The sequence below is a fragment of the Staurois parvus genome, unplaced genomic scaffold, assembly GCF_062004578.1.
Source record: "Staurois parvus isolate SC_StPar_1 unplaced genomic scaffold, SC_StPar_1.0 ptg000139l, whole genome shotgun sequence".
In the NCBI taxonomy this organism is placed as follows: domain Eukaryota; kingdom Metazoa; phylum Chordata; class Amphibia; order Anura; family Ranidae; genus Staurois; species Staurois parvus.
In genome coordinates this window covers 31,831-289,462 of record NW_028317935.1, presented here as the reverse complement: position 1 = coordinate 289,462, position 257,632 = coordinate 31,831, and the positions used below count along the sequence as shown (strand labels likewise).

General features: G+C 41.3%; 1 protein-coding gene across 1 annotated transcript; it reads left to right on the top strand.

Annotated features, from left to right (window-relative positions):
* Window positions 1-32,866: 32,866 nt before the first annotated feature.
* IGF2R (insulin like growth factor 2 receptor) lies at window positions 32,867-250,035 on the top strand. The gene is made up of 48 exons (XM_089673497.1): window positions 32,867-33,012; window positions 102,336-102,475; window positions 104,836-104,951; window positions 109,320-109,418; window positions 113,061-113,193; window positions 118,730-118,850; window positions 120,893-120,992; window positions 124,735-124,897; window positions 128,284-128,449; window positions 130,505-130,608; window positions 132,239-132,400; window positions 134,634-134,774; window positions 134,861-135,004; window positions 139,706-139,837; window positions 143,885-144,032; window positions 144,127-144,304; window positions 145,957-146,072; window positions 151,220-151,382; window positions 153,832-154,011; window positions 161,351-161,449; window positions 167,554-167,655; window positions 171,332-171,503; window positions 176,017-176,187; window positions 176,279-176,422; window positions 180,042-180,223; window positions 181,613-181,700; window positions 185,379-185,585; window positions 186,955-187,085; window positions 189,031-189,128; window positions 190,455-190,585; window positions 194,302-194,498; window positions 197,733-197,859; window positions 199,208-199,330; window positions 203,169-203,431; window positions 203,523-203,732; window positions 208,609-208,758; window positions 208,858-209,019; window positions 215,095-215,296; window positions 215,491-215,637; window positions 220,582-220,816; window positions 222,808-222,941; window positions 224,226-224,340; window positions 226,560-226,703; window positions 227,237-227,418; window positions 233,272-233,458; window positions 238,471-238,626; window positions 240,287-240,356; window positions 243,944-250,035. Exons 1-48 carry the CDS (start codon window positions 32,924-32,926, stop codon window positions 244,328-244,330), a joined length of 7,311 nt encoding a protein of 2,436 aa, XP_089529623.1. The 5' UTR covers window positions 32,867-32,923; the 3' UTR covers window positions 244,331-250,035.
* The last annotated feature ends 7,597 nt before the right edge of the window (window positions 250,036-257,632 follow it).

The following is a 257,632-nucleotide window of genomic DNA, read 5'->3' as shown; positions in this document are numbered from 1 at the left end:
CAATTTCGGCAAGATGGTCATTTTCACTGAATTAACCTGTCCTATCCAAGACAGGTGCAGAAATTGCCAAGAATGAATAAGAGAGGACACAGAGCGAAGCAATGGATAATAATTTGCAGCAAACAATGAGTCATAGGTGGAGGTCAAGCGAATGCCTAGGTATTCAAGAGAAGAGGAAGTCCATTTGAAAGGGAAGTGGGACTGTAGGAGCGAAACCAAATCTGAGGCCAAAGTAATATTGAGAGCGACAGTCTTATCCAAATTAATACGGAGACCCAAAATCAAGGAGAAGCTCTCAAGAACCTGTTGCAAATTTGGAAGCGTCATCAGGGGATTAGTGAGAGTCAAGAGGGCATCATCCGCAAAAAGGTTGTACGTTGTCCCGCGTATGAAACCCTCGATACATTACAATTGGTCCGGAGCGCTAAAGCCAGCGGCTCAAGCGCCAGGACAAAGAGCGTCGGGGACAGGGGGCAGCCCTGTGTCATCCCTCACCAAATAGAAAAGGGACGTGAGAAATACCCAGCGTATTTAACGGAAGCCGAAGAGGAAGAATACAAGGCTTGAATCCAAGAAAGAATAGAATCCCCAAAACCCCAACGAGACAGCACAAACTGCAGATATTCCCAGGATAGAGAATCTAAGGCTTTATATATGTCTAAGGACAGTAAGAATCCCGGGAATTTCCATTGTTGTAGAAAATGTATAAGATGGACCACCTTACGAACGTTATCACCCGCCTGCCTCCCAGGGACGAAACCTACTTGGTCCCTGTAGACCAGACTATGCAAATATTTATTGATACGAAGACTAAGAATCTTGCCAAATATCTTCAGGTCTTCATTAAGAAGAGAAATGGGGAGGAAAAGGCTTGCGGTTCCTGCACATCAACGGTCGTTTTAGGAATCATGGAGATATGAGTTCTAAGCGCATCCGGAGAGGGCAAAGAACCCTGTCGTAACTCATTAAAATATCAGCCAAGAAAGGCGCTAACAGGCTTGCAAATCTCTTATAATAGAGAACGGAGAAGCCGTCTGGACCTGGGGCCACGGTGGACCATAGAGATTTGATAGCTTGGAGCACTTCCGGTATGGTGACACTGGCGTTGAGGGCCTTACTGCGCTGCCTCAGATAATCCAGGAAGTCAGAGATCTTGGAAGAATGCCTCTGCCTGAGCAACAGGGAAGGGATCTGGTTTAGCTTAAAGGCACGAAAGGAAGTCTGCAAAACGGGAGACAATCTTCTGGGGATTAGAAGTACAGCCATCTGCGGGAAGTTGCAATCGGATCGATTTATGGGGTTTCCCCACAGAATTGAGTTTCGTGGCCAGCATCGGACCCGGCTTATTAACACAGGAATAACATTTGTGTTTGGTCCAATGCAGGGCCCGTTCTGCCTTCGTAGAGACAAGTAGGTCCAACTCTGCTGCCAGAGCGTCTTGTGCGCGTTTATGGGCCACGGATGGAAAGGACCTCCAACGAGCATCCGCAGAGGCCAGTAGAGAATGAAGCTCCAAAAGCCGGCGCTCCCGCTCCCGCTCCCGCTTCCGAACCACCACCAGCTGTATAACATGACCCCGCACCGTGAAGAGACAGATCCCGCGTTTTCCATGAAGTATGTGTGTAAGAAAGATTCTATTTGTTGGCAGGTAACCTGAGTGGTCAATAGAGAATCATTAATGCGCCAGTGAAAGGGGCGCCATACTGACCCAGAGAGGGCAAGGAAGAGTACCAGGGGATCATGGTCCAACCAGGGCGAGGAGGGAATAGCTATCCACCTGACCAAGGGAAGCTGCTGGACATGCATGAATATATGGTCAATTCTACAAAAACTGTCATGAGGATTGGAATAGAATGTAAAGTCGCACTCAGTTGGGTGAATTTACCTCCAGACATCCGCCAGCCCCGCCGTCTGCAAGAGAGAGCGCATACGTTCTTCTAGCACCAAATCGTGAGAAGGGGCCGCCCCCTGGGCATAGCTCCTATCCAATGTGGAATCCAAGGTAACATTTGAATCTCCCAAAAAAGAAGACCCTTGGAGTGTCGGGAAACAATGGTGCAAAGATGAGAAAATAATTTATGCTGAAAGCGATTGGGCGAGTAATAAGAGACAAAAGTAACCCAGAGGGTGCTCTGCAGGAGCAAATACCTGCCCGTGGGGTCCACTATATTCCAAGCACAGACAAAAGGGAGATTGCGTTTGAAAGCTATCAGTACACCCAGGCATTTCTCAGGAGCCGAGGCCGTGTAAAAGGTGGGATAATGAGGCGAAAGATAATGTGGAGTGGAGGACTGAGAAAACCTGGTCTCCTGTAAACATACCACGCTGATTTGTTGCGATTTGAGGTGATGAAAATCTTTAGCCTGCTTCTGAGGCGAATTGAAGCCTTGAACATTTTGTGAGTGTACTTTCAGAAGGGGTGAGGCCATGGCGGCATCAGCACAGCACGCTCTGCAAAAAATAGCATAAGTTAGCCAACATTTTCCACTCCCAATGACGATTGGACCAGGGGTGGACTGACAACTATTGGGGCCCCCGGGCAATAGGGGATCATGGGGCCCCTGTGTCCTTGCCCAAACTCAGAAAAGCCTATGAAAAAGGTACCAGGGGCATCTCATGGGGCCCCCTACTGACCCCGGGCCCTCGGGCAGTGCCCGAGTTTCCAAATGGTCAGTCCGCCCCTGGATCGGACCATGGCGTCCTGAGACCCTGCATAAAACAGAAAAAAAGAAAACAAGAAAAGAAAAAAAGAAAATGACACAAGAAGTATGTACAACAGTACAATCGTGTCACGCCAATGGTGACATGCATCCTCCTACACTTGAAGGATATTAGATGGGGGTGGCTCTACCACAGGACACATAGCTGCAAATGAAAACATCAAAAACATAAAAATAAGCCCTCAGGGGGAAAAAAGGCAATTAACAAAGTATAATGGGGTACCAAAGTAATAAAATATGAGTCCCAGAAGTGAGAACATCCGCGGTGACCTCCCCATAGAAACCCAGATAAACAGGAGGATGACTACAGGCTGCCGTGGTACCCCACAACACAGTCCAAGTGGTCCCCCACCAACCTCCCAATAGGACCAACACCCAACCCGGGCCTACCAGGCCAACCTCCCACCCCGGAGCCCAAGGGAACCATCACCCTATTCCACCAACGGGAACCCGAACAATGTCACCCAAACCAGTGGTAGGCCACAACAGCAAAAAGTCATAATCCTTAAGTCCAGGAGGAGACCCCCCTCACTCAGGGATGGAACCCAAGGGAACAGGCCGGATCAGGCCCAACCTGGAACGCTAACAAACTGGGAAAGCCCTAAGGGTCAAACTCATGGTCCCGTCAGGAACGTCCAACAGTGAAACACAATATGCAAGGTCCAAGATACATCTTCAGTCCGGAGAAGAGCAGGACAGACTTGATAATAGAGGGGTCTGAGGGAGGGCCTTCTTCCTGTTGGACGACCGCTCCCAGAGGCGGCCCAGAGGAAGCAGCCTCAGCGGGGATCTGGGAATGAGCTGGGCTCTGAGTAGCGACTTCTGGCAAAAGAAGGTGTAAAGATTCCAGGAGAGAATCGGCCTCCTCCAGCGTGGCAACAGAGCGAATGCGGTCCTGGTAGTTGAAGGTGAGACGAAACGGAAAGCCCCAGACGTATTTAATTATACGGTTCACCAGGACCGAAGTGAAGGGCTTCAACTGGTGGCGCTTCTGAAGAGTGGTCTGGGAGAGGTCCGCGAAGAGCTGGCAGCGATGCCCCTGGAATCTGAGGTCTTGGTTGTTTCTGGCCGCCAAGATGATAGTTTGCTTAGTGCGATAGTAAGTGAACTTGATGATAATGTCCCTCGGGGGCCCATCCGGTCGTCTGTGGCCCAATGCATGGTATATCGGTCAAATTTGAGCCAGTCAATGGGAATGGCAGGCGTCAGCTCCTGAAACAGAGCAGTGGCGGTTGAAGTGAGATCTGTGACAGTTTTCGGGATACCCCTTAAACGCAAATTGCCGCAGCTGGAACGGTTTTCGAAATCCTCAAGCTGGAGCAGCACGTCCACCAATTCTCTCTTGAGGTCACACAAATCCTGTTCGTGACTTTCAATGATCGTGGTCGCAACGTCCATTTTATCTTCGAGATCGTTTGTCCAATTGCCCAACTCCCCAAATTCTTGTGAAAGACGGTCGGCCAGCTTGGAGGTAGCGGAGGACAATTCCGACTGCAACATGGACTTGAAGTGGAACAGGAGCTCAGCATCCCTCAGAGCTGGAATGGGAGACTGCAGGGATGCCTCTGATGCCAGGTCATCATCACCTCTGGGTACCGGCCCACCTGTGGGTAGCGGAGCGGAGGACCCGAAATCAAGGCAGAGGCTTCACTTGCGGCCTCTGACGGAAGACGCAAACTCACGGTCGGGGCCTTGGATGCCTCCGGCGGCAGACCCAAAATCGAGGCTGCAGCTTCAGATGCGGCCTCCAGCGGGTAGGCCGCAAATTCCAGTGCAGCCCACCGGGTGCTGGAGGCGCGGGTGGCCGCTGATTTTTTGCCCATCGGGGCACTGGGGGACAGGGGGCTAGGAGGGGCTGGAGGGAAGGCAGATGACCCCCCCCCCCCCCCCCCGAAGGCTAGAAATCAGCCGATGTGTCCGGCGGTCGAGGAGCAGGCTTACAATGCGGCCATCCTGGATGCTGCTCACGAGCGCCCCCCCCCCTGAGTTCACTATATGAACCACTGATGTATTTATACATGTTAATCATATCCCCCCTTACTCTCCTCTTCTCAAGAGAGAATAAATTCAGTTCCTCTAATCTTTCCTTATAGATAAGCTCCTCTATGCCTCTTATCAGTTTGGTTTCCCTTCTCTATACTTTCTCGAGCTCCCCAATGTTCTTTTTGTGAATTGGTGCCCAAAATTGAACTGCATATTCCAGATGAGGTCTTACTAATGATTTGTACAGGGGTAATATGATATCTCTCTCTCTGGAGTATATACCTCTCTTACTACAAGAGAGGGTTTTGTTCACTTTAAAAACCGCAGCTTGGCATTGCATGCCATTATTATGTTTATGATCTACCAGAACCCCCAGATCCTTCTCCACCATTGATTCTCCCAGTTGTACTCCCCCTAGTATCTATGATGCATGCATATTCTTAGCCCCCAAGTGCATAACCTTACATTTATCAACATTAAACCTCATGTGCCATATAGTTGCCCAATTAAACAGTGCATTGAGGTTTGCTTGTAAATTGGAAATATATTCTAAGGACGGTATTCCACTGCACAGCTTGGTGTTATCGGCAAAGACTGAAATGGTATATTTAATCCCAGACCCTATATCGTTTATAAATATATTTAAAAAGTAAGGGTCCCAACACTGAACCTTGGGGTACATCACTGACAACCCTAGACCATTCAGAGTATGAATCATTAACCACTACTCTCTGAATACGATCTTTTAGCCAATTTTCTACCTATTTAAATATGGATTTTTCCAAGCCCGTAGACTTTACTTTACACATTAGCCGTGTGTGGGGAACTGTGTCAAACGCTTTTGCAAAATCCAAGTATACCACGTCCACAGTCCAAGGTTTTGCTCACCTCTTCATAAAAAGAAAGTTTGTATGGCCCCCACGTGTTTATGTGAATGCCTGACAATGTCGAGGCTGCTACTAAAGAGATGATGGATGGTGTCCTGGAGTATTTCCTCCCAGATCTAGACCAGGGCATCAATGAGCTCCTGTACAGTCTAAGGTGCAACCTGGTGGCGTTGTATGAAGTGAAACATGATATCCCAGAGATGTTCTATTGGATTTAGGTCAGGCGAGCGTGGGGACCGAATGTTATCAATTCCTTCATCCTTCAGGAACTGCCTGCATACTCTCGCCACAGGAGGCCAGGAATTGTCGTGCACCAGGAGGAACCCAGGACCCACTGCACCAGCGTAGGGTCTGAAAATGTGTCCAAGGATTTCATCTCAATACCTAATGCCAGTCAGGGTGCCATTGTCTAGCCTGTAGAGGTCTGTGCATCCCTCCATGGATATGCCTCCTCAGACCATCACTGACCCATTACCAAAACGGTCATGCTGAATGATGTTACAGGCAGCATAATATCCTCCATGGCTTCTCCAGAACTTTTCACGTCTGGCACATGTGCTCAGGGTGAACCTGCTCCCATCTGTGAAAAAGCACAGGGCACCAGTGGTGGACTTGCCAATTCTGGTGTTCAATGGCAAATGCCAATTGAGTTCTAGGGTGCTGAGTAGTGAGCACAGGGCCCAATAGAGGACATCGAGCCCTCAGGCCACCCTCATGAAGTCTGTGTCTGATTGTTTGGTCAGAGACATTCACACCAGTGGCCTTCTGGAGATCATTTTGTAGGGCTCTGGCAGTGCTCATCCTGTTCCTCCTTGCACAAAGGAGCACATAACGGTCCTGCTGATGGGTTAAGGACTTACTATGGGCCTGTCCAGCTTTCCTAGAGTAACTGCCTGTCTCCTGGAATCTCCTCCATGCTCTTGAGACTGTGCTGGGAGACACAGCAAACCTTCTGGTGTGCCATCATCTCATTGTTGCCCATCTAGTGCACCTGTTGTTAATTTCATTAACACCAAAGCAGGTGAAAGATTAAGAACCGTCTCTGCTACTTAAATGACCAGATCGATATCCCAGGAGTTTAATTGACTTGATGCTATACTCTGATTTAAAAGTGTTCCTTTAATTTTTTTGAGCAGTGTACTTCACAAATTAAATATGCCTTTGGGCTGTTACAAAGGACTTTGTTCAGTTATTGCAGTATTATCTTTTTGAAAACACATATATAAGACTTACTTCATCTGATATGCTCATTTCTATTGTTTATGGTACACAGGTTGATAAAAATAGTGATGACTCAGCCACTGCGATTAAAAGCACACATAGCTAATGTTGTAATGTTTTGTTTTTAAAAGGCCTCAGTAACACAGGCATACTTAACGGCTCATGCACACTGGGCTTAAAAAAGCAATGCTTTTACAGGTGTTTTGCATTTTTTTTCTGCCTGTAAATGCACTAGATGTGTTTAGTGCTTAAGCGGTCATTCATTCCAAAGGGCAGAAAAAATTTATATCCTGGCCAATAAAATCCATTAATGCTCAAACACTTGTAGCATCTACTGTAAGCATGTGTTCAAAAGGCGGATTTAACGGCCTCCCGCCCGCCATATAAGGAAATTACGGGCGTTCTGGGAGGATGTCATATGACGTCCTCCCACTCTATTATTTGAATGAACCTGTGAGCCACTGGAGTCTAAGATACAGTATATTAGATTGCCGGAATTTTTCTCACCCTCATAAGATGTAAATTACATGGAAATAATGGATTCTTAACCGCGCTCTAATATTACCGTGTTGATAATATATATAGAAATGTTGCTAATTAATCTATACTGCGATAATATTAACTTATCCACCACATTACCAAGATTAATCAAAATATATCCTCACAGAAGTAAATAAATAAAATAAAAAATGTGGAATCCAATAGTACTGATTTTACAACATAAAAAATATATAAATTACGATGTGCACATAGAGGTGTGTGCACAGGGGGGAGGAGCCTAACTATGGCGGCGCCGGAGAGCACGATGTTAGTGCTCTCCGACAACCTCCGAGCATAGATCACCACGGAAACCCCCTATGTTTAGACCTTGGAGACCTAACTGAGCAAGGAGGTCTTCAGGGGGAGAGACACCAGCGCTCTGAAGAGACGGGAGCGGAGCTCGGGGAGGTGATCGTGCCGCGGTGACCGGCGATCAGCTGTTCAGTTGCCGGGGAGATGGAGTAAGGAGGAGTGACCACGTGGGTTGGCCGCAAGGCAGCTCTGGGAAGCGGAGACGCTGGCCGGTTCCCTGTCAAGTGCCGGGTCCCAGACAGGAGAGCGGAGACGCCGGCTTAAACCCCAAACCTACCGTACAGGAGAAGAAAGAGGAACAGGACCCACATCCACAGTGTATAGGAGACCCTGCAGGAATCCCCCAGAGACATTGGCCAGGTGTAATGAGTGGACGGCTGAGGATCTAAGTCGACCCACTGGGTGAGTGGGTGAAGAAGGGTGAGTCCACACGCAAGAACCACATGTAATTGTTTATGCTTGCTGATCTGTGGGAAAGGACTTTAATATTGCCCATAAAGAGAAAAGGGGGATTCCCAGGGGATTTGGAAAGTGAGAAGTGGGAAAAAGAAGTGTTAAATTGACAGAACCTGTCTGACATCATTACCCCAATATACAGCTTAAAATTTCCCTCTGATTAAAGAGCACAGTTATTGCAGAAGATATGAAGAATAAAAGTGCTAAAGGAAGTGGGCTAAAAGGGTCTCAGACAGGTACAATTAAAAAATACACCTCCCAGGGGAATGCGACTCCAGAAAGGGCCAATAGTGGAAATGAAAAAGGGGAAATGGAAACTTCCTTGGAGAACAGTCCTAGAATGTCATTGGGCCTGGAAAGTAGTAACCAACAGTGGAAAGAAAATTCCGTTAGGATAGATCTGGCAAAAGATCTACAAGTGCCAAATAAAAGAGAGATGGCTGAAATGTTTAAGGACCTGGAAAAAACAATCAAGCTAGAAATGACAAATATACGTCAGGACCTAGGGCACCTGCTAATGAGAACGGAAGAAATGGAGGGAAAAATTAACAAACATACCCAAGACATCACGGACTTAGAAAAAAGGTCCGCTATGATGAGGAATACGCAGAAACAACTGCAGTATAAAATAGAAGTACAGGAGAACATGTCCAGGAGAAGCAACTTGAGGATAAGAGGAATCCCAGATATTCTGAAAGGGGGAGATCTACGAGATATAGTCTGTAAAATGTTAAACTCCATCATGGATAGACCTGAAACAGAGGAAATTAAACTGGATGGAGTTTTTAGAGCAGGAAAGTTCCAACAAGGTAATGCGAAGGAAAAATCAAGAGATGTGATTGTTCAGTTGCAAAATTATGGAGATAAAGAAGAGATTTGGAGAAGGATTAAAGGAAGAACAACTATTCAATATGGTGATATAAATTTACAGATTTTTGCGGACTTATCGCATGAGACTTTGTGGAGAAGAAGAGCTTTGAGGCCCCTATTAGAGCAGATGAGATCAAGGAATGTGCAATACAGATGGGGTAACCCAGAGTGTTTAATTGGTTGGAAAAACGGTGTTACAGCATATCTGAGATTTCCAGAGGACTTAAGAGACTTTCGTGACAGACTGGAATTGCAGAGAATGAGGATCAGTGGGTGGGAAACAGAGATAGAAATCGGTATTGGGGAAAAAGAAGCATGGCAGGAAGTAGGTAGGGGAGGGGTAGTGAGGAGTTAGTTGGGGTGGTGTGTTTTTTTTTTTTTTTTTTTTTACCTCTTCCCTAACTTTCTCTTTAAATCGTACCGCTAAGGATAAAGAAACAAAGCAAGGGTGGGAAACCGTGGTGGTTGGAGGGGGGGATAAGCCGTACATGGGAGGAGTTCAATCCCCAGGTATAAAAATCAAAGGTGGGTTTATTACCACAAATGATTGATAGGCAGCTTGAAGGCCTAATTAGGGGGGGGGCGGTGGAGGGTGGCATGGGCGGGGGGGCTGGGAGGGGATGGGAGTTGGGTGGGATGGGAGTTGGGTGGGAGGGAGGGAGGAGAGGAGGTCTTGGGTTAATACTCTGCAGGACAGTAGGGATAAAGAGGAAGAGGCAATTTGGAAGAGAGATGGAGTTAATTGGGAATGATGGAAGAAATACAGTTTATAACCTATAATGTGAATGGGCTGAGTTGTCCAGGGAAGAGATTTAGGTTGTTTAATGAGTTACATCATAGGGCGACGTCAGTGGTATTTTTACAGGAGACGCACTTTGAGATAGAAGCAAACGTGAAATTGAAATCCAAACACTATCCAATATGGTATTATGCAGATTCTCCAATTAAAAGAGCAAAAGGGGTTGCAATAGGTTTGGCAAAGAATATGAGATTTGAGCTGGAGGATAGAAGAACCGACCCGGAGGGGAGGTTTTTATTCTTAAAAGGTAGACTTCAGGGGATAGAGTGTACTTTAGCCAATATATACTGCCCTAATAAAAATCCGGAGATGTATATGAAGGGTCTGTTGAAAAAAATAATGGAATTTAAAAAAGGGCGTTTGATAGTAGCTGGAGACCTAAATTTCTGTATGGACCCACAAAGGGATAATACCTCTTCTGTGCAGAGAGAGGGGAGTAGGTCTCTGAGAGCTTTGAAGAAAGTGATGCATGAATATCAACTAGTGGATACCTGGAGAATAACGCATATGAAAGAGAGAGACTATACCTTCTTCTCTAATGCACATGAGATGTACTCGAGATTAGACTACATCTTAATAGACCATCAACTTATAGATCATCTGGTTAAAATTGATATAGAGACAAGGACGCTCTCGGATCATGCTCCGGTCGTAATGAAAATGGGATGGGGAAGAAGGGGGTCTGGAGGATTAGGGTGGAGGTTAAATGAGGCTCTTCTTCTGGATGAGGATGTAGTTCAGAAAATCGAGAAAGAGATCAAGGTATACTTTAAGGAGAACGAAACAGAGGAAGTATCGATAGCTACAGTCTGGGAAAGCCATAAGGTATTCATAAGAGGTATCTTGATTGCGGCAGGAGCAAGGAAGAAAAAGGAAAGAAGAGAGAGGGTCAGTGGGTTATTAAAAGAAATATTGGACTTGGAGCAGATACATAAGAAGAAAATAACAAAAGATACGAGACAGAAGTTATTGGATAAAAAAGATGAGCTAGAGAGGTTGATGGATGAGGAGAAGAGAAGAGTATACAACAGGGTTTTGAATGAGAGATATAGATGGGGAGACAGACCAGGAAGATATCTAATGAGAGCTTTGAATAAAAAGAAAAATAGGAACTATATAGAAAAGATAAAAAGTTCAAAGGGGGAGTTGGTCCACTCAAACAAAGAGATTATTAAAGTATTTACGGAGTATTATAAAAAGTTATATAATATTAATCCCCAAGGCCCTCTAAAAGAAGCTCAAGAGGGAATTAATAAAAAAAAGATGACATACTTAAAAAATGCGGGATTACCAAAACTAAGTGAAGCACAGTTGAACTCCCTAGATGCAGAAATTTCCCAGGAAGAAATTAAAAAAGCATTAAAAAGCACAGGGGGGGGGGGAAAGCCCAGGTCCGGATGGCTATACAGTTAAGTACTATAAGAAATTTAGTGAAGTACTGATACCCAAGCTGGAGAAATATATGAATGCTCTGGGAGGTGGGATGGAAGTGAGGAGAGAATCCCTACAGGCCCATGTAGTACTTATTCACAAGGAGGGAAAAGATCCATCTCAGTGCTCCAGCTATAGACCTATCTCATTATTGAACACTGATACTAAACTGTATGCAAAGGTGTTAGCAAACAGGTTGAGGGATCTGATGCCTGAATGGATCCATGGAGACCAGGTGGGCTTTGTACCGGGGAGAGAAGGCAGAGATAATGGCTTGAGAACCCTGATGCTTATTCAGAAAAGTAGAAAAGGGAAAGTTCCGGTGGCGCTCTTGTCAATTGATGCAGAGAAGGCATTTGATAGAGTGGACTGGGGCTTTATGATGGACAACTTAAAAGTGCTGGGGATAAGTGATAGAATGCGAGAGTGGATAAGTAAATTATATAGGGAGCCTACTGCAATCATCACGGTAAATGGGGAGAGATCAGAACCCATAGGAATGTCTAATGGTACAAGACAAGGCTGCCCACTGTCCCCCCTGCTATATGTATTGTCACTCGAACCTTTGTTGTCAATAATAATAAATAGTGGATCGGTAAAGGGAATTCAGATAGAATCCATAGAACATAGAGTAGCGGCCTTTGCGGACGACTTATTGTTCTATGTGGGGAATCCCCGAATAACACTCCTAAATATAATGAAGATTCTGAAGGAGTACGGTGAACTATCAAATTTAAAAATTAATCCAACGAAAACAGAGATCCTGAATATTAATATATCAAAGAATGAAAAAGAAAAACTACAAAAAGAATTCCCCTTTATATGGAGAGAAAAAGAGATATAAAATACCTAGGAATAAAACTCACTGCCTCATCTAAGCATTTGTATAGATTAAACTATATCTCTTTGATAAATGAGATCAGGGAAGATTTAAAAAGACTAGAAGGAGGAAATCCATCCTGGATAGGACGGATAAACCTAGTCAAAATGGTAATTATGCCTAAAATACTGTATAGATTTCAAATGGTACCAATTAAAATCCCAGAAGCCTTCTTTAAGATAACGAAAAAAATGTTAACAAGATACATATGGAAGAATAAAAAACCCAGAATAGCATATGAAACATTGAGTAGGACTAAAGAGAAAGGGGGATTGGGTCTACCAGATGTCAAGAGATACTATAGAGCAGTGGTTTTAGCAAGAATATATGACTGGACATTTAACCATAAGGGGAAAAGTTGGGTAACAATTGAAAATGATCTTAGTGGCATTAGATTGAACCAGATGATATGGGTCCCACCACAGTTCAGGGGAATCAAAGATAGCACAAGTATCTACACTTTAAATGTTCTTAGGGTATGGGACAACTTACACAAAAACATGAAATGGGAATTTAATTCTATATTAATGCCTCTCACAAATACTGATTACTTTCCCCCGGGAAAGAACAAGATATCAGGGGGTTGGTTTAGAAAGGAGGATACCCAACTGAGAGATGTTCTGGTGGAGGGGGAATTGAGATCACTTAAAGACTTAATAGAGAAGAAGGGAGATATTTTTATTAGAATAGATGAGTGGAAATATTATCAATTGAAATGTTTTATTGGAAATCTACCGAAACCCCTGAGAATAAAACAGGAGTGGAATATGTTTGAAAGGTTGTTAGAGACACGAAGAGATGGGAAGCACGGTATTTCAAAAGTGTATAAAATACTCACAGAATTAGACACAAACACAAAGTTAACTTTTATCACTAAATGGGAAAGAGATATGGGAGTTGGGTTTGATGAAGATAGACAGAGAAAGATGTTTAGATTGATACACGATAATGTTAGTATGAGAGAGGTTGAGGTTAATTATAAGTGTGTGACACGATGGCACATTACACCGAGTGTAGAGCACAAGATGAATGGGGAAAATTCAAATAAGTGCTGGAGAGGATGTGGAGAGATGGGCACGGTGTTTCACATATGGTGGGAATGTCCGAAAATACAGACTTTTTGGAAGATAATAGTCAAATTGATTAAAGAAATAACTGAAATTGACATAGGATTAGACCCAACGACGTGCCTCCTACACAATGTGGAGACATCTGTAAATAAATATAAAGATTCAGGTATTTGGTACTTCTTGAATGCGGCGAAAGGGTTGATACCTAAGTTTTGGTGGAAGGCTGAGGTACCGAAGGAAGAAGACTGGATAAATAGAGTAAACCAGATAGGTAGAATGGAAAGATCATATCATATGCAGGAAGATAGGATGAGAGTTTATTATAGGAGATGGGAAAAGTGGGAAAGAGCAGGATTGAAAGAGAAATATAGGAAAATATGAATTAGGATGTTAGTAAAAAATTAACAAGCCTCAAGAGAGTAGAATGGGCTAGAGTCTGCAGAGGGGGAGGAGGGGGGATGAGGGGAGGGAAGGGGGGGTAGTGGGAGGGGAAGGAAAAGAGTTTTTAGTAAGGGAAAGATAGAAGTGTTATAAATGTTTATTTGTATGAGAATTTTTTTCCCTTTTTGGGTTTTTGTATTAATATGAAAAACTTAATAAATATTTAAATTATAAAAAAAAAATAAAAATATATAAATTAATTCATAGAATTCACTGTGCCAATGTGAAAAAACAAAAAATACAAAATATCTTTGGAGTATTTCTTAAAACTAAATAAATTAATAAAATGAGATGTGCAAGTGATGCATGAAACAAAAAATAAGAAATAAAAAATAAAACAAATGAAAAAATTATTTTAAAAAATATATATATAAATTAATAAAGTTCAGCCACAAAATAGTGCATGAAAAAGGATGGTGCAAAAAATAGTGCATGAAAAAAGATTGTGCAAAAAAGTATTTCAAAAAGTTCAGCAGGTAGGAGGTGCTGGTGATATACTTCTCCTTTCAAGCTGCTTGTGGTGGCGTAAATGGAGAACTACGGATTGTCTTCTGAGCCTGTGCAAGCCCAAGGATTTTCCCCCTCCTTGAAGCTCTCCTCACTCCACTGTTCAATGTGTCCTCATGTGACCCATAGGAGAAAAGAATAAAAGATATGGTGCCTTATCCAAGGTATATACAAATGCTCTTTAATGTGCTCTCATATTGCACTCACATGGTTTCAATAATATACATGCATGTATTGTAATATAAACCGCTGAATGCGGTGATGATCAGCCTCACAGGAGCGCTGGCTCACTCTATCTGTACTCGCCGTTTTGGTGATCCAGTACAATCCGATACGTGGTGACGTCACTGCCCCTCCCCAACGCGTTGCGCTACAGGGAATAACGTAGCTTCGTCTGGGGGACTCTAAACGCACATGCGAGGCTCTGGAGATGCGCAGCACATCGATCAGTGGTGCGCTGTGCCCCTCGAACACAGCGGATCACCTATCAACGGAAAGAGCCGAAGATGTTGGCTCGTTCATGTGGTCAGCTGTGTCCAATCACAGCTGATTGCATGTAAATAAGGAAATGCCGGTTATCGGCATTCCTCTCCTCATGAGCTGTCACGCTGACAGCTCGAGAGGAGGGGAGAGCCGGTAATTGGCATTCCTCGGAGGGGACATCTACACTGATCATCAGGGCACTGATGATCAGTGTGCCCTGATGATCACTGTAGCCCCAGCAGTGCCACCTGTCAGTGTCCATCAATGCCAGCTGTCAGTGCTCATCCATGCCACCTGCCAGTGCCCATCAGTGCCACGTATCAGTGCCCATCTGAGCTGCCTTTAAGTGCCACCTATCAGTGCCAGTCAGTGCCACCTATCAATGCCAGTCAGTGCCACCTATCAGTGCTGCAATCAGTGCCACCTATCCATGCCAGTCAGTGCCACCTATCAGTGCGCATCAGTGCCACCTATCAGTGCCTGTCAGTGCTGCCTATCAGTGCCGCCTAACAGTGCCAGTCAGTGCCACCTATCAGTGCCACCTATCATTGCTGCCTATCAGTGCCATATATGAGTGCTGACTTTCAGTGCCCATCAGTGATGCCTGTCAATACCCATCAGTGCCTCCTCATCAGTGCCCATCAGTGTAGCCTATCAGTGCCCATCTCTGCAGCCTCATTAGTGCACATCAGTGAAGGAGAAAAATCACTTATTTAAAAACTTTTACAACAAAAACTAAGAAAAAACTTTTTTTTTCCAAAATTTTCAGTGGTTATTGGTTTGTTTAGCAAAAAAATAAAAAACCCAGAGGTGATTAAATACCACCAAAAGAAAGCTCTGTCTCAAAAAATTGATAAAAATTTCATATGGGTACAGTGTTGCATGACTGCGCAATTGTCATTCAAAGTGTGACAGCGCTGAAAGCTGAAAATTGGCCTGCCAGGCATTCAGAGAACCTAAGTAAATGGTCAGTGTGAATGAGGCCTAAGTGTACACCTGTGTGAGGGCTGCGTTTTGCCTGCCCAGAATGCACAGGTGTTCCGTGCATCCACGTGCAGGCAGTCCCATTTACGTATGCTCAAATACACCCATGTGACCAAGGCCTTAGAGTTTGTAAACCCTTACATATACCCAGTGACGTGACTGGCCTCAGGTGATACATAGAGATAAAACAAATACGCTACATAAGTTGTACCTGTTAATCTGCAGTATTCTCTTCTGTACATCAGCTCAAAGTGTAGAATTTAAAGAGACACACTACCCCCCCCCCCCCCAACGCACACACACCTCACAGGAACAGAGCTGAGCCTCAATCAGCTGGAGTTCACTCACCTGTCACCATGTTTCTCTTGGTGTCAGAAAAACCTGTCAGAAGTGCTTCATGCAGATAGCAATGAAGGAGCAGACAGAAATAGGAATGAAGCAGCAGACAGAAAGTACATTTAGTGCTCTGAACTGAAAAAAGTACACACTATAGAGGGATATGCATTATTCATATTTTATGTCTGAGATTTACAACCATTTTAAGGTTTTTACATGTGGGGGGGGGGGTTGTTGGGTACATATATAATCTTCTAAAGGTCAGTTGGGTAATAGAGTGATTTTGGTGATATAGTATTTAACACAGCTATATTCTAACACTGAGCCCTCATGCACACTGGACGTTTTGATAACACTGGTAACGTTAGCTGCGTAAAGTCACATTCAGCTTTTGTTAGCATTTTTGCTTTAGTGTTTAGCAGCATTTTGCCACGATTAGTGGCATTTTCCCGTGTTTGTGTTTTTTAAGCTTTTTTTTACCAAGAAAAAAAAATTGGGGGGGTCAAAAACGTCCCAGAACGCCGGTTTGCTGCGTTTTACGCGTTTTGCCGCATTTTTCAGAGTTAGAACATTTTTACAGCTAAAAAAACTCCTCTAGAAACGCACTAGTTTTGTGTTTTTTTTTCCCTGCCAAAAAACGTCCGAGCCAAAAATCTTTGATTACAGCCTATGTGTACATAGACATAGGATAACATGCTGGGGAGTTTATTGACTGCAGAAATATAAGTCAAAAGCCAAAAACAGTAGCTGTAAAAACGTCAAGTGTGCATGAGGGCTTATACACGTAGTCTTTGAAGGAAATCTGCAATAGTCAGCAATATGTTTATATTTCAAATTTGTTTTCAAATTCAATTTCGTTTTCTAATTCAATTTGAATTTCGTACAAAATTTTGTTTCGTTATTGTGGATTTTTTAACTTTGTTACTCAGAAATTCAGATAAATCCAAATTTCCAAAATATGAAAATTTTGTCAGAATTTCGATTTGGCATGAAACGAACTGCACATGTAGGGGTGAGTAGAAGTAGCATAGTACCCCCTAGTATTCGTGTTCAGGCAACATTTACCTTGTGGAAGTTCGTGCCTCATGTTCAATTGCTCTGCCTCCGCCTGCTGCTGGAAATATGTATGTTGCAGCCAAGGGCGGACTGACAACTCATGGGGCAATAGGGGATCATGGGGCCCCTGTGTCCTTGCCCAAACTCAAAAAAGCCTATGAAAAAGGTACCAGGGGCATCTCATGGGGCCCCCTACTGACCCCGGGCCTTCGGGTAGTGCCCGAGTTTCCAAATGGTCAGTCTGCCCCTGATTGCAGCTCAGATGTGATGCGGCGCTCAAAGCTTAAATGTGATGCGTTGCTGGAACGTTAACTTCAGGACTTGCGTACAGGACATGGCCCAGATCTGTGACATTCCAGGATTTGATTTAAATCCCAGGACAGTCCTGGGGATCTGAAACAGATGGAGGGAATGGATTGATCTGATCAATTGCTGCCACCTTTAACCATGTCATGCCACATCAAATAGGTATACACAACTGAAAGTCTCCTGTGTATAAGTGTGATTGCCCGGTACAGGTATTGATGCAGACTCCATGTCCCAAGGATATTGCTCCAAGCCTTGCTGCCGTGTAGGACTGGGGATGTCTTTAAGTCACTACAAAAAAGGAACAAAAGATGGCACACCAGCCTAGTGCATTATCCCACAACATTTATTACAAAGCAACATAAATTATACTCACACATATGTGCATTAAAATAGCTCATCGAGCTACTCATCTGTGGCCCTGTAGTCCTTGACTATTCCAGAATACAGGGGACCTCACCAGGATCCTAACTGGCTGACGCATTTTGAAGGATAGACCTGGATAGACATTTGCCAAATCAAGGACTATTGGGCTATGGACAAATAGCTTGATTAGCTGTTTAATTCACGTTTAATGTTGCTTTTTAATAAATTCTGTAGGATAATGCACATCAAAGAAGCGTCTATGCAGTATTTCAGACAATTGTAGACCACCCTTGTGTTATTATTATGTTATTATTGTCATAATTTTCTGCACTAATAGGAGGCCTGAACTGTATAACCAAAATATAGGTTACATTAGTGGTGGTCACCTGAAACCTATAGAGGGTCACAAGTGCAGCCCCTGATACAATAGCAGCATGTTTTCATGTGTTGAAGTGCACTGCATCGTGTTAGGCAGTCCATATAAAATGAAGGGGCTGTAACATACAACACTGAGGAAAAGCTGGAGTTAAATTTAGGACAACGTTTGTCTCAGTGGCCATAGTAGACACCCCCCCCAGCACTGGTGTCAGTGACTGCAATAAACCCCCAAAATTGGGGTCACTTTGTAATGCTGTTAACGCCACACCCCCTGCACAGGTGTCAGGTCAATGACATTAAAATATAACACCCGGCATTGGCAGTCAGTGCAGTGGCAGTGAAATTTAACCCCCTCCCATTGGTCAGTGCAGTGGCTGTGAAGTATAACCCCCTTACCTGACAACACACTCCCACCCTGCTCTCTTTCCCTAACAAGTCCAAGCCTATGCACTTTCTGTTGGGCAGAAATTACTCTACCTGAATGCACTCTCTACTTCAGTGCTGAGTACCCCCACAACCCTATTTTCAGGGAGTGTTTTAATGTCCGGGAGCTAGGACCCCTTCTGTAACGCTGCAAAGCTTACAGGTGTCCAACAGTTCATAACAGAGTTACAAAAAAATAAGTATTTTTCACTCAAACTAAATACAAGTCACATTTCAATATTAGTAAAAAAAAAAGAAAAAAGAAATAATACCATTATCCTGTTATTGGGAGGGTAGCTCCAAAATATTAAAGAAAAAAGGAGATGGATTGAGGAGAGTAGAGGAATAATCACTTCTATGGCATAGTAGTTATCATGCAAAACAATAGAATCAAGGATATTAAGGTGGACAGAAGTGATGATCATATCCAGAGGTTTGCCGTGCACCTTAGGGGCTGGAAGCCATGACCAGGGGCGGACTGACCATTTGGAAACTCGGGCACTGCCCTAGGGCCCGAGATTAGTAGGGGGCCCCATGAGATTCCCCTGGTACCTTTTTCATAGGCTTTTTTGAGTTTGGGCAAGGACACAGGGGCCCCATGATCCCCTATTGCCCGGTGGTCCCATGAGTTGTCAGTCCGCCCCTGGCCGTGACCCTCCACTTGGCTAGAATATACTGTATGTTTTAATTCTGATCTTTCAACATTGGGTTACTCTCTAGGCTCTGGGGATTTCCTGACCCACTTTGTTATTCGAATTAAATGGTCATGGCCTTTTACATAGTTTTATATCTTGGTGCAGAGCATGCAGGGTCCAGGGGTATATAACTCAGAGAGTGTGGGGGTCTGAAATGCGTAACACATAGACTAGTGAACAGAGTGCAACCAAAAATTACCTCCTCCCATTATAAATCTTCCCACCCCTATGTCATCAGTGGCCACTGTTGGTCCTGTGATGACATAGGACTGCACTGTGGAGCAGAGGAACAGAACACCAGGACCTGGCATAAGGTAAGTATTGTTAATAATGAACACTATATTGCTCATCAGCTGGGGAGAACAGTGTTAATTATTAGACAAGACAATGGTGGGAAAGAAACAGCCTCATTTGCTTTTTGTTGCTTTTATACAACACTTGCCCTCCACAGGATTTACCACCCTTTCTGACCAGGCCATTTTTTGCGATACAGCGCTGCGTTACTTTAACTGACAATTGCGCGGTCAGGCAACGCTGCACCCAAATTAAATTTATGTCCTTTTTTCTCTATAAACAAAAAAGACTGACAATTTTGAGAAAAAAACAATATTTTTGACTTTTTGCTATTAAACATGTTCAGTAAAAGAAAAATCTAATTTTGTGATAAATTTAGGCCAAAATGTATTCTGCTACGTCTTTGCTAAAAAAAATCCCAATACGTGTAAATTAATTGGTTTACATGACAGTTATAGCGTCTACAAATGGTGGTAAATATACTGGAATTTATTTTTTTTATACTAGTAAGGATGGCGATCAGCAACTTATAGTGGGACTGCGGGACTACAGCAGGCATTCTGACACTGGGGGGGAACTGACTAACTGTCACTGACATCCCCAGTGACACTAATACAGTGATCAGTGCTAATAAAAAGCACTGACACTATACTAATGACACTGGGCAGGAAGGGGTTAACATCTCGGACGATCAAAGGATTAACTGTGTGCTGTTTTACTGTGTGTGCTATGTGTGTTTTACTGTGTAAGCATGCTGCTTTGTATTGCTCTGCTATGCAGGGGCCAGGGGCTATGCAGAGCAATACAAAGCAGCATGCTGGAGCTGACAGGGGAGAGATCTGTATTGTTCTTTGGTGATCGCAGGAAATCTTCGGCCAGGGCCAAGTGACCGACAGCTGAAGCCTCCAATGGCGGCGCGGGTAGGGCGCAAGTGCACCCCCTACCCAGAGCTACAGAATCTTGTATATATTAAGATGTTGCGCAGCCCTGCCGCCCTGAAGCAGTAGTTCTGCTATAGGGCGATCGGAAAGCAGCTTACCTGAGGATGCCCCAGGTCTTTTAAAGCAGGAGTAAAGATTGCTGTACTCACCTCCCACTACATGTTCTTGAGCTCCTTCCTTGGATATCTTTACCCGATCTTCTTCTGGGTTTGACATCTTTGGCCATCTTGATTAGTCAGCTAGGGGTGACATAACTCCTGCGCATACACACATGGGTAATTCACCATGGCATGCTGAGAATGTACGCTAAGCAGCTCATTCTACAGAAGTTTCCAAGCAGGAAGGTAAGCAGCTTTTTTTCCCCCAAACATTTCAGTAAAATTTTGCCATCGACAAAAACAAAATTAGAAGGTAAAAGGAGCAATTGTACAGTGGTATACAAACAAATTACATCATATAATTAAGCGGGCAGCACAGTCGCTAAATGGTTAGCACTTCCACCTCACAGTACTAGGGTCATTGGTTCAAATCTCAACCACGGCACCACCTGCCTGGAGTTTGCATGTTCTCCCTGTGCCTGCGTGGATTTTCTCAAGGTACTCCAGTATCCTCCCACACTCCAAAAGACATGCTGGTAGGTAAACTAACTCCTGTCTAAATTGGCCCTAGTATGTGTATGTATGAATGTGAGTTAGGGACCATAGATTGTACGCCCTTTGAGCGTTAGGGACTGATGTGAATGTACAATATATATATACTGTATAAAACACTGCGTAAATTGACAGCGCTATATAAGTACCTGAAATAAATGAATAAATAATTTACATTGTACTGGATCTTTAAGACATGGCTAGCTAAGGTTATTTCCTACAGAGTCGTCCTTATTTAGGGTTGATCTCAACAACTGATGGCAAGGCGTTGTGTCCTACTGTAGGTAGTAATAGATTTCTCCTTCATCAGGTGTGTGACTAACAGCACTAAAAGAAACAAAAGATATCAGTGTTCAAACTTCAAACCATTTACCATACAGAATATTAACTTGTTAGCAGTAACAAAAAAAAATTGTTTATGTAGATGCAAGGGCGGACTGACAACTCATGGGGCCCCCGGGCAATAGGAGATCATGGGGCCCCTGTGTCCTTGCCCAAACTCAAAAAAGCCTATGAAAAAGGTACCAGGTGCATCTCATGGGGGCCCCTACTGTCCACCGGCCCTCAGGCAGTGCCCGAGTTTCCAAATGGTCAGTCCGCTCCAGTGTAAATGTTTTCTGGGTGACCAAATTGGGTTACGATGAGAAAGCTAGAGGTGAGGAGTTATTCATATATCTTTGTTAGTGGTGAATATATTGAAAGTTCAAAAGCTAGGTATAGTTCCATTTGGGCTCGTTTACACTTACTTCAAAATGTGGCACTGGACACGCTTTTTTTTAAAGTACTCTGAATGCCAATCAAAATTTATACCCCATGTCGCTTCCTTGGTGTTTCAAAGCACCTCCAAAGCCTCCATAGAAGTCTATAACAAAGCTCGCCAACAGCTCCTGCAGCTTTTGATGTGTTTTCATTCAGAGTTAACTTTGCTTTGTTTTGCAGATATTACAGGTATCCCAGGATGCACTTGAAAACAAACAAACGAGCCAGAAAGACATCATCAGCAGTCACTTCCAGTTCAAATGTATATAATCAGATGCAGACAACACATCTGGTGAGCAGCGAGGAGCAGCAGGAAAGTAAATGGGGTCCAGACTGGAGTGAAGCAACCAGCAGATGGCACATGTGGTGCGCAATATGGGATCGCTTTAGCAGAAGGTGATCGGGGACCAGAGAGAGAGGACTGAGTAGCGGAGGATCAGCGGAGCTAGCAGACTGGAGCAGGAGAAAATAGCAATGTCACACATGGTATGTAGCATGGGAACAATATAGCAGGAGGTGAGTATGAACCAGAGAGAGAGGAGGATTATCAAACCAGAGGCTTAGCAGAGTTGGGGGTTACTACTGAGAGGGGGGATCAGCAGAGCTGGGAGTTACTACTGAGTGGGGGATAAGCAGAAATTGGGGTTACTACTAAGTGAGGGTTCAGCAGAGCTGGGGGTTTCTACTGAGTGGGGGATAAGCAGAGCTGGGGGTTTCTACTGAGTGGAGGATAAGCAGAGCTGGGGGTTTCTACTGAGTGGGGGATAAGCAGAGCTGGGAGCTCTCAAGCCTCTCCTGGTGTACCACCCCAAACCCCAGATAGTCCATCTCTATCCAGCAATCTGAAAGCTTTCCCTGGACATCTGCTGCCTTAAGAGCACAGTCCAGCTGAGGCTAGTCAGGTTTCCCTAAATATAATATATAGGACTGTGCTCTAGACCCATGTACCACTCAGAGAAAAAAAATCAAAACTAACAGGTAGCTGCCGTTCTTAATGGAATCCCATTAATTAAACAAATCTGTGCATATAGAACACTAATATCTACAATACCTGATCTAAGAAATTGAATATGTAAAAAATACTCCCCCTATATAAAAATGACACAAGAAATTGTGCAAAAAATATACATATAACAAACCCTCCATACCTCTAATTCGCATATAATGTGAATGCAACATAATCTGTGACTAATACATAATGTTCTCTCTCATCACATATAAGTATATAAAACAATATTATAAATTATTAAGTGATTAATGCAATCAAATAAATAAATAAATAAATAATTACATAATGTGCAACAGATGTGTCCATTAAATAACTTTAGACGAAGTCACATCATCACAAATTCCAACATAACTCCTTGTGTCCATCCAATACATGAAATTCTTCAGTAATAAAGTGCTATTTGTTGTGCAAATTCCACTATGCTAATGACATCCCCTGATGACATATTTTGATGACGAAACACTTAGGGTGGAGTTATTGCCATTTAGTAGAAGTTCAGCACAGCTCAATTTTACAATGGTGTGTGACGTCTTTCACGCTGTGCCCCATTACATTATGGGTACAAAGTGAAGGAGGTACCAGCAGGGCTGTAGACAGTGAGGGAATGTGGTGGAGGGTGTGGCAGAAGGACGAAGGGGGGGAGCAGTAAAATTCATCTTCGCCTCTGTAGAAAACAATCCATGCCTCGGCTGGGAATGCCCCCCTTGAGCCCGTGCTGCTCACATAGTTGCAACTTGCATCGACTGCATGAAGGTAAAAAACCTTGAGACTTTAGAACCACTTTAAGTTTGCATTAGCGCATTTAAAGAGAGTTTTAACACTTTTCAAAATATAGTTTAATAAAAAGGTAAAACTGGTGCAAATAAAATATTTAAACACAAAAAAAAGACATTGCAAAGAAACAAAGAGACAACAAGCAACAGAAAGATAAACGGGGTGAAAAATGAATACTAGCAAGTCCTGTTTCAACAGGTTTCAGTCCATGAGAAAGGTGGTACTGTATATTGGCTCTGATAACTTGTCAGGTGTTCATTTGCCTGATGGTACACAACAGCTTCCAAAATGTGGTTGCATTCCAATTTTCTTCACATCAAGGGGGGTTTTGACTGAAACCATCTGACCAATCATCTTGTCAAAGGGATGGTTGCTGGGATGTCACTATGTTTATGACCAAGTCCAAAATACAGTTTGCTATAGGTATTAATATCTCTGAATACCTACAGATTACAGCCTGCTAATGTGCATATTATTGTCCAGCACGAAATTAGCTTTGGATAGACGGTTTCAGATGTCTACTTTATCTAGGAGGCTAAGGGTTCCATTGGTTCCCATATGGTCTGACATAGGGGTGTTTGGGCTTGAAACAATACAAATGAACTGAAGTAAATATGTCCTTAGGCTAAGTTCACATCTGTGTGGGTGGTGCCTATGCGAGCACAATACTGGCAGCCACAACCACTCACACAGAAAAATGTGGGTGGGTGCCATTAATCTTAATGACACGCTGCCCGCATTGGAAATCGCACCCGTGCTGGGAACCTCAGTTCCCGTATGGGTTGCAATTTCAAAAATAGTGCAGAGACTTCTTTCCTACATGTCCTGGGGCACGGCAGCCCATTCAAATGGGCCTGTGCAAATCACGGGCCTGCACGGCTGTGTTAGGTGAACCTAACCTTGCTATGGCTGTACTGGTATTATTTCATGAGCTATAACATATACTGAAGGTTTAAAGTCTTTGCTGATGACCAGCTAATCAGGAATGTGTATTGGCCATTACCCCCAGCTGAGCTATTTAAGACAGGGTATCTGTTCAAAATCCAGGCACTTAGGCCTGTTGAGTCTGACATTTTTATTAGATTTTGAGAGGGAAATGTGGATTCAGGTAATAGGCAAGAGAGAGTCTGCATTTTTTCCTTTCAAGGATCTGATAAGAAAGTTCTGGCATTGGCAACAGTTTGTGTATTGCATTAACTGGAGAAGGGAGGGGGAAAGGTCACTGTGGCTATGCCTCTGCTGCTGACAAAATGGCTGAGATGAGCTGGGCCATGAACACAATGGATGTAGCATACAGTTTTCACGTGCCCAATGCGCACAGCCATTACAATACTCCACTACAGCGATTCCACGTTCAGGAGCTCCCTCACCAGGTGCTGACATCTTCGGCCAGTCTTTTTCCGTGTTTCAAGCTTTGGACTTTTCATTGGCTGGGTCAAGATGATGTCACTCCCATGCAGGGGCGGACTGACAACTCATGGTGCCCCAGGGCAATAGGGGATCATGGGGCCCCTGTGTCCTTGCCCAAACTCAAAAAAGCCTATGAAAAAGGTACCAGGGGCATCTCATGGGGCCCCCTACTGACCCCCGGCAGTGCCTGAGTTTCCACATGGTCAGTCTGCCCCTGCTCCCATGCATGTGTGGGAGTTTATTCATTTCAGCAGTTTGGGAACATGCAGGTAAAGAATACTTTAAAGCAGGGGTCTCCAAACTTTCTATAGAAAGGACCAGTTTACTATCTTTCAGACTTTAGGGGAGCCAGAGGGAGTAGAAAATATTTTGGCATTAGTGGGACTAAACAATGTCCCATCTTTGGTATTAAGGAGAGGAATAGTGCCCCATAGTTGGTGTCAGTTGGAGGAATAGTACCCCAGTGTTGGCATCAATGGGAGGAATAGTGCCCTGTCATTAGTGTCAGCGGGAGGAATAATGGCCCATTGTTGGAGTCAGTGGCAGAAATTAGGTTCCATTGTTGATGTCAGTGGGGGGAATAGTACCCCATCATTTGTGTAAGTGGAGTAATATTTTCCTATTGTTGGTGTCAGTGGGGGGGGAAGTGCCCCATCATTGGTGTTAGTAGGAGTAATAGTGCCCCATCATTGGTGTCAGTGGGAGGAATATTGGCCCACTATTGGTGTCAGTAGGAGGAATAGTACCCCATCGTTGGTGTCAGTGAGAGGAATAGTCCCCCAATGTTGGCGTCAGTGGGAGGAATAAATTTTTCCCTCTGTTTGATCTGCAAAACCAGTTGCAACTGACTACAGTTTTCATTCTTTTTTTATTTTTGTGTTTCTTAAAGCCAGAAGGTTGGAATGTTAAATGAAAATAGTTTTCAGGCATGTCGGTGATTGTTTTTTTTTCTTTATACACAATGAACTGCTTCCCGAACGCCCTATAGCAGAAATACTGCTACAGGGCGGCATGGGTGCGCAAAATCATGTATCTATACGTGATTTTGAATTGCCAGGTAGGGGGTGTGCGTGACCCACGTGCGCGCCCTACCTGAGCTGCCATGTGCGGCTGTCAATCACCGGCGCCTGGTGATTTTTGATGATCTCCGACGGGGAGGAGAACTGTTTTGTTTACTAACAGTTCTCCTCCTTCTCAGCTCGGGCACACTGCTTTTGGATGGCTGTGCACAGCACAATCACCCAAAGCAGTGTGCTTACCGTGAAGCACACAGACACTACCCCCTAGTAAAACAATCCCAGCACACAGTTAACCCTTTGATCGCCCCTCATGTTAGTCCCTTCCTGCCCAGTGCCATTAGTACAGTGTCAGTGCTTTTTTATAGCACTGATCACTGTATTGGTGTCACTGGAGATGTCAGTTCCCCCCAGTGTCAGAATGCCTGCCACATTCCTGCTATAAGTCGCTGATCGCCTCCATTACTAGTAAAAAAAATTACTAGTTTTTTTTAGCAAAGACGTAGCAGAATACATTTTGGCCTACATTTATGATGGAATTTGATTTTTTAAATTTTTTTACTGGACATGTTTAATAGCAAAAAGTCAAAATTATTGTTTTTTTATCAAAATTGTCGGACTTTTTATAGCGCAAAAAAATTAAAGACGCACAGGTGATCAAATACCCCCGAAAGAAAGCTCAATTTGTGGGAAAAAAAAAAGGATGTGAATTTAATTTGGGTGCAGCATTGTATGACCACGCAATTGTCAGTAAAAGTGCCATAACGTAAAAAATGGCCTGGTCAGGAAGGGCGAAAAATCCTGTCGATGGCAAGTGGTTAAACAATTGAATGAACATTTTCCAAGAGTGGTGATTCCATAATTTTTGCCAGGGGTTGTATCTGTTAGAGGGAGGGGTGCGGCGGGCGCGCCTGCAGCTATGAGAACATGTTACATGTTCCACCTTATAATTGGGTGGAACATGTAACATGTTCCAAAGGTGACCTGATGACATCCAGGGATTCCCTCTCTTTGGAGGGATTTTCTCTCACTTCCTGTTTTGGCTATGGGACAGGACGTGAAGGAAAATCTGGCCAAAAGAACACAGATGGCAAAAATGGGTGGTAACCCTCTCTTTCTCTATCCAGTTTTTCATTTTTTAAATTTGTCATCAGTTCTACTTTAAAGAAGAACTTCCCTACATTTTTATAAATTAAACGTCAGCAGCTATGGTAGCTGCTGACTTTTAAAAATCAGATACTCACCAGTCCATTGATTCCTGCGCTGTCTCCTCACAGCTGATTCCTCTTGCGGCTGCCACCAATTTGGATTTGGAAGCCGAATATCACTTCCTGATGAATTATAGCCTGCTCGCCAATGCTTAAGGGCTGGTTCACACCATAGAAATGCAGTCCAGATGCGTTTCCGCATGTGCGTTTTTGAACGTGTTCCAGTGCATTTTTGATGCGATCCAGATCATTTTTTCCTCCTCTCCTTTTCTTCAATTTAAATAGGGACATGTGTGTTCCGGTGCATTTTTGATGCGTTTTACAGCATTCCAGTACAGTTCTGTGCAGGAAAAATGCAGCCTGTTCTTATTTTATTTCTGCAACCGGAACACACTGGAACTGCAAGCACTGATGTGAACTGTAACATTGACATCTATATAACCTTCTTTCTGTGCGTTTTTTGGATGCAGAAAAAGCAACTGAAATGCACGTAGTGTGAATTGGCCCTAAAAGTGAAATAACACGTGGTGCAGGGATACTGGTCCTGCGGCCTCCTGGGATGTGTAATGTGTCCTGGAAGGTTGCATGTGGATCGAGTGACACCATCTTGGCCTAGGCAAGAATTTGTGGAAGTGGATGCGAGTACCAACAAAAAAAACGTACTTCCCCCTCCCAAAAAAAATAACCAATCCAATTACAAGCTGAGTGTAGAGGAAGAATGGGGGTACGTAATGTTTTGGGGGTTATTTACTAAAGCTGGAGAGTGAAAAATCTGGTGCAGCTCTGCATGGGCAGCACAGTGGCTAAATGGTTAGCACTTCCGCCTGGCAGTACTAGGGTTGTTGGTTCAAATCTCAACCATGCCGCCACATGCCTGGTGTTTGCATGTTCTCCCTGTGTCTGCGTGGGTTTTCTCCAGTTTCCTCCCACACTCCAAAGTTAGGGACTTTAGGTTGTACGCCCCTTGAGGGTTAGGGACTGATGTGAATGTACAATATATATGTAAAGCTCTGTGTAGATTGACAGTGCTATATAAGTACCTGAAATAAATAAATAGAAACCAATCAGCTTTCAGGTTGTAATGCCAAAGCTTAACCACTTCCCGACCGGCCGTTGCATATAAACGGCCAGACGGTGGCAGTGCAGGGTCGGGTGGCCGTTTTTAAACGGCCTCCCAGCACTCTGCTTGTGCGCGCTCCCTGGGAGCGCGCAGCACCACGATCCGGTGCCCGCTGTGTCCTCCGGACACAGTGAGACACTGATCATCGGACGGGACCTCTGTACGAGGTCCCGATCATGTGATCACTGATTGGCCAATCAGTGATCACATGCAAAGTAGTAAGCAAGATGTCACTTGTGACATCATTGCTTACTACGTGTGAAATCTGTGAATGATCACAGAGGTCACATGGTACAAGGCTATTCACAACAGCCTTGTACCATGTGACAAGCTGTGACCAATCACAGCTCACTCAGTACTTCTCAATGAGTGCAAGAATGCACACAGAGAAAGAGAGAAATGATTGCTTTTACATCCTATATGGGTGTAAAAGCAGCAGTGTAAAAAAAAAAAAAAATAAATAAATAAAAATCTTCATCACCCCCCACAAGTAGTACAGTGTCACCATGGTGACACTGTACTGCTAGGGTGACAGTATGTAAAAAAAAAAATAAAAAATAAGAATATAAAAAAATAAAATAAAAATGTAAAAAAAAATGTTTAAAAATTATAATTTTTGGTTATAAACTAATTTTGGATTTTTTTTTTTACTAAAAAGATAACGGAATAAATTTTGGCAAAGATTTATGATTAAATATTATTTATTTGCAAAATTTTATAAAAAAAACACTTTTTTTTCAAAATTTTTGGACTTTTTCATTTACATAGCAAAAAACAAAAAAATCCCAGCGGTGAATAAATACCACCAAAATAAAGCTTTATTTGTCTCAAAACAATTGTAAAAAATTCATATTGGGTACAGTGTTGCATGACCGCGCAATTGTCATTTAAAGTGTGATAGCGCTGAAAGCTGAAAATTGCCCTGGACAGGAAGGGGGTAAAAGTGTCCGGTCTGGAAGTGGTTAATTGAACAAACTGAAGTTATAAGCTGATTGGCTCTCTTTCGCAGCTGTGTCAGAGTGCTCCAGCTTTAGTAAATCTTCCCCTTTGAGTGAAGTCTGCTTCAAAGTGACACCAAAGCCAAAACGTTTTTTTCCATTTTGGACAGAGTAAGGGAGGGTTATAACTAGGGATGCAGCGATATACACTTATAGGCATTTTGCAGATAGGAAAAAAAAGCATTAATGACCGCAGAAAATGAGAGATTTTGCCGCAATTATACCTATGACTTTGCCGCGGTTTTTCTTGCGATTTTACCTGCGGTTTTGCCACGATTTTACTGCTATTTTGCAGTGATTTTACCATGTTTAGGGTGTGTTTTTCATAGGTCATGTGACCCAATAAACACATCAAAATGCAACACGTGTGTTTTTGATGAGTTTTCAATGCATTTCAGGCCTGGTTCACAACAGTGCAGTTTGCGTTTTCTCCATTTTGCAGTGTGTTTTGTGTTTTTGCATGCACGTTTTTGACATTTTTGATGCGTTTTGCATTTCTCTGAATTTTTTTGTGACCAACTTGATGCTGGGCAGATTAAAAAATGCAAAACGCATCAAAAACACATGTGCATTTTAACCACTTCCCATCCGGCCTATAGTAATATGACGGCCGGGCGAACCTCTCATTCCTCCGGTAGGGCATCAAATGACGTCCTTCCTGGATTGTGCAGTGCGCCTGCCCGCAGGGCCATGCTGTGGCGAGATCGGTCACTGGCTGTGTACCTTGGACACGGCCAATGACAGATCTGTGTACCGGGCCCATTGCCAGTACCATGTGACCTGTTGTGACCAATCACAGCAGGCCACATGACAGTTGTATACAATGGATGGTTTCCTTTCATGCCATCCATTGTATACAAGTGTGTCTAGCTGTGAATGGTCACAGTGATTACATGCACAGGCTGGGCCAATCACAGCCCATCTGTGTCGTGATTATCCGTGGGCAATCACAGGTAATCACAACAAGAAAACCTGAATGAATCAATTTCATTCAGTTAAATGCTTGCTTATAGCAATAAATTCTTTGCTATAATCAATCAAATTGTGTAAAAAAAAAAAAAAATACTGATCACTTCCCCAAAGTAGTACAATGTTACTATGGTAACATTGTACTAGTTTGGTCATAGTGAAATATGAAAAAAAAATCTTAAAAAAAGAGAAAAATGTAATAAAAAATAATAAAAAAAAAAAATTATCTTTTTTTTTTTTTTTTGTACTGTCACTAGTCAGTGTCCCTGATCACCGAGACACCAGTTATATGATGACGCTGTACTGCATTGGTGACAGCATGTAAAATAAAAAATTGTGAAAATTTTTTTAATTTCTTAATTTTCTGAAAAATGATGACAAAAAATTACAACTTCAAAAAACTCGCCATGCCTCTTATGAAATACGTCGGACTGTCTACTTTGCAAAAAGGGGTCATTTGGGGGATATCTGTGCTGTTCTGACATGTTTGGGCCTCAAGAAATCAGCTGTCAGTACTTTCAATTTTCAGATATATCCCACAGTTTGTGAACTCTATAACTTTCCTACAGACTAAATAATAAACACTGATTTGGGTTATTTTCACCAAAGAAATAAAGCACAATACATCTTGGCCTAAATTTATGAAGAACAATTATTTATTTGCTAACTTTTATAACAGAAGCAAAGAAAAACGTGAGTTTTCAAAATTTTCAATCTTTTTTTGTTAATTTAGCAAAAAATAAAAACCCTAGTGGTGATTAAATACCACCAAAAGAAAGCTCTAGTTGTGTGAACAAAATGATAAAAATGTAGTTTGGGTATGGTGTTGCATGACGGCGCAATTGTCATTCAAAATGTGTGAGTGCTGAAAGATGAAAATTGGCCTGGGCAGGAAGGGGTACAAGTGCCTGGTATTGAAGTGGTTAATTACCACCGTAATCAGCTACAGAACCCAAGTAATGAATGTATTCGGTTTTAACCATTAGCCGCCCGGCCAATGGCCGTTTGGCGGCTTCAGATGTGTATCTGCATTCCGGGTGCACGCCATTTGGCGTGCTCCCGCACATGCGCCGTTTGCGCTAGTGCAGAGCGGCGCAGCAGTGCGATCTGTCATCGGCCGTGCACCTCGGACACGGCCGATGACAGATCCGAGTATCGGCTCCCGTTGCTGGTACCATGTGACCTGCTGTGACCAATCACAGCAGGTCACATGACAGTTGTATACAATGGATGGCTTCATTCATGATGCCACCCATTGTATACTAGTGCCTAGCTGTGAATGGTCACAGCTAATCACATGCACATGTCATGTGATTAGCTGTGACCAAATCACAGATAAGCACAAAAAAAAAAAAAAAAAAAAAAAAGCTGAATGAATCGATTTCATTCAGGTAAATGCTTGCTTATAGCAAAGTAATTCTTTGCTATAAACAAATTGTGTAAAAAAAAAAAAAAAATACTGATCACTTCCCCAAAGTAGTACAATGTTACTATGGTAACATTGTAATATTTTGGTCATAGTAAAATATGAAAAAAAAATCTTAAAAATAATTTTAAAAAATGTAATAAAAAATTAAATATAATAAAAAAATAAAAAAAATAAAAAAAAAAATATATATTTTTTTTTTCATACTGTCACCAGTCAGTGTCCCTGTTCACCGCCATGCCAGTTATATGATGACGCTGTACTGCACTGGTGACAGTATGTAAAAAAAAAAATAGTGAAAATAATTTTTTTCATTTTTTCATTTTCCGAAAAATTATGACAAAAAAATACAACTTCAAAAAACTCGCCATGCCTCTTATGAAGTACGTCGGACTGTCTGCTCTGTAAAAAGGGGTCATTTGGGGGATATCTGTACTATTCTGACATTCTTGGACCTCAAGAAATTAGATTGGCTGTCAGTACTTCAGGATTGATCAATATTCAGATCTATACCATAGTTTGTGAACTCTATAACTTTCCTACAGACTAAATAATACATCCTAATTTGGGTTATTTTCACCAAAGACATGAAGCAGAATACATCTCGGCCTAAATTTATGAAGAACAATTATTTATTTATAAACTTTTATAACAGAAACTGTGTTTTTCAAAATTTTTGGTATTTTTTTGTTAATTTAGCAAAAAATAAAAACCCCAGTGGTGATTAAATACCACCAAAAGAAAGCTCTAGTTGTGTGAAGAAAATGATAAAATTTTAGTTTGGGTACAGTGTTGTATGACCGCGCAATTGTCATTCAAAGTGTGAGAGCGATGAAACCTGAAAAATGGCCTGGGCAGGAAGGTGTAAAATTGCACGGTATTGAAACAGTTAAAGAGATGAAATGGCAATCCTCCTTCTAATCCCTGTTCACTCCATCCAAAACGAATAAAGTTTTGCCTTTAGCGGCACTGTCAGATGATTTCACGGGGGAAGGTTCTCTTTAACACTCTGGAGCCTCCTGCAGCGACTACACTGCACAACACCCTAGCAGTGACCACCGCTGTACACTAGAGGGAGATGGTGTGAGAGGGACAGATCACGTGTGACGGGCTGTAGGCGGGGCTGTCATGTGATGGTCACATGACGCTGTCTTGCGCTTGCCTGTGTCTGTACGGTGGGGTTGTGCTCTTGATTCGGCCGCAGCATGAGACCCCGGGGAGTCGTGTTGGTGGCTGCGCTCCTGATCATCGCCAGCGGACAGTCCTCAGGGGGAGCACCCAGAGAGCTGTGCGGGTAAGAAGAGGTCATCGCTGTCTATGTAACCTGCAGATCTGTCATCGGTGCTGGCCATGACAATGCACAAGCCCCACATCATGTGCAGGAAGCTTCCCATCTACTACACAATACATCTGTCCCATCCACAATGGCCTGTGTGCTCCTAGATCACCGTGTACTGTCATGTACGTGGCTGTGCTCTGCTGATAGTGACAACTCCTATACCCACCAGGACCTGTGTCTGCTGGATGTGATAGATTGTAAGCTCCAAGGATCAGGCCCTCCTAGCTCTCCTTGTATTGAACTGTATCGTCTCGTTATATTGTAAAGCGCTGAGCAAACTATTGGCACTATATAAATAATATATATTCTGTATAATAACATGACGTTGTGTATTGTATGGGGCAGCCTGGACACACATGGCCATACACCACACAATCTGATTGTACAATCGCCTTTAGATTGACCAAAACCCTCTAATATAAGGGGCAGAGCATCCACTACGCTTGGGTCATCTCAGGCCGGCCATTGCACTGCGTACTTGTTGCCCAGGTTCACACTGATGTGGTGTGGAAGTCGCATCGGTTTCTGTGCGATTTCCCCACTGCATTATGATCACACCACGTTCATTTGAACCGCTGTGGCAGGGGTGTATTTACCACAAGGCATGTGCCTAGGGCGGCATTTTTCAGGGGGGCATATGGGGCATGGGGACTAGGTGGGATCCGAGAGAGGCTGCAGGCAGCTTGATGGTGGATGCAGAGCCCGACTGTCGTTCCGGGGATATCCAGAGCTGTGAAGGTGAGCGTCTTTCTCTCTGTCGCTGCCGGGGGGGGGGGGGTATTAGTGGAAGGCTTTCTCGGGTGGGAATGGGGCAGGGGTGTTGGTCACTGCCAGGCTCTCTCCATGGGGAGGGTCTGGTGTTGGTCGGTGTTAGGATCTCTCCGCTGGGGAGGGGGGGGCATCTGATTTTTGTGTTGCCTAGGGCAGCACAAAACCTAAATACACCACTGCAGGTGTGTATGTTAAGTTCACAACACCCCGAAATCGGTTGGCAAAATGCGGCGGGATGTGCAGAATTGGATCGCATGGGTGTGAATATCCGATTCTGGTGGAGACGAAAAAAAGGGTCCTGCACTATGTTGATGCGGTTGCGATCTGAGCCTTACAAAATGTATGGCTCAAATTGCACCGTTTTGCACGAGAATGCTGTGCGGTTCCTGTGTGATGGCCAGCTCACACTACATGCATTTCAGTTGATTTTGTTTCTGCATCCAAAATGCACAGAAAGTAGGTTATATGGTTGTCAATGTCAGTTCACATCAGTGCTTGCAGTTGCAGAAAAAAAAGTAGAACACACATTTTTTTCTGCACAGAAATGCACTGGAACGCGTTAAAACGCATCAAAAACACAGTGGAATGCGATAAAACACACGTTCCTATTTAACCACTTGCCCTCTAGAGAATTTACCCTCTTCCTGACCACGCCATTTTTGTGAGTTACGGCACCATTACTTTGACCATTGCGCAGTCATGCAACGCTGCACCCAAATTAAATTTACATCCCTTTTTTTTCCCCCACAAATTTTCTTTTGGTGGTATTCAATCGCCTGTGAGTTTTTATATTTTGCACTATAACCACTTGAGCCCCAGAGGATTTACCCCCCTTAATGACCAGGCCTTTTTTTGCTGTTTGGCGCTGCACTAATTCAAATGATAATTGCGCGGTCGTGCAATGCTGTACCCAAACGAAATTTACGTCCTTTTTTCACACAAATAGAGCTTTGTTTTGGTGGTATTTTATCACCTGTGCGCTTTTCATTTTTTGCGCTATAAACAAAACACAAAACTTTTGAAAAAAAACCAATATTTTCTACTTTCAGCTATAAAAAATATATAGTAAACTCAAAGCTAGTCATAAATTTAAGCCAAAATGTATTCTGCTACATGTTTTTGGTAAAAAAAATCCCGTGCATTAGCGGGCAAACTGGCGCTATCTAGGAGGGGCGCTAACACTATCGGAAGTCACCAGGGACACTAATACAGTGATCAGTAAAAATCTGTTCACTGTAATCAATGACACTGGTGACAGGGCAGTGAAGGGGTTAACTGGGGGGGGGCAATCAAGGGGTTAAATGGGATTTCTGGTGCACTAGCGGGCAAACTGGCGCTATCTGGGAGGGGCACTAACACTATCGGAAGTCGCCAGCGACACTGATACAGTGATCAGTAAAAATCTGTTCACTGATCAATGACACTGGTGACAGGGCAGTGAAGGGGTCAACTCGGTGGGGGGGGGGCGATCAAGGGGTTAGACGGGATTATTGGTGTATTAGCGGGCAATCTGGCGCTATCTGGGGGGGGGCGCTAACACTATCGGAAGTCGCCAGCGACACTGATACAGTGATCGGTAAAAATTGGTTCACTGATCAGTGACACTGGTGACAGGGCAGTGAAGGGGTTAACTGGGGGGCGGCGATCAAGGGGTTAAACGGGATTACTGGTGTACTGGCGGGCAATCTGGCGCTATCTGGGAGGGGCGCTAACACTATCGGAAGTCGCCAGCGACACTGATACAGTGATCAGTAAAAATCGCTTCACTGATCAGTGACACTGGTGACAGGGCAGTGAAGGGGTTAACTGGGGGGGGGGGGGGCGGCGATCAGGGGGTTAAATGTGTCCTAGAGTGTTCTAACTGTAGTGTAGTGCTTGTGTACTCACTTTTTGGATTTCTTCTTCTCTGTCTGGAACGGAATGTGTCCAGGCAGAGAAGAATGACATCATATCCTGCCCTGTGTAAATATCAACACAGGATAGGACAGGGACCGATCATGTGATTTCAGCCAGAAATCACTGGCTGAAATCTAATGATCGATCCCTCCTGGATCAAATCGTATCACCCGCGGGTCGGCGGGAGCACGCGCGCGCGCCCCCTACCCGCGAATGTGTCGGGAGCGCGGAGCATATTTTAAAACGTGCTTTTGCGCTCCACTGCCGCCCTGCACACGTATATACACAGTGGCAGGGCGGCAAGCGGATAAAAAAGAAAACCGAAAATTTTGAGAGAAACAATATTTTTGACTTTTTGCTATTAAACATGTCCAGTGAAAAATTTTTTTAAAAAAATCTAATTTTGTCGTAAATTTAGGTCTAAATTTTATTCTGCTACATGTCTGTTAAAAAAAAAAAAATCCCAATATGTGTAAATTAATTGGTTTACGTGAAAGTTATAGCGTTTACAAATGGTGGTGTATATATATACTGGGTGGGCTTTTTTTTTTACTAGTAATAGCGGCAATCAACGACTTATAGTGGAACTGCGGCATGCATGCTGACATTGGGGGGGAACTGACTTTGTATCACTGACATCCCCAGTGACACTAATACAGTGATCAGTGCTAATAAAAAGCACTGACACTGTACTAATGGTACTAAGCAGGAAGGGGTTAAGGTGTTAATGTGTGGGGCAATCAAAGGGTTAACTGTGTGCCGTTTTACATTATGTTCGTGTTTGTGCTTCGCCATGGAAAGCAGTGTGTAGGAGCTGACAGGGAGGAGAGCTGTTTTGCTTACAAACAGAGCCCCTCTCACCCCCCCCTCCGGCCGCCAGCGTGTAATCACTGGCTGGGACCAATAATATGTGAGTGGTCAATTTTAATTGTTGTTTTAGATATGCTCGGAGGTTTTCAATGTAAGAGGGTGTACCAAGAGTCAAAAACACACAATATCAAAATGTTTTAAATCTTCACACAAATATGTATTTAAACTCTTATTTTTATTATTTTGTGCAAAAAACGTTGTTTGGCGGGTTTGTTCTGCCAATCGCAGCCTTCTTCCCCACAACCCTGGGCTGGTCTGCGGGTGGGGGGCTTATCGGAATCTGGAAGCCCACTTTAACAAGGGGGGCCCCCAGATCCCAGTCCCCATCCCCCTCCTCCCCATGTGAATGAATATGCGTTACCGCTACTCGTTCACAAAAAAGTGTAGTGTAAAAAAAAAAATAAATAAAAAAAGTCCCCCAAAGTAGATCCAACGTCAGTCATGCTGCCGCTACCGAAAAAAAGAAATAAAAAAACCCCGCTAAGACACTAACTCCCTGCCGCCTGACAGCTGCACTGCGATGGCAGTTCTTAGTGTCATGACGTCACAAGGGAGTGGGGTTCACCCCTCTCCTTGTGACATCATCCTGTGCTGTGATTGGCTGAAGCATTGCTCCTGACCTGTGGTTAGGTGCATTGCTTTGACCAATCACATTGCACTGTCAGTACACAATCTAATGTGGAGCACATATCCGCGAATATCCCCCCGACCGCCCGTATCGTTCGTGTTTTCAGCGTCAGTGTTTGAGTCAAACTTAGGTGCAACTCAAACATTCAGCCAAACACTACTGTTCAGATATGTCTGGTGCACAGCCAGTGCACATTCAGTGCGGATTCAGACTCCACGCCGTTTATTTTATTTTTTTGATTATTGGCAATTCTTTTACATTCAGCTGTCAGTGGGGAACCCCACTGGCAGCTGAAACATTAACACATGGTTGTCACTACTAAAATACTGAATGACTTGATAAAATAACTCATGCTGTATTTTAGTAGCGTTTACTTTTTCCCGACGTCAGAAATGGATAAATTGGTTTTCAATGCATTCCCATGGGAAACGGCGTTTCGGTTTACAAATTTTTGACTATACGAAAGTCCCGCAGAACAAATTAAATTTGTAAACCGAGGTGTGTATGTATGTGTATAAAAAATATATATACACACAGTGACAAGAGTAATATAATGTTGCTGTAGTAACGTACTTCTCTGGGGAAGTGATCAGTGTATTATTATTATTATTTTTTATTTTTTTTTGCTTTAGGCAAGCAGTTAACTAAAATTGATTCATTCAGTGTTTTTTGTTGTGATTGGCCACAGCTAATCACATGACACAGATGGGTTGTGATTGGCCCAGTGTGTACTATGTGACAGCTCTAAGTTTCTGTATTTATCCCCACCTTCTGTTTTAATTACAGGGGTCAACAAGACAAATCGAGAGGGTGAATCTCCCCAGTGCAGACACAGGCAGCAATAAAAACCTAAATCTAACCCTTCCATAGTATATCTAATACTAAAAAAAACCGTTTTGCCTTTATGTACATTTTAGGGTTCATTCATATGGCCATACAATTTGAATAGAAACAAATATTTTTTGCCCGGCTGCCTGTATACTGGCAACTGCACATCAGAGCATTTACAGGTATGCATGGATAGATGTGTGCCCCTGGTTTTAAAATGTCTGTATATAGGGGTACACATTCATTCCTGCATGGATCTGTGGAAATACTGGTACCAGCATACAGCTGCAGCCTGTCATTGATTTGTACAGGTGGCTGTATTCAAACACCTGTACCCCGGTGTAGAGATATATACTTCTGTTTATGGTGTGCGGCGCTCTGTGGCCATGGGAGTGAGCTCTGAACAGTTTTAATGCTTCTCACCTCTTTTACACCTTAATTGCTGAGCCAAGGGAATCGAAAGGTCTTAGTGCTGATTAAACCTTGCCGTGGTTGTGGCGGTTCCCTGTGTCTCATAATACAGCTTCAGCCTACTGTATTATTATAGTAATATTGGTAGTTTTTTAGGAAACAGAAATATAAGTAGTTGAAATGACTTTTGTCTCATGTTCAGTCCTGTGTTCACTATCTTTTGGAGATCTGGAGGTTGCAGACCACCAGATACTAAGGAGGCAGATAGGAATCTGTCGTGTGGTTTTTACATCTGGTATCATTTGTAGAAGGTATAATGCAGAATGGGTAAAGTTTTTATAGTGTTTGTGTGCGCATGTATGTATGTGTGTATAAAATAAATATATATAATATATAATTTTTTTTTTTCCTCAATATTTCCTGAGCTACTAGCCAGGCCTTAACCCCTGGTTCACATATGTGCGTGGGCACAAGAGCCCATTCATTTGAATGGACTCCCGTGCCCCGTGACATGCAGGGAAGAAGACCTCGGTCCCAGTACGGTTGCCTTTTCCAGTGCGGGCGGCGTGCCATTAAAACTAATGGTACCTGCCCGCGGGTCCGCATTCTTCTGTACGGATTGTCATGCAGATCCGCAGTGGCACCACCCACACATATGTGAACCAAGCCTGAGAGTTACGCGCCACCAGTTGCCCCACCCAACCCATACCGTGCCCCCGCCCCTAATTTAGCAACTAAACACGCCCTTGTAAATTATCTCATGTAACTACACTGTTAAATGTTTCATGTAGAATAAAGTTACCAAAAGAAATATTAAATAAACACCCATCAGGTGTCCCCCCATGGGACCATTACTACGGCACCAAACTAAACTCTTTTGGCTGCACCCATGAAAGCTATTGCTGGAAGCCAAAATAGAAAAGAGGAGGAGGGGAGGGAGAGAGATTTTGAAGGAAGGAAAGAGAATAGATGGGAGGGAAGGAAAGAGGGGAGGAAGGAACTCGGATTCACATGGATGGCCCCCAGCTCACTGGCTCAGTCAGAAGCCTCACAGTTGTTCTGTATACAGGCTGTTCTGTATACAATTTCCCATCCATACATCCCCTAAGAAGCTGCATGGACTGGAGTGAGGGCGGGCACGGGGCTGGGCACTGTGGAGCACAGGGGGGCCTGGAAAGAGAAATCCAATAAAACAGCCGAGGATGATCGGTGCAGCGGTGGGGACAGTTACAAGCACCGATCTCCCTGCATCTCTTTCAATGAAGCAGCTGGAAGCCGCGTCTCCTACTGTCCTTCCCGCGACTTTCAGCTGCTTACAGAGCTCCATAGTCACATTTCTTGAGGTGCTAAAATGCCAGGGCAGTATTATCACCCCCCCAATGACCCCTTTTTTGGAAAGACACCCCAAGGTATTTGCTGAGGCATGTTGAGTCCATGGAAGATTCTATTTTTTGTAACAAGTTTATAGAAAATGGCAAAAGTGTTTGTAAAAAAAAAAACCAAAACATTTTCCTAAGGGCTCGTTCACACTTGGCTGTTTTGCCAAATGCCCCTATAGCGTCTGGCAAGTGTTGGTCCGGCGTTTGCGGAGTGTTTTTTCTTTTTTAACGCTCAGCAAACACTCCGCAAACGCAGCATGCGCGGTTTAGCAAAAGTTGCTAGGCATTTGCAGAGCGTTAAAAACACCCCACAAACGCCTATAATGCAGTTTGAATGGTGTTACCGCTCCGCAAATGCCCCGCAACCACGTCGCAACCATAGACTAGAATAGGAGGCTTCAACGCCTCCTGACCCGACCAGAGGCATCCGTTTTGCCGCGACGTGATGCAAACGCTCCCGTTAGAACAGCACCATGTGCTGTAATGTGCAGAATTGGCAGAGGCGTTTGGGAAGCGGTAAAAACGCTTCCCAATCGCCTCTCTGCCGCCTGCACACAATGCTAGTCTGAACGTAGCCTAAAACATATGGCTAAAAATAAAATTTCCATTTCCCTCTTAGCAAAAAGTGCCTACTTTCCAAAAAGCGGTAATTTGGAGAGTGTTTGAACTGTCTTGGAATTGTTATGGCCAACATTAGAAGGTTCCGCTGCACATCCACACGGTGTTTTTTTTTTTTTTTTTTTTTTTAAACTGTGGATGAGAAATCTCATGCATTGCTGCAAGTGCTGACGTATGTATTCTGAGAGTAACACTCTGCTACTGCAGAGATGTGCAATTCCTAGTGCCCAATGCCCAGGACAGTAGTTTTTTTTTTTTTTCTAGTAGCAGGGCTTACCAATGATTTGCTTCCACACACCCCACTACAGTGCTAACCTTGACGTCTCCTGCGTGTGCAAACCCCCCGCCTGTCTCTCGGGCTCCACCTTCCCTTCTTGTCCTGAATGGAAGTGACGTGCATTACTTTCAGTGGAGTACAGGGGAGACATCCAGGGTCTTTTAGACCCCTGGAAGTCTCATTAAAGAGAACCTGTCGCCAAAAATCACATAGGGGACTTTTTGGTAGGGGACATGCTATCTATTTACTTGGTGCAACCTCATCTTTTATATTTTACCAAAAATTGGTTAATTTAATGCCTTTTTGTGCTGTAAAAGTAACATAAGTGTGTTTTTACTGAATTTTTGCCTTTCCTATACCTTTGTGGTAATATTGTGACATAAAAAATTGAAACTACCCCTATTTTATTCTCTAGGATCTCTGCTTTCAGAAAATATATAATGTTTTGGGGGTTTTATGTAATCTTTAGGCCTAAAATGATTTTTTTAGACGTGCAAAAAACACAAACAGGGCTTTGGCAGCAAAAGGGATAAAGATCATGTTCCACCCATTTTTAAAAAAATTACAGTTGGAAAATCCATTTTTCAGGTGTCATTCTCCAACTGACCGAAACCCCAAGGTATTTGCTGAGGCGTGTTGAGTCCATGGAAGATTCTATTTTTTGCCACAAGGTTTTAGAAAATAACAGTGTTACTAAACCCAGGATACTGCATCCACTATATCTGGTCTCCCACAGTACACAGAACATTTTCCAACTGTCATTTTCCAACTGTCATTTTCCAACTGTCATTTTCCAACTGTCATTTTCCAACTGTCATTTTCCAACTGTCATTTTCCAACTGTCATTTTCCAACTGTCATTTTCCAACTGTCATTTTCCAACTGTCATTTTCCAACTGTCATTTTCCAACTGTCATTTTCCAACTGTCATTTTCCAACTGTCATTTTCCAACTGTCATTTTCCAACTGTCATTTTCCAACTGTCATTTTCCAACTGTCATTTTCCAACTGTCATTTTCCAACTGTCATTTTCCAACTGTCATTTTCCAACTGTCATTTTCCAACTGTCATTTTCCAACTGTCATTTTCCAACTGTCATTTTCCAACTGTCATTTTCCAACTGTCATTTTCCAACTGTCATTTTCCAACTGTCATTTTCCAACTGTCATTTTCCAACTGTCATTTTCCAACTGTCATTTTCCAACTGTCATTTTCCAACTGTCATTTTCCAACTGTCATTTTCCAACTGTCATTTTCCAACTGTCATTTTCCAACTGTCATTTTCCAACTGTCATTTTCCAACTGTCATTTTCCAACTGTCATTTTCCAACTGTCATTTTCCAACTGTCATTTTCCAACTGTCATTTTCCAACTGTCATTTTCCAACTGTCATTTTCCAACTGTCATTTTCCAACTGTCATTTTCCAACTGTCATTTTCCAACTGTCATTTTCCAACTGTCATTTTCCAACTGTCATTTTCCAACTGTCATTTTCCAACTGTCATTTTCCAACTGTCATTTTCCAACTGTCATTTTCCAACTGTCATTTTCCAACTGTCATTTTCCAACTGTCATTTTCCAACTGTCATTTTCCAACTGTCATTTTCCAACTGTCATTTTCCAACTGTCATTTTCCAACTGTCATTTTCCAACTGTCATTTTCCAACTGTCATTTTCCAACTGTCATTTTCCAACTGTCATTTTCCAACTGTCATTTTCCAACTGTCATTTTCCAACTGTCATTTTCCAACTGTCATTTTCCAACTGTCATTTTCCAACTGTCATTTTCCAACTGTCATTTTCCAACTGTCATTTTCCAACTGTCATTTTCCAACTGTCATTTTCCAACTGTCATTTTCCAACTGTCATTTTCCAACTGTCATTTTCCAACTGTCATTTTCCAACTGTCATTTTCCAACTGTCATTTTCCAACTGTCATTTTCCAACTGTCATTTTCCAACTGTCATTTTCCAACTGTCATTTTCCAACTGTCATTTTCCAACTGTCATTTTCCAACTGTCATTTTCCAACTGTCATTTTCCAACTGTCATTTTCCAACTGTCATTTTCCAACTGTCATTTTCCAACTGTCATTTTCCAACTGTCATTTTCCAACTGTCATTTTCCAACTGTCATTTTCCAACTGTCATTTTCCAACTGTCATTTTCCAACTGTCATTTTCCAACTGTCATTTTCCAACTGTCATTTTCCAACTGTCATTTTCCAACTGTCATTTTCCAACTGTCATTTTCCAACTGTCATTTTCCAACTGTCATTTTCCAACTGTCATTTTCCAACTGTCATTTTCCAACTGTCATTTTCCAACTGTCATTTTCCAACTGTCATTTTCCAACTGTCATTTTCCAACTGTCATTTTCCAACTGTCATTTTCCAACTGTCATTTTCCAACTGTCATTTTCCAACTGTCATTTTCCAACTGTCATTTTCCAACTGTCATTTTCCAACTGTCATTTTCCAACTGTCATTTTCCAACTGTCATTTTCCAACTGTCATTTTCCAACTGTCATTTTCCAACTGTCATTTTCCAACTGTCATTTTCCAACTGTCATTTTCCAACTGTCATTTTCCAACTGTCATTTTCCAACTGTCATTTTCCAACTGTCATTTTCCAACTGTCATTTTCCAACTGTCATTTTCCAACTGTCATTTTCCAACTGTCATTTTCCAACTGTCATTTTCCAACTGTCATTTTCCAACTGTCATTTTCCAACTGTCATTTTCCAACTGTCATTTTCCAACTGTCATTTTCCAACTGTCATTTTCCAACTGTCATTTTCCAACTGTCATTTTCCAACTGTCATTTTCCAACTGTCATTTTCCAACTGTCATTTTCCAACTGTCATTTTCCAACTGTCATTTTCCAACTGTCATTTTCCAACTGTCATTTTCCAACTGTCATTTTCCAACTGTCATTTTCCAACTGTCATTTTCCAACTGTCATTTTCCAACTGTCATTTTCCAACTGTCATTTTCCAACTGTCATTTTCCAACTGTCATTTTCCAACTGTCATTTTCCAACTGTCATTTTCCAACTGTCATTTTCCAACTGTCATTTTCCAACTGTCATTTTCCAACTGTCATTTTCCAACTGTCATTTTCCAACTGTCATTTTCCAACTGTCATTTTCCAACTGTCATTTTCCAACTGTCTTTATGACAGTTGGAAAATGACAGTTATGTTTTTTGAAAGTTGACCACTTAAGCTCTGGAAGATTTTATGCCCTTTTTGACCAGGCCATTTTATGCTATTCAGCACTGTGGTCGTTTAACTGGCAATACAATATTCAGTAACTTTCCGCAAATTAAATATTTATCGTTTTTTCACACAAATAGAGCTTTCTTTTGGTGGTATTTGATTTACATAAAGATCTAAAATTTTTTGAAAGAAAAAATATTTTCTATTTTCTGTTGTAAAATGCATCCAATAAAAAAAAAATACAATTTCTTCATAACTTTACGTCAAAATAGTCTTCTGCTATAAAATGCTAAAAGTGTATTCATAGGTTTGTGTGAAAGGTTTACTATACATATTTACAGATCATTGTAACAGCAATGCTTGAACTGTCACGAATGAGTTTCATTTACCACCCCCCCCCCCCTCTCTGACCAGGCCATTTTTTGCAATACGGCGCTGCGTTACTTTAACTGACAATAGCACGGTCATACAACACTGCACCCAAATGAAATTTATTTCTTTTTTTTTTACCCCACAAATAGAGCTTTCTTTTGGTGGTATTTGATCGCCTGTGCAGTTTTAATTTTTTGCGCTATAAACAAAAAAAGTTACGATTTTGAAAACAAAACAAACAATATTTTTGACTTTTTGCTATAAAACATATCCAAATGTCATAAATTTAGGCCAAAATGTATTCTGCTACGTCTTTGCTAAAAAAAAAATTCCAATACGTGTAAATTAATTGGTTTACGTGAAAGTTATAGCGTTTACAAATGGCGGTATATAGTGGAATTTTTTTTTTTTAATCGTAATGTTGGCGATCAGCGACATGATCAGCGACTCACTGGGGAGAACTGTCCAACTGCCACTGACATCCCACTGACACTAAGGCTATGTTCACACTAATGCGGTGCGGTACATCGCATGCGATTTGTGTGCGGTGTGATTGGAGCCATATTGCACCGCACTCACAACAAAAAGGTGCAGGACCCTCGGTCCACACTAGAATCGGATCGCATGGGTATTCACACCTATGCGATCTGATTCTGCACATCGGGCCGATTTCGGGGTGTTGTTAACATACCCACCCACACGGTTCGCACGAACAGGATGTGGTTCTGACGCAGTGCAGAATTAGCACAGAAAATGCTGCGAATTCTGCACCGCATCAGTAGGAACCCAGCTTAATACAGTGTCAGAGCTGTCATGAATGAAGCTCATTCATGACAGTTCAAAGCATTGCTGTTACAATGATCTTCAAAATACTTACCTGCTGTGTGCAGTGCTGTTTGCACAGGGCAGCCTGGATCCTCCTCTTCTCGGGTCCCCTGCAGGCTCTCCTGACGGGTACCCCCAGAGCAAGCAGCTTGCTATGGGGGCACACGCTGCTACTTGTGTCCATTCACACACAGCTGCGGCTCTGCCTCGCTCCCTCTCTCTTCTCATTGGCTCACTGGCTGTGATTGACAGCAGTGGGAGCCAATGGCTTGTGCTTTTGTCACAGCCAATGAGAAGAGGGAGTCCCGGGATAGCCGAGACTCCAGTGCACATTGCTGGATCGAGAGGGGGCTTAGGTGATTATTAGGGTGGTCTGGGGGGGATTCTGCACACAGGTTTATCACCTTCATGCATGAAGGTAAAAAAACCTTGAGCCTTTACAGCCACTTTAAACCAGAATACACTCGGGTGCTTTGTCTGATTTCCCCCTTTTTTGTGTAACCTGGTCATTTCCGTCTGGCTTTTCGTAATGTAGTGTTTTTCTGTTCAGTTTCAAATGTATTACAATTTACTTTTTCTACAGATTTTTGTGACCTAAAATAATAGTGAGATGGTAGAGGGCAGGTGTGACATTCAAACGTGATGTTGTGTTTTCATCAACATGTACTTCACACAAATGAAACCTGCTAAACGTTTAAGCCTAACTCCAGGTTAACTAAATAGTTTTTTGTTTGGGCCAAGCTGTCCCAACTGAACTATTTCCTTTACTAAGGGATGCGACTGCTGTCAGCTCTATATAAACTAGGGATTGGCCGAAAATAGGGTTATCGGTGCCGATAATGGCTGCCGAACACACACGATTTTACCACGTTTACGGTGCTTATTTCATAGGTCATTTGACTCAAACGCATCAAAACGCATGGTTCACACCAATGAAGTTTGTTCTTTGTCGTTTGTCATTTTTGCACACGTTTTTATTTTTTTGCTGTGCAGCTAAAAAAAAAAAAAGCAAAACGCATTAAAAACACAACACATGCATTTTTTCTGTGTTTTTCAATGCATTTCAGGCCTGGTTCATACCCAATGCAGTTTGCATTTTTTTGTCCGTTTTTACAGTGCGTTTTTGACACTTTATTTTATTTTTTGACAACTTTTGCTGATTAAAAACGCAATACGCATAAAAAAATGCAACATGAGTACCGTCTGCTGCCAGAGCAGAATTGAATCAGGCTGAGTGCTTCTCTGCCCGTCACAGGAAGCCTTTTATTTTTATCGATTTAATACTTATCCTGATTGGCCAAGGGGGAGAGGCGGGCGGATGACATCATGGTCTCCATCTCAGACAGTCAGAGAAAGCCTTGTATTCATTGATAAAAATACAAGCTTTCTGTGAATGGCTGAGAAGTGTTATACAGATGCTAATTTCAGTTTATACAATGCTATGATGTTCCATACAGTTCACAGTATCTCACAGAAGTGAGTACACCCCTCACATTTTGTAAATATTTTATTATATTTCATGTGACAACACTGAAGAAATGACACTTTGCTACAATGTAAAGTAGTGAGTGTGCAGCTTGTATAACAGTGTAAATTTGCTGTCCCTCAAAATAACTCAATACGCAGCCATTAATGTCTAAACCGCTGGCAACAAAAGTGAGTACACCCCTAAGTGAAAATGTCCAAATTGGGCCCAAAGTGTCAATACTTTGTGTGGCCACCATTATTTTCCAGCACTGCCTTAACCCTCTTGGGCATGGAGTTCACCAGAGCTCACAGATTGCCACTGGAGTCCTCTTCCACTCCTCCATGATGACATCACGGAGCCGGTGGATGTTAGAGACCTTGCGCCCCTCCACCTTCCGTTTGAGGATGCTCCACAGATGCTCAATAGGGTTTAGATCTTCTCTAAATCCTTAAGGTTTCTTGGCTGTTGCTTGGCAACTCGAAGTTTCAACTCCCTCCATAAATTTTCTATAGGATTAAGATCTGGAGACTGGCTAGGCCACTCCATGACCTTAATGTGCTTCTTCTTGAGCCACTCCTTTATTAGTCTTGGCAGTATATTTTGGGTCATTGTCATGCTGGAAGACCCATCCACGACGCATCTTCAGGGTTCTGGCTTTGGGAAGAAGGTTCTTATCCAAGATTTTACAATACATAACCCTGTCCATTGGCCTGTCAATGCGACAGTCAGCCTGTATCTTTAGCAGAGAAACCACCTCAAAGTATAGTGTTTCCACCTCTGTGCTTGACTGTAGGTATGATGTTTTTAGAGTTCTAGTCAGAATATTTCTTCCTCCAAACATGGTGGGTCGAGTCAATGCCAAAGAGCTCAATTTTGGTCTCGTATCACCACAGCACTTTCTCCCAATCCTTCTCTGAATCATTTAGATGTTCATTGGCAAACTTCAGATGGTCTGTCTTCTTGAGGAGGGGGACCTTGTGGGTGCTGCAGGATTTCAATTCATGGCGGCATATTGTGTTACCAATGGTTTGTTTGGTGTCTGTGGTCCCAACAGCCTTGATCATTCACAAGCTTCTTCCATGTAGTTCTCGGCTGATCCCTCACTTTTCTCATGATCATCCTTACCCCATGATGCAAAATCTTCCATGGACCTCTAGACCGAGGGCGAATGTTGATTATTTTGCATTTCTTCCATTTGTGAATAATCACTCCAACAGTTGTCTCCTTCTCACCAAGCTTCTAGCTGATGGTCTTGTGGGCAAACTTACAAAATCTGCAGGGGATCAAATAAATATTTTCTGTACTGTATGTACCTCATGAAACCTGACTGGAATACTCCCAAGATGTTGCTAAATGAGGCCTAGTTATTACTGCTCACCTCCATCACAGGAGCGAGCTCTTTCTCTGAATTGAAGCCCCTCACATGCTTTCTCTCCCCTGATGCAGTAGCTCTGAGCTCAGGGCTCACTCCTGTGCTGGTGGAGGTGAACATTTGTGACTAGGCCTCACCTAGCAACGCCCTGGGAGTTTTCCAGTCAGGCTTCAGGAGGTATGTAAATGGCCTACACCTATAGCAAGAGCGTTATCCAACTTTAGTCAGAGCTACACCGTTTGTTTTTATCTACAGACACCTCTTATCTCCATAGGCAGCTTTTTGGTAAAGGTGAACTATCCCTTTAACAACCAGTACATACAGCATGCCTTGACCACTACTTCATTGCTTCATGCATTGACCCTCCTTTCACATCAAGCCCGACTTTGAAATCGTAAGTCGCACGATTTCAGAGTCTGGGGACCCGCTGAGTTCAGGTGTGAGTTGCAAGACATCTGATACAGATGTCTATACAAATCGCACCAAAAGTAGTGCATGTACTACTTTTGAAATTGGTGCAGCTCCGACCAAGTCGGAACCGCACCAATAAGACCACTCCAATTGCGGACAGTAGGGTGCGACTTGGCATGCAGTTTGAAAGTTGCAGATAATGAAAATTGCATGCCAAGTCGCATCCAGTGTGAACCAGGGCTGAATGATTTATTTCCTTCTGTGAATTGACTTTAACGTCTCTTCATGTGGTATTTACTGAGTGTTTTTGCTATTTGTGGTAAATACCGCATACTAGCAATAGTAAATTGACATTTTCAGTATCGCATGCGATATGTGGTCATGACGTAACCTTTAGTGAATTGTCCCCTGAGTTCCCAGCACAGCTAGAGAACTGACCAGGCTGTGCTCTCATGCCTAGTGTGGTCAGTTTTTAATAGGAAAGCAGAGAGACTAGCAGAACACCAGGGATTTCACACATACAAGTACATGGTACAGCAGGCACATATCAGGAATATGAAATGTTAAGTTTACATATTCTTTAAAGGCTACCAGCATCGGGGCTGGACAGTGAACCTGTGTCCTTTCACCTGCACCTAAATGGTGAAGCATCATGCTGGGGGGGACTAAAATGCACAGTGTGCATGGGGCCTTACCTGGATTGTGGGGTTCTTCTCCATTTTGAAATCTATTATTTGAATTTGGCACAGCTGTCCATTGATATCCAACTACCCTCTGATCCAATCCGCCTAAACAGGACAGAGCCCTTTCCTTCCTTTCCTTCCTTTCTTTCCTTTTTCCTTTCTTTTCTTCCTTCCTGCCAGATTGGACCCGGAGGTAGGGAATAGACACAAGTCTGTTTTATACCCGCCTGTCCATAGGGGTGAATAGACCATCTGTTCAGGTCTGCCTGAAAAACTGATAAGCGGACTTGATTGGACCTGCCATGTGAAAGGGGCCTTACTTAAATTCTATGACACTTATGAGTATACAATGTTGTGTCACACATCTCGTAGAGCCTGCCTTCTGGTGCTGAGAGAAGTACGAGGTGACATCAGTACAGTAAAAGTGATCCACTGAGAACAGGGTAGCACAGTGGCTAGCACGTCCACCTAGCAGCGGCGACTCTTGCCATGATGCCAAAATGCTCTGCAAAACTGAAAATTGCACCACACTTTTTCAGATGGCATTTATTTTCAATGGCACCTAAACACAGGTGCGCTTCTGCCACTATTGCTGGGCTGCAATAGCGGCAAACCACATCACAATTGCACAAGCCTTGTGAAAATCTTGTTGCCCCCAAAAAAGCTCCCGCTCCTTTTTGGGTGACAAGCTTTGCGCAAGGTATTTTGCGCAATTTCAGTGCGATTTATCGCTGCAGAATAGTACTCTCGTTTAGGTGATATTTAAAATGAATGGCACCTGAACAAGCGTTGTGTGCGATTTGTCAGTTTTGCAGAGAGTTTTGGGATCACGGGAAGAACTGCAGCGATTCTGCCCATGATACAAAATGCTTGGTTGTGAACGGAGCCTAAATCATTTAGCAGCAAGCAATTAAAATTGCTTGAAGCTTAGGCCTTTGACTTCACAGGAAATAATTTCACTCCTGATACTAGTAAAATATTGCAAATGTGCGATTTCATTGAATGCAAACCTTTTTTGTCGCCAATACGCTACCACCAGCATTTCCAGCATTGTATTGATATAAAAATTAAGTTGGTCATTATTCTAGACATGGTGCTTGCGCGCAACGCGTGGTGAATGCAAGCGCAATAACAAAAGTGGCCTGTGCAAAGAGCGGGTGTCATTGCTCGTCTGAATAAAGCTTAAAAGTGAATCCATTTTATGTGACTGACAGTACATTAAAAAAATGCGTACCAAGCAGCCATGCGGTTGTTTTAACCCCTTGATCACCAAGGACTTTACAACTGTACCTTGGTAGACGGGGTTATTGACCACTTCAAGTCTGGACACTTTCACCCCCTTCCTGTCCAGGCCAATTTTCAGCTTTCAGTGCTATCACACTTTGATTGACAATTACGCAGTCATGCAACACTGTACTCATATGATTTTTTTAGCATTTTTTTGAGACAGATAACTTTATTTTGGTGGTATTTATTCACCACTGAATTTTTTTTTTGCTATATAAATGAAAAAATCCAAAGATTTTGAAAAAAAAGTTTTTTTCTTTTTACAATTTTTACAAATACAGTCAGGTCCATAATTATTGGGACATGGACACAAGTCTAACATTTTTGGCTCTATACATCACCACAATGGATTTGAAATGAAACGAACAAGATGTGCTTTAACTGCAGACTGTCAGCTTTAATTTGAGGGTATTTACATCCAAATCAGGTGAACGGTGTAGGAATTACAACAGTTTGCATATGTGCCTCCCACTTGTTAAGGAACCAAAAGTAATGGGACAGAATAATAATCATAAATCAAACTTTCACTTTTTAATACTTGGTTGCAAATCCTTTGCAGTCAATTACAGCCTGAAGTCTGGAACGCATAGACATCACCAGACGCTGGGTTTCCTCCCTGGTGATGCTCTGCCAGGCCTCTACTGCAACTGTCTTCAGTTCCTGCTTGTTCTTGAGGCATTTTCCCTTCAGTTTTGTCTTCAGCAAGTGAAATGCATGTTCAATCGGATTCAGGTCAGGTGATTGACTTGGCCATTGCATAACATTCCACTTCTTTCCCTTAAAACACTCCTTGGTTGCTCTTGCAGTCTTCTTTGGGTCATTGTCCATCTGCACTGTGAAGCGGCATCCAATGAGTTCTGAAGCATTTGGCTGAATATGAGCAGATAATATTCCCGAAACACTTCAGAATTCATCCGGCTGCTTTTGTCAGCAGTCACATCATCAATAAATACAAGAGAAGCAGTTCCATTGGCAGCCATACATGCCCACGCCATGACACTACCACCACCATGCTTCACTGATGAGGTGGTATGCTTAGGATCATGAGCAGTTCCTTTCCTTCTTCATACTCTTCTCTTCCCATCACTCTGGTACAAGTTGATCTTGGTCTCATCTGTCCATAGGATGTTGTTCCAGAACTGTGAAGGCTTTTTTAGATGTTGTTTGGCAAACTCTAATCTGGCCTTCCTGTTTTTGAGGCTCGCCAATGGTTTACATCTTGTGGTGAACCCTCTGTATTCACTCTGGTGAAGTCTTCTCTTGATTGTTGACTTTGACACACATACACCTACCATCTGGAGAGTTTTCTTGATCTGGCCAACTGTTGTGAAGGGTGTTTTCTTCACCAGGGAAAGAATTCTTCGGTCATCCACCACAATTGTTCTCCGTGGTCTTCCGGGTCTTTTGGTGTTGCTGAGCTCACCGGTGCGTTCCTTCTTTTTAAGAATGTTCCAAACAGTTGTTCTGGCCACGCCTAATGTTTTTGCTATCTCTCTGATGGGTTTGTTTTGTTTTTTTCAGCCTAATGATGGCTTGCTTCACTGATAGTGACAGCTCTTTGGATCTCATCTTGAGAGTTGACAACAACAGATTCCAAATGCAAATAGCACACTTGAAATGAATTCTGGACCTTTTATCTGCTTATTGTAATTGGGATAATGAGGGAAAAACACACACCTGGCCATGTAAAAGTTGAGAAGCCAATTGTCCCATTACTTTTGGTCCCTTAACAAGTGGGAGGCACATATGCAAACTGTTGTAATTCCTACACCGTTCACCTGATTTGGATGTAAATACCCTCAAACTAAAGCTGACAGTCTGCAGTTAACACACGTCTTGTTCGTTTCATTTCAAATCCATTGTGGTGGTGTATAGAGCCAAAAATGTTAGAATCGTGTCGATGTCCCAATATTTATGGACCTGACTGTATATAATCTTTCTTCATAAATCTTGGCCAAAATGTATCCCACTATATTTTTTTGTAAAAATAACCCTAATTAGTTTATAACCAAAAATAATTTTTTTACTTTTTTTATTTTTTTATTATAATTTTTTTTGTTTTAACTTACTGTCACCCTAGTAGTACAGTGTCATCCATAGTGACACTGTACTACTTGGGGTAATGAAGATTTTTTTTTTTACATTGATTGCTTTTACACCCATAAAGGCTGTAAAGGCAATCATTTCTCTTGCTCTCTGGCTGCCTTCTTGCAGCCATTGAGAAATACTGTGAGAGCTGTGATTGGTCACAGCTTGTCACATGGTACAAGGCTGTTGTGAATAGCCTTGTACCATGTGACCTCTGTGATCATTCACAGATTTCATTAGTAGTAAACAATGATGTCAGAAGTAACACCTTGCTTACTACTATTCATGTGATCACTGATTGGCCAATCAGTGATCACATGATCGGGACCTCACACAGAGGTCCCGTAAAGCGATTGGTGTTCTCCTAGGGAGCGTGCACAGGAAGGGAAGCGGGAGGGCGTTTATAAACAGCCACCCTGTCCTGCACTGCTCCCGTCCGGCCATTTATGTACATGGGCCGGATGGGAAGTGGTTAAAAAAACATGGAGTCATTTAGACGGGCAATAAATAACAGAGCTGTTCCTGCCATTATTTTCTCTCTCTGAAAAGGAAGCAATTTTACACATTTAAGTGAAAGCTGAAATCCTTTCCAAAAGTTTTTATCTCTCATCTCAATGGATATCGTATTTACATAAAGCAAAAGGAAAAATACACTGTATAATGCATTTATTGTTCTGGTAAAACTTTTAACTCACAACGCCTGTTGTATTTTACGGTTTATTCATTGTTTAAAGATTTGCATCCCTTTTCTCTTCTTAGAGAGTGGCAGGTGATATTGAAAAAGTAGAAAATGAGGAATATAGAAACGCATGTCTCCGTTTTTTGCTTGTTTGTGTATTCCTGTAATAAAGAATACTCCAGATTTTTTGGAATACTGTAGTAGGTCCAGTATACGTGCTCCAGTTTTTAGAAACGATTACTTAAAGTGGAAGTAAACTTCCACTGGACACTTGTATCTGCAAGTGAGCCTATAATAAAGCTTACCTGTAGGTACGAGGAATATCTTCTAAATGTGAACTGTTTAGGAGATATTTAGTGTCCCTGCAGCTGACGACGTCGTCATCGGCGCATGCGCTCTGATGGAACGGCATACCCCTGTGAGTAAGTACTGCTGTGTCACACATTTCAAAGAGCCTGCCTTCTGAACTACAGAGGTAATGAGAGGAGGAGTTTCAGTATCACTGCTTGCAGGGAGCAAGGTACCATGGATTATGTAGTCCTTAGAAATTCAAACAGCAACGAAGAAGCTGCAAAGCATGCAGGGAATCAAGGCACTGTTGAAAGAGATGGCTAGCAGGCAGGCAGCACTCACATTCAAGTAAGCTTCTATTGGATTATTAAAGAAGAACTCTGGGATGGGCAAAAAAATATCGCCCACTAGTACGCCCCCCTAGAAAAAACACTAAACCGTTAATATTTTGAAAATCTTTACCATTTAGGAGAAAAGTCTAATTGAATTTTCATGACCTCATCTCTGTAATTCAAAAGATAACAGCATCTTCTCTGCCAAAGAGGAGGTGTAACAGCTGAGATTACATCAAATCCTCACCTCTCTGCAGTAAAATGAAACTACAATTCCCATCAACCACAGAGAATTGTAGTGAATGTGGGCAGGTACACTAGGCCTGTACATGTTGAACGTGTCTGAGAGTCTCAGTGCACCCACCACTGACTGTGGAGCTGAATTACATCACTGTTTCCTGAAGAAAGAACTACAGAAGGGATGTGCCTAGACTAGAGGCTGGGGGAATAGGAGGCAAACCGGAAACCAAAGAGAATTAAAGGTTTGATTTGGAAATAATTAGGGTATTTCAGAGCAACTACTGAGTGAACCAGAAGATGGATGACATATTCAGTGAAGGTAGGAAATCCACAATAAGGACATACAAATAATTTTTGCCCGGAGTTCTGCTTTAAATATAACTATTATTTGTTTTGTTATTGCATCGCTGATTTAATCAAATGAAAGTGTAAGCTGCGCCTAGTGGTACACCGCAATGAGAATTCTGGTGCTGAAAACTGAAATGTTTGCATATGTGGGGGTAAGGAGGTTCAATTTTCTTTTTCACTTTTTGTTTTTTTTTTTGTTTTTTTTTTTTTACTTATTTCATTGCTATCACATAGGGGACCATTAGTCTCCTATGTGATGACATATAAGTGATAGGTCCTCTTTTTTTAGGGGGGGGGGGCAGTGTGTGCAAGAAGGGGCCAGGAGAGGAGCAGTGTATACAGATAGGCTCCCTCGGCGCCGCTAAATGCCATTGCTGGTTTAAAAATGCAATTGCTGGCTTTTCTTTTTCTTCACTTTATAGCTCTGAGAAGGATTTGTCATTCGCCCAGTCGCTAAAGTAAACAAAGGGACGGGGTCACTGGGTAATATCACTGGGTGACCCCCACCACCCACTCTATAAAGTTTATCTAAACTCCAGAACAAACATGTAGTCCAATGCATGCTGCAAGAGAAAATAGCCACCTTAAAACAGGAAACCTGAGGCAGCGGTCATGGCACAGCATTAATTGGAAAATTAGCAAGAATTGAAAACATAAAGAAGCTGCATACTCCGAAAGTGATTATATCAGCTGCTGAAAATTGATCAAATTCTGGACCATGTTAGTCTTAACCAATTTTGTATTTGCAATTAACTACTGCGTATATATGAATATTTGCCTGAATGGACGCTTATTAGCATAATATACACTCGCCAGCCACTTTATTAAGTACACCTGTTCAATTGATTGGTAACACAAATTTCTAATCAGCCAATCACATGGCAGCAACTCAATGCTTTCAGGTATCTAGATGTGAAGACTACTTGCTGAAGTTCAAATTGAGCATCAGAATGTGGAAGAAAGGGGATTTAAGGACTTTGAATGTGGCATGGTTGTTGGTGCCAGACATCCTGGTCTGAGTTTTTAACAAAACTGCTCATCTTCTGGAATTTTCACACACAACCATCTCTAGGGTTTACAGAGAATGATCCGAAAAAGAGAAAATATCCAGTGAGCAGCAGTTGTGTGGACGAAAATGCCTTCTTGAAGTCCAAGGAGAATGGGCAGACTGGTTTGAGATGATAAAAAGACAACCGTAACTAAAATATCCACTAGTTACAATCAAGGTATGCTGAATACCATCTCTGAATGCATAACACGTCGAACCTTGAAGCAGGTGAGCTACAGCAGCAGAAGACCACATCGGGTGCCACTCCTGTCATCTAAGAACAGGAAACAGAGGCTACAATTCGCACAGGCTCACCAAAATTGGACAATTGAAGATTGGAAAAACGTTGTCTGATCTGCTGAGTCTTGATTTTAGCTGGGACATTCAGGTGGTAGGGTCAGAATTTGGCGTAAACATGAAAGCATGGATCCATCCTGCCTTGTGTCAATGGTTCAGGCTGCTGGTGGTGGTGTAATGGTGTGGGGGATATTTTCTTGCCACACTTTGGGCCCCTTAGTATCAATAGAGCATTGTTTAAAAGCCACGACCTGCCTGAGTATTGTTGCTGACCATGCCCATCCCTTTATGACTGCAGTGTACCCATCTTCTGATGGCTACTTCCAGCAGGATAATTCACCATGTCACAAAGCTCAAATCATCTCAAACTCGTTTCTTGAACGTGACCATGAGTTCACTGTACTCCAATGTTCTCACAGTTACCAGATCTCAATCCAGTAGAGCACCTTTTGTATGTGGTGGAATGGAAAATTTGCATCTTGGATGTGCGGCCGACAGATCTGCAGCAACTGTATGATACTATCATGTCAATGTGGGCCAAAATCTCTGAGGAATGTTTCTAACACCTTGAATCTATGCCACAAAGAATTGGAGGAGTTCCGCCCCCCCCTCCCAAAAATTGTCAGCTGCAAATACTGTAGCTGCTGACTTTGAATATTAGGGCACTTACCTGCCCTGGGATCCAGCAGAGACCTCACCCCAAGCCTATTCTTCATTCGGCTGTCGGGTACTGGCGCCGCCATCTTGACTAAGGGAAACTGGCAGTGAGCCTTGCGGCTTGACAGCCGGTTTCCTACTGTGCATGTGCAAATCGCGCTACGCTTGTGAATTGGCCGCAGTCCTCTGGGACCTGTGAAATGTACTGTGTGCTGAGTGCTGTGGGGGGAACGGGAGGAGATGAACTTCTGGCTCAGCACCTGCTACCCTCACCCCCAAAAGGTGCCAAATGTGGCAGCAGAGAGGGGCAGGAGGCAGATAAGCGGAACTTCCACTTTTCGGTGAAACTCCACTTTAAGGCAGTTCTGAAAGCAAAAGTGAGTCCAACCTGGTACTAGCAAGGTGTATCTAATAAAGTGGCTGGTGAGTGTATATTCCTGCATTAAGAACATGTGTATGTAACTTGTTTGTGACATTAGGATGGCATCCTTTTTTAAATGTGAGTCCCATCCTGATCTTTAATTGACATTTATTTGTTCACAAATTTACTTATATTTGTTTTAGGCTAGGTTCACATCTGTGCGGGTGATTCCTGATGTGGGTCTGCATCTGTTCCCGCACCCACAACCTCTCGCACAGAAAAAACCATTAATCTAAATATCACGCAGCACTTGCAATTCCCGTGCGGGCTGCGATTCCAGAAATGGTCCTTGGACCTATTTCCTGTGTTTTAGCAGGAGTGGGCTGCTATGTCTAAAACGTGGCTCACAGAGTCGCATCATTGTGAACTAGCCTTAAAGAAGTATGGGTTTTCAAAAAAACAACAAACATACATACTCTCCTCCATGCTGCCGCTTCGGTGCGATTCTTTAGCTTTCCCATGTCTGTTCTTGAGATCAAGAATTCAAGTGAAATCGCATTACTGCTGATTGCTCAGTTCTGTCTGACTGTCAGTCTCTGCTCTCTACTCTTTTTTTCCTTCAGTGCTCGCTGGAGCACCAGGCTGAGGAGGGGTCGACTGTGGCTTGCTCTGGCCTTTAGCAGCACGCTTAAAGGCAGAGCCAGCTGTCAATCAGGCATTTCTTCCCCAGTGTGGTGTGGCTCTGCCCTGTCAGCTATTGTCAGGCAGTAAAATGCTATCAGCTGACTTTGGTCACAGGAAGACTAAAGTAAATGTTCTCCTGTGACCCACAAGATAAGCTTGGCCAAAAGAGCTTTAACCCCTTTGCTGGCAGGTCTGTAGGTCATATGGCCCTGACAGCGGGGGATTTTATACACCATTTGGTGGCTGCAGCCACCGGGATTTTGAATAAAGCTGACAGGCAGATTCCTGCCTGGTAGGTGGAAGCAGTCGGGCAGCTGTGCTGCCGCCTGATCTCTTTCCCCATCCCCCAGTACCAGAGTGAGAACAATAATTCTAGCACAAGACTCCCTTCATGACGCTAAACTGATAACTGATAGGGGTTTTTGAAGTGTCGCCTATAGAAAATACATGGTACGGAAGGTTGTCGCCATTTCATAGGCGCGCACACAAATATAAGGTTTGGCATGTTTGGTATCTATTTACTTGGTGCAACCTACGTCTTTTTATATTTTACCAATATTTTGGGTAATTTATTGCATTTGCTTGCCCTAAAATTCACTTTAGTGTGTGTTTTACTGAAATTTTGCATTTCCTAGACTATTGTGTAATATTGTGTGACATAAAAAATTGGAGCTACCACCTTTTTTTTATGCTCTAGGTGTCTGCTTTCAGAAAATATATAATGTTTTGTGGGTTTTGTGTAATCTTCAGGCCTAAAATGATTTGGTAAGCATGTGTGCAAAAATGGCAAAAACATCGCTGGCAGCAAAAGGGTTAATGAAACCTTTCTAAGATGGTTTTTCTTTTATTTTTTTTTTAGGGTTGTTTTTTTTTTTTTTTGTATTTCACAAGGAGTGGATTAAAGCATATCTATAGAAGCAAACCTAAATGTGCACATTTTTAATGCTTGCTAATTCTCTTTGCAAAACACAAAATAGTCAGGAGCTATGATAATACCCTCCGGTATCTTACAAAATACTAGCAAACTGACCCCCCTCCTGTGTAACAATCAGTTTTGGGCCTTCGCTATCTGCTGATTAGTACTTGGTACTGCTGCCCAAGTGTTTGCACACAAGTTGTTTACTGATGCAGTCTGAACAATTCACAGGATTAATCCAGGCCATACACAGGCAGACGGACCTTTTTATCTGGGGTCTGTCTGACTATAACTTCAATCATTCTATGCATTTGTACACAACTTGTCTGTGTTCATCTGACTCTGAAACTAGGAGGTAGCTGTAAATAATTGGTAACACTATACAACCTACATATGAGTATACAGGAAGCTGAAAGATGAAGAACCGGCCAGGTTCACTTCTATGGAGGTTCCGGTTGATGGGTTTTGCAGTGCTTTTTGTGTTTTTGGCGCTTTTTTTTCTTTTTTTTTTTTTCTTCTTCAAATGGGAAAGTATGACAGTTCATATAGTGCGACTTCACATTCTCTGGCACTCAAGTAGCATCAAAGTTGCATCAAAGTAGTGCAGGAACCTTTTTATGTGTCCAAAGTTGCATTTTGCAGGAAAGTATGACAGTTCTGTTCATGTAGTGTGACTTTGAGAGTGTAAAGTTGCATGAAAGTTGCACTACACAGTAGAACAAAACAGAACTTTCATACTTAACTATTAGCCCAAAAAAAAAAAAAAGAGAAACAACACGTGCGGGTCTGCTGATGTCTATTACCTAGAAAACACAATCTGCTGTGGGTTAAAAAAAAAAAAACCCTAATCCATTAAAAAAAAAAAAAAAAACGCATGGCTTAACGCACAAATGTGGACAAGTCACATAGGAAACCATATTTCTTAATTTTTATTTCAGGTACTTGTATAGCTCCGTCAATTTACGCAGCGCTTCATGTATTGTACATTCACATCAGTCCCTAACTCTCAAGGGCATACAATCTAAGGTCCCTAACTTGCATCCATATGTACACATACTATTGCCAATTTAGACAGGAGACAATTAACCTAGCAACATATCTTTGGACTGTGGGAGGATACCGGAGTACCCGGAGGAAACCCACGCAGATACAGGGAGAACATGATAACTCCAGGCAGGTGATGCCGTGGTTGGGATGCGTACCAGCGACCCTAGTACTGCCAGGCGGAAGTGCTAACCTTTTAGCCACTGTGCTAAATACTAGCAAACCAGCAAGAACATGCTGCTTTGTATTTCTCTGCACAGCAGAAAATACAAAGCAGCATGCCTCCGTAGTAAACCACACACCGTTAACCCTTTGAGCGCTCCAGATGTTAACCATTTCCTGTCCAGTGTCATTAGTACAGTGTCAGTGCTTCTTTTATTAGCGCTGATCCCTGTATTAGTGTCATTGGGATGTCAGTGGCAGTCAGTTCCCACCCAGTGTCAGAATGCCCACCGCAGTCACGCAATAAGTCGCTGATCGCTGCCAATACTAGTATAGAAAATATAGAAATTCCAGTATGTTGCGCTATAACTTTCACATAAACCAATTAATGTACATGTATTGGGATTTTTTTTTTAGCAAAGATATGTAGCAGAATAAATTTTTTTTGCTTAAATTTGTGAAATTTTCGTTTTTTTTTTTTTTCTTCAAAAATTGTTGGTCTTTTTTTGGTTACAGCACAAAAAATAAAAACCGCAGAGGTGATCAAATACCACCGAAAGAAAGCTGTATTTGTTGGGGGGGAAAAAAGGATATAAAATTTATGCACAGCGTTGCATGACTGCGCAATTGTCAGTCAAAGTAACACCGCGCCATATCGCAAAAAAAAAAAAAAATGGCCTGGTCAGGAAAGTGGGGGTGTGTGGAGTTAAATCCACACACAACAGTGAACAGAAAGTGCCAATTGTTCTCATGTCCTGCCTGTAGTTTGGCAGCTGCACCTGTCTTGCAGTAAAGGCAGGTCATGGTCCTGGAGTTGACAAATATCAGATTGAGAAATTGGGATGGAGCATTTGAGCATGGGGTCTTTTCCCAACATGCTAATCTAGCGAACTGCAGGGCTATCATTGGGTAACACCGGCACGGAATAAGAAGGTAACTGTATTGACATCGAAGTTACACAATACAGACCTTTTCTAAGTTCGCTTTTCTCAAATGGCATTTTCTCTTGCACAATGCTGGCAGTAAAGAGTCCTGTTAGCTGTTATATTCTCACACAATGCTAGCTTTACCTAACAATAGAGTAACCCAAGAAAACTAAACAATGAAACAATGTCTTTTATATCAGTTCAGCAGTTTTCAAAATCTCCTGTATCTTCACTGGGGAACTACTTAAAATGGTTGTAAAAAACCTGTGTTCCACAGTCCCCCCCCAGCCCCCCTATACTTACCTGAGCCCCATCGCAATCCAGCCATACAAAGCAGTGTGCTTACAGCGAAGCACAAACACACAGCCCCACAGTAAAACACACACAGTTAATCCTTTGATCGCCCCACATGTTAACCCCTTCCTGCCCAGTGCAATTAGCACAGTGTCATTGCTTTTATTTGCACCGATCACTGTATTGGTGTCTCTGGGGATGTCAGTGACACAGTCAGCTCCCCCCAGTGTCAGAATGCCCGCCGAAGTCCGCTATAAGTCTCTGATCGCCGCCATTACTAGTAAAAATTAAAAGAAAAAAACCTCGGTATATATACCACCATTTGTAAATGCTATAACTTTCATGTAAACCAATTATTTACAATTTTTTTTTTAAGCAGGCATGTAGAAGAATACATTTTGGCCTAAATTTATGACAAAATTTGATTTGTGTGTGTGTTTAAATTTTTTTTTTTTTTTTCCCCTGAAATTTTTTTTTTTTGTTATAGCACAAAAAATAAATGCTCATGCGATCAAATACTACAAAAAGAAAGCTCTATTAGTGTGGGAAAAAAGAACAGAAATTTCATTTGGGTGCAGCATTGCATGACCGCGCAATTGTCAGTGAAAGCAACGCAGCGTCGTAACGCAAAAAATGGCCTGGTCAGAAATTGGGGGGGGGGGGGGGGGGGTGTAAATCCTCAGGAGGGCAAGTGGTTAAGTGATCGTACGATAATCTGATCGTTGGTACAAAGGTTTTTGAAGGGACAAGCATGAAAATTTTCCTTTACGATACCAAATCTTAGAATTGTTTTAGTCCTCTGTCCTATGCACACTGGACGTTTTGAAACCGCTGGTAACGTTGGCTGTGTAAAATCAGAGTGTTTTTTTTTTTTTTTGCATTAGTGTTTAGCGTCGTTTTTCTGCTTTTGCTGTTTTTAGCGTTTTTTGTGTGGTGTGTTTTTTTTGTTTTTGTCAAAAAAAAGTCCAAAAAATGCCAGTTTGCAGCGTTTTACAGCTACAAAAACTCCTCTAGAGACCCACTAGTCCTGGGTTTTTTTTTCCAGCCAAAAAAACGTTTATTACAATCTGTGTGCATGAACACATAGGATAACATGATGGGGCGTTTACTGGACATAAAAAAAAGCCATAAACAGCAGCTGTAAAAATGTAAAGCCTTTTCTGTAAACTTTCTAATTTGTGTACGTGTTCCCCGTCTGTATGAAGCCAGAGTCAGTAGCCAGGTAGGTAGGTCAATAGGTCAGTTATGGCAACCTTCATATTTCTCTCATGATGGGTATAGTTCAGTGATCATACAGTGTTGTATATTTTATTTTTTGTTTGTATTTCTTTTATGTGTACTACATTAGACGATATAAAAGTTGTAGTTTTTTCATTATTTTTATATTTGTGCGTTTTGTTGTTGGAAGGCTTGGGTGTGAGAAGTAAAATCTTCATCCTATCATGTAAGCTTTAAAAATGTAAAGTGGACCTGAACACTAAAGGATTTGTTATGTTGCAGGAAACACTTAGATGATTTGGAGTGAGATTTGGTGAGGTCAGTATTGTTCTTCTCACTGTTATCCTTGCTGGAAGTTCTGAAACGAGAATGAAAAGTCCTGCTTCTCTACCACAATGGCCGCCTTTTATATATGGAAACCTTCAGAATAAATCATGATAGGTTAGTAAAAGGCAATTCTGGTGACTAGTCCTTTGTCCCTACCTGCCTTTTTGTGGCACAGCTTCCACTGTACAGTTCTTCTTGAACATGGTAAAGTCTATCTATAGCCATTTTTAGTTTTTCGATTGAGCAAGGAAGGGTAAAACCTCCATCAGTCTCTTGGCTGGATTTTTTAAATACCTTTGACACATCACCAATTTGCTGTTTGCACAGTTAGAGGAGCTTCAGTCCCTGCTGGTAAGTAAATTGAGCTAAAAACAAAATTGTACCCCTTTTATAAGTCGCTGCATCTCTTTTGGCAAGTTTGGTATGTGTTCGTGCTAGTGGTGCACCGAAATGAAAATTCTGGTGCCGAAACCGAAAATTCAGCATGCACTTGGTCAAAAACCGAAATGCTCAGTTTTTAAAAATGTAATATATATTTTTTTTGGAAAAAAATACACGGATTTAAAAAAAAACTCAAAAAAACCCCTCAAAAAAACCTTGTATATACCCCAATTGTTTTGTAAAATATGAAAGAGAATGTTGCGGCGAGTAAATAGACACCCAACATGTCACGCTTTAAAATTGCTCGTGGAATGGCATGAAACTGCGGTACTTAAATCTCCATGGGTGATGCTTTCAAAATTTCTACAGGTTCGCAGTGTAAAGTTACAGAGGAGGTCCAGTGCGAGAATTATTGCTGTTGCTCTGATGCTCGTGGTGGTACCTCACGTGTGTGGTGTGAACACTGTTTTACATATGTGGGCATGGCCTACGTATGCATTCACTACTACGTGCGAGCACGGGGGGACGGGGACACTTTTAAACTTTTTTATAATACAATTTTTAAATTTTTTTTTTCTTTTTTTGCACTGTCCTTTTAAAAAAAAATTTATTTTATTCTTATCACAAGAAATGCATGCATCCCTTATAATAGAAATAATTAGTGACCCTTCATCTCTCCTCTACAGTGTAAAAAAAAAAGCATTGATCTAGTGCTCTGTTCAGCGCTGGGATCGATGGTTTCTCAGGTAAGGCTGAGAACTACCGAGCGGTGGACGGCGGTGAGGGGTGGGGTTTTTTTTTTTTTTGGCACCTGTATCTGTGCTTTTTTTTCCATTTTGTCAAACGGTCGAAAGGGGTGTTTTCGGACGAAACGTTTCAGCCACCGAAATTTCGGTGCATCCCTAGTTCATGCAATATTTACTTGCTGAATTTAAGAAGAAAATTGTTACTGTGGGCAGTTGAAGCCGGTGCTGATGTGCTTCCATGTTGCCATCGAGCTGGCTATGCAGCGCGCACCTCCTGTTCTTGTGCCTGCGCAGTGAAGGCACGGTGCACATGGTTGATAACAGGTTATCATAGCGGTGAATCCTTTATTCAGAAATGGTGCCTGCCTCCACCTGTAATTACATATTTTCCACTTTGGAAATAATATGCTGCCTGAAGCAGAGAATGCCCGTTGACTCTTGGGACTGATGATTCAGATATCCCAGGATTCTACGGGACACCCTGGATGATGTAGACTGCCGTGGCAGAGGGGAACGGAAGAGGAGGAAATTTTAAAATTAAAGAGGTACTTTTTTAATACATGAAAAGGCAATATCTAAACTGTAAATGTGAAGGTATCAGCAATTTATTGGGGCAAAGTTTTTCAGGAGGGTGAAGTTCCGCTTTTAGGTAGAAAAAGGATCTTTTGTTCAGTTTGTTACATTTTTTTTTATTACCGTGTTTCACCAGCTGGTTTTCTGGTGTACTGAACTTGGTAAAACGATTGTGGTTTCCTGGCAGTTACAATGTAATACCAGTGCAATACCTCGTATTTCTTTCTTTGTGGCTGTGAGCCTGCAAACCTTACATCACAGCGGTAACTGTAAAAGAAGAGCTTTTCTCTAAAAGCTGTCCATGTCTTGTTCTGATTAAGCTAGGGTTACATTGATGGTTAGGACTAGGAACAGAAGGAGCTTCATGTCACTTTGTAAAGTGCTGCGCAAACTGTTAGCGGTATGTAAATCCTGTATCATAATTATGATGACCTTGTACCTCCTCTGATATGGTAGCTGATTCCCAGCCACACAGTACTATGGAATGGGTAACAGGTGGGCCTGGGCAAAAAAATCAGTTGTACATTGCTTATTGAAAGTTCTGTCATTCGCAACTTGTCTCAAACTGAAAAATCGGGGTGCCTGACTGTGCTTCCATTACAAAAATTCATGTCATCAATGGGAGCTATGCTGGATCTGTTCCTATCCTTACCATTGTTCTACTGTATATAACAAGGATGACTAGTAGCCAAACACAAAGTATTATGATGATGATTTTATTATTATTATTATTATTATTATTATACAGGACCTATATAACACCAACAATTTGCACAGCAGCATCCAAAATGAAGGCAAGACCGTACAGTTACAATCCAGTACAAGAGGCATTAGATGCGCCACATTGTTTGACATCATGCTTCAACGATGGCTGCATGGTAATTCTTGGGGCTGGTTTCTGACAACTGTAATGTTTTGGAGATTTTTTTTCGCACTGCGTTTAGTCCAATTCAGAACCCGTTTTTAGGGATGGTTGGCCCATGTTCATTAACCACTTGCCTACAGGGCACTTATACCCCCTTCCTACCCAGGCCAATTTCCAGCTTTCAGCGCTGTCGCACTTTGAATGACAATTGCGTGGTAATGCAACACTGTAGCCATATGAAATTTTTATCATTTTTTTGTGACAGAGCTTTATTTTGGTGGTATTTAATCACCTCTGGGTTTTTAATTTTTTCTTAAACCAAAAAACACTTAAAATTTTGGAAAAAAAAAAACGTTTTTTCTTAGTTTTTGTTATAAAATTTTGTAAATAAGTGATTTTTCTCCTTCATTGATGTGCGCTAATGAGGTTGCACTGATGGGCACTGGTAGGTTGCACTGATGGGCATTGACAGGCATCACTGATAGGCACTGAAAGGCAGCACTGATATATGGCACTGACTGGCACTGTTAGGTGGCACTGACTGGCAGCACTGATAGGTGGCACTGATTGGCATTGGGTGATACTGAAAGGCAGCTCAGATGGACATTGATATGTGGCATTGATGTGGCACTGATGGGCACTGGCACGTGGCGCTGATGAGCACTGACACAAGGCACTGATGGACACTGACAGGTGGCAGTGCTGGGGCTACACTGATCATCAGGGCACACAGTGGCCTGATGATCAGTGTACATGTCCCCTCTGCGAAATGCTGATTACCGGCTCTCTTCTCCTCACGCGCTGTCAATGTGACAGCTCGAGAGGAGAGAAATACCGATAACCGGCATTTCCCTGTTTACATGTGATCAGCTGTGATTGGACACAGCTGATCACATGACCGAGCCGACATCATCGGCTCTTTCCATGGGTCGGTGATCCGCTGTGTCCGAGGGACACAACGCAATGCCGATCACCACGCATGCGCGGTGAGAATGGTAGGACGTCATATGATGTCCTCCCAGAACGAGAAAACCACCTTGCGCCCGTCATTGGACTATATGGCGAGCGGGAGGTGGTTAAAAAGAGGAAAGTTCACAAAAAAATCAATAGCCCTCACAGGGTTCTAGGCCTTAGTGTTACCAAAAACTACCAGGATTCTGCATTCACTATATCTGGTCTCCCATGGTACACAGAACATGGAAATGCATTTTCCATTATTTTAGTAAATAACTGCTAAACACCTTTTCTCATCAGAAGTTAGAATAGTCTGGTGACTTCAGTAGAGCACTGCTTAAACCTTGTAGGCAGGGGCATCCCTAGGCAGGTGCAGGTTGCACCGGTTGACACCTATTGCACGGGGTGACACTGGACCCGCTCCACAAAAAAGGCAAGTTTTAAAGCAAGCCCGACAATCACGGCAGGGTGGGTCGGATCTGCGGATTGAGTATAATGGATCGGAGTCTGATCTATTATCCTCCCCAATCCGCAGATCCTAGCCATTCTGCGGTGATCACCGGCTTGCAACCTATACGGGGTTAACTGATCTCTCCACGAGTTCCACGAAAAGGTAAGTTTTAAAGCAAGCCGACGATCCCTGCAGGATGGATCGGATCTGCGGATTGGGGAGGATAAAGGATCGGACTCCAATCCATTATGCTCAATCCACAGATCCTGTGGGGATCGTTGAAGGGGGTGTCACCAAGTGCTCCGGCACTGGGTGACACCAACCCTAGGGACTCCCCTGCTTGTAGGAGGAGTTTTGTTCTTTCTGCTCTAGGAGGATGCAGAACCCCTGACCTCTTTTGGACAGTGCTGATTGGCCCTGTACCTTTAGCAATACACACTAAACTGAGCATGTGCATGTGACTACGGGTTTAGTCTGTCTTATCAGGTGGACTTTTGAGCAAGAGGAGGGGCAGAGAAAACCGGACCAAACAGCCTTTTTACACAATGCACAGTGAGTAAAACAAGCATGCTTTTCTGCATATACAGACTGATTTTACTGTTGTGGGTTTAGTAACACTTTAAGTCGGATCCCACAGGTTAACTCGCACAGATGCTTACACTCGTCTCACTCACAGCTTACTCTCTTTCTGCTCTTTGCCTCTTTGGCAGCTCCCTTGCAACCACATGTTCTCCTTGAGAGGGTGGAGTCCTGATCTACTCTAAGGTTTCAGACAAGAACAGGTGTGTACACTGTGACGAGCGCTGCGTCAGACCCCAGTCCTTCTCACCAACTTGTGACTGAAGGACTACCCAATCTAAAACCTCGCTGCCACTTGCGTAACAATGCCACTCTTAGCTGCACCCTGTACAAAGATTTTCCAGCTCACTGGACCTCAATCTATGTACCAACAGCCTGAGAGCAATTGTTATGGGGTCAGGTTAATTACGCAATTAACCCTTCACACTGCCACCACCATCTTTTTACAGAGAAGGAGGATATTCACAAATCTTAGCAGTAACACTATGATGTTTGAATAAGTGTCTGTATACACACTGTCACCGCAGACAGATGTATCCAGAGGTTTTAAAACACACAGTAGCACTCTTCAGAGACAGGGATTCTTAGTTTGCATTAAAGAGCTTTAGAAACAATTCAACACTTTTCAGAAAATAGGATTTATTACTAAAAAGGTCAAAGTTGTGCAATAAAAATATTTACAGAAAATATGTAATATATATATATATATATATATATATATCTATATATATATATATATATATATATATGAGAGAGCAATAACACAACAGAGATAAAAAAAAGTTTAAGAAGGTAGAATACTTGCAGAAGTCCTGGTTTAAGCAGAGTTCAAGTGTCCTGAACAAAAGGGTACCTTTTCTTCCGAAGTTGGTTCCTGATGTTAAAAGGGAGAATCTCTTCATCATCCTCTCCAGGCATGACAGCCTGTTTTCTAGTGTCCCAACAGGGGTTGTCTACTGAAGCCAAGGGCCAATCACCTCATTTGGGGAGGGGGTTTAGGCGGAGACCCAGGCTGTGACCCAAATCCTCCACAAGTTTATACCATGGTCAATAACCTTCCATAGGTGCATGCAGCAGCCTAGCCACTGGTAGGTTGATATGCAGAACCATACTCTGAACATCCAGACATCAACTATGACATATCTGCCTGTGACGGTTAAAGAGATATCGCTTTCTGCTCTCTGGTAGACGCTATCGAGGGGTGTAAGGTATCAGGCGACTTGTATTAAAATTACCTATCTGAATATATGCTTTGTTTTATTGTACTTTGTTCCTGCCGGGATTTATGAAATTGTATGAAAAATCGGTTTCAAGTAGGATGTCTGTTTTACTGCCACTCTGGAATGCTTTCATGTCCAGTGACTGACTGGTTTATAGCTTTACGATTAGGCCAAGGCAAGGGTCTGACAGACATCATGGAACCAGCTAATGGGGTTTACAACCATGAAGTGTATCCAGCTGTGCCCGATGCAGTTGTGACCCCAGCATACACACACACCACATGCCATTCAAAAAAAAGGGGAGGGGGACTGATTTGGAGTGAGAATGACATTTGCAGAGTATGATCCAAATTATGGTTGTCATTGTCCATATCTGTGCACACAATTATCACATACACCTTCCATCAGTGTGCTGGTTGCCTGCAAAACCTGGTCCCAGGTTTGAGGATTTCCTCCCTCCCAAGTCTCTATGAAATTTCCAGGCTCCAGGTCCTAAACCGGGTTTTACCAACTACATAGGAAACTGAAAAAACAATTTCCTTCGAATGAAATAAGCCCTCTGGAGCCCCCAAACCTGCCTAGTTGAGAATCCTTGATGACACAAACCCTTTTAACACCATGACAGGGCACCGCACTGTCACACAAACGTGGATTATTCTTGTGTCATTTGTCTTGATATGGCCACGTCTCCATTGGAAGCTGTAGGACTGGGTGACCATGTAAAAGCACAATTGGACTACAGGGACAGGGCGTTATCACCCCACAATTGAAAGTGCCTGCACAACGACCTTCATGGCAGGATCACCACTTCAATACCGGGCACTTTTACCCCTTCCTGCCCAGGCCAATTTTCAGCTTTCAGCACTGTCGAACTTTGAATGACAATTGTGCGGTCATGCAACACTGTACCCATATTACATTTTTGTCTTTTTTTTCACACAAATAGAACTTTCTTTTGGTTGTATTTAATCACCACTGAGTTTTCTATTTTTTGCTAAATAAAACAAAACACACCTGAAACTTTGAAAAAAAAAATTCACTTTTTCGTTTCTGTTAAAATTTTGCAAATAAAATGTCTTCATAAATTTAGGTCAAAATGTATTCTGCTACATTTCTTTGGTAAAAAATTAATTATAATTGAATTTTGTATTTTTTTTTTCAAATGTTTGTTTTTTTTATTTTTGATTAAATTTGTTTTCTTTTTTTTTTACTATTTTATTTTTCAGCACACTATGACCAAAGCAATAAAATGTTACCATAGTAACATTGAACTACTCTGTAAAAGTGATCAGGATTTTTTTTTTTTTTAACACATTATGCTTGCTAATACAAATGTATTTCATTGATATTTGCAATCATGGTTACTGAAGAAATTGATTCATTCAGTCTTTTGTTGTGATTAGCTGTGATTGGGCAAATCTGATCACATGATACAGATGGGCTGTGATCGGCCCTGTCTGTATCATGTGACTGCCTTGACCAGTCACAACTTATGCCATCCATTGTATACAATTATGTTGTGACAGGAAGCCATCCATTGTATACAGTTTAACATGTGATCTGCTGTGATTGGTCACATGACACTGGCAACAGGCTGGTGTAGTGATATGTCATTGGCTGTGTCCCGTGGGCACAGCTGGCGACAGATCATGCCTCTGCAACTCGTTTTGACAGGACGTCATAAGATGCCCAGTCATAACGGTGAGTGTCCCAACCCAGCCGTCAATCTGCTATAGGCTGGGCGGGAAGGTGTTACATTTTTGGTAGAGTGGTGATATTCACCTTCTCGATATGTCTTAGTGGCCATTGTCATCAAGACCAAAAGTAATGTAAAATCCAAAACATTAGGGTTGTGATCAGCGGGGAAAAAAAGAAGAAAATCTTTCAGCGTGGGACACCTTTTTCCTATGACTGCTCTCTATGATGCAACTTGCTGTTCATTTTGGAGAGGTTTCTTTCTTTACCTTTGTGTCTCTGGGGCAGTAGGTAAAGGGAAATCTCCCCAGTAAGATACAGGCAAAAAAAAAAAAACCCCAATAAAACATTGGTCCCCAACTTTTTTGGCACCAAGAACCAGTTTCATGAGACAATTTTTCCACAAATCAGTTGGGGTTGGGTGGTGATATAGCCTGCCACCAGATGCAACACAGCCTCAGATCATCAGGTATTAGATTCTCATATGGAGCACGAAACCTAGATCCCTGGCACGTTCAGTTTACAGTAGGGTCCGCGCTCCTTTGAGAATCTAAGACTGCCGATGATTTGACAGGAGGCAGAGCTCAGACGACAATGTGAGTGACTGCAGGGCTAATTCACAGTGTGCGGTGACACATTTTATTGCATTGCAAAACATTTGCCACCGCAAAGACACACAGGAAACAACTGTTTCCTATGCGTCCCATTCACTCTGCAATGCTGCCTATGGCTGTGCTGTAGCATGCTGCAATAAAATGCAGACATACTGGATTTTATCGCAGAGTATCATGCCGAATCGCATGGCAATGTACAGCATTATTATTAATAAACTTAAAAAATATAAATTATTAACAGTTAATGTTCTAAATGTTCCCTATAACTTAGCCAGTCCTTACTTTTTCAGTTTTAAAGCTTTATAAGAGATGTTCGTGAATCGAATTTACATATAAGGATAAGTCCGCCTTTTAGTAACCTGCGACCCCCAGATTTACTAATGCTGCAGCCCCGTACCCCAATACCCCCTGCCCCCCCCCCCCCCCCAGATCACCATTGTGATAGTGGGCTGAGGTCCTCCTCCCCACACCTGCTGTCACAATTTAAAAAAACCGCATGGCTGTGCGGGACTCCCCCTTACAGCTGCTTCATTCATTCACGCAGGACTGTAAATGAACTACAAGTATCGTGGCAGGCGGCTTGCAGTCCTCAGTGAACTTCGAGTGCACTTCAATAGCTGCCTTGCCTGTACAGTAGGTATGACCAGACAGAAGTACTGAATGTCTGCAGGAGCCTGGCATTGCACCCTGGATCTTCTGTTCGCGAGTGCGATGCTCTGCAGGCTTTTAAGAAAGAGAAATAATAAATATATGAAGTTTTTTTTTTTTTTTTTTTTAACCTGCAAAAAAGTGCCTTTTTTATTTTTTTAATGTACTTAACCTTTAAATTTTTTCCTGCTCCATTTTTCCTCATTGCTGTTCAAAGCTAGAACGTTTCTTTTATCCATAAACGAAGGCAGTTTGCAGGTGAACTCCCTGTTTGATGAAACCGTTCTCTGAAGAGAACAGGCCCAGCAGATTTTCTTGGAATGTTTTGATCAGCTTGCTGTAACCTGAACGTTTTATCTTTTATATTTGTACTTTTGTTGAAAGCTCTATTTACCTTTTTTACTTTTGAGAAAATCCTTAGCACGTATGCCTGATTAAGATGAAGAGTGATGCATAACAAAGATTAATGAAACTAAACACTCCTAGGATTTTCCTCCATCTTGTAATGTGGGGTAAAACAGACCCATATAATCCGTATGGGTAGCTAGATGTAAGTGGACGTGCACTAGTCTACATCCATCCATATTTGTTCAGGCCAGTAAAAGAGACCTGGATGCTAACTTTTTTTTTTTTTTTCATTTGTTCCGATGAGCCTTAATAGACCTGGATGTGGACGAATGTAGGTGGATACCCGTCTGGTTACATCTGACTGTCAATAGTGATACATTGCAGTCCATTTTTGTTCTGTATAAATGGGCGGACAAGTACTGATTATTATTTTATTAAAGGTACTTATATAGCGCCATCAATTTTGGTAGCGCTTTACATATATAATGTACGTTCACATCAGTGCCTAACCCTCAAGGTCCCTAACTTGCGTTCATACATACACATACTAGGGCCAATTTAGACAGGATCCAATTAACCGACCAGCATGTCTTTGGAGTACCTGGAGGAAACACACACAGGCATAGGAGAACATGCAAGCTCCATGCAGGTGGTGCCGTGGTTGGGATTTGAACCGACGACCCTAGTACTGCCAGTGCTAACCATTTATCCACTGTGTTGCCCTGGTGGAATGCCCATGTGACAGGAGCTTAACAAAAGGTGTAGCATCCTTTAGCGTTTTCTGTTAGACTAGCATGAACGGGGCCTGTATGCCCTTGGTCACACCTCAAAGCTGGTGGCTAAAACTGTCTTGGGACCCTCATATTCATATTATGCTCCAGGGGTCCAGAGCAGGGGTCTCCAAGCTTTCTAAACAAAGGGCTAGTTTACTTTCCTTCAGACTTTAGGGGGGCTGGATTGTGGCCACTGTGGGTAGATGATGCCTCAAACTTGGTGGTCAGTGGGAGTGAAAAAAGTACATGGAACCACTGTGGTTAGGAGGAGGATTAGTGCTCATTCTTTGGTATTAGTGGCAGGAAACGTGACCCCATCCTTTGTGTCAGTGGGAGGAAGACTGCCCCTTCATTGTTGTCAGCGGGAGAAACCGTGCCCCATCTTTGGTGTCAGCGGGAGAAACCGTGCCCCATCTTTGGTGTCAGCGGGAGAAACCGTGCCCCATCTTTGGTGTCAGCGGGAGAAACCGTGCCCCATCTTTGGTGTCAGCGGGGGAAACCGTGCCCCATCTTTGGTGTCAGAGGAAGAATTTATGCTTCATCATTGGTGTTAGTGGAAGGACTAATACCCCCTTGTTGATGCCATAGCAAGGAATAATGTCCCAAGGGCTAGATAAAGGCAAGCAAAGGGCCTCATCCAGCCCTCTGTGACAACTGTGTAAGAGTTTCTGGGGAGAGTTGGTTCCTTTGAAGGAGCAGAGCTTATGTTTTGAAAATGATATCCACAGTTACATTAGCTTAGTGACTATAGAATCTTTTGAGCCATTAATGTACACATGTTCCAATTGTGCATTTTAGTTTTTCCTATGCTTCTACTTTATTAGTACAAATAGCATTTAGGCATTTCAGGTTATGATGGTGGTAGAGAAGGAGCAAAATGTGGGAAACACTTCAGAGATTTTTTTTTTTTTTTGCCTTTCTGTATGTCTCAAAAATATAAAGGTGCTAGAAAAATTACTAGCACCCTCTTGGGTATAAATAAAAGCAGGGTGGATAAAAATCAATTATTTTTTAAAAAAATTAAAAAAATCGGATTTGTTTTATTTAAATCGGATTTTTTTGAGGAAAATATATTACCATCCAAAGGTTTTTCCATCATGAAATAAAGATTCGTTTTTTAATTATGTAGAATAAGGCTGTATATGTTTAATTTTTTTGGTAAATAAATTCCATGAATCCATTCACAATGTCATGCTCTTCCAGAGGTTTTTGTAAGATTATTGGGCAGTTTCTCTTCCTACAAGATATTATCACAGATGCTTGGTTTACTTTTGCAGTTCTCAAAACTGAATTTGACTCAGCGGAGATCACATGCCTCTTCTTCACAGCAAAAATGTTATAACATGAACAGAGTTAAGAAAAAGACCTTAATCCTAACTTCTACAAACCTATGAATACAGAATCAACCCCTTCAGTGCTAAGTTTCAAGAAGTTCAGTGAATAGAATAGAAACAATATTTTTCTGATTGTTTGGAGTGGAATAGATCTGCACAAGAAGAAAGTGAAACTAAGTGTGAGGAGGAAGGGGCTGACAGTCTAAGTTTTTTAAAATATATTTATTTTGTTTAGCCAAATTAGTTAACAAACATGGATGTTTGTTTAAGCAAATAACATATGCTGGAATGTTATTGTTTCAGTTGAATAAATCTATTTAAATTGTTATTATTAAGGTAATGATTATTTTTCTCCTTCCTAAGTACAACAGAAAAGTTGTCCAAATATGAATGATTAACCTATTAAACTGGGGATAAAAAAACTAATATGAAAAGTTATTCTAAAAATCTTCATCTACTTGCATATTAAAGTTATACCAGCAAGAATTAGTCTTTATGTAGAAAACTAGGATTTAAATCAAGCCTTACTGACTAGTGATTTAAATCGTGATTTAAATCAGTTTGATTTAAATCAAATCCACCCTGAATAAAAGTGTTTATTTTTTAAAAAATGAAAAAAGGTTTACAACCAAACATGTTCTGGTCTTGCACAGTGCGGCCCCAATCCTCTTCTTGGGTCGGCTGCTGGCACTCTGTCTTCTTGGTGTGCCAGCATAGGAAGCCGCTTCCTATTGAGGCACACCTGAGTTTTCGATCCTCCTCACTGGATGGCTCCTGCTGCTCCTGTGTCTGAGCCAAGAGGAGGAAGAGAACCCTTGCTGTCGTGCACATCGCTGAATCGAGATTGGGCTCGGGGTGATGGGGATGCATGCATTAGGTGATTTACTGTCATGCATAGAATGCATGAAGTTAAAAACCACTTAAGTATTATTTAAACACCATTGGCACTTTTTTTTAATTCTAATGGCATGCCGCCCGCACTGGAAATTGCATCTGTACTGGGAACCAAGGTTCCCATGCGGGCTGCGTTTTCCGAAGAAGTGCAGGGACTTCTTCCTTGCGTTTCCCGAATGAATGGGCTCTCCTGCCAGCGCAAAATGCGGCCCGCATGGCTGCAGATATGTGAACTAGGGGTAAGGGCCCATTCACACCACTGCATAGTGGTAACACCACGTTGATGTACTCAAGTTCATCCATTTTAAATGACATCCCAACACATCTCGACAATACTCTGTAACGCACTACTGCAGCTCAAAACTTTTTTGCAGGTATGATTCAGGTGTGTTGTGTTAGGCTACGTTCACATTGGCGTAAGCGCCGTTTTCGATCGTCTTGCCTGCTTTTTAGGTGTGGTCCCATAGACTTTTATTATTTGTTTTCTGAAAGTACACTAAAAGTACTGCAATGCACCAGTGTGAGCCCGGCCTTAGGCAGCCCAAACAAATGAATGGACTGCCTTTTACTCAAACCAGGTTAGCATGTAATTGTTCCGCAACTCGCTTGACCAGTCTAAATGGAGCCTTCAAGTATTTACCCTGAATTAATGCGGCTTCATAAGCTTCTGTACCAAATTTAAGTTATTGTAGTTTGTGTACTTGTGTCCTCCATTCGTGACTGGTTTGACAGTAGAACTAAAGGTAAAACTGTGTGCCCCCCCCCCCCCCCACCTTCATTTTGGATAAAGAACAAGGGAGGGTTATAATCCCCCCCCCCCCCTTACCCTTTTATTCATTTTTTTCTTTTTTTGCATTATATCTGTACCTAAGAATAAAAACGGTCAGATATGGGAAACTCCGCTCTGCCAGCCCCCTCATTAACTGAGCAACATAAGTAGGAATTTTCAGTATTTCGAGAACTGAGTATTTTTTTTTTCTTATGATATTTATTACAGGTACTTACGCAGCGTGTTACATATATTGTACATTCGCATCAGTCCCTAACCCTCAAGGGGTGTACAATCTAAGGTCCCTAACTTACATTCATACATACACATACTAGGGCCAATTTAGACAGGATCCAATTCACCTACCAGCATGTCTTTGAAGTGTGGGAGGAAACCGGAGTACCTGGAGGAAACCCACGCAGGCATAGGGAGAACATGCAAACTCCAGGCAGGTGGTGCCATGGTTGAGATACAAACTATATCTGTTATATGTCCCCATGAACATAGAATATCAAAGTGGGCGTTACCCCAATACGGTTGCAAAAATGGCAAAAGCCAAAAATGTCTTATATTACAGCATACCAACCAGATGTGGTGGCTGCATCAGTTTTCTTGTCGTTTGGCTTTTTACCATCTGTTTTCCTCTGGTGATCTGGTCAGTGACACACCACCTGTATAATGCAGGCCATAGACTATTCGTTTATTGGCCGAAAAACAAAACATCGGTAGTTCTGTTGCCACCAATGATTACGAAAATCGGCCTTTTTTAACGTAAATTTTCCAGCATGAACGATAAAAGAAAGGCGGAACTGCGAAAATTGGCTGACGACATTGCCCCACAAATGGTGCGAATATCGGCCGATTATTCTTTCGGACGAAAATTCGACGATAAATAAACGGTCTACGGCCTGCATTAGTGAAACACCACTTTGAAGGAATGAACACAGCAGACAGCAGCATTGTCAGTCTGGGGAGGGTGGAACTGAATGTATTCGCAGATTGAAATACAAATCACCCATTGAAGCCGAACTCCAGCTAACTCTTCAGCCCTCATGCACACTTGATGTTTTTACAGCTACTGTTATTGGCTTTTGACTTTTTTTTTTTTTTCCTACAGCTGGTAAACCCCCCAGCATGTTATCCTATGTGTCCATGTGCACACAGACTGTAATCTACGTTTATAGTGGGTTTTTAGAGGAGTTTTTTAGCTGTCCAAATGCTGTAAAATGCCGCTTTCTGGCATTTTTGGACGTTTTTTGACAGCCCCCCCGCAAATTTTTTTGGTAAATAAAAACCGCAAACACTGAAAAACGCAGCTACATGCGGCTAAACGCCAATGCAAAAACACTAAAAAAAACAAAACTGAAAAACTCACGTTTTTACTAGCGTTCTCAAAACGTCCAGTGTGCATGTGGACTCTGTTACAGCAGACAGGTTTTTTTTGTTTGTTTTTTTTTTTTTTGCGTTTTGGATAAAGGTTTTACATGAATAAATAAAATTGATCATTTTATTCACTCCTGTCAGTGGTAAATGTAACCTTTCATCCATGTAAGCGGATACATTCTGCTGGAGAGCTTAAGTCTGAAAAACAGCAAAGTTGCTGAATAGAAAAAGCCTAAAAAATTTAACTAATTCAGACATCACGTCTCCGAATTGTTAAACTGCAATATAATAATTTATAATTTTTTTTTTTTCTTTTGGGCCTCATGCACACTGCAGCTGTCAAGTGTCTATTTAAAGGGCTTTTAATTTTTTTTTTCTGCCCCTAAATGCCCTCTTTATTTGCCTATATGTCCATGCAGACATAGGCATTTAGAGGAGTTTTGGGGGTAGAAATCTGAACGCGACAAAATTATGTTCAGGAGAGGAGCTTTTGGGCATAAACGCCCGACATGTGTGAACACGAGGCATGTTTAGCGATTGAGTATTTTTTTTTTTTTCAATGGCAAGAATAAATTAATATTCTATCTAATGGAACACACAAGCTCCCAAGCACTTGATGCACCTAAATGCTTTCACAAAAACGTGGCTTTGGGTCATTTTTGAAGCTGCTTTTTTCCTTCCTTTTTATTTAGTAAAGTGGTGAGCAAAGTCTTGGTACTAATATAAATTTTGTAATAATAAAATAAATAACCTTGTTCCTCAAGAAACACGGAGGCTGCCATTACAGAAATATGCAACTACTGTAAAGTGAAAGTTGTTTTTCAAATAGCTCCCAGCCTCATTGAGGCTTATTTCATCTGAGTAAGTGCACTTTATGAGCCTTTGATCTTCTGTTATGGTTTTTGCGTAATATTAAAGATTTATTAGTCGCAGATCCCTTTCCCACAGTGCCGGTTTTGTTTTTTTAAGCGCTTATTCAGAAGCTTGTTTTGCTACAGTCTGATTTTATCTAACCTAAAAATCTCAATTCTAAATGCCCTTTTTTTTACCCATGTTTTTTTTTGTGATGACATTACTCCCTCCAAAGTGGTGGATGTAAAAGAAAGTTACGACTGCTTTAAAGTGGACCGGAACGCTAAAACAAAGATTTGTTACGTTAAAAGGAAAATCCAAAAATGTTAATTGTGCCTAAGCTGTACCTTGAAATTGCCTAAAAGTTCTCATGAAAAAATAGTGGGGTATTACTTGTACCTTGATCCTCATACTTGTATATTTTCTGTGTATGAGACAATGTTGCTTCTGATAAATTAGCAAGATTTGAAGTGTGATCTAGCGTTACTACTGTGTTGGTCATTGTTCTCCTTGCCGGAGGGAAAGCTGTATCTGAGGACCTGCAGTACAAGAGCTCACTGTTTCTTCATTTGTTTTGTGAATGTGTGCTTTTTGAGCCTCTTCTGCTGTATCCTACATATTCGCACATCAGTAATCAGATCTGATTAGTTCTGATTTGAGGTGTTGCAAAACTATCCCATGAGCTTCTTATGGGTGGCTTTTCAGCAAACATTAAACAAGCATGGTCCATTATCCTCACTATCAATAAACCTGCTCTGAGTTATTCAGACCCATTGAAATATAAGCTAACCATGCAAAACCCATGTATATACAGCATGGGCAGTCAGTGTTCATAAAGCCCAACCAACAACTGTTCCTTATTCTTTTCTAGTTCCTATTCAGCAGAAACAGAAGTTCGCCTTTCTGCTGTACATATCAAAAATGTCTTAGTGAGGCTTAGAGAACTCCTAAGCTAGAAAGTGCTAATGTACCTACTAAAGTCGACATTCCATGCCAAGCAGAAGGTCTACTTTTTGAAAGCCCCCTAAATTAGCCATTGTACATGTGATAGATCGTCCAAGAAAAAAAAATATTCTTGCCTCAACCCTGGCCTGTGAAACTTCCTGGAGACAGTGCCTGACCGCTGTCGCCTGGGAACTTACAAGATTGCATTTGTTTAATGGGCTTTCTCTGGGAATTTAGGCTCCCAGCTCTTCAAAAAGGCACAGTGACATCATCGGTGCCTCTCAGGAGCATCACAAACTACAGCCAAAATAAGTATTTAGGATGTAACCTGTTCTGCATTCTATGCATGAAGGTAAAAAACCTTCAGTGCGTGGCTTTCTCCTCGGCCCCCTTTTTATATTCACGTGATCCTGTTCCCAATCCAGTGATGTGCACAAGAGCAGCTGTTCTCCTGGGTCTCTGCCTCCTCAATGGCTCCTTTTGCTGTCAATCACAGCCAGTGAGGAGGGAGCTGGGGGCAGGCCAAGCTGTGCTCTGTGTCTCATAGGCACTCAGCAGGGGGGAGGGGCCTGGAGTGCTGGAGAGGATCTGTGAAGAGGAGCATCAGGGCTGCTCTGTGCAAAATCACTGCACAACGCAAGGAAGTATGACATGTTTGTTATTTAAAAAAATAAATAAAATAAAATTGGAACCTTTACAATCACTTTAACCCCTTCACGCCTAACAGTAAAACAAATCTAAATGCCTAAGCACAATTTTGCAACGTTGACATGTGTTAGTAAAACTGTACATATCATCACAACTACTTTGGACATCCAGGTGAATTATACCGCGTGTATTTTCAGGACGAATGGGGCTTTTATTTGGCGGTAAATGGTAATGGATATCTCCTGATTTTTTTTTTTTTTAATATTAAAGGAAAACTGGCCAAAAATAGTAAAAAAAAAATATTTTTTTTTATTTAGCTATGTGTTTCTTGTTACTACCATAACCTACCACCAAAGATCAACCCAAAATAAATTCTCCAGCTCTTGAGGATTACAGCGATACCATATATGTGTATGTGTGTTGTCTGTACTTGTAGTACAGCCCAGAAACAATAGTGCGCATTTTGTTTTTTTGTTTACCTAAAACACACTGACACTAATACCGATTTAAAAAAAAAATATTATAACAAAAATAAAAGAAAAAATACCTAGATCAAGGTTTGATCTAGTCCAGTGCCAAAAAAAAATCCTGACCTTTGACCCAAGCACTAACCCTGGCACTGAACTAGATCAAACCTTGATCTAGGTATTTTTTCTTTATTTTTTCTTATTTTTGTTATATTTATCTTTTTTTTTTTTTTTTTTTTAACAAACTTTTTTTTCCCCCTCTATGCCAGGAATTAGAGAGACACAATGTATCTCTCTCCTGCATTCATAGAGAGAAAAAAAACAAGGGGGTGGGCTGTACAGTGACTGATCACTGTGATAGCCAATCAGAGGCTATCATAGTGATCATGTGACCAGGAATCGGGAGTCCCAGGTCCCGATTGTTAGAACGGAACCGGTTCTCTGTGACACCGCGGTCTTTGCCTTGGGAGCGCACCGCGCGCAATTATGCGGCCCCACGAAAAAAGCCGCATATTTGTGTTACGTCGGCGTCAAAGGGTTAAAGTGAACCTGTTGCTTTGCCCTGCATGGGCAGAACATTGGTTTGCTTCAGATTGCCATGTTAAAGTGGTAAAGTGGTACTTTAGTTAGAAAATGAAGTCCTTCTAGATGACCTCAGTCTGGCCCCTTTTGCAGGTATAGGTATGTAAAGAATTAAAAATAAGTGCCTATACTGTTCAAAATCTAGTAATACACTTTCACCCTGTTCTGCACATTATTATTATTATTGGTACTTTATATAGCGCCGTCAATTTACGCAGCGCTTTACATATATGTTGTACATTCACATCAGTCCCTAACCCTCAAGGGGCGTACAATCTAAAGTCCCCTAACTTACATTCATGCATACACATATTGGGGACAATTTAGACAGGATCCAATTAACCTACCAGCATGTCTTTGGAGTGTGGTAGGAAACCGGAGTACCCAGAGGAAACCCCAAGCAGGCACAGGAAGAACATGCAAACTCCAGGTGGTGCCATGGCTGGGATTCAAACCAATGACCCTAGTACTGCCAGGTGGAAGTGCTAACCATTTAGCCACTGTGCTGCTCAGTTGCTCTTTTCGGCAATGTGCTAAAAATGTAAAGGCTGATCTGCTGACTGCATATAAGACTCTATGCACACTGACTTAAAAATTGCTGCTACTACATGAGTTTTGTGTTTTGCCCGTAGAAACAGCTCAGTGTTACCCTACGTGTCCATGCACAAGGAGATTAGAGGCGTGTTTTTTAAGCTCAATGTTTAGAGACAGGGAAAAAAAAAGCCTTCTGGTTTATGTTTTTGATTGGAGCTTTTTGATAGAAAAAAAAACTCTGAACACATCTAAACTGTGTAGAAAAAAACATTCTATGTCAGTGTTTTTTTTTTCTGCCAAGGGAACTGCCTTTTTTTTTTTTTTTTTTCTTTATAGCCCAGTGTGCATGAAGCCTAAAGATTTACTGCTGCTCAGGGGCTTTGGGCTTCTGCAAATGGCAGCCTCCAGCAAGATGACATAGGAGCAATGCTGGAGGCAATTTACAGCACTCACTAATTTTGGTAGCATAATTATTAATGTGGAATGTATAATCTTTGCTAAAGAACATACTTTTTTTTAATCAATAAAATAATTATATAATTTCACGCGCGTGCGTGCGTGTGTCAAGTGTTGTATAACAATGGTGAAAATTAGTATTCAATCTAGTATCCTTTCTCTACAGTAATGCAGTGTTTTTTTTTTAGCTCTTATAAGGACACCTTTTTGTTCTGTGTAAGAACTCCATAGATTGTGTATTTCCACGTTTAATCCACCGTATAAGAAGGCTGGTATATAGAGCAATTGGCATGTGCAAAATTTTAACTAAAAGTTGAGTGTTGGAAAAATAAAGTAGATCTAAACCCTAATATAAATACGAACTGGATGACGTTTGCTGGAGCACAGTGTACCATGTTATGCGTTACCAATTTTTTCTTTCCCCCATAAAATACCGTTTTATTTTTTAATTTTTTTTCTTTCTTTCTTTTTCTTTTTCTTTTTCTTTCTTTTTCTTTCTTTCTTTTTCTTTCTTTCTTTTTTTTCTTTTTTTTTTTTTTTTCCTGCAACTCCGTGCTGCTGATCTCCTCCAGCCTCTTTTCAGCCTGTCTATATATGTACAGTACATCCTCTATGGTCAGCTACGGGTCCCTGTTCTGGACCAATTTCTTGATAGTGATGGTCAACCATGCCTGCTCAATGTGTCGGTACAGCTGTTTGTTGTCACCAACAGGAAGCATGTGACAGGGTAACAATGCCAGAGCATTATTTGGAGACGGTTGTAACCACATGATAGGAATGGCTTGATAGCAGAATTACGAAGTATTCTCGGTAGTTGACCATTTCCTATGTAGTGTGTGCTAAAATGGCTACTTTGTAGTCTCCATTGGAAGCCGCGTGACAGGGTGACCATGCTTGACCACAACTGGGAGACTGGATCAGAGTGTTTCACTCTCTAACAGAAAGCATCTCAATAAGGATCTTCATGGCAGGATCACCAAGTTCAGGCATGCACGTAATAGAGGTATTAACGTGTGAAAAACATCTTATGTGTGTTCTTTATTTTTCAAGAACTACAAAGTGTTGGCTATATGATATTATTTAGTCATTTATTGTGACCATTATTTTTTTTTTTTTTTTATTGCAGCAGGACAAGCCCACAGACTCCAAACTCGTCCTTGTCTTGTAAAAATTTAATTGCCATTATCCGTCATTCTCCATGGCATCATTTCATTGTTGCTTCTAGGTTGGGTTTCTTTTGATAAGTCAACTAAAAGAGAACATAAGTGGCGTGCACTTTATCCTGATTTTCATAGCTGTCTAGAGGAACAAGACAACTTTAGTGTGCTTCTGTATTGAAAAAAATGGGAAGTTGCTTCTAAAGCAGAGAAGTGATTTAGAGGCTCGCACTATGAATCACATATTAATCGCACAGGAACCGCAGTCCTGTACATGTGATTCAGTGCGGTGCAATTTGAACCCATTCATTTTGAATGGGTTCAAATTGTACCACATCTGCACCAAAGTTGTGCATGCAGAACGCATTTTGGGAACGCACTGGGTTGCATGATCATTTTGTATCATGCGATCTGGTGTAGGCACATTTGCAACCTGCATTTGGGTTGTCGGTAAGATTGCGCTGACACCCGCTGCAGTATGCAAGGGTATAGTGAATTAAATGTGGTGCGGTAAATGCGCTGAGAGTGAAAGGCTAAGAGGTGCACTCTTAGGCTGCTTTCACTCTCATCCATTATTTTATTTATATTTTTTTTTCAGCCTTGGTATTAAAAAAGCAGACGAAAAATGTGTGACCATGTAATCCTAGGAATTGTTCACACTGATCTGTTGTGGGTTGGCTACGTTTAGTAAAGTCCTGCTTGCTGCATTTTTGGGGCAGGGAAAAAAGGCACCAAAAACACACCTCCCTATTGAAATGCATGGCAAACGCGGCAAAATGCATAGAAAACGCACCCATGTTGTATTTTTTATGCAGGTTTTTGAGTCATGTCCTGTGTAAAACACCCCAAACGTGGGAAAACGGATATGCATTTTTAGCGCGTTTTTTTTTTTTTTTTTTTTTTTTTGCGCCACGGGTCAGTGTGAAAGTAGCTTTAGATGAAACTATTGCTTATTAATTTGAACAGGCTAAAAGCACACTGGATCGCACCGAAAGTAGCACATGCAATACTTTTCAAAAACCATGAGATCTAGTGCCGGCAACTGCGCTGTGTTTGCCATCTGCATTTGGGGTGTCGTTAGGAATATGTTGACACCCGTAGCAGATCGTACACCAATTGCATTTTTTTAAACGTGTTTCTGTTGTGTTTCCTGCACCAAGTTCTGATGTGAATGAGCCCTAAAGGCATATCCTGAATCCAATCCTTCTCATCCAGTTCTAATACAATGGTCTCCCATTTTTGTTCCCTGCCTCAGATCTTCATAATCTCAAACAGTCCAGTGAAGAACAGTTCATACACGCTTTCTGTTGGGAGAATTGAATGAAGGCATGTGAAAGCTACTTACAGTAATACCTCGGTTTAAGAACGCCTCGGTTAAAGTAATTTTCGGTTTACAAATGAAAATCCACTGAAAATAATGCCTCGGTTTACACATTTTGTATGAATTTTTTTTCGCAATACGAAGTGCATGTCAGTGCTGATTTGTAAATGCAATTGCTGGCTTTTTTTTTTTTTTTCTTCACTATAGCTCACAGAATTAGCTGTCACTTTCCTCAAAGTTAACGGAAATGTTTCTTTTAAGAAACTAAAAAGAAACATTGTTTGCCCCCCCCCCCCCCCTTTCCTGACCTGCCAGGCTGCATGCTCTGAAAAGGGTCTGGTATGGATTTTGGGGAGGACCCCTACGTCATTTTGTTTTAAATTTTGGCGTGGGAGTTCCCCTCAAAATCCATACCAGACACGAAGGGCTTGGTATGGATGGGAAGGGGGACTCCACGCAGTTTTTTAAATTATTTTTTTAATTGCCAGAAATTCTTTTACATTCAGCTGTCAGTGGGGAACCCCGCTGACAACTGAAATATTAACACATGGTTGTCGCATGACTTTATAAAATAACTCATGCGGTATTTATTAGTGTTTACTTTTTTCTGATCTCCGGAACAGATTAATTGGTTTTCAATGCATTCCTATGGGAAACGGCGTTTCGGTTTAAGACTTTTTTGCTATAAGAAAAGTCCTGCAGAACGAATTAAATTCTTAAACCGAGGTATTACTGTATATCCAAACTGGTAGGAAGAAGGAATGTTCTGCCTATGAGCTTTCAAATGTTAGTAGATTCATATCTTCAACAATATTAGCTATAGTTTTCATAATCCTAATTTTTGTATTTAAACAGGACAAATTATGGAATGAAATGTTTGCTTGTTACCTACAGTAACACAATGAACACCGACAAAGTGTTTTTTTTTTTTTTTTTAACTCTATTGATTGCATAGAAAAAGAAATATGTTTTACTATATTATTTAAACAGCCTGGATCATCTCAAATAAAACAATATGTATTACTTCGTTATCTTAAGTGATGCCAAAAGTACCACCAAATTAACAGGTCTATATTGGAAATCTGGTCTATAGGTGATACACTGCTGTGAGTTCTGAAGGGGTGAATGAATACATATAAAAAAAAGCAAAATAATCAACTATTACATCTGTGTTTTATGTCATACTATGCTAAAATGATCACATATGTGAGATCAGATGGGTTGGGAAGGGTAATAGATTTCCTTTTAAAAAAAAAAGAAAAAAAAAAAAAAATATATATATATATATATATATATATATAATTTTTTTTTCCTTTTGCTGTGTTTGATTTGTTATTGCTGGGCTTTGAAAAATGCTTGTAAGGCAGGCTGTAGACAGTGCATATTTTTTTTCTACAACCTTGGGTTGCAGGATAGAATATCGCACGATTCCCCCATCAACACAGACAGTTCTGACAGGGGAATCCCTCCTGCTGAGCAATTATCTTCTTCTGGTGGGAGGGGGTGAGGGGATTGGTCGGAATGGTTAAGCAGTCCCTAATAGGAGAAGACAGTGATTATTGATACCAGCTGCTAGCGATAATCTCAAGTGAACCTGGCAGGCTGGTTGTACCCAAGTTGATTGAACAACTTGGTAGATTCAGCCTGCCCACAAAGGGTTCAAATCTCAGCCGATTCCTGCTGTACCAGCCGAGATTTGAACAGTCTATGGCCAACTTAAGGCTCCATGCACACTAGCGGTTTTTAGAAGCTCAAATGCTAGACAAAAAAGCTGGATGAAATAGCATTTTGTGCTGATTTTGTAGTAGCATTTAAGTAGCCTTAGCGTTTTACTAGACCTTTTTTCCCCGTACAGGTAGAGTAAGCTCTAACGAGCAGGGCCCTCTGTTTCCTCTTGTATCAAATTGTATTGTAACTGTAATGTCTACCTTCATTTTGTAAATCGCTGCTCAAACTGTTGGTACTATATAAATCCTGTATAATAATAATAAAAAGCTGGAAAAAAGCTGCAAGGATCATTTTAGTAGCATTTAGGAACGTTCAGCGTTTTTTTTTTCTGCCAGAAAAACACTTCTAAAAACTTTACAAAAACAATTTTTTATTTTCTGCTTCCTGAATGCTGAAACTTGAAAAAAACACTACTAGCCTAAAATAGTGTGCATGAACACATAGGATAACTTTTTATTTAGCTTCTAAGAGCAGGAAAAAAATGCTGACAACAGCTTCTAGGAGCCTAAAAACACTTGTGTGCATGAAGCCTTCGTGTAAAAGCTGTATTCAGTGGTAGTTGAACATTTAGCCCATTATATGTAACTGCAAAAAAAAAAATCTGATCAGCCCCTGGCCAGCTTGGGAGCTGAGGTCTACCTCGATATTTATCTGAAAAGTTTGTAGTACCTATGCCTTTACATTTTCTATGGAACGTCCACTATGCAAAAAAAGTAAGATTTTCTTTCACATGTACTTATACGTTTAAGGGACAGGCAATTGTTAACAGCAGATTGGAAGCCCATTAGAAATGAATAGGAGCATCCCTAAACCAGGGGTTTCCAAACTACAACCCACAGGCCAAATCCAGTCCACTGTAATGCAGGCCATAGACGGGCCGATAAACAAAAAATCGGTTGGCTCCGTTGCCGATGCTGCCACAAATGTCCACGAAAAAGGCTGTTTTTCGTGGATTTTCCAGCATGACCGATAAAAATTTAAATGTGAAAAACGGCCAACGGGCTGGCCCCACTAACGGTGTGATTATCGGCCGTTTTTTTTTTCATGCGGATGAAAATTCGGCTGATAAATGACCTGTCTATGGCCTGCCTAAGATTTCATCTGGCCTTCTCTTAGACAGAACTCTGATAAGGCACTCTGATGGGGACACAGATGTAAGGGGGACTCTGATAGGCTCAAGTTTTACCTGGAATTGTTTTTTTCTGGTGTTCTTATATCATACTGATTACAAGTAAAACCTATTAATTCATTTAAATGTGAATTGTTCATTAATTTGTTCATTTAAAGTGCTTCAGCCCTGGTTCACACTGATGCGGTGTTCTCAGCAGTTTCTGTGCGAATTCCGTACTACATCAGAATCGCACCCCATTCAGGCAAGTTACCACCACCCCGAAACCGGTCCGCAAAACGCAGTGCGATGTGCAGAATCTGATAGCATAGGTGTGAATACCCATGCGATCCGATTCTAGTGCGGACCCAATAAAGGGTCAGTCTAAAGTTTTTTTTTTTTTTTTTTTTTTTTTTTTTTTTTTTTTACACTTTAATACCTTCTCTACCCGCACGTGCGCTCCCAAAACAAGCAGCTTGCTATGGTGGCGCACGGAGAAGAGCAGGAGCCTAGAGTGTTTGCAGGGGGGCCCCAGAAGGCAAGGTTTGGGGTGGCTCTGTGCAACATAGTTGCTGTTTTTATTATTTAACCATTTGCTGACCGCCCCATGGCAGATATAGTGCTACATGTTGGCCACGCTGGTCAGAATCTCGTATATATGATTTTGCACTATCTGGCCGTGGGTGCACATGCACACGGCAGGAGATTCGCTTTTGCTGTGATTGGTCACAGCAGAAAGTGGGCAGCGGGTTCTGGCCAATGGAAGAGCGCCGGCACCCGCCAATGGTCTAGGAGGCTGACGGAACACAACTCTGCCTATGTAAACAAGGCAGAGCTGTGCCCTGTCATCGGCTATGTGCTGTATTCTCTTTCCATGCAAGCAGGGAAAGAGAATCCAGCACATTACATAGTGAAAACGCCTCGCACAGTACACATAGCTAGGCACACAGTTAACCCCTTGATCACCCTAGATATTTATCCCCATCCCAGCCAATGTCATTAGTACAGTGTCAGTGTCATATTTTTAGCACTGATCACTGTATTAGTGTCACTGGTTGCCACAAAATGCCATTTAGTATCAGTGTCCAATTGTCTGCCTCAATATCGCAGTTCTGCTGTTAGTCGCTGGTATTACTAGTATAAAAAAAAAATTCCTGTATAATTAAAGTGTGTGTGTGTATATTTATTATATACCATAGGTTGTAGACTCTTTAACTTTTGCGCAAACCAATCAATTTACAGTTATTGGGATTTTTTTTTTTTTACTAAAAATCTGTAGCACAATACATTTTGGCCTTCATTTTATGAAGCAATTTGATTTTTATTAAAATTTTCAATTGGATATGTTTTATAGCAAAATGTACATCCCCCCCCCCCAAAATTTCAATTAAGTGTTTTCAAAAGAATAAAAATCCCAGAGGTGAGCAAATACCACCAAAAAGGTCAAGTGGTTAAATGATTAAAAAAAAAAAGTGGACTTGCAACCACTTTAGGGCTACGTTCACACTAGCGTTGTGTGAAGGCAGCAGAGAGGCGTTTGGGAAGCGTTTTTACCGCTTCCCAAATGCCTCAGACAATTCTGCACATTGCAGCACATGGTGCTGTTCTAAGGGAGCGTTAGCGTCGCGGCAATATGGACACCTCTGGTCGAGTCAGGAGGCGTTGAAGCCTCCTATTCTAGTCTATGGTGCCGCTCCGCAAACGGCCGGTTGCGCGGAGTTTGTGGAGCGGTAACACCATTCAAACTTCATTATAGGCGTTTGTGGGGCGTTTTCAACGCTCGGAAACCTCCGCTAAACTGCGCATGTGGCATTTGCCGAGCGTTAAAAAACGCTCCGCAAATGCCGGACCAACGCTTGCCAAATGCTATAGGGGCGTTTGGCAAGCATTGGTAAAACAGTCAAGTGTGAACGAGCCCTTACTGATTTTTTTTTTTTTTTTTTTTTTTTCTTTTTTTCAGCCTTCAAATATATGTAAATATTTGATACTGAAAAGTTTGGAGTCCCCTGCCTTAAGCACTTGTGCATAGGTGTAAAACCAGCCTAAGAGGCAGGAGAACTCTCGGGACATCTTGAGAAATGAGCTTACAGTACAGTCATATTCTGCTACACTGGACTTTGAACAAGAAACAGATCAATAATGTTGCAGTGCAACAAATTGTGCATTTTGTTCTTAACGATTGAAGAGGTTTTTTCATAAAGCCAATCTGTAGACACATTTAGTCAATTGTTGACTAATGTGTGAATTTGCTAAGAAGGTAATAACTTCATCTGCTAATGATCTCGTTAACAACCATAATGGCTGTTTTTCACTTTCGCTGTAATTAAATTCACAATAAACTGACGGTGCTAAATTCTTGCTTTCAGCACGTTTGTGTGCTCTTTCCATTAATTAGAGGAAAGCACTTTTGTTTTACCTACCATTTTATTGGTAATGATGTACTAATTTTTGTGTTCATTTATTTTTGGCATTTTTTATTTTATGTTACAGCTACGATGGTTTTATGTTGCCATCAGGTTCTTATGGCCTGGAGGGATACTAGGAGTATATCACTGTGCTCCTTCAGGGCTTGGTTACACCAGTGGAGGCTGACTTGCAGGTTTGCTACTGAGCTTCTCAAAAGGACTGGTCTTGTGCAGTGAGTCTCGGCAGGTCAGGAGAGTATATCGTAGGTATCCTCTCCCCTAGAACAAAAGGAGTATTTAACTTATGCAGCCCCACTGCACGTGCAAAAAAAAAAAAAAAAACAATGTTCCAAGGTTTCTACTTTAACCACTGCTTTAACCGGGAGCAGTGCCGAAGCAGGTTGACGTCTCTAAATGTCACCCGCATTCACTGCCTGTGCGCGCTCCCTGGGAGCGCGTGGCACCGTGATCTGGAGGACACAGCTAAACACCGATCGCTGTATAGGACCTCTGTGTGAGGTCCTGAATCATGTGATCATTGATTGGCCAATCAGTGATCACATGAATAGTAGTAAACAAGATGTAACTTCCTGACATCATTGCTTACTACTTGTGAAATCTGTGAATGAAGACAGAAGTCACATGGTACAAGGCTATTCACAACAGCCTTGTACCATGTGACAAGCTGTGACCAATCACAGCTCGCACAGTATTTCTTAATGGCTACAAAATTGCAGCCAGAGAGAAATAGAAATGATTGCTTTGACAGCCTTTATGGGCATAAAAGCAATCGGTGTAAAAAAAATCTTTATCACCCCCCACAAGTAGTACAGGGTCACTATGGTGACCCTGTACTGCTAGAGTGACAGTAATTAAAAAAAAATAATATAAAAATGTAAAAAAAAGTTTTTGAAAAATGATAATGTTTGGTTATAAACTAATTTGGGGTTAGATTTTATTATTTTTTTTACTAAAAAGATAGCTGAATACATTGTGGCCAAGATTTATGAAGAAAGATTATTTGCAAAATTGTATAAGAAAAAACACTTTTTTTTTTTTTTTTTAAATGTTTGGACTTTTTCATTTAGCAAATAAATAAAAATCCAAGTGATGAATATATACCACCAAAATAAAGTTTTATCTGTCTCAAAAAATGCTAAAAAAAAATCATGGGTACAGTGTTGCATGACTGTGCAATTGTCATTCAAAAGTGTGACAGCGCTGAAAGCTGAAAATTGACCTGGGCAGGAAGGGGGTGAAAGTGTCCGGACTTGAAGTGGTTAAGCAACAGCACATTGTTGAGTTCATCCCTGTTATCTTCCTTCCTGAAAGCAAGCTTTTATTCTTAAAGTGGTTCTAAAAGCTCAGCTTTTTTTTTTCTTTTTTTAACCTTCATGCATTCTATGTTGCAGCCCTGTACTGTGTCTTATGGACACACATACCCGGCTCAGGAACGAGCATGCACGAGTGCCCCCGTGGCTTACTATGGAGACACACAGAAGAGGAGGAGCCAGGAACGCCAGCGGGGGACCCAAGATGAGGAGGAGCGAGACTGCTCTGTGTGAAACCAATACACAGAGTAGGTAAGTATGACATGTTTGTTATTTAAAAAAAAACAAAATCAAAACCTAACGTCGCTTTAAGTTGTCGTTGTCAGCACTGTCCTGACTAGTCCCAAATGCTGACCCTCTACCCTGAGGAATCCAGCTGTGCAGGATATTCTTGAAAACTAATTTTAAACAGATTTAGGGCTGGTGCACACCAGATTCAGTCCAGTTCATTTTTATTCTGCATAAAAAACGCATGGCCAGTACTATCCATGTATTCTAGTGGCTCTAGTTCACACCAGTGCGCTGCATTCCAGTGTAGTCAAAATTAGAAAATGTTGCATTTTTTCTGTATGGAGGACGGCAGAACGCAACAAAAATGCACTGAAATGGAAATGACAAAAAGGAGAAAAAATGCACCGGAACGCATAAAAAAAAAAAAAAAAAAAAATATGCAAAAAGATATCTGGAATGCAGAAATTGTGGCGTGAACTGACCCTTAGCCCGGGTTAACACTAATGCGGTGTGGAATTTGCACTGCTTTCTGTGTGATTTCCGCACCGCATCATGATCGTACCACGTTCATGCGAACCGCTGCGGGTGTGTATGTAACAACACCTTACAATCATTTTCCAAAATGCGTTGCGATGTGCAGAATCAGATCGCATGAGTGTGAATTCCCATGCGATCTGATCCTGGTGCAGACAAAAAAAAAAAAAAAGGGTCCTGCACCTTTTTTGGTGCGGATGTGGTGCCATCTGAGCCATATAAAATGTATGGCTCAAATTGCACCACACAGAAATTGCATGTGATTTGCACAGGAATGCGGTGCAGTTCCTGTGCGAATCACATATGATGTACCGCACCACATCAGTGTGAGTCCGGGCTCAGAGTATTTGTTGGCAATGTTTATTAAAAAAAAGAAAATGTTTATAAAAAGATTTTTTTGAGTAATACAAAATTTTCTTGTACAATAGAAAAAAAGGTGGCTATTAACCACTTCCAGACCGGACACTTTTTACCCCCTTCCTGACCAGGGCAATTTTCAGCTTTCAGCGCTATGACACTTTAAATGACAATTGCGCGGTCATGCAACACTGTACCCAAATGAATTTTTTACCATTTTTTTTTTTAGACAGATAAAGCTTTATTTTGGTGGTATTTATTCACCGCTGGGATTTTTATTTTTTTTGCTATGTAAATGGATGTCCCAAAAGTTTGAAAAAAAGTGTTTTGTTTTATAAAATTTGCAAATAAATAATATTCCATCATAAATCTTGGCCAAAATTTATCTTTTTAGTAAAAAAAAAAAAATCCAAATTAGTTTATAACCAAAAATTATAATTTTTAAACATTTCTTTTTTTACATTTTTATTTTATTTTTTTATATTTTTTATTTATTTATTTTTTTTTACATACTGTCACCCTAGCAGTACAGTGTCACCATGGTGACACTGTACTACTTGTGGGGGGTGATGAGTATTTTTTTTTTTTCACTGATTGCTTTTACATCCTATATGGGTGTAAAAGCAATCATTTCTCTTTCTCTCTGTCTGCATTCTTGCACTCATTGAGAAGTACTGAGTGAGCTGTGATTGGTCACAGCTTGTCACATGGTACAAGGCTGTTGTGAATAGCTTTGTACCATGTGACCTCTGTGATCATTCACAGTTTTCACACGTAGTAAGCAATGATGTCACAAGTGACATCTTGCTTACTATTTTGCATGTGATCACTGATTGGCCAATCAGTGATCACATTATCGGGACCTCGTACAGAGGTCCCATCCGACGATCGGTGTTTCACTGTGTCCGGAGGACACAGCGGGCACCGGATCGTGGTACTGCGCGCTCCCAGGGAGCGCGCACAAGCAGGGTGCGGGGAGGCCGTTTATAAATGGCCACCCGACCCTGCAGTGCCACCGTCCGGCCGTTTATATGCAACGGCCGGTCGGGAAGTGGTTAACAGTTATAAGACCCCTTCACACGAGCAGTCTGATTCAGGTGGACGCGATCAGACCTTCTTTTCTCCTCTATGGGCAGTCGGCTGTAAATGGACTTGTATCCCGTCTTCCTCCAATCTGATCCAGCAAAACAAACGGAAAGGGGATCTGTTCCCCTCCTTCTGGTCAGATTGAATGGAAATTGCATTCAGTAGTTGCAACACCCGTGACTGCCTGCCTGATAATTTCTCCAGGTACTTGCAGAGTCACCTACAGCATAAGTTTCCACAGATTCGCAAAGGATTGGTTGCAGCCAGCCTTGGGCCGGCCATACATGGGTCGATTTCTGAATGATTTTCCATGCGAAAATTGGACCTAAGAATAATCAGACGATTTTCGCTCTGTTAGTGGGGCAATGGCACCGGACGATTTTTGTGGTTCCTACACCATTTTGTTTATCGGGCATGCTGGAAAATTAGTGAAAAACAACCGATTTCCAAAATCATTTGCGGCACCATCGGAATTACAGAACAAACTACTTTTTCGATGGAAAAATCATTTGGAATTCGATCCATGTATGGCCTGTTTTAGCCAGATATGGGGAAGTGGGCTAAGGAAATTGTAAGGTGGTTTAAGGAAGTGACTCTACAGCTGAACCATAGGGAGCCTACTCCTCTACTTTGTATCCAGCTAACTTGCCTCTTTAACGACTTACATCATCGCTAAACCTCCAGGCCCTGTTGTGGCGTGCTCCTTCCACCACTTCCTTTTCACTCTGTGCAATAATCTCAGGTTGACATCTGTTATGCCGATGATGGAGGCATGTGTTGTACGTCTTCTTTGTATGGCAGTTATACTGCTACCATGAACAGGATGAAGGGTTATTACAATTTTAACAATGCCTAACACCAATAAATTTCCTTTATCTTTAGAGCTCACTTTTTTTTCTATTATTCTATTGAAATGCTTCTTTGCACTTCTTTTTTTTTTTTTTTTTTTAAGCAAATGGGGCCCTACTTTCATTTTTTATTTGGAGACCCGTTTTTTTTTTAATCTAAAAGCAGCTCTATTTGTACCCTGCTTTTTTGTTGCAAGACAGGATCCCCTCCACATTCTGCCACCCTCCTCTTGTAAACATCACTAGATCTTTCATGTAGCTGCTGTTAACTCTGACAAGTGAATCAACATTTTGTCATTGTCTCAAACCCATTTATAAGCAGTCATTAGTCTTGCGACTGCTGGAGCATTTATAACAGATGTCAACAATACATTGTATCAGTCCAGTTATGCTGTCAGCATAAACTTTCTCTTCCCCATGTAATGACATGTACTGTATTTTTCGCACCATAAGACTCGCCTAGATTTTAGATCAGGAAAACCAGGAAAAAAAAAATTCTTAGCCAATGGACTGCAGACACAGTACAGGAGGTGACCAGAGACTGCAGACACAGTACAGAAAATGACCAGACTCTAGAGACTGCGGACACAGTACAGGGGATGACCGGAGACTGCGGACACGGTACAGGGGATGACCGGAGACTGCGGACACGGTACAGGGGATGACCGGAGACTGCGGACACGGTACAGGGGAAGACCGGAGACTGCGGACACGGTACAGGGGATGACCGGAGACTGCGGACACGGTACAGGGGATGACCGGAGACTGCGGACACGGTACAGGGGATGACCGGAGACTGCGGACACGGTACAGGGGATGACCGGAGACTGCGGACACGGTACAGGGGATGGCGGGAGACTGCGGACACGGTACAGGGGATGGCGGGAGACTGCGGACACGGTACAGGGGATGGCGGGAGACTGCGGGCACTGTACAGGGGATGGCGGGAGACTGCGGGCACAGTACAGGGGATGGCGGGAGACTGCGGGCACAGTACAGGGGATGGCGGGAGACTGCGGGCACAGTACAGGGGATGGCGGGAGACTGCGGGCACAGTACAGGGGATGGCGGGAGACTGCGGGCACAGTACAGGGGATGGCGGGAGACTGCGGGCACAGTACAGGGGATGGCGGGAGACTGCGGGCACAGTACAGGGGATGGCGGGAGACTGCGGGCACAGTACAGGGGATGGCGGGAGACTGCGGGCACAGTACAGGGGATGGCGGGAGACTGCGGGCACAGTACAGGAGTAATAAGGGCAGATTATTCATGTAGGATTTTCTTCCTGGAATCCATCTGCCCTTAAACAACCCCTGGCATATCTGGTAGTGACCATCATGAGTAAGGGCAGTTGGTTAATGTAGCATTTACTTAGAATCCATCTGCTTTTAGCTCAGGCATGCAGGCAGGAGGGTGTGCTTAGCTGACAAAACCCTCCTCCCCTCATGAAGACTCTTGGGATGTATGACATTATTTGCCTAGGCCTGGAAACCAGGAAGTAACTGAGGAAATGTAAAAAACTGTTTAAAACAGGATAGTAGATCATATTTACTTATCTATTTACTAAGTATCCAAAATGGTCAATGTTGATTGAGAGTGTGAAGTTCCACTTTAAAGTGGCAAAATAATATATACGCTGAAATGTTTTTGTATGACCAGCTACGTATTATTTTTTTATGGCGCTGGTTGGATAGAACGCTGCCAACAATCATATGACAGTAGTAACTTCTCAAAGTTGCCAGTTGAAAAAAATACTGTGTACTCAGCGTAAAGTCTACTGCTCAGAGCTCATTTATGTTAAACTGGTTTGACAACTTTAGCTTCGAAGTAAAAACACAATTGCATCCTGGGGAGTATTATCCTTTCTGGTCACTAATATTTCAAACTGCTAAGCTAGTTCAAACAGCAGTGATGATATGCAATACAAAGGAACACATAGCAGCTAGTTTGGCTTCCTCTAAAAATGCAAGGTCACCACTTCCCTCTTCGCCACTCCCATCTTCTCCTGGTTTCCCCACCCCCAACCCTAGTCGTGGTGTGTGTGTTTTTTTTTTTTTTTTTTTTTGGCCATTGGACAACCATTGATTCCCCTTCCCTTTTTAGATTGTAAGCTTCTGTGAGCAGGACCCTCCTTACCCTTGGTTTAGCAAGAGAATTGTATCCAGCTACAGACGTAAGCCTCTTCTATCTGGTCCTCTGTCCCCAGATGTAGGATCCCAATGGTCATGAACCGCTCCATGTGCAACACATCAGTCTTCAAGAAAATAGAGGAAGACACGTACAGTTTTAAAAACCAATGTACAGGTTTATTGAAAATACTGATGCACAGACTCCTCTGCCTGGCATTATCAACCCTAACTCATCTCACTCCTACATGGAGCTTATTTGTAGTCTCTACAGATAAGATTCACGTAGGAGTGAAAAGCGTTAGGCTTTTATATGGTGAGTGGCTTCCTCTCCTTTTTTTTCTTTAAGACTGGAGTGTTGCCCCTCTTGTTTTGATTTGTATTTTATGTTAATTGTGGTAACGATTTTGTCTCCATTTGATTTGTAAAGTGCCATGCAAACTGTTGGCGCAGTTTTAGATGTGTGGAGGTGCCATTAAGAATGAATTGCAGCCCCACGCACGCATCAGTAAAGAACAGAGCATTTTGGCTGTTGGTGGTTGCGGGCATGAGAACGGCTGTGACTCTCCACCCACGGTAGTGGGACCTTAGCCTTACATACCAGTAAGGGTGTGTGTGTGTGTGTGTGTGTGTGTGTATATATGTATATATGTATATATATATGTATGTATATATATATATATATATATATATATATATATATATATATATATACAGTTGTGTTCAAAATAATAGCAGTGTGTTGAACAAAGCTCAAAATCGTTCTAATAGCTTTTATTTCCATACACACAAATGCATTGGGAACACTACACATTCTATTCCAAATTAAAACATGAAGGAAAATATATCAAATTTGTGTTGTTCCTCTAAAAAAAAAATGAAGAAAAGTAAATATTAGACTGTTCAAAAAAATAGCAGCGTTTGTATTTTTCTTTACAAACTCAAACATTCACTATATAAACTGAAAAATGTTTGAAGATTTTGCTTTCCTTTGAATCACTTAATGAATATTTAGTTGTATAAGCACTGTTTCTGAGAACGGCTGTACATCTGTGTTGCATGGAGTCAACCAACTTCTGGCACCTGTGAACAGGTATTCCAGCCCAGGATGATTGGACTACATTCCACAGTTCTTCTCTATTTCTTGGTTTTGCCTCAGAAACTGCATTTTTGATGTCACCCCACAAGTTCTCTATTGGATTAAGATCCGGGGATTGGGCTGGCCACTCCATAACGTCAATCTTGTTGGTCTGGAACCAAGATGTTGCACGTTTACTGGTGTGTTTGGGGTGGTTGTCTTGTTGGAACACCCATTTCAAGGGCATTTCCTCTTCAGCATAAGGCAGCATGACCTCTTCAAGTATTCTGATGTATTCAAACTGACCCATGATCCCTGGTATGCGATAAATAGACCCAACACCGTAGTATGAGAAACATCCCCATATCATGATGCTTGCGCAACCATGCGTCACCGTCTTCACAGTGTACTGTGGCTTGAATTCAGTGTTTGGGGGTCGTCTGACAATCTGTCTCCGGCCACTAGACCCAAAAAGAACAATCTTACTTTCATCAGTCCACAAAATGTTGCGCCATTTCTCTTTAGGCCAGTCAATGTGCTGTTTGGCAAATTGTAGCCTCTTCAGCGCATCTTTTTTTCAACAGTGGGACTTTGCGGGGGCTTCTTGCAGATAGCTTGGCTTCACATAGGCGTCTTCTAATTGTATCAGTACTCACAGGGAACTTTAGACCTTCTTTGATCTTCCTGGAGCTGATTGTTGGCTGAGTCCTTGCCATTTTGGCTATTCTTCTGTCCATTCAAATGGTAAATTTTCACTTTCTTCCACGTCTTTCAGGTTTTGGTTGCCATTTTAAAGCATTTGCGATCATTTTAGCTGAGCAGCCTATCATTTTGTGCACTTCTTCTTTATATGTTTTCCCCTCTCCAATCAACTTTTTAATCAAGGTACGCTGTTCTTCTGAACAATGTCTGGAACGACCCATTTTCCTCAGAATTTCAGAGAGAAATGCACTGTAACCAGCATGTACAACATTTGCTGCCTTCCTTCCTTAAATAAGGGCAATAATTGCCACCTGTTTTTCAAAGAATGAATTACCTCACTAATAGAACTCCACACTACTATTATTTTGAACATGCCCCTTTCAATTAGTGATTCAATTACCGTATTTTCCGGCGTATAAGATGACTTTTTACCCCTTGAAAATCTTCTCAAAAGTCGGGGGTCGTCTTATACGCCGGTAACGGCATGCTGACACTTTTTAGGGGGGCGGCGCGGTGCCCCCGCCGCCCCCCCCCCTTCCAACAGAAGGGACACTAAGTACAGGGGTGGGCAGGGGCTGCTGTCTCTTACCTGGCTCTGGTCCCACGACGATCCGGTCCAGGAAGCGCGGCTGCTCCTTCCTTCGGTTCGTCCACTGGATGTTCGCGCGGCTGCTCGGCTCCGCCTCCTCACCGGTGATTGGCCACCAGAACTGTAGCTCAGGAAAGGCACACAGGCGGCCAATCACCGGCGAGGAGGCGGAGCTGAGCGGCCCCGCGAAAATCGAGTGGAGATGCAGGTAAGTGTGCCGTGCTTAGGTGCTGCTGCAACCACATATGCTGGCTGCAGCAGCACCGTACTGGAACAGGGGTCAGCAAGTGTCAGTGGGAGGAATAGTGCCCCATCGTTGGTGTCACTGATACCAATGATGGGGCATTATTCCTCCCACTGACACCAATGATGGGGCACTTTTCCTCCCCCCCCACTGACACCAACGATTGGGCACTATTCCTCCCCCCCCCCCCCCACTGACACCAACGATGGGGCACTATTCCTCCCCCCCCCACTGACACCAACGATTGGGCACTATTCCTCCCCCCCCCCACTGACACCAACGATGGGGCACTATTCCTCCCCCCCCCCACTGACACCAACGATGGGGCACTATTCCACCCCCCACTGACACCAACGATGGGGCACTATTCCACCCCCCACTGACACCAACGATGGGGCACTATTCCTCCCACTGACACCAACGATGGGGCACTATTCCTCCCACTGACACCAACGATGGGGCACTATTCCTCCCACTGACACCAACGATGGGGCACTATTCCTCCCACTGACACCAACGATGGGGCACTATTCCTCCCACTGACACCAACGATGGGGCACTATTCCTCCCACTGACACCAACGATGGGGCACTATTCCTCCCACTGACACCAACGATGGGGCACTATTCCTCCCACTGACACCAACGATGGGGCACTATTCCTCCCACTGACACCAACGATGGGGCACTATTCCTCCCACTGACACCAACGATGGGGCACTATTCCTCCCACTGACACCAACGATGGGGCACTATTCCTCCCACTGACACCAACGATGGGGCACTATTCCTCCCACTGACACCAACGATGGGGCACTATTCCTCCCACTGACACCAACGATGGGGCACTATTCCTCCCACTGACACCAACGATGGGGCACTATTCCTCCCACTGACACCAACGATGGGGCACTATTCCTCCCACTGACACCAACGATGGGGCACTATTCCTCCCACTGACACCAACGATGGGGCACTATTCCTCCCACTGACACCAACGATGGGGCACTATTCCTCCCACTGACACCAACGATGGGGCACTACTCCTCCCACTGACACCAACGATGGGGCACTACTCCTCCCACTGACACCAACGATGGGGCACTACTCCTCCCACTGACACCAACGATGGGGCACTACTCTTCCCACTGGTGTGCACTGGAAGAGGGGTAGTCTTATACGGCGAGTATAGCCCAAACACTACATTTTAAACAGGAAAAGTAGGGGGTCGTCTTATACGCCGGAAAATACGGTAAACAGAATAAGCAGCATGCATGTCATGACTGTTGGGTCTGTTGGATTTCTATTACTCTACTACACCTGCTAGTAAATTATTTGCCATGTAGAAATATCATTTCTACCAAAACCAGTGATTGATCAGGTTAGTGATGTCTGACTGCTATTATTTTGAACACAACTGTATGTGTAAAATATATATATATATATATATATATATATATATATATATATGAGAGAGAGAACACTCTCACCTTGGAGAGGTGGGGAGACCACTGTCTCAGCTCCCCATATCCCTCTTATGTGTAAATCACTTTGTGCCGGTTAGGGGTACAGGGTGATCTGTCCTGATATTGTGTGGGCTTTTGTCTCAGACTGTAGACATGTCTAGGAGATAGATGGGGTGGGGGTTGTTGGTTGTTTAATGTTATGTGGCTGCATCCCATTGTTCTATTGTTGGCTTGGGAGCAAACTATTATGGGATGTATGTGTTTGTGTATTAGCTTGGTGGGGGGGGGGGGGGGGGGAATCTCCAGCAGCCGTCCCTCCTAATGGAACTATCTGCTGGTGTGAAGTTTGAGTACCTGTGTGCAGGGGCAGACTGACCATTTGGAAACTCGGGCACTGCCCGGGGTCAGTAGGGTGGCCCCATGAGATGCCTCTGATACCTTTTTTTCATAGGCTTTTTTGAGTTTGGGCAAGGACACAGGGGCCCCATGATCCCCCTATTGCTGGGGGCCCCCATGAGTTGTCAGTTCGCCCCTGTCTGTGTGTGTCTCTTGTTACTAAATGTAGACTGCCCCACCCTGTGTCATGATGCAGGGAGGGGGGATTGTCCCCTGTGTGTATATATCTTGTATCTGTGTTCAAATAAAGTAGTCTACCTCCTGGTTTATGTCAAGACTGGTGTCGTCTAGTCTTGTATGGTCTGCTGTCAGTGTTTGGACAGGGAAGCGGTATTCTAACGGAAGTACTCAAGTGCAGTCTGGGTCAGTTCTGTTACAGGGTCTTTTTTTGTTTTTTGTTTTTTGTTTTGTTTTTTGTTTTTTTATAGAAGGAAATTCAAATGTCTTTTTTTGTTTTTTTTTTTTGTACCAAGAGACCTTTGAATTCTTTTCTTCTTTCTTTTTATTTTAATAGAATTCAAATGTCTCTTTTGGCAAAAAAAAGAGACCTTTGAATTCTCTTCTAAAAAAAAAAAAACAACCCCCCCCCCACCTGCTAGCATGTTCTTTATAAAGCATAATCAACCTATTTTTTTTTTTTTTTTTGAGTACCACTTCTGTGGGTTTATAGTGATCTCATACTCATGCCTTGTCAACTAGCTCGCCCATCATTAAATGTTATTTAGCAAATTATGTATACATCTTGTGATGAAGTTCATAGACATAAGTGCCTTTTCTTGTCCTAACAGCAAACTAAGCTAATCACGTTCTTTAAAAGCTATGGATTGCCTTTCCTTGTATGGTTTTCTTACTTTGGTGTAGTTGGTAGGAAATGTATTCTGTTCTGTGTATAGGTTAGAATAAGAGATCTCTTCCTCATTTGCCCTCTTGCAGCTGAAACGATATGTGTTGATAAAGAATAATAGACAAAACAAGCTTTGTTTACCACAAAAACGATTGACAAACATATAAAAATGTCTCACCAGAATACCTTAAATTTGTATGTTCATGTTGTAAACCTTTAGTTTTAATTTCGATAAACATGTATTGAACAAAAAATTAGAGAAATTTGCTTTATTTCCTCTTTTTTGTAAGTGATTTTAGTGAAATTTTGGTGACTAAAAAGAACTGCTTAAAACATTTTAAAGCTCCTAAATTGCATTTTGACTAAATCAAAGGTAAACCCTGTTAAACACTTACATGCAGCGTTTTTATGTTTTCAATAGGAAAAATGTGCTCTCTCCTCTTCTAGGGGTGTTCCATTTACAGTCTGTGCTGGCCCAGCCCCACCCCGCCACTCCTCATCCTCTCTACATAAGCTTTTAAAGGCTAAGTTCAATTTTCTAAAAAGCTGCAGGCTGTATGAATGAACAAAGAGCGAACCGATCAGTGTGCTCGCAGTTCATTGACACTAAGGCTAAGTTTGGACTGCTGCAATCAGATTTTGATCCAGCTTTTGGTGGGATTGTGTGATGCAACTTGGATGGGGTTTGCATAGTCTATGGGGCTGAAATTGCACTGGCAATGCATCAAAGTAGTACGGGAACATTTTCCTAAATCTCTCTGTGCTGGGTCGCATTTCATGTGAGTAGACACCATTGAAAACAATGGGATTTCTATTGTCATGCGATTGTGTGCGACCCAAGCCACATCTGAAATCGCACTAGTGTGAACCAAGTCTGCCGTAGTGGTGGACAAGACTTGTAGTTTAATTCACAGATTCCTGTGATTGAATGACATGGCTGTGCAGAAATGTAATAGTGGGGAGAACCCCCGCTCGCTGTCACAGTGGGGGTGAGGTGGGGGGTGCTTAATAGTAACATGTTACACCCTAAATACAGGTGTAAGATGTTTCTAAAGGTGAACCTATCCTTTAATGTAGCTCTCAGGGGAGGATTTAAGGGGAATACTAGAGTCATTTTATTGACAGCTCTGAGTATGTTGTTGACATCAAATCCAAGCTAGTGGTTCCCAGCAGTAATTGCTGGTCTTTGGGTTGCCTACACAAGGAAGTCTTTTTTTACAGGTAAATAATGTGCATAAAATCTGGTAAATGTATCTACAATGTTTTGGGGAGATTGTTAAAATTAATGTGTGGGGACAGGGTCTCATTAGGTTAGAAATGTAGCAAAGATGTATTTTTAACAAGTAGAAGTACCAGCCCCCTTGTGATAGCAAGATGGTTAGAAGAAAACGTTTTGATAGAAAAGCAAAACAAAAAAAAAAATTTTTTTTTTTATATATATATACTTTTTCTTCTAAGGGTCAACTGTAGGTAAAGGATTCTGTATATGTAGGTTTTCTTTTTATTTCTATATAGTATGTTTACTTTTTTTTTTCTATTGGCTGACGTAGATAGATGTTTTCTTTTTCAGCCTAACTTTGTAACTATGTAAGTAGCGCAAATATTATATGCCATAAAAACATAGATTCTCTACTTTAGGAAAATTATACAGTACTTTTCACCTGTATTGGAAAAAAAATGCTCTATCAGTTAAAGGTCTAAGCAACTGATCTGTTTCAAGGTACCTGAATCTTGTTGAGATTTTTTTTTTCTTCAAAGCATTTTCTATAGATTTCTTTTTCTTTGCTGTTTTTAGACATACGTGGGAAGCAGTAGATGATGGAACGGTACACTACAAAATCAACGCCTGTGAAAACCTAAAAGCCACTGATTGTGGAGGGACAGCAAGTTTTGTTTGTGCTCATGATATCAGCAAGAATACTTATGAGCCAGTTGGTAAGACTGTTAAAGTTGCTTTCTGTTTTTTTTACCAGCCCTACTTTTATTTATATTTATATATATATATATATATATATATAGCAGGTTTTGGAAAATAAAGCTGTAACTTTTCTCTGTCTTGTTAGCTGGCTGCTGATCTTTTTAAAGCAGGGGTAGGTAATTTAAGTAGGTGGATATCTACCTGAACAATATGGGAGAAGTCAACGGTCACCGGACACAGTGTTGCCTCCTGACACCTTATTAAAGCCTCTAATTACTGGACTACAGTGTTGCAATTGCATGCATTGCAAAGCAATCTTGGATTTAAATCAGGTGTTGAGGAGGCAACATATCGCCTCATCACCTTTCAAACACACTTGGATCACTTTTCAGAAGTGTACCAGTGCCTGCTGCACTTGTCAATGAGCCTTTAGATGCATTTGGCAGCGGCACCCTTAGGGGCTCGTCCACATGTAAAGTTGGGGGGGGGGGGGCTAAAACTTTGTGGGTGAGACACGGTTTTTCCACTCCCAATCCCTACGCCTTTTACCTGCCCTTGGCAGTGTGTATACTTCACTGTACTGGCAGTGTGGATAAGCCGCAGCACATCAGTGTGAAAGCAGCCCTATACTACTATGCCCAGTGTATTGCTTCACACTGACCTGAAGATCTCTTCTTTCCTGCAGCTGGAGATCGCTGGCCGGGATAAGAGGTGGAGTGCAGTTGGTATCGCTCTGCAGGAGTCAGCAATAGAGAAAGCATTGGCTTTTGCAGCTTTTGCTTTCTTCTACAGCTTCAACTTTACAAGTAGTTCCTCTCTATTGCACTCTGCTTGATGCTCTAGGAATGTGGGTCAGAAAGCCCAGACCGCGATCTACTGGTTGCTGACCCCTGTTTTTAAAGCAAACCTGACCTGCCTTTTGAAAATTCTAGTTGCCTGGCTATCATCTGATGCAATGGCTTAAGTATTTTCTAATACAGAACAGTTCTTTTTATAAGTTATTTAAAAGTGCCCCTTTAAAGGATAGGTTCACCTTTGGAACATGTTACACCCGTTTTTAGGGTGGAACATGTAACATGTTCCCATAGCTGCAGTTGCACATTTTTAGCATGGTTGTTGTGGAGGGTGCTGGTCATCTTATCATTAGTCATGATCCAGTTTGATTTTTCTTTGCTGTAGTCAGACATTACTATTGACTGGTTTCAACAACAAGCAATTCCTACTCTAGGGGCCAGGATCATATAGGAAATCGGGCATGTGGTGTTTTTAGAAAGACCCTTATCAAATTTTTTAAATTAAGCAATCTCTGGAGGAATGCCAGGGATTTCACACAACGGAAGCAATACAAAGAGAACAGGATACTTTTTTCATACAAGTACATGGTACAGCAGGCACATATCCGGAATATGGAATGTTTGTGTTTACAAATTCGTTATCCACTCCTTGCACAAACCTAGATCTATTCTTGGATGAAAAGGGTAAAAATACATTTAAAAAGCGGCAGACTCGATATGCCTCTTGTTAATTTCTGCCATCAAGTTTTTGTGTTTCTGTGTATAAAGCGGAACACTAGACAGATGGTCCATACACAGATGAGAGCTGTTCTACCTAACAAAGGATTTTTGGCCATACAGTCTGAGATTTTACACAGCTCTTCCACACAGCACAGGCCTGTTTGACAGAGAAGGAGACCTGATCCTTTTCTGCTGCTGGATCACCCCCCCCCCCCCCCGCCCTGTGACTGTACAGCGAAAAAAGAATCGGCAAACCGATAAGCTCTGTTTTTGCCTATTAGAATGCTCCTTGCACTGCAGCACATCTGTTTGGTTCTTTATGCTGCTTCTTCCTCAGACTGTACAGGAGATTGCAGGAGGCCAATACTAGGTTATATTCGGGTCTTTACTTGTATTTTTTTAAAACCTGTTTTAATTTATTAATACTTAGAGCTCCGTTAATTGTGCCTTTCATGTGTCTAGAGTTCAGCTTTAAAGCAGACCTAAAGGCTTAATACGCACCTGTCCAACGGCAGTTCGTCTGAGTGCCAATCGTCAGGACTCTTTATTGGTCGGTGGGGAATGATGTCACTCCTGTGCATGCGCAGGAAGCCATCGTCTTGGCACTCCAAGACTGGCCCAATGCTGTAAACTGAGCTGTGCATGCGCAGCTCATTTTTCAGCATCGGAGAAGACAGCGCGCAGGCAGGGAAGGGTTGCAGAAGAGACAGTGCATGTCTCTTCTGCAATAAATGCCTGCCTGCTTGCTCGCTGCTTCTTACAGCAGAGCTTCATGTCTGCTTTAATTTTTGGCAGGATTGTTTAGTGCATTTTAATACATTTTAATAAAGTATTGATTCATTTTTATTTGTTTTTCACCACAGGAACTGCACTTGTGCAAAGTGACAATAATGTGCTTGTATATAACACTTCTGTAAGCTGTCCTAAGCCTGGCCATACAGTCCAAAGTATCATTAACCTAGTGTGTGGGAAAACTCTAGTAAGTATGTTCTCCATGCATGTTTCTATTGTGTAGAACTTTTCTTTTAAATTTAATTTTTATAGAGTTTTACTGTGGTGGCCTGTGTTTTGGGTGGCTATTCCTGCACAGTCTCACCACATGGACAAGGAAAATGCCTTGTCTCTTATGTGCTTAGTTCACGCCACTGCTTTGCAGTAGTGTGCGGACACAGTGCGTTGAAAACGTACTGCATACAGTCCTTTTATTTAGCATAGTGTGAGGCAATCCACTGCCTCACAATGTGCTGCTGGCAATTGAACTTGTGATATCTCAAAAAAGTTAGTTTAAAAAAAAAAAAAAAAAGACCATGGCGTCCGCTGAGCTCAATGCATCATCACTGCAGTGCCCTCAGGCCCATGTTCTGTTTGCATTTTCTGTGTTCAAAATGCACTGCGTGTGCAATCTGCTGCAGGTGTCACTGCATTCCTAATGACACTCCAAACACAGATTGCAAATACAGTGTGTTTATCTGCGCCTGATCGCATAGTACCGCAGTACTATGCAATCTGGCTGCAGTAAGTTTTTAAAAGCCCTGGTTCACACTGAATGTGACATCACTTGAAGTATTACGATTTCAAGGCCGCAGATCAGTGCGATTTGTTCCTCCTATTTCACTGTGGTTTGCGACACAATGAAATCGAAAAAAAAGTAGTTCAGGAACTATTTTTGATATTGTACTACTTCAGATCGCACTGATTAAGACAGTGCCATAGAAATACATTGGATGCTACTTCAAATGTGACATGCAATTTACAAATCACACCTGAAGTCACACTGGTGTGAACCAGTGCTTAATACGATCCAGTGCGACTTCAGCTCATTCGAATGGGCTGAAAAATCGCATTGCACTGAATTGCACAAGAATGCGGAAAGAATGCTTGTGCAATTGAGTGACCTGGCCCTTGAAGTTATATAGTTATCGGGCTAGAAGTGAAAAGCCACCAACACAAATTTAGGTTATGGGACAGAGAATATAACAACTGGTTCACTGGACTTTTTATGAGTCTTTAACTTTTTTTTTTTTACAAAGTTTGGTTTGCTTGCATAACTGTTTGGAAGAATAGAGTTAAAACTTGATCTAGAAGCAATCTATAAACATTTCCCACAGTTACTGAACAGTAAGCGCTGGTTCACAACAGCCGTTGTGCTATGCTGAAAAAAAGTACTGCATTCTACACTCTTCTTCAATGCACACCACTGCAGCACGGTGGTATGAAGAGGCCAGGTATGAGACAAAGCATTTTGTCTTGTCTTATGATGGACTGAACTGGAATAACAATGCAGTGCTAATAGGCCCAAATTTATATATCAGACAGAGATAACATTGGTATATATCTAAACCAGTCGTCACATCTCACCAACACATACACTATATTGCCAAATGTATTGGAAAAGCCCTCCAAATCATTGGATTCAGGTGTTCCAATCACCTCCATGACCACAGGTATATAAAATCAAGCCCCTAGGCATGCAGACTGCTTCTACAAACATTTGTGAAAGAATGGGTCGCTCTCAGGAGCTCAGTGAATTCAAGTGTGGTACCGTGATAGGTTGCCACCTGTCCAATATTCCATCCGTGAAATTTCCTTGCTACTAAATATTCCACGGTCAACTGGTATTATCACAAAGTGGAAGCAACTGGGAACAACAGAAACTCAGCCACAAAATGGTAGGCCATGTAAAATGACAGAGTGGGGTCAGCGTATGCAGACAGTGTGCAGAAGTTGCCAACTGTCTGCAGAGTCAATAGCTAAAGACCTCCAAACTTCATCTGGCCTTCAGATTAGCACAACAATAGTGTGTAGAGAGCTTTATGGAATGGGTTTCCATGATTGAGCGACTGCGTATAGGCCTTACATCACTAAGTGCAATGCAAAGCGTCAGATGCAGTGGTGTAAAGCACGCCACCACTGGACTCTAGAGCAGTGGAAATGTGTGTTTCTGGGGTGATGAATCACGCTTCTTTGGCAATCCGATGGACATGTCTGGGTTTGGCAGTTGCCAGGAAGATGGCTCTTGCCTTACTGCATTGTGACAAGTGTAAAGTTTGGTGGACGGAGGATTTTGGTGTGGGGTTGTTTTTCAGGGGTTGGGCTTGGCCCCTTAGTTCCAGTGAAGGGAACTCTTAAGGTGTCAGCATACGAAGACATTTTGGACAATTTCATGCTCCCAACTTTGTGAGAACAGTTTGGTGATGGCCCCTTCCTGTTCCAACTTGACTGCACACCAGTGCACAAAGCAAGGTCCATAAAGACATGGATGAGCGAGTTTGGGGTGGAGGAACGTGACTGGCCTGCACAGTTTCCTGACCTCAAACCGATAGAACACCTTTGGGATGAATTAGAGCAGAGACTGCGAGCCAGACCTTCTTGAGCATGGCCTTCTCGTCTGACCTCATAACTGGGCTTCTGGAAGAATGGTCAAACATTCCCATAGACACACTCCTAAACCGTGTGGGCAGCCTTCCCAGAAGAGGCGAAGCTGTTATAGCTGCAAAGGGAGGGCCAACTCAACATGAAACCCTACAGACTAAGACAGGGATGCCATTAAAGTTCATGTGTGGGGAAAAGGCAGGCGTTCCAATACTTTTGGCAATATAGAGTATATGGAACTCCAGTCGGGTAGCTAAACCACATTGCTAAGTCACGATTTTCTTTATCTGTACATTGTTGAGGTCTGACCCACCCTGATGCTGCTCGGGTAAGCTAAACCATATCTAGGCAAGTAAAAGAAGAGATCCAGCCAAATTCTACTCAAACTAGCACAATCAAGTTAAGCCAAATCCTGTCACATCAGCTCAGCCATGTCAGACCACATTCTACTACCATTAGGCTTCAATCACACGGCTCTAAAAATTATACTGATTATATTATAAATGTGTTTTCTAGGAGAAAAGTTCCCATGTAATGATCAGTAAAATATTTGTAAAAAGCACATTAAAATGTGTAAAGATGCATATGTGTACATAACTTGTTTTTATGACCATTTATTTTCCCTTTTGTTTAGACTTGTATGCATAAGCATGTAACGTGCTTGATTTTAGACACAGATTTTTGGATTCTATGTTACAGATCTGAAAGCAGCTCATGTTTACACATGTGTTAATCACTCTATTGAAAACCATGCAGCTGTGTTCAGATCCGTTTTTAAAAAACACTTGTATCTGCGTATTTTTATGTCCATGTGAATGAACCTTAAGCTGGCCATACAATATACTAATTTTATCGTACAGTTTTTTTTCTTTTAGATTCACCAAAACTAGGGATGTACCGATATCGTGTTTATTTTTTTTTTTATATCAGCGAGTAAGAGTACCGATTACTTTTGGTCAAGTACTCGTCAATATCGAGTATCGATACTTTGCAGTGTGATTTGCGTTAATGGACTCAAATTGCACTGCAAATAATAGCATGCGATTTGAATAGGATTCCTGTCCAAATCGCATGCGGTTTCCTCTCTGCTCCTGTGTTAACCCAGGCTTGTCATTGAGAGAAAGCGTCGGGGATTTGAAATCCACCCCGCTTTCTTTTCTCTACTTGATGACAGTTTGGGCTAGACCAATCAGCTGCTGACCAATCAGATGCCGTCTAGCCCAAGCTGACATTTCTGCAAGGAGTGGAAAGGAAGCGGCGGGGTTTCCAAACCCCCTCCGTTTTCTCTACTACCATTGACACTAAGCAAGGGATGCCTGCAGAGAGGTTTCCCGCACCGCTCCTGTGTGAACCCGGGCTAGGACAAGCCTGGGTTCACACAGGAGCAGTGGGGAAACCGCATGTGATTTGAACAGGAATTGCATGCATGCTAATCTCTGCGGGGAGTACATTAATAGAAATCGTACCACAAAGTATCTGTTAGGGTATCCGTAGTATTTCCACGAGTAGTCATGAAAACACTCAGTATCGGTATCAGTGCATCCCTAACCAAAACCATATAATATGAGGTCAAACCTAAACACTTTTGATTTGTATACAATCAGGCAGGCCCTTGCACTACATTATTGAAGGTAAATCAAAGGGAATTTAAATAAAATTGTATAATGTATGTCCAGCTTTGGTGACAATGTTCAGCCACATTTCACCCAAACCAGCACAACCATATACAGCCACATCCACCCAAATTTGGACACCCAGATCCAGTCATACTCAGCTATGATTGGGTCTAGGCACCCCCTAGCAAATCCCAGCAGGGTCTTTCTATGCAGACCCAACTTTCAGCAAAGCCACAATCTTTCTTCATGAGCCTCATGATATATTCAGCCCTGCTGAGACTTGGGATATAAGGAGGTATAAAATAATGTAAAGATGCACTGTTTACATGAATTACAATGTATGTTTGCTGCCTCTGCAGGGGACTCCTGAATTTGTGAAATTTGAAGAGTGTGTACATTACTTTGAGTGGAGAACATTCACCGCTTGCAAGAAGAACAAATTTAAACCTGAGCAAGAGGTAAGTAAGGTGCAGGTTTAAGATGAAACAAACATTATCCATTTTTTGTAGGGTTACACCAATACCGGTATCAGAGCCGATACCAAGTATTTGCAGGAGTGATCCGATGCCTGACACAGATACCTTTTGCAGTGTGATTTGAGTATATACAAAATGGGGTGCGATGCGATATGAGCCATTCATTTTGTATGGCTCAAATCACACTGCAAATCGCACTACACCCGCAGGGAAATCGCATGTGATTTGGACAGGAAGCACACCTCTTTCCTGCTCAAATTACATGTGATTCTTTACAGTGAGATTTGAGCCCATCCATTTTGCATGGGCTCAAATTGCACTGCAAAGGTATCGGTACTAAGTATCGGTGAGTACTTGAGCACAAGTGTCGGTACTCATACTCACCGATTTTTTTTTTTTTATTTGAAATTGTATCGGTGCAACCCTACTGTTGTGGTTATGCAAGGAAAAATATATAACCTTAATAATAAATGTAATTAACTGATCTCTCTAATCTTTTAATTGCAATCTTTTTATTAGTTTTTGCATATAACAAGACCGATACATCTATATGGAATGTGCATGTAAAAAATATAGCATTTTGACAGTAAAAATTCTGCATTATCCCAAACAGTATCTGCTCCCACCATTCTTACATAGACAGTTGTGTATTTGGTGGAAGTTGCTTTTCCTTCTGCTGATGAGTCCTAGATGTGTAAAAAAAAAAGATAAAAACCAAAACCTTCTATATTGTATAAACGTCCTTAAGGATTTCTTTTGAAGTGACACTAAACGATATCCCTATTCTTAAAAAATACTGTAAGTCATACACATCTGCTACTTAAAGTTGTACTAAACACACACGGTTTAATTTATGGTATTCCTTTTTCCTTCTGTATGTGGATCATGGCACTGTAATTATTTTAATAGCAAAAAAAACTTTTTCCTAATCAATTTACAGCTGTCACATGACCCAGCTCTTTCTCAGCCTATCTGCGGGGAAACATAAGCAGGAGGAGCTTCTAGTCCTCTGCTGCAGGTCAAATGCTCAAAATTAAAAAAAAAAAAGTAAAAATAATTAAAGCAGAGCTCCAGTCACTTTTGTGTTTATTAAAAGTTAGCAGCTACAAAAACTTTAGCTGCTGACTTTTAATAAACACACACTCACCTGTCTCATGGTCCATCGATGTGCTCACCCCGGCTCTCCCTCATGCTGGCATCTCAACTGTGGGCACCAGGCTGTGACCATTTGCAGTCGCGCGTCACATCCTGATTGGTCCAGCAGTCTTCTGGGACCTGTGAGGTGTCCCAGAAGACCGCGAGAGAAAGTCTTGAAATACAATATTTTTTTATTTTTTTACCATAGCCGCCTGTTGATAGGGAGAAATCCTCCCACACAGTGTGTCACACCCCTCCAGCCTTTGTCTTAGAATAACAGAGAGGTGAGAGCATCTCCATCATTCAAAATGTAATATCCCACCCCCATTGTGTTTAGCTGGTTAGTGGGCATGGAGGAGGAGGGAGGGCTGTCGTTTACCACTGTGTATACACCCACTTGTGTGACTCTAGAGCAGTGTTTCTCAACTCCAGTCCTCATGGACCCCCAACAGGTCATGTTTTCAGGATTTCCCTCAGATGAAACACCTGTGGTAATTACTAAGGCAGTGAAACTGATCAAATCACCTGTGCAAAATAATGGAAATCCTGAAAACATGACCTGTTGGGGGTCCATGAGGACTGGAGTTGAGAAACACTGCTCTATAGTCACATGAGCTGTTGAGATGTGATAGGGAGGACATTCTCAGCATAGAAACTCACTGAAAACTGAGCGTGTTCACTAGCTGTCAACGCTGCTTTGAAAAATACCCAACTGCACTGGGTACATGGACAGAAGGGGAGACAGAGAACATCAGGATCAACCAGGTTTTTTGCAGAATCCAGAAAATGAATCCCTTAGTGAATGAGTGAATATGAACAGCATTTGATAGTTTATGATGTGGATTTAATAACCCTGTAATCTCGTTTTCATGAAATTGTTTCCTACTGTTGGTTTCTTCCTCTTTGTGCGCTACCCAAACCTCTCCTATTCCCACTCACTTCTGTTTGGATTAAACAGTGAACATTAATTATGGTCATGTGCACTGCTCTATGCTCCCTATAAATCCCATAGTCCTTATTCGACCTCGGGATTGAGAATAAAATAACAGTACAATTGTTGGAATACCGTACCATCAAATGTTACATAAAAGTTGCCTTATTAGATAAATAGCTAAACCATAACTGTTCATAACTGATTTAATATTTCATCATACAGACTTTTGTTTGTATAAATACAGTAGGTACAGCAAGCTATTAATGCATTTGCAGAACTTTCACTCAGCTTCAAGTAGCTTTTGTTGCAGCAAGGGGGGTAAATACTCTGAAGGGCAAGTGGTTAAAGGCTAAGGTCACCTTTGGTACATGTTACATGTTCTATCTGTATTTAGAGTGGAACATGTTCCAGCTCTTCTTAACCCCAACCCCCCTCCGGTGAAGGGGGGTCGATCTCCTCCCCGCACCCACTGTCACAGTCCTCCCTCATTCATTGAGTTCTGTGAAATAATGAACTACAAATTCTGTCAGCCACTACGGCTGACGGCTTGTAGTTCTCAATGAACTGTGAGGGTACTGGTGAGCGTGCTCTTAGTTCATTGATCCTTTCTGCCATTCAGTAACTGCGTGTTCGTATGGGAGGCATGGCCAGACAATATACTGGGAGTCTGCAGATAGTGGGTGCAATACTTTACGGCAGGGGTGTCAAACTGGTGGCCCTCCAGCTGTTGCATAACTACAAGTCCCATCATGCCTCTGCCTTTGGAAGTGATGCTTGTAACTGTCAATCTTGCAATGCATCATGGGACTTGTAGTTTGGCATCAGCTGGAGGGCTGCCAGTTTGACAGCTGTGCTTTACAGGCTGCAGTGTAAAAAAAAAAAATGCAAATTTTGTTTTCCTGCCAAAGGTTGCATGGTTATTAATGAATAATAAATAATATATTTTTTATAAAATGTGAACTTTAAAAGCACCATTTAGCTCCAGTTTGGGGAGATTAAATACAGATCTCAGTGGAAGTGCAGACTGTCACTTTAAACAAGTTGATAGCAGGCTTCAAGGATTAGTAAGATCTAGAACTACATTTTGAAAGCCTGGTGAAGCGTACATAAGCAGAAAGAGCACTGCGGCCTTGTAAAGCATAAAATACTTTTGAATAAAAATAAAATGTGACTGACACTCGCAAACATAAAAGATCAAAAGGTGTGTCAAGATGATCTATAAACCATATGGATAGGGTAGAATGGGCCACGAGCATCCAACAGAATGGCTGTCAACAGCTAATGAAAATAAAAAAAAGATTGGTTTCTGGAGCCCTAACCGATCCTCCCTGTTTTCCATTTGCTGTGGTCTAAATGAGATCCCTACATGTGGTTTAGTCAATCTTTGAGCATCTCCAATTAGCGCTGTGTGGGACCTCTGTGTTTGCACTGGTTCCAAGTAAAGCTCTTGTTCCCTATGTAGCATGTACAATGTCCATTATTATGGTATGTGTAAAAGCTGCAAAGTGGTTCAAATGTAAATACTCATGTAATGAATATGCTTCTTTGCTTAGGTGCCCTGTTACATTTTTGATACTGATTACAAGAAGCATGATTTGAACCCATTAATAAGGACCACTGGTGGATATTTAGTGGATGATTGGGATCCGGATTCTGACTTGTACATTAATGTTTGTCGAACCATTGGTAAGGTCATATTGTTGTAATGTAATTCTTGTTTTTATTTATTTATTTTTTTTGTTAGAGTCGTCCTTTTTTTTTTTTTTTTTTTTTTTCTTTCTTGAAGGGTACCTGTGTCTACATTTCATTGGCCTAAAAGGAAGTATGAATGCTGCCACTGATGACCTTCTCTGAAAAATGTAAATTTCCTGACAGTCTTGCTGATCCAGTGGCTTAATTACATGGCGTTACTGACCTGAAACAAGTATCATATCAGGAGTTCTGACTTGTACTAGTCTGCATGCTTGTTCCAAGCCAGTGATTAGAAATACTGTATCTAGAGGCAGCCAGGTAACTGGCAGCCTCTTTTTAACTGTAAGTGCAAGTTCCCTGTAGCTCCAAGCAAACTGGTAAAAAAAAAAAAAGATACAGTTGAAATACATATATATGATAACTGTTTTATCCTACCAAGGAATTCCTAGGTCTGTCTAGTTAGTTTTGTCATAGAGACACCCATGCAAGACAGCATAGCCTATCCCTCCACTTCGGCATTATCACAGCTTGGTCCAGAATACACTCCCAGCATGCTGATTGGATGATTATGATGGAGCAGCAGCTCATTAATGGGATTGTCATGTTCCCGGTCATGACATGTGCTCTGAAGAGTTAGGTTGGCTTTTAGTACGCACCCCCTATCTCCCAATCTGAGTGTTGCTGTACAGGGACCTAGGGGCTTGTTCACACCATCTCTGTTGAGCTGCATTTTCCTGCATGCCACTGCACATGTATAGTATGAATAGGCTACATAAAAAAATAGTTAAACATCTAGCATTTTTTATTTTACATATAAAAATTTTTTTTCATTGACATTTATATCTGCTTGAAGTACAGGTTTACATAATCATGCATTGTTATGAATGCTGTATACCTATAATGATCAGGTAGGCTGGGGCATCTGAAGAACTTGCGTATAAGAAAACAAATTAAGCTGGTTGTAGGCAGATAGGCATTTGGCCGGTTCAATTCCATCCATGTATGGGCAGGCTTTGCAATAAAAACAGACCCCCCCCCCCCCCCTACTGCCCACCTAAATTCTACCTTTACACCTGAACAGGTCTGTACACTTTCTGCAGCCATGACATCGCAAACGCACCCATTAAGTCAATTGGAGAGCCCCGTGATGTGGTGTTTTTTTTTTTTTAGCAAAGTCTCTTGGGATAAAAAAAAAAAAAAAACATTCAGGAGGAGGCACGATTGCCTCCAGAATGCCTGTAACGTGCTGCTATACTGCCCTTTGAAAAGCAATCCATAGCTGATCACTTTTTTTATGATACTAGATAGTGACACCAATGTGAGAGAGCGCTTTCTATTTTGAATTTGCAAACAAAGATAAGATGTAGATATACAGTTAGGTCCATATATATTTGGACACAGGTACAATTTTAGTTTTTTCAGGTATTTACCAAAACATATTCAAGCTATAGTTATTTAACAGATATGGGCTGAAAGTGCACACTCTCAGGTTTAATTTCAGAGTATGTACATCCAAATTGGAGGAAGGGTTTAGGAATTACAGCTCTTGAGAGTAGCCAACCCCCCCCCCCCCCCCCTTTTTTCAAGTGATCAAAAGTAATTGGACAATTGAATATAATCCTAAATAAAATGTTAATTTTTAATACTTTGTTGAGAATCCTTTACTGGCAATGACTGCCTGAAGTCTGGAACCCATGGACATTACTAAAGACTGGGTTTCTGGCTTTCTGGTGCCAGGCTCTAACTGCAGCTGTTTTTAGTTCTTTGTGGGTCTTTTTACCTTTTTAGTTTTGCCTTCAGCAAGTGAAATGCATGCTCAATTGCGTTGAGATCAGGTGATTGACTCGGCCATTGCAGAATATAACATCATTCTGGTACAGAATAATCTTTGTTTCATCCATTCTAAGAATGCTTTTCCAGAACTGGTCTGGCTTTTTTAGATGTTTTTTGGCAAAGTCTAATCTGAGTTTTCTATTCTTCAGGTTTATGAAGGGTTTGCACCTTGTGGTGAACCCTTTGTATTTGCTCTTGTGAAGTCTTCTCTTGATTGTAGACTTTGACAATGATACGCCCAGCTCCTGGAGTGTCTTTCACTTGTCTGGATGATGTGAATTAGTTTTTCTTTACCAAAGAGAGGATCCTGCAATCATCCACCACTGTTGTCTTCTGTGAACATCCATGCCTTTTAATGTTGCTGAGCTCACCAGTGCGTTCCTCTTCCTCAGAATGTACCAAACTGTTGATTTGGCCAATTCTAATGTTGCTGCTATCTCTCTGATGAATTGTTTTGTTTTTGAAGCCTTACAATGGCTTGTTTCACTTGCATGGACAACTCCTTCGAATGCATGACGTAGATTCACAGCAATGGATTGAAAATGCAAATACCACAATTAGAATCAACTCCAGCCCTTTTACCTGCTTAATTGATGAAGAAATAACATTGGCGTAGCCCACACCTGGCCATGAAACAGCTTTTGATTCAATTGTCAAATTACTTTTGGTCCCTTGAAAAAAGGGGGGATAGCTACTCCTTTAAGAGCTGCAATTCCTAAACCCTTCCTCCAATTTGGATGTACATACCCTCAAATTAAACCTGAGAGTGTGCACTTTCAGCCCATATCCATTATATTACTATAGATGGAATATGTTTTGGTCAATACCTGAAAAAATCTAAAATTGTGCCTGTGTCCAAATATATATGGACCTAACTGTAGTTCATTCTACAGTGTCCTGTGCTCACTGAACTGTGTGACAGGGAATGAGAGCTATCAATTTACATTAGGTTGCAGTGTAAAATGAGGATAAAATGCCTTAGTTACTGTCTGTCCCCAATTTCCGAAGAGAAGGTCTGATTTGGAGGATTTTTCCCTGTTGAGTGTTTTTCACACATGGTTTAGAAGTATATAAAGGACCAGATGGTATAAGGGAACTATAGAGGAGAAAAGGTGGTATTATCCAGTTTGTGTGCGTCGAATTAGTGGAAACCCAAATGAAATGTCCATCAAAGTTGCTTGGTACATCTGGAGAGAATAGCAGAGCTAATGTGTTTCAAAATAAATACTCCCTATGGCTCTGTTCACCTATCGAGTTCTGCCAAATCGCACGACAATTGTGGTAAAATTTCACCGTATTTTTGGGGTGTCATTAAGAATAGTGGCACCAAACACATGGTGTGCATTTTGCTATGATTTGTTGTGGACAGAATCGCGGGGATTCTGCTGGCGATTCCAAATCGCCAAGTGGGAATGCAGCCTGATGTTTGTCAGGCATTCTCTTGCTTCATCATTTCAAAGAATTTAATAAACTGTAAACCATTTCGCTATGTTTATTTTTCATCTATGCTGTCTGTTCAAGCAGGTTTATCAGGTTCCATATTGTATTGCCATGTTTAAAGTATAACTAAAGGCAAACATTTTTTTTTCTTGTTTTGTTATTTTGGATAGAGTAAGGGAGGGTTTATTATAACCCCTTTTTAAAGGTTTTTTTTTTTTTTTATAATTTTGTGATCTGCGTCGCATTTGGGCGATTACCCTTCACTAAAGCGGTCCATACACTAGTAGAATTTTTTGTTAGAAAATTTTTGTTTTAACCACTTCCTGTCCTGCCATTGTATCTAAACAGCTGGACGGTGGCAGTGCAGGGGCGGGTTGCCGTTCATAAATGGCGCCCACCATTTTGGATTGTGCGCGCTCCCTGGGAGCGTGTGGCAATGCGATCTGGTGCCCGCTGTGTCCGAAGGACATAGCAGAACACCGATCGCTGTACGGGACCTCTGTGGGAATTTCCGATCATGTGATCACTGATTGGCCAATCAGTGATCATATGAATAGTTGTAAGCAAGATGTCACTTCTGACATCATTGCTTACTACGTGTGAAATCTGTGAATGATCACAGAGATCACATGGTACAAGGCTATTCACAAGAGCCTTGTACCATCTGACAAGCTGTGACCAATCACAGCTCACACAGCATTTCTCAATGGCTGCAAGAAATCAGCCAGAGAGGAGAAATGATTGCTTTTACACCCATAAAGGCTGTAAGCAATCGGTGTAAAAAAAAAAAAATCTTCATCGCCCCCCACAAGTAGTACAGTGTCACTATGGTGGCACTGTACTGCTAGGGTGAGTGTATGTAAAAAAAAAACATAAATAATAAAAAAATTAAAAATGTAAAAAATGTTTTTTTAAAAAAGTTATAATTTTTGGTTCAACTAATTTGGATTATTTTTTTTACTAAAAAGATAACTGAATAAATTTTGGCCAGGATTTATGAAGAAAGATTTATTTGCTAAATTTTATAAGAAACACTTTTTTTCAAAATTTTTGGACTTTTTCATTTTATATAGCAAAAAAAATAAAAATCCCAGTGGTGAATAAATACCACCAAAATTAAGTTTTCTGCCTCAAAAAAGTTCATATGGGTACAGTGTTGCATGACCGCGCAATTGTCATTCAAAGCGTGATAGCACTGAAAGCTGAAAATTGGCCTCGACAGGAAGGGGGTAAAAGTGTCCGGACTTGAAGTGGTTAAGAACATACGTCAAAATAAGGTTCTTTTGCAACTGCAGTGACAAGAAAATTGGAAGAAGGATGGAAAATGTTTCACAAGTGAATTAATTTCTTACAGTGAGTTTTTTGTTCATTTACTCCAAAATTGCTTCGAATGTTAAAAGCAAATGTTTATTGCACATCATTTTTCATGTCATCAAATGTACTGATAAAGAATTTTCGTAGCGCAGGTTAATTCGAAAATCTACTAGTGTGGGCCAGCTTTAGCCAAAATAGGAAATGAGCGGTAATCCCTCCAAAGCGAAGGAATCTTTGGATGTCATCAGAACTAGTGTCCTCGGATGATTTCCCCTTTATTTCTGTTCTGGGGACAACCTAAAATTGGGATTTACGTTCACTTTTGGTGATCACGATAAGCAGGACATAGAGAGGGTTAATCTCCCTTATGGGACATATGGCAATAAATCCCTCTCCACTCTATCCAAAACTGAAAAAATGTTTTACGTTCAGTTCTTCTTTAAAGTGATCAGGAAAATAAAAAAAAATATCTTCCCAAACCTCCTCTTCTCAGGTCTCCTGCTGGTGCTCCTAGCTCCTCCTCTGTCTAGTGCCCCCATGGGAAACCGCTTCCCATGGGGGCACTTGTGCATGGTTGCTCCTGAGCCCTGCTGCTGCGTCCATTGACGGACAGTGGTACTCTGCCTCGTCCTCTGCTCCCTTGTCACTGGCTTTGATAGCAGCAGAAGCCAATGGCTTCTAGTGCTCCAGCAAAGCCAGTGAGCCACAGAAGTGAAGGGAGAGAATATCAACAATTTGCACAGCACTGGATCAAATGAGGGCTCAGGTAAGTAAAAGGGGGGTGAGGGGTCGAAACCAATGCCTAAAACATTTTTGTCCATAATGCAAGGAATGCCTTAGGGTAAAAAATGTTTAGGCTTTATAACCACTTTAATGCATTGTGCTTGTCTGTCTATACTTTAAAGTATATTATGTTCTGATGTTTTTTATTTTTCTTCAAAAGGCAGCTCAGAAGGAGACACGTCAGCCTGTCCTGCAGCAAGTGCTGCGTGTGTTGTCAAGGGTGGCAAGGCTTACGATATTGGGCGACCCAAGGAGCCTCTTAAATCTTATGTGAAAGAGAGGTAAACGTCAGCTTCCTGTACAAATGCTGTAAAAGTTTATTGAATTGTTAGTTATACTGTGCTGAAGGTTATCTAAAAATGTTTTTCAAGTGTCATGAATATGTGGTTATGATTAAACATCTGTGACATGAGATCCATCAACCTTGTTCCCTGTGTGTCTGCGCTGTTTTTAAATTGCTGCAATAAACAAGTTGGACTTTTATCTTCAGGTGTGCAGTCTTCCTCCTCTGTTTCTTCCATTGGTTGGTATATGGGCCGAACATACCCCCTGTTTCTTTACGGTGCTATAGTTTTGGACTGGTCTGAAGTGGTGCATTATCTTTGCATCAATGTCCTGGATATGTTGTTGAATGTGATCCACGAAATGTAAAAAAAATAAAAAAATGTTGAAGATTTAAAACTCGTTTCTCTATAAAGTTTGCAGTTCTTTAGGTTGCAAAAGACAGCCATATTTTAGGGATGCACCAAAATTTCGGTGGCCAAAACGTTTGTCGAAAACACCCCCGACTGAAATAAAAAAAAAAAAAAAAAACGCCGAATATATATATATTTTTTTTTAATTGGTGTATTTTTTTCCAAAAAATATATATTCATTTTTAAAAACGGCACGTTTTGGTTTTCGACCAAGTGCGTTTGAATTTTCGGTTTCGGCACCAGTATTTTCATTTTGGTGCACCACTACCATATTTGCTTTATTTCAAATCACTGTACAAACGTGACTAGTTTATTTTATCCCAGCAGTTGCATTGGAGGTTGACCAAACAGGTAGCCACTAAGGGCAGAATCACACTGCCCCGGTTTTCGTGTGGGTTAGCTGTGCTTTCCCATAGACTTCTGTGAGGTCCTACGGTTTTGGCGCGGCTTGTGAAAGCACACCAAAGAAACAGCATGCAGGAGTTTTGGTGTGCTTCTTGAAACTGCACCATTACCACGGGACCTCATAGAAGTCTATGGGAAAGCATTGCTAACCCACACGAAAACCACAGGTTAGCTGTGCTTTATCAAAAGTGCAGTGGGGCACTGTGAAGCTTCCTTAAGAGGAGATTCTGCAAACGTGAACAGTGATTAAAATGGCATGTGTGAAAATCCCTATTAAACTGACTGTTGATTACTTCAGTAGTCCTAGAAGTGATGGCAAACCGGTGCCTGCAAGCGTGATCAGACATCTATTCTATCGCCTTCATCCTTATGGACCTTTAGCACTTTCGAAGCCTGGGTGATCTGATGTGCCAAAGCAGCTTTGAAAACTAAAGATCTACCTGGCCCTGTTACCTGCTGCACCTCCATACTGCCTACTCCTCCCCATCATACTCTTGTGCTAGTAAAGAGGTATGGTTTATGAAAAGACTTCAGATCTTAAAGCTGCTGTTTGAATTTTAGATCACCTAGGCTTTGGCAATGCTAAAGTAGTAACCCGGGTATGTAAGTACACAAACTGGAACCCATACTTTCCGATTACCCATCACTGATGGGCTTTTACCTATTCTGAGGTGTCCACAGGCTCAATTTCATCTTGCAAAGTATCTCAAAATGTGCACTTTTGCACTCCCTCTAAAGAGTGCTGAACAGAGATGGTTCATGTTTTTTTTTTGTTTTTATTTATATTTGCTTTGGAGACTGCTCTTTGTAAATTTGACTCTTTTGACTTTTTTTTAATTCCTAAAGTTGTAAGAGTGCGGCTCTAACGGTTGTAGAAGTGAAGCGTATAAAGCTTCCATACCCTAGTCCTCTGATCTCTTGCTTGAATGGCCTGCTATAAGAGACGTCTGGGTCTTGTTGGTCCTTCTTCTCTTTTTACTAGGTGACCAGAAGTCAGTTCCAGCACCCTTGAAGATGAAGGACTTTGAGCTACTTCCATCTGCAGTTACCAGAAGTCTCTTTGACTGGAGCTTCAAAGCAACATTTAGTTCAATTGTGTCACTGAAGTGACTACTGTCACTTTCTCCCACCTCATCTAGCCCTGCTTTCCTATCTATTTCATGTCTGTAGCCTGTGTGAAAGATTTGTATTGAACTTTTTTTTTTTTCTTTTTTTCATTTTAGGCTTGTTCTTCACTATGAAACAGACATAAAGCCTGATTTTTGTAATGATCATCAGCCAGCAGTGACTATAACATTTATCTGTCCAACAGCGGGAACTGAGGTTAGTGCAATTTTACCATTACCAATGCTGGTTACGCTAGGCATGCATGGATGATCCTTTTTTTTTATACTGTACAACAGGGGCTCATTCACACTCTCTCCATTGCACTGCACTGATCTATATACACTGCTCAAAAAAATTAAAGGAACACTTTGAAAACACATCAGATCTCAATGGGGAAAAATCTCATGCTGGATATGTATACTGATACGGACTGGGTAATGTGTTAGGCACGTAAGGCTGCTCCATTGTTTGATGGAAATTAAAATGATCAACCTACAGAGGACAGAATTCAAAGACACCCCAAAAAACAGTGAAAAATGATGCAGCAGGCTAGTCCATTTTGCTGAAATTTCATTGCAGCAACTCAGAATGGTACTCAGTAGTTTGTATGGCCCCCACGGGCTTGTATACATGCCTGACAACGTTGGGGCATGCTCCTAATGAGACTGATGGTGTCCAGAGGTATTTCCTCCCAGATCTGGACCAGGGCATCACTGAGCTCCTGGACAGTCTGAGGTGCAACCTGGCGGCATCGAATGGACAAAACATGATATCTCAGAGGTGTTCTATTGAATTTAGATCAGGTGAGCATGGAGGCCATTCAATGGTATCAGTTCTTTCATCCTTCTGGAACTGCCTGGATACTCTCGCCTCATGACCCACTGTACCAGTGTAGGGTCTGACAATGGGTTCAAGGATTTCATCCCGATACCTAATGGCAGTCAGGGTGCCATTGTCTAGCCTGTAGAGGTCTGTGGGTTCCTCCATGGATATACCTCTCCAGGCCATCACGGACCCACCACCAAAAATGGTCATGCTGAACCATGTTACAGGCAACATAACATTCTCCATGACGTCTCCAGACACTTTCACGTCTGTCACATGTGCTCAGGGTGAATCTGCTCTCATCTGTGAAAAGCACAGGGTGCCAGTGGCGGACCTGCGAATTCTGGTGTTCAATGGCAATGCCAATTGAGCTCTATGGTGCCGGGCAGTGAGCACAGGGCCTACTAGAGGATGTCGGGCCCTCAGGCCACCCTCATGAAGTCTGTTTCTGATTGTTTGGTCAGAGAGATTCACACCAGTGGCCTGCTGTAGGTCGTTTTGTAGGGCTCTGGCAGTACTCTTCCTGTTCCTCCCTGCACAAAGGAGCTGATACTGGTCCTGCTGATAGGTTAAGGACCTTCTCCTAGAGTAACTGCCTGTATCCTGGAATTTCCTCCATGCTGGGAGAGACAGCAAACTTTCTGGCAATGGCACGTATTGATGTTTCATCCTGGAGGAGTTGGACTGCCTGTGCAACCTTTGATGGGTCCAGGTATCTTCTCATGCTAGCAGTAGTGACAATGACCCTAGGAAACTGCAAAACTAGTGAAAAACAGTCAGAAAAGATGAGTAGGGAAAAAAATGTCGGTGTACTCCACCTGTAAAACCATTCCTGTTTTGGGGATCGTCTCAATGTTGCCCATCTAGTGCACCTGTTGTTAATTTCATTAACACCAAAGCAGCTCAAACTGATTAACAACCCCCTCTGCTACTTAACTGACCAGATCAACATCCCAGGAGTTTAATTGACTTGATGCTATACTCTGATTAAAAAGTTTTCCGTTAATTTTTTGAGCAGTGTACTTTAAAAAGGACTCAAAATCACATAAACAATTGTTACTGTTACGTTGAGGTGGGATGCGATGCATTGTCTAAAAATGCAACCATGCTGTATTTTTACATCATGCACTGGCCCTCACTGCATGTCACTGCAGCATGTCACATTGTACAGTGGTGTTTCGAGTTGATAACATAATTTTCAGGAAAAATACTCTAAAATGTATTTTTAGTGCAAACACAATATTATACCAAATTTTTGGTAAAATATAAAAGATGGGGTTGCCTTGAGTAAACAGATACCAAACATATCAAGCCTTAAAATTGCCCACTCCTGTGAAATTGCAAAAAACTACATTACCCAGAATTGTCCATAGGCTACCATTTAAAAGTCTTTACAGGTTATCAGTTAAGAGGTAACCGTGAATTATGGCCCTAGATTTACTGCTCTCGCACCAACATTTGGTGATACTTTGCATGTGCGGTGCAATTCACGTTTACATACGAGTACTCCACTTATGTTGCACATTTGAATTGGGGTGCATACAGAGGTGGAGTGCTTTTTTTTTTTTTCTTTTTTTTTTTTTAAGACCTTTTTTTAATTTTGATTTTTAATATTTATTTATATTTACACTGTTTAATTTTCTATTTAACTTTATTGCTATTACAAGAGTGCTAACCAGACCTCTTTATGAACATTTTGGGGGACCCTCAATGTCTCCCCTGCTCTCCGATGTAGCTAATCAAGCATAGGTTAACATATCAGAGTCGCTCAGGTGTGAACAGAGGTCATTTTAATTTTCACTTGCTTTTATTTATTGTATGGTCTGGCAGTGTTCCCCTCATACAACAGGAGGTCCGGTACACTAAAAAAAATTATGTAAGAAAAAAAAAAGAAAATCGAAACAAAATAAAGCTTAATTTTACTTAACCTTTACTCCCAGCCCTTCAATACTTGAATCGCAGACTGAGAATATAAGCAAGGAGCACAGACCCAACTTCATCTGACACTGTTTGCTATTCTAATTTGATTTTGATGTTATGTTTACAGAAAGGGATTTTCTTTGAACCCTTCCTGTTCCAGTGACACCCAGAGCTTTCTTTTGAATTGAACTTCCTGCTTCCCTGCTTTGCGTGCATTTCTTATATATATTGATATTGAAAAGGTGTACAGTATCCCTATCCTTGGTCTCATAGGTTATAATGCGAATGCTTTGCAGAGAAGCATACTGGGTGTTTTGCACACAGCAGTGCCCTGGGTGTCACTGGTTCAGGAAGTTAAAGCAGAACTTCATTCTCTCAACATTGACTATTTCTAATCCTTATGCTGCTAGCATTCGTAAAAATATAGGAAAGCTTATCATATTTACTTGTGTTTAACCTTTTTTTTTGCATTTCTTCAGTTACTTTCTTGGTTTCCATGCCTAGGCAAGTGTCATACATCCAAGGAGTCTTTAGGATGGAGGGTTCTTAGCTAGGGTTGCTACCTCATCCCTTTCAAACCAAACGCATATTAAATACACAGGTTCTGAGGCCAATTGAATGCAGATAAAGCACTAGGTGAGTTTAATTGCCACCTTAATCAGCCACAGAACCTGTGTAAGTAATGTTTTTGGTTTTAAAGGGACAAGGTGGCAACCCTATTCTTAGCTCAGCCAATGCCTGAGCTAAGGACAGATGGATTCCAGGAAGTAACTGCTACATGAATCATCTGCCCTTACTCAAGATGGCCACTGCCAGAAATGCCAGGGGTTGTTTTTCCAAAATGATTTCTGAGCAAAATAAAGCATAGAGACATGGATGGACGCAGGAGTTTGTTTTAAATAGTAAAAATGAATTGTATAGCGATTTTGGTTGTGGTACACAGATGAAGTGCAGTTCCACTTTAAGGAGAAATTCCCAGATCGAGCCACCTACAGCAGTAAAATTAGGTGATCTCACTACTTCGTACTCCATCCAAAACTGAAACGCACACATTCTGACTGAGGTTCCATTTTGTCACATTAAGGCACTAATTGTTTACCTGGTCTTCATGATACTGAATACTTTGATGAATACACAGTAGTTTCATTTTTATTAAATGTGTCATATGAAAAAGCTTAATTTATGTGGTGTACCATATTTTACTGTCATTTAGGTTACTGGCCCAAAACTAACTGCAAACTCCAACTGCCGCTATGAGATTGAATGGATTACAGAGAATGCCTGTCACACAGAGTACCTGGAAAGTGATAGCTGCAAACTCATCAGCAAGGAAAGAGGCATTTCTATTGACCTAACTCCCCTGAAAGAAACGTCTGGTGAGGACTTTAAATGACAAGTACTAGTTTTGTACATTTCTAAGCAGCAGGCCAGAAGGAAATGGGCCCATTCGCCCATCTGTGGCTAGCAGCATTATGTTGCTCTGCATTCAGCATTGTTAAAAGAAAAACAAAAAAAATATAGAACAAAGCTGTGCTTGGGGACGTATTTTATTTAGCTTTGTTTTCGTGTTTTATACATGTAAATGGTTATGCTAACATTTACTTTTGTATATTGTCACCGGGGCTGGAAATGGAGTTTAATCGCTTCCTGAATGCCCTATAGCAGAACTGCTGCTACAGGGTGGCAGGGCTGCGCAGAATCACGTGTGTGTGTGTGTGTGTGTGTATATATGTGATTTTTTTGTATTTCTGGGTAGGGGCCGCATGCGCCCTACCTGCGCCATTTGGCGGCTTCAGCTGTCCATCACCGGGTCCCAGCCGGAGATTCCCCGCTGGCACCTGGGGATTGCCGAGGAACACTGACGGGTGAGAGGTCTGTATGTAAACAATACAGATCTCCCCCCTGTCAGCACCAGCATGCTGCTTTGTAAGCAATACAAAACAGCATGCCTCCCTAGTAAAAAAAAAAAAAAAAAAAAAAAACCGCACACAGTTAACCCTTTGATCGCCCCAGATGTTAACCCTTTTCTGCCCAGTGTCATTATTACAGTGTCAGTATTTTCTTATTAGCATTGATCACTGTATTAGTGTCACTGGGGATGTTTTTGATATTTAGCCCCCCCCCCCCCCCAGTGTCAGAATGCCTGCCTGCTGATCGCTGCCATCTCTGGTATATATATATATATATATAAAAAAACATTCCAGTATATATACAGCCATTTGTAGAAGCTATAACTTTCATGTTATACTGCTCTCCACTGATGTAACCGAGCACTCCAGGCTCTAGAAGGTTCCCACCATATTGTCAAGATCCGCCCACTGCTCTCTGCTCTGAATTTAGAGCCTGTTGGGGACAGCTGCCGCATCAGATCATTGCTCCAGCATGGGGGTGAGTGTATGTATCTGTCTGTCTATCTCTGTCTCAAACGTCTCCTTTATAAAGCCCAACTCTGGACAAGTAGAAAAAAAAAAAAAAAGATCCCTAGCAGTGTAAATAAAAGGAGATATACCGTAGTTAAAGCCATCCTCTGCTCCTCCCCACAGCTAGACTGGTTAGTGCAGCCTCTTGCTTGCATTCTGGACTTTGGTCCCTGGGTGCTTGCTTGCCCTAAACCTTAGTACCACTCAGTACACCATCCAGCCTCAGCAGCTGTAAGCCATTGAGTTTTACAGGTAGTTGGCAGTGGGACTGGATGGGCTGTGCCTGTGACTTCTGTCCACACACCAGAGTCTCATGCGCCAGGGCTGAACACCCAGTGTGCACAAAGCTCCTAGATTGTAAGCTCAAAAGAGCAGGGCTCTTGACCCCCTCGTGTTTTGTTACTGTATTGTCTCATGTTCTGTCCCCCACTATAATGTACAGCGCTAAGCAAACCTTTTTTAGCGTATATAAATACTGTATAATAATAATCCTACTTGAAAACCTGTCTAAACCTGTTTTAATGCATTTAGCTATGTATTAGGGTATCTGATTGGATCCTGTATCCTGTAAAGAATTCCATTTTCTCTGATTGCACCTAAATGCAGGTAATCTCAGTGTGAATGGCACCATTGAAAAATTATGACATACTTTTATGTGCATTTAGAAAGGTTTCCTAAATGCCAGTTTGACAGTGCCAGTGTGAATGAGGTCTAACAGTAAGGTTTTGGGCATCAACAAAAACCTGATTGAGTAAATGTGGCAAATGAGGTTTAATGTTGATAAATGTAAGGATATTGTCAGGGCTCCGGGTATGACCAGAGGTGTGTGGACTGACACAGGGAAACGCAGGCTTCAGGTATAGTAAACAATATAATTTATTAAAGGTACAACACAAATACAAAACGCACAGTATAACAAAACCAAAGCTCCAACTGATAACAGAATGTACACAGACAAGGGCAGTCAGGGCTGGTGAGGTGGAGTGGTCAGGCAGGCCGAGCCCACAGCACGGATTTCCTCAGGGCGTGGGGTCTAAGTCCCAGTCTGCTGTTCACCAGGGCCCCTGATGGTGGGGATGGACTGGAACCAGGTCGCGACCCCTGAGTGCGCCCGGCTATGGTAGAGAGTACTGGCAGGGGAGTGCGGGAACGGAGTCTGATGGGAAGAGACAGGCAGACTTACTGAAGTGATCCGTGCGGGATGGATGGATCGTCGGGTGAAGTGAGCGTAGTCAGGCAGGCCGGGTCGGTATCGTGCGGGCAGCAAGGTACAAGGAGCAGGCGGAAGCGGAGTCAGGAATAGCCGAGGTCAGGACAGGCAGAGTTCATGCAGAATCCGGATTAAGCAGGATCAGGCAGGAAGCAGACAGAATGCAGGTACGGGGGCTCATGGGAAACATACACCAAGGCCCTGAACACAGGCCTGGCCATTCCTTAAATATACCTGTTGTAATCCGCTTCAGGTGATGGCTCATTGTAGGAGTGAGCCTCTGGTTGCTGAGAGCACCCGCTGGCCAGCCCTGGTACTGCAGTCCAGAAGGCAGGTGCGTCCCACCACTATTGCTGAGTCCATTCCTGACCGATATATCTTGGGGGGCTAAGAATATGTATGCATTATACATGCTAGGGGGTTCAACTGGGGGAATCAATAGTGGAGAAGGATCTGGGAGTTCTGGTAGATCATAAGCTTAATAACTGCATGCAATGCCAATGCTAAAGCAAGCAAAATCCTCTCTTGTATTAAGAGGTATAGACTCCAGAGAGAGAAATATCATTTTATGCCTGTACAAATCATTAGTAAGACAGTGGATTGCTTTAAAAAAGGCCTGGATTGTTTCCTAGATACACCTAGTATAACTGGATACTAACGTTTATAGGTAAAGTTGATCCAGGGAATATCCGATTGCCTCTCAGGGGATCAGGGAGGAATTCTTTTCCCCAGCAGGAACAAATTGGATCATGCATTGCTGGCTTTTTATGCCTTCCTCTGGATCAACTGTGGGTATAGTATTATACATTTTTTTTTTTTTTTTTCCATGGTTGAACTAGATGGACATTTGACTTTTTTCAGCCAGACAATGTAACTAATTTTTCTCCACTCTATCCAGTACCAAAAAAAGTCTTTTGGTTGGAATTGCTCAATAAATCTTGTAATCAGAAATATTTATTGGCTTTTTTGAGGGACAAAGGGCAGTAATGGTGAATACTCTAGAATGTGGGGGAGATGCATAAATGGGGGGCCACGCAGTATAGAATGCTTCCCTTCAAATTTCTCACATTGCATCATGTGATTATTAAAAGGAAATTGTTGTATGGATACATTTCCCATTTTTGTGTTCTAGTTGGTGCTTACCATGCAGAAGATGACAAAGGTGAATATACGTATTATCTGAATGTTTGTGATAAAACGCATGGAGGAGAATGCTCGGGTGAAATGTCATCCTGTCAGTATAAGAAAGCTGGTGGCCAAAGTAAAGGTGCAGGGTCCTACAAAAATCAGACGCTCAGGTAAGTATATGAACATTGCAATGTGCTCTTTATTGTGTTTGATATTATATCCTAATTAAATATTTCAATGGTACTTTATTGGGATTGTCTCCTTTATTAGTGGACTGCTTTTGTTGGACTTTTTGTTAAAACTAAATTACAGGCAGTCAAAAAATATACAAATTAGTGCAGTTCTGTACGCATTAATGCATTATTATTTTTTTTTGCATTAATGCAAGCAGTGTAAATATCTGAATTTTGGCTTGGTATCAGCCAGTAGAGCTCAGAAAACGGGGGAGAAGCATCACAAGGAGCCAATCAATCATACTGCAGTATTTAAATACTATCAATGGACATGCTGATGGTAGGAGAGAGCAGAGCGACAGAGATTAGATCTTTGGGCTGCTACGTCTCATTTCTTTGTGCGGTCACAGACTGAGAGTATTACTGAAAACGAATCGAAACCTAAAAGCAAAAACAGAATATATTGCAGTTTACCAATCTTTAAAGCGGTATTAAACCCAAAAACAAAAATGTAACATATTGCTTCTTACCAATCATTAGATTTGGTGGCTGTATTCGTTTCTTACCTTTTATTTCACCTGGTGGTCCAGCCAGTAACTCGCATCTTGTTGCAGAGTTGTCTGCATTCTGGATGACAGCTGGACAGCAGCATTGTTGGTCTCTAGGGAGAGGGTAGAGGGAGACTAGCAGCTGTAGATGGACCTGACTAACAAATTGAATCTGAACTAAAGCTAGCGCTTTATAAGCAGGTAACAATTATTTTCCTTTTGGGATAAAGGTTTCACCAAAATAACTAAAAGCTAACTATTGCAAGCACCCCTGTCAGTGTTAAATGAAGTTGTTAAATAAAATAACACTTACTGGGTGGATTATTAGGTGAAAATAAAAAGAAAACTAATGCAGTCACCATATTTAATATTTGGTAAGCTGCAGTTTAATACATTTTTTTTAATACCAATATGAAAGTGGAAGCTACATTAGTTTTTTTTCTTGAATTTTTTCCTTTTTATTTTTAACTGCTGATCCAGTCAGTAAAGCCTGGTACACACAGGTAGTTGTTGTGTGTGTTTTTTTTTTTTTGTTTTTTGTGTTCAACCTAGCAGGCTGAATGAAAACAAAAACTGAGGAGCTCTCTGTACTATAGTACACTGATCTCCTTGTTGAGATATTTGTGTTTTTGACAGGGGGTCCGCTGCTCGCGAGACAGAAGCTGTACAGGCTGCTGTACACACAGGCCGAATGTCGGCCGGTTTCTGTTGAAACTGGCCAATACCAGCTGATATTCGACCCATGTGTACCAGCCATTCGTCTGTTATTTTTCAACTTTAGGCCACAAATTTTATAATTAGGTGCCCGGAGTGGAAACGACAAGAAAAGAGCTTTAGAGCTTTAGATTTAGGTTTTTTTTTTCCTTTGTTTTTTTTTTTATTTCTTTTAATAAACCCAGATCATAGAAAGAATGTTTTTATATATGGATATCAAGAAAACCTAGAATATCTTTTTCTTCTGGAGCTCCAAAAATAGGGGGGGGTCTGGATTTACCTGATATCCTTCTGTATTATAAAGCTATTGCATTTGTGAGGATCTTAAACTGGAATCACTATGGGAGTGCTAAAATCTGGGTTAAAAAGTGAATCCTATGGCCAGGGGCGGACTGACAACTCATGGGGCCCCTGTGTCCTTGCCCAAACTAAAAAAAAAAAAGCCTATGAAAAAGGTACCAGGGGCATCTCATGGGGCCCCCTACTGACCCCAGGCCCTTGAGCAGTGCCCGAGTTTCCAAATGGTCATTCCGCCCCTGCCTATGGCTAGACGCCATCTTGCTCATGCTCCGTGGGTGCCGGTTGAGTATAGGGGTTTCTCGGATGGGACACTGTAAATAGGTAAAATTTGCCACCTGCAGTGTCCCTGCTTGCTACGTTTGGGACGTTTTCTTTGGCTTGCCCAGGGAGAGGATTTATCATTTGTCATTTTGATGTTTCTTGATGCTGGCATGTACTGTGTTTACGGTGTTTGGAAGTGTTTAGTAATTTTTCGGATGTGTTTGCCCAGATACTCTGATGGTGACATTACTTTGACGTATTCTGGAGGAGAAACCTGTAGCACTGGCTTCCAGCGTATGACCGTGATTAATTTTGAATGTAACGAAACTGCAGGTAAAGAGGACAGTTTCACTGTACTAGACTTAAGAATGATGGCTGCATGGGACACATTAGCTTCTATTCACAAAGCTTTAAAGTGTTACTAAACCCAAAACAGTAAAATCAGTCTGTATATGCAGTAAAGCATGCATGTCATACTCACTGTGGAATCTAAGGGGTTAATCCTCTGCATTGTGTAAAAAGGCAGTTTGATCCTTTCTTTTTTGTTCCTCCCCCTTTTCAAGTGACCACCTCTTATCTCCTGATAAGACATACTGAACTGTAAACATTTACACATGCTCAGATTGGTGTGTATTGCTAGAGAGGCTTTTATTTATTATTTTTTCTTGGGAGAGTGCATGTGATTAGCACAGGGCCAATCAGCACTGGTTAGACATAAATCAGGGGTTTTGCACCCTCATAGAGCAGAAAGAAAACTCCTCCTACAAGCTTTAGCTAGTGCTCTGCTGAACACTGATAAAATCCACAAGACTGCTTTATCGGTCTTCTGATGAGAAAAGGTATTTAGCAGTTTATATTTACTAAAATATTTACATTTCCATGTTCTGTGTACTGTGGGAGACCAGATATAGTGGATGCAGGGTCCTGGGTTTAGTGACACTTTAGTAGCCATGTGAATGTAACTATCAAACATAATTGGACTCTGAAAATAACTATCACTATTTTGCAATTAAGAATTCTTTCTATGGTGTGTTAGCTTTGTGAAATGAGCATAATAAATTCCACTGTGAAGAAAGTCGATCCAGGGAATATCCCATTTGCCTCTCGGGGGATCAGGAACAATTGAGTACTGACGTGATACTTTTTTATTTGCACTAACATACAATTTTGAGGACAAGCTTTCGCAGTATGTCCCCTTCAAGGTCCAAGCAGTACTGATTTATTGATCCATAGGACACACAAAACACCAGGACATGAATACAGGACCTGTTAATGCGTTTCACACTATCTCGTGCTAAATCATAACCAAGTTACATAACCCTAGTACAGCTGCAAGCAGATAATCACTCTACGGCCAGCTCTACATACCACCTGTTGCTTCTCAAGTGTGGAAATAAGTTATGAATTTTTTGCTAGAGTATAATTTCGTTGCAAACCATCCATGTGTATGAGACCTAATGCTAGAGCAGTGTTTCTCAACTGGAAGATTTAAACACGCTAACAGTTTCCTATCTGTTGGAGACTATCTTGGATATTTGTACTTGGTTTCCTGGATTTGTACACCTACCATTGCCACTATGTGGGGTTTTCACTCTTCCTGTTGCATTTCCTATAGAAATAGCCCAATATGTTCCACTTATAAAATACCAATACTGGCCCTCTAGCATAAGGATAGTGTTATTAGTCCTTCATCTAACAGCCCCCCCCCCCTTTTTGGTTTTTCAGGAAATGTAGAGATTAGCCTATAGCTTCAGCTGTTTTTATCTCTGGATGTATTGATCCTAGGTTGGCATGTTAGTTTTTATTAAAAGTATGTTTTGTTATGTATGTTTATTAAGGCTAGAAATGTCTTTTTTCTAAACATGAATCGTTTCTCTATTTTTATTTTCTCCAAGCTTCATTGTTTTAAACTTTAATGTAAGGTGTATGTTGAAGTATTATACAATTCATTATCTTATTTTAGAGAATGATGGGAAAGGAGTGCCAGAATTTGATGTTGAAGCCGATTGTACTTATTTCTTTTCTTGGGAGACCAAATATGCTTGTCCTAAGAAGAAAGAAGACCTGTGTCATGTTGAAAGCAAGAAAAATCATTACAACCTGTTTGATTTAATTCGCAATCCTGGTAAGTATCACCTCTCCCAGATGTCTTTTAAAGTAAATCTGCAATAACACACATAGGCTGCCATTGCTGAACTCTTTTTCTAGAAATTCTCAACAAGTTTACTTGGCTTTGAAATAAAAGCTTCATTAGAAGTGAAATTGTCCTTTAACCTTCCTAGCGGTAATGCCGAGTGTGACTCGAGGTTAATTTCAGTACCAAAAGCGGTAACTCTGAGCAACAGTCGAGATTACACTGCAGCGATCCCTCGAGCCTTATCTTGTCCCACGATCCCGCGATGTCCTCCCACTGTGTCCCCCAGCCATGTCTGCCGGCTCATGCTGGCATCCGTTTTCTGGGTTCCGTTTCCTGCGAGCGTCGGGACGTAAGGGGGGGCGGAACCGGCGGGATATTCAAAAAAGTAAACATTTGACATACACACAATACACTGTAATCTGTTAGTATTACATTACTGTATCAAACCATTTCACCTAAATTTTGTCCCTAATACTTTGTCCTGTGCCCTGCCTGCACTTTTACCATTCTTTCTGCCTGGAAACTGAGAAAAACCATGGCATCCAAAAAGTGTCCCTTTAGGTCAAAAGCTGTTTAGAGCAGCTAGAGAACAGTGATAGTGAATTAGAATCACTTGCAGAATTGAGTGATAATGATTCGTGGGGAAATTCATCATCAGACACTGAAAATGATTTTGCGAACTTGGCGCTCTATATCAAATTTCAGTGTTTTTGGTTTGATTACATTATTGAATTAAATTTATGATTATAATATTTTTTTATAATTATATTATTTATTATTTTGTGTTTCAAACTTTATCATACCCGGGATGTTTACTAGACTCTTGCTTGGACAGATTTAAGTGAGTTATTCCTAAGAATTACAGGCCTACAATATAAAACAACAAATTTCCATGCAAAAAAATGTACCGCTTTGACATTCAAAAATATTGATTAGCTAGACCGCCAGTGAAGTTAAAGTCCCTCCAACCTCCGTGTAACCTGCATAGTACGTGACTTATATTTTGCCCTGCTCTAGAAATTTTCACTGTGCAGCTCTCTGTATGCAGAAATTAAATAAAGTTTTATTAAGCTAAGTCCCAACTATGTCCTGAGCCTACTGCTCATACTCACCACTTACTGTACTTCTTCCTATGGCTGAAGCCATATTCCTCTGCATGGCAGGGATGAGTAGGCCATAAAAATTGAGACACACAGAACAAAGGGAAAAGTGCCTCTAAGTGCATACTGTATAAAACCTTTCTATTAAAAATAAAGGTGCCAAATAGCAACTCGCATAGCAAAGCAGGTAATGGGCTTATCAAATAGAAGTCCAGGACACTGTACTTAGTAAGCTGCTGAAGAGCCATCAGGGTCCACTGCCACTTCATAGAGTGTTTGGGGAAGTCAGCCAGACACATCCAAGATGGTGCTAGAGCGAACGCCTGATGCATTAGCGAGATGACATAACTGGAGTTTGAGCAATGCATTTCAGAACATGTGCAGTACAGTCACACTTTGCTACAATGTAAAGTAGTGAGTGTACAGCTTGTATAACAGTGTAAATTTGCTGTCCCCTCAAAATAATTCAACACTCAGCCATTAATGTCTAAACCGCTGGCAACAAAAGGGAGTACACCCCTAAGTGAAAATGTCCAAATTGGGCCCAAAAGTGTCAATATTTTGTGTGGCCACCATTATTTTCCAGCACTGCCTTAACCCTGGATAATATATTTACAAAAATGTGATGAGTGCACTCACTTCTGTGAGATACTGTATTTCCCATGCGTATCGAAGCTCAGGTTTCACAGCTAATTGATACAGTAGCTGTTCATGTCAGGTTGACATCAGGTTCAGGACAGAATTTGCTCAGGATCGTATCCTGTTCACACATATGCAGTTTAGGAACGGTTCACATAGAAGTCAATAACCTGTAATCGGCGCATGAACCTGAAGCCAGTGCTCAGAAATCGGACAGGACTCCTTTTAAAATAACACTGAATCTGCACTTGCCGTGCATCGGACATTTGTGAACAGACACCATAGGAAGCAATGCTATTTCACATTGGATGCGGTTCAAACCACATCCAATCCGCATATATGTGAACGGCACTTAATAGCACAAAGGAATGTATAATGTTAGTCCTTTAAAAACAACTGTAAGGTGAGCATCACTGAAATAATTAGAATATTTTCACTGAAAATAATCTGCTACATTTCCTTTCATTTGTGAATTCTTTCAGAGTCCAGCACAGCTCAGAATTGGGAGGCTTTGAACACTAACCCGGATGATAAGAATCGTTTCTACATTAATGTGTGCCATGAGGTCTTGCAGAGAGGAGGTGCTGTGGGCTGTGAGGAGGATGCTGCAATTTGTGCAGTGGGTAAGAATTAGGAATTGTAATACTAGATGCCAACTATGTGTTTATTTTTTGGATATTATACTTCATTTCATATTATTTCCTTACAGATTCCGACAAAAAGAAAAATTTAGGGCAGTTTTTGTCCCCTCCAAAGCTGGTTGGTGACCACATTGTCCTTGAATACACAGAGGGTTCAGAATGTGGAGAAAAAAAGAGAATTCAAACCAATGTCACACTTATATGCAGCCCAGGTATCTTGTATCCTCCTTCTTTTTTTTTTTTTTTTTTTTTTTTTTTGTATTGTATCTCAATAATATATAACCAGTAAAGACTGAAGGGAAAGATAAGTCTTTTAGGTATTTTTTTAGTTACTGTTAAAATTGATTTAAAGCAGCTCACCAGTGTTTTAAAAACCTTATTTTTTATAATGTATATTTGAGATTATTTATTGGCACAGTGACAGCCATATTTCTTCATTAAATATGCAGCTGTTCTTCCTACTTTGCAGTTATAAAATGGTTGTATGTTGCTGCTTCTTCTCCAAAATACTTCTGATTATGCACAACTTATCTAATCAAAACTGTTTTTCCATGGTCAAGTCTTTTTTTTTTTTTTTGACAACCTATACTATTTATCTCCCAACCATCCTGATTGCAGCCCACCTCCCTTTCCAGTTTTCTTCACCTTGTGGTTCTCTAGAGCAGCATCTGGGTCCTCTATACTGTGCATGTGTCCCATGACCCCATTCATTCCTACGTACATATGTCACTGCATGTCTGAAGGCCACCATAAGTACTGCTCACAAATGGAAATAAATGGGGCTATAGCACACATGCTTAGTAACAGGAGGACCTGCACTGGATGTTTTCTTTGCTAAGGCTGTTTGCCATCAAGTTGAGCTTCACAATTAAAATCACTGAAATGGGTGGGAAAAGGAGGTATTTTACTAGGTTTACTCTTAAACCAAACTGGTATCCAGACCATTGAAATGCCAGTTGCTGCCTCTGTGATGATAATTGGACCTAAAATCAAATTTTCTTTTTTTAGGTATTTATTTTTACATTTTGGATAGAATGTGGGAAGAGTTAGTCCTCATGCACAGTGGATGTTTTTACAGCTGCTGTTTTTGGCTTTTGACGTTTTTTTTTTTCTATAGCCAGTAAACCCCCCAGCCTGTTATCCTATGTGTCCATGCACACAGACTGTAATCAACGTTTTTTGGCTAGAAAAAAAGACAGGACTAGTGGGTTTCTAGAGGAGTTTTTTAAGCTGTAAAAACGCTCTAATGCTGAAAAACACGATAAATCGTGGCAAACCAGCATTTTTGGACTTTTTTTGACAAAAAAAACCTCCTAAAAAATGCAAACACGGCAAAACACCAATACAAAAATACTAAAAAACTTACGTTTTTAATGTGACTTTACACAGCTAACATTACCAGTGCATGGAGCCCAAGAACCTCTGTCAGGATTGTATTGTCCATTCATGCAGAAAGTGATGAGTAATCTAAAGTTTTGAGTTCACACAGGAACAGGATGTAAGCAAGAATCTTCCAGTGGGGGTAAACATGTTCAGGTGACAAATATCTAAAAAGGGGTATCCCATTGATTTTGAGATCTCCTCTCACTTCCTTCTGTGCTTCTGGGACAGCATTGTGAAAGGAAATCTTCCTTATTGGATACGGATTGACATTGCAGGTCTTGGATATTAAGGTGATTGTAGCTGTATTAGTGCACTTGTGACAGAAACCATTGAGTACCGTCCGTGATACTTTTTTTTTAGTTGCACTAACATACAATTATTCAGGACAAGTTTTGGGGTGTACTCCATTCTTCAAGGTCCGAGCAGTAGTATGGCTATTCATGTGTGGGATGTCAACATAGTGGGCCACATATGTGTGTGTGTGTGTGTGTGTGTGTGTGTGTATATGTATATATATATATATATAATGTGTTTGTGTGTATGTGTGCATATATGTATTATACAGTATTTATAAAGCGCCAATAGTTCGCTCAGCGCTGTACATTACAAAGGGGGACAGAACATGTGACAGAACAATACCAATACAATGCAAAACATGAGGGGATTGAGGTATAAATGGTGAATGCTTGTGAGCTATTATGAAATGAGGTGTTCAATATGTGACTTTAGATGTCCTTATTTCTCACGTGAGGTTCGCTGGCACTTGCACTGACTCATATGCTAGTGTATATATAATATTTTCAAAATAGATAGTGCCGCGCTCTCATGTACCAATATGTATATCTTATACTTTCAAAGTGCTAATGAATAGCTTTCAAGATACTGCATGTATCAAACAATTATTACTAGTGACTCAAAACATCATTGTGAATATTAATCTTCATGCAAGTGACATTAATAACTGATAATCCTAAGGTGATCGTGCCTATTAAAGTACAGTGATATACAAATCAGAAATACTCCTCTATTCTACTGTGATCCTTATATTTATATTGTGCAAACACATATATATTATGTGCACGTGCTTATGATATATTCAATAAAAAAAAAAAAAAAAAAAAAAAAAAAAAAGTCTTTCAAAATAAATGTGCAGGTGGATTCTTGGTTCCCTCTCGCCGAGTGCTTAATGGTCTCCCTATGTGCTCACCTCTATATTTGCCTGAATAAATCCAGGCAAATACACTTTTTATCCTTCCAGGATAGATGGGATGGAATGATGCTCTTGAATTATCTCAGAAGGTGGATGTGGATTTATATTTGTTCTCCTGTAGCTGCTCATGAGTGGGTGTACTGACCATCTCTCTGAGGATCTCCCAATTCCCCTCCTGGGGCTGTTTCCTTTTCCAGTCCTCCTTATATCAGCTCAAAGGGTGTTGTTCAATTGAGAAAGGAAGACAAACAGACCATAGTGTCTTATCCTTGTGCAAAAAGGGGGTTTATTGCTGCCAGTTGCACAGTAGTATACAATTGTAGTCCAGCATAAATGTGCTCTGCCTCTGTTCCTGCAGTGCTGTCTACCTGTGTCTGTATTCAGATCACCGAGCCTCTCCAGTGCAATGTCGTGACGTCAGAGCCCCTCCCCTGAGGGGATTGAGGGCCCTGCTCTTTCGAGCTTACAATCTAGGAGGGAGGGGATAGTGGTACAGGAGGATATAGCTGTGGAGGATGGAGTGGTAGGAAGAGTGGAGGAGGTCGGCAAGTTAGCAGGGGGTGGTGTAGGCTTCCCTGAAGAGATGGGTTTTCAGGGTGCGCCTAAAGGAGAGGAGAGTAGGTGATAATCTGATGGGTTGGGGCAGGGAGTTCCAGATGATGGGTGACACCCTGGAGAAGTCCTGGAGGCGGGAATGGGAGGAGACCAGGGAACTAGAGAGAAGGAGGTCTTGTGAGGAGCAGAGTGTGTGTGCTGGGCGGTACTTGGATATTAGGTCGGTGATGTAGTTCGGGGCAGTATGGTGGACAGCTTTGTACGTCAGTGTTAGGATTTTGAATTTGATCCGTTGCGCAATCGGAAGCCAGTGGAGGGATTGGCAAAGGGGGGTGGTGGAGACAGAGCGGTTGGAAAGGTGAATGAGTCTGGCAGCTGTATTCAGGATCGACTGAAGCGGGGATAGCCAGCGGCGAGGCAGGCCAGTGAGGAGGGAGTTGCAGTAGTCGAGTCGTGATATGATGAGGGAGTGGATGAGCTGTTTAATGTTTTCTGGGGTTAGGAACGTGCGTATTTTGGCGATGTTGCGGAGGTGGAGTCTGCACGAGTTTGTTAAAGATTGGACTTGGGGCTGGAAGGATAGGTTGGAGTCAAGAATGACACCAAGTACTCTGGCCTGTGGGGCGGGTTTGATGGTGGCGTTGTTGGATGTGATGGAGAAGTCAGTGGGGGGTGGTGTCCGGGCTATATATAATATACACGTGCAAATGTGAAATTTGAATTCTTTGGCAAGAACAAAAAACCTTGTTGCAGATTTATATTAAGCCTGCGTATGTAGAATTTACACTGTATTGTTATTGGTAATTGTGAGACATTTTTTGCATTTCTTATGTACACTTTTAGTATCTGGTATTATACCTGAATTTTTGTATTCTTGGTGATGGCCTCATGCACATTTGAATGTTTTACCATCTCTCCTAGACCCCTTTTCACCTGGCAACAGCAGGTGAAAAAATGCTCAACACATGTAAACATGTGTAATGCATTTAGGCGCGTCAAGCACTTGGGACAGTAATCCATTTCAGTGGCCAGAATAATAATTTACCCTGACCATTGAAATTAACTCTCAGGTTCTAAACATGTCCAGCATTAACGCCACTGCTCTTGTATGCGCTGGCAGTGTTTGTTTTCTTCTGCTTCTAAACTCCTCTAAATGCTTATGTGTGCATACTCATACCCCTAAAAGCAACATTAAAAAAATGTCCAGCGTATGTGAAGCCTAAATGCAGTATATGAGCTAACAGTGAGTGTTATATTTTAAACCCCTTAACACATGTGCTCGAAGGTTCTGATTTACCGTTTTTGCTATGATCAGCTTCTTTTCTGACAAGTGAAGATCTTATGTATGAAAGGAGAAAAGTTGCTCAAACCAACAAGAAACATATTTGTCTGGTACAGACCTCATTGTTTCTACATTGGCTCTTTGTACTAATGATAAGTCTGTGGTTGGATAATGTGAGCTGGCCTGGTGGCTACCTAGTGTCTGTAAGCATTTTTGACCCTTATTGATTATAAGACGTCATGCACATGGGCTTACCAAAATGAGCAGCATTTTTTTTCTGCCAGCATTTTTTTTTCTAAACACCACTAATATTATGCATCTGTGAGCATGGCCACATAGGCTAACATTGCGGTGCTTTTACAAGCATTAAAACACTGAATACCTGTGTAAGTGTTTTCTTTTAACCTCCCATGTGCAAGAGGCCTAAAGTTAAGAAATTGCTTTTATATCACATCTCTTAACTTCAGCGTGTGTTATTTTCAGGAAACCTTGAAAGTCCCCCTATACTGAAGCATTCAGATGACTGCCTGTATGAGTTTGAGTGGAACACTGCTGCAGCCTGTGTCCTGTCCAAAACAGAAGGAGATAATTGTAGAGTGTCTGATTCTCATGCTGGTAAGTTTATTCAACAGCAGTTCCTTGTTTTCTCTGCAAGCATTACCTTAAGCAACTTGCAAAAGTGTTGAAACGTCTTCATCGTAGTTCACGTCCATTTGAATGTGATTTAACTGCTACTAGCTTAGCCTAAAGCTCCACCTTCTGGAGCATAAAGTATAATACAGCATATTAATAAATCCTACTTCAGATGTAAAAAGTATATTTAAAAGGCTTTTTATGGTTAGGGCACTGTGTAAGTTGTTGGTGCTATATAAAAACTTGTTATAAATGAATAAAACCTTAAAAACAAAAAACAAACAAACCCTAAAACCAATAGATGAAGCCTAAAGATCATAAATCTACCTGAAACCACCAGATCAGCTGCAACCCCACCTCTCTCTGTCAATCTCGAGCTCTCTCTTGATCGATCGATCAATATCTCTCTCGAAAATACTTATGTCTAGGGGGGAGATGAAGAGGCTGCTTTGCTTCCCTTTCCCCCGCTCTGGTGCTGTCTTCCTCTTTCTCTAGTGCTCCAGACTGTGAGTGGTCTCTTGGCATAATCGCGTTCAATGTAAGGCTGTTAACCCTGCATTATACATGTGGAAAGCAGGAGAGTGACTGCATCCAGAAGTACCTTAGGAGGGTGGCTTTAACAGTCAGGCCACCCTGGTGTATCGAGGAATAAGGTTAAGTATTACGCTTTATTCCTTTACCCCTAGGGAATGACCATTTACCCTTGCAGTGTGGAGGTGACCCCCTGCAAGGGTAGTGTTTTTTTTTTTCCTTTGCTCGGAGTTGGGCTTTAACTTTTGACTATTTAAACAATCTATTAATTGGCAACTTTCAATGGTATAACTTTCGACATGTATATTTTCTCTGGATACTGTTCAGAGTTGTATAGGCAAACACTGGTTGATCTTGCTTGTCTAGGTTTGCAATAGGTGAGGTATCTGGCACCTCATTCCTGGAAGGTGAAAGTGTGAAGATACCTAAGGGGATATCCAAGAGAAAATGATTGTCTATAGTCGGTTACTGAGTCAGGCCAAGAGAGAAGGAAAGGGGTGAAAGGGCTAATAGTTCTCCAGGCAGTTAAATCGGCAGGAAGAAGGGAAGATGGGCGATAAGGGGAGGGGACACACACCGACAACCTTTCCAGCATGGACTCTCTTAGCCTGAACCCCCTTGGACGAGGGGTTGTCACAGATGGCCAGGGTCCATAGTCATTTTGCAGGGGAAAACTGCAAACAACAAGATTGCTATTCGCAACAAGCCATCGAGGCGGTAGCCCATCAGTCATTTATATTTTTCGGTCGTTTGGAAGTGGAGCCACCAGGTTTGTGTGAATTTAGAGGGGAAGTCACATGCACTTTTTTCTTTTGTAATAATTTTTATTTTTCAAAAAATATTTTAGATTTGTTGTTGCTATAATTTGGTATCTCCTAAAGTGAACATGCAAAGACAGAAGAATGGGAGCTGCCATGGCTTTACTTTTTTTTTTTTTTTGGAAGGGTAGGCTCTGGAGCTGTCATCTTGGGGTTGGCTTATACTAGTTAGTCCGTCAATGACCTGGAACAAGCATATAGCCATTGAAGTTTAAAAGGACTGCACTCCTTCTCCACATGCTTGTTTAAGGTCAGCGACACACTAAGCATTATAACTAGGATCCGGATGGCAGCTACCTTTTCAATACATAAGACTCAATCCACAAAGCTTTAACACAAGAGAAAAAAAAGGATCCTTATGTTAGACATGTAACAGTAATTGTCAAATCTTATTGGACTCAAATTCGTCCTGTTTACTCATCACTATAATATATGGTCTTATTGGCCAAAGGGTGTGGAACAGAGGGGGCTAGCTCTGTATTTGAGAGGGCCCCAGAACTGATGCACTTCAGTGCTAAAAATAAGCCTTTGAAAGTATTGCTATAGCCATTTTAGAAGGTTTTAGGGTTGACATGTGTACCTTTTTAAGATTTATAATATTTTGTGGGTTTTATTTATAAATTGACACCCAATGGATCCAAATGTTGGTTTGGTTACTTTAAATAGCTATATTACCTTGCCCCTTCATGATCATATAAATATCCTGCAGAATGCTCAGTTTCTGTGTTTTCTTGCTTTCTTATACATTTCAGTAAAGCTTTGACAATCAAGGTTCTGTGCGGATCTTCTAAAGTGTATATACTGCTCTTTTTCCCTTTTATCAAATCCAACAGAAACCGCAAACACTATATATGTGTGTTATACAGCCGTGGCCAGAAGTTTGAGAATGACACAAATATTGTTTTCACAAAGTCTGCTGCCTCAGTTTTTATGATGGCAATTTGCATATACCCCAGAATGTTATGAAGATTGATCTGATGACTTGCAATTAATTGCAAAGTCCCTCTTTGCCATAAAAATGAACTTAATCCCCCAAAAAACATTAACACTACATTTCAGCCCTGGCACAAAAGGACCAGCTAACATCAGGTCAGTGATTCTCTTGTTAACACAGGTGTCAGTGTTGAGGAGGACAAGGCTGGAGATCACTCTGTCATGCTGATTGAGTTAGAACAGGGGTATCCAAACTATGGCCCTCCAGCTGTTGAGTACTACAAGTCCCATCATGTCTCTGCCTCTGGGAGTCTTGCCTATGGCTGTCAGAGTCTTGCAAGGCCTCATTGGACTTGCAGTTCCTCAACACCTGGAGGGCCATAGTTTGGAGACCCCTGAGTTAGAATAACAGACTGGAAGCTTTAAAAGGAGAGTGGTGCTTGAAATCATTGTTCTTCCTCTGCTAACCATGGTTACCTGCAAGGAAACATGCAGTCATAATTGCTTTGCAGAAAACGAGATTCACAGGGAAGGATATTGCTTCTACTAAGATTGCGCCTAAATCAACCATTTATTGGATCATCAAGAACTTCGAGTGGTTCAGGTGATATGAAGAAGGCTTTGGGCCCCCAAGAAAGTCCAGCAAGCACCAGGACCATCTCCAAAGTTGATTCAGCTGCACCATCAGTGCAGAGCTTGTCAGGAATGGCAGCAGGCAGGTGTGCGTGCATCTGCATGTACAGTGATGTGAAGACTTTTGGAGGATGGCCTGGGGTCAGGAAGGGCAGGAAGGAAGCCATTTCTCTCCAGGAAAAACATCAAGGACAGACTGATATTCTGCAAAAGGTGCAGGGATTGGACTGCTTAGGATTGGGGTAAAGTCCTATTCTCTGGTGAATCCCTTTCTGATTGTTTGGGACATCCAGAAAATACCCTTGTCCAGAGAAGAAAAGGTGAGCGCTACCATCAGTCCTGTGCCATTCCAAGCGTAAAGCATCCGGAGACCACTCATGTGCGTGGTTGATTCTCAGCCAAGGGAGTGGGCTCACTCACAATTTTGCCTAAGAACACAGCCATGAATAAAGAATAGTACAAAACCATCCTCCGAGAGCAACTTCTCCCAAGCATCCAAGAACAGTTTGGTGACGAACAATGCCTTTTCCAGTATGATGGAGCACCTTGCCATAAGGCAAAAGTAAGAACTAAGTGGCTTGGGGAACAAAACATCAAAATGTTGGGTCCGTGGCCAGGAAACTCCCCAGACCTTAATCCCAATGAGAACTTGTGGTCAATCCTCCAAGAGGCGGGAGAACAAAAAACCCCCCACAAATCCTGACAAACTGCAAGCATTGATTATGCAAGAATGGGCTGCCATCAGTCAGGAGGTGGCTCAGAAGTTGATTGAAAGCATGCAAGGGCGAATTGCAGAGGTCTAGAAAAAGAAGGATCAACACTGCAAATATTTACTAAACTTAATGTCATTTTCAATAAAAGCCTTTGACACTTATGAAATGCTTGTAATCATACTGCATTATACCATAGAAACATCTGACAAAAAGATCTAAAAACACCGAAGCAGCTGACTGTGAAAATTAATATTTGTTTCATTATCACATTTTTTGGCCACGGCTGTACAGTATGTATATGGCAGCACTATGCATATGTTATACATGTGGAAATATCTGTATACAGAGACTAGTTTACTTTTTTTTTCCTATTCACTATGTTCTATTATATTTTTTTTTAGGTTTTTACTTTGATTTGTCCCCACTAACCAAGAAAAGTGAAAGTTACAGTATTGGCACTGACCAATATGACTTCTATATAAATGTATGCAGCAATGTAACACAAGAATCCTGTGACGCCGGCTCAGGGGCTTGTCAAGTGACAAAATCGTAAGCCGTTTTAAAATTTTCACATTTTTTACTGTGTAAACATAGTATTGGTTGCCAGTAATGTATAAATATGTTTTTTGTTTTTTGGTTTTAGGAAGAGTGGTCATTGGAATATTGGTGTAGGAAGTTCCAAACTTTTATACTATGATGGAATGATCCAGCTAAGCTATACAGGAGGAACACCCTACAATGATGATAAGAAAACCCCTCGCTCATCGCTTTTTACTTTCTTGTGTGACCGAGATGCAGATATTGGTCAGCCAGAATATCAGGTATCAGGAATACCAGACATTTTAAGGCCTCGTGCACACTTGAGCTCCTAAATGCATGCTTTACATGCATTTGATTTTTTTTTTTTTTTTTTATCTGCCCGTAAACGCCCCTCTGTTTTAACCTACAGTTGTGCTCAAAAATTTGCATACCCTGGCAGAAGTAGTGAAATTTTGGCATTGATATTGAAAATGACTGGCTGTGCCAAAAAACGGTTTTCTATTTAAAGATAGTGATCATATGAAGCCATTTATTATCACATGGTTGTTTGGCTCCTTTTTAAATCATGATAACAGAAATTGCCCAAAAAGTCCTGATCAAAAGTTAACATACCCTGAACTGTGAAAACCCTGGAAAAAGACAGTATCTTTTTTTTTTTTCCTTCCAAGGATCACAATAATTCAATATTTGAACAAAAATTAGCTGCATTGTCGAGTTGCCAGAAAAAAGCCTTTACTGCGTGCCAATGCCACAAAAAAGCCCGGTTACAATATGCCTGACAAAACCCTGACACACCTCTCCGGGCTTCTTTCTGGCATTGGTGCAGTGAAGGCTTTTTTTTTTCTGACAACTCGACCGTGCATCTCATTTTTTTTCAAATAGTGCCGTATTGTGCTCCTTGGAAAATCAAAAAAAAAAAAAGATACTGTCATTTTCCAGACCAGCTTGGTATTTCTGCTGGCGTTACCTGTTGTTTTTTCTTTGTATCGCGATAAATTCTTGCAGTTGTGGCTGCAATCTTTCTTGGTCTACCTGACCTTGGCTTGGTATCAAGAGATCCACACATTTTTTACTTCTTAAGTGGTTGCACAGTACCGGCTGGCATATTCAAGGCTTTGGATATCTTTTTATATTCTTTTCCATCTTTATAAATTTCAATTACTTTGTTAAAGGTCATGTAAAAAAAAAAAAAAGTAGCTGCTGACTTTAAATATTAAGGCACTTGCTTGTCCAGGCATCCAGCGGTGTCCTCACCCAAGCCGCTTCTTAAGCCTGTTTCCCACTGTATGCTGTGCTTTGTGAATGGGCTGCAGTCTTCTTGGACCTGTGAAGTGTCCCAGAAGGTTGTGGGGAAAGGAGGGGGGCTGAACTTCTTTTAAATAGGGTTGCTTAATGCAGATTACAGGCAAATGCACATTTGAAATACATAGATTTGTAACCTATCTACCAGAATATTTATAAATCTGCTCAGCTAGTCATGATCCAGGCATTACAGCCAGATCCCTGTCCCCCAGTGCAGTTAGGCAGCACAGCTTGGTAAGTGGCCTGCACCCTTCTTGTTGAAGGAACAGTGAAAGAGCAGCTGTACCTGATGAGGTAAACCCTTGCACTTTCTCATCCTGTAAGTATATTCACAGTGTTAGACTGACAGCGCTGTACAAATTATTAGAGCCTAGAGCGTGGTCTCCTCCTCCTACTTTAAATATGAACTCTTTGTAGAAGAGATGAATTATAAAACCGAGAATAAGGTGTTTTTCCAAGGTGCAATTAAAATACATAGCAGGAGTACATTATTCTTATACCTGCATAATATTCAGATATTCGAAAAAAAGGGTTTTAACTCTGTATAACTGTATAAAATATTTGTGCATTGAAATGTAACAAATCATATATGAAAAATTAGTTTAGTGTTTTGCTTTCCCTGGAATATTAGAAAGAAGACAATTACACGTATAACTTCAAGTGGTACACTAAATACGCCTGTCCAGCACAGCCCGTGGAATGTATCGTGGTGGATGACCAAACAAATGAACAATATGATTTATCCAGGTAATGGTAAAATTATATTTGTGTTGTGTTTTTTTTTTTTTTTTTTTTTTTTATTACGTGAAGTTTATTAATGGTTAGCATGAGAAATACAGAAAAAGAAAAAAAGGCAGAACTTATTGTTGGGTTTACAATATATAAATGTTATAGATTTTACAGGTTACAAAACCGTACTGGTCGTGCAACCTGATTTGGGTATCAAACGGAAGGTAGAGAGAATGATTAAGAAGAGAATATGGAGGCAATTCAGTGGAGCATATGGTTCTGTAAAGTATCAAGGGAAACATCTCATGGGACATACCAGTGAGATTTTGTACCAAGAGGTGTACAATTGATAAATCTGGGCAAGTCCACCAGATATGGATAGATGAGCCGATACTACCACATTTTCTCCAACAGATGGGGGAATGGGTGGGAAAAAGCTGAAATAGCCTGACTGGTGTGTGATACCAATGATAAATAAGGCTTTGAGCTGATTCCCAATGAGTGAGGCATTTAGAGAATTTCAGTGGACTGCAGGCTGCTGAATACCAGGTTGTCAAATCCGCTGTGAAATTTAGAGTGCGGTCCCATTTTTCCATTGATTGTAATTTCTTTAGTGGTGTTTGAAGGCTCAGGAGCTTATAGAAGTGTGAAATTCCTTTACTTGCTGATGTGTGTTCATAAGAGCGTACAATATCAAGCAACAAATTGGAGTTCGACCATTGATTGTTTTGTAGGCTATGTCGCACCCAAAGATATTTATAGAAGTCCCGGTTTCTAATATTCTATTTGGTGTGCAAGTCTTGAAAGGTGTGTAGGTCGTCATTTCTAAAGAGGTCTCCAAGGTTGCGAGTTCCAGCTTTCTTCCAGTTAGGAAGAGCTAAATCTTTGCAAATGATTTCCATTTGGAGGGGAAATGTGCCAAGGCTTGTTTTGAAAGGCCCATGGTCTGTTGAGAGACCTCCAGACTTTCATGGGGGTGTTAACTGTGCTTAAAAAGGAATGAGACAGATGGTATTGTAGCCACTTCGTGGCCAGAATTTGCTTTATTGGGTTCCTCAATGCCGCCTCTTCAATCTGCGCCCATGGTGTTTGACGAGTTTGCAGCTACCAATGTTTGGCTTTGAACAGTTAAATTGCTTTGTAGTAGGTCTTTACTTATGGTGCTCCCATTCCTACTTTTGCTGTTGGGGTACAAAGATTGGAGTGTCTCACCCTAGGATGTTTGCCATCCCATATAAAGACGTTGATAGTACGCTGGAGGATGGCCAGTTGGCTCGATAAAAATGTGATAGGTAGAGTAGGAAATAGTATAATATGTGCGGCATGAGAAATTAATGGTGTGTGACACTGCCGACTCTAAGGCCAGAAATTAATAGATGTATCCTTTATGGCTTCTGCAAGTGGTTCTATTGCGAGGGCAAATATGTGCGGAGAGAGGGGGCAGCCCTGCCGCATGCTATTAGTGATATTAAAGGGCGATGATATCATCCCTGAGGTCCAGACCCTAGCAGATGGGAAGGAATAGAGGGCGAGAACAGCTGTAGATATTGTATACATTTTTGTACTGTTATATGCTTCCTGACTATGTAGCTCATGTGGTGGCAAGAAAAGTGGGCCCAGCTGCTGCACATATGTGCCCACAGTTTGAGGTTGTGTGCTGAGAATGAGTTCGCTACACATTACCAGCCCACTGACTGAGCTGTCTCCAACAGCTCTTGATCACCGATTCTTATGCCTCCAGCTCCTGATCTTAGCGTTAATCACAGTGGTCATGTGATCAGAAAGCACCTCTGCCTCTTCGCATTAAAGCCCACGTAAAGGGCTGTCAGAAGGGGCATGAAGGCGATAAGCAGTGGTCACCTTAAAAATTAGAGGGGGCCTCAACTACGGCCCCCAACAATTCCAGAGGGCTGCACGATAGCAGCACATTTTTCCACCTCACTGTCCCAAAATGTTGGACCTACTGCATTTTTTGCAGCATATTGCAATGCAGATTGAATTAGTTGAAGTACAAATAACCCCAGTCTTGATCTCTGTCAGTGCAAAAATAACCCCCAGCATTGGTGTCAGTGCAAAAACAACCCCCAGTGTTGGTGCCAGTGCAAAAACAACCCCCAGTGTTGGTGCCAGTGCAAAAACAACCCCCAGCGTTGGTACCAGTGGACGCAGTAATAACGCCCAACAAACTGCCCTGCATGTTGGTTAGTGGTAGTGAAAGTTAACCCCCCCCCCTTTGCTGGCCAGGGCAGTGAAAGTGTAAACCCTACTTCCCCTTCCCATGCCATACCCCTTACCTGTTCACATGTGCTGCTTCCCAGGCCAGGACTTCAGGCCAGGGGCTTAAAGTATATCTGAAAACCAAAGCTGATTTTTTTTTTTTGGGTAGAGTAGGGGAGAGCTGACCACTTTCCGTCCATAGGATGCACCCGAACGTCCTTGAATGGGAAGGGTGATATCTCGGTCATCACTGCAGCAATGACCAAGGCATTATTCTTTACGCCTGGCGATTCTGTATGGTTTAAAAGTAATCAGAAACCAGAAGCTGCGAGGATTTTGTCACTTCCTGTTTTGGGTATTTGTTTACAGGCTATTTTTAGCATGTGAAAGCATCTGATTGAACCAATCTGGGGTCACTGGTTATTGTTATCACAAGGGATGTGTACATTCCTTGTGATAGCAAAAAAAAGAGAGACTATGGAAAAATTAAATAAGTATATTTTTTTATAAAGCGCTCCTCTCCCACTGTGCTCGTGCACAATGGCAAATGCCTGTCAGTCCCATTCTCATACGAAAACGACAATCGTATCACACATGTGAGGTATTGTCGCGAACAGCAGAGTGAGAGCCATAGTTCTATCATGATTCCTCCTGTGTAACACTAAACTGGTGACCTGTAAAGGCTTTTAAAGCATCGCCTTTGGAAATGTTTAAGTACTGTACTTTGGCGCTGTGCCACGAGCATACTCAACTTAACCAGCTGATAGAGGTGTGTTGCAGCTGTCTTATTCCTTTTTAAAGTACATCTAAAGGCTCAATTTTGCAATTTAGACATGTCCCAAATCCTATTACTATGGGGTTGATTTACTAAAAGCATATATAGCGTGCACTTTGCAAAGTGCAGTTGCTTCAGAGCTTAGTAAATGAGGTAAAGCTTCACTTTCCAAAGAATACCCAATCACGTGCAAGGAAAATAAAAAAAAAAACTGCGTTTTTGCTCGCACATGATTGGATGAGGGAAGTCAGAGCTTCTGCTCATTTACTAAGCTCTGGAGCTACTGCAATTTTCAAAGTGCACAGTATATTTGCCTTTAGTAAATTAACCCCCATGTGTTGCACAATCCTTAAAAAGTAATCAAAAAACTTCCTTTACCTTCCCTGACTGAGCTGAATCTTCCATTTGACCCCTTACACTCCCCTTCCCAGACATTGTAGCTTGCTGTTGGTGGGTTTCAGCCAGAGGCTGTGCTGTCAATCCAGAAAGCAATGGGTAGGTACTGATTGACAAGCTACAGGCATGTGAATCAGCAGTCACAATGCTGCTAGCCATGTCCCCCTAAAACATTTTCTCATCCCACTGTAATGTAAGCAGGCACAGCCTATGTGAGTGGCAGCTCTGCTGTAAATTTGAGAGTAATGCAGCATTGCTGTTACCCCATTACAGGAAGCTGCATTAGGTGGACTGCACTGGCAGGCTCAGCAGGTATTTGTGATACTTTGCAGGGAGACGAAGGGAAAACCGTAAGTACAGATGTTTCCCGCACATATTTTTTAATGAGAAGCCATAGTTCTATTGTAATACAACAATGTGCCTTTTGAGTACTTAAAAGTACTTTAACTACCCCCCCCCCCACCCAGCATTTCTGTCATGGCAATCTTGAGTAAGAGGAGATGATTCATGTAGCATTTACTTCTTGGAATCCATCTGCCCTTAGCTCAAGCATGTAGGCAGGAGGGTGTTCTTTGCTAAGAAAACTCCTCCTCCCCTCGTGAAGACTCCTGGGATGTGTGATGTCATTTGCCTAGGCATGAAAACCAGGAAGTAACTGAAGAAACGTAAAAAAAAAAAGTTTAAAACAAGTAAATATGATATACTTTACTAATGCTAGCTGCGTAAGGATTAAAAATAGTGTTGACTGAGAGGGTGAAGTTCTGCTTTAAAGTTCCGCCTTAAGAACTGGTCCCCTGCTCCACGTTAAGGATTGGCACCTTTGGGGGAAGGGAGTGTAACGCATACCCAAAATTGACAGGTACCCGTTCCCACTTCCGCTGCGACCACTTAGGCGATCGGAAGCAAAGGTTGTCCTCACCCCTCCCTCCCCGCAGTCTTTGGGGACATGTGACAGGTCCCAGAAGACTACAGACCCATGCAGAAAGTGCAGTTCTAGTTGTGTAGTGGGCACCCAGCTATAAAGCCACAAGCTGCCACAGCCGGGTGCCCACACAGAAGATGCCACCACCGGGAATACAGGGCGGCCGATGAAACTGGCTGTGGGTAGGGGGGGGGGGGGGGGGGACACATTGTAGGATCAAGGGGCAGGTGAGTGGATATTTTTTAAAATTCAGCAGCTATAGTTTTTGTAGCTGCTGACTTTTATTTTTTTACATTTGCACTGCATCTCTGCTTTAAGGTGCCTATCCTGTATGCATGACATGAGTTGTGACAATATTGGTACTTCAATGCTGCCAGCACTGGCTGCCAGTCATGTAGGGGAAAGGGCAATCAGACGTTTGTAAACCTTGTACAGCTTCTCATTTATATCCTCTTATAACCTGTTGCCTGGAGAGGTCTGTGAGCACTCCCTTTGCCCCTCTTTGCTTGCATAATTGAGATTCAGGTGCATCAGTTCATGCCTGGACTTTGGACTGATCTCTGTCATATTAGACATGGTAAACCGTTTTACAAAGTCAGGAATTATTGGAATCGGCCATGGTTTAATGTCTCCGCTGCTATTATTCCCAATGGATGCTAATTTACACCACTTTATTGTACATGACCAGTATACTAGCAGCATATCATATCTAGACTAAAAAAAGTAATTTTTAATATTTACATACAAATTCTACAATTGTTTTATGTTATTGCATTGCTTATCCTTTAGGAGATGGGTAAATTTAAATTCCATTAACTGTAATTTACTATTTGTTATCCTTCTGTTTTCTTGTAGCTTATCTAAGGTACAAGGGCTGCACACTACAAACTGGTATTCCATGGATGAAGGCCATGAGAAACGAAGAAAATATTATATTAATGTATGTCGGTCTTTGATACCTGTTATAGGGTGTGATCCCTTTACCTCAGTGTGCCAAATGGAATATACTAAAGTCTCTGTAAGTATAAATGCTCTCAGAAGGTCAAAATTTGAAACTGCACTTTGATATTTATGTGCATCTTTGTCCACAATGAATTAAAAACTGGCACCATATAGGCTAATGAAAGCAGCAGGGAGACTGAATCTGCTCATGTAGCAGAATGAAATGGAAGCTCCCCCTGCACTAAACCCAGTCTGGAGGTATTTGTTGGCTCGAGGGGGGAAAGATCACTCGCCAGTGGCGCGCACTCGCTGCTGCCGGTGATCGCTGTGTCCAGCAGACACTGGGTACGGTAAACGGCCAATCACAGTGGCCTTTTACCACGTGATCAGCTGTGTCCAATGACACAGCGATCACCGGGTAAATACAGTTGACGGTTATCGTCTGCACTTTCGTCACGCTGTCACAGCGTGAGGAAAGTACTGCCTACAACCGGCATTTGTCACCGAAGGGGTCGGTATTGATTATCAGGGCACTGATGATCAGTGCCACTCATCAGTGCCACCCACCTGCCCTGCAGTGCCACTCACTTGTGCCCATCAGCAGTGCCACCTCATCAGTGCTGCCTATCAGTGCAGCCTCATCAACGCACATCAATGAAGGAGAAAAATTACCTTTTTTTTCAAAATAGATACAGAGAAAAACTTTTTTTTTCCCCAATTTTTTTGTCTTTTGTTATAATAAAAAATAAAACACCCAGCGGAGATTAAATACCACCAAACGAAAGCTCTATTTGTGTGAAAAAAGTGATAAAAATTTCATATGGGTACAGTGTTGCATGACCGCGCAATTGTCATTCAAAGTGTGACAGCGCTGAAAGCTGAAAATTGGCCTGGGCAGGAAGGGGATATAAGTGCCCTGTAGGCAAGTGGTTAAAAAGAAATTTGTCATCTCTGCTCAGTTTGCTCTGTTTTATAGAATGTTTGTTTAATACAGGGCTGTTTAAGTGGCAATGGGTACTTTTAAAGGGCAGAGCTTCCTTCGGAAGTGCCCAGTTAGGGGAACATAATGATGGGGCAGCAGGAGTGGAAGGTGGTTCAAAATTTGCATCAGACCCAATGTTTCTTTTGCTACAAAATTGCATGGTACCACAAAACTTTTGATGTTTTTTTACTGGACATTAGTGTAATATTCTAAACTGATTTGCTTATCGTTATATTAAGTCTGTGCCCTGGAGTCCGTTTAATGGACCTTACTATGGTAGTTGGCTTTAGCTATTACAAGATTGCTGAATTGCTTCTCAGTTCATTGCAGGCTAGCATTCAAGTTTTCTGATTGTTTTTCTGGTATGTGCTCTGCATGCATACTATTTTTGATTTTGGTTTATGCATTAAACTGCTGGACTCATGATGATTGCTGGTTAGATTTGAACCAGGTAAATTCATCCTCTTCTATTTGTTTCCCAAAACCAAAAATCGCCAGATGTTCAAGAAAAAGCGTTCCCCTTTCGGGTGTACACTCGGCAAATTTCCATGCTTCCCACTCTCATGGTCGGGATATATAGCTTTGAAAAACTCCAAATACAAAGGAAGTATGCCAATATCAGTATAGCCACAATCCTCCTTGCTCCTCTCTCAAATTAAATCAGTACTTTTATAATAGAGATGAAGTGGATGTTCTACTTCAAACTGCAGGCTTCATTACCAATAAAGAACTAAAAGTGGCCATACAAGGCTTGCATTTTGGCCAATTCTTGCTAAATCGTCCACAATTTGAGCTTTGAGTGGCCCTGTCAGCACCCACAGTGGAGGGTCTTTAGTTCTTTATTGGTAATGAAGCCTGCAGTGTGAAGCAGAACATTCACTTCATCTCTATTATAAAAGTACTGATTTAATTTGAGAGGAGCAAGGAGGATTGTGGATATACTGATATTGGCATACTTCCTTTTTATTTGGAGTTTTTCAAAGCGGTATATGCCAACTATGAGAGTGGGAGGCATGGAAATTTGGTGAGTGTACCCCTGAAAGGGGAATGCTTTTTCTTGAACACACGGTGATTCCTGTTTTGGAAAACAATAGAAGATTATCACGTTGGAATGAATTTATGGACTTTCATTAATTAGTCACTTATTACTTTGTTTATTAGCAGCAACACTGAATCACTTAGGGTTCATTTGTTGTTTTATATGATTTATTTAACTTATGGTGGCAGCAGTCTTTATTTGGGCATATTGTATTATATTTATTTAATTTTGTATAAGTTGCATGCATCTAGCGCAAACGTTTTTTTCACATAAATTCATCCTCTGCTCCGAAGATGAGACTGGATTTCCAAATGAGCTGATCTGCCAGTCAAAAGATGTAATGGAGAGAATACAGGGAATACAGACACATATTCTGTGATGGGGGCCTTTTACTGGGCTTACTAGATAATATGCTGTTATAGGAAATATAGATATACATTTAGCTAGAGCTATTTATTTCAGCCACTCTTACACATACATTTGTTTAAATGCTCATGTTTTCAGGATAAGATGGTTGAAAGTGTGGAGACCAGCAATCTGGGGGTGGCAAGCAAGAAGCCTGTTATAGAAAGCAGTGGCAAATTAATCCTGGAATATACAAATGGATCTGCATGTATCAATATGGAGGGAAACTCGACAACCTATTCTTCAGTAATACACCTTGTTTGCAAGAAAGGAGCTACTGTAAGTGTTTGTTTATGCAGACATGTTCATGCAGTTTGGAATCAGATTGGACGTTTATATGTGATTCTTGTGTGTATCTTCTTTTTTTTTTTTTTGTTTATTTTGCTGTTTTTTGTTTTTGTAAGACATGTTATTAATGCATTTGTGACATTTTTAAAGTCTCCCTTATTTTTCAGGACAATCTGGCTCATGTATGAATTGCTGTTCTTTCTTCCCGTGGGAAGGATTCATACAATTCCAGTTTGTCATGACTGAGGAAAATAAAATGGTGCCATCTGACAAAGCGCCAAATGAAGGTTTAGTGAGTTGGTAGTGGAGGTTTTAAATATTTACATTTACAATATTGTACTACATACTGCATTATGTAGCTAAGGGAGTTTGCATTGGCGCGAAAGAGTGTGTCTGCTATTTCTGGGTGGTATTGTTTTTATCTCGAGTCAATCTGAAAATATTGTGCAAGTACACCTAAAGTGTAGTTGAAGTCACAGAAAAAAATATGATGTGAGATAGACTTTGAGCTAAAAAATCTTATCTTTCCTACTTTTATTTCCATATCTTAATCATACAATACAGGACGCAGGAAAGTATTCATAGACCCTGGGCTATAGACTGGTAGCTTCAGGTGATTGGGCACTGGCAAAGCTTTCGAGAACATGCCTCCTGGGCGCATCCCTTATAACCCTACCCCACTCTGTGAGCCCTTATTTTTTTTGTTAGTCTCCTAAGGTGATGGACCTGTTCTCCCTTGCAAAAAATTACTCTTAGCTTAACTAGTTCACAGCCTTCTAATACCACAAATGAGGCAGTGCAACATTGGCATTCTTGGAAGCCATACGCAAACCCCAAGCTGTGAGGATAGCCTGTAATGTTGCTTTGAGCACTGGAGACTGTACAGACGCTTACCTTGGCACTTCATGCAATGCATGTCATCTGCTGCAGGGTGCTGTACAGGTCCAGAGCCAGGGTCTCACATTGGGTAACCCAGACCATGAAGACCCCTTTGGGAGTTTTGTCCACCATACAGGCAAAGCTTGGACTACATATACAGCGTTGTGGACAGGTAAGACAAGAGTTGCCCTGTATGACCTTTACTGTACAAACCGGAGCTTTGGTGAATGACCAGGTGTTACATAACATCACACCTCCAGTCGCACTCTTTAACACCATTTTTGCCTAAAGCACCTATTAAAGTACTCAGATGCTCCCTTCTGCCCTTTTGCCACAAGGAACTTTGCTACAGGATGGGTTACACTTGGTTGCTGTGTATTCCTTCTGGAAATGATTACCCTGTATTCTGTACCCTACTCTGTAAGTGCCCCACAGTGGAATACCACCATTTGTAGCTATGGTAGGAACGGGGGGGAAAAGAAGCCATGGCTAAACTCAAGTGGACAATCGCAAAGCAGGATCCGATTTTAGCACTATTCTGTGCATCTGACCCTATTTCTATTTCAGGCATGCAATAAATGGCCTACCAGGCAAAAGCAGAATCTTTGTCACAATTCTTCAGACAACTAAGGGCTTTAATACGGCCATCTTAGTTACTGCTTCTCCTGTTTCTCCATCTTTACGCAAGTCAAATCCAGATATGTCTGCCCTAAACGAGGCTGCCACAGATAGAAATGTGGAGGATATAGAAGCAGGTTAGAGGAGGGGGCGGAAGATTTTCTCCTCTACACTATTTTAATCCTATAGTGGGAGCTTCATGCAACATACAGTCAGGTCCATAAATATTGGGACATCGACACAATTCTAACATTTTTGGCTCTATACACCACCACAATGGATTTGAAATGAAACAAACAAGATGTGCTTTAACTGCAGACTGTCAGCTTTAATTTGAGGGTATTTACATCCAGAGCAGGTGAACGGTGTAGGAATTACAACAGTTTGCATATGTGCCTCCCACTTGGTAAGGGACCAAAAGTAATGGGACAATTGGCTTCTCAGCTGTTCTATGGCCAGGTGTGTGTTATTCCCTCATTATCCCAATTACAATGAGCAGATAAAAGGTCCAGAGTTCATTTCAAGTGTGCTATTTGCATTTGGAATCTGTTGCTGTCAACTCTCAAGATGAGATCCAAAGAGCTCTCACTATCAGTGAAGCAAGCCATCATTAGGCTGAAAAAACAAAACAAACCCATCAGAGAGATAGCAAAAACATTAGGTGTGGCCAAAACAACTGTTTGGAACATTCCTAAAAAGAAGGAATACACCAGTGAGCTCAGCAACACCAAAAGACCCGGAAGACCACAGAAAACAACTGTGGTGGATGACCGAAGAATTCTTTCCCTGGTGAAGAAAACACCCTTCACAACAGTTGGCCAGATCAAGAACACTCTCCAGGAGGTAGGTGTATGTGTGTCAAAGTCAACAATCAAGAGAAGACTTCACCAGAGTGAATACAGGGTTCACCACAAGATGTAAACCATTGGTGAGCCTCAAAAACAGGAAGGCCAGATTAGAGTTTGCCAAATGACATCTAAAAAAGCCTTCACAGTTCTGGAACAACATCCTATGGACAGATGAGACCAAGATCAACTTGAACCAGAGTGATGGGAAGAGAAGAGTATGGAGAAGGAAAGGAACTGCTCATGATCCTAAGCATACCACCTCATCAGTGAAGCATGGTGGTGGTAGTGTCATGGCGTGGGCATGTATGGCTGCCAGTGGAACTGGTTCTCTTGTATTTATTGATGATGTGACTGCTGACAAAAGCAGCAGGATGAATTCTGAAGTGTTTCGGACAATATTATCTGCTCATATTCAGCCAAATGCTTCAGAACTCATTGGATGCCGCTTCACAGTGCAGATGGACAATGACCCAAAGCATACTGCAAAAGCAACCAAAGAGTTTTTTAAGGGAAAGAAGTGGAATGTTATGCAATGGCCAAGTCAATCACCTGACCTGAATCCGATTGAGCATGTATTTCACTTGCTGAAGACAAAACTGAAGGGAAAATGCCCCAAGAACAAGCAGGAACTGAAGACAGTTGCAGTAGAGGCCTGGCAGAGCATCACCAGGGATGAAACCCAGCGTCTGGTGATGTCTATGCGTTCCAGACTTCAGGCTGTAATTGACTGCAAAGGATTTGCAACCAAGTATTAAAAAGTGAAAGTTTGATTTATGATTATTATTCTGTCCCATTACTTTTGGTCCCGTACCAAGCGGGAAGCACATATGCAAACTGTTGTAATTCCTACACCGTTCACCTGATTTGGATGTAAATACCCTCAAATTAAAGCTGACAGTATGCAGTTAAAGCACATATGGTTTGTTTCATTTCAAATCCATTGTGGTGGTGTATAGAGCCAAAAATGTTAGAATTGTGTCGATGTCCCAATATTTATGGACCTGACTGTACTTTCTAATGTTGATAAGCTCACTGCTGCTGTGTGCAAAACTTTTGGCTTGGTAGAACTTGATTCTCCGCCATCCCGTCATCCCCCTCTTGGGTACAAAGGGACCTGCAAAATCCATATGGACCTTCCCTGTTCATGAACAAATAGAATGTGCAATCTGTGATGATTGGATCATTCTAGAAAATATTTTCACTCCTCCAAAACTTTTTACCTTTTACTGTTGTTGATCCTACCATCTCAGTCTTAAAAATCTTGCTGTACCATTCAAAGATTCTCCTAAATAGTTTGAGGTGCTCCTAAAAGTTCTCTTTACTCTTGCAAGCCCAGCCCTGCCACCAGCTCTAGCTGCAATTTCAGTATGTCAAAATGCAGCAAACTGGACTAGGGCAATGAACAACATAAAGCACAGTTCTGGATTACAGGATTAACAGAGCAATTACAGGAGTTACCTTCTGCTTTGCTTTTTTGTGTGAATGTCCTAGAACATGTAATGACAGAAATTTCCAGAATGGCTCTAATTTCTGTTCACATTTGCAGAATTTGGTGGCTAAAACCCTGAGCAGCTGAAGCTGGTTTCCAGAAAGTTCCTTACACATTTTTGGGGAGGCACTTGACCAGTTCATCAGAGAGGTCACAGGATTGAAGTTTTTTGCTTCCACAGCAGAAGATTCTCGAACCTCCCCTTCCCAGGAGCCTATACCTCCTCAAAACACAGAGCACCTAACTACTGTTCCCAGGCTTCAACTTCAAAACCTAACTTCAGCCCTTCTTTTCAGCGCAAGACTTGGGCCACAAAGCTTTCCAAGTCTTCCCCAAAGCCCTGATCCCAATGAAGGGGCACCCTCACTTCTAAGAGTCGGGGAACATGTCTTCTGTTCAGCTTGCCCTCTCTGGGTCACAGACGTTCCAAACATGCAAATTCGTTTGGTAGTTTCAAAGAGTACTAAATAGAGTTCAAAACTCTACCCCCTTTCTTCTATCAGATCAACCAAATACTGCCCAAGAACAGTTAGATTAGCAGAATGCTCTGAACCATCTCTTGTCCCAGGGAGTACTTGGACCAGTATTCCCATTAGACCGGTTCCAATGTTTCTATTCGAACCTGTTCGCGTTACCAAAGCCCATCAGGGGTATTCCTCCTATTCTGGACATAAAATACCCTAACAAATACCTTCCAATTACAAAAATAGGCACGGAATCCACAAAATTAGTTATTGCCTCTTTGAGACCTAGGAATACCTGGTCTCTGTAGTTATCCAAATTGCCTATCTGTATATTCCCCTTCCCCTCATCAGTACTCTGTACTTTGCAGTGGCAGTCAGTCGTTTCCAGTTTGTCACACTGCCTTTTCGGCCTATCCTCTGCTCCTGGAATATTCAAAAAGGGTCCTGCTTCCAAGTCCACCATTACTCAATGGATAAGAAATCTGATCAGCTTGTGTTTATCTGTTGAATATATTACTCCGCTGCCCCTGAGGTGTCATGATACATGACTGTATTTGTCAACCTTTGCCTTTCTTTGAATAAAGAATTTAATAAGAAATTTGATTGGTAGAACTTTACACTTTCAAGGACAAACCACATTCTGGACTTTTAGGTACCCATTTCACCAGTTCAGTGCAAGTTTCGTCGGCATTCTGGCAGCCCAGGCCCCTGTAGCGCAGCTTCGTAACGCTGCCACCTGGTCCTCCATTCATACTTTTTCAATGATCTACCAGGTGGATGTTCAGTCTTTTGCGGATGCAGCTTTTGGCCACAAGCTTTTGCAAGTGGCGCTCTGAAGTTGGGTCTGTTGACCATAGTTGTTGTTGTGCTTGTTGGCACTGTCCTGTGTGCCTTTTTGTTGCCCACCCTTCGCATTCATTGTTTAAGCTCACCCCAGGGTCTGTGCATTCCTTACCTGTGTCCTGAACTATCTGATTAAGATAAGAGGAATTTAGACTTAACTTGTAAATTCCATTTTTAGGATTAAAGTACAGGACACCGGCCACCCCCCCTATATTCCTTGGTTACTTTGCATTTCTTTCTACAAAACTGAGGAATCATTGAGAGGGGCAGGATTATAGAGTAGGCACCCAGGGGGTATGTCCTCTCAAGTTTTGCAAGTGTCCAGTCATCGGAAGGTACAAACCTATAACCCAGAGTCTATGAACACTCTGCCTAAGTCTTTCTTTCCTATGTCTAGCTTCCAAGATGTGGAATTTACAAGTCAAAATTCCTCTTTCCTGTTAACAGCATCTGTGTAACAAGTCTGAATAGATATGTGCAGGTCAATTGGCACCATAGTTAAAACCAGTGCACTCTGTAATGTTCAGAGCCCAGCTGCCCCTCCTATTGTCTGCAATCTCTGCAATACATGTCTGCTCAGCCTTGCCATGCTAGAATTTTGCAGTATAAGGACAGGCGCGTCATCTTTAGAGTGAAACAGTATTTTAACCACCTCAATACTGAGTTACACATACTGTGTATATATAGGCTCATATTGAGGTGGTTATACTGGAATCATGGTTGAGGCTACTTTTCTGCAGTCGGCAATTCTTTTTACAGGGAGCAGAATGGGGTTCTCAGTCTAAAAGACCCCAGATCTCTCCATAAAGAGAACCTGTCACGGCCCATGCTATCACCAGGGATGTTGTTCATCCCTAGTGATAGCAATAAAGTTGATTACCGTTCCTCCATTCTCGTGTACAAAGGTGAGCGCACATGTAAGTCCCACACGCTATCACCAGGAACAACAGAGCGAAAGCAGTAATTCTAGCACCAGACCTCCTGTGTAACTCTAAACTAGTAACCTGTAAGGGCTTTCAAAGGGTCACCGATGGGGATTTTTAGGTATCATAGTTTGACACCGTTCCACAGGCGTACACTATTTTAAAGCATGACATGTTGGGTATTTATTTACTTGGTGTAACATTTTATATATTCCCAAAAAAAAATGTTTTCTGAAAATTTGGTTTTGATAGACCACAGTGCATATCTAGTACGACATACAAAATTGCACCAATGACCATTTTATTCTTTAGGGCCTCTGTTTAAAAAATGTTTGGGTGTTCCAGATAATTTTCTAACAAAAAAAATGCAGATTATTACATGAATGTGAGCAACGTCAGAATTGGCCCGGGGGTCAAGGAGTTAGTTAATCTCCATTATGCAGCAGTCTGTATTTTTATACCCCCACCTCATCCTAACAGTCTTTTGTATTTGCCTTGCCTTTGGTGGTTTTCTGCTTTAAAGTGATATTAATTTTTTTTTTTATTATTTATTAAAATAAAAAAGATTTTATACTTACCTGCTCTGTGCTATATGATATGGCACTGAGCAGCTATTGCCTCCCCTTTTTTAGTCCCCGCTGAGGCTGTGTGCTTCTTCTCTTCTGCGGGTGCCCCCTGAATAAGCCGGGTGATGGGGGGGGAGCCCCCATGCAAGCACACTTCCTAGCTGGGCTGCATGTAGCCAAAGAAACACACAGCGTCTGCAAGTCATGCCCCTGCTCACAGGGGTTTGACTGACAGCAGCAGGTGCCTATGACTCCACTGCCCTAAGTTACTCCTGTGATAGCAGAGAGTGAAAGGAGATCGGGGCTGCAGCCCTGACAGTACTTGATCATTCACTCAGCAGGTAAGTGTTTATGGATGCAGGTAGATAGATTAGGTAGTGGAGAGTTTTTTTTTTTTTACCTTTAATGCAGAGAATGTGTTAAGGTAAAAAACCATTGTGAGTTTAGAACCACTTTAAAACTGGATAGGAAAAAAAGGAGTTGGGGATGGTAGAGGAGAAAATTAAAGAGCAACACAGTTTTCCATGAATACCAAAACTGTAAAGAGATAAAAAGGTGTGAGTTCAGCTGTTCTTTAATTTATTTGTGAAGGGTTTCATGGGATCTTTAGCACTCTGCTGTATAGTTGTATGCAAATCTTTATAAAATAACTGAAAATTTGTCTTTCTCTCTCTCTTTTTTTTTTTTTTTTCTTTTGTAGTCTAAAAGTCCAATTTTTGTCACAAATCTAGATTGTGTAGCTACATTTCTATGGTACACAGAAGCTGCTTGTCCTGTTGTCAAAGAAACACACGGAAAAGTAAGTTAGGGAAAGCATTCTTTGAGAACATGTTTTTAATTTTGATAATATTTTAGTAGAATATGTAAATATAAGAAATATAGATATTGTAAGTAAAAGGCAACGCTTTTTTTTTTTTAAATTTAAATTTTTTTGCCATCTGTGTTCCATTATGGTGATAACGATAAACATGACAAAGAGAGGGTGTTTCTCCCTAGTGGGGGCACAGGCAGCAATAAAAACTTTACAGGTGTTCTATTCCCTCTCTACTGCGTCCAAAACAAAAAAAAAATCCATTGCCTTTAGCTATATTTTAAGAGAGAATATTTAATGCATCCCATGTAGTTTAGGTAGTTTAATATCTTTTAAAAAGAATACTGTAGATGGAAATGAAAACACATTTATTTTGAATATTCAACCTGCAAGATATCAAAATGTTTACATTGTGCAACAGACAAAGGATCCATGCACACTGGCTTCTGCTTTTGGCTGAAAAAAAAACACTAATTTTGAGCTTTTTTATTGTACTAGTATTTAGGCTCATTTAGCGTTGTTGTTGGGTTTTTTTTTTTTTTCCCCTCCAGACACTCTCCAAAACACAAAATAGAAGTTTTTTTTTTTTGGTTTTGTTTTGCCACTAAACAACCTAATGTGCATGTACACATATGATGGCATTAGTTCTACATGCAAAACGCTGAACTCCTCTACAAGCAGAGTTTAAGCCAGTGGTCATGGACCAATAAAAGGCTTTTGTTTGGTAAACTGTTTTAATCATGTAGTTTAAGCTATTAAATGGATAAAAATGTGGAATAACTAAAATTTTAGTTATTCTAAACAACTGTTTTTAATCAAATGTTTTTACTTTTTTTTTTCTAACACAATATATTTATTTCTACACCGTTCTTCTTTCTCTGTGCATAGAGATAGGAGTAACACAGCTTGAAGAAGTTTATAAATAAGTCTGCACTCCGATGATCCACAGAAGTATAGCCAAGCTGTACTTCTCCTATTAAGAACTTGCATAGAACGTATTGGATAAACATAGCATAGTGTGTGGATTTGTTGGGAGAGAAATTTATGCTACTTTTTCAACTAATTTGTATGTATGGTTTTGTGCACAGAAGGAATGTGATGGGTCATTTTATTATGTTTATATACTATGGGGTTAATAATTATTTGATCCCCTGCAGATTTTGTAAGTTTGCCCACTTCCAAAAAATTAACGGTGTATAATTTTTATCGTAGGTGTAGTTTAAATGATAGAAACAGAATATTAACCAAAAATTCAGAAAAAAACATGATAAAAACTGTATAAATTGAGTTGCAGTTCAGTGAGTAAAACAAGTATTTGATCCCCTACCAACTAACAATAGTTCTGGCTCCCACAGACTGGCTATGTTCTCATGTGGTACACAGATTAGTCCTGTCAATTTAAGAAGGTACTCCTAAGGACAACTCGTGTGTCTAAAAGACATTTGTCCACAGAATCTCTTCCATTCAAACCTCACCATCATGGGCAAGACCAAAGAGCTGGCAAAGGACATCAGGGACAAGACTGTAGACCTGCACAAGACTGGAATTGGCTAAAAGACTTTCAGCAGGAAGATTGGTGAGGAGACAACTGTTGGAACAATTATTGGCAAATGGAAGAAATACAAAATAACCATCAATCACCCTTGGTCTGGAGCACCATTCAAGATTTCGCCTCATGGGATAAGGATGATCATGAGAAAAGTGAGGGATCAGCCTAGAACTACACGGGAGGAGCTTGTGAATGATCTCAAGCCAGTTGGGACCATAGTCACCAAACAAACCTTTGGTAACACAATAAGCTGCTATGGATTGAAATCCTGCAGCACCCACAAGGTCCCCCTCCTCAAGAAGGCACATGGACAGGCCCGTCTGAAGTTTGCTAATGAACATCTAAATTGGGGGTCAGCAACCAATAGATCATGGCTAGGCTAAGCGACTAGCCACGATCTGTGCTTGCCTACCCGCCATTCCAGAGCATCAAACAGTGCAATGCAGAGGGACTACTTGTAAAGTTTGAGCATTCGTAGGGAGAAAAAAAAAAAAGAACCGCATAAGCCAATGCCTGCTCTGTAGAGCTGCTCTTGTCCCATGCAGAGTGATACCAACTGTATTCCACCTCTTATCCCTGCTAGCGGTCTCCAGAGGTGCCAGCAGCAGGAAAGAGATCTTCAGTTCAGTGTAAAGCAGTACACTGAGCATAATAGTATTGGGCTGCTTTCACATTGGTGTGCTGCAGTTTATCCACACCATGGGTGCAGTGCAGTGTACCTGCAGCTTTCTTGTGGGTTTGCTGCCCTTAGCCATAGACTGCTATTATACCCTATGGGTTTGGAATACTTTCTGGAAGCGCACAAAAAATCCCGAATGCAAGAGTTTTGTGCGCTTTCAGAAAGTGCACCACACCTGCAGGATATAAGTCTATGGCAAAGCGCAGCTAATCCAGGAAAGTGATAGAGATGCACTGCACTGCATATGCGGTGCAGGTAAAGTGAAACACATCAGTGTGAAAGCAGCCTTGTGGGGGATCAGAACAGTAAGGGTTCATTTAAATTTACAGTTTGGGGGATGGTAAAACCCCATAATTTAAGATGTCTTTTTAGTACCCCGCCCAAACTGCACCCCCTTTTGCTGTGACTAGGGGTTTGCACATGTTGCAGCCACAACAAGGAGATATACACTCTGTCATGGTTGGTGGAAGTAGCACCTGCCAAGTATGACCCATTCGAGTGAATGAGACTGCTCTGCAAGTGCCCTGCAACCTCGTATAGTGCAGCAAATCAGGAGTTAAAGCAGGTAATGTTGTGTTGCTTTCTCACCACCTGCTTTAACTCCTTGGACCCTGCAGAAACATGCAGTTGCAGGGCGCTTGCAGAGTGACCCCATTTACTTGTTTCATGATTGACAGGTGGTAGCACCCACCAAAATCAACAGATGATTTCATTCCTGCTGCAGTGTGTGTAAACCTTTTGGCTGCTGCCTCAGCAGCTAAAGGGGGTAGGGATTGGGAGCAGTAAAACCGTGACTCAACTGCAGGGTTTTACCACCCCCTAACTTTACATGTAAACAAGCTCTAAGGGTGCTGCTGCTGAATATAACTTAAGGGCTCATTCACAAGTACAGCAGGCACTGCTGTTCCTCTGAAAAGCTATCCAAGTGTGTTTGAAAGGTGGTGTAGTGGCGATATGTTGTCTCCTCACCACCTGATTTAAACACCATGATTTCCGCGGAGTGTGTGCGATTGGTACACGGTAGTATGGCAGTTAGAGGTTTAAATCATGTCTGAGGAGGCAACACCATGCTGTGTGATCTTTGACTTCTATGTTGTTCAGGTAGATTTCCACCTCTTTAAGGTTGCCTACCCCTGATCTAAATGATTCAGAGAATAATTGGGAGAAGGTCCTGTGGTTAGATGAAACTAAAATGAGCTCTTTGGCATTCACTCGACTCACCGTGTTTGAAGGAAGAAAAATGTGACACTGACCCTAAGAAAAGCATCCCTGCAGTCAAGTATGGAGGTGGAAACATTATGCTTTGGGGCTGTTTCTCTGCTAAAGGTACAGGCAGACTTTGCTGCATTGAGGGACCAATGGACAGGGTTATGTATTGTAAAATCTTGTATGAGAACCTTCTTCCCTAAGCCAGAACACTGAAGATGGGTCATGGATGGGTCTTCCAGCATCACTATGATCCAAAACATACCTCCGAGGCAACAAAGGAGAAGCACAGTGAAACTGGAAAAAGAGTCAGCAGCTACTAAAACTGTAGCTACTGACTTTTGAAAAAAACAGCCACTTATCTGTCCCTTGATCCCATGGTGTTTCACCGGCCGTCCTGTGTTGCCAGCATCTTCAGTGTGGGCACCAGGCTGTGACAGCTTGCGGCATCACAGCCGGATGCCCACAGCGCATGGTCCTGTAGTCTTCTGGGACCTGTCATGTGTCCCAGAAGACTACGGGGGGGGGGGGGAGAACAATTTCCGCTTCCAATCGCCTAGGTGATTGCAGTAAGAGTGGGTACCTGTCTGTTTCGGGTGCCTGCTCCCCAAAGGTGCCAGTCCTTAACGGGGAGTAGTCATTAAAGCTTAACTTTCCCTTTTGGGTGGAGTTCCGCTTTAAGGTCATGGAGTGGCCTAGTCCGTCTTCAGACCTTAATCCTATAGAAAATTTATGGAGGGAGCCGAAACTTCGAGTTGCCAAGCAAAAGCTAAGAAACTTTAATGATTTGGAGAACATCTATAAGGAAGAGTGGACCAAAATCCCTCCTGAGATGTGTGCAAACCTGGTAACCAATGACAAGAAACGTCCTACCTCTGTTCTGTTCCTGTCAACAAGGGTTTCTCCACCAAGTACTAAGTCATGTTTTGCTTGCTGAACTGCAACTCAATTTATAACATTTGTATTGTGTTTTTTTCTGGATTTTTGGTTGATATTCTGTCTCTATCATTTAAAATACACCTATGATAAAAATTAGACCCCACAAAAAAAAACTCATCTTCGACTTTGCTAAGTTAGAGGCAGCCTGATTTTACACCTAATGTGCACTTTTCGCTTGATTGATGTCCCTCAATGGGCACTTTCTGAAGATGCGGACTTTTACCCTAGAAACACATTAGCAGTTGACTTATTTTAAGGCAAATAGGGTGTTCACTTTCCAAGGTAATTTTCCCTTAGTTTATAGAATGAGGTGAGGCTCTGCTGACTTCCATCATCTAATCATGTGCAAGCAAAAACAGGTTTTTTTTTTTTTTCTTTTTTGTTTTTTTTTCACTTGCATATGATTGGGTATTTTTTGCTAAGTGAATTTTTACCATTCACTAAGCCAAGTGGAAATTCCCTTGCAATGTGAAAATTCCCTTGCAAAGTAAAGAGCCTAGTTGCACATAGTGCAGTCAATGCAGTGTATTTAAATTATATTTATTAATTCTACTTGTGAGTATGTTATGAAGAGACAACACATATTAAAGCTTGCTACAGTTACCAATGTTTAAAGAAGAATTCCATGAAAATGTATTTTTCCCATGCAGTGGCATTGTGCCCGCACTGCATTGGTTAACTGCTCTTTTTTTTTTTTGGCTAGGGGTAAGGAGAGCGGAGATGCACTTGCCTAATCCACTGATCCTGTGAGTGCAAGACCGGTCCTTTCTGCGTCTGCTCCTTCTCCCCCTGCATTTGGATTTGTGAATGTACTTTTCTTGACATCTTCACGCCCATGAACCACTGTGGACGTGAGGACAACAGGAACAGTCCCCCGCTGGACGTGGGGGAGCACTGTTTTCCAGAGGATCGGGGGATCAGGTAAGTATAGCCTTTCGTTGTGCCCCCAGACACAATGAGCAGTTAATCCTTTCAGTGCAGACACAGCCCCACTGCATGACTGAAACAAAAGTTTTCATGGTTTTCTGCTTTAAAACCTAAGTGTAGTCAAAATAAAAAAAACAAAAATTGACACAAGGGACATGATTTACTATTACTGTGCTTTGCCCCTTGTACTGTTGATTCTTGGTTTCCGTGAAATCCTCCTATATCAATACCCATCACCCCCACAGCCATAATCTTTCAGTGTGGCTTAGACCCGAGGGAGCTCTCATTTGCACACATAAAGAGTGCCCGACTATACTCGCCCTTTCCACCCAGCTCCTCCATTCATAGAAGCTGGTTCTACAGATTCTATGGATGGAACTGGATCTTTAAATGGAGGACAGGTGGGTGAATAAAAGGTCCACCGCTTCATTCATAGATCACGTTTCATTCATTAAACTGTCGTACCAGCTCATATGAATTCAGGATCTGGGTGGAAAGGAAGGGCATAGGGTGCAATTAGTATAAAGTTACATCCCTTGTGCTGATTTTGTGTTTTTTCTTCCTTACTACACGTAGACTTTAAGGTTCTAGGGTTTTTTTTTCTTTTTGGATGTTTAATACTGATAAATATTAAAATGAACATAAATTTAATCCTATTAAAGTCTTGTGTATGGGTGCCAAAAATGTTTTGGGTATTGATTTTACAGCTACTTTATAATAGCTGATAGAGTCTCCTATATTGATGGTTCCCAAGTCTACCTACTATAACTCATTGCTGTTTTTTGCATGCAGGAGTGTAAAGTGGAAAACCCAAACACAGGATTTATTTATAATTTGGAATCTTTGAGGAATCAGTCTGGATATGTTGCTAAAGGAAATGGTAAAACATACAAGGTAAAGAGCCAGAGTTCTAAATAGCTGGATTTTCTTATGTAAAAGAGAAGAAGTTTATGTGGATGTTATCAGGATTAACGTGCCTACTAATGCAAGGTTTACATATCCCTAGATAAGTGTAAGACAGCAGAAATGATAGAAACTGTCCTGCAATACAACTGTTTGGCCTTTTTAGCACATTGACATTACCTAAAGGGAATGTTCAGACTTTTCAGTGTTTTTGTTAATGTTTATGTAAAAGTGACTAGGTTTTTAAAGCACGTGCAGCAGATTCCCACGCATACACCCAAGTGCCGCCAGCTCCTGCTAGATTGGCACTATAGCGCTGCTACGTTTGTATGCATGTGCAGAGATAAGCCATGTTTGCACATGCTAACTTGAATACTTGTAAAAGTCTGCCTCCTGGGATAGCTGTGATGTAGCGCGCGTGGCCTAGTCACAAAACCAGGAATGTAAACATTTTTTTTTTTTTTATAGCATTTGTGTAACGAGGGACAAAATTAAAATAACTTGTTTTACAAAGGTATGTAATGCTTAACCCCCCCAAAAAAACATAAAAAAACTATAGCATTTCTCTGTGTATCTTAATTACAGTATATATATGTACAGTTAGCTCCATATATATTTGGACACAGGCACAATTTAATTTTTTTTTTCAGGTATTTACCAAAACATATTCAAGCTATAGTTCTATAATGGATAAGGGCTGAAAGTGCACACTCTCAGGTTTAATTTGAGGATATGTACATCCAAATTGGAGGATGGGTTTAGAAATTACAGCTCTTAAGAGTAGCCATTCCCCCTTTTTCAAGGGACCAAAAGTAATTGGACAATTGAATATAATCGTAAATAAAATGTTCATTTTTAATATTTTGTTGAGATTCCTTTACTGGCAATGGCTGCCTGAAGTCTGGAACCAATGGACATTACCAAAGACTGGGTTTCCTCCTTTGTGATGTTTTGCCAGACTGCAGCTGTCTTCAGTTCTTTGTGGGTCTTTCTGCTTTTAGTTTTGCCTTTAGCAAGTGAAATGCATGTTCAGTGGGGTTGAGATTAGGTGGTTGACTCTGCCATTGCAGAATATTCCACTTCTTTTCCTTCAAAAGCTCCTGTGTTGCTTTTGCAGTGTGTTTTTGGTTCATTGTCCATCTGTACTGTGAAGCGCCGTCCAATCAGCTTTGCTGCATTTGGCTGAATCTGGGCTGACAGTATATCTCTGAACACTGCAGAATTCATGCGACTACTTCTGTCTTCTGTCACATCATCAATAAACACCAATGTCCCAGTGCCACTGGAAGCCATGCATGCCCATGCACACTGTCTCCACCATGTTTTACAGATGACGTTGTGTGCTTTGGATCATGAGCTATTCCAAGCCTTCTCCACATTTTTTTCTTCCCGTCATTCTGGTACAGATTATTCTTAGTTTCATCCATCCAAAGAATGCTCTTCCAGTACTGGTCTGGCTTTTTTAGATTTTTTTGGCAAAGTCAATCTGGCTTTTCTATTTTTCAGGCTTATGAATGGTTTGCACATGGTGGTGAACCCTCTGTATTTGCTCTCGTGAAGTCTTTTCTTGATTGTAGACTGACAATGATACGCCCATCTCCTGGAGAGTATCCTTCACTTGTCTAGATGTTGTGAATGGGTTTTCTTTACCATAGAGAGGATTCTGTGATCATTCACCACTGTTGTCTTCCGTGGACATCCATGCCTTTATGTTGCTGAGCTCACCAGTGCATTCTTCTTTCCTCAGAATGTACCAGACTGATGATTTGGCCACTCCTAATGTTACTGCTATCTCTGATGGATTTTTGTCATTTTTGAAGCCTTACAATGGCCTGTTTCACTTGCATGGACAGCTCCTTTGAACGCATGATGTAGGTTCACAGCAATAAATTGCAAATGCAAATACCACACTTAGAATCAACTCCAGACCTTTTACCTGCTTAATTGATGAAATAACAAAGGAGTAGCCCACACCTGGCCATGAAACAGCTTTTGATTCAACTGTCCAATTAATTTTGGTCCCTTGAAAAAAGGGGGATGGCTACTTTTACAGCTGTAATTCCTAAACCCTTCCTCCAATTTGGATGTACATTCCCTCAAATTAAACTTGAGAGTGTGCACTTTCAGCCCTTATCTATTATATATAACTATAGTTTGAAAATGTTTTGGTAAATACCTGAAAAAACTAGCATTGTGCCTGTGTCCAAATATATATGGGACCTAACTGTAGTTGGAGTTTAGGCAACTCATTGCTAACAGTTTGTGTGGCTGGTACCTTTTTGTCCCATGTGGGTCAAAGCAAAACGTTTACGAACAACCTACTGCCATGTAGTTGCCTTTTTTTCTGTACACACTGCTATGTTCAGCGTCCTAGAAGGAAGAGACGGAATTTCGGGTATGGGGAAAATGTGACTGTCCCTCTCACAATTTCAACAACCAGACATTGATGCTTTCCCGTGAGGATGGGAAGAGAGTCCATAGCCCTTTTTGTAAGGTTTGACGAACCAAAAAATGAAAACCTCTCTTGTAGCAATAGTAATCTTCAATCCGGAGCTGTCCCCTTCTATATTACCTTAATGCCACTCCTGTTTGCCTTAAAGCAGAGGTCCAGTCAGATTTAGAAAAAAAAAAAAAAAAGTCAGCAGATACAAAAACTGTAGCTGCTGACTTTTAAAATACACTCACTTGTTCTGTGATCCAGCGGTATCCTCACTGACCATCCTCTCTCCCTGGTGCTGGCATCTTCAATGTGGGCTCCTGACTGTGACAGCTTGCAGCTTCACAGCCGGGTGCCCACTGCGCATGCGCGAGTAGCGCTGCGTCTTTTGAATGGTCCTGTCACGTATCCCAGAAGACTACAGGGAGGGGTGAAAATTTCAGTTTCCGATCACCTAGCAGAAGTGGGAGCGGGTACCTGTTAAATTCTGGTAACCCCTCCACCCCCCCACTCCCCAAAGGTGCCATACTTAAAGTGGAACTTTCCCCTTTTGGGTGGTGCTCTGGTTTAAGGAATAAAGAAAGTTTATGGAATAAAGAAAAATGTGTTTGCATACTTTACTTGGGGTAAAATCTTCCACCTAAATTTATGAGATGGTAATGGATACTAAATGGCTGCATCTCCCTGCACCACTTACTCCTGAGCTGCACAGTCTTGGCTCAAGAGGTTCTCATATCTCATGTGAGCCATTCACAGCCTTTACTCCCTGACTATATGTAGAGAAAAGACTTTCCATCTGAAGTAACTTGCTCTACTTAGGCTGCCAATACAGGCTCCCATCTGAGGTGACTTGGTCTTCCTGGGCTGCCACTATAGGCTTCCATCTGAAGTGACTTGGTCATCGTGGGCTCCCAATACAGGCTCCCATATGAGGTGACTTGGTCTTTCTGAGATGCCAATGCAGGCTCCCATCTGAGGTGACTTGGTCTTCCTGGGCTGCCAATACAGGCTTCCATCTGAAGTGACTTGGTCATCTTGGGCTGCCAATACAGGCTTCCATCTGAAGTGACTTATTTCTTGTATCCTGACAAAAGTGCCTCTTTTTTTTTTTTTTTCTGAAGAATTTTATTAAAGTGCTTGTCCTGAAGTTGTGTTCTGCCATTGTTTCTGTGGTCTTAAGATATTATATTGTGAGATTATTAACAAAAAATTCTGTTAATCGTTCAATAGCTAAACATATGTGGCCCTGTGGATGGTTGCGGTTCTGTTGGGGATTCCCAAGCTGCTGGCTGTGAACTTGAAAGCGGTGTAGCATCTAGACCTGTCCAGATAAGCCAGTCACTGGATCTTTCTTCAGATTTCATCTCCCTTATCTACCATGGAGCCATTCATGAAGAGACTGGTAAGAGGAAGAATCACACACTTGCCATTCACACATGCTGACGTAGTTGGTGAGGGATTGAAATGGTAAAGGTCTCTATTTTGTTTAATGTACTCTGGGAATATCTCGCTACTAGACTCCCTGAGAGATGAAAGTAGGTTCAGTTCTTCAGCATCTTACTGTTCTCAGAGTAGGCATCATGAATATTTTTGTATAAGACATTTTTTACTTCAAAGCATATATAAACCCCAAAACAACAATACAATATGTTGCTTATTACCTGTCTTTGGATGTTTTGGCTGCATTAGTTTTTGTTCTTGCCAGCTTTATTTCCTTTTTTTTTTTTTTTTTTTTTATGCTCCTGCCAGCTTTGCAGTATCCATGGAGAAACATTGTCACTCTAGGCTGCTCTCGTGTTTTGAATTACTTTCCCTTCTTTTCACCTCTATTACATAGGGAGGAGTTGTGTTGTAGGTCACAGAAAATAGCTGGCAAAGCTGATAACATTGTATGAAATGGCAGTTCAGTACACAGAAGGCTACAAAGATACTTATATTCTGGCAAGTGCTACGGTATTCTGTGTTTGAAAAAAAAAAAAAAGTGCTTATCCTGCAAAAATGAAAACTAATGCAACCACCATGTCTAAGGACTGGTAAGGTGCAATATGTGACATTTTTTTTGTGTGTTTAGATATCCTTTGAGACCCAAAGTCTCATGACATGAAATCCAATGTACGTCAATGAGAGCTGTTCTAATTAGCAGTACTGAAGTCGCTCCAAATTTAGAAAAGGTTCCTGTACTAATTCAAGGTGACTTCTATCCGACTTGTGCCCATAGACTTTAATTGAAGTCGCCTCCAAGTCGAATCATCATCTACATTGATGTGATTTGCCCCCCTACCCCAAAGCATGTTGAGGGCTTGTGGCCTGGTAGGGTTGGGGGTGGGTGTCGCTCGCTTTCCTGAGCAGCCAGGCTACATGCTCTGATAAGGGTCTGGTATGGATTTTGCGGAGGGACCGCCACAACTTTTTTTTTGTTTAATTTTTAATTCACAGCATTCTTTTATTTACATTCAGCTGTCAGCGGGGAAACCACTGACAGCTGATGAGTCATCGGTTGTTAAGGATGCGGCGGCTGGCTTCCCGGCCCTCTCCTTAGCAACCAGCTATTCTTTACACAGAATTAAATTCCATTTGTTCTGAAAATTAGGATTTCGTTAGAAATTCAGTAAATGAAACAAAATTTAACAAAAAAACTGATCTTTTCCAATTGGTAAAAAAAAAAACAAAATGGCAAAATCGCATGGCAAAATCGTGTATCAAGTCGTACTCAAATCGCCAGGAAATTGCATGACTTTCAGGTTGCATTAGTGTGAACCGAGCCTTAATCAGTTGAAACATACAAAACGTACATATTAAACCTTTATTGTTAGAATTTCCTCCTGCGCTGCTCACTTTACCCAATGAAATCAATGGGAATGGCTGTCACTTTGACAGCTGGGTCCCCCACAGTGTGAATGAAGCTTGCAAAGGGCTTTATTCATTCATACATCATTACAGTATTGTTATAGCAACTTCTTCTCCTCGTAGCTGTTTTTTTAAATTAATCCTTTTACAGTTTACATCTTTTTAATACTAATATTTTTTTCTGATTGCTGGTGCAATGCTTTAGAGGCTCCTTAAACAAAAATAATAAATGCATTTTTTTTTACCTGCAAAAGAATGTGCATTTTAATATTTTTTTGTATAAAGGTTAACTTATCCTTTAAAATGTGTTGGGTAGCAAATAGTTTACTCTTATGAGGTGTATGCCACTCCACAATTGCTGTCCTTTACTATTTACACTTTAGTTCATGCTGGGAATGATGGTTTTTGCTATATTTCTGGCACTGCAACTGTTAGAGCTGTGGTGCTCATAGACAGAAGCTGTACTGTTGTGTATCTGCCTCCCTCTCCCCGTTGCAAATAGCAGAAATGTTATTTTACAGGCATTTGATGTTTTGTTTTTTGAGCCTGTAAAAGCACCGTGGTCTTTGCCCTTAAGAACATGGCAGTTCATGCTTAGGTTCTGGGATATACAAGTGTCTCTAATCTGATTCCTACAATGCTAAAAGCTAGAAAGTCTATTTTTCACAAGGCCTGTCATTGGATATGGAAGGAATATTGTATTTGGACTTCCACCCCTGGGGTTTCTTAGTGGGACAATCTCCTTCCTTTCTGCAACAGGGTCTGGATCAGTGTTTGTGTCTCAGTACTATCATGGGTCAGGTTTTTCTCCTTGCTGTTCTGGTCCAGAGACGGTTGGTCTTCCATTTTTGGTTAAGACCTTTGTGCAGGAGGTCTCACATGTTGCTCCCTCCATCCATTACCTGGGACTGTGGGAACTAAATCTGTTGTTCTCCACCCTTCAGAAACTGCCGTTTTTAAATCCATTACAGACATTACTTTCCTGGAGGCCTTATCCTGCAAGGAACCTTTTTTAGTTTTTGTATAGTGACATTGTGGTGTGGAACCTAGGACTTCCTTCTTGCCTAACATAGATTTTTCCTTTCACCTCCAACAGGACTTTATTCTTCGTACCCTCTACCCAGCTTTAGTTCATCAAAAGAAATTTCCCTCCATTGTCCTGTTGTACTTTGGGCTGTGAGAATATCTTTCTGTCACTGCTGCTTTTAGCAAGAGCAGTTCCATTTATCCTGGATAGAGCTTGTAAGGGTGCACCGGCTTCCCATTTCACCATCTCTAGGTGGCTCAGGCAGACCTACTGCAAATACATGTTCATGGTCTGAAGAAAGGAAACCGTTGTTTCCCAGACAGCAGATAGTGACTGACAGTCACCGTTCCCTGCTCACAGCGGCGGTGAGAACTCAGATCAGCAGTCATGTGATCGCAGAGTTCTTACCCTTACAGCCGGCAGGGGACAGATGCAGCATCTACCTAGGCAAGTATAATCTGGCACCCCCCCACTTCTCTTTTAAATAAGTAGAACCAAAGTAAAAAATTGCTCAGGCTCATAATCTGTGTACAGGAGCGGAACTCAAGTGGTTAATGCACATTTCTTTTTCATTTTTACAAAGATATTAACGAGTAGAAGAGTTTGAATTTTTGTCAGGTTTTTCTTGCAGTCTGTGTCCTCATTTCAAAGATATACCTTCACTCAGTGATAATACAAGAGACGATAGAAGTATTTTCCTGACAGTAACAAGGAGAGCAATATAAACAAATGATGACCATGTACTACATTGCAACAGCATTGCTCTTACATGGAGTTTTTTTTTTTTTAGAAAGCTAAAGATACAAATATACATTAGATTGTCACCTCTACTAGCAGGTACCCCTGACTTGTCGGGGGGAATAAAATATGGACAGGTTGGGAAATCTTGTCCAGTGGCTGTTGTTTTCCTCTTGGTAAGCTGGTGCTTAACCTCCCTGGCGGTATTCCCGAGTGTAGCTTGGGGTAAAGTTTCAGTACCACAAGCGGTAACCCCGAGCTACACTCGGGAATACCATGCAGCGCTGCTCCTCGATCACTTACCTTGTCCTGCGCTCCCGCGATGTCCCTCCTGCAGTGTCCCCGGCAATGTAATCTGGCGGATGCCGGCATCTGTCTTCTGGGTTCCGTCCCCTGGGAGCGTCAAACGTACGGGGATGGAACGGCGGGAAATTTGAAAATTACAAAAAGTAACATTCACTAAAATCACATAGTAAAACATTACTGTATCAAACCATTTCACATACATTTTGTCCCTAGTGCTTTGTCCTGTGCCCTGCCTGCATTTTTACTGTTCTTATTGCCTGGAAACTGAGAAATGTCCATGGCGTCCAAATAGCGTCCCTTTAGGTCAAAAGCGGTTTTAGACCAGCTAGAGAACAGCGATAGTAAATCAGAACCACTTGCAGAATTGAGTGATAATGATTCGTGGAGAAATTCGTCATCAGACACTGAAAACAATTTTGCGACTTTGCTCAGTGATGTGCGAATTTGGCGCTATATTTCAACTTTCGGTGTTTTTGGTTTGATTATATTATTGAATTAAATTTATTATATTATTTTTTATGGTTATTAAATTATAATTTATGATTTCGTGTTTAAAGTTTTATCCTTCCCGGGATGTTTACTAGACTCTTGTTTGGACAGATTTCAGTGAGTTATTCCTAAGGATTACAGGCCTACAATATAAAACGCCAAATTTCCATGCAAAATAATAGTACCGCTTTCAGCACCAAAAATCTGAAATAATCATACCGCCAGGGAGGTTAAGGTCACTATAAACCTACCCCTGTCCCTTTCCATAACCTGATTCATAATGTGACTCCTTGTACTGATGGACCTGCAAGCCATCTAAATAGAGATCATGTCTACATATTTTTCTGGCCATGTGGGTTAGGGATATACAAGTGAAAAGACACCTCCTTATAGTTAATTACAAATTTCTTGAAGCTTTGCTACCTGCTTCTTATCCTAGAGAAAGTGGTGGTGGCAGATCAGAGAAAACTCATTGTTAATTGTTTAATATCGTGTCTTTATCTTTTAGGTCAAGGGGATACGTTTACAATAAACTTTGTGTGCAATGATGATTTCTATCCTGGTGAACTCATCTTTTCAAGAGAGGAAATAAACTCTCAAACTCACCTCTACCATACATTTTTTGATTTTAAAACGGCAATGGCTTGCTCTCCTTCTCTAGTGGATTGTCAAGTTACAGGTAAGTCCTTGCATTTCTTTATATTGTGGGTGTTTTTATTATTATTTTTTTTTCTTGTTTTTTGTAAAGCTGTATTTCTTCTTTTTTTTAGATACCGCAGGAAATGAATATGATTTAAGTGACCTTAGTCAGGATGATGAACCTTGGATAGCTATAGATACATCTGATAGTGCAAAAAATAGAACATTTTACCTAAATGTATGCAAACCTCTTCCATATATTCGAGGATGTCCAGGTAAGGTTTTTGGCCAACATCTGCTTTTTTCATCTGTGGCTTACAGTAGTTCTTGGGCAGGAGGAGTGAGCCTGTTTAGCTTCTGCAGGGGAAGCTACTTACCCCAGAATTACATGGCCTGTGAAAAGGAAGAGTAGGCTTCTGAGACAGGTCGATGTACATATAGTTACGCAGTATGGTTTATTAATTGTACTGTTGTTGCTACGTAAATTTTATTTTAGCAACTTACTGTTGAACTATAATAGATAAGATCACCATTTAATCTATGTATATGTTAAAAAAAAAAAAAAAAATCTATACTGGACGAGGGTGCCACCATGTGCAGCTGAGCACAACTTCCAGCCACTATGTGGCCTATTTTAATTCTGTATACTCCTGTCGAAGCTCTGTTTTCTGGAGCAAAACATGTAGAGTTTCTTTTTTTTCTTTGGGAGCACTTTTTGAATGCACATGGTACTTATTCCTCTCCCCCCTTTTTTTGGAGAGGTCTGTACTGCATTTTACAGTGCATCATTTGCATTCCTCAAGCAAGTGAGGTATTTTTGGTGGATATGGTGACGTATGGTGCTTATCCATGGGAGGCTGACATTTTAAGCCATGGACGAGTGTACCCATTCTACATATCTGTAGCATATCTGTAGATTATAATTATCTAATTTAGTTTTGTCCATGGGGTAACTCTATTTCCTTGGCAGAGATTATATATTCAAGTTGATAGGCTTATGATCAAACTTCAGTGCCTCTTTGTATGCCGTCACTTTATCTAAAACGATATGGTATTTGATTTGGTCTGGTGTTATTAACCATTTTGATGTAAGGTAAATAATTGCAATGGTATCCAGTTATATTGTTGTGGGCAGTACATTCCACGCCAATAGGCATTAATTACAGCTGAGCATACATTTTTTTTTTATATATTTGAATAAAGGTTATATATTAGATTCATCAATTGGCCATATGGTGCGCAGGGAAATGCACCCTCGTCCAGTATAGATTTGTTATTTACTAATGATGATGATTTACAATTGGGGCTTAGTTCAATAGTATATTCATTAAAAATCATGTGTTGTGCTTTAAATACAGCTTGTAGAAGTATTTTAGTCTGTCAAATTTGTACATAAATATTTAAAATCTGCAGTGAAATTTGCTCATTACATATGCAGACTCTACTTCCTGGTATTCAGTGCTATACACAGTTTGTGTTTTTTTTGCTCCTTCTCACAGTGCAAGTCTGTGTTAGCTAACTCATCTAAAACGATGCAGTTTGTATTTTATCTAAACAGTTTTAGGAAGTTAGGCGGTATCATTTAAGCAATGGCCAAAATATGGAACTGTAAACCTATAAAATGAAAAGGCAAATTAAAACTGATTTAATGTTTTGCAATACATGCACATATCCCTACATTTTTTTTTCCTTCTAAAAACCATGTAATGTTGTTCATGCTGATCTATCAGAAATCCTATGACTATGGATAGCTTTCTATGCACTGACTTTTCACATAACGTACTCAGGCCTGCCCAGTTCCAGGAAAGGGTGGAGTGTTCTGTAGTGCAGCAAAACAGAAATGGTCAGGGCCGACAACACAAAGTTAGTAGCCCACTGGATTTCTGGTAGATCAGTGGGTGTTTCTTTACCTGCCACATTTTTTAAAAAGCCAAAACATGACAAAATATTTGTGTTGCAGATTTGTAGGCTATATGTCTACTGTGCTTGGACATGCACTTCAAGTTTAGCAGTGCAATAGTACACCAAAGAGGAGCTCCAGTCTGTTCCCAAAAAATAATACTTTAGCTGCTGACTTTTAATATAAGGACAATTGCCTGTCTTGGATCCAGCGCTAGGGATTTAAAGGTTTAAATCCGATGTGAGGAGGCTAAACTGTGCCCCATTATCTTTGACTTCTCCCATGTTGTTCAGGTAGATCTTAAGGTTGCCTACCCCTGGCCTTGGCAGTCAGAAGCCATGTGTCCAGTCCCAGAAGACTGCAGGACTATTCACAATGCACAGCACGGCGGGCACCCGACTGTAAAGCTGCTAGCTGTCACAGCCCGGTGCCCACAGTTAAGATGCGGCTACTCAAGACAGAAGATGAAAGATGAAAACTGCTGGGGTGAGACAGATGAGAGGCTGTTTAGGAAAAGTCAGCAGCTACAGATTTTGTAGCTGCCGACTTTTAATTTCTACTCAGGAAACTGGAGCTCCTCTTTAAGTAAGGGAAACTGATTTCCCACTGCGCTTGCGTAAGCTGCACTGCGCTTTGTGAATGTTCCTGCAGTCTTCTAGGATCAGTGATGGGTGCATTAAATAACAACCAGTGTTTGCTGTCATACTCAGCTTCAGTCCACTGATTAGCCCTGCACCACTTTTCTGCTGCTCGATGTCCCCAATCTGGTAGCCAGCATCATTTAATACACTTCCTCTGAACCCAAGTTGTCCGGGACATCCCCCCCCCCCCCCCCCCCAGTCTGTGACTAGGCTGTGGAAGGTTAAGCAGCACAGTGACTTGGCTCCAATCAGCATGCTTCTTGTCAGCACATGAACTTACTGACTGTTTGTACTGTTGGGTGATACCAATTCTAATTCAGGTACTTTTATTAAAATAAATAAATCTAATGTTATATTAATGATTACATAGCTGCAATAAATTGTGTCCTTTTATATCTGCCTAGAGATCAGCATTAAAGGCTAAGTTCACCTTTTCAGCAAAGATAATAAATGCACATTTTTTTGCAGGTAAAAAAATGTGCTTTTATTATTTTTGTATGCAAGAGCCTGGAAACCATTGCACCAGCGATCAGTAGATCGCTGATGCCATGCAGGTCTCCTGCAGAGCTGTCAGAATATCTGCTTGCTGTATGGGATGTACAGTCAAGCAGATATACTGACAGGATGCTTCAATTAACTACCACAGAGCTTCACAGCACTGTGGTAGTTCATTGAGGACTACAAGCTGACAGTCTCTAAGGCTGCCGGGACTTGTAGTCGCTCATTCACAGAATGCTGTGAATGAGTTTGCGAGTGGCCACGTTTTTTAAACCATTTGACCGCTAGTGGTGGGGGAGGAGAAGATCAATACAAAAGTGATAACAGGCGCATGGTATTGCAGTCCATGCATGTTTGATAAGTTCCAAATGGGCAGGGGTAAGGGTAGTCCAGCAGGCATGTCCCACCCTCTTACCCATGAGCCTGTTTTTAAATTCTAAGATGTGAGTTAATATTTATCTTTCTATTAAATACCTTCACAGTACACACTTAGAGGTGCTGTGCTTCTTTGTTTTCCTTTGGGAGGAGAAGATCCCCCAATAGCTGTTAAAGTTGGGAATGGGGGAGTGGGAGCTGGTCAGATCATAACATGTTACACCCTGATCATGGAAAGGTGAACTTTTAATCACATTTACGGTTTCCATGCCTCCACACCAAAGCTAGTGTCAGGGTAGACCGTGGGGTCCATTCCGCCATGATGTTCAGCTTACTACCACATTCATGGTAAAGCCAAGCAAAAACATAATTAATCCCTAAGATGGTAACAGTGATTATATATGAGTCTTTGCGATTTGTCTTCTCTTGCATATAGTGTGGCTTTACTTGTAGGCAAATAACCTGTTGTTTTCTCCTTAGGGGGAGTTGTTGGGTCCTGCATGAAGACTACAGATAATAAAAACTTCAATCTTGGCTTTATTCAGATGAGTCCTCAGGCTTCAGCAGATGGGTCTCTTACCATTGTCTACATGAGTGGAGACAAATGTAGAGACAACAAGCATTACTCTACACGGATCATCTTCCAGTGTGACCACAACATAGTACGACTCTCTTTATTTTGTACTGTCCAGTTGTTTGACTGCTGACTAAATGTGGACTTGTTTTTTTTTCAGGGATCCTCTATCCCTTGTGGTTTTGAAAGTATGTATTAGAGCAAGGGGCACCATGTAAACTAGTTTGGAAATCAATGGCTTCTAAACAAAACTAGTAAATTAATTTTTGTTTGAGTATAATGTGTCTTGCTAAGTAAAGTAGCAGTGGGTAAAAGAAAATTACACACTACTGTTTTTCTCTCATCCTTTGTAGCTCCCTGACTTCATGGCCACTCAGACACCCAGGCAGGAAGGTGCTTAAGAGCCCTCATGTAATCAGTAGGCTGTATCTTGAGGGAGCTGGAGGAGTAGGCATTCCTAGACAAGACTGTATTTACATGCCAACTGTCCTAGGTAACATCCCGATTTGATCCTTAGACTTTGTGATGGAAAGAACTAAAATGCAGTGAATGAAAGAGGGAAGCTAAGGACAGTAAGGCTGGGGAGGAAATTAGTTGATGCTGGATGTCCTCCAACCAGCAAATGGGGCGGGCATGATTTTGACTTCCTGCCTTAAAACTCACAATGAGCAGTGAAATCAGTGTAAGTCATTTCAAAGAGGAGCCTGTACTGTTCATCACGTAAGGTAAGGCTGGAGTTCGGCTTTAAAGCGGTAGTAAACTGCCCAAAAAAATTTCTAAAAAATCTTCCCCTGCAATTTAAGAGCATAATGTGCTAGTATGCATCGCATACTAGCACGTTATGAAAGACTTACCTGAAAACGAAGCCCTCCAGCAGAGCGCTGTCATGGCTCCTTAGGCTTCCATCTTTACCCGGTCTTCTTTCCGGGTTTGAGATGTGGCCATCTGATTGGCCGAGCTGCGTTGGTGTCACTCCCACGCATGTGTGAAGGGGGTTTCAGCCACGCCATGATGCACTGTCCATTGAGAGCGCAGTGCACATGCGCCTGTAACATCACAGGTGCTTTCACAGTAAATATTTCCTAAACTGTGCATGTTTAGGAGACATTTACAGTACCTACAAGTAAGCCTTATTAAAGATGTACCTGTAGGTAAAAGTTACCAAAGGGAGTTTTCTTCCCCTTTAAGAGCAGCTTTAAGCCCAGAGAAATTGGTGTACCTTATGTTGGACTTTCGATGTTATGTCATCTTTTATTTATTTATTTTTTTTCCAGCTTGGGTAATTCATTTGCAGAATGTTTTTCTGAGTTGCCAGTCATTTTAGGATTACAAATGAACTGTCTTTCAGAAAACAATCTCCAAGATAATTTTTTGTATACAGAATCTTTAGTAGAAACCATGAGATCACAAATATCTGTCTTTTTGGATCATTCTATTTATCTGTGGCATTTTTTAAATCTTATCTTTATTGTAATAGGGGTCCCCTGTTTTCCAAGAGCTAGATGACTGTGAATATGTGTTCTTGTGGAGGACATCTGAAGCATGCCCTGTTATAAGAGCTGAAGGTAAGCATTTACACAGCCAGACAAGTTCTGCTTATACATTAGATTTTTTCTGTCCATGCTGCAGGCTTAACATAAGCCTTGTTTGCCTCGTGGCAGATACGCCCCTGTGCCTAGGTATTGAGTAAGCTGTGTCTGAATTCTCTAGTTTCTAGTCTGGGCTCCCTTAACGGTCTCCAACCCATGAAAACCTTTCTTGTATATTCACTACTACAATTGGTATTGTATGCTGACTAGTATCATCCTGACAAGCTATTTTTTTTTTTTCTGAAGCATTTTGCCTCAACCCTATTGAAGAGGCATTTGTTAAGAAGTGGGCCCAGCCATATCTTGCCTTAATAAAACCCGGACTTTTGATGTTGAGAACATCCAGTGTTTAAGGACCAGGTTGACAAAGACCAGACAAGATTGGAAAATCTTTCTAAGTAGTCCCTTTTTCCCTTGCAAGCCCTTCTTTGCACCCCACCATTGTTTTCATGTACTGTTCATTTGCCAGACCTTGACCAAGGATACATCTATACGACTCTTTGGCTTATTGAACAGCAGTACAAAATATGTTTCTTGTATTACTGTATGCCTTTTGTTGAACACCTTGATGCTTCCCTGGACAGCTTTATTAAAGATGTCACTGGGTGAAAGAGTGCCTTTTTGACCCAGCAAAAGAAAGTGAAGGCTCCTGTTGGAAGACCTCCTCTCTCTGAAATTAAGGCTGCTTCACAACACAATTTAGGCGTTCCAGATGTGTTTCTGCTTGCTCTTTTTTAGTGCGCTTTTGATATGTTTTGGTGTGTTTTTTTTTTTTTTTTGGATTATAATCTTTATTTAAACAAAATCGCGTACAGAGATAAGGTGAACATTTTGGTGAGACATTTTACCAATTTGCGTCATGGCACGGAAAACAGCTGAAATAGGCATTCTTATGTCACCAGTGCAACATGCAGGGAAAGAAAGCAAATAAATAAACAAGACTGGTATATATGTAGCCTAGGAATCCAAAGTGTCGTCAGTGATGGTGGCCAGTTGCAAGCCTAACAGAGGAAAAGAAGCCATGTCAATCAGAAGGGTATCTGGTCGCTTGTGGGTCATACAAAAAAAAGTCACACCCTAAGACCCACAAAACATCCCACCAAGTGCTAGGAAATTCTGGTGTGTTTTTGATGCGTTCCATTGTGGTGTTCCCCCCTCCATTTTTTTTTTCTTTTTCTTTTTTTCTTTTTCTTTATCTCAATTTTAAGGACACGTGTGTTCCGGAGCATTTTTAATGGGTTTTGCCATGTTCCATGCAAAAAAGATACAGCATGCTCTACTTTTGTTGCACTTGAACGCACTACACTGGTGTGAACTAAGGCCATTAGAATACATGAACAACACTGTGCATGCATTTTTGATGCAGATTAAAAATGCACTGGACTACATCTGGTCTGAACCAGCCCTTCAGGGTCTATTCCCATTAGACACTGTAATATAATTACATATACATATTATATTATAATATATTGTTACTGGTGTGTGGTCCGATGCAGCGGGACATCTGCAGTGCCAATGTACTAATTGTGGCACAATGCTCTGTTACTTCTTTTAACGAACTTTATCTTGAAATGTTCTATTGGACACCACAGGGGGTGAAGCAGTGGATTGCCACACACTGCACAGCGTTGGAGAAAAATATGGCCTGCTGTTTTTTCCAGTGCACACTGCCCGCACACTGCCGCAACTCACTGGTGTGAACTGGGCACATAGGAAACACTTTGCCTTGTCTTGCCATGGGACTGTATTGGAATGGCGCTGAACGCAGTCCCACCGCACCTGGTGTGAATGGACCCTAAGAAGAATTTCTTTGGTATCCCCCAAATCTCTAAATCCAAGTCCAAACTGTTGGATGCCAAAACCTTCTAAACCTACGAGCAAGTCCAACTCAAAGTAAGGGGGCTTATGTTAGCCTGCAAATGTCTGGACTGAAAGCATATCAGATGCATGGATAAATGCCAAGGTAACCAGGGCCTTCAAGCTAGAGTTTTGAATTCTATCTCTGCCACACTTTATGCTGTTTCATCCTTTAGCATCCCTGCAGTGATTGACATGCTTCCACGCTGCCCTTGCAAAATGACTTTCCTTTTGAGTCGAGAAAGGTTTATATCCAACATGTTCACTTTACCCAAAGCAAAAGGGGGCATGCACCATTTTTGACATAAAAACACTCAAAGCTTTCATTCACATAAAAATTTTAAATGGAATCTATCCAGTCCATTATTGCTTCCCTTCTGCTGGGGGACTTCCTGGCCTCTGTGTACTTCAAGGTATTACTTATTTGTCCTCTTTTTTTCCCATGCATCAACACTACCTGTGTTTCCCTGTGGGCACAAAGCACTACTAGTTTGTTGCCGTTCCTTTTGGCCTGTTCTCTGCATCTCATGTTTTCTCCAAGGTGCTAGTCTTGCTACACTCTCACAGGGCTTTCCCATGTTGGGATGACTGGATGAACTCCTATTGAGGGAAAACCTGACACAAGCTGGATCAGTCCGTATACAACAAACTGTTAAAACTCTCCAGAGGGTAAACCTAAAAAAGCTAGAGTTGGAACTGACCCCTTGCTTGGAGTATCTAAACCTTCTAGATATCGCTAACAAAATGAACACTTGACTCTTGAAGTGGTTCCATGTTTAGACCCTGCTGCCCAGAAGCCAACCCAACTCTTCAAGGCAGCTTCCTTCACCCAATTCCACCCCATACCATAGCATCTCAACATTCTAACTGTGTGGGACAAGAAAGCACATTCACTAGCAATCCGTTCAGGCTCCGTTCACACCAATGTGTTTTTAGTCCTTTTTGCAGAAACGCACTACAGTTTCCTATGGAACACCTATGCTTTTTTGAGATGCTGCGTTTTTGGAAAGGGTCAAGGACTTTTTTTAAAAGCAAAAAGCAGTGTTTTTGCTACAATAGATTCAATGGAGAAGCTGCTGAAATGCATGGCAGTGCGTTTGTGCTGCATTTTACATTTTTATTCTGCCCAGCAACAAAATAAGTCCCACTTTAACAAAAAAAAAAAGCTGAACAAAACGCTGTAAAAACGCATGTAGAACAATGCAAAACAAACTGAAAAAAGCACTGAAGGCATTAAACCCAAAATGCATATATGTGAACCAAGCCTAATACCCGAGAGAAGGTTATGCTTGGCCTGGTGGCTTACAAATCCAGCCATGGAGTTGTAAAAATCTACTCTCACTGATTAGGTAGCCTTGTATATTGCCATAATTTCTGCAAAGTGAGTTTGAGTTAGTGGCCTTGTGTTGGCCTTGTTTCTCAGATTTGTAAGGCTGCTACCTGGTCTTCATGCATTTTACTAGGTTGATGTTCTGGCCTCAGCTGATGCTAGTTTCATATATAAGCTCCTTTGGGCAAATCTGTGAGCTACAAGTATCCCCTAGTTTTGTCTGTTGTGGGCTTGTTAATATATTTTATGCTGTGTTGCCCACATCTCAGTTTGATTGCTTTTGGATGCCTTCTACATCTCAGAAACCCTTCTGACCCTATAGTATGATAGTTGGTCATTCTATAAGCTCCATATACCTGGCATGCAATTGACATCATCTAGCAGAAAAATGGACACATTTTTACCTGTTTTAATATCAGAATTATTAATAGTGATCACTTTTGTTTTTTGGTTTTTTTTTTATACAGGTGACAAATGCCAAGTTACAGACCCAAAATATGGTCATGTGTATAATCTGAAACCACTGGGAGCAAAGAATGTGGAAGTGAAAGATGGCGATTTCACATATCAGCTTCGTGTCTGTGGGGAAGTTACAGGATCTTCCTGTGCATCCAGAGCATCTAGTGGAACAGTTTCATCCTGTCAAGTGAAGGGATCCACAGCAAAGGTGGCAGGTACTGATATAATTGTGTATCTGCAGAGAGCAGGTTGACTGTTCATGAATGGGACACTTGTATAATGAGTATGTGGGACCACATTACATAGGATTACAAAATCCTGTTATATTGTCAGTAAATGGCAGTTAGAACTTAATTGGGAACATCTTAGTTCGTGTTTGAATGCAAGTAGTCCTGTGAAATATTTTTTTTTTTTTTTAGCTGCTTGAGTCAGAACAGTCATAATAATTTATAAACAACCAGTATGCCGGAATTGTAAATGACTTTCAAACCGTATATGCTTGTTGAAGCTAACCTGAAAATCATTTATGCCAATGAGTTTGCTTGATAAGTCTACTCTAAGCACTAATACAGTTACACACAGTCTGGCTGAAAAAAGACAAAAGTCCATCCAGTTCAACCATTAAAAAAACAAAAGTTATAATCCTATACCCACAGTTGATCCAGAGGAAGGCAAAGCAACCCAGCAAAGCATGGTAATAATGTTAGCGCAAGGTAAGCATGAAGTCAGTAGGTCAGGTGAGAAGTTGGTTTTCTGTCCAATAACAAGTTACCTGTAAACAAACTGTTTTGCCAAGGTAAGCTGTTTGATTAAATCAGGAAACGTTTTTCCTTGGAGTATCTAAACCTCCATGGAAGCCCAATGGCCAAGCATACTTGGGGAAACAAATGATCCGCTGTAAAAATCCATCCCAGCTGGTTTTCTTCTGATGCTTCTGGCGCCTAATGTTCAGTTTTCAGGGGTATAAAAAAAGCAATTATGCCTAATATGCACTTTTATGTAACCCTTCCTTTGTCCAGAACAAAAGGGCTTTGGCTATAGGTGCACTTTAACTGTTCAGCCTGAAAGAGTACAGTAAAATCCAGTCTTCTTTTTGGCAACAAAAAAGTCTGTGCACAAAATTTAAATTGCATCTACGATAATTTTCTATAAACTCCTAACTACAAATCACCTGGCTACGGATCGTCTCCCTTGTAATGATCGTACTGTATACGGGTCCATATTGGATCAAGACTGAGCACTTCTGAGCTTTGGGAGCACTTGCTATCACACTGACGTTTTCGAACATATTGGGGAACTCCTTGTATTGTATGTATAGAAAAGAATAGAAACGGTCACTGTTTTTATGCAGTATTGCACTATTGGAAATAGAAATGCAGCTTTTCCTGGTGGTCTTGCAGGGTGGACAAACATACACCGAACATCAGCTATCTTCCATTGGTCATCATTAACTGTTCTCTTTAGTGGAAAGAAATGTCAGATCATTAATCCAATAATGTTTTGTTGCAAGGTTTAATTACCTTGGTAATCTACTTACTACTCTTCCTTTTACCTAATAGTCCTATGTTTACTTTTGTTTAATAGGATTAACCAATCAAAAGTTGATATATGAAGATGGTATCATTACGATAAATTATACCGGAGGAGAGCTCTGCCACCAGAAGTATAACCGTACAACACTTATTCTCTTCCACTGTGATAAAGCAGAAGAGAAGGTTGGTATAATGTTTTAGGAAAAATTTTGTAAGAAAATACTGCTTTGATTTTGGTAAAGCACAATGATTTACCGGTGCATATTATTTTCTTGAATGTAGTCCTAAGCCATACTTTGATCATGAAACAAAAAAGAAAATTTACTTTTGTTTAACCACTTTTCCACAACCCTATAGCAGAAACACTACTACAGGCCGGCAGGCGTGCGCAAAACCACGTGTGTGTGTATATATACATTATTTCACATTTTCTGGTAAGGGGCGTGCGCCCTACCTGCGCTGCGTTTGGTGGCCTTGGCTGTCAATCGCTGGGTCCTGGCCTGTGATTCCCTGCCACCACCCGGCGATCACTGTGTATCACAGATGGGGGAGAGACCTGTATGTAAACAATACAGATCTCTGCCTTGCCAACTCCTGCTCACTGCTTTGCATGGCTCTGCTAAAGAGCCATACAAAGCAGTGTGCTTACAGTGTAAACTGCACACACAGCACACATTTAACCCTTTGATCAGCCCAGATGTTAACCCCTTCCTGCTCAGTGTCTTTAGTACAGTGTCAGTGCTTTTTATTAGCACTGATCACTGTATTGGCGGCCTCCCCCCCCCCCCCCCCCAGTGTCAGAATGCCCGCCGCAGTCCTGCTATAAGTCGCTAACCGCCGCCATTACTAGTATAAAAAGAAAAAAACCAGTGTATATATAACGCCATTTGTAGACGCTATAACTTTCATGTAAACCAATTAATTTGCACGTATTGGGATTTTTTTTTGTAGCAAAGACATGTAGCAGAATACACTTTTTGGCCTAAATGTATGACGAAATTTTACTTTTTAAAATGTTTTTTTTACTGGATATGTTTTATAGCAAGTACAAAATTCTATATTTAGACAGAAGTGCCGTTGTAATCATTCCCTCCACCTGATGATGTAAAATTTTTGGATTTGCCATCACTGTTTGACCTTAACCAGGACAAGCAGATAAATGACTCTTCAAAGCAGGAACACATCGCAAACCTGACAAAGGCTCTAATGCTTTCCTTGCTCAATCTTAAACTAAGAAAATAGTTTTGTTTTTAGATTTACTTTGAGAGAGAAAAACACAAGCATTTTTGTATTTACACCTTGGGCCTGCCTAGTCCACAGTATTAAATCTAAACCTCTTACCATTATGCTAAAAGGATTCTATGTTCAAAAGGGGTCAGTGTTCAGCCATATACAGGTTCGATTTTACTGATCAGTTTTATTGGCATAATGAATGTTACGAACCAGGAATTCATATGAGGATTGCCTGAGATTACTATGTAAATACCTTTTAAAGGGTAACACCACTTTTTTGAGAAACATTGGAAAATAAAAAAAAAACTAAAAATATAGTGTGTAACACAATTCATATTGTAATTGAATGTTATTTAAAAATTACCTTTCCTTTTCAATCTGCAGTGCTGTAATTTTCTGTAAAATGCAATATGGCAACCTGGAGGAATTCTGTGCACAGATGGTGTACAGAACGCTCCCCAGAAATGTAATTTCCTGCTTGTCTGATGGGCTTACTGATTTTCCCAGAAGTCTGCACTAAGATACAAGTCACATTTTCTGCATCTCCTGCAACAAAAATTAAATTTTTGGTGGGATACTCCCAAAGGGAAATCACGTCTAAAGGGATGCAGTCCTTGCCACTTTCCTCATTAGAGCCCTGCAGGTGCAGCAGCCAATAGCAGCCAAGTCACTCCCATTCAGACTCACCTCTGCACATGTACTCACTGACTAACAGCTATTTCTTCAGAATAACAAAAGGTAGGAATCTGCAGCAAGTTTGTTAAAAACCCTGCAATGTACAGAGATCACCCAGAGGGGAATATTTTTATATCAACAAAAGTGGAGTTAATTTCAATGCATAGTGATTAGCACATAAACTTCTAGCATGCCTTTATTACATTTTATCGTATTTCAGCCTGTCTTTATGAAAGAGACTCCGGACTGCATATATACGTTTCAGTGGCGCACACCCCTTGCTTGCCCTCCCTTCAAACCTGTTGACTGCTCCTTCAAGTAAGACAAATGTCATTTTTAAGGATTATTTTATTTCTAAGTCTTTAGGTTTGTGGTGTAACTAATGTTTGGTCATCTATTAACTGCTTCTCCGCCACCCTATAGCAGATCTACTGCTACAGGGCGGCAGGGTATATATACATGATTTCGCGGTTTTGCATTTCCGGGTATGGGGGGCGCGTGCTGCCCTACCCGCGCCACGATTGGCGGCTACAGCTGTTGATCACCATGTCCCGGCCGGAGATTCCCCGCTGGCACCTGACGATCGCCGAGGAACACTGACAGGGGAGAGGTCTTTATGTAAACAATACAGATCTCTCTCCTGTCAGCAGAGCAATACAAAGCCACATGCTTGCATAGTAAAACACACACTTAGTAAAACAGCACACAGTTAACCCTTTGATCACCCCAGATGTTAAACAGCACACAGTTAACCCTTTGATCACCCCAGATGTTAAACGCTTCCTGACCAGCATAATTAGTACAGTGTCAGTGCTTTTTATTAGCACCGATTACTGTATTAGTGCCACTGGGGATGTCAGTGACCGTAAACTCTCCCCAGTGTCAGAATGCCCGCCGCAGTCCTGCTAAAAGTCGCTGATCGCCGACATTACTAGCATAAAAAAAAAATCCAGTAGAAATTCCGCCATTTGTAGACGCTATGACTTTCACGTAAACCAATTCATTTACACATATTGAGACATAAGGCAGAACACGTTTTGGCCTAAATTTATGCCGAAACTTGATTTTTAAAAAAAAATTTTTGTTTTTATAGTTTTATATTTGTTTTATAGCAAAAATTGTAAAATATTGTTTGTTTGTTTTTTTCAAAATTGTTGGTCTTTTTTGTTTATAGCGCAAAAAAAAAATACACAGAGGCGATCAAATACCACCGAAAGAAAGCTCTATTTATGGGTAAAAAAAAGGGCATAAATTTAATTTGGGTGCAGTGTTGCATGACCACGCAATTGTAAGTTAAAGTAACGCGGCACCATATCGCAAACAAATGGCCTGGTCAGGAAGGGGGGTAAATCCTGTGGAGGGCAAATGGTTGATTTCAGTCTTCATTTCTGTAAAATATACTCGATAGATAGATAGATAGATAGATATATGGTTTGGTAAAATATTTAGGTATACATGCTCTCTACTGCAGTAAAATCATTATGGGGTCATTATTTACAACGTACATTAGGAAACCGTGGTGATGCTGGACGAAATCATTAAGTGACATTTATCATTTTAATTTTTAAAATACTTTCATGGTTTCCTTTTGTTTTTAATATGTTAGTAATGCTTTCTTTCAATTCTTTTTAATTCACCCTGAAGGGACACTGATGGGAATTCATATGACTTGTCTTCACTGTCGCATTACACTGACAACTGGGAAGCTGAAATTCTGTCTGGCTCAAAGCAAAAGTACCTTCTAAATATTTGCAAGCCTTTAGTGCTAAAATCTGGTAAGATCATTTAAACATACATGGCCTTTAGTGAAATGATTTGATTTACACAGTTTATCAACAGCTTGATTAGCAGTCTTGTGGATTCATCTTTTTTTAAGCTAAATGAGATAAAACCGATAAAATGCACTTACCTTTTTACATGTTTGCAGTATTGGCACATTATTACTCAAAATGTGAATACATGGCCATTCTGCCTATTTTTGTAGTGGTTGCACAACAGCTAATTCCCCTATAAGGCAGTCATGGATAAGATATTTTCTTGTCTTTGCGCTGTAAATAACATGTTTCTTTCTCTCCGAAAAAGGGAAAGGCTCTTCATTGAAAGCACAGCCTGCCATTGGTCATCAAGTTGGAAAAACATTTATATATAAATATATATATATATCACCTTGTGATTGTTTAAAGCTGTCCTCAAAGAGATAGCTTTCTTAAAGTGTCACCAAACTCACATCACTAAAAACTATTAATAAATGTTGTATTACATGTTGTTCGTACTCATTCAGTCACTATGGCATTAGTTTTCTGTATTCTGCAAAAAAACATTCTGGTGTACTCTATCCCTCCCCTCTGTTCCATATTACAAGCGTTTGGAATGCTGGTAAAATCTACTCCTGAGCGCAAATTTGGTGTGTTCAAAAAAACAACTGTAAACTCAACTGCCTGTAAACAACTGTGTACATGGACACATAGGAAAAGATTAGGGAGAGTTCAGGGGCTGCTGAAAAAAATACAGAAAGTCAGTTTAGGAGCTGCAGTGTACATGAGTCCTTTTACCTGATTTTCTTTACACTGGGAAAACAGCTAGTTTTAGGGCTCATGTATACGGGGCATTTGGAAAACTCTTCTGAAATTGACTGCTGGAAAACGTAGGTTAAAAAAGACAGTTTAGCCACATTTGTATACCGCGTTTATGCGTGTTTTTGCGTTTAGAAGTGTTTTTAAAAGATAACCTCAGGAGACCTTCCCAAATGCCCAGAATGCACTGAAAAACAGTACAAATTTAACTATTTCAGACATTTTGGGAGAAATAAAGAGAGCAGAAGCAGAGAGAGCAGTATGTGTTGAGATGACCTGTCTTTTTTGGTTGTATTCAGTATGGATCCCATCATGAGAATAATGCAGTACGTTCCACCATTTTTTCCTTCATGCAAAACCTGGAACTGACTGCGCTGGTGTACTAGGTCCATTTGAATACATGGAAAACACTTTGCATGCATTTCTGATGAAAAAAGGCTCTGGACAGCATCTGGACATGGAACAGTTAAAAAAAAGCCTCTAAACGCAAACGCTTTTAAAGTTTGGTGTGTTTAAAAAAAAAAAAAGGCTGTAAACTCAACTGCCTGTAAACTGCCTGTAAACATAAAGGAGAGTTCAGGGGCTGCTGAAAAAAACTCTGAACAGCTCCTGAATGTCCGTTTTAGGTGCTGCAGTGTACATGAGCCCTAAGGCATAGGCTAGAGAGTGTGTGACACAGCCGGTGACTGGCAGAAATCTGCCCACACCATGTTATTGCCAAAAAACAATAACGATTTGATTTAAAATTTATATTTGTATTACAGTTTAAATCCATTTTATATTCATTATTTGTTTTTACTCTATTCCATATTTTATTTTGAACATGTGACCAGTAGCAGAGGACTAGAAGTTCCTCCTGCCACTGTTTCCCTGCAGATAGGCTGGGAAAGAGCGGGGTCATATGACAGCTGTATATCCATTGGGGTAAAAAGGTACTGTTATTTTGATTAATAAAAAAAAATTACAGTGCCTTCATTCACATACAAGAAAGAGAAGGGGTAATGTAACTCGAACAGTGTGTGTTTAGTACCAGTTTAAATTATTACAAATGAAACATTTTAGGAACTTCCCCTTGTTATTGACATTGAAAAAGGCAGACTCCAATCTAAATAATTATCTTCTAATTATTTGCCAACCCATAAAATAACCTTTTACCAAAAGCGGGTAAAGCTTGTGTATATATGTGTGTGTATGTGTGCGTGTGTATATGTATGTATGTAGATATATTATCCAACATTTTGTTTTGGATAGAGTAGAAAAGGTGTGGGTTTTTTTTTTTAAATAAAATATACAGTATGTGTCCCACTGGGGATATCTCCCTTCATTTCCTGCCCTGGAGATTCAAGAGTCAGTGATGGGAAATCTTTATGAATAAGAATTTCCTTTCTTAGAAGTCACCAAGACAATTATGCAGGTTGAAAGAATCCCCCCACTACTTCTTCTTGTGGCAACTCTACAAATTTGGATTTCCCCTACTTTACAAATCTCCTTCTTACTCAATTGTACCTAGAAAAGGTGTCCCCATTGAAAGATTCCCTCTCACCACTTGCTTTAGGAGCAACCTCAGCAACATGGGTGCTAAAAATGTGGCTCGACAGGTCATTTTAAACTCCCCCATTTGCAAGTCGAAATGTGTCGCTGGTGTTCGGGTTGTACATTCACACTTTTAGACTTTAGAAATCACACAGTTGGTTCATTTATGGGCATCATTGGTTCCTTTTTGGGCAGCATTCAATTTGTATTACTGACAACAGTATATTTTTATGTATTGTAAAGTATGTACAGTAAATATTGAACACGAAGTCTCCCCAGTTTAATGTTCAGAGGCTCTTTTACTTCTCCAAAATTTTCTAAGTTAAAGTGGAACTACACTGTATCTGACCACAAACAAAAAGCGTCATTAAATTCATTTTTTAATATTGAAAGTAAACTCCCCCATCCATCCATGTCTGCATGCTGTATTTTGCTGAGAAATCACATTACAAAACACCCCTAGCATTTCTGGCAGTGGCCAGAATAGGTAAGGGCAGATTTTTTTATTTATTTCAGGCACTTGTATAGCACTTTACGCAACACTTTTACACACACACACACGCACACACACCTAACCCTCAAGGGGTGTATATAGCACTTTACGCAACACTTTTACACACACACGCACCCCTTAACCCTCAAGGGGTGTACAATGTAAGGTCCCTAACTCACATTCATACATACTAGGGCCACTTAGACAGGATCCATTAACCTACCAGCATGTTTTTGGAGTAACCAGAGGAAACCCATGCAGGCACAGGGAGACCATGCAAACTCCAAGAAGGTGGTGCCGTGGTTGGGATTCGAAATGACCCTAGCACTGCCAGACGGAAGTGCTAACCATTTAGCCACTGTGCTGCCCGATGATTTGTGTGCCATTTACATCCTGGAATCTATCTGCCTTTAGCTCAGGCATGCTTAGATGAGAAAACCCCTTCTCCCCTCCTGAGGACTCCTGGAATGTATGATATCATTTGCCTATGCATGGAAACTAGAAAGTAACTGAAGAAATGTAGCAAAACGTTTTAAACAAGTGAATATCATATACTTTCCTTTCTATTTACTTGCTAGCAGCGTAAGGATTCAAAATAGTCGGTTGATTGAAAGAGTGAAGTTCCACTTTAAGCCCTTGCTTCTCTTTGTTATCTTGTCATTAGGTGTCTTTGGGTGCAGTTAAAAAAAAAAAAAAAAAAAAAAAAAGTCCTGCTTGCTTAGTTTTAACGGTAATGCATGAACTGCATAGAAAATGTGCAAACATGACTTTCAAAAAGGAAAGTTTTATAGCATAAACCAGCTTGAGCGCAACAAATATGTTTGGCATTTAGATCATATTAGGTTGAAATTTTAAAGGGTCTCTAATCTTCCCGATTTTTCATTTTACTTAGGACCAGCCTCCTGTCGATATGGTGCTGCTGCGTGTCTGATTGATGGTACAAAGGCTATCAGTTTGGGAGAGCCTTCATCCGGTCCTAGATGGGACAATGGTGTTGCTGTCCTCCGGTATACAAATGGAGACCGTTGTCCTGATGGTTTAAGAAACAGGACAGCCACTATACGTTTCAAGTGCGATCCAAACCAAGCTGTAAGTCTTGCGCCTTCATCTTTTAATTTATTACAGCCTTAGCATTTAGTCATATAGTATGTACTTTTTCCAGACGGATTTCTTCTGAACACTGGCTTATCCCATAATCTGGAACCATTGTTTTAATTAGAAACAGTCACAGCACAGTATTTAGTCATAACGTTTTTATTTGCAAAGTTCTCTAGCTATATTTGTCCCCTAATTTCTGCTTCATGTACTTGAGTATGACTTTTTAGTATGAAAGTCGGAGGTCCCTTGAGCTGGTCTGCTGGCTGCCTAACCTCATGCATTGTATCCTAGATGCCAAGGGCCTAAATACCCAGTGTGCACAATATTCCTGTGTATGCTGGATTGTTCTGCTAGAAGCTGGCAGAAAAATTCACCATTAAAAAAAAAAAAAAAAAATGTTCGTGTTGGCAAAAAACATTTTTTTTTTCTGCCCCTGTCCACAAGGCCTAATGAGCTTTGCTGTTATTGGTTCTCTTTTGAGGATAAGGGCAGTGGCTACAGCTTAAACGCATGTCTGTTACTTTCCATTTTTTACACACATCATAGTATGTTTTCAGTTTGGGAAATTTAAATAATTTTTAACAAGAAATGCAGAGTCCGTGGAGAATAAAATGGTGGTGGATGCAATTTTTCATGTCGCACCATATTTGCACAGCTTTTTAACGCATACAGAATTTTCAGGAAAAAATACACTAAATGAGTTTTAGTGCAAACGCAATAGTATACATATTTTTTTTTTTTCTATTAGGGTCAAAGATGGGGTTGCAATTAGTAAATAAACACCAAACACGTCAAGCCTTAAAATTTGGCATGCCCATGAAATGGCATAAAACGAAGGTACCCAAAACATTTCAGTTTAGAGATCACCGTGAATTATGGGTTTAGAATTCTTGCTCTCACTCCGGCATTCATGGTGATACCTCTTGTGTGGTACAATTTATTTATGTTTACGTACACATGCTTGCCCTACCCTGCATGTTTAAATTGAGGACATGTTCTCTCTATGGAAACTTTGGTGCACACCTTCAGAACCCCATAAAATCGATCTCTAGAGCCATCCTGATCACATTTATCTGGAAGCTCTACAAACCAACAGCAAGCTAACGACTGCATCTTCTAAATCTTTTCAATCAAATAATTTGAGTTCCCTCAGGCTTTTGTCGTCTTTGTACTGGAGCCTCCACTTTTTTAGGTCAGTAGGAGGCCTTAGCCCTACTGGAACTAACCCATTTCCACCCTTCAGAAGTCCAATATCATAGTCGCTATATGATTTGTGAATGGTGTGGCATTGTACAGAACATTTTATTTAATTATATTACTCAATAGCCTCATGCAAACCCAGATAATACCTTGCAAAAGTAGCTAGCCGTAACCTCACCATTGGGATGCACATAGTGGGTGCAGAGAAAAGAGTTGTGGGAGGGACCAAGCTGATTTACCCATTACAGTCTGACTACAGAAAACTACAAGAAGAGGCGAGTGCCAGATCAGTCACCCTACACAAGGAGAGAGCAGCAATTATGGTTTGTATTAGACACAGTGCACAGGTGTTTTGTTTTTTTTTTTTTTTTTTATTATGCTGGATTGCAGCATAGATCTGAAATAAATAACAGACTCCAAGTATTCATGTATGAGTACTCATGGACATTTAGAAGGTACTTGCATTCACCATTTGTTGCCATATTGTCACCTATATTAAAGCATCTAAAGAGTAACAAGTTCACTTTAAAGCACCATCATTTGAATGCATATGTGTTTAACTCCTGAAGTTTAATTGCTGTATTTTTTGCTCTATAGAGGAGGAACACAAGAAAAAAATATTCTGAACCAATGGACTGCAGACATAGTACAGGAGATGACCAGAGACTGCAGACATAGTACAGGAGATGACCAGAGACTGCAGACACAGTACAGGAGATGACCAGAGACTGCAGACACAGTACAGGAGATGACCAGAGACTGCAGACACAGTACAGGAGATGACCAGAGACTGCGGACACAGTACAGGAGATGACCAGAGACTGCGGACACAGTACAGGAGATGACCGGAGACTGCGGACACAGTACAGGAGATGACCGGAGACTGCGGGCACAGTACAGGAGATGACCGGAGACTGCGGGCACAGTACAGGAGAAGACCGGAGACTGCGGGCACAGTACAGGAGAAGACCGGAGACTGCGGGCACAGTACAGGAGATGACCGGAGACTGCGGGCACAGTACAGGAGATGACCGGAGACTGCGGGCACAGTACAGGAGATGACCGGAGACTGCGGGCACAGTACAGGAGATGACCGGAGACTGCGGGCACAGTACAGGAGATGACCGGAGACTGCGGGCACAGTACAGGAGATGACCGGAGACTGCGGGCACAGTACAGGAGATGACCGGAGACTGCGGGCACAGTACAGGAGATGACCGGAGACTGCGGGCACAGTACAGGAGATGACCGGAGACTGCGGGCACAGTACAGGAGATGACCAGAGACTGCACACACACTACAGGGGATGACCAGAGACTGCGGACACAGTACAGGGGATGACCAGAGACTGCGGATCTTTGGGGAAGGGGAGCGTGTACCTGTATTTAACAGGTACCTGCTTCCACTTCTGCAGAGTTGTCCTCCCTCCTCGTCTTTTGGGACACGTGACAGGTCCCAGAAGGCTGCCGGGCCATTCGCAAAGCGCAGCGCTTCTCGCACATGCGCAGTGGGCACCCGGCTGTGAAGCTGCAAGCTGTCACAGCTGGGTGCCCATGCTAAAGATGCCAGCGCCGGGAGAGAAGACCGTGAGGACACCGCTGGACCGAGGAACAGGTAAGGTTCTGCTGCTGAGAAGAGCCAAGTGGCAGGCCCGGTATTCTGACGCAGCAGGAATACCGTGCCAGCAGCTCCATATTCGCTCCATAAGACGCACAGACATTTCCCCCCATTTTTTGGGGGGGAAGCAAAGTGCCTTTTATGGAGCGAAAAATACGGTAATTGGTGCATGTTTTCCTTAAATATGTGAAATTCACTCCTTGTAATTTCACTCGATACTACAGCTCCTGCTATACTTGCTTTCTTTACCACCATCAGTGAGACTCCTATCACTACTACCGGCATGGGTGTCATGTCTCTGCCACCTATGTGTCATTTGTCATTTTCAAAGCTGTGATGATGGTACGCGTTGTGTTTTCTCAAAGGTTGTGTTATAGTGATGATAACTTTGACTTTAAATGTTGTCAGTTTTCCAAGCCTCAGCTGATTACAGCCTTAGAAGATTGCGACTACAACTTTTTGTGGAATACACCTACTGCCTGTGAACTGAAGATAAACACACATGATGACTGCAGAGTTACAAACCCTACAACAGGTAAAGCTGTACATAGAAATAGCCAGTTATGTGTGGATGCGTTGTAATAAATTACAGGGTCCCAAAAACTGGCATTTAAAAGCGTTTGTAAAGTATTTTTTTTTCCTAATATAAAATACATGTTATTATTTACCTGCTGTGTTCAGTGATATTGCACAGAGAAGCCCTGAACTACCTCCTCTGCAATCCCCCACCAGCACTTTACATAGATTCTTCCTCTGTGTGTGCCACTATAGGAAGCTGCATCCTAAAGTGGCACATGTGCAGGCTCGCTCCTGAGTTGGGCTTATGTGCATCCATTGACGCACACAATGTGGCTCAGCCGCGTCTCCCACTCTCTCCTCACTGGATTTGACTGACAGCAGCAGGAGCCAGTGGTTCCTGCTGCTCTCAGCCAAGCCTGTGAGACCCTGGAGAAGTCCTGCAGACAAGCACAGTGCTGGACTGATACAGAAAGGTTTGGGAATTAAAAAACAAAAAAAAACAAAACACATTCGTACTCCGCTAAGTGGATGCTGCATTGATCCATGCTGCATTTGTCCCCTCTGTTTCTAAGACTGTGAACTGAGTGATTAGACATCGCTGATCACTCATCTCTCAGTCTTTAGTGAGGAGAGAGCTAGTGACTCTGTCACTGACTCTCTGCTCTGCCCTCCAGCGCTCACTGAAGTGTTGGGCTGTCCAGGGGGTGGGAGCAGCTGGCTCAAGCTGTCAGTGGTATGCTGAGAGGCTAAGCGAACTGCCAATCCAGGCATCTGGGTGCATCCTGACATTGAAGTTGGGATCTTTTCCAGTGCCGACACTAGTTTTGTGATGTCAGTCGACAGCGGCCTTTAGCCTACGTTCTGGTGAAAACTAGTCACAGGAGTGTAGAACTGAGTGCACTCCTGTGTCCCACAAGAGAATTAAGACCAAAAGAGCTTTGGCTCTACTTCTCCTTTAATGCATAGAATGCATATACTTACTTAGAACCACTTAAAGCTTATGACAGATAAAATATATAAGCAGAGTTTACCTTCAGTGCACTGTTACTGATTGATTCACCACCATCATTCAGCACCTGATCACACTTAGTCCTGCCCACTGCTTTCTGGATGGACAGCACCGCCTCTGTTGCTGAAATCCCTCACTGTGAGCTGCAGTGTCTGGGAGGGGGAGCGTGTGTGACATAGAAAAAAAAATGAATGTACATTCCCTGACTTAGCCAAATCCTCTTTTTTGTGTTTGAGGCCTGTGCAAGACATAGTAACAGGATTTGGTAACTTACACTGTTGTATATAAACAGTTGCATACCATCTTAGTATTTTCTCATTAGTTGTATGCGACTAATGTAACTGTCTTTTTCCAGGTTATCTCTTTGATCTCTCAACATTATCAAGTAAAGAGGGTTATGTTATTAAGGATCGTGAAAGATCAATAAAATTAAATATTTGCAGTGCTGTTAAGCCTGAGTTCTGTGATGCTGCAGCGGGTAAGTTTTTTTAAAATTCCCTGAATGGAAAGTGGGTGACAGTGAATGTTCTTTTCTAATGTGCTACATGACGGACACCAGATGCATTCTAGGTGCACTCACACTGGCACTTTAACAATTCCCTGGTACGGTTCACACCATTTAGCCTTTTACACACAATAAGAATTGAGAATATTAGATAAATGATTGTCCGGGATTTCTTTTCCTTTTTTTTTTTTTTTTTTTTTTTTGCTTTGGATGCTAGTTTCATATCAACTAAAGTTTTGAAAATTCTTGTATGACAGAATACAGCTTTGGAAGTGATGTAATGTTTTATATTGTAATATATTCTGTCTTTTCTGAGCATGCGTAGTCTTGGTCCCTTGATTTTTTTGCTTTTTTTTTTTACAATGAATACTGTACTATAAACTGTTCCATTACCATACGAGAAAAATGTTCGTGCTTGTCCCTTCGGATAACTTTGCATGAACTGTCATGATTTGCTCTTAAAAAGTGAGCATTAACGATTATATTATCGGGCAATTGCCTCAAAAGCAGTTATTTTTTTTTCATCCAGTTTTCTTGTAAATACTAGGTTCAAGTCTGGCTCATTTGTTTAGTGTGAGTGCTTCAAGCCACACCCAGGATTGGTTAAGAGGACAACCTCTTCCAGGTGGTCCCAGGCATGGTTCACTTGTGGTCTGGTATGGTTTGCTGGAGCACAGAACTCTCCATTGATCACTGTGGGATGGTTAGCAAAAGTGTGTTCGAGAACAGTTCCTTATAGTCCAGTTTGACTAAAATGGGTTATTTTAGCATGCAGTTGGTGTGAACGTACCCTAAAATTAGTTGAAAATCCTACATAAATTACATTTGCCAAATCATTGTGTATCCTAAAACAATTGTTTTTAAAAAAAAATACATTTTTTTTTTCTACTTATTTCATCTTTTGCTGCATCTCAATGCTGCTAATCTTTCTTCAGCTTCTTATTAGCCACTTCTTGTCTACATACTTACACTTCTGTGATGGTTGCATGGCATTTTGGTGGACCATGCCTTCATAATGTCTTTGCATGTCTGCTTATAGTCCCTATTGGGAGAGTGTGTAACAGGGTAACAACACAGTATAACAACTATTAGATGGAGTCAGAAAGTTGTCACCCCATTACAAGAAGTGCCTGCATAAGTATTTGACAGAATCGACAGGTGTTATTAAACAGGAATAAAAAAAGGCGCCAATGAGTGCAGACTGTAAAACACTTTAATTACAAACGATAGTCTGAATAAACAATCACATTGTGAAGGATAAAATAAGGCACATCCGAAGTCCAATAGAAATACATGCGGGTCATCTGGCATCTGCTGTGGGTCAGGACGTCCAATTCCTAGGTCCAGAAGCCAACTGACAGATGGAGTGGGACCAGAAGGCTGCTGTACACTGCGGTGGAGCGCAACGTACGGCATAACAGCGTCACTGGAAGTAACGCAACGATGTTTCGGAATTTTTAAAACAAATGCTGAAGATATGATAAAAAATTCCTTTAAAATGTTAAAGTAAATGAAGGCAAAATGTGTTTTGTTTTTTTTTTTGTGTGTGTATGTAAGGGAAGATTATGACCCCTACTAGTTTTTTGGCATCTGTGTCCCGATAGGGAAAATGCCATATTTTTAAACGCTAAAATAACGTTTTTTCTTTATAATAATGGAGAAGTGAGTTTTGAAATTCCTTTACAATGTAAAGAATTGAAGGCAAGTTTTTAAAATTTAGGGAGGAAGGAATATGATCCCTGTCAGATTTTAAAATTTCTTTTGCTATGTGTGTCCTATTAGGGATATTGCTTTATTTTATTTTTTTTAGCACTTCTGGTTCAAAGTGTTGCAGAGTAGGAAGGGGAGAGCCCATGATCCCCCGAGGGAGCATGGGGTTTGGGGATGGGGTGTTGCGCTACTGAAGTTGCGAGCTTGTTTTAACCTGTTCTCTCTTTGGACATACCAGGAACATACGAAGAGGCAAATTAATTGATGGGTGACATGCATCCGTTGATTTGATGGGAATTTTTTTTTCTTTTTTAGCACTTTTGGTTCACAGTGTTGCAGAATAGAAAGGGGTGAGCCCGTGATCTCCCGAGGGAGCATGGGGGTTTGGGGATGGGGTGTTGCACTACTGCAGCTGTGAGCTCGTTTTTAACCTACGCACTCTTTGGACATACCAGGAACATACAAAGGGGCAAATTAGTTAATGGGTGCCAGGCATCTGTTGATTTGATGGGTATTAAAACAGGGAGTTTGAGTAAATTCCTCTGATAGCGACACAGACTGCGATAAAAACACATCTTTTTAGTAGACTGATTAAAGTTTCACATCTTTGAAATGTACTGCTGACTATGTGCTCCATTAGGGAGTTTTTCCTTCACTGCCCGAAGTTACAAAAGGAAGTGAGAGCAAATTCCTGGTAGCCACCAGGGTTACCAGACCTAGTGTTCCTATTGGAGGATTTCGTTTCTTTCCCTGTTCTGGTAGCCACTCAAAATGTAGGAGTTTCTTTCACTATTGGTGAGAACAGTCAAAAAGACAAATAGAGAGGTGAATCTCCCTAACTGGGACACGGACAGTAATAAAACCTGACTGGTGTTCTGTTCCCTTACCGATTTTATCTAAAGCTGAAAGAAAAGCTTTGGCTTTAGTTATACTTTAAATTTTATATGACATTTTAGAAGTTGGTTTTACGTATATATGTTGACTTTTTTTTGATTGCTACATTAACCTCTTCCCGTCTGGCCCATTGCCGATAAACGGCTGGACAGGAGCGCTGCCAATGCGGGTGGACGTTTCTAAACATCCCCCCGCATCCATTGCCTGTGTGCTCCGTGGGAGCGTGCAGCGCCACGATCTGTGCCCGCTGTGTCCCAGATCGCTGTACGGAACCTCTGTGTGAGGTCCCAATTCATGTGATCACTGATTGGCCAATCAATGATCACATGAATAGTAGCAAACAAGATGTCACTTCCTGACATCATTGCTTACTACTTGTGAAATCTGTGAATGATCACAGAGGTCACATGGTACAAGGCTATTCACAACAGCCTTGTACCATGTGACAAGCTGTGACCAATCACAGCTCTCACAGTATTTCTCAATGCAGCCAGGAATAAGGAGAAATGATTGATTGTTTTTACAGCCTTTTATGAGTGTAAAAGCAATCAATGTAAAAAAATAAATCTTCCCCCCCCCCCACAAGTAGTACAGTGCCACTATGGTGACACTGTACTGTTAGGGTGACAGTATGTAAAAAAAAAAAACAAATAATATAGAAAAATAAAAATGTAAAAACTAATTTTGAAAAATTATAATTTTTGTTTGTAAACTAATTTGGGTTATTTTTGATTTTTTTTTTTACTAAAAAGATAGATTAATACATTTTGGCCAAGATTAATAAAATAATTTTTTTTTTTTTTGCAAAATGTTTGGTCTTTTTCATTTATATAGCAAAAAAAAATAAAAATCCCAGCGATGAATAAATACCACCAAAATAAAGTATTATCTGTCTCAAAAAAATGCTAAAAATGTCATATAAGTACAGTGTTGCATGACCGCGCAATTGTAATCCAAAGTATGATAGCACTGAAAGCTGAAAATTGGCCTGGACTGGAAGGGGGGTGAAAGTGTCCGGACTTGAAATGGTTAAAATACATTTTGGATATTTTTTTTTTTTTGTTTAAGCCAGTCTGTTTCAAAATGGCTGATGATTTGGCTGCATACCAGTTCCAGGGCAGAGAAGCTGAAAGTATAGTATTTGGTTTTGCTTATGATTTTATTATTTGGAAATATCAGGTTGGAATATTTTTCTTTGGTTTTATAGGAGTGTGCGTATCAGAAGGTGGAAAGCATTTGAATGCAGGAAAGGCCCAGAGCCAGCTCACCTACACAGATCAGATGCTAAGGCTAGTTTATAAAGATGGCGATGTGTGCACCAGGAACCCGTCACTGAAACACCAGAGTGTTTTCACCTTTGTATGTGGATCAGACCCAGCTGCTGGCAGCCTTCCATCCTTTGTGTCCTTCAGTGAAGACACATGTACCTGGCAGTTCACATGGCACACGTCTCTGGTCTGTGAGAAAAAGGTTTGTATAATATTTTTCCTAGCATGTCTTGATAATCAGATCCAAACTGCAATTGTCCATTTTCTTCTGATCCTTTTTTTATTTTCCCCAGATCGAATGCTCTGTGCAGAATGGCACCTCCACTATTAATCTTGGTCCTTTGATGAAGCACGTGGGTTACTATGAGGTCCTGCAGAGCGATGGGGAGTCAGATTCTGCAGTCTTTTACATAAGTTTATGTCAGCCTTTAAATGAAGTTGTTGGTGTTAAATGTCCGCCAGGTGCAGCAGCATGCAGGGTAACATCAAGCGGAGAGCCAATTGTAAGTATAAATCTCATTTTCTTTAATGGGAGTAGAAGTGGGAAATGTGCAATTTAGTGTTCTAATTAGAGGCTGCAGAATTGCATCTTACTTTTCACTATTATCTGTAAAGGACTTTTTTGATCATGTACAGTACTGTACAAAAGTTTGAAAAATTGCTGGAAAAAAGAGTGCTTTCAGAAATAGATGTGTTAATAGTTTATTTTTTATTAATTAAATGGAAAGTACATGAATATGAGAAATCCAAATCAATATTTGATGTGACCTCCTTTAGCCTTCAAAATAGCAATTCTCCTAGGTAAACTTTCACACAGTTTTTGAAGGAACTTGGCAGGTAGGTTGTTCCAAACATCTTGGAGAACTAACCACAGATCTTCTGTGGATGTAGGCTGCCTCAAATCTTTCTTTCTCTTCAGGTAATCCCTGACAGACTCAATGTTGAGATTAGGGTTCTATGGGGGCCAAACCATCACTTCCAGGACTCCCTTGTTCTTCTCTACGCTGAAGATAGTTCTTAAATTACATTGGCTGTATGTTTGGGGTTATTGTCTGGCTGCAGAATACATTTGGGGCCAGTCACATGCCTTCCTGATGGTATGGCATGATGGATAAGTATCTATATGTATTTCTCAGCATTAAGGACACCATTGATCCTGACCAAATGTTCAACTCCATTTGCAGAAATGCAGCCCCAAACCTCTAAGGAACCCCCACCATGCTTCACTGTTGCCTGCGGACACTCATTATTGTACCGCTGTCCAGCCCTTCGGCTACCTCCTGCTACTGCCAAATATTTCAAATTTTGACTCAACAGAAAAGAGCACCTGCTGCCATTTTCTGCACCCCAATTGCTATGTTTTCATGCATAGTTGAGTCATTTAGTCTTGTTTTCACATCAGTTATTGCTTATTGGCTCCAATTCTTCCATAAAGACCACGTCTGGCCGGACTTCTTCAGACAGTATGCTGTGTGATGTCTTTCATCTGCTGGATTAAGTTTCGTTGGCTGATCACTGCATCTATGGTCCCCAACATTGCCCCTTTCTTTGTGCTTCTTTAAAAGAGCTTGATGACTTGAATTGATGCTGGTTCGAAGCCAAAGGATATTCACACCAAACATTGATTTGATTTAGATTTTTCTGTTCACTCATTTTGAATTTTGTAAATTAATAAAAAATATATAATTAAAATATATTTATTTAAAGCATTCTTACTTTACAGCTTTTATTCCCACCTGCCTATAACTTTTGCAGAGCACTGTATATGGTGAATGTTTTTTTTTTTTTTTTAAGAAATGGAAACTTTTCAAATTACTTCAAACCACCATGTTTAAAGACATGTTCTTACAAGTGAATCTTCCTGCTTTACTGAGGATTAAGAAACAGTTTATATTTATTGGAGGCTCTTGGTAGCACCTTCTCTTCCTGCCTTGTCCTACAGATCTTTATAGTAAAGGTTCCCAAATTGTTTTTTCCTCTCCTACCTTATGCACAGTCTATTGGTGCAACACCATTATTTGGTTACATAGTTGCTGTGGTGAAGAAAATTAGAATTCTCATAGAGGATATTTCAACTCTGGAGTCCTTAAGAGACATGAATTCAGAAGGCATGCAAACCCAAATCTCACATTAGAACAAAATTGACCTTTAAAGTGGGACTTAACTGTATATGAGCACAACAAACTGGAAACACAATTTTAATATCCAAAGCATTTTTAATATTCAAAAGCAGAATATTGAAAATTATTTTTTTGTTTTTTAAATTGAGAAATCCCGTTGAAAAATGCTCCCAGCCTTTCTAGCCATGGCCATCTTGAAGTAAGGGCAGATGATACATGTAACATTTATTTTCTGGAATCCATATGCCATTAGCTCAAGCATGTGGGCAGGAGGGTGTGGTTTGCTTAGAGAGACCCTCCTTCCCTACTCCTAGTTGAAAGAAAATGCCCATGAAGACTCGTGGGATTTGACATTTTGGACTAGGTCAGAAATCAAGAACCAACTAAAATGTAAAAAAACCCCAAAACTTTAAAACCAATAAATACAAAATACCTTCCTATTTACTAATGCTATCATCATAAGGAATACAAATTGTTAATGTTGTGAGGGTGAAGATTACCTGCTTGTGAAGTACATTAATTCTTTTGTAGTCAATGATATCTGTTCAGAAGAATGGTTCAGCAATCACATGACCACTAATCGCTGAGTTCTCACAGCTGCTCTGAGCAGAGCGGGACTGTCGGTCACCACTGTGTGCTTGGTCCCCCCCCCCCTCCCCACTGGAGCGCTGGCATGTGGTGGGCGAAGCCCTGAGAGGCTGAGCCAGGTGTCGCTCCAGACACCGGGGTGGATCCCGACTTTCAAGTCGGGATCTTTGCCCAATCTGAACCGGCTGAGTGATGTTAGCCAACAGCAGACTTCAGTCCGCTGTCAGGTGAAAACTGGTCACTGGAGTGTGCAGAATGCACTGCACTGCTGTGATCCACAGGAGAACTACAGCCAAAAGAGCTTTGGTTGTACTTCTCTACAGTGGGCAGGGACAGATTTAAATACAACGCTGTTTGATCCAGTTATTTATTAAAAATAGTTTCCAATACAGCTAGAATAATTATGACTATCTTTAAATTTGGGCTCCTGCTATACCCTATAATGTAGCATTATGGAAGAGAGGGGGCTGGACTGTGAGTCAGGCAGTGCTACTTTTCGAATTGCTGTCAATCTAACACAGGTAGCTTAAGGACAGTAGAAGATGGCGCACCATTTTATTTTATTTTTTTTCCCCCGTTTTTGTGGCTTCGATGAGGAGGGGCTAACCAGACCTTATATGATGGCATTGGGCTGGTGACAGGATGGCTTTATTAGACCTTTGATATCTAATCTGCCCTGCTCCAGCTGACTGAGCACGGTATTGTGCTTGGTCAGCTGTGTACCCATGATTTTGACAACTCTGAACAGAACTGTTCAGATCTGAGTGCTTCTGGATCACACTAATGCAGAGGAGATTGGGGAGAGCCCGGGAACCACTGGTGGGATTTGGGGGGTGGGTGTTGTGCTACTGCCACTATGAACCTTTTATAACCTGTTCACTCTTTGTACATACTTCACATGTCCAATGAGGCAAACTACTGAATGGATGCCAGGCAGGAAGTATAGAAAAGTTTTCCCACTTCTGTTGTTTTTACGGGTATTAGAACACGGAGTTTAAATCAATTTCCTCTGATAGTGACACAGGCTGCAATAAAAGCACACTTTTAGTAGACTGAAAATCCGTCAGACAACATTGGAAGTCAGAGGAAATCACTTCACTGAGGACAGAGTACAGCTTTTAACCATTAGCCACCCAGGCAATAGCCGTTTGGCGGCCGGAAAAATGCGCCAAACGTGCTTGCAGAGCCGCGCAGTGGTGCGATCTGTCACCGGCCGTGTACCTCGGACACGGCTGAGGACAGATCTGAGTACCGGCTCCCGTTGCCGGTACCATGTGACCTGCTGTGACCAATCACAGCAGGTCACATGACAGTTGTATACAATGGATGGCTTCATTCATGCCATCCATTGTACACCAGTGTCTAGCTGTGACTAGTCACAGCGATCACATGCACATGTCATGTGATTAGCTGTGGCCAAATCACAGCTAAGCATGGAAAAAAAAAAAAAAACCCTGAATAAATCAGTGTCATTTAGGTAAATGCTTGCTTATAGCAAAGTAATTCTTTGCTATAAGCAAATTGTGTAAAAAAAAAATATTGATCACTTCCCCAAAGTAGTACAATGTTACTATGGTAACATTGTACTACTTTGGTCATAGTGAAATATGAAAAAAAAATCTTAAGAAGAAAAAGTGTCCCTGTTCACCGCCATGCCAGTTATATGATGACACTGTACTGCACTGATGACAGTATGTAAAAAAAAAAAAAAAAAATAGTGAAAATAATTTTTTACATTTTTTCATTTTTCGAAAAATTATGACAAAAAAAATACAACTTCAAAAAACTCGCCATGCCTCTTATGACGTATGTCGGACTGTCTACTTTGCAAAAAGGGGTCATTTGGGGGATATCTGTACTGTTCTGACATTCTTGGACCTCAAGAAATGAGATTGGCCGTCAGTACTTCAGGATTGATCAATATTCAGATCTATACCATAGTTTGTGAACTCTATAACTTTCCTACAAACTAAAAAATACATCCTAATTTGGGTTATTTTCACCAAAGACATGTAGTAGAATACATCTTGGCCTAAATTTATGAAGAACAATTTATTTATTTGCAAACTTTTATAACAGAAACAAAGAAAAACGTGTTTGTTTTTTTCCTAAATTTTCGGTCTTTTTTTTGTTAATTTAGCAAAAAATAAAAACCCCGGTGGTGATTAAATACCACCAAAAGAAATCTCTAGTTGTGTGAAGAAAATGATAACATTTTAGTTTGGGTACAATGTTGTATGACTGCGCAATTTGTCATTCAAAGTGTGAGAGCGTTGAAACCTGAAAAATGGCCTGGGCAGGAAGGTGTAAAAGTGCCCTGTATGGAAACTGTTAAAACTGGACCTGGATTGTGTTCGATTTAAACAAAATACAAGAAATGTGTAGAAAAAATAAAAAATTGTGAAATAAAAAATGACTTCAAGACAAATCCTGCATTAGTATGTAAAAAATGTGCAATATTTTCCCTTTAAGGTGACAGGGATCCCTATTCACCTATATGCAGATACTTGTATGTTTGTCTTTGCTTTTTAATACTACTACAGCTAAAGTGTTAATACAGTCATTATTTTTCTGAAGCTGTGTAATTTGATCAGTGCAGGGACTTCCAGATTACCATGACAACATTAAAAGAAAAATTTTTGGTTAAAACCTGCTTTTAATTTCTTTGAAGGATATTGGTCGCCCAGTTAATCCTCCTCAGATCGATGCTGCAAAACAAATAGTCTCAATCAAAATGGACAGCTCGGCACAATGTGACACGGACAAACAGTTGAACTATTCTACCATTATCATCTTTCGTTGCAAAAAGGGCGTAGATCTGGTAACTACATTTATTTGTCACAATTCACCATTTCAGGCTTTTATAAAACCCTCCCTTGAAACCACATTTGTATAATACTTTTTTGTTCTTTATTAACAGGGAAGCCCAAAGTTTGTCCAGCAAGCTGACTGTAATTATGTGTTTGAATGGGGCACTCCTTTAGTGTGCCCTGATGAGGAAATATTATCTGGATGTTCTCTTGTGGACCAGCAGCTTCACTACTCCTTTAACTTGTCCAGCCTCTCTGGGCAAACCTACGAGGTAAGAGTGCCTGGCTTTGTGTTTGCATATATGTATTTGTCTAATTACAGCATGAAAACTGGCCCTTTGGATTGGATAAACAGACCATTTTGATGGTTTTCAAATGTGTACGAATGCTATATATTCCTTGTGCATAGTATTTTACACTGCAGTTGTTTTGGCTATTATATCTGACCCTTGGCTCTTATTCCTGACCGTAGCAATGAGGTAGACCAGGGTTTCGAGTGCGCAATTGAAAGGAAACCGGTCATGTCTGAAGCGCTGGTTCTAATGTGTTGACTTCTGCATGACCGCAGCTGCTGGCAACACAAGCCAACAGCTAGTCCTCCCATAAGAACTCCCAAGTTGTAGTGATCATGAAAAGCTGCACAAGGCTGGAAGGTAGCAGAGCTGAAGATGTTGTTAGAGAAGGACATACCAGTAGGCATGCAGGGTGTGATTGAGCGTTCTGCCAGAACTTTACAGGTGACCAACTACTGTCAGATCAACTACATCCATATGACAGCTTGCTTGATTCATGCCTGTTTAATGACTTGCAAGAGGAATGGAGCACACACTATTGAAGCACAATATCCAACTCAATGAGAATGAAGTGGGGTTGGTGGCTACAATTCTCCATAGAAATTCTCATAAATGTTATTTCAGCTTGGGGTGGAGCTGAGAGCCAGCACAAAAAATTATGCTTTTATTTCAAACCACAGAGCTGATCTAAACGGGACTGTGATGGGAGTCACTTTGGGAGGGGGGCCCATGGAACCCAGCTCACTTTGGAGAGGTGGGGAGACTGCTGTCTCAGCTCCCCATATCCCTCTTATGTGTAAATCACCCTGTGTCTGTTAGGGGTACAGGGTGATCTCTCCTAATATTGTGTGGGGGTTGTTGATTGTTTAATATCATGTGGTTGCATCCCATTGTTCTATTATGTCTGGCGTGAGAGCAAACTATTATGGGATGTATGTGTTTGTGTATTAGCTTAGTGGGGGGTGTCTCCAGCAGCCCTCCCTCCTGATGGAACTGGCTGCTGGTGTGAAGTTTGATTATCTGTGTGTCTCTTGTTACTAAATGTAGATTGCCCCGCCCTGTGTCATATACACTCAGGGGACAATCCCCCCTCCCTGCATTATATCTGGTATCTGTATTCAAATAAAGTAGTTTACCTTTGGATTACTTCAAAACAGGTGTTTTCTAGTCTTGTATGGTCGGCTGTGGTGTCTGTTGTCGGTGTTTGGACAGGGAAGCGGTAGTCTAATGGAAGTACTCAAGTGCAGTCTGGGTTGGTTCCGTTACAGTGACCAAGTGCTACATTTAATTGGTCCCCTGAGGCATTCAACAAAGATTTTCAAGATCTGATCTTACATGTTCTTTAATACTTACTGAATAGACTTTTACTTGGAGTCTAACTGCATTGCCTATTGGAGAATGGGAGCAGTTATGGGAAGAATGGAGTGCCTACCGATTATGTGATTTTCTTTCCTGCAACCCTTGGCATCCATCAACACTGACTTTTTTGATGGGGGGGGGATCCCTCTCACAGAGCTATTGTGTTCTCCCGTCTCTGCTGGGAGAACACAGTGATTACTGCTACTGGCTATAGCCTCTGGCAGTGATACCATAAAAATCAGACAGGATGTTTGTACCCAAGTCATATAGCTGTCGAATTAGGTACAGTCAGCCTGCCCATAAATGGTTCGAAGCTCAGCTGGTCCCTGCCCCGGCTTTACTGTTTGTACTTGTTTATATTTCCAAACGTTCTAATGTTTCCTCTGGCAGGCCACGAAGTAAGTAAGGGAGTTTCAAGTATGGCCACTGTTCTCTCCAAATGGCCACATATACTGTTACGTAAATGCAGTACTACAGAAAACTGCCAGAGGCTGCACACATGCAACAGAAGATGGTCAAAGAATGGAGATATGCTGCAAGAGGTGTTGTCAGAGACTGTACAAATACTATATTAGTTGGAAATTGGGGGCATACTTCAGGAGGCAGTCAAAAACTGGAGATTCATTACATCAGACTGCCTGAGATCATTATTATTAAAGCCCCTTTACATAACCACATTTTTGCTTTTTATAACCAACTTAAAAATGACTTGTGCAACAGCAAAAATCCTTATAAAAATTGGAGGGGGAAAACGCACACAAAAAAAAAGCAGTGACAGTACAGAAAAAGCAAGGTAGTGTATAGGAAAGAAACTAAACCATTTAACTACTAAAACCCAGTCCAAAGAATATCTGTATTCAGCAGCTTGAATGTGCAAGGGGTCTCCAAGGGATCAAAATAAGTGCCAAATGTCCATAGATTGGGCACCAGAAATTTAGACTTTCCTCTTGCAATATGTTCTTATGCATATAGTGTAACTGCACTACAGTTGAAACTTGAATATTGTGCAAAAGTTCATTTATTTATATCAATGTGAAACTAATATATGAGACTCATTACATGCAAAGCAAGATAGTTCAAGCCGTGATTTGTCATAATGGTGATGATTATAGCTTATAGCCATAAAAACCCCAAATCCACAATCTCAGAAAATTAGAATATTACATGCAATCAAAACAAGGATTGTACATAGAACAATATCGGACCTCTGAAAAGTATAAGCATGCATATGTACTCAGTACTTGGTTTGGGCCTCTTTTGCAGCAATTACTGCCTCAATGTGGCGTGGCATGGAAGCTAACAGCCCGTGGCACTGCTGAGGTGTTATGGAAGACCAGGATGCTTCAATAGCGACCTTCAGCTCTTCTGCATTGTTCGGTCTCATGTCTCTCTTCTTTCTCTTGGCAATGCCCCATAGATTCTCTATGGGGTTCAGGTCAGGCGAGTTTGCTGGCCAATCAAGCACAGTAATCCCACGGTCATTGAACCAGGTTTTGGTGCTTTTGTCAGTGTGGGCAGGTGCCAAGTCCTGCTGGAAAATGAAGTCAGCATCCCCATAAAGCTCGTCTGCGGAAGGAGCATGAAGTGCTCCAAAATCTCCTGGTAGACGGCTGCGTTGACCCTGGACTTAATGATGCACAGTGGACCAACACCAGCAGATGACATGGCTCCCCAAATCAACACAGACTGTGGAAACTTCACACTGGACTTCAAGCATCTTGCAGTGTGTGCCTCTCCATTCTTCCTCCATACTCTGGGTCCTTGGTTTCCAAATGAGATGCAGAAGTTGCTCTCATCAGAAAAGAGGACTTTGGACCACTGAGCAACAGACCAGGTCTGTTTTTCTTTAGCCCAGGTAAGACGCTTCTGACAAAACAATAAAACCTTAACGAGCGCTTGGAAATGAGTAATGAGCAGCTAGCATAAAGGTACAAACCCAAACCTTCACAATATAAATAATAAAAACATATGCAGCGCTAAAAAAGGATAAGCAATGACTCCTATATACATCATGCGTCTAATAAAATTAAAATAGGTGATGGCTAAAGTGCTTAAAGTGAAAATAACGTCCTCAGGTGATATATCAATCGTCCCAGTAATAGGTGCAAATGCTGTCGACTCCGTGCTCATAGGTGGGTAAACTATATGCACTCACCAGAAAGCGCATAATATGCGCATTTGAGTTGTCAGACCACTCCTGGTACTAGAAGGCTGAGGCAATGTGGGTCATCTAGCAGGCTGTCACTCTGATGGAGATGCTCCTTCCTTTAACCAGCAGGGGGTCACCAGGCATCCAGCAACGGTTGTCATACAGCTAGTCAGGACTCCTCAGAGCAGGGCACTCAAAATAGATCACCTTGAAAGGGGGGGGGGGGGCTCAACCATACAGCCCACCCCAAAAAAGCACTGATAGTGTAGTATGTTCAGATGTTTTTATTTGGACATAATGCAGTACACTCACATAGGGTAGCCTAGAAACAAAGATGGCCACCGGCCTCCACGAGGGGCGGGGCGGCGTGACGTCACCGGCTAGGCTCCACGCTAACGCGTTTCGTGAGGACGAGCACGTTATCAAAGGGAGCGCGCACTAGCTGGACAAAGGTGTATATATAGAATTCCGCGCATGCGTGGTAAACAATAAATGCCTGAGACGCCATCTTGGCCCGCTCGCGCATGCGCAATGCATACAACAGCAGCCATTTTATCGGTTATCTCGGCTCAAGATAGATGGTGTCATGTCTCTTCATAAAATAAATAATCTCGCATCTCCTCCTTGGCTAAAACAATATCCAAACCACAGGAAGCTAAAGAGTATTGATTAATTCAATAGGTAATTGCAGTAAAGATAGTAAATGATAAAGATCGTGTTACTGTAATATTGAATTCCTATGGGGATAACCCAGACTCCTTTATAGTGGAGTCCGATCAGTTAATAATTAAAAAGGTCCCCCAGGCCGATTCCACTGATAATGAAAGTACAATAAATATATCATTCAAAGACTATACACAGTAAATACAACCCAAAGGTCCTAAATAATGGCTAATAGCGAGTAAAAATAATCATAAATAATAAAACCATGACAACTACTAGTAAGTGAGCCGGATAACTTACATTCCAGATAATGTGTAAAAACCATAATATATAAAAACATATATACACCAAGTATATTCCACATGGTGCATAAATCAATCTAATAGTAACATAAAAATCCATAATAGACACTGCATTTAAAATACAAAACACATAAATTAGAACCCATGAAAGCTCGATTTATCTAGAATTAATCATATGGACTAAAGTTATAATCATAATGATATGCGAATGATAAAAACCAGAAAACAGTATATAATAAAAAAGGAAGGGGGGGGGAATTCTCCAAGTTAAAACCAATACAGATCATTAAAAATAAATAAATGGTATTAACTTGTGTCAATAAAACAGTTAATATCTAGATCTATATTCAAACCTTGAGGGGAAAAAGACTGAAGCTCATATATCCACTTGGTTTCTAACCTTGAGACAGATCTCTTTTAAAAATACCCCTCCAATGCGGCTTAATGATATCTATAGCAGCAAATTTCAAGCATTTGGGATCTTTATTATGGCATTGCCGATAATGTAACGATAATGAGTGATCCTTAAAACCTTTTTTAATATTCTTAAGGTGCTCACGCAATCTGTCACGTAACCTCCTTGTCGTCCTCCCAACATATTGCTTACCACAGCCACATTCTAAAAGGTAAACAACATATGTACTATTGCAAGTAATGGTACTTTTGATCTCATAAGTCCTCTTAGTGGTATTAGACACACAGGTTTTTACCGGTCTCTTATGTATACCATTTTCAACACAAATCATACATCTGTTGCAAGGATAAAAACCTTTGTGGCCAAAGTTAAATGTTAAGGCTTTTGGAGGGTTCAAGATGCTTCTGATGTTGTTTGTTGTTCAGGAGCGGCTTGACAAGAGGAATACGACACTTGAAGCCCATGTCCAGGATCCGTCTGTGTGTGATGGCTCTTGATGCACTGACTCCAGCCTCAGTCCACTCCTTGTGAAAGTCCCCAACACTTTTGAATGGCCTTTTCCTGACAATCCTCTACAGGCTGCGGTCATCCCTGCTGCTTGTGCACCTTTTCCTTCCACACTTTTCCCTTCCACATAACGTTCTATTAATGTGCTTTAATACAGCACTTTGGAAACATCCAACTTCTTTTGCAATTACCTTTTGATGCTTTCCCTCCTTATGGAGGGTGTCAATGATGGTTTTCTGCACAACTGTCAGGTCAGCAGTTTTTCCCATGATTGTGATTCCTACTGAACCAGACTGCGAGACCATTTAAAGGCTCAGAAACCCTTTTGCATGTGTTATGGCTTAATTAGCTGATTAGAGTGGGACATTTTGAACCTAGAATATTGCACCTTTTCACAATGTTTAAATTTTCTGAGATTGTGGATTTGGGGTTTTCATGAGCTGTAAGCCATTATCATCACAATTATGACAAATCACGGCTTGAACTATCTTCCTTTGCATGTAATGAGTCTATCTCATATATTCGTTTCACCTTTTAAGTTGCATTACTGAAATAAATGAACTTTTGCATGATATTCAAATTTTTTGAGTTTCACATGTATTTACTTTCTCCACTGCTGCACGTGAACACGAATAATATGAACTTGCTTTTTCTTTCAGACATCAGGTTTAAACCCCTACTACATTGGCGTATGTTCAGCAGCAGAAAATATACCATCTGGTAAATGTGATGGGGCTGTGTGCCTTCAGTCAGGAAATACTGCCTTTTCCTATGGAAATACAAAGGCAATGCAAATGGAGTATAGCCATTTACAAGATATGTTAGTTCTTCGTTATGTTGGAGGAGATCCTTGTCCACCAGGTAAAAGCACTCCTAATAAATCACACATGTGCAGTAATGTTTAGTAATTAATGCATAGATCCACCCTTGTGATTTGGTAACACATTTGTACAAATTGTTGCTGCCTTTATGCAAGTTCTGAACATACTCTTATTTTCTCTGTTAATAGATTATCTTGTCATTTTATACTTTTTTTTTTTTTTTTTTTTATATAGTGACTGAAAGTGATGACGTCTGTGTTCTGCCATTTACATATAAAGGAAAAACTTATAGCACATGTATTTCTGAAGAGAGACTTCGGCCATGGTGTCCTACCTCCTCAGATTTTGAGAAAAATAACAAATGGGATTATTGTTCAACAGGTATGCCTTACAACAATTTCAATTTTTTTTTTTTTTTTTTTTTTTTAATTGAGTTTGATAGGCAGTTTGGCATAATAGTAAAAAGATTTAATAGTCCTAGCTGGAGCTCCTTATAAAGGAGCAGAAAGGTAAACCTAGGCAGAAATGTGGGGTGAAATCTGTATACAATTAATTGAAAAAAACATAGAAGCACCTATCTCATTGTAGATCATAACAACATAAATTTATGCTTAGGTCTACAGTGATAATTTTAGATGTTCTCACTGTGATTCAATTTTCAGACATATCTTTTTAACAGGTAGACAAATTTATTGTAGCATTCTGACCAAGATGGGAAGGCAGTCACCAAAGATCCATTATCTCCTGCGCTCAAAGACTCAGATCAAACAGGAGTTAGTGACAAGCAGCGTGTTGTGTGTTCATCCGCTGGTGATCAGAGGTTGTGCAGCTCTAACATGAAGCTGGGGAAGATTAATAAAACTGTAGAGGAAGATGAAAGCAAGAGCGCACAAACCTTGCGCATTACCTCAATAAATAGTGACTAATTTTATTAATAAGGAAATATACTCACAAAGTGATGGTATAACAGGCATAAGTAACCATAATCCGAAAAGGGGGGGTGGGGGGATGAAGGCTAATGCGTTTCGAAGGGTGTTCCCTTCTTCATCAGAGCTGATAAAAAAAACAAATACAAATACAAATTCCCCTCAAACCATTTACATGAATCATGATGGTATAACAGGTGGCGATACTGTTAGATGAGCATAGCAATACACATGAAAATACTCATGGTAATACGTATAGTGATAATAATAATGTCAAAAATCTCATACAGAAAAGGTGCATATATAGAAAACGTACAAAAAAAAAAAAGGAAAAACATTTTTTTATATATAGAGAGAATCCATAGACTAAACATATATACATATATATGTAAATGCAAAAGCACAATTGCTATTTAAAATTTAAAAACAGGATGCGTTCATTTTATTATGTGTAGTATAAAATAGTGTGTGTTATTATAAAAGATACCTGGGTTGAGCAGATAGAGACTTCAGTATGGCAGAGTTCCCATGGCAAGGAGATATTCAGCCACTGAGTGTCAGTATTACAGCAGTTCAGCCTGTTTAGTGTGGCTGGCGATTAAAGTAATGGCTTAAATACTGTAGGCCGCCTGCAGGTGGCAGTGGAACGCACGCCGGCTAATAAGCACTACTGCGCATGTGCTGTGCGTTCCTGGGGCCATATTAAAGAGGATCATGAAGCAGGAAGTCTCTGACACAACATCCCGTACAGCAAAGAGAGATCAAAGGGCTGAAAAATGACCAAGAACCCACTGGACCTTAAGAGATTTATATTTAGTTAATATAGGACACTAAACAGGACATAAATAAATACTTGAAAGGCGGAAGGTGCCTGCAGTTCACAAATCCGCCATACGTATAGGAACAGCGCCATCTAGTGACAGCTTTATCAATTGCAGGCTAAATTATTAGAAGAGTGAGTTGCTATCTTCTGCTTAGTGTCAATTGATGATAAGGGATAAATTCAAATCAGTGAAGATCAGGAAATCGTTTCTAATTACGGTGTAGATAAATACTTTTTGAATAGTTTTTAGGGAATTGCTAGCCGCACATTCCTAACGATCGGCATATTCTCAAGAGCAATAATAGGATAATTTATAATATATGATGAAAAATATATATACTGAACACTAAAGGGAAAATACTTGTATCTTTTTAAAACACACAAGATATACCACTCATTGTATAGTATAAGAAAAATGTGAGAATAAATATATATATAAAAAAAAGGAACAAAAGGCTTTGTATGCAAAGGAAATGGGGGAGGATAATTTTGCACAGATCAAGAGGCAGCACGTACTTAGAGCAGACATGGAAGTATGTGTATATATTTTAAAATTTGTTAAGAATTATTAAAAAAATTATAAAAAAATCCCTTATGCAAATTATTAAAAATTCTTATTAATCGTAAAAGATGGGAAGGCTCCAGAACGTTGGGTACCTTTTTGCTCCCAGAGCTTGCCTGGAGCTGCTTTTGAAAGGAAACTTTAATGGTTTTTGGGTAAGCTGGTCATGGATGATACAATTTTCTTTCCTTCCACCATGGGTGGAAGGAAAGAAAATCACTCTATTCCCCCATCAACACAGTCACTGTTGATGGGGAAACGCCTCCCATGTAGCTATTGCAGGGAGCCTTCCCTGCCAGCTGAACAAAATGATCACTTCTAGTGGCTCTAGCTGCTGGCAGTAATTGCCTGAAAAAAATCCAATGGATGGTTTCAGTACAGGTAGTCTGCCCATAGATATATCTAATCTTGGCTGGTTTCTTGTGAACCTTCTGATAGTCAACCCTTCTGCCACCGGCTTTAGTTTGGTTAGCCTGCCTTGCAACGTTTTGTGAAGCTTTGGTGTTAGATGTCTGATAAGGGATAATTCATTCAGTTATATGTGTACATTTAGCTGCTCTACTGATCATTGTAGGCTTTTTTATGGTGGACAGTACAGAAAGTGAGATTTCTTACATGTAACAAATAGTCTAGTGTTCCATCTGCTGACTGGATATAGTCTACTGATCACTGTAGGCTTTTGTATGGTGGACAGTACAGAAAGTGAGAAAGCGTACATGTAAAAAATAGTCTAGTGTTCCATCTGCTGACTGGATATAGTTTTATATAGTTACGTTTCCATTCAGTTCTACCAGTATGGGTGAAGTTGTGTGTATTTATGTCTCTACCATTTCCCATACCCCGTATATTGTGTTCACCAAGATGCCCATCCATAAGGTTTTTTTTTTTTTAAATTGCCAACTTCTGCTGACATCACCATTTGCGTAAGGGAGTTCCACATCCGTACCGATCTAACAATAAAGAACCCGCTGTGCAGTTTAGGGTGAAACCACTTCTCGTTCAACTACATGGCTATGTACAGTCAGGTCTATAAATATTGGGACATCGACACAATTCTAACATTTTTGGCTCTATACACCACCACAATGGATTTGAAATGAAACAAACAAGATCTGCTTGTCTTCTCAGCTGTTCCATGGCCAGGTGTGTGTTATTCCCTCATTATCCCAATTACAATGAGCAGATAAAAGGTCCAGAGTTCATTTCAAGTGTGCTATTTGCATTTGGAATCTGTTGCTGTCAACTCTCAAGATGAGATCCAAAGAGCTGTCACTATCAGTGAAGCAAGCGATCATTAGGCTGAAAAAACAACAAACCCATCAGAGAGATAGCAAAAACATTAGGCGTGGCCAAAACAACTGTTTGGAACATTCTTAAAAAGAAGGAACGCATCGGTGATCGGTGGATGACCAAAGAATTCTTTCCCTGGTGAAGAAAACACCCTTTACAACAGTTGGCCAGATCAAGAACACTCTCCAGGAGGTAGGTGTATGTGTGTCAAAGTCAACAATCAAGAGAAGACTTCACCAGAGTGAATACAGAGGGTTCACCACAAGATGTAAACCATTGGTGAGCCTCAAAAACAGGAAGGCCTAAAAAAGCCTTCACGGTCCTGGAACAACATCCTATGGACAGATGAAACCAAGATCAACTTGTACCAGAGTGATGGGAAGAGAAGAGTATGGAGAAGGAAAGGAACTGCTCATGATCCTAAGCATACCACCTCATCAGTGAAGCATGGTGGTGGTAGTGTCATGGCGTGGGCATGTATGGCTGCCAATGGAACTGGTTCTCTTGTATTTATTGATGATGTGACTGCTGACAAAAGCAGCAGGATGAATTCTGAAGTGTTTCGGGCAATATCATCTGCTCATATTCAGCCAAATGCTTCAGAACTCATTGGACGCCGCTTCACAGTGCAGATGGACAATGACCCAAAGCATACTGCAAAAGCAACCAAAGAGTTTAAGGGAAAGAAGTGGAATGTTATTCAACAGCCAAGTCAATCACCTGACCTGAATCCAATTGAGCATGCATTTCACTTGCTGGAGACAAAACTGAAGGGAAAATGCCCCAAGAACAGGCAGGAACTGAAGACAGTTGCAGTAGAGGCCTGACAGAGCATCACCAGGGATGAAACCCAGTGTCTGGTGATGTCTATACGTTCCAGACTTCAGGCTGTAATTGACTGCAAAAAGTTTGCAACCAAGTATTAAAAAGTGAAAGTTTGTTTTATGATTATTATTCTGTCCCAATACTTTTGGTCCCTTAACAAGTGGGAGGCACATATGCAAACTGTTTTAATTTCTACACCGTTCACCTGATTTGGATGTAAATACCCTCAAATTAAAGCTGACAGTCTGCAGTTAAAGCACATCTTGTTCGTTTCATTTCAAATCCATTGTGGTGGTGTATAGAGCCAAAAATGTTAGAATTGTGTCGCTGTCCCAATATTTATGGACCTGACTGTATCTTCTTAAGCAATCAGAGACTGAATAGTTTTTTCCCTTTGAGGCTACATAATATTGATATACATTAACCCAAAACTTTTTTTTTCCGTAATTTTGGCTAGAGTAGAAAAGCATTAAAACCCCTGTCAATGTGTTTGGTTTTTTTGGTCATGTTGAGATTTCTTTTTACTACTTGTCACAGAGATGGAAAAGATAATGAGTACATTTCTAAAAATGAAGGGAAATACCTCAGAACAAGTGTTCCATTAGAAAATCCCCCCTATATATCTGTTTGGAGGCCAACACTTGATGGTTGGAATTCTGATCATTTTCTACTCCAGTAAAAATGGCCAACAGGACCAATATAGTAATTTTTCTGTCCACATTGGATGGTCCAAATGATATCTACCATTATTATGTCGGAGAATCTCCTCATTGTGCATATGGGTGAAAGCTACCAATTTACTTTTGATTCCACTGCATTATGGACGGTCATCTGACTTCCAGAAGTAGAGAATGAGGGGTATATGCCTGACTGACACCTGTAATAAATTGTTTCTTTAGCATCTGAGAGAAGAAGCTCCACTATCTTGTTTAAATGTGATGAACGTGTTGCAAAAGGAGCTCCTACATTGGTCAGTGACACCAAGGGCTGCTCAGCCACATTTGAATGGAAAACAAAGCTGGTATGCCTTCCAACAAAGTTAGATTGCAAGTTTATTATCGATCATAAGTCTTATGACTTAAGGATGCTCTCTTCCTTGACTGGATCCTGGTCTTTTGCTGCAGATGGTAGCAAGTAAGTCTCTCCAAGTTGCATATGTTATTTTATTCCACTTAACTTTATCAATGTGTTTTACTATATGTTATTAAAGTGATTGTAAAGTTATCTGTTAAATTGTTTAAATAAAAAGCATGTCATACTTACCTTCTCTGTGCAATGGTTTTGCACAGAGCATATCCGAACCTCCTCTTCTGGGTTCCCCTGCCAGCGCTTCAGGCTCCTCCTCTACACTGAGTGCCCCCATAGCAAGCCGATTGCTATGGGGGCACTTTTGCAGGCTTTATCCTGTGTTGGGCTGTGTGCATCTATTGACACAGACAGCTTAGCTCGGCTCTGTCCCCCTGCTTTCTCCCCACAGGATTTGATTGACAGCAGCAGGAGCTAGTAGCTGCTTTTGCTGCCTCCATGTCCTGTGAGGTGAGAGTGCAATGCCCCTGCTCTCGGACACAGCACTGGCTTGAGATCGGGCTCAGAAGTATTTATGTGGGCGGGGGGGGGGGGGGGGGGGGGCTGAGAAGGAGCTGACCATGGAAGGTTTTTTACCTTTTAATGAAGAGGATGAAGGTAACAATAACCTTTTGAAGGATAAGTTCACCTTTTGGAACAAGTTACATGTCCCCCCATACTATCTGTCAGATTTAAAAACAGCATGGCCGTGCGGTGCTCCGCCCACACGGCCGTGTCACTCATTCACAGAGTTCTGTGAAAGAGTGCCTACAAGTCCTGGCAGCCTTAGCGACTGTTGACTTGTAGTTTTCAATGCAGTACCAGAGCGCTGTGGAGCCCCACGGTAGTTCATTGAAGTTTCCTGTCAGAATATCTGCTTGCTCGTACATCCTGTCTGCAGGAGACCTGCATGGCACCAGCGATCTACTGATCGATGGTGCAATGCTTTCCAGGCTTCTGTAAACAAAAATGATAAATGCATTTTTTTACTTTTTTTTTTTTTTTTTTTTACCTGCAAAAAATGTGCATTTATTATTTTTGTCCAAAAGGTGAACTTATCCTTTAAACCTTTACAACCACTTTAAGAAGCTGGAAATTATTTATTATGATTTCAGACAATAGCATATAAAAGGAATCCTCCTTAGCTCAAAAAGGGGTAAAAGTGAAAGCAACGCTGAAAAATTGCATTTCAAGAGATGAAAATCCCTGTAGTGATGTTGATTAGGGACCCTTTTTAGTATTCGGCGAGTACTAGTACCATTACTTTCGGTCAAGTACCTGCCAACACGGAGTATCGATACTTTGCGGTGCGATTTGTGTCCATACAAAAATGTATGGACGCATATCACTCCGCAAAGAATCGCATGCGTTTTGATCGGGAAAGCGGTTCATCTTCCTGTCAAAATTGCATGCAGTTTCCCATCGCTCCTGTGCGAAACCCAGGCTTGTCAGGCTTGTTGTGACAGTCCTGACCAATCAGAAGCCATGTAGTTCATGCAAGGAGAGAAGAGAAAGCGGCAGGGATTTCAAATCCACTGACCTGTGAAGCGACTTTTTGTTGTGTGACAGCATGGGATTGGTGCAGGGAGGTTTCCCGCACCTCTCCTGTGTGAACGCATGCTATGACAAGCCTAGGTTCCCACAGGAGCGATGGGGAAACCACATGCGGTTTGGACAGGAATCGCACCACATTTCTGTTCAAATCGCACGCTATTCTTTGCAGTGCAATTTGCGTCCATACATTTTGTATGGATGTAAATTACACGGCAATGTATTGGTTTTGGATATCAGAGCATTTTCACGAGTAAGAGTACTCATGAAAATCTTCTGTATCGGCATTGGTGCATCCCTAATTTTGATTATGTGGGTGCAGGTCCCCCATCCCCTTTGAAACAACATATATGCTGTCTGCCTGTTTCTGCAAACAGAACTAGCAAGCTTGTTTTGTATAATTTTTGATATATATTTTTTGTATATATTTTTCTATTGTACTTTTTTCATCAGTTTAGTGGTAATTCACCTACTTTTATTCTTTATTTTGTATTGTTTATGATGTACAGGTATTATTTAAACCTTTGTCAGCGAGTGAACCAGGGTCCTAGCGCATGCTCAGAGAGTGCGAGTGTGTGCCAGGAGAGGAATGGGAGAGTTCAGGTTCTGGGGCAAGTTCACACACAGAAGGTCACAGTAAAGGGTAAGTTACATAGGACCATTTCTTCAGTCATTTTTAAAATGTATTTGTACATAGTAATGCTAAAATGTAACCCTTTTTACTTTTGTATGCAGTCCCATTTTAAATACTTGATAAAAGTATTTGGGTAAATGTGTTACTGATGGGGTCGTTCCTCTAGGGCATTTCATAGAGTAATTTGGAAATAGAAAAAGCACAATCTCCCATGATCCATTTAGAAAATTTCCTGCTTGGCTCCCACATGACTTGTGACATCAAAGTAGCATGAAATATTGCAAGGAATGGTTGCAGACCCATGGCTTGAAAGGTGACAGGGATGTGTGCAGACCCATGGCTTGAAAGGTGACAGGGATGTGTGCAGACCCATGGCTTGAAAGGTGACAGGGATGGGTGCAGACCCATGGCTTGAAAGGTGACAGGGATGGGTGCAGATCCATGGCTTGAAAGGTGACCGTAATAAGTGCAGACCCATGGCTTGAAAGGGGGCAGGGATGGGTGCGGACCCATGGCTTGAAAGACGGCAGGGATGGGTGCGGACCCATGGCTTGAAAGGCGACAGGGATGGGTGCGGACCCATGGCTTGAAAGGCGACAGGGATGGGTGCGGACCCATGGCTTGAAAGGCGACAGGGATGGGTGCGGACCCATGGCTTGAAAGGCGACAGGGATGGGTGCGGACCCATGGCTTGAAAGGCGACAGGGATGGGTGCGGACCCATGGCTTGAAAGGCGACAGGGATGGGTGCGGACCCATGGCTTGAAAGGCGACAGGGATGGGTGCGGACCCATGGCTTGAAAGGCGACAGGGATGGGTGCGGACCCATGGCTTGAAAGGCGACAGGGATGGGTGCGGACCCATGGCTTGAAAGGCGACAGGGATGGGTGCGGACCCATGGCTTGAAAGGCGACAGGGATGGGTGCAAACCCATGGCTTGAAAGGTGATGGGGAGCTTCTAATTTATAGGTTACTATAAATACTTTCAACAACGTTTGCTCTATAGCCAAGCTTTCACCTGCACAGGTGTCCCCATTAGAAGAATAACAATAACCTTCTGTGCTGGTGAAAGCTATAAACCTTTGGATTTCCAATCACTTTCTTTCTTGGTGAAAAAGGTCATGAGAACAAATAGTGTGAATCTTGGGGACACAGACAGTGATGGAGAGCTGACAAAATTTCTAATCTTTCTGCACTCTATCCAAAACAAAAAAAAAGGTTTGGCTTTGCATAAACTTGTATTACACAGGAGTTCTTTGGCAAGCCCTTTAAACGTAACCTCTGCCTTTTCTAGGTGATATAGTGTTAGTGACTTATTCCGGTGGAGATTCTTGTGGAAACGATAAACAATTTTCTACTACGATACAGCTAACGTGTGCGAATGTAACTGGAAAACCAAAGATGAAGCAGTAAGTGGGGGAAAAAAATGACTATCAACTCTACTTGCTGTATAATTACATGCCCTGATTCAGTTGCTACATACATTTAAACCAAAAATGTGTGTATGAATGTATATGTTTACAGTTGTGCTCAAAAGTTTGCATACCCTGGCAGAAATCGTGAAATTTTGGCAAACTGAATTGAAAATATAATTGGTCATTGCAAAAAACTGTCTTGTATTTAAGAGTAGTGATCACATGAAGCAATTTATTTAAGGGTAGTGATCAGATCATATGAAGCCATTTATTTAAGGGTAGTGATCAGATCATATGAAGCCATTTATTATCACATAGCTGTTTGGCTTCTTTTAAAATCATAAAAAGAAAAATCACCCAAATGGCCATGATCAAAAGTTTACATACCCTGGAGTGTTTGGCCTTGGTACAGACACACAAGGTGACGCACATAGGTTAAAATGGCAATTAAAGGTTAATTTCCCACATCTGTGCCTTTTTAACCACTTGCCTACTGGACACTTTTACCCCCTTCCTGCCCAGACCAATTTTCAGCTTTCTTTTTCACTGATGTGCGTTAATGAGGTTGCACTGATGGGCAGCACTGATAGGCTGCATTGATGAGGCTGCACCGATATGCGGCACTGATAGACAGCAGTGATGAGCACTAAAAGGCAGCACTGAAGGGCACTGACTGGTGGCACTAACAGGTACAGATAGGCAGCACTGATGGGCAGCACTGTTGGTCACTGATGGGCAGCACTGTTGGTCACTGATGGGCAGCACTGTTGGTCACTGATGGGCTGCACTGATAGGCACTTTTGGGGCTGCACTGATAATCAGTGCCCTAATTATCAATGCAGATGTCTCCTTTGACAGTTGCCAGTTATTGGCAGCACTTTCCTCATGCTGTCACAAAGTACTGCCAATAACCGGCTAGTGTATTTTCATGGTGATCAGCTGTGATTGGACACAGCTGATCACATGGTAAAAGGCTGCTGTGATTGGCCTTTTACCATGTCATCTTTCTCTCTCTTTCTCTTTCTTTCTCTCTTTCTCTTTCTTTCTCTCTCTTTCTCTTTCTTTCTCTCTCTCTTTCCTTCTCTCTCTTTCTCTTTCCTTCTCTCTCTTTCTCTTTCCTTCTCTCTCTTTCTCTTTCCTTCTCTCTCTTTCTCTATCCTTCTCTCTTTCTCTTTCCTTCTCTCTCTTTCTCTATCCTTCTCTCTCTTTCTCTTTCCTTCTCTCTCTTTCTTTCTCTTTTTCTCTTTCTCTTTCTTTCTCTTTCTCTCCATCTCTTTCTTTCTCTCCATCTCTTTCTTTCTCTCCATCACAAAATGTGAGTTGCTTCACCCCCTGAAGCCACTCTCATCAACAGTTCCTTATGATAATTATGGAAAGGCAATAGTGCTCTATATATTGATCCTACAGGTTGCATGCCCTTTCTCCTTCAGATGTCATGACACAGTGCACTCAGATACTCCTCTATGTATACTCTACACCCACATATATAGCCATAACATAAGCAGTATCATGTAGTAAAATGTCAATAACTGTAATAAACATTGATAAAAACATCACACTCTTGTGATTTTAGTTAATTTCTGTACTATGTAAAACAGTCTGAGCATGTGGTAAATGCAGACCCCCCCCCCCCCCCCCATACACCGGAAAAAGAAAAAAAAAACACTTCCTGTCCACATGCATGCAGTCCAATGATGGCTGCGTGACATTTCTTATGGAAGATATTTTGATGGTGACAACAGTAAACCATGCATATGTACTGTATGCTTAAAAGTCACGTTTAGTCTCCACCAAAAATCTGTGCGACAGGGTGGCAATGCACAAAGACAATTGGAAAACCAGGAAAGAGCGTTGTTACCCTATAAAAAGTGCATAAACAAGGACCTTCATAGCATGAGCACCAGATATTATTTTTTTAAAATCCAAACAACTTTTATTGTCAAGATAATAGAGAAAATGGAACAGTACTTACAGAATCCACAATGACATTACTGCAACAGCAGGATTACACATAAATAGAACAACGTGGATACGCAGATCCCGTAATAAACAGAATAACAGAAATGGTAATCAAACAAAACCGAGACCACAAGGATCCAAACGATATGATTTTAATTAAAGATTCAAATTGTAAATTGAAATTTACTTTTGAAATTAACACGTTAACAAATTATTTTATTAAAAATTGTGGTTATTTTTGTATTGATTTTTAGATACAACTCCGAGTCTTGTCAGTACATATTTACATGGGAGACAAGAGCAGCTTGTGCTGTTATTCCAAAAGAGGTTGTGATGGCACATGGAATAATATATGGGGACAATGGTGCAAGTGTTAACTTGTCAGGCATCTATATCAAGTAAGACTTTTATATTCTATTACTTTTTTTTTTTTTAAACCTCTGTTAAGTCCACAAACAAACATTGAAATACATTTTCAGCTTGTATTTTATATTTATTCAATTTGGTCACTTTTGGTCTCCGTAAATCTTTCAGGTAAAGCATTGTAATAGTGTCTGCATGGTTGTTGAATTTCATCTGTATGCTTTGCTGATGAGCAATAGTGATTAAATATCTAGTGACATTCACTGCTCAGTTTTATTTAATGTATTTGTGCACTAATCTAAAGCAGTCATTCAACAAAATTTGTAATGCTTTACTGCATTTTATAGTTCACCCATGGCCATTTATCCTTGGCCTGCTTTACTAAATAAGTACAATTTCTGACTATTGTCTAAGTGAATGTACCCCTGAGACTCTGGTTCTCACATTTCTGCCTTATTGCAGTTTGTAGGATTTATATTTGGTAACATTATTGCTTCCAACCCCCTACATCTTTTCTTTGGAATTAATAATTCATTTTATTAAGCGCAGACATTTTTACTTCCTGCAGATCATACAATGCCAGTGGGGATCAAAGAGTGACAGATCAGTATATGTATGAAATTCAGCTTTCTGGTAGAGAAAACTCTGCCTATCAGAAATGTAATGGAGCCAGCGTATGCCAAGTGAAGACAAATGGGCAGTTCACAAGACCAATCGGTTCTCCCAACCAAATCAAATATTATATTGATGGTAAGTTTTATTATCTTTGACTTAAATTTAAAAAAACAATACACGTTGTGGCTTCTTATTGATCCTGCTACTCTAAATATGATATGTAAAAAGTATGCATTTTAAAGGCAGCAAAATATGTTCACGTTAGAAGTTGCTTTATAATGTATTCAGTTTGCTGAACATTACAGCAATATACAGGGGTTGGCCAAAATTATGGAAACACCAGGTAAAAACAAAATCATTAGCTAATATGGTGTTAAGACTGTCTTTGGCATCCAAGACGGACCAAGTTTTCCTGTGATTTGACAAATATAAGTGGTAGCTAATGGAATCTGATACCACTCTTCATGCAAAAATCGTTCCAGTTCTTGCAGAGATGCCGGAGATGAAAAACCAGCCCAAACCTAGTTCTCCAAAATTTACCATAGTGGCTTTATGATATTGAGGTCCTGTGACTGTGGCGCCCAGGGAAGGTGCGAGACTTCGTCTTCATGCTCGTCATACCACAATTTGACAACACCAGCTGTTTAAGTCAGAGCATTATTGTCTTGGTAAAGGATTCTGTTCTCTGAAAACAATGTCTGCACTATGGGAAGCACATGGTCGGCCAAAATTTGTACATAGTCGCTGGCAATGACTCTATTTTTCAAGGTGATGATGGGACCTGCAGAATACCAAGATATTGGTTCCCAAACTATGATTGCGCTGCCACCATGCTTTACCATTGGCCTAAGACAGTCCTGATTGTAAGCTAGGGACAGTGTTCACCACACATAAACATAAACATGTCCAGTGGTTGGGAACAATGTGAAGCTTGATTCATTGGGCCATATTACAGTTTTCCATTAATCGATAGTCCACGATTTATGTGTGTTGCACCATTGGTCAAGAATGGTTTGACAATTGCAGCTCACCCTGTGAATGTTTTGCTTATGGAGTTCTCTATGCAGTTTTTGTGGGCACAGGCTTTGGAAGACTGAGATTGAGCTCTGCAGTCACTTTTGCAGCAGTTTTCTTATTCCGAGTCAAAATCCTGCGCAATGTCGCACCTGCAAGTTATGCAGTGTTTCCATATTTTTGTCCAACCACAGAGTTTGTTTTGCCATTTTTTTATTTCTAGCTGTCACTACCTAATGCTAATATTATTTATTTATATTTTAGTCAGGCTTGGTTATATATCGCCTTGGTGCATATGTTAATGTATTTTGTTTAGCTCTGCTTAGCACTAAGGTCCTAAACAAAGGCTTTTTTTTACATATGTGGGGACTTAGTACAGTTAGTACAGTTTGGCCAAATTGTACTAACAGTGGGAGGGTTGTAAAAGGGCTTTGACTTTAGGAGTGTGCTCTGTGCAGCGTACAAAAGTGCAATTTACAGAGTTCAGGAGTGCACTACGTACAGAGTGCAGGGTTTAGGTGTGCGCTACATACAAAGTGCATGATATAGGAGTGTGCTACATACAAACTTCACAGTTTAGGAATGCGCTACATACAAAGTACATGGTTTAGGAATGAGATACATACAAACTGCATGGTTTTGGACTGCGCTACGTACAAAGTGCATGGTTTTGGAGTGCGCTGCGTACAAAGTGCATGGTTTTGGAGTGCGCTGCGTACAAAGTGCATGGTTTTGGAGTGCGCTACGTGCAAAGTGCATGGTTTTGGAGTGCGCTACGTACAAAGTGCATGGTTTTGGAGTGCGCTACGTACAAAGTGCATGGTTTTGGAGTGCGCTACGTGCAAAGTGCATGGTTTTGGAGTGCGCTACGTGCAAAGTGCATGGTTTTGGAGTGCGCTACGTGCAAAGTGCATGGTTTTGGAGTGCGCTACGTGCAAAGTGCATGGTTTTGGAGTGCGCTACGTGCAAAGTGCATGGTTTTGGAGTGCGCTACGTGCAAAGTGCATGGTTTTGGAGTGCTCTACGTACAAAGTGCATGGTTTTGGAGTGCTCTACGTACAAAGTGCATGGTTTTGGAGTGCGCTACGTACAAAGTGCATGGTTTTGGAGTGCGCTACGTACAAAGTGCATGGTTTTGGAGTGCGCTACGTACAAAGTGCATGGTTTTGGAGTGCGCTACGTACAAAGTGCATGGTTTTGGAGTGCGCTACGTACAAAGTGCATGGTTTTGGAGTGCGCTACGTACAAAGTGCATGGTTTTGGAGTGCGCTACGTACAAAGTGCATGGTTTTGGAGTGCGCTACGTACAAAGTGCATGGTTTTGGAGTGAGCTACGTACAAAGTGCATGGTTTTGGAGTGCGCTACGTACAAAGTGCATGGTTCAGGAGTGCAGTTTGCAGCAAGCGTGGGGTTTGGGAGTGCTCTTTGCTTCAAGCACAAGGTCCGGGAGTGGGCATCATGCCGGGCGCGGAGTTCGGGAGTGGGCTTTGCGCCAGGCACAGAGTTTCGGAAGTGGGCCGGACCAACGATATGTCAAGAACTCGTAATATAGGTCTAACTGATCCTTCCTTTTTGAAAATGATAGAGCTCGTGCCTGTTGTCCTGCATTACTGTGTTTATGGGCTTCTGGATATGGTATGTTTATTATACAGAATGGGTCTCCTCTGTCTACATATACAGAATACTCTAGCTTTAGTATTGGTCTGCTGAACAGCAGTGCATATAAATGCTTGCTGCCTAAGCAGTTTGATGGAGAACACCTCTTTAGTGCTTCCTGGAAATAGTATCAAAGATATCACTGGAAGAGGGTATCATTTTACCCCAGCAAAAGAAAGAGAAGGTTCAGCCTGAAAAGCCTACTTTTCCTGGAACTTGATTGATTTCTTTTTCTTTCTCCTAGACCTCTAAGACCAAATGTAAGTCTGGGACTCTGTTCCCTTGCAAATCTTGGATACCCAAACCTGCAAGCAACACCTCCTCACAATGAGAGGGTGCCCCCACTTCCTAAAGTTGGAGGGATGCCTGTTAGCCTTTGCAACCACCTTGGCCTTCCAACGTGCAAATCGATTGCATCTGTGAGAGTGTGTGGCGTCCAGGGGCTGCAAGCTAGAATTTCAAACTCTACCTCCACCCTTGTATATGCAGTCTCATCTATCAATGTCCCTTCAACAATTACCAGACCTCCAGGATGCCCTGGCACAACTCCTCCCAAGCAGTAATTGTTCCCATTCCAAAAAAAGAGATTTTAGGGTTTCTACCTAAACCTGTTCACTGTTCCTAAAGTCCATTTTGGACTTGAGAGCACTCGGTGTTTTCAATCAGTCATGCCTTCTGACACTGTGCCCTTTTAATGAACTCCAAGAAAAGGATTTCATACTAAGTCCAAACTCTTATTTTTCTCGCCTCACAGGAGTTTAAAATTAACTGAGGAGTTTTTACTTTTTAACTTCTTTTCATACTGTAATCTGGATTTTAATTATTTAATTTGTTACATAATTGATGTGAGATACATACACTCACCGGCCACTTTATTAGATACTCCTTGCTAGTACTGGCTTTGACCCCATTTTGCCTTTAGAACTGCCTTAATTCTTCGTTGCGTAGATTCAGCAAGGTGTTGGAAACCTTCCTCAGCGATTTTGGTCCATTTTGACATGATAGCATCATGCAGTTGCTGCAGATTTGTCGGTTTCACATCCATGAACCGTTGATACAAAACAGGATGTATCCATGATTTCATGATGTTTATGCCAAATTCTCACTGTCGCAGCTGAAATCGAGACTCATCAGATCAGGCAACATTTCTCCAATCTTCTATTGTCCAATTTTGGTGAGCCTGTGCGAATTGGAGCCTCCGTTTTCTGTTCTTAGCTGACAGGAGTGGCACCCGGTATGGTCTTCTTGTGCGCTGCTACAGTTGACTCAAAATTACATAAATTATATGTAACAAAGTACATGTGAAGTTGCTGCTGCTCCTTATCTGTTAGGCTGTTTAGATTCCTGTTACGTCTATATGTACTTCACAAGATACTGTATTGGGAGAATTATTATACTTTTGTTGTTTTCTATGTAGCACTGTGTCTATGGTCACAATTCAGTAGCAGTTTCTCAGTTTGTTTGCGATGCACCACATTTCACTATACGGTATATTCTTTTGCTGCTGTAGCCCATTTTCTTCAGGGTTCGACATGCTGTGCATTCAGAGAAGGTATTCTGCATACCTTGGTTGTAACGAGTGCTTATTTGAGTTACTTTTGCTTTTCAGTCGTCTCAAAGCAGTCTGCCCATTCTTCGCTGGCCTCTGACATCAACATGGCATTTTCGTCCACACAGCTGCCACTCACTGAATATTTTCTCTTTTTTGGACCATTCTCTGTAAACCCTTGAGATGGTTGTGAGTGAAAATCCCAGTAGGTCATCAGTTTTTAAAATACTCAGACCAGCCTGTCTGGCACCAGCAACCATGCCACTTTCTTCCCCATTCTAATGCTCAGGGTGAATTTCAGCAAGTCATCTTCACCATGTCTAGATGCCTAAATGCATTGAGTTGCTGCCATGTGATTGGCTGATTAACAATTTGTGTTACCAAGCAATTGCACAGGTATACCTAATAAAGTGGCTGTGAGTGTATATCTGCATGCCTAACCCCACCAGAGTTAGCCAAAGCTGTACTTCTACTATGGATCACAGGAGTGCAGTTAGTTCTGCATGCCTGTGACCCATTTTCAGCCATCAGCTGGCTAAGCCCTCTGTCTGCCGACGACACAGAGCTGGTCCAGGCTCTGAAAAGATCCTGACCATATGGTCAAGATCCACCCAGAATCCTGCACCAGCACCTGGCTCAGCCTCTCGGCAAGCTTCCGAGACCCTGAGCCGGCTGCTCCTGCCCCCTCCACAGCCCAGCGCTGGAGGAGCGGAGAGCCGGAGACCGTCATTCACCGGCTCTTTGCTCATATCAGCGGTGTTTGATCGCTCAGTTCTCCCTGCAGAGCTAGCAGGGATCAGATGTAGCATCCACCTCGGTGAGTATAATTTTTTTTTTTTTAATTTGCAAAGCCCATAATTCTCTTTTATTAAAGGTCTCAATTAAATCTTTACATAAAAATTCTGTGGCAGTCGTGTATTTACTTTGTACCTTTATTACCAATTTAGAAGACACAAAAAAAATCTCAGTATTCTTCTTCTCTAAGTGAATTTCCTAAAAATACCTGATATTTCTGTATCTGTTTTTCAAACCTTATCCCTTTTTGTCTTTATTTTCTCCTTATTTCTCATCTTTTTAAGCAATTCACTAATTTTACTAATAGTTTACACTCTCATCCTTTTTCTCTGTCTTATTTTTACGTTCTACTTCCCTCTTATATATTCCTTTTTGTTTTTCTGTGGGCTAAAACCTCAGAAAAAAAATGAACATCCAACATGTTTCACTGCTTGTATGTTTATAGCTTATTCAGGGGTAACGTGGTGTTTAATTTATGTGCAAAAGTGTCAGTGCTCAGGTGCAGTTTTACAGAAATATTGCTTTAAAATTATACCTGAGCACTGTTTCACTTGATTCTTACCATTTGAAAGATAAGATTTCCTAAGTGCAGATTCTCTACAATATAAAAAAAAGGTAGTGGTAGCTCCCATATTTGGTCCCACAAAGATTTGCTAGAGAAAGTGGCATCTTCAGAACTCAGTTTTTTTTTTAAAGGATATAAAACCTTATTTAGTACATACAAATGTGTAAACTAATGTTTATATGTAATATATGTATTGTGTGTGTGTGTGTGTGTGTGTGTGTGTGTGTGTGTATATGTGTATATATATATATATATATGTATGTGTGTGTGTGTGTGTGTGTGTGTGTGTGTGTGTGTGTGTGTGTGTGTGTGTATATATATATTTTTTATTATTATTATTATTTTTTTTTTTTTTTTTTTGTAGATTCTGATCAGTGCCATTAATTGCATTTTCTTGTTTTTCCACAGATGATAGTTTAGAAGCTGTTTTTTCTTCCAACTCAAAATGTGGTAAAGATCCCCAAAAAAATGCCACATCCACTATATTTTTCTACTGTAGCCAAACTGAGGGGGAAGGGAGACCTGAATTCCTGCACGAAACAGCAGATTGTCAGTATTTGTTCTCCTGGTATACAACTGCCATCTGTCCACTGGTGTAAGCTCAAGTTTTACTTATCATATATGTTGACACGGAGAATGCTTCCAAAATGAATAGTTTATTATTTGTTCTGTTGTGGAAAGACACGTGTACAAAAAAACTGAATTTTTCAGGTTTTCAATTTCAAAAGGTTGGGTACCATTAAACTTTTTGGTTTGGTTGTAGTATATCTTAAGTAGCTGGATCAGAAAAGCATTAATTTGACATACTTAAAACCTGAAATTAAAATTCCTTATTTTATTGAGGACCATCTGTGGGGTGATTTGAAGAGGGCTGTGCACAGGAGATGCCCTGGCAATCTGAGAGATTTGGAGTGTTTTTGCAAGGAAGAGCTGGCAAATAGTGCCAAGTCAAGATGTATCATGCTGATAGACTCATACCCAAAAGGACTGCTGGAATAAAATCAAAAGGTGTTTCAACAAACTATTAGTTTAAGGATGTGCACACTTATGCAACCATATTATTTTAATTTTATTTTTACTTCTCTCCACCTGAAAGATTTCAGTTTGTTGTTCAACTGAGTTGTACAGTTTATAGGTTAATTTAAAGGTGGAAAAAGTTCTGAAATGATTTATCTTTGTCTCAGTTTTTTTTTATATCACAGAAACCTAACATTTTAACAGGGGTGTACAACAGTTCCTCTCAATCAGGTGCCCCTACCTTACTTTCTACTAAGTGCTTCAGGGCTGCTTGCAGAGCGCCTACTGATTGTGCCAACATCTACATCTTGGAAACATGCTATCCTCCAGATGTTAGTCTCTCCCCTCCTCAGAGTCCCCTTGAGTCCACTGTTTTTTCAGTTGAGGTCCTTACCATGATCATACAAGACTTTGACCCAAATTACCCAGTTATTTGCTGACTTGGGTGGCAAATGTCACAAGCCCTGTTTTGTGTAATCTCTGGCAGCTTCTGTACCTGCAGAGAGTCTGCCTGAGTCCTTGACTGATTAGCTTACCCCTGAGGAGTCAGTCTTCTATTAAGAGTACAAAGTTAAAGACGACTGTTTTGATGCTTATTGATGCAGTGTACACCACTCTAAAAACTAGACGATCAGCCTATTGCTTCTACAATATGGAGATTTGAAGAAGCTTCTTTTCTCTCAACACTTGTTAGCATTTTATGGTTAAGAAGCGGTCCAATACCCTTCTGGATCTGGCACTTTCTAGTCTTAACAAGGAACTTACTATTTCCTGATTCTAAATGCACCTGTTTTAAGAGCTTGGAAGTCCTTTCCTGAGCTCTATTCTCACTGCTTACACATAATCCTTGCTGTGGTTTTACTGTCTGGCTGGTCTAAAGTCCTTAAAAAAAAAAGGGATTGACCAAAGCAGTGGTTAAACTTATTTTAACACATGGAGCAGATGGCTATAGCATTAAATTTTGACTTTGCTGGTTTTCTTGAAGCTGCCATTGTCATCTCTTGCATGTACATCCATGTTTGTGCATATGCATACAGTGCTGTGAAAAAATATTTGCCCCCTTCCTGATTTTTTTTAATTTTTTAAATTTGTTTTCATATTTGTTGAGCATAAATGATTCAGGACATCAAACAAATTTTAACCACTTGTTGACTGCACTATAGCTGAATGACGGCTATAGCATCGTCATCCAGTTCTGGCAGGGTGTCATATAACATCCTCCCAGAACTGCCCCCATTGGGCACACAGCGCTCTCTATTATCGATGTGTCTTTTTACCGTGTGATCAGTTGTGTCCAATCACAGCTGATCACGATATACAAACACTTGTACACAGTGCAGCCTATCAGTACCCATCAGAGTAGCCTCATCAACGCAAATCAGTGAAGGAGTAAAATTACATGTTTGCAAAATTGTATAATAGAAACTAGGAAAAGAACAGTTTGGGTTTTTTGTTTTTTCAAAATTTTTTTTGTTTAGCAAAAAATAAAACACCCAGTTATGATTAAATAACACCAAAAGAAAGCTCTATTTCTGTGAAAAAAAGAAGAATTTCATATGGATGCAGTGTTGCATGACCACGCAATTGTCATTCAAATTGGGACAGCACTGAATGCTGGAAGTTGGCCTGGACAGGAAGGGGGTAAAAATGCCCGATAGGCAAGTGATAAATATTACACAAAGATAACTCGAGTAAATACAAAATGCAGTTTTTAAATGAGGATTTAATTTATTAATGGGGAAAAAAGCTGTCTAAACCTGCCTGGCTCTATGTGAAAAAGTAATTGCCCCCTAAAACTAATAACTGCTTGTGCCACCCTTGGTGGCAACAACTGCAATCAAGCTTTTGTGATAACTGGCAGCGAGTCTTTCACAACACTGTGGAGGAATTTTGGCCCCCTCTTCTTTGCAGAATTGTTTTAATTCCGTCACATTGAGGTAGGGGGGTGGTTTCAAGCATGAACAGCCTGTTTTAAAGTCATGCCACAACATCTCAATCAGATTTAGGTCCGAACTTTGACTAGGCTACTCCAAAACCTTAATTTTTGTTTTGTTTTTTTTTTGTTTTTTTGAGCCATTCAGAAGTGGACTTGCTTGTGTGTTTCATTGTCCTAATGCATAACCAAAGTGCTTCATGTCATGAACTGAAGGCCGGACATTCTGCTTCAGGATTTTCTGGTAGAGTGCAGAATTCATGGTTTCATCACAGTTACTTTTTCACATAGGGCCAGGCAGGTCTGGGCAGCTTTTTTCCCTTAATAAATGAAATCATCATTTAAAAACTGCATTTTGTATTTACTTGGATTATCGAAGTGTAATATTACATTTGTTTGCTGTGAATCATTTAAATGTGACAAGTAGGCAAAAAATTAAATAAAACCAGAAAGGGGCAAATACTTGTTAACAGCACTGTAGGGCACTTTGGCTAAAATGCTGGACTGAGGGACCTTTGTGATAGAACTGTTTGATCCATATAGCCTTTGAGGGACATCTCTTTGAACCTGCTTTTGATAAAGGTATAAGCCTCCCCCTTCTCATCTCTTGCATGTACCTCATATTGTTGCATATGCATATGTTTGGACCTGCTCTTGATAATGTTATCAAGGATGTGACTGGTGGCAAGAACACGCGTCTTCCCAGCGGAACAAGTCTAAGCAGACCGCCAAGTCATTTCCCCCTTTGACTGTCCAGAAACAGTCCTTTTGTTTCTCCACTCCCTTATCTTTAAGGGAGAGGCACCCCCAAAGCTTGGCTTCCAGTCAACACACAAAGTTTGACATTCCAAGTCTGCCAATTCCTTAGGCAATCTTTCCTCCACATGAAGTTGTGCCTCCACTTTCCAGAGTAGGGGGTTATTTGTTAACCTTTGACCTATGCTGGAACACCTTACATTCTGGTCATGTCCCAGAGCTGCAAGCTTTATGCTCCCTCTTTGTTTTGTTGCTTACAACCTTCATGTATGTTTGCACAGCCTAATAGATCTTTTATCAAGCCCTCTCGGTTCATCTAGATCAAGCTCTAAATGTTTACATTTGAGTCGAATAGTCCCAAATGCAATCCACCAAAGGTCATCATCTCCAGCCACCATATAGACCTCCTGGCTTCTTGGAAATGTGCCTATATTTTCAACGCATCAGCAATTTCTGTGCTTTAAAAGAAAAGAGCTCCAACCAGGCTCTAGAAGAATTGTCTGTGATTCAAAGAAAAACCCACAGGCAACCTCAAAAGAAATACAGGCTGCTCTGGAAAAAGATGGTGTGGTTGTTTTTAAGGAGTACAATACGGTGATACTTGAACAAAAATTAGCTGTTTGGTTGAGGTGCCAGAAAGAAGCTTTTACTGCACCAATGCCACAAAAAAGCCCACTTACAATATGCCTGACAACACCTTGACATGCCTAACCAGGCCTTTTTGTGCAGTAAACACTTCTTTCTGACACCTCAGCCATGCAGCTCATTTTTGTTAAAGTGCCATCATATTGTGCTCCTTCAATTCTTCTGGCAGTTGTGGCTGCAATCTTTCTTGGTCTACCTGACCTTAGCTTGGTATCAAGAGATCCCTGAACTGTCCACTTCTTAATAGGTGATTTAACAGTACTGATTGGCATATTCAAGGCTTTGGACATCTTTTTATGTCCTTTTCCATCTTTATAAAGTTCCATTACCTTGTTATGCAGGATTTTGACAGTACTTTTCTGATCCCCATGGCTCAGTATCTAGCCTAGTCAGTGCTTTCACGTAAGAGCTAACAAACTGACTATACACTGACACTAACTGCAATTTAAAAAGCCACAGATGACGGGGCATTAACCTCTAATTGGCATTTTAACCCATGTGTGTCACCTTGTGTTTTTGTAGCAAGGCCAAACATTCCAGGGTATGTAAACATTTGATCTGGGCCATTTGGTTCCTTTTTAAATCATAACAGAAATCACCCAAACAACTCTTTGATAATAAATGGTTTCATATGATCATCATCCTTCAATAAAAGAGCATTTTTTGGCATGATCAGTCATATTTTCAATCTCAATGCAGAAATTTCACAATTTCTGCCAGGGTATGCAAACTTTTGAGCACAACTGTATAAAAGGCACTAATTATTGCAGTTCTATAATCATTAATACAGCATTACATGTATTTTCTTATGCCTATACTGTAGATACTTGAATTTGACCTGGTATCCGCCTTCAGCCTCTTGTACAGTAGGGGCTGGAGTGAGAAGGAGCAACAGGTTTTATTTTACCTTTTAATTCATTTTATCTTGTTGTTTTTGGCTGGAGTACTGCTTTAGCAGAGCTGCATTAATTTGTGTTTTTAGCTTTACCAATTGCACTTGCAGTGCGTTTACACATACATGATATTTCACTGATGCAAATGCCTTGATCTACACAAAGACTTCTGCAAAATCTGCTTAATTAGGCAAAAAGAAGAGGGCTAGGGGAGTGTTTCCTTCCTGTTTTTGTATTTCATTTCCTTAAATAATAGTTTGTTTTTTTGTAATCTTGTGTAATTCTTAACTCTTAGCAAAACATAGCAGATAATTCTGTATTTTGGGTTTAGCTTTTCTTACTGTTGCTGCATTTTTATGGCAGGCCAGAGAATTCTGCAAGTACTACGGATGACGGAGATCAGAATCAATACCAGGGCCTGTCCGGTAGAAGCCAAGCTGTGGGAGCTATTCTTAGTATTCTTTTAGTGATCCTTGTCATCTGTCTGGTGGTGTTGCTGTTGTACAAGAAGGAGAGAAGGTGAGGTACTTGAGGAACAGTTGTATTCTAATTTTTTCATTTGTGAAAGGAAACTGGGGTTTATTTACGAAAGCTGGTTCACTCAGAATCTTGTGCACTTTTGTATAGAAACCAATTAGCTTCCAGGTTTTATTGCTAAAGCTTAATTGAACAAGATGAGGTTAGAAGCTGATTGGCTCCCATACACTGGTGCACCAGATTCGGAGTGAACCAGCTTTAGTAAATAAGCCCCATAGTGTCCTTTAAATAATCTATTTATACGTAATACTCTACGTTTTGCCTGGTTTTATTTTTTATTTACCTTCCTTGTGAGGTTCTTATAGGCATCATTGTTGAATTTTTTTCATGTGTATGAGACCTCTTAAAGCAGAATTATAGGTGAAATTTTTAAATTTGATTGCAAGTAGATATTTATGGTAGAAGAGACTGTGTGTGTGTGTCTCTCTTCTGCTATGGAATATCTTCTAGAGGATAAAGCAGGAAGGCGTTTCTAAGTGCAGCATTTCCAGAAGAACTTTTAATGATGACAGTTAGAAACACTTACAAACAGGCTCAGTAAATTCGTCAGGATGCGGAGGCTCAGTCCACCGCACGAGAACCCACTGTGCCGGCCAACAGCTGCGGGGGTGCTGAGGATAGGATGTCCCAAGATGGCCACCGCAAGCTCCGGGATTGCTGGAACGCACGCCGAAGTGCACGCTGTTCAGGAGGCCACTACTGGAAGTGATGTTGATGGTGACGTGTTTTGGAGCATGCGCAGAGCTCCTTGTTCAAGACCGAAATATCTTCTCCTGCCTTCTAGCAGTTTTTTTTTTTTTTTTTTAGTCATTTTTCACTGGTAGCCGGTTCTGTAAGGTGCCAGGACATAGTCAATTACTTGTTCATGTGAGAGTTATGTCTGAACATGAACCACCTGGAAACTGGGCAAAAATGGAAGCAACATGAGGAAAAGGTAGGGTGTAGACCTTGTATTGCTGGAGGGAAGGGGTCTTAGCAAGGTAAATAGGGGGCTCAGGTGAGGGGAATGCTGGAATGTGTTGTTATACTCTAAATATAGGTGTAACATATTCTAAAGATTATAGCCTTTAACACAAGAGTATGTGGAATACTTGTTAACAGATCAAATCTTAATAACAGATGTCCAACAAAATGTATTACTCACAATGTTTCTTTTTGATGGGTGTGTCAACCTTTAAGATGCAGGCCGCTGAGACAGTTGCCACTTGGAGGGGGCATTTTTTTTTATTTTTCCAAAGTTAAGGGTTATTTACTCTCCTGGATGGTTTTTTTTTTTTTTTTTTTGAATGGATGATTGGTCCCTCCACCATTCACAGAACTTATGCTATTATTATCTCACAATGCAGGAGGGTTGGGGAGAACCTGTCATTCATTCTCTCTTCTTCCATTCAAATAACATGTTGCATTGTGGGATAATTATACTACGAGTTCTGTGAATGGCAGAAGGGGCAGAGAGGGGTAGGCAAGCAGGCCGAATCCTTCACACTAGCATGCTGCTTCTGTTAACCCCCTAGCAAGTTAGTTATACTTGCTACCACTTTAATATAGTAACTACCTCACAACTGTTTCAAGTGTAAGTGGTAGTAAGTTAGCGTATCTAGAAAATTATTATACATTTTAATTTTTTTGGGTTTACTTTTAGGGAAACGATGATGTACAAACTAACCAACTGCTGTAGGAGGAGTTCCAATGTGTCTTACAAATACACAAAGGTAAGCTTGGACCTTCAAACATTCAGATATATTTAGTAAGACAGTATTGAACCATATTGCCTGATTCTGAAAGTTAAATGCTGGTTGCTCTAGGTTCTGAATTTTTTGTGTGCTGAAAATTCAGCATCTCAAAAGCATTTTAAGTAATATTAAAGTGACCTTTTGCTAAAACTAATACCTAAAATAAAGGGCTATCTGTAAAGAAGTTAAATACCTTTCCTGTTTCCCACACCGCTAAATACCACTGAAATAAAGAGAAATCGCCACTTGAAGACTTCAGAAACAGAAACTTTTGGGGGTAGCTATTTTCTGTTCCCCCTGTTATCTGTGGTTCCTCCTTTTCACCCTTAAGTCACCAAGGGACACAGTTATGATGTAGAGGCTAGCAGATGGAACCATTGAAAGCATGAATCAGGCATCGGACACTGCCAGGAGTGTTGGTTTCTAAAGATTCTTATCGGGTGACTCCTCCTTTCTGTTGCAGCAATCGGCAGTACAGACAGCAGGATAAATGAGTATCTAGCTCAGTTTTTCTCAACCGGGGTTCTGTGGAACCCTATGGTTCCGCGAGAAGAGCCCAGGGGTTCTGCCGTGAAACAACATTATGGTGATTTGTATACTGCCTAATGGTTCCAGTGTTGTTTGCAGTGCACTTTGACAGTCAGAAGTGTCAGTGCGCATTGATACCCGATGCCTTCTCTATAGTTCGGGCCCCTATAAAGTCAGAGGGCGGGGCCAGAAGTAGTGCAGATTGCTGGAGCTGAAGAAGGAGGTGGCGGCTTTCTTTGACAGTGCTAATTACAGAGTGGGAGCATGTGGCTTGCTTTGGGAGGTGGGATCCCACATCTACAGACACACATACTGCGAGGGGTGGTGGGCGGAAGGAGGGCAGAGAGCCGCTAGCGGCTGGAGCACATGGCTGGATCAGGAGGCGAGATCCTCTTACCTCTTTCAGCCGCGGTATTGTTTGAGTGCAGGGAGGAGGAAGCAAAGAGCCACCAGTGCAATGTGGCTGTATGGGAAGTGAGAGTGCTGGAGGAGGGGCAGAAACGAGGCAGGAGGTGACAGGAGTGATGCAGACTGCAGAGAGCTGGAGCACATAGTTGGATCACCCTGAATGTAGCAGGATGTGAAATGATACTAGCTTTTTGTTATGACATAAATGTATTGTACTTAAAGCTATTATGATCTCACCTCCTGCTACATTTAGTCTCATCCAGCCACAAGCTTTCCCTCTCTGCATTCAGCACTGCCATATACTGAATACCACCTCCTTATCCAGCCATGTGTTTCATCTATAGCTTGCTGATCAGATTAATTGTTCCGTGAGCTGTATATCTGAAAATGTTTTTCAGGGGTTCCCCGAGGTCTCAAATTTTTTTGCAAAAGGTTTGTCGCAGTCAAGGTTGAGAAATACTGGTCTAGCTTCTTTGCAGGGATCCCTTTAATTTTAGGTACACTAACCTTCAATGTCAATTGCTTGAATTAACTTTGTACAAAAACAATTGTTTTTTAGTTAATGAAAGTTACTTTCTCGATCATAAAGTCTGGCTTTTGACTAGAGTTAGGATTTGTGTAGGAATTCTAAATGTAGTCTAGGTGTTTCTAACTGTGTAGCAATAAATGTTAAGCTCTAGATAGTGTTTCTTGGTCAAGCATGGACTGGCCATTCGACAGTCACAACATTTTTTTTTTTTACGAAGGGATGTAGTGTGTACGCTGGGATGCGTCTTCAAGCAGATTGTAATTTTGCTAAATTCACATTGGCAAATATAAATTTTGCACACATTTGTCTGTTTATTGCTACGTTAAGTTGCTTACTCTAAAAGGACCCCTAAAAAAAAATTGTTAGGTCTTGGAGAACTCCCTAAAAGTGATTATATCTACAGCTCACAGAGCATTAGCATGATCAATAAGTTGTACACACGTCTAGGTTTTTTTTTTTTGTTTCGTTCAACCCAGCGTGCTGAACGAAATAAAACCTGATCGCGCAGGAGGAGCCACTGTATTAACTATCCGATGTTAGTACAGCGATCTCCTTTGCTGTACTATTGTGTTCTGACAACAGGGGGATGAGAGCACCGATCGGCAACTGTTCGGCAGACATTTTTCGGTCATGCCCCTTCGACAGAAGCTAGCTGAACCAGCTGCCCTACACACGGGCCGAATGACGGTCGGTTTCTATTGAACCAGCCGATGCCGCCCGACATTTGGCCCATGTGTACTAGGCTTAAAAAACTTGTATCTAGAGTAGTTGACACCCAAATCATTTTTTTTACCCTCCCCTAAAATAAATCTTCCGTACAATAATTACTCATACAGTAGTATATTAGAGGATAATCATACATGATTGTGAATGAATAGTGAAACAAGTAATGTTCACAAAAGTAGACTGTGACATTTGTATTTAATAAGAAGAATGCCCCTATTACAGTCTGCTAAAAATCATGGTCTTGGCATACAGTCAGTGTTCTTTAAGCATGAGGTTTGAGTGCAGAAACGTCAAAGCCAAAAGTTTTTTCGTTTTTATTGTTCTTTTAGAGCAACGAAGGGTTAAAACTCCTGTCGTGTTCCCATACCCCCCCCCCCCCCCCCCCATCTAGTGTCCCATTTTCCCTTTACTTCCTGTCCCATAGACACAACAGGGAAGCAAGAGGAAACCTCTCCAAAGTGAGGGATAGTCTCCTCTTAGACAATTGCCACCATGCAAATGTTCATATTTGAAGACTTTCACACTTTTTCCTGTTCCAGTGACAACTCCAAAGTTTGGACTTTCCTGTACTTTAAGTCCCAGTGACAACAGTTTACCAGGTCAAACGAGAGTGAGATCGAGTTCACACAAATGGGAGAACACCCATGCTATGCGATTCAGGTGTGGGTAAAAAAAAAAAGGGTCCTGCACCTTTTTGGTGCAGATGCGATGCGATATGAACCATTCAAAATGTATGGCTCAAATCGCACTACACAGACATCACATGTAATTGTGTGATTTCTGTGCAAATTTATATGCGGCGTCCCACACCGCATTTCTGTGAAAACTACATGCGATGTCTGTGCTGTGCGATTTTGAGCCATACATTTTGTTTGGCCCAAACTACATCTGCACTTTTTTTTTTTTTTTTCACCCACACCTCAATCTCTTCGCATGGGTGTTCTTACCCATGCAATGCAATTTCTGGCAATCCCACTGCGTTTTGTGATCTGTTTTGAAGTGTCAGTAATTTTAACATTGACACCCGCACAAGATCGCATGAACGCCATGCGATTGCAGTGCGGTGTGTGTAATGCACAGGATTCACAGCATTTTCTGCATCGCATCAATGTGAACCCGTTCTGAATCTTACCAGCAGAGCCAGACGGCAAAAAAAAATTAACAAGGTTGCTTAAGATTTCCTATTCTGTCCGAAACTAAAATATGGCTTTGGATATTCTTCAACAATCAAGACAGTAGTTCAGCTGACCAAAACAGAAATGCATGATGGAATAAACCATCATAATTTGGAATGTTCACTATCATTTTTTTTGTTCTGTAATCAATATAACAGATGTGTGTGTGTGTTTTTTTTTTTTTTTTTTACATCATTCAGATCAATACAGAAGAAGAAATGGACAATGAGACTGAGTGGCTTATGGAAGAAGTGTCTGGAGGCCATGCAAAACCACACCATGAGAACGGCCATGTCAGAAGTGTGAAGGCCGGAGCGTTTACTTCATTGGATGTGGATGACCTTGACAGTGAAGATGAGGTCCTAACTGTACCAGAAGTCAGAATAAAGTCTGCAAGAAACCAGAATAGGAGTGAAAAACAGTCATTAAACACATATCCTTCTGGCAGTGACGAGAACTTGATAGGAGTTTTTAATGGAGGCCAAGAAAAGACTAGAAAGTCGAGATCGGTCCAGCAGAATAAAGAGGACAAGCTGAATGTAGCTTCATTTCATGATGACAGTGACGAGGACATGCTCAACGTTTAGTGCCAGCTGCACCTTCAATCCCTCCTCCTAACTGTGCCTAAAATAACATTGTTTGAATGGACAATGCTACTGCAACCAAATACGCATAGCTCAACCGGTTTTCTTTTTGACCTTTTTATGGGTTGAGCATAAAATGTAGATATTAGGGGAAGACAGGGATCTTTTCTTTCTCTTCAGTTTACAGTGATAATCAGATGATGTGGATTAACCCTTTCTGCACTGAAGACGTTTAGGGAAGCTTTCTGTGCAACATTTCTGAGTACCCCTGCACTAAATGCGATATGTAATCATTGGGATTTTTGTTTTTCGTTTTTTTTTTCTAAGTACGGGAGCTGGCATCTTCTTGTATTATGTAAATTACTTTGTAATCAATGAAAGACTGAAGATACAAGTATAATCTATGTGTTGGATCCGCTGCCACTGGATGACATCAACAAAGTTTGACTACTATTTATTCACTTGAACTACACCTCAGGTTGGCTTACTACAGCAGCAAGTTATTCCTGCTGGCAGGGCAGTACTGCAGAACTCAATGAAGGGGGACAGATCTCATCTATATTTAGGAAATGCACTCCTACATACTTGTTTTTGTCTTGAAGCCAGAGTATAATTTAAATGTGTTAATAACATCCTCTTTTGGATTCCATACCGAAGCATTCAGTGAAGAATTCTGAAATTTCTTTTTTTTTTTTTTTATTATTATAATATGCTTAAAATTGCTGCTGTCCTTTGCACGATATCCAATTACAGAATGAAGGTATTGAACTATGTCTATTAGAAATAATTTAATTTAAAGTGGTATAATCTGTGTGCAGTTTAAAAGCAAGGCCATTGACATTTTTGCAATCCATTTCAAATTTTTGGACATTTTCTTCTGCCAAAATTTCTGCCACAATGTATTTAGGTAGTCTGAAATGGAAATCCTACAGGGAGCCTTGATTGCACATTTTTATTAGGTGGTCTTGAAGGGAGCAAATTTAAAACCGATTTGAAAGTTTAAAAAGCGTTGACTTTAACTTTACATGGACTTTAAAATTGAGACTTCTTACATCAAAAGGTGATTCTGCCACCCTGCAACCTCCTCAGTCTCCCAGTGGTACGATGTCTGATTTCAACTGTAGTCTCATTGTAGACAGTGCAGACCTATTCAGATATTATGGTGCTGTGATATTAGAATGATGGACACTCATCAAGGACCGAAGGAAATAAAATCAGAAGAAGGTGGCCCAGTAATAACCCCTCTAATAATTCTTCCCTCTGAAAGCAAAAATCCATGTTTTCCACTATGGTTTTTATTCAATTAATATTGCATAGTTTTTAGATGGAAAGACTTTGAAAATCAGATAAATGTTCAGCCTAGCCATCTGAATTTCTTTCTGATTTTTCTGGAATGTTTTACTTTTGCTGTTAGTTATGCTCTTTTTAGAATTAATTTATACTCTAGCATTCCCATATTGTTTAGGAAGTCAGTTTTTGTTTTGTATGGCCATATTTATCCCTGATTTCTGCAGGTTGTTTGCTCTAATTTAAGCGGTTTGAACTTTTTTTTTTTTTTTTTCTAGGTTTGAACAGCAAATCATCTTGATCATACTGTTCAAGATATTTCACCAAAAAACTTTTGTTTTAGTTAGTATTCTTTATCTGTTTGCAGTCTGAATATGAAGCAGATACAGGTTTTGCTACCTATAATAGTGAATGGGTGATATTCTAAAGCCAGTGCTTCAGATTGAAAAACAAAAACAAAATGAAGCATTGGTTGTAGAAATCTTCACTGCACTGTTATTTATGTCTTTGAGACCTAGTACTTATGGGTTTCAGTGTGTTTAAGACAAGTGTGTACAGCAGTAATTTTTCAATGCATTTTTTACACTTTCAGCAAGCTTTAGGCAGCTATGTTGAGACCTTTAACCACTTGCCCACTGCCCTATAGCAGAAATGCTGCTGCAGGGCTGCGCAAAATCACGTATATATACGTGATTTCGCAATTTTGGGTAGGGGGTGCACGCGCGCCCTTCCCACACCACCATTGGCGGCTTCAGCTGTCGATCACTGGGTCCCAGGCAGTGATTCCCTGCTGGCACCTGGTGATCGCCGCGTATCACTGACGGGGGTGAGGTCTGTATGTAAACAATACAGATCTCTCCCCTGTCAGCTCCAGCACGCTGTTTTGTATTGCTCTGTATAGCAGAGCAATACAAAGCAGTGTGCTGACACTATAAAACACACACAGAGCACAGTATATAAAACTCACATCTGAGGCGGTAAAAGGGTTAACTGTGTGCTGGTAACCCCTTCCTGCCCAGTGTCATTAATACAATGTCAGTTCTTTTTATTAGCACTGATCACTGTATTAGTGTCACTGGGAATGTCAGTGAAAGTCAGCTCCCCCAGTGTCAGAATGCCCGCCGCGCTTCCTCTTTAAGTTGCTGATCGCTGCCGTTAATTTACACATATTGGGATTTTTTTTTTCTGGGAAAAGACGTAGCAGAATACATTTGGCCTCAATTTATGATGAAATTTTATTTTATTTTATTTTTTTTCACTGGAGATGTTTAATAGCAAAAAGCCAAAAATCTTGTTTTTTTCCCCTCAAAATTGTCGGTATTTTATTTATAGCTCTAAAAATAATAAAAACTTAGAGGCGATCAAATTCCTCCGAAAGAGAGCTCCATTTGTGGGGGGGAAAAAAGGACGTAAATTTCATTTGGGTGCAGCATTGCATGACTGTGCAATTGTCAGTCAAAGTAACAGTGCTGTATCGCAAAAATTGGCCTGGTCAGGAAGGGGGGTAAATCCTCTGGAGGGCAAGTGGTTAAAGCAACTTTCAGCTCCAGTTTAGGGCTGTCAAGCACAGATCTATATGAGCGCGTTGGCTGTCAGCAGGCTTTCAACAAGTTTCAAGTAGTGCTGAAGCTTCGTTAAGCCTGCTAGCAGCTTAGTTTAAGTGAGGGCCAGCATACACATGAAGATCAGTGCTCAACATCCTCAAAGTAGAGCTGAGTGTTGCTCCATACATTTCCAGTAAGTTGCATGAAGCTGGCTGAAAGCTTTGACGATTCTTTATAAAAGCTTGCTGTGCACACTGCTGTTTCACAAACTGAAGCATCTCTGTACAAGGCCTTATCTTGTAAAACAATTTAGAGGTTGAATTTAAGTAGACCTTATACAGAAAGGGAAAATATCTGTTAGCCAAAAAAAAAAAAAACCTCAGGAAAGTGGAGAAAATTTGGTATAGCATGTCATTAGGAAAGTGGGCGATACTGACCAGCTGATCTCATAAGTATTCTTACTCTGTAATGTGCAGTTTAATTAAAATATGCTATTTAAGGTGCCCCTTACGTCCTGTGACAATTTTTTGTCTTGTAAGTATAGATTGTCTTTATACTAGAAATTGTTTCTTAGCTGATAATGCTTCATAGTTCTAAATCCTCTGACACATGTATTTATAAATGATCTTGTGTTTATCCCATTGACTTTCACATAGGAATTATGACATGCTCATCAGTTCAGTAGGGAATGTTTCCCTCTGCAATTGTTTCTTAATGAAAAAAAAAACCTCACTGCCTTGAAAAGCTCTGTCCCTAACCAGTGTATAGCCTATTAAAAAATCTATTTTAAAGGTCACTTTACAAAAAATTATTATAAGTGGAGTCTGATGGGCTGAGTCACTTGCAAGATTATTTCTTGGGGGCTCCAGCTGTGAGATATGATTCGGCCCTCTAGAGCAGGGGTGTCAAACTGGCGGCCCTCCAGCCGTTGTGAAACCACAAGTCCCATCATGCCTCTGGGAGCCATGCTTGTAACTGTCAATCTTGTAATGCCTCATGGGCAACAGCTGGAGGGCTGCCTGTTTGACACCTGTGCTCTAGAGTTTTTGGTGTTTGTTGCATTCTCTGTGCAAAATAAATTAAACATACGGTACAAAGAGGGGGCTGTTTTTGTAAGTTTTGTAACAGTGGGGGATGTTTAAAGGATAAGTTCACCTTTTGCTAAAAATTAATAAATGCACTTTTTTTTTTTTTTCAGGTAAAAAAAATGTGCATTTATTGTTTTTTGTTGTAGGAGCCTGTAAAGCATGACACTAGTGATCATCAGACCGCTGGTGCCATGCAGGTCTCCTGCAGACCTGTCAGTATATCCGCTTGTCCATGCAGACCTGTCAGTATATCTGCTTGTCTATGCAGACCTGTCAGTATATCTGCTTGTCTATGCAGACCTGTCAGTATATCTGCTTGTCTATGCAGACCTGTCAGTATATCTGCTTGTCTATGCAGACCTGTCAGTATATCCAGTTGTCCATGCAGACCTGTCAGTATATCTGCTTGTCTATGCAGACCTGTCAGTATATCTGCTTGTCTATGCAGACCTGTCAGTATATCTGCTTGTCCATGCAGACCTGTCAGTATATCTGCTTGTCTATGCAGACCTGTCAGTATATCTGCTTGTCTATGCAGACCTGTCAGTATATCTGCTTGTCTATGCAGACCTGTCAGTATATCTGCTTGTCCATGCAGACCTGTCAGTATATCCGCTTGTCTATGCAGACCTGTCAGTATATCTGCTTGTCTATGCAGACCTGTCAGTATATCTGCTTGTCTATGCAGACCTGTCAGTATATCTGCTTGTCTATGCAGACCTGTCAGTATATCCGCTTGTCCATGCAGACCTGTCAGTATATCTGCTTGTCTATGCAGACCTGTCAGTATATCTGCTTGTCTATGCAGACCTGTCAGTATATCTGCTTGTCTATGCAGACCTGTCAGTATATCTGCTTGTCTATGCAGACCTGTCAGTATATCTGCTTGTCTATGCAGACCTGTCAGTATATCTGCTTGTCTATGCAGACCTGTCAGTATATCCGCTTGTCCATGCAGACCTGTCAGTATATCCGCTTGTCCATGCAGACCTGTCAGTATATCCGCTTGTCCATGCAGACCTGTCAGTATATCCGCTTGTCTATGCAGACCTGTCAGTATATCTGCTTGTCCGTACAGGCAAGAAGATATACTGACAGGAAGAAACAATGAACTATCACAGCGCCCTGGTAGTTCATTGAGAACTACAAGCTGACTGCCACTAAGGCTGTCGGGACTTGCATTTTCTAATTCACAGAGATCTGGGTGAAGATCCTCCGCTGGCTGTCAAAGCCGGGGAGCTGGGGCTGGTCTATTCATAACATGTTCCACCCTGTAACATATTATTAAAGGTGAATGTATCCTTTAAACATTGAGATTCAAGCACTGAAATCTCACCATAGAAGTTGGTGAGAGATACAAGAAACCATTATATGCTATCTCTATAATTGACGTATATATGTTTTTCGGTGGCCTACCCTTTCCTAATTCTATATTACGTTTCCACACATGTTTAGGTACTGCTTTATTCTAAAGTTATCAGCGATGCAAAGGCACAACAAGGTACATACATTGTTCTCTGAAGCAATGCAAATGTGTTTTTTGTTTGTTTTTTATATCCTGGGCAGTTTATTTAAACTGCATATAACAGTGCTGAATGAAACATCCAGAAACTTGGCGTTTATTGTAACTTTACCCAGCGGTACATGTTACTTTACTTTGCTTTCCAGTTTTGTATCTTCGAATTGATTTATTTGGGTTGATTTGGTACGAAAGGACTTTTTTCATTTTTGATCCACTTGTAATATAAAAGTATTGAACAAATTAATTAAAAGATAAATTATAACAAAACCGTTCTGCTGTTAATCTCTGTGTGCTTTCTTCACTGACTTTACTTTATTGTTATAAATTTTGGGGACAACAGGCCCAAAGAAAAAGTATTGAACATTTTTGCAGATGGCATTTAGAATCCACATGGATCTAATTATGTTGTTACATTTTCTTTAACACCTTCAAAGTGTACATGTGTGTATACATACACTGCTATGCAAAAGTTTAACCACTTCCCATCCAGCCCATGTAGATAAACGGCCGGTCGGGAGTGCTGCCGTTCACTGTCTGTGCGTGCTTCCTGGGAGCACGCGGCACCGCGATCAGTGCCGCTGTGTCCGGATGACACAGGACATCAGTCGCCGTACGGGACCTCTGTGTGAGGTCCGATTCATGTGATTCCTGATTGGCCAATCAGTGATCACATAAATAGTAAGCAAGATATCACTTCTGTGACTACTTGTGAAATCTGTGAATGATCACAGAGGTTACATGGTACAAGGCTATTCGCAACAGCCTTGTACCATGTGACATGCTGTGACCAATCACAGCTCTCTCAGTATTTCTCAATGGCTGCAAGAATGCAGCCAGCAATAGAGAAATGTTTGCTTTTACACCCCTAAAGGCTGTAAAAGCAATCAGTGTAAAAAGAAAAAAATTCATCAACCCTCACAAGTAGTACAGTGTCACTATGGTGACACTTTACTGCTAGGGTGACAGTGTGTCACCATTTTGTGTAAACATTTTTAAATTATAACTTTTGGTTATAAACTAATTTGGGTTATTTTTTTTTTTTTACTAAAAATAGCTGAATACATTTTGGCCAAGATTTATGAAGCAAGATTATTTATCTGCAACATTTAATAAGAAAAACAGTTTTTTTTCAAAATTTTTGGACTTTTTCATTTATGTAGCAAAAAAAATAAAAATCCCAGTGGAGAAAAATACCACCAAAATAAAGTTTTATCTGTCTCAAAAAAGTGCTAAAAAATTCATATGGGTACAGTGTTGCATGACTGCGCAATTGTCATTCAAAGTGTGATAGCGCTGAAAGCTGAAAATTGGCCTGGACAGGAAGGGGGTGAAAGTGTCCGGACTTGAAGTGGTTAAGCCAGGTGTGAAAAAATGCTGTAAATTAAGGATGCTTCCAGAAGTAGAAACGTTGATTGTTTTGTTTTTTTTTTTCTTCAATATTTTTGAGTATAAGGAACTGAACATAACAGTACAGTTTGCCATTCAAGTGGTAGGCTATCACCTACTCTGCTCACTTTTAGGCGCACTCTGAAAACTCATCTCTTCAGGGAAGCCTACCCCGACCCCGGCTAACTACTGGAATCCCCTACTCCCCCAACCACTCCATCCCCCACAGCTAATTTACCTCTTGTACCACTATCCCCTCCCTCCTAGATTGTAAGCTCCAAGGAGCAGGGCCCTCTAATCCCTCTTGTATTGAACTGTGTTGTTACTGTACTGTCTCCCTCCATAATGTAAAGTGCTGAGCAAATTGTCGGCGCTATATAAGTCCTGTATAATATAATAATAAAAATAGTGCTGTACAAAAACATAACAAATCATGGATAAAAAAAATACACAAACAGCACTAAAGTGTCATAGAGAACAGAGCTGAATGCAATATTATTATTTTACAGGATTTATATAGTGCCAACAGTTTGCTCAGCGCTTTACAATATAACTGGAGACAATACAGCAACAATACAGTTCAATACAAGAGGGTTAGGAGGGCCCTGCTCCATGGAGCTTACAATCTAAGAGGGAGGGGCTAGTGGTACAAAAGGTAGTAACTGTGGGGGATGGACTAGTAGGAGGAGTAGAAGATTCCATTCTTAGCTGACTGCAGGATAGGCTTCCCTAAAGAGAGAGGTTTTCAGAGATCGCCTAAAAGTGAGCAGAGTAGGCCATAGTCTGATGAATTGGGGTAGAGAGTTCCAGAGGATGAGGGAAGCTCTGGAGAAGTCCTGGAGACGAGCATGGGAGGAGGAGACAAGGGTGCTAGAGAGCAGGAGGTCGTGTGAGGAGCGGAGAGTACGGTTTGGGTGATATTTAGAGACAAAATCGTTGATGTATTTTGGGGCAGAGTTATAAATGGCTTTATATGTGATTGTTAATGTTTTGAATTTTATCTATTGGGCAATGGGAAGCCAGTGGAGGGACTGGCAGAGAGGGGTGGCAGATATGGAACGGTTAGTAAGGTGGATGAGTCTGGCAGCAGCATTCATTATAGACTGAAGAGGGAATAGCCTGCGATGAGGTAGGCTAATGAGGAGGGAGTTACAATAGTCAAGGCAATATACAATCACACAACCTGTGCTGACAGCCCTGACTTGCTGGGGTAACTTTGCTTGCAAGCTCCACAGTACTGAAAGTGCAAAACAATCTATTCAACTTACACAAGGCAAGAGAGCAGTCAATAGGGTAAAGAGAAGAGAAAGGGAGAGACAGGGAACATGGGATCCAGTGGTAATCGCAATGGGCCAGCTGTTGACTAAAGGAACCAATGGGTATATGAATGAGTCTGGGTCAAGGTTCCAGCAAGGACCGATCCTGTAGCAAATAATGATCTACCCACAGCTGCCACATTTTAAGATGTTATGGGACCCAATCAAGCAACGTAGCTTCTGCTTTGCTGTAAACTTAGGATTGTGTTATCCTATGCTTCACCTCGAGGCCGTGATTGATGGTTTCCAAGCCTTAGCTTTGCCTTGCATTGATGCAGTAGTGACATTAGGGCTGAAACAACCAATCCACATAAATGATTATGAAAATAGTTGTCCACTCTTTTCATATTCAATTAGTTGGCCTGCATGCAGAATGCATTATTTTACATATCAGAAGATACAGTGCACTGCACATATAGTACATTGTTCATATATGTCATTATACACAGTGCAGCACACATGCAGCTCGCGACACTGTTCATATATGTCGTTATATACAGTGCAGCACACATACAGCTCGCTACACTGTTCATATATGTTGTTATATACAGTGCAGCACACATACAGCTCACTATACCGTTCATATGTCATTATACACAGTGCAGCACACATACAGCTCGCTACACCGTTCATATATGTCATTATACACAGTGCAGCACACATACAGCTCGCTACACCGTTCATACAGTCAGGTCCATAAATATTGGGACATCGACAAAATTCTAACATTGTTGGCTCTATACACCACCACAATGGATTTGAAATGAAACAAACAAGATGTGCTTTAACTGCAGACTGTCAGCTTTAATTTGAGGGTATTTACATCCAAATCAGGTGAACGGTGTAGGAATTACAACAGTTTGCATATGTGCATCCCTCTTGTTAAGGGACCAAAAGTAATGGGACAATTGGCTTCTCAGCTGTTCCATGGCCAGGTGTGTGTTATTCCCTCATTATCCCAATTACAATGAGCAGATAAAAGGTCCAGAGTTCATTTCAAGTGTGCTATTTGCATTTGGAATCTGTTGCTGTCAACTCTCAAGATGAGATCCAAAGAGCTGTCACTATCAGTGAAGCAAGCCATCATTAGGCTGAAAAAACAAAACAAACCCATCAGAGAGATAGCAAAAACATTAGGCGTGGCCAAAACAACTGTTTGGAACATTCTTAAAAAGAAGGAACGCACCGGTGAGCTCAGCCACACCAAAAGACCTGGAAGACCACGGAAAACAACTGTGGTGGATGACCGAAGAATTCTTTCCCTGGTGAACAAAACACCCTTCACAACAGTTGGCCGGATCAAGAACACTCTCCAGGAGGTAGGTGTATGTGTGTCAAAGTCAACAATCAAGAGAAGACTTCACCAGAGTGAATACAGAGGGTTCACCACAAGATGTAAACCATTGGTGAGCCTCAAAAACAGGAAGGCCAGATTACAGTTTGCCAAACGACATCTAAAAAAGCCTTCACAGTTCTGGAACAACATCCTATGGACAGATGAGACCGAGATCAACTTGTACCAGAGTGATGGGAAGAGAAGAGTATGGAGAAGGAAAGGAACTGCTCATGATCCTAAGCATACCACCTCATCAGTGAAGCATGGTGGTGGTAGTGTCATGGCGTGGGCATGTATGGATGCCAATGGAACTGGTTCTCTTGTATTTAGTGATGATGTGACTGCTGACAAAAGCAGCAGGATGAATTCTGAAGTGTTTCGGGAATATTATCTGCTCATATTCAGCCAAATGCTTCACAACTCATTGGACGCCGCTTCACAGTGCAGATGGACAATGACCCAAAGCATACTGCAAAAGCAACCAAAGAGTTTTTTAAGGGAAAGAAGTGGAATGTTATGCAATGGCCAAGTCCATCACCTGACCTGAATCCGATTGAGCATGCATTTCACTTGCTGAAGACAAAACTGAAGGGAAAATGCCCCAAGAACAAGCAGGAACTGAAGACAGTTGCAGAAGAGGCCTGGCAGAGCATCACATGGGATGAAACCCAGCGTCTGGTGATGTCTATGCGTTCCACACTTCAGGCTGTAATTGACTGCAAAGGATTTGCAACCAAGTATTAAAAAGTGAAAGTTTGATTTATGATTATTATTCTGTCCCATTACTTTTGGTCCCTTAACAAGTGGGAGGCACATATGCAAACTGTTGTAATTCCTACATCGTTCACCTGATTTGGATGTAAATACCCTCAAATTAAAGCTGACAGTCTGCAGTTAAAGCAGATCTTGTTTGTTTCATTTCAAATCCATTGTGGTGTATAGAGCCACAAATGTTAGAATTGTGTCGATGTCCCAATATTTATGGACCTGACTGTATATGTCATACACAGTGCAGCACACATACAGCTCGTTACACCGTTCATATGTCGTTATACACAGAGCAGCACACATACAGGTCGCTACACCGTTCATATATGTCGTTATACACAGTACAGCTCACTACATCGTTCACATATGTCATTATATACAGTGCAGCACACATACAGGTCGCTACACTGCTCATATATGTCGTTATATACAGTGCAGCACACATACAGCTCGCTACACCGTTCATATATGTCGTTATACACAGTGCAGCACACATACAGCTCGCTACACCGTTCATATATGTCATTATATACAGTGCAGCACACATACAGCTCGCTACACCGTTCATATATGTCGTTATACACAGAGCAGCACACATACAACTCGCTACACCGTTCATATATGTCATTATACACAGTGCAGCACACATACAGCTCGCTACACCGTTCATATATGTCATTATACACAGTGCAGCACACATACAGCTCGCTACACCGTTCATATATGTTGTCCTACACAGTGCAGCACACATACAGCCCGCTACACCGTTCATATATGACGTTATATACAGTGCAGCACACATACAGGTCGCTACACCGTTCATATATGTCGTCCTACACAGTGCAGCACACATACAGCTCACTACACTGTTCATATATGTCATTATGCGCAGTACAGCACACATACAGCTCTCTACACTGTTCATATATGTCGTTATACACAGTGCAGCACACATACAGCTCACTACGTTGTTCATATATATCATTATGCACAGTACAGCACACATACAGCCTGCTACAGCGTTCATATGTCATTATACACCGTGCAGCACACATACAGCTCACTGCACCGTTTGCATATGTCGTTATACACAGAGCAGCACACATACAGCTCACTACATCGTTCACATATGTCGTTATACACCATGCAGCTCACTGCATTGTTCACATATGTCCTTATACAAAGTGCAGCTCACTACATCGTTCATATCATTATACACAGTGCAACACACATACAGCTCACTAATCCGTTCATACAGTCATTCAGAAAGAGCCTGAGAACTTGTCAATGTGAATGTGTGAGCAGCAATGCCTCGTGGGACATGTAATCCTGGGCAGGAGAAAGCAATGATTTAAGGTGATTCTAAAGGCAGAAGTTTTTTTTACCTTGCTATAGGGGCACTCTATACTATACTTTCAGCTTGCTCTGGGGGCACTTTGCCGGCACTTCTGGCTCCTCCTGCCTTCAGAGGACCCCAGAACAGTAGAATCGAGGCAAAACCATTGCACAGAGCAGGTAAGTATGACAAGTTTGTAAGTATGACAAAAAAAAAGAACAATCAACGTTGAAGTGCTCTGTGCAGGGAAGATCAGCTTCTGAATCCAAGAAGCTGGGGGCTGATAGATGGGGTAATATAAGGCATTATAATTAAATTTAAAGTAAAAGTAACCAGTACTGATCATTATATTTAAAGGAGAAATACAGCCAAAGCTTGTTCCGCTGTACTTCTCCTGTGAATCACAGGAGTGCAGTCTGTCCTGCACTCCTGTAACCCATTTTCAGCGATCAGCATTTTAGCGTTCCGCAGAGAGTGTGAGCCAGCCTCTCCCACCCCCTTCACAGCTCAGCACTCCTGTGAGCACTGGGGACGCAAAGCAGATGGTGACTGACAGTCCTGGCTCTCTGCTTACAGTTAACCCTTTGATTGCCCCAGATGTTACCCCTTCCTGCCCAGTGTCATTAGTACAGTCAGTGCTTTTTTTTTTTATTAGCACTGATCACTGTATTAGTCACCGGGGATGTCAGTGGCAGTCGGTTCCCCCCTCAGTGTCAGAATGCCTGCTGCAGTCCCGCTATAAGTTGCTGATCGCTACCATTGCTAGTATAAAACCCCCAAAAATTCCAGTATATACAGTTGTGTTCAAAATAATAGCAGTGTGTTGAAAACAGTGAATAAAGCTCAAAATCCTTCTAATAGCTTTTATTTCCATACACACAAATGCATTGGGAACACTACACATTATATTCCAAATCAAAACATGAAGAAAAATATATCAAATTTGTGTTTTTCCTCTAAAAAAATTGAAGAAAAGTGAATATTAGACTGTTCAAAAAAATAGCAGTGTTTGTATTCTTCTTTACAAACTCAAACATTCACTATATAAACTGAAAAATGTTTGAAGATTTTGCTTTCCTTTGAATCACTTAATTAATATTTAGTTGTATAAGCACTGTTTCTGAGAACTGCTGTACATCTGTGTTGCATGGAGTCAACCAACTTCTGGCACCTGTGAACAGGTATTCCAGCCCAGGATGATTGGACTACATTCCACAGTTCTTCTCTATTTCTTGGTTTTGCCTCAGAAACTGCATTTTTGATGTCACCCCACAAGTTTTCTATTGGATTAAGATCCGGGGATTGGGCTGGCCACTCCATAACGTCAATCTTGTTGGTCTGGAACCAAGATGTTGCACGTTTACTGGTGTGTTTGGGGTCGTTGTCTTGTTGGAACACCCATTTCAAGGGCATTTCCTCTTCAGCATAAGGCAGCATGACCTCTTCAAGTATTCTGATGTATTCAAACTGATCCATGATCCCTGGTATGCAATAAATAGGCCCAACACCGTAGTATGAGAAACATCCCCATATCATGATGCTTGCGCAACCATGCTTCACTGTCTTCACAGTGTACTGTGGCTTGAATTCAGTGTTTGGGGGTCGTCTGACAAACTGTCTCCGGCCACTAGACCCAAAAAGAACAATCTTACTTTCATCAGTCCACAAAATGTTGCGCCATTTCTCTTTAGGCCAGTCAATGTGCTCTTTGGCAAATTGCAA

Coding starts and splice junctions, on each gene's coding strand:
- IGF2R (XM_089673497.1), top strand. CDS start 32,924: ATGAGACCCCGGGGAGTCGTGTTGGTGGCTGCGCTCCTGATCATCGCC. Junction 208,759..208,857: donor GCAAAAAGGGCGTAGATCTG/GTAACTACATTT, acceptor CTTTATTAACAG/GGAAGCCCAAAGTTTGTCCA. Junction 215,297..215,490: donor AGGAGATCCTTGTCCACCAG/GTAAAAGCACTC, acceptor TTTTTTATATAG/TGACTGAAAGTGATGACGTC.